Source organism: Mus caroli, unplaced genomic scaffold, assembly GCF_978045245.1.
Source record: "Mus caroli unplaced genomic scaffold, Mus_caroli_1 scaffold_15, whole genome shotgun sequence".
In the NCBI taxonomy this organism is placed as follows: domain Eukaryota; kingdom Metazoa; phylum Chordata; class Mammalia; order Rodentia; family Muridae; genus Mus; species Mus caroli.
Genome location: NW_028227270.1, coordinates 95,893,213 through 96,124,452, shown reverse-complemented (window position 1 = coordinate 96,124,452; position 231,240 = coordinate 95,893,213). Strand labels below are relative to the sequence as shown.

General features: G+C 43.3%; 2 protein-coding genes across 5 annotated transcripts in view; one reads left to right on the top strand and one right to left on the bottom strand.

The window, feature by feature from the left end:
* The first annotated feature begins 20,472 nt into the window (after window positions 1-20,472).
* Dcdc2 (doublecortin domain containing 2) lies at window positions 20,473-190,006 on the top strand. Of its 3 annotated transcripts, XM_029468605.2 has the most exons (12): window positions 20,473-20,516; window positions 21,299-21,658; window positions 26,389-26,443; window positions 68,462-68,538; window positions 68,650-68,781; window positions 73,546-73,692; window positions 76,037-76,091; window positions 85,911-86,070; window positions 138,962-139,003; window positions 160,528-160,628; window positions 173,918-174,220; window positions 184,596-190,006. In XM_029468605.2, the coding sequence occupies exons 2-12, from the start codon at window positions 21,366-21,368 to the stop codon at window positions 184,689-184,691; spliced, it is 1,461 nt and encodes a 486-aa protein (XP_029324465.1). In that variant the 5' UTR covers window positions 20,473-20,516; window positions 21,299-21,365; the 3' UTR covers window positions 184,692-190,006. The 3 variants fall into 3 exon arrangements, with proteins under 3 accessions (XP_029324465.1, XP_021036242.1, XP_085687326.1); XM_021180583.3 differs by lacking the exons at window positions 20,473-20,516; window positions 138,962-139,003 and having other exon boundaries at window positions 20,917-21,658; XM_085831200.1 differs by lacking the exons at window positions 20,473-20,516; window positions 21,299-21,658; window positions 26,389-26,443 and adding an exon at window positions 62,550-62,719.
* A 31,949-nt stretch (window positions 190,007-221,955) lies between these two features.
* The window catches only part of Nrsn1 (neurensin 1), a 17,948-nt gene continuing 8,663 nt past the window's right edge, over window positions 221,956-231,240 (bottom strand). For both annotated transcript variants that reach the window (XM_029468163.2, XM_021181119.3), the window contains one exon: window positions 221,956-223,667. In XM_029468163.2, the coding sequence (XP_029324023.1) occupies window positions 223,269-223,667 (399 nt within the window). In that variant the 3' untranslated portion in view covers window positions 221,956-223,268. The remainder of the gene's footprint in view (window positions 223,668-231,240) is intronic.

Sequence of the window (231,240 nt, the reverse complement as noted above, 5' to 3'; positions counted from 1 at the left end):
GCCGTTTTGGCCCCTCCCCCAAGCTGACTCTGTCTACACTCAGTCCACCCCTCTTTTGCTTCCCTGTCACACCTACTCCACTGCCCCATTTCCCACCTCCCTCGTTATCTCCCTCTCCTCTCATGAGTCCCTTTATCGCTCCATGAACTAATACGGACATGAATGTGTAATATAGTACACAAACACTCATACACTTTTAGATCTAGGTTCCATGTATGAGAGAAGACATGTGAGTGTTTGTTGTTTTGAGTCTGGCTTGTTTCACTTAGCACAGTGGTCTTCAGTTTCAGCTGTTGTGCTGCAGAGGTCACAGTTTTAGTTTTTTTCCCCTGCAGTATAAAATTCCACTGTGTATCTTCACCACATCTGCTTTATCTACTCATCCATTGATAGGCATCAAGCCTGGCTCATTTTTCTGGCTATTGCGAATAATGCATTTATAAACATGGACATGCAATTAATATGTTTAACAATATAAATAAATGAATAAATAAAGTTTGCAAAACTAATAGTGCTAGACCCTACCACTATTAAAACTTACCCTTTTAAATGTAGAAATGCATTTTTGTATTTACTTATATTTATAATATGTAATATGTATATATAACTATATAAATACAATAATATCAGAAAAGGGCATTGGATCTCCTTGATCCAGAGTTATTGATGGTAGTGAGCCACTAACATAGATCTGTAAATGCTCTTAACCACTGGACCATCATCTCTCTAACCCCCTGAAAATCATTTTGACTTGTATATATTATTTGTCTGTTTTTAAAGATATATTTATTTATGTATATGAGTACACTGTAGCTGTACAGATGGTTGTGAGCCTTTATGTGGTTGTTTTGAAATGAATTTAGGACTCTGCTCTCTTCGGTTGGCCCTACTCAGCCCCACTTGCTCCAATCAACTCTTCTCGCTCAGTCCCTGCTTGCTCCAGCCCAAAGATTTATTGATTATTATAAATAGGTACACTGTAGCTGACTTCAGACACACCAGAAGAGGGCATCAGATCTCATTATGGATGGCTGTGACCCACCATGTGGTTGCTGAAATTTGAACTCAGGACCTTCAGAAGAGCAGTCAGTGTTCTTACCCGCTGAGCCATCTCACCAGCCTCTTTGTGTCTATTATCTGAAACGTGAAGGTCCAGCCTTTTGAGTCTTTTTTCTTTTTAAATTCAAGCTTTACAGCAACCTGGTTCTTTAGGGCTCTGAAGTTTCAAGATCAGGCCCCCATGTTTGAGGAGTTTGGCCACAAGGGGGTGCACTGTTCCTTGTGTTCAACTTTTTTTTTTTTTTTTTTTTTTTAAAATAATTTCTATTGTTGTCTTATTTGTGTGCTGTGTGCTGTGTGCAGGTGGAGGGAAGAAGACAACTTTGGGGCGTTGGTTTTCTCTCTGCCCTGCTCTGCCAGGCTCTTCCTTGCTTGTCTCTGCCTTGTTGCATACCCTAGTCTAGCTGCCTTTGGCTTTGAAACAACTCTCCTGCCTCACCTCTCATCTTACTGGAGGAGTGCTGAGATTACACATGTGCATGGTCACTTTTTTTTTTTTTTTTTAAAGCTGGGTTCCAAGGATCAAATTCAGGTCATGAGGCTTGTGTGTCAAGTGTCTTTGCCTTGTAGGCTTTCATGAGCAATCTTTAAAAATCAGGTTTTGATTTTGATTTTTTTTCTTTTGTTTTGTTTTGACCTTAAAAAAAAAAAAACAGAAAGAAGGAAAGATGGGGTCTCATGCAGCTCAAACTAGTCTAAAAATCTCTGTGTAGCCAAAGATAACCTTGAACTTCTGATGGTTCTGTCTCCAGTTCTGAAGGCTGGGGTTGTTTATAGGCGTGTGGCGTCACCCCTGGGTTTATTCAGAGCTGCAGATGGAGGAAACTCGGGGCTTGATGCATACTCCACAAGCGTTCTACCAACTGAGGGGCATCCTTCAAGAATTCACCTTAAAGTTAAATTCATCCATGAGTACCAGAGTGCATTTCATTTGGAGGGACAATTTTAACAACGTTGAACGCCTCAGGCGAACTATGATTGGCAGCAACTGTTTATTTCAAAAGCAAACTGGGGTTTCAGTCCCATATGAAGACATGGTCGGTGTTGAGACAATGCATATGCCGGTTACTCGGATCTGATGGACTTTGCATCTCTCGTAAACAAACTGAATATGCCACTATATCCCATAGATGTGTACACTTGTTAAGTGCCAGATAATGGCGTCTTAAGTCACTTAGAGCTTGTATACGTGGTAGCAGGGCTGTGGCTGCAGCTTAGTGGTAAAGAGCCTACTTAGCCTGCATAAGGTCCTGGTTCAATTCCCAGCATCACACACACACACATAGGAAAATCCCATATGCCTTACTGAGCATGCTCATATCTGGATGATGTGGTGAGAGTTTGGACAAGGGACCAAACTCTAGTTTGCATATGTAATATAACCACATTATAACCATTGCTTTGCCAAGGCAGTTGACAAGTTACAGTTGACAAGTTAATGGGTAAGGCTTCTGGTACATTATCCCGAGCTTTTGTCCCCGCCGGCAAGAACATGCTCAGGACAACCGGAATCTTCTGCGGCAAAAGCTTTATTGCTCACTTCTTCAAGAGGCAGAGAGAGAATGGCAAAACCCCGTCCCTTTTATGGAGAACTGTCCTCCGCCTCGGGCGTGTCTCTCCCTGATTGGCTGCAGCCCATCGGCCAAGTTGTCGTCAAGGGGAAGGCAGAGCACATGGAGTGGAATACTACCCCAGCACATGCGCAGATTATTTGTTTACTACTTAGAACACAGGATGTCAGCGCCATCTTGTAATGGCGAATGTGAGGGCGGCTCCTCACAGTACACGACACACCCTAAGTTTGGTTGTGTTAAAAATGTGCGTGATTTGTTTCTTCCTTCTCCTCTTTCTGCCTGGAGTCCATTCCTGATACTAACTTGACTTGTCCTTTTTCTCTTTCAAAATCAACTCAAACCTTCTTAAAAATCTTTACGTTTACTAACAGAGACACTGTAGGACATGATTTTTTTCTTTCTTTCTGTGGCAGTGAGGATTAAACTAATGGTTTTGTGCAAGAGCACCCTCAGGCAGTATCCCAGATTGAACATGTGACCTCCGAATCTAGTCCAATGGGTGCTACTGTTTCCTTTGAAAAGTCAATGAAGTATCTAGTGGGGTTTAAAGCTGATGGGTTGAATGGCGCCATATTTTGTAATCATAGATCTGCTGTAGTTTACCATTAAGTTAGGAATTGACACATGCAAGTAGATACCTGGTCTTTGTAATAGCTCAGTGTGCTGGTCTGCTGACTGAGAATCCCCAGGCTCTGAATGGTACAGGACAACACAGCTTATTAAGGCCATCCTTCCCATTAATGCGAGAAGCTGGGCTCAGTTAACCAGTAACTTCTGTATCAGTGATATCATTCTCTGCAGGATTGTTATCTTGTAATGGTTAACTTCTTTCCCTACTGTTCCCGGCAAGAGGTAGGTTTTAACATCGGTCTTCTCTTTATTAAAATTCACCATGACCTAAGTCATTTGACCCTAAAGCAAACAAAACAGAATCTTTTATGTGCAGTGACAGTGCCATTTTACCTCAGCAAGCGTTACTGAACTGGGAAAAGTCTTCGAGCGCCATGAATGAAATACTAACAGATATCTAAAAAAGGAAATAAAACCCCATGGTTTTGGTTTAGTTAGTGAGAAGAATGTCTGCAGTCCTGGTTAGCCTTGAACTCATGGTCTTCTGCTATTGCCTGTTGAGTACAGAGATTGCAGGCCTGAGCCTCCATACCTACAGCCTTCTGACAATGGAGTCAGACATAATCATCTAACTGTACTTGATGTTGGTTGTTTATTTAAAGAATTATTTTTATGTGTGTGAGTGTTTCACTGCTTTGTATGTTTGTCATATATATGTTTTGTGTCTGCAGAGGCCAGAAGAGGGCATTAGATCCTCCTGGGACTGGAATTACAGAGAGTGTTGATCTGTCACATGGGTGCTGGAAACTGTTCTCTATAGAGAGCAGCAAGTGCTTTCCCCCACTGAGCCATTTCTCCAGACTCTGATGCTTCTTCTTTGGCTTTCTTTGTTTGTTTTGAGGCAGGGTCTTACATAGTCCAGGCTAGCCTTGAATTTGCTATGTAGAAGAGGATGTCTGTGAACTCCTGATTCTCCTGCCTCTACCCCTTTCGTACTGAGATCACAGGTGTGTTGCCACCACATCCAGTTTGGCTGGCACTCAACAGTAGTGAAATCTCAGTTAAAAAGACACGCCCTCCCACACACAGCCTGCTTTGCTTTTTATTGGTGCAATAAACATCACAATCAAAAGCTGCTTCGGCTGGAAAGAGTTTATTTCCCCTGAGAGCTTGTTGTCCATCACCCAGGGAAGCCAGGGCAGGAACTGATGCAGGAGTCACGGAGAAGAGATGCTTACTGGCTTGTTTTACAGACTGACATACTGCTACCTTTCTTGGTTTCTTTCTTTCTTTCTTTCTTTCTTTCTTTCTTTCTTTCTTTCTTTCTTTCTTTCTTTCTTCCTTCCTTCCTTCCTTCCTTCCTTCCTTTCTTTCTTTTTTTCTTTCTTTCTTTCTTTCTTTCTTTCTTCCTTTCTTCTTTTGATTTGTTTTATTGCATTATGATGAGAAAAGATACATAATTTCAATTTATCTGAATTTGTTAACATTTAAAAACATATTTTGAGTAAATAGATTTACACCACATTCTTCTTTCCCTTTTGTACCCCAACTCTTCCTGGAGAGCCCCCACCCCTAAAAAAAAAGCCTGCAATACTTTTTGTTTTTTTTTATCGTATTCATAAAATATTGTAACAATAAAAATGAGTATTATAAAAGTTGTTTGATATAAAACAACAGTCAATTGAACAGTAGATGTTTGTCTACAGCAATACTGAAAATATATGTTTTTCTCAATATAAATTTTAAATAACTCCAAATATATTAGCTGTATGTTATTTTAAAATAATATATCACTATTAGATTTTTAATGAGCAAATAGAGGAAGTCTTTTTGTTTGTTTGTTTTGTTTTTAGTAGAGCTTAAAATCTTGGCTTTTACTGTGGTGCAAACCTGCTACCTTTCTTACACTTTTCAGAATGAGTTGCTCAGTGATGGCACTGCCCACAGTGGGCTGGGCCCTCCCACATCAGTCACTAATCAAGAAAATGTCTCATGAACTTGCCTACAGGCCAATCTGATGGAGGCATTTTCTCAGTTGAGGTTGTTTTTCCCAGATAACTCAAGGAGGTGTTAAGCTGACAAAGAATGAACCGGTACACAGACTCCCCACCCCACCCAAGGCTGTGTAACATTGTAGTCATTCTGAGAACAGAAAAGATACCTTGGAATGGTGGAAATGAAAGGATTTGCACAATGCATCAACAATAGCAACAAATCGTGAATCTCTGCCTGCACTATTTTTCCTTTGATGAAACCTGGTGGGTGACAGGCAGCAAGCCTGTCTCAGCCTACCGTGAGTCCTTGAGCAGGCAGAAGCACGCTTCTGTGCTTAATGTGCTTCTGCTTTGTATATTTTTAAACACTGTTTATAACATCTGTATGTGGGGAATTGCAGGCTGGTCTCCAGTCGAGCTGAGGTCTGAACCCCAATGGTCATAATTCACCTATATATATATAATGACACTGTAGGCCTTCCCCCATGCTCCTGGAACACCGGCCCCTGCCTAAGGTACCACCTCCCACAGCCCCCACGAGAGAAGCATGGTCAGTAGTTATGTAAGCAATGGCCCAAGCTTCTGACCTTCAGGCTAAACTCCTCCCCTGTTACCTAGCAACAGTGAAGACCATGAAAAGGGGTGCTCAGCCCGCACCTCGCTCTCTTATTCCTTTGTCCTCTCATCTCTCTTTTCTCTCTCCTCTTCCCTTTCTCTTTGTCTTCTTCTTTCCTCTTCTCTTCTCTTCTCTTCTCTTCTCTTCTCTTCTCTTCTCTTCTCTTCTCTTCTCTTCTCTTCTCTTCTCTTCTCTTCTCTTCTCTTCTCTTCTCTTCTCCCCTCCCCTCCCCTCCCCTCCCCTCCCCTCCCCTCCCCTCCCCTCCCCTCCCCTCCCCTCCTCTTCTTTCCTCTCTCTCTCTCTCTCTCTCTCTCTCTCTCTCTCTCTCTCTCTCTCTCTTTCTCTCTCTCTCTCTCCCTCCCTCCTTTCTACCTTCTCTGTTTCTCCTGCATTTCTATAATAAAGCTCTAAAACCATAGAGTCTCTGCTCTGCTCCTTCAAGTTCCGCTTCTCACTCTGGTCAGTGTTGGGAACTTCTTCCCTCTTCCCTCTCTCCCACAACTCTGGTGGCTTTAGCGAAGTAGCACGAGGGGGGGGGGAGTCCCCAGGCAGGGCTGCCCCTTGACCACCCCCTGAAGAGTGGGATAGAGGAACGCCCACCCAGGGATGAGTGGATAGGGTAGATAGCAGCCCTCCCACACCTGACTGACCAGAGAACAGGGAAACTCTGGCGGAGTGTGGGCATCTTTTTCCTTCCTTTCTTCCCCAGGGCCCTGCCCCCCTTTTTTATTTTGTTCGCAACATCTGTAGATGGTGAATGGCCCAGTAAGGGTTGGACCCCAGACAAGCCTTCTCAGCCCAGCTTCATCTTGACGTCAAAATTAGTCTTCAAAATGAAGCTGCCTCGGAGGCAAGGAGCCAGGTTTCCCTTCTTGGCATGGGTTAGTCACTGAGGAGGGGACTGTGGGTAGCTGTGAGGTTGCGGTGAGGAGTTATGAGCCCTTGCTGCCCTCTGCTAGCTTAGAGGATGCTGCTTCATTGGTTGGGGAGAAGCACTGCAGGTGTGAGGAGGGGAACACACAGGGCTGAGGGAAACGAGGCATGGCATGGAGCTAAGCGCGAGCCGTACGTACTCGTAGTCTTAGGCTGGGAGGTAACTGGCTTCAGACAAAATCTAAGGCAGGATTACTTTACGTTGCTTTCTTGTACTCTATGGGGCCTGGCCAACTTCTTATATGTCATCCTTACAATTTGTCACACTCACCTGGACAATGAAGAAGCAAGATTTATCTTGAAAAGAAAGATGTTGTTGGGCATGGTGGGGCTTGCTGATATCCCAGCACTTGGGAGATGGAGGCAGGAGGATGAGGAGTTAAAATTTCAGCTATGTAACAAGTATGAGCCCTGTCTGGGCTACTTGAGACCCTGTCTCTAAAAAGCAAAACCAACCAACCAACCAACCAACCAACCAACCAACCAACCAATAAAAAGTTATTAGTTTGGCACACGCTGTGTGTCAGATGCTCCTCCAAACACAACACATTTGTTATTTCTTTTTATCTAAAATGGGTAGATTCTTCCTGCCTATTTTATTGAAGAAGATAAGGCTTAGTAAAGGTCGCTGAGAAACATTCTCATGACCCAGTTAGTAAGGGAATGCAGCCCAGATCAAAGTGAGGGAAGAAGAATCATGTGTAGCACCTAAAACAACACAAGCCATCTTGTTGGAAGTATAATGGCATTTTCAGAAAAGCAGTTTAAAATCATCTTTAAGAGAGAGTATGCCATGCAATGGAAGCTGGTATTCATTAGTGATTTGACACTATGAGTATGTGTGCATGGTTGCTACCAATGGATACTGGACAGGTCAGTTTTAGAGTTGAGACTCTGAGAAATGTTCATATAAGGCCTCTGCATCTAGAGTAGATGATTGACATGCTGTCTGGTGTAGTGGGGGAGCAGTTTCCCCTACCTTCCTCCTTCCTGTAATTCCATCTTTCTTGTTATGTATATGTTTGTACACATTTGTGTGAAGGCACATCACAGTCAACGCTGAAAGTCCTTCTCAATTGCTTTCCACCTTATTCCTATTTGTCTGTCTGTCTCTGTGTGTAATTTATTTATTTATTTATTTATTTATTTATTTATTTATTTATTTATTTATTTGAGACAGCATTTCTCTTTGCATCCCTGGCTATCCTGGAACTCGCTCTGTAGATCAGGCTGCTTCCACCTTATTTCTTGAGACAAAGGCTCTCTCTGAACCTGAAGCTCAACAATTTGTCTAGACCCAGGGATCCTTCTGTCTCTACCTCCCCAGCACTGGAATTATAGGCTTGTATAACCTTACCCAGCTTAATTTCTTTAATCTCTCTCTCTCTCTCTCTCTCTCTCTCTCTCTCTCTCTCTCTCTCTCTCTCTCTCTGTGTGTGTGTGTGTGTGTGTGTACGTACACTGCACTCCTGTAAGATCCCTAGGAGGATCTTACATGAATATGGAGGTGTTGGCTCTCCTGGAACTAGAGTTTTGAACTTCCATGTGAGTTGTGGGAACTGAACCTGGGTCCTCTGCAAGAGCAACAAGTGATTTTAAACTCTGAGCTATCTCTGCAGCTACCTCATGTCCAGCTTTTTAAATGTGGTTGTTAGGGATTGAATTCAGGTCCTTATGCTTGTACTGCAATACTTTGCAAACTGAACTACCTTTTCATCCTTCTTCCCTCCCTGCCTCTCCCCATCTCTCTTTTCCTCCCTTTTTCTCCAGAATAGTCTACACTGGCCTTGATCTTTCAGCAATTCTTCTGCCTCAGTCTCCTGAGTGCTCAGACTGTAGGTATAAGCCACATGGCTAGCAAGCTTTTGTTCTTCATGGTCCTGTGGCTGGCTGCATAGCTCATGGGATGCATTTGCTGACTGGCGAATCTGACCACGGGTGAAACTTTGGGCAATCTTTTCGTGCTTACTGTGGAATAATTGTCTAGAGATAGGAGAATTCTCCAGGTGCTAGTTAAATGCCTCCAGAAGGCCTGGGGGCACTGGTGACTCCCTCCAAGGAGTTCTGTAGTTTACAAGTGACCTGTCAGTCAAAGGCCCTCATTAAGTAGATGCTACAGAATGGGATCTCCCAGAGGCTCTTAGTGAAGAAGGGTACCGTAAGGCAGGAGTAATAATGTTTCTTGAATTTAGGTTGAATTTTGCTTCTTGAAGACCTCAGTGATAGTTAAGATCATTTCTAATGTGTCTCTTTAGTTATTACTACAAGCCATTCATTTTATATATCTTTTAATTTTTTGTTGTATATATGTTTGTGTTTGTATATTTGTATGTATGCATACATGTGTGTGTGTGTGTATGTATGTATGTATGTATGTGTCTACATGCATGCGTGTGCCTAAGGAAGCTAGAAGGTAACATTGGGTGTCTTATTTTTTTGAGACAGGCTTTTTCCCTGGCCTGGAGCTTATTGTAGAGGCTAGATTGGTTATTTAGCAAGTCCTAGAGACCCCTCCTGTCTCATTCTTGTGTGTCAGGCTTCCACACTTTTAGGCTTTAGGTAAAATAGGTCAAACATATTTCTTTTTTTAAAAAAGATTTATTACATATATATATATATATATATATATATATATATATATATATATATACTGTAGCTGTCTTCAGCTACAGAACACACCAGAAGAGGACATCATATCTCATTACAGATGGTTGTGAGCCACCATGTGATTGCTGGGAATTGAACTCAGGACTTCTGGAAGAGCAGTCAGTGCTCTTAACCACTGAGCAATCTCTCCAGCCCCAGTCAAACATGTTTCACCGAGCTCTTGCTCACATATGTAAAGGATACATGCATCCCATCAGCATTCCCCAAGTCCCCCTAATTATTCTTGAGCTTGCACAGCTTTGCATGCCCCTTATTCTGGACTCTGCTGCCTTTGAACAATCTACTGCTTGTGAAACTAGGTACCAACGCCTGGACATTGTTATCTTGGAAGTGATGCTGTCTCCTGACTGGTGCCACGTCAGTCTTTAGGGATCAGAGCAAAGTGCCAAGGTGACTCAGCTCCCTGCAATGGAAGGTCCTGCTCCCTTTTCAACGTTATATTCTACACAACTACTACGGAGCAGCTTTGTCTATTGCATTGGAGAATTTGTACTGAATGTTTAACTCAAGTTGTGCTCATAGCATCCACATCTCCATGATGTCACAGAGACTGGAAGCTTATGACAGAGGTGCCTTCTCCCATGACCAAGCCTGTCACTCTTACCCACTCTTACTTCAGGTGCGGAGCCTGTTTCTTCAGAAGATGCCCAAGTTTTCCATTAAAGTTCACTTCCCACAAACGTGGGGCACAAGCCTTTAATCACAGCATTCTAGAGTCAGGACAGGCAGATCTATGTGAGCTTTAGGGTCAGCCTGGACTGCATAGTGACGCCTAAGCCAGCTATCTCAAAACCAATAAGACCCCAAAATACCGCTGTTCTGTTTACCTAACAGCCTTGGAGACCCACTGAGATCTGTGTGGATTTCTGGAGTAGATCCAGCTGAGACACAGCCCTTCCTTCCTCTTCTCCTCTTCCCCCTTTTCCTCCCTCACTTCCTTTTCGCTCCTTGTCTATCTCCTCCGATGTACACAGTCATTCATTTGCTGAGCACCGTTGCCCCATCACTTGGCCTCACTCTCATCCTGAACGGTGGTCCGACAAGCTATTAGAACTGTATAAAATGTCTTCCTGGGAGGGAGACAGGTTCCTGGCACTGCTGGTGCCATTTCCCTCTCTCAGCATAGGAATTCAAAGAAATTCCCATTTCTTTGGGGTTCACTGTTTCAATAGTCTGGTAGTCAGATTAAGGGACACAAATGTCTCTCTAAATTATTTTCATCCAGACCTTTACAATGCAAATGTTATTTTCTCTGTGTGCCAGGCTGTAATGCCAGGCTTCTGTCTAACTAGAATTTCTGCTCTCTCATCTGAGTGGAGCCCTTGTTTACCTTATCAGAAAGGCCTTCCTCACTGCCCCACGTCAACTTGGCCTTCTATTTCACCTTCAGTCTCACTCGGGACCCAGAATATGGGCTAGGTTCTGGGTGTCCCTGGGTCTGTTTGTGCTGTCCAATGTTGCCACAGTGAATAAATATCCCCTTTAACCTTCCACTAGTCACTTGGCTCTTTTAAGTAGCTTGTTGAGGACTAATACCTGCATCTGGTTTGGGCACAGGCTATACTCCCAAGTTGGATAACAATATGGTGTATCCTAATGTACCTCTGAGAGGTCCCTTAGCTCCCAGTAATGCAAGAAACAATGTTTCACACTCAACCCAGCCCTGTTGGCTCGCTCCAGTCATCCAGATGTTACGCCAGCCCCCACCTTGCCTTGGACTCCCCGATGAGTGATGAGTGACTGTCTCCCGTGACTTCATCTATGGGGCTCCTCCATGGACTGCACTTGAGGCACAGTCACATCTCCAGGTCACCACATTCTCTAATGGGGCCTCTGGGCATATGGTTCACAGGGTTTCTAAACCTATTCCGTGGGGAAGCAGGCTTCAGGGAAATCCCAGCCCAGATGGAGAAGCACAGGGAAGAGTGCCCTGGGAAGCCCCAGTCTCCCATTCCCAGTAACTCCAGACTCCAGGGCGTTAGCTCTAGCAGATAAGGAGTGGTATTTATGTTGCCAAGGGGCAGCTCTGATAGAGCAGGAATGTTTCTTCAAGATGGCCGTGGAACCCAGGGACTCTGGAACCCCGGGGGGTCTGGGGTTCCCTTTCCTTAGAGGGGTGGTTAATTGCCCTGAGCTGGGGCTCCTTTCTCAGCAGCCCAGCCACTTTCTCGGTTTTCAAGATGCTTGCTGATAGGGTGCTGCCATCCCTGGCCTATCTGCTTTCGGCTATTACTGAGGTACACCTTCGGTAACAGTTTTACTCCTGCTTCTCTAAGATTTTTGTCCTAACTGAATATTGAATTTGATCTACAACTTTTGAAATAATCATATGACTTTTCTTCTTTAATCTATAACATAGGCAATTCAGTTATTTTTTCTAATGTCAAAATAACTTCACCTTCACGGCATAAATACAATTTAGTTATGTTGTATAATCTTGGTTTTTGCTTAATATTTAGATTAGAATGTTTATATTTTTACATACCATTTTTTCTTTGTTCTTGCCAGATTTTTATATAAGGGCTATACTAGATTCAGAAAGAATTAGTATTAGATTGAAATTATAGTTTATAATTTATAAATGGTTGGCAGAACTCACCAGTCAAACAGTTGAGTCTTGCTTTTGTTTTATTTAGGTTTGAGAGTTTCTGTGTTTTACGGAACACTCTCATCCTTTTCAAGTTTATTAGCATAGGCATTCCACAGTGTAAATTTTAATCTTAAAGTCTGAGGCAGCTATAATGTGTTGCTGTATCTTCCCTGTTCTCACCATTGTTCTTGACGCCATTTTTTTTTTAACTTTTGTTTTTTAGGATACGATCTTACTCTGTAGTTCAGTCTAACATTGTACTTGGGGCAATCCTGCTGCCTCAGCCTTCTGAGTGCTGGGATTACTGGCTTGAGCCATCATTCCTGACATTACTTTACAATTCTTTACATTTAGTAAATTTCAGCATGAAGTTTATGTAGCAAATATTCCAAGAGACAGCTCTCAGCTTTGCTGACCATATCCATGCTATAGCTTCCCCTTTTATTCATTTTAAATATTATTGTTATTAATTATTTCATGCCAAAGATGTGGCTCGGTAGGTAAATGAACTTGCCATAGAAGCCTAGCAGCCTGAGTTCATCCCCAGATTCCACTGTGGAGGCAAAGCAGTAGCTTCCAAAAGCCTTCTGCCCTCCATCCGTACACTGCATGTGCACAGTGGCGCTTACATACAGATCATACACAAACAACAACAATAAGGTAAAATTTAAAATTATCTGTATGTGTGTATGCGTGTGGTGTCAAAGAGTGGGCTTTTAAGTGATGGTGTACGTGTGGAGGTCAGAGGCCAACTCTCAGGAATCAGTTCTGTTTTCCTCCTGGGGTCAGAATCCAGGTTTTCAGGTTTGCTTGGCAAGGGCTTGGCCCACTGGGCTGTCTCTCCAGTCACAATTTCTGCTTTGTAAATAGCAGTTTCCTTTTATTTCCTAAAGTTTACTTTGACACTGGTTTTCCAAGTTAAGATGAAATTCTGTTTGGTTTGTGTTGCTTCTCCAGGTTATCTGCCTCAGCAGTTGGAAAACTGGGCCTCCAATTTTGAGAGCTCAAAGATATAGTTAATGAGATTCTATGGTTCTGGGGGTTGATCGATGTGACTATGAACCATCGGGAATTCTGTAATCTCTGTGGTCCATTTCTGCCCTGATGTTAAAGGAGCCTTTCTCTTCCCTGTACAGGTTCTGTGAAGATGGTGCCACTTTTTGTTCTCCATCTTATTTACACTCCAATCTGACCTTCCTTAGGGGGGCTTCTTGGGCTCTCCCTGGTAGGTGGCCTAGACTTTCCTCAGTGCCTGCTTCTCTCCGTAGCCATCTGAATATCAGTCCCTGGTTCCAGGGCAGGGGCTGGAACAGAGCCTTAACCCTGACTTCAGGGTGTGCCAGCATTCTACAACTTCTGCTTTCACATGCTTTTTAGCTTTTCTGAATTCTTTCTGTTTCTTCCTAAATTGACAGAACATTTGATCAACTCATTAAAAAAAAAAAAATCCAGCATTTCTGATAATGTAAGAAGGCTGAGGCAGGCAAAGTGCCTCATTATGGTAACCCTAGCACTTGGGAGGCTGAGGCAGGGAGATTGCTAGGTGTCTGAGTTTAGCTACACAGTGAGTTCAAATCCAACCTGAGATATATCATGAGGCCCTGTTTCAAAGACAAAAAAACAAAACAAAACAAAAGCAAGATAAATACATAAATCAGCAAGCAAACAATGCTCTTGAATATTGCCGGAACACTTTTCTACTAACATTTTCCTTAAGAGACCGGTAAAAGCAGAGACATAAACTCCACTGTAGCATCACACACAGTGTTTGGGTGCACCACAGGAAAGGCTCTACTCCCCAGAATATACTCACCGTAGCTGGCTGTTAGGATGTTTGCTCAGTGCCGGCACTAACTGCTCGACTCAGTGCCATTTTCTACAACACAGAGAAGGCAGCAGCTGTCTGTACCCATTCTCCCAACTTCCTTCTCCGTCTCTAGACTCACCGTGAATGATGCATTCGCCAATCACAGGCAGGTCTTCACATGTGCTGGTCCCTCCACATGAGACTGTACATGTCTCAAAGAAAATAGTATAACTTATGGAACAATGGCTTTTGCTTTACATGGGTTTTGGAGATAAATACCTAAGGGTTTCTTTGGGGTTCACTTCAATATCCATGTATGACTTTACACAAAAAGATTTCTTGTTTTTAGGGATTGTGCTCATCAAAAATGGAGATAAATTTTCAAGTATTATTAGTAATTTTTTTTTTTTTTTTTAGAGAAAAGGTCTCAAGGATCTCATGTACGACCACCTTGAAGTAGTAGCCATTGAATAACTGAACTTTTGGTCCTTCTTCCTGAGTTCTGGGATTTCAGGAGTGCACCCTAATGCCTGGTTTATGTAGTGACGGGGAATCAAAGCCCAGAGCTCAGCCTTGCTAAACAAGCACTCTACCAACTGATCCACTTTCCTATCCCTTAAATTACTATTTTATTTTTATGTAGTGGTTTGCTTGCATGTAAGTATGTGTACCATGTGCCTTCCCGGCATCATGAGCATGCCTGGTGCCCACAGAGGCTCAGAGAAGGCATTGGAGGCCCTGGAACTAGAGTTACGGTTAGCCATGAGCTGCCATGTCAGTGGCCATGAGCTGCCATGTGGGTGCTGGTCACAGCTCATGCTCTCAGCTGTTGAGCCATCTCTCCAGCTCCAAGGCTGTGTTCAATTCCCAGGACCCACCTGGTGGCTCACAACTGCCTCTAACTCTAGTCCCAGGAGCTCGGACACCCTCTTCTGGCCTCCTTGGGCACTGGGTGCACATAATGCACTGACATACATGAAGACAGAACACTCATACACATAAAACAAATGAAAAAATAACCTTAATTCATTAATTTTATGATCATCTTATAGAACAAGCATTTCCCACTTAGCTCTAAGACTAAACAGATGTAAGAGAGGGGAAGAAGAAGGTGTAAATTTAGACAGAGTCTATGTTATTTGGCTGTATAGAAGAGATGAGGACACTATTTCTTAGAGCCAGCCACTGGGGTCCAGCCCAAGGCTTCATGCAAGCTGTCAATCTGAGCTATACCCCTATCCTATTAGGCACCTATACGTACATCCAAGGAGGCTGACAGGTGTCAGTAGCCTAGCACATTAAAGAAGAGTTTAGCTATTACCAGAACAGACAAGAAGTATCAGGGCCTGGCAGAAACAGCAGCCATTACCCATATCCCAGTGAATATCTGAGAAAATTGATCTGGAGCTATAATTCACTTGGTAGAATGCTTGCTTCCTGTGAGGGAGACCCTGGGCTTTAGTTTGGGATTAGAGAGATGGCTCAGCCATAAGAGAGCCTGCTGCTCTTCACAGGACCAGGGTTTGGTTCCCAGCACCTATGTCAGCCTACAACTCTTTGTAACTGTAGCTCCCAAACCAAAAGTTCTTGCTCCTTCAGAGGATGAGATGTGAGAAGCAGTTGCCAATGAGTGCCCTGGAAGGGCAAGCAAGGGATGAAGCTGGCTTCACATTTCATTCATGTCTCCACTGATCTGCATAAGCCTTAAAATTCTAGCTCAGTGGCTGAGCACTTGCCGTGCGCGCGCGCGTGTGTGTGTGTGTGTGTGTGTGTGTGTGTGTGTGTGTGTGTGTGTCAGTGGCTGAGCACTTGCTGTGTGTATGTGTGTGTGTGGGGGACAAGTTTGACCTCCAGTACCAAACAAAACCAAACCTCAATCCTGGGCAGGAGAGTTTTTCTGTGTGGTTGGTCCCATCTTCACACAGCTGGGCATTTTCTATTTGAAGCCATACTACTAATTTTAACAAATATAAACAAAACAAAACAAACAAAACCAGAAACCCAGTCTAGTGAAACCTTGTCTCAAAAACAAAAACAAAACCCCCCAAAACTCCCAAGTCACCCCAAACTTTCTAGTTATTGAATGCTTATTTGCCTGAAACTGTAATTTGTGGCATAAGAACATTTTCCAGTTTTTAACAGCTTATTTTCTTATTTTCTTTTATAATATATTTCCTATTCATTCACAAAATAAGTACTTTTCCTTACTTTCTAGGCACTGGAAAGATGCATGAATAAAGCAGGCATGGTCTTTTCCCTCAGGAAATTTACACATAAAGGTTTACACATAGGTTCATAATTAAACCTATCATTATACAAAGACACAATTACAGTTGCTAAAACGATGGAGGCACATATACAGTAATCCACGGGGGTGCTCATCCTGACTGGGGGAGTGACACGGAAATTATTTCCTGGGGCCATGATATTTAAGTAGAGGCTTGACACACTGGTTGGATGGAGCCAGATAAATGGACATAGGGAGAGGATGGGAGGCAGAAAGCACGGCCAACAGGGATGTTAAAGGAAGTGGAGATTCGAGCTTTGGATTGCAGAAGCATAGGGAGGGCCATCAGGAGGACGAGAAGGAGAGGTAGCAGGACAGGGTATCCCAAGCTGATGATTCCTGTTTTCACCCCAGGGAAAGGAAAGAAAACGCAGCTGCAGAGTGCAAGGCCTCAAACTCACAGCCACTCACTGCCTCAGCCTCCTAAGTGCAGGTGTTAAAGGCTGCTGTGGCGGCAGCAGCAGCATTTTTTAAAAAAGATTTATTTATTTACTTATTTATTTTATGTATGTGAGTACACTGTAGCTGTACAGATGGTTGTGAGCCTTCATGTGGTTGTTGGGAATTGAATTTTTAGGACCTCTGCTCACTCCAGTGGGTTTGGCCCTGCTTGCTCCGGCCCAAAGATTTATTGATTATTATACATAAGTACACTGTAGCTGACTTCAGACACACCAGAAGAGGGTGTCAGATCTCATTAGGGGGTGGTTGTGAGCCACCATGTGGTTGCTTGGATTTGAACTCAGGATCTTCGGCAGAGCAGTCAGTGCCCTTACCCACTGAACCATCTCACCAGCCCAGCAGCAGAATTTTAAGCTAGAAAGGGGGAAAGAACACCTTTGTTTTGCAGCAGTCTTTCAGACGGGCTGGCTGAGGAGAATGGAAAATAGATACCTTTTACACACTTAGGAGAAGTGAACTTTTCCTATGTCCCACACACAGCAGCATCCTTCCCAAGGGAGCAACTTCTAATTCTACTTTAGGGCATGTCAGATCTTTTTTGCTCACTATTGGGGTTTTGCAACACAAAAGCACTTCAGTACCAATTCAGCAAATGAAAGGAGCAGGGAGAGGGAGGGGGGGAGAGGGAGGGGGGGGAGAGGGAGGGGGAGAGAGGGAGAAGGGGAGAGAAGGGAGAGGAGGAGAGGAGGGAGAGGGGTTAAGTTACACAGACTTTTATTTTGTGCTGCAGTTGGCTGTTTCTCTGAGGCCACTAAATGTATAAGGACGAGCAATGTTCATGTTTCAGCTTTGAGCAAATGAGTAGAGGAGTCCACTTGTAGAGAAAGGGAAGGTCTTAGGATTTTATTGCTGTGAAGAGATACCATGACCATGGCAAGTCTTATAAAGGAAAACTTTTTTTTTTTTTTTTTGGTTTCTCTGTGTAGCCCTGGCTGTCCTGGAACTCACTCTGTAGACCAGGCTGGCCTCGAACTTAGAAATCCGCCTGCCTCTGCCTCCGGAGTGCTGGGATTAGAGGCGTGTGCCACCACGTCCCGAAGGAAAACTCTTGGTGCTAGCTACCAGTTCAGAGGTTTAGTCCATTACTGTCATGGAGGGAGCATGGCAGCATGCAGGCAGACATTGCTGGAAAAGATGCTGAGAATTCTACACCCAGATCTGTAGGCAGAAGGAAGAAAATGCTGAACTTCTGAGACCTCAAAGGCCACACGCCCTACTGACACACTTTCTCCAACAAAGCCACACCTACTCAGTCAAGGCCACACCTAATGGTGCCATTCTTTGAATGCCTATGGAAGCCCCTTTTATTCAAGCCTCCACAGGAAACAAAGAAAAAGAGAATATTTTTAAAAAATGTGTGCTGTGTTTTCATTGCTTTGTCCCAATACCTGACAAACAACTTAACGAAGGAGATCAACATATGGTAGCAGGTGGACCAAGGTGACAGGAGCAGTAGCAGCAGCTCCCCACCCCACAACTCACAAAGCAGGACATGGGAGGAAGGGAGAAGCCAGTGCTCAGTGGCTTTCTCTTGATACCCTTTTTATTCAGCCCAGGGAGGTGAAGATGGAGGTAAGCTTTTATTTAAGGCTCCATGATCAAGAGTGGACTCAGGAGATAAATCCAGCTGGTGACACCATCACAAAAGGCACGAAATACAGATGTGGGTGGCTTCACAGACTGGTGACTAGTGACCCACACCCAGAATGACTGTGATCTTCATTTAGTGCTCGGTTCCTTCAGTGGGAAGCTGTTTGAACAGTTTCATTCTGGGGGTGACTGGTGTGGGCAGCAGGGGGTTTACACTGTGGGAGGTCGGAGTGCTCAGCTGACTGTTCACAGTTCTTTTCCCCACCGACCTTTCACCTGTGTATACCCAGAGCCAGAAGTTCCCCTCTTACTCGCTGTGTTATTTAGTGTTCTTGGACCCTTTGAACGCTACCAACGTTCAAGGCACCATTACAGTTTATGATTTAACGAAAACATTTCTGTGGCCACTGATGTAGCTCAGTTGGTAGAGTGCTTGCCTAGTGTGCATGAAGCCCCCAGGCTTGATTTCCAGAAGCAGAGCACACCTACAGTTACAGTATTCAGGAGATGGAGGCAGGAGGACCAGAGGCTCACGATGATCCTGTGCTGTAGAGCAAGTTTGAGGCTAGCCTGAGCCATATAAGATTCTCTCTCTCTCTCTCTCTCTCTCTCTCTCTCTCTCTCTCTCTCTCTCTCTCTCTCTCTCTCTCTCTCTGTCTCTGTGTGTGTGTTGATGGTGGTGGTGAACTGCAATTCTTCTGTTCCAAGTTGTAATCCCCTCATGTTGGTTCATGTTTCATATTGTTATGTCAGCTTGGTTAAGGGGTGTGTGTAAGGCAGAAGATGGAGTTTGAAGTCTTGTGTGTAACTCACTTCAGGTAAATTTCCTCAGTTTCTCTCAACATCCTTTTCTGCATCTGAAGATCATTGGGAGCATTAATTAGATAATGTCTGTAAGTGACTTACCTAATGCTTGGTACTTTGTTTAATGATTAATGTACAGTTTTAAAAATTTATTTTTGCTCAAATACGATGAGTTAGGAACACCTGCTGCTATTGGCTGTTGTTTGCTGTTCCTTTCCCTGTCTATGTGACCAAATACGTAACAAGAAACAAGTGAAATAAGAAGAGGTTTATTCTGGCTCGTTGTCTGAGGGGTTGCATACAGTTCAGCATACTTGGGAACACAGTGGCATGTGGTCACTTGGCAGCAGCAGGAGCTGATGGTGGCTGCTTGTTCACAACTATGTGAATCAGGAATCAGAGACTGGAGAGAAAGTCTGTCAACCTCAAGACCCACCTCTTAAGGGGTTCCACACTCACCTCGAATACTCCACTGGCTGGGGACTAAGTCTTCAAACACAGGAGCCTCTGGGGGGCATTTCCCCTTTAAAAGGCAATGTCTGCTTTAAACATGGACATATTTTTAAAGACTTAGTAGGAGTAAGGGGAACAGTGGTTTGGTTCATTTCAGCAGAACGATTTATATCTGTGTTTTTATTTGCACCCCAAACTGGACAGGACAAAGTAGCTATATTGAGATTTATTTATTATTATCATCATTATTATTATTATTTCTTTTCAAGACAGGGTTTCATTATGTAGCCCCAGCTAACCTGAAACTGGATATGTAACCAGCTGCCTTGAACTCAGAGATTTGCCCGCTTCTACTTTTAGGGTTGGGATTAAAGATTGTGTCAGCACTCCTGGCCCTTCTGAGGTTCTTGTTTGTATGCCTGAAGTTTTTCTGGGGAGCTGCGGTTGGTGGTGGGGTAGGTAGGATCATACTCTGTACCAGGCTGGCTTTGAGTTTGTGGCTAATCCTCCAGCCTTCTGCCCTCCCAGTGCTGAGATTACAGGTATGCTCCACCACCTGCATCTTTGCTGAAGTTCTTGATTAAAATTTCCACTCTATCTGGACTTATACAGCCTAATCATTTACACAGCTAGCATGGAGGCTCTGGGCACTGCACGTCTTCTTCAGTCCCATAAGTCTTCTTTAATTCTTCGTCACATAGTAAGCACAGAAAATACTGTAGGGTCTCACCTACCTAGCTGTGTGTGGGTGTCCAAGCTCCACCCTAGCACAGCGCTGGTATGGTAACTTCATTCCCAAACCCCTCACGACTTCGATGCCAGAGGCAGCCAGAGAAGCTCAAGGGAGGCAGGCGCGCTCTAGGCCTAGTTCACAGGCTAGCTCTGGGCGCGAGGCTGCAGTTGCTATGGAAACGACGAGAAAAAACAAACTGGGCTCCCCGCGGGCCTAGGCAGGCCCTCTGAAGACACTAACGGCGGAGGCGGGAGCACCGGTGCTAGAGACGCGCGGCCGCTTAGGGTTCACAGCGGTGCGGGGCCCAGAGTCTGCAACCCGCCCCGCCCCCACCTGAGCCCCTCCCCCAGCTCCTCCCCCACTGCCCGCGAGTGTCGGTAGGTACCACCGCGAAGGGCCCACCGGAGGCTCGCCACTGGGCGGCGCTGGCCAGAATGGAGCGCCGGGGGGTCAGGAGTCGTCTCTCTGCTTCTAAACTGCAGATTATTTAGTTTATTGATATTAATTTAGTTTGGCTATACTTGAGACTAGTCTAGAACTTTCTAGGTAGTCCAGGGTGTCCTTAAACTTGAGGCAATCCTCCAATCCCAGTTCTAGAATTGCCCTAATTCTAGGATGATAGACGTGCGCCACTGCGCCCGAACTTCTCAATGCATTTTAAAGTATTTCGTTTTCCTTAAATGAAAGTCCCAGCAACTTTAGTAGGGATAGAAATGGCTTTTGGAGGCGGGGGGGTGGGGGGTAGGGTGGTGGTGGCGGTGGGGGAAGCGAACGAGCAGGTGGCGTTAGTGTGCAAGAAGAGGGAAAGAAAAATGAAGCCAGTTCAGAGAAACGACGCAGACATGATGCGTGATGCTAGGCACTGAGTCTCGCCATGTTAATACTGTGCACTTGAGACCGGGTGCATGTGTGCGCGCTTGAGTGCGCGCGCGGCCGCCGCTGTCCCTCCTGTCCCGGCTCGCGCAGGGGTTTAAAGCCCGAGCGGCGTGGGTTCCCAGACTGCACACCTGGATGCTGCGGGGCGGGGGAGACAGGTGTGCGAGCCTGCGAGCGCTGATTGGCCGTCCGTGCCGCGCCTTCCTTGAATTGCTACCTGCTAGGGCTGGCCCCGCACGGCTGGCCCTTCCTCACCTGCGGCTAGCTTTCCTTGTCCCTGCAGGAGGCGGTCCACGAGCTGCTGTTGCAGGCCGGTGGAGTGCTTGCGGGCCCGGCGTCCCGCGGAGAAGATGAACGGTCCCAGCTCCAGGTCCAGCCACCTGTCGCAGCCGGTGGTGAAGAGTGTGCTGGTGTACCGCAATGGGGACCCCTTCTTCGCCGGGCGCCGTGTCGTCATTCACGAGAAGAAGGTGTCCAGCTTCGATGTCTTCCTCAAAGAAGTGACTGGCGGTGTGCAGGCGCCTTTTGGGGCGGTTAGGAACATCTACACCCCGAGGACGGGCCACCGCATCCGGAAGCTGGACCAGATAGAGAGCGGGGGCAACTATGTGGCTGGGGGCCCGGAAGCTTTCAAGAAACTCAAGTGAGTCTGTGTGCCCCGGCTCTGTGGGGTGTGGTTGATAGGAGGCAACCTCTGGGTGAGTTAGCAGGGAGCTGGCAGTTGTTGGTAGAGTTGAAACTGGAGAAGGGATTTAACTTCAGTAGCAGTAGGTGCAGATTTTAAGTGAATGGTTAAACAGTGTAGAAACAGAAGGGTTATTTTATTATTCTGAGACAGTGTCTGTAATGTTCCTTTGAAACTCACTAGTTTCAGGCTGGCCTAGAACTCTGCAGTCCTCCTGCCTCAGTCCCCAAAGTGTGGGATTACAGGTTTGTTTGTTTAAAGCCCTTTACCCTAAAAAAAAAAAGAACCAACAACGAATTAATTCGAGAGCTGGATGCGCTGTTGTGACTTCCCTCTTCATTGTTTGAATTCCTTCATTGCAAGCAGAATGCACAGAGCCAGGCGCTGTGCCCTCTTCCTGTATCCGGGGTGCTGGTGCTGGTCAGAAAATGCTTGGGAAAGTCCACTGACTTTTGTGTCTGGCCCATGATAATCTCTAGGCTACTGTCTGGATAGGGTGCTGTCTCACAGCCATTTCCTGTGAATTAGCAAGGGAGATTCAGGGTTGTGGAGTTGACTTGTCTTTGAGGCCCTCCAACCTGCACACCAATACTTTTAATGCAAACCATAAAGGGATGGGTACAGTAAGAAAAGTACGTAAGTTTGTGTGGGAGTTGTCGGGAGTGGACAGGATAGTGAGTGTTTTAAGGCTTTGCTGACATATACTTTGGTGATTTGCAGAATTGCAAACCATCACTAGAAATCCATTTTTACCACATTTCGATCACTCCCCGAAAAAACCCCTGACACCTCCCAGTTCTCCTTCCTTCAGGCTTGAGACAACCACTAAGCTATTTCCTGTGTCTGTAGGATAGAGTAGTATGGCAAGGGACTTTATGTCTGCTCTGTTTGCCATTGTAACACTTTCCAGGGGTCATCCCCACTGTAGTGGGTGTCCATGTCACTGTACGGTTGAGTGGTTTCCCATGATGTGGATCTAATGATTTTCCTTCATCCTATGTGGCTGGTGGATATTTGGGGATGTTATGAAGAATGGTTCTGTGGACGTCTGTTTACCACTTTCTGTATCTCTCAACTGTATCTACCAATGGAATTGTGGAATCATAGATAATTCTATATTCTATAGCTTTAAAATACAATATTTTAATTTAAATTTATCCTGGATCCCAAAAGTTGATAGCCAAAAGTTAAAAAGCATCTACTATAAATCTGTTTCCTGTGATTATTTTCTAACTTTATGGAAGCATTTTTACCAAAATACCACAAAAGTTCTCTATTACTGCCGTGCTCATCTGGCTTGCACAAGCTGAGCTCTAGGGATCTTGCTCACAGGGGATGGGAACTTTCTTCTTATGAAAGATAAAGGATCCTTCTAGATTCATGTTTTCCTTCTCTGGAACTTCTCTTAAACACGATTCATCTAACCCTCGAGGAAAGAGCTCAATGGAACCCTATGTCTAAAAGAAACTCAGAACTGTGTTTGTGTTGTTTGTTTGAAAGCGTCTCTCTTAGTCCAGGCTAGTCTTTAACCCCATATGTATCCAAGGGTGACCTTGAACTCCTGACATCCGGCCTCCATCTTCAGAAACTTGGAGCTTTATGCAGAGGACTTAGATTTTGTTAGCTACTTATAGCTGTGCCCTTGGACGAATCTTTGGAATAAACTGGTCAATTTCTAGTATGGTGAAAGTGGGGATGTAGTTCAGCTGGGAGCGTGCTGCCTATCATGTACAAAGATCTCCAGAACTCCATAAAACTAGGCAACCTGATTCCTCAAGAGGCAATGCAGGATGATCATAAATTATGGTCATTTTCTGCTACACAGGAAGTTCAAGGTCAGCCTGAACCTTATAATCTGCCTGCTTCTATCTCTCAGTTGTCATTAAACTTGGCTTTATGTGGTACTAGGCCAGCCTTGGATACATAAGACCCTATGTTTAAAATGAAAAAAAAAAAAAAGTAAAAACTATGGATAGAAATGGGTTTTGTAACATAAGGTAACTCTATGGCCAGTATCTTGAATTAAGTCTATATTTCAAATTAAGTTATTCCCATAGCTGGGTGTAGTAGGATTTGTAATCCTAGCACTTGGGGGACAGAAGGAGGAAGAACAGGAGTTTAAGACCAGCCTGGGCTACAGAGGAAGTTCAAAGCCAGTCTGGGCAGCGTGAGCTCCAATCTCAAACAACAATGACCTCAAATCCAACAAAAACAGCCACTTAGATATAGAATAATTTATATTACTTATTATAATATATAATGCCAGCACATATTTCTTATAATACATATATGATAATACATACAATACAGTAATAATACAGAAAGGAAATCTCATTCAGATTTGAACAGCTGGAAGCTGTAAACTTTAGTCATTTGTCTCTCTTTGTTGGTGTGCTGCTACCAACTCAGAATGATAAGCTATAGCTTCCAGCCAACCAGAGCTTGTCTTACAGACCACTTCTTATGTGCACAGAGTGGATCTGCAGGGTTAACATTTGCTTTTAGTTCACACTTAAGCACACAGAAATCGAGTTTGCTATTGAAACCCCCATGGGTAGTTTTCCATGTTGACAGACACTGGAGTAGCAGTCAGTATTTCCCTGTGCTTGTGGTGAGAGACACTGAGAAGAGAAAGTGCTGAATGTGTTTGTAGCTTAGTATTTTGTAGCACTGCACATATTGCTTGTGTAACAACCGAAGCAACTGATAGAGCAAAAGAGGCTGAAGAGTGTGAGTGTCATTCATGGGCTTCTGCTCAGAGCCCACATAATGGTGGGGAAGACAGCAAACTACTTGTCAGAAAGAGAATCAGTTTCCTGCTGGGACGTCTTTCACTAAGACATTTCTAATATTTTTGACACTACCTCCAAAGTTCAGGTAGGTATTTCTAATATTTTTGACACCACCTCCAAAGTTCAGGTAGGTTTTAAACCATTCTTTTACAGCACTTTTAGAAAGTGTTTCTCAAAACTTTTCTTGGGGCCAACAAGATGGGTGAGTGGGTAAAGGTGCTTGTGCTGTAAGCCTAGTGAGGAGAGTTGGACTTCTGGAACCCACGTGAAGATGGAGGGTGATAGTCCACTCTACACAACTGTTAACCAGCCTCCACATGTGAACTGCGGCATGTGCATGACCAAGCGCATGCACACGAGTGCGCGCGCGCGCACACACACACACACACACACACACACACACACACTCCATTAACCTGTGAGGTATGAGACATTTAGAATATAAAACAGGAGACATTATCCTGTATACAACAGAATGTTTTATTTTTTGATAGACACACCTCCAGGAAATTCACAAAAGGCTCATTTCATTGCTGAGATCCACTGTGCACACTGTCTCACACATTGCTGCGCACATAGGGAAATGTAGTTGGACTTTAATATTAGTGGAATTAACTAACATTCTGTCAAAAAACCCAAACATTAGCCAATAGTGAACATATTTAATACCAAACTTAATTTTAATATATAAACTTGGATTTATTGTACTTGTGCATTTATGTGTAGGTATGTGTGTGTTATAGTGTGAAGATGGCAGTCAGGGGACAACTTTGGGGGTCAGTTCTCTCCTTCCACCATAGAGGTCACAGGATGGAACTCAGTTAGGCTTGATGACAGGTGCCGTTAGTATTTGAATACACTCTTCTTTTGACAACTTGTCTGCTACCATAGTTAAGATAGTTGAGATTCTAATTGTGGTTATAAATCAAAAGCTAGATTTATATTTTTATAGTAAAATAATTACTTAGATTTTTTTTTTATTTATAAGACAATTTAGGAAGCATTTAAACTGGAAGTGGATCACATTGACGGGCTACCTTGATCACAAGTTTTCAGGTTGTGTTTAGGCACTGGTCACTGGTTAGTAACTGTAGTGGAAAGAATGGATGATAAGGGTCTCAGAGGCTAACTACCCCTCACCCCCATCTGTATGTAAGCTGATCCAATGCCCAAGCCACCCTACAGGACTGGTCATGCCAGTGTCACTGGAAAACTTTCCTAGTCTTTCTCAGCTCTTCCTTGGACACTCCAGTCTGTCTTTCCTGGGTTTTCACTAGTTCCTTTGCCCTCACTTTTGTAATGAATAGAATTAATAGAATTTACAGGATTCATCGAATAGAGTTATACTAAATAGCTAGAGAGTGAGCCAGTTGGTAGAGTACCCACATGCCCTGGGTTTGAGCCCCGGGGCCACGTAACACAGGTATGGTGTCACATGCCTGTCACCCCAGCACTGGGGAAGTGGAAGTGAGGGGATCAGAAAGTCAAGGTCACTCTTGGCAACACACTGAGTTCAAGCCTAGTTCTTAGTGTATAAAACCCTGCCTCTAAAAAAGGGAATAAGAATGGAAGGGAGAGGAGAGGGAAAAGGGTAGAGGGACAGGAAAAGGAACAGGGTAGAGAAATGGCGAGAGAGAGGGAGAGGGAGAGTCAGCCCAGGCTGAGGGAGCTGTGCTTCCGACCCAAAGTGTGTCTTTCCACACCATTCCCTTGGTGTTTTGGCTTAGGTTGATGAGGCTGCCTGAATGCCAGTCTCACGATCTATCGCCTACTGATTTCTGTCTCAGTCTTATGCATTTCTCTTGACTGGTTTTACTTTTTCATAATGCTTAAACATTTTATGTAACTGACTTCACACCTGTAAAAGCAACCCTTACTTTTTTTGTTCCCTTCTAGTTACTTGGACATAGGCGAAATCAAGAAAAGACCAATGGAAGCTGTTAATACTGAGGTAATGCAAGGTCTAGTTTGAAACTTTAAATTAATGCCATCTTCTGGTTGTTGTTGCTTATAGCATGTCTGACGGGTGGATTATATTCTACTGGTACGATATGAGGTCTTAGATGTATAGAAGAACCACTATATGTTTTAAGGAAAACGTAGTCATGTCTTTGCTGGACTGTTTTCAGAAATGAAGAGATAATATGCTCAGGCATTCAGGATCGGATGAAACATGCTCTTGTTTTTCCATCTTCTAGCCTTGTGTTTCTAGATGAGACCCATACAAGTCTCCCTGTTCAGTTGAGAAGATTCTGAATATGCTGAATAAATCTCTGTTCAAAGTCCAAAAGGAATCCTGCCTCCGTCCTTATAGCTTACCTGTCAGAAACAGCCAGGATCAGACTTAAAGCCTGAGGCTTTCCAAAAAGACAAATAGTTGCTGTGTTGGGCTTGCTGTGTCATTATTTTTGGCTCCTTTGGGACAGGGTCTCTCTACACAGTCCTGGCTGCTCTAAAACTCACTATGTAGATCAGGCTGGCCTGAAAACTCACAGAGATCTGATTGCCTCGGCTTCCCGGGTGCTGGGATTAAAGGTGTGTGCCACCATGTCTGACTCAAAAATATGTTTTTCATTTTTAATTTTTTTATTTTTACTTTTTAAATTAGGTATTTTCTTCATTACATTTCAAATGCTATCCCAAAAGTCCCCCATACCTCCCCCCCCCCACTACCCTACCCACTCACTCCCACTTCTTGGCCCTGGCGTTCCCCTGTACTGAGGCATATAAAGTTTGCAAGACCAAGGGGCCTCTCTTCCCAATGATGGCTGACTAGCCCATCTTCTGCTACATATGCAGCTAGAGATACGAGCTCCGGGGGGTACTGGTTAGTTCATATTGTTGTTCCACCTATAGGGTTGCAGACTCCTTTAGCTTCTTGGGTACTTTCTCTAGCTCCTCCATTGGGGGCCCTGTGTTCCATCCAATAGCTGACTGTGAGCATCCACTTCTGTGTTTGCCAGGCACTGGCATAGTCTCACAAGAGACAGCTATATCAGGGTCCTTTCAGAAAAATCTTGCTGGTGTATGCAATGGTGTCAGTGTTTGGAGGCACTGACACCATTATGGGATGGATCTCCAGGTGTGGCAGTCTCTAGATGGTCCATCCTTTCGTCTCAGCTCCAAACTTTGTCTCTGTAACTCTTCCATGGGTGTTTTGTTCCCAATTCTAAGAAGGGGCAAAGTGTCCACACTTTGATCTTCGTTCTTCTTGAGTTTCATGTGCTTTGCAAATTGTATCTTGTATCTTGGGTATTCTAAGTTTCTGGGTTAATATCCACTTATCAGTGAGTACATATCATGTGAGTTCTTTTGTGATTGGGTTACCTCACTCAGGATGATGCCCTCCAGGTCTATCCATTTGCCTAGGAATTTCATAAATTCATTCTTTTTAATTGCTGAGTAGTACTCCATTGTGTAAATGTCCCACATTTTTTTGTATCCATTCCTCTGTTAAGGGACATCTGGGTTGTTTCCAGTTTCTGGCTATTATAAATAAGGCTGCTATGATTGTTTTCATTTTTAAAAATTATCTTCTTGTGCTAATGATTAAACCCAAGGGCTTACACATGCTAAGCAAGTGCTCTGCTATGGAGTTACACTCCGTGTCCTGATTTATTTAGTTAGTTATTATGTAGCAGATAGGGTCTTGCTAAGCTTAGCCTCAAGCTATTGTATCCTAGGCTTCCCTTGAATTTATATTTCTGCTTAATGTGCTTCAGTGAGGCAGAGCAAGATGTAGGTCAGGCTGGACACTACTCACTAGCCCAGGTGTATACTCTTTCTATCAGCGTTCCCTAGATCCAATACTGCCATATAGAACAAAGCAGTTCTTTCTATCTGAAGCCCAGACCCCAGAGAGGCTGTGTACTGCTCCCACCTTCTTTCTCATTCTACTTAAGCATGTAACAAGGCCAACGAGATCCTCCAGAAAAGTCACATAAGATAAAACTCTAATTGTACAGTATTTGAAGAATGTGTGGTTACATTCATTATTCAATGAATATTCACTGAATGATTTATGGAAGACATGCTATTTCCACATCTTGTTTAAAATAATATTTTGTCTATCTTTTTCATTTTTCAATGCATGTCACCTTAATTGTCTATGAAAGTGATAGGTTTTAAAGCTTAAAGCAGACAATAGTATACATTTTTTTGTTGTAATTTTTATCATGTCTGAAGAATATATACTTTTAATAGCTATACTGAGTGGGAATAAAGAATAGATTAGTAAATTAGTTCCAGACAAGAATCTATCCACACTTGTTTGATAGGCCACCTTGGATACAATTGGTGCTGGAACATGAATGTCTGCTGTAGAGTCTGAGAGGTGTGAATTCCTCAACAGCATGGGCTTCAGTCTCTGTGGTGAGAGCGTTGAACATAGTAAAGAGGAACAGGTGTGCGCAGGTTCACTGAGAGTAACTTTTCCATGCTGGCATGTGGTGCTGCATACCCAGCGCAGCAGGAAGAGCAGAGTTGGAGGCGTGCACCCATTGGCTACCGAGTGAGTGCTGGCAAGCACTTTTCTAACTGAGCTGTTTCCCAGCCCCATGGATTTTATCTTTTTTTTTTATTAGATATTTTCTTCATTTACATTTCAAATGCTATCTTGAAAGTACCCTATACCCTCCCCGGCCCTGCTTCCCAACTCACCCACTCCCGCTTCCTGACCCTGGCATTCCCCTGTACTGACTGGGGCATATGATCTTCCCAAGACCAAGGAGCCTCTCCTCCCATTGATGGCTGACTAGGCCATCCTCTGCTACATATGCAACTAGAGACACAGCTCTAGGGGTATTGGTTAGGTCACATTGTTGTTTCTCCTAGAGGGTTGCAGACCCCTATAGCTCCTTGGGTACTTTCTCTAGCTCCTTCATTAGGGGCCCTGTGTTCCATCCAATAGATGACTGTGAGCATCCACTTCTGTATTTGCCAGGCACTGGCATAGTCTCACAAGAGACAGCTATATCAGGGTTCTGTCAGCAAAATCTTGCTGGCATATGCAATAGTGTCTGGGTTTGGTGGTTGTAATATGGGATGGATCCCCAGGTGGGGCAGTTTCTAGATGGTCATTCCTTCTGTCTCAGCTCCAAACTTTGTCTCTGTAACTCCTTCCATGGGTATTTTGTTCCCCATTCTAAGAAGGAACGAAGTATCCACACTTTGGTCTTCCTTCTTCTTGAGTTTCATGTAAAAAATGTTTATTTGTATTTTTTATGAGTGTTTGACTGCTTGTGTGTGTGTGTATACATATATATATATATATATATATATATATATATATATATATATATATGTTTGTGTGTGTGTGTGTGTCACATGCATGCCTAGTGTTCTCAGAGACCAAGAGAGTGTCACGTGCTCTGGCATTGGAGTTACAGATGACAGTGAGCTGTCCATCGTGGGTGCTAGGAACCAGACCAGGACCTTCTGCAGAAAAGCAAGTGCTCTTAACCACTGAACTATCTTTCTAGCCCCAGGGTTCTTTTTTTTGATGCAACATTAGAAAGGCAGCCAGTGTTGTTCATCTACCTTGCTGTGCTGGCTAGTTTTATGTCAACTTGACACAAGCTATAGTCATTTGAGAAGAGGAAACCACACTTGAAATGTCCTTATGTCTGTAAAATGGAGGCTATAGGAAAGCCTGCAGGGCATTTTCTTGATTAGTGATTGATGTAGGAGGGCCCAGCCCATTGAGGATGGTACCATCCATCCCTGGATAGGTGGTCCTGGGTTCTGTAAGGAAGCAGGCTGAGCAAAGCCATGAAGGGCAAGCCAGTAAGCAGCACTCCTCCATGGCCTCCGCATCACTCCTACATAGTCTCTGCATCAGCCCCTGCCTTCATGCTCTCGCCCTGCTTGAGTTCCTGCTCTGACTACCCCAGCAATGAAGTCTGGTCCGAGAGTTGTAAGCTTAAATAAACCCTTTCCTCCCCAGGTTGCTTTGATCATGGTGTTCCATTGAGCAACAGTAACTATAACTGACTAGGATGGTGATTCAGTTTAGAGACAGTTTGTGTTAAACTGTTCTCTTAGAATTACTGTGTTGCTATGAAGCTATCTGCAGATCCTTCTGATAGAAGCCTCCTTCTGTTCTGACCTAGATGTGAATTTCATTCCTCACCCCTGTGCCTCCTGTCCCATCTGGGGAGAGGGTCTTCCAGACAGTGGCATTTTTAAATAGGTATTTTGAGTCAAAGTTTCTTTAACATAAAGGGGGCATGGCTCACAATGTAAAGAGAGATAGAGAACAGGTGCCCTCACATTAGAGTACTTGGATGCCCTCAGAGCTGGTTCAAATGTGTCTTATAAACCAAATGCTTCATGGCTTTGCTCAGTGGGAGGTTAGAGTTGGGTAAGAGACAGAAACAAGCCAACCATGTTCCTTACTTTCCGTGTTCTTGTGACCAGATACAGAAGAAGAAAAATGTAGCTTAAGGGGATTCATCCCATCTTACTGTTGTAGAGGATTCAACCTGCACGGTGTGAAGGCTTGGGTTCTGTACCCATAGAAACATGAGGTTGGGGTTCTCTCACCTCCTCAAATCTCCTGGGACAGGAAACAGCTAAGCTATAAAACTCAAGGCCCCAACCCCAGCCCACTTCTTTGAGCTAGGCTCCACTTCCTAAGTGAGCCACAGTCCATCCCACAACAGCACCACACAACCCATGGGGGACATTTCCATCCCAAGTACTCATGACTTTAACTATGGTCTTCCAGAGCCACCTAGCTAGCTAGAGGCCTGGGGAAGTGCAGGTAGAGTCTTAATGGGTTGAAACATGTTTTAAATACAAGTCTTTTATTTTTGGCCTGTTTTTCTATTAAGATCTTAATATTTCTTTCTATAAATCATAGAAGAAATTATTTAATATTTGTCACTGAAAGAGTAAAAAACATGTATTTGGAAGAAAGAATCAACATTGACTTGGAAGGATGTGGGAACAAGGTAGTCTTGTGTCAGCCAGGGTCAGATGCTAGGCAGGCAGAAGGCCAGCTGGGCATTGGGAAGCTCTGTGTCTCCCACACTGTGCGGCAGCTTCACAGTGCACTCAGGGCCTGGATCTGTGGACATGGATTTCTCCTGACCTCACTGCCACATGGCTTTGCTGTCCCTATATTTTAATTGCTAAATCATCCTGGCCTCAAGGTCCCCCCCCCCCCCAGTGAAGACCCACTTCCTGTCTCACCTGGGAAACAACAATCAAGCAGAGAATTGATGTCTGCTTCCTTTAGCTCCTCCTCAGAGGCCTTCATTAGAACCAAAGCCTTGAGAACACTCAGTGTTCTTCCCTAGGTCTCTTGTGAATTCCTGTAGGGTGAATGTGCCATGGTCATGCCTTCTTCTGGCCTTGCTGCCTCTAAAGTATTGGCTGAGTATAAGGTCTGTCATGATTCCTATGGCTTTTGTCTGTTTAGTATGCTATCAGCCCGGAAACAAAGTCCTCTTCATGACATTGACATAAACCTCCTCCCACGGCAGTGCCATTTACCAGTAGTTTATGGAACTGGAGGGCATTTTTGGTAGTGTAGAAATTTCAACTCTAAGTTAGCGTTACACTCGCCCTTCTTAAGATACGGCAGCCCAGGCTCCAGCTTTGGCTCACATTCCTGAGTGAGCCCTTTATCCTCTCCTTCCTCCCACAGTGCTCCCGAGCTCCTCCCAGTCTGTGTTCCCGCTGATTAGAACACAGAACAGTTTAGGGCTTCATTTTGTTTCTTTGAGTCTCACTGACCCACACACTGAAGATCAGTAAAGATATTTGCTATTAATTAATTTATTTATATGGTGTACGTGTGTTGCTGGAGAAAGGGCAACTTGCCGAAGATGGTTTTCACATGATCTGGGGGATTAAACTCAGGCACCTTTGTCAGTTGAGCCACCTCAGCAGCCCAGTCAAGGTAATTTGTATTCTTATTCCCACGCTGACTTTTTAAAAATCAAGAGTCTGTTTGGATGCTCTCTTTCTTTTGTTTGCTGGTCTTCATCCACTGGTGGAGGAGCCCTAGTGACCAGTAAAGAGACAAGCAAGAAGAGGGAGGGTTGGGCTTGTCCTTCTCCAAGTGACCTGCTGATGGGTAAAGAGTGCTCTGTACCTGGGAGGAACTCTGCTTTGGTAAACTTTCTGCTAGTTAGGAGCCAAACTTAGACCCCAGTGAAGGCCTTCGTAAGGCATGGTAGCCCCCTGTGGGGGAAAACCATGCTGCTGAACTGTCTTAGATCTACCCAGCTCACTTTGGAGATTTCCTTATGAGAATCTGGGTGACCTTAGTTGTGTGGGGAACACGGTAGGTACCAGGATATGGGACGAAAGGAAGAAATCACTTGAAATTGCAAAGCTTTGCCTTTCTGGAAATGTGTGGGGACTGGAGCTGTGGCTCAGGTCATCCGCTTGGATGAATGTCCTTCAGATGGCAAATATCATTACTGAGACCTACCTGGTTCAGTTTAATCATTAGGCATGATCTCTAATGAAATATACCATGAAATTGCTATTTAAAATGCTTTGGCTGAGACTGGAATTCTAGACATTAAGCTGAGCATAATTATTAACCATGCTACGGGAAGGCATGGGGACTCTGTGGCTGAGATCACTAATCTTTACCTTGCATATTCCGAGTTCTCAGGGGAGTTCAAAGGCGGCAGGCACTAAAGGGTTAATCAGCTTTTCCTTTAACTCTAGGAAATCATTGCAGGTGGTGTCAGCAGACTTGGGCATACTGATTTACTGAAGAGTAAAAGAGAATTCCTATAAATTCCTCTAATAGTGGTGGGAGCCTCTCTCTGCTCTTTAGACCATTCCTCGTTTCAGCAAAACTGTTCCATGAGAAGCATTTCTTTATAAGGCAAGCCAGGCCAATGCAGAGGTCGTGATAATCCTAACGTGTAAGATGTTACTGTCTTAGTCAGGGTTTCTATTCCTGCACAAGCATCATGACCAAGAAGCAAGTTGGGGAGGAAAGGTTTATTCAGCTTACATTTCCATACTGCTGTTGATCACCAAAGGATGTCAGGACTGGAACTCAAGCAGGTTAGAAAGCAGGAGCTGATGCAGAGGCCATGGAGGGATGTTCTTTACTGGCTTGCTTCCCCTGGCTTGCTCAGCCTACTCTCTTATAAAACCAAGACTACCAGCCCAGAGATGGTCCCACCCACAAGGGGCCTTTCCCCCTTGATCACTAGTTGAGAAAATGCCTTACAGTTGGATCTCATGGAGGCATTTCCTCAACTGAAGCTCCTTTCTCTGTGATAACTCCAGCTGTGTCAAGTTGACACAAAACTAGCCAGTACAATTGACCCCTTGTCAACTTGACACACAAACACATCACTAGTAAGCCTCAACCCTTATTTCTTATTCATCCCCAAGATCTAAATAACTTTAAAAGTCCCACAGTCTTTGCAAATTCTTAAAATTTCAAACTCTCTTAAAATCCAAAGTCTTTACAATTAAAAGTCTCTTAACTGTGGGTTCCACTAAAATACTTCCTTCAAGAGGGAAAAGCATCAGGGCACAGTCACAATGAAAAGCAAAATCAAACTCCAACTGTCCAATCTCTGGGATCCACTCACAATCTTCTGGGCTCCTCCAAGGGCTTGGATCACTTCTTTAGCTCTGCCCTTTGTGGCACACACCTTGTCCTTTAGGCTCCAGATGCCTGTACTCCACTGCTGCTGCTGTTCTTGGTAGTCATTCATGGTACTGGTATCTCCAAAATGCTGCTGTCTTCCACTGTAACTTGGCTTCAACAATAGCTTCTCATAGGCTCTCTTCATGGTGCCAAGCCTCAACTCCTTTGCATGACCCCTTCAGTCGTGGGCCATCAATTGCAACTGAGGCTCCACCTTCACCAATGGCCTTCCATGGCCTCTCACAGTCCCGAGCCTCAGCTGTTCTGTGTGACCCCTTCATGCCTTCAAAACCAGAACCACCTGGGTGACTCTTACACATTACCAAGTCCAGCCGCAGCACAAGGTACAACCTTGGCTATTTCTGGAACACAGCTTCTTTGTGCTCTCAGAAAATACTTCCCAGAAGATGTCACCTCAATGATGCTGGTCTCTTCTTAATCACCACTAATTTCTTAGCTCCAGCTAACCAGCATCAATAGTCCCAGTAATGCAAAGGTTTCACTCTAGTAGTTCTGGTATCTTGTTAATCACAGCTGATTCTCCAGCCCCAGCTAACCAGAACCACAGAATCTTCACAATCCAAAATAGCAATGTCCCTGAAATGAGTCTTTAATCTTCCCTCTGAAATTTCACAAGCCAGGCCTCCATCTTCTGCATTGTTCTCAACATTATCTTCCAAGCTCCTATACAACATCTGACAGAGCTCTTAATGACAAATGGATCTTCTGGTCCAAAGTTCCAAAGTCCTTCCACAGTTCTCCCCAAAACATGGTCAGGTTGTCAGAGGAATACCCCACTCTGCTGATACCAACTTGTCACTGCATCCTTTGGTGATGAACAGCAGTATGGAAATGTAAGCCGAATAAACCCTTTCCTCCCCAACATGCTTCTTGGTCATGATGTTTGTGCAGGAATAGAAACCCTGACTAAGACAGTTACCAAGGCTTTTTTTCTTCTTCTAAAGAACAATTGATATTACCAAGGCTTTGTAGAAGTTTTTTTTTTCTTCCAAAGAACAATTGATTATATTGCATTTTTATCTTAAAATGATTTTTTATATTTACATATTTTGTGTGTGATCATGCTTGCACCATGGTGCTGCTATCGAGGTCAGAGAAATGTCCATGTCCTCCTGGAAAATACTACCTGAATGAAAAAAAAAATCACCAACAATGCCCAGCAAAAACGATCAAAGCGAGTACATTGTTGGTTTGGGTTTGGCCAGTAGTCAGGGTGTCTGATGCTGATTTAAAATATTTGCAATCCTCTTTGCATTTTAATAAATCTCCTACCCATGAAACTGGCAGACATGCATATTAGAGCTTGCATTCCTCTTGCTTACATTAATAAGTGGTTCCAAGTAACAGAGAAACCCAATGCGTAAGTAAACATTTAGGTTACTCAGTCTCCAGTTTCAGTTTGTCCTCCAGATCCTGCCGCCCTCTCACGTGTGCTGCCCCTTACAGCTTGCAAAGGGGCCTTCAGCCTGTATAGGTCACTACGCTGGAGAAACAACCAAAGACCATGTCTTTAAAGTAGCAGGCTGTACACCATCTCTTCCTGTGTAAAACAGGCTCCAGCGAGACCCAGCACCAGCGGCTGGAGGCTGCTCTCAGGGCTGGGCCATTGACGTCCATTCAGTTGGTTTCATCACAAATATGCAGCTGTGTACCTAATGTCTGGCTTGGTCAACAGTGAAAATTCCCACATACCATCATGAGAGACTCCCTTGTGAGCAGCCAGCTAGATCCAGCTAAGATATCATCCCATGATTACATAGTTTGGATGTTTGTTTGTTGAAATAAAGTCACTCTCGGCCCACCTGCTAGCTGGGGGCAGAACACTGAGTGGCCCAGGGCTGTGGGAAAGAGACAAGGGAATCAACTCAGCACATTTGCTACAATGTTTGATGTTTAACGAGAACACTCTCTCTAGGAACTTATAAATGGTGGCCTATATAGCGTTGTGCTTCTCTCTTCTAGCGACAGGCATTTGGGGATTTCATTCACTCCCATCCTTGCTAGTTCAGATCCCACATCCTAACATAACCACTGGTCTTCCAAGTTTTAGAAAATGTTATATGCCCGGCCTCGTGCGAGTTGGATTTACAATGATGAGGAAGGCTAATAAGGGTCTATCCAGCCTTCTCAGCTGTCTGTTACAGGAAGTCTTCTACTGCCTGAGGAAAGACAGTGCGGTCAGAGTCCGAAAGCACAGGGTGCTGGAGGGCTGCTGCCAGAGGCCCAGTGGCCTCAGCAGCTCCCTCCATGAAATGATACTTCTGTTGAGCCCTGATAGCAGGGCAGAGGAAGAGGACTCAGAGTGGAAGAGACATCCTCTCCTGGACCAAGGCATAGGACGGACAGAGCCACCATGGCAGGGATGGAATGGTGTGAGAACTAGGGCTTAGAAATGGGAAGAAACTTAACTATAATGTTAAAAATATAAATAGATAAATAAATAAACAATAAACTTTTCCCTAAAGTCAGCCAGAAGCTGTTGATGGGGTTTCAGAGGGAGTAGACAGACACAATCTCTCTTGTCACTGTTAGGCTGGAAGCCAGGAGATTCCTCAGGGGTGAATCAGGTGCTCTTGGTGGCTGAGGTAGTGATGCCAAAGGGTCGGATCCGAGAAACAGTTTATGAGTTGCTTCTGAGGGTGGAGTATTGCTCACTCTCCTCCTTGCCATGACAAAATACCTGATGAAGTCAACGTAATGAAAAGTGGTGGATCGTAGCACATGGCTTAAGAAAAGCTGAGATAGAAATAAAGTCTTTAGATTTAAATCACGTATTTTGTAGATGTAAATGTAGTAAGATTGTGGCTGAGAAGGCATGGTGACAGAAGCTTGAGCTGTCTGGTTACACTAGGTCTGCAGTCCATAAACAGAGAGTAGGCAAGGAGCAGGACCAGGGCCAACGTCAAGGCTAGCTCCCAGTGAGCCACTTCCTCTGGCAAGGCTCCTACAGGTTTCACAATCTTCCCAAACGGCATCATAGCTGGAAACCAAGTGTTCACTCACATGGGTGTGCACGGACGTGTTGCAACGGGTGGTAATGGAGGGATAAGACTGGGTGCTTCTTAGGCTAGCCTGGGTAACCGTGCTGGCTGCTCTTTATTTTTCCCCCTTTTATTGGAAATAGATTCATTTTTCATACAATATATCCTGGTTACAGTTTCTCCTCCCTCTCCTCCTTCTAGTTTCTCCCCCTTCCTCTCCTCCCCTCCTATTCTACTCCCTTCCTGTCTGTCATTAGAAAAGAACACACTTCTAAGAGAAAACAGCCATACATGACAAAATAAAATTTAATAAGATAAAACAAAAAACAATGCATTGCGACTAGACCAGGCAACCCAACAGAAGGAAAAGAGACTTAAGAACAGGCACAAGAATTAGAGACCCACATGTTCACACAGTCAAGAGTCCTATAAAAATACTAAGCTGAAAGCTACAATCTGTATGCAGAGGCCCTGGTGCAGACCCATGTAGAAACTGTGCTTGCGGCATCAGTAATGTGAGTTCATACGAGCTTTGCTCAGATGATTCCGAGGACCGTGTAATCCTACTGTCCGATGCCTATGGCTCTTATACTCTTTCTGCCTCCTCTTCCCTGGGTTCCCTGAGCTCTGAGGGGAGGGATTTGATGGAGACCTCCTATATAGAGATGTGTGTTCCAAGAGCGCCTTCTCTCTCTCTCTCTCTCTCTCTCTCTCTCTCTCTCTGGCTGTTCCTGTCTGCTGCAGGAGGAAGCCTATCTGACTGATGAAGACTGGATAACACACTGATCTATGAGTATAGAAGAATACCAGTAGGAGTCATTTTATTGAATTTTGTTGTCGTTGTTGTTGTTTTTAGTGTGCTGGCTATTTTTATGTCTACTTGACATAAGCTAGAGGCAGCTGAGAGGAGGGAGCCTCTACTGATAAAATGCCTCCAAACATCAGGCTGTGGGCAAGCCTGTAAGGCATTTTCTTAATTAGTGACTGATGTGAGAGGGCGCAGCCTGTTGTGGGTGTGGCCATCCCCTGAACTGGTGGTCCTGGGGTCTATAAGAAAGCAGGCTGAGCAAGCCACGAGGAACAAGCCAGTCAGCAGCCCCATTCCATGGCCTCTGCATCAGCTCCTGATTCTAGGTTCCAACACTGTTTGAGTTCCTGTCCTGACTTCCTTTCAGTGATGAACAGTGACATGGAAGCTAAGCCACAAATTTATTTTGGTCTTGGTGTTTCATCACAGCAATAGTTACACCATCCAAGACAATAACTATACAAATTATATTTCCACTTATAGACACAAGGGGCACTTTTTGTTTGTATGTTTGAGAAAAGGTCTCTCCATGTAATCTTGGCTGGTCTGGATGGCAGTATGTAGACCATGCTGGCCTTGAACTTACAGAGATATGCCCACCTCCACCTCCTGAGTGCTGGGACTAACGGCATCTACTATGGTGTCTGGCCACTCTTGGTGTCTTTGATAACAAAGACAATCAGAAATACCACACCAACTACTGGAATATACAGTCGGGAGCTCTGCAAGCCCGAAGCTTGGCTGTGAGCACATGTGATTTGCTCACATGCTGATGTATTTAGTCCCTTACCTGGGTTATCCAACTGAAACCTCCCGGCAGCCATGAGATGAAGTGCGCACACATGTGTGTGTGTATGTGTGTGTGTGTGTGTATCACCATTCCTGTTTTATGAAGCAAACGAGTGCACCCACAGTTGGGAGACCTGCTCATTGTTATCTGGCATTGTGCAAAGGGAAGAATTTCCAGCCAAGCTAGAATAATTTAAATGGAAGGTGATCACTCAGTCTGCTTGCTGTGGAAGGAGTGCTAAGTCAGGTGAAGGGCTTTAAAACTTGTCATACTTGATTGGATCATGATAGAAAGAAAATGTAAAAGGGAGACTGCACATTGGGAAGTGAGTCTAGACAGGGCTATGGTTTTCTTTTGATTACCCCAATGCCCTTCTTTAACAAGTTGTTAGTGACAGTCTTGCCTAGAGCTATTTTAGTTGTCTTAATTGGCTTTTTTTTTTTTTTTTTTTTTTTTTTGCCATGGCTTATATTCCCTATAGGACAAGATATTTATGTTGAATGTTTCCACTGCAGTCTTTGAGATGGCTTTGGCATGTCTACTTAGAAAAGACTCCCATGGGAAACTGAAAGTATTTTTACATGGAAATTTACTACTGTGTGTGAAGAGATTAGAGACAGGGATACTGACCCAGGGACCATTGATTAAATTCTTCATACTAAGGGCCATTTGGTTACTTTAACTCTTTTGACCACAAGTTTAGAATAATATCAACCCTGTTATCAGGAACATGAAATAACATGCTAGGCTGGAGGAAAAGACTGGGGATGACCATCCTGTGCTGCAGACAAGCTAACTTCCAGCCTCTACCTCAAAGCGTCAAAGTAGTATTTCATCTCTGCTATGGTTTGAGTGTGAGATGTCACTTGGTCTTAGCTGATGGCCCTGTTTTGGGAGGTTGGGTACTTTTAGGAGGTGGAGCCTCGCTAGAGGAAGTGAGTCACTAGAGGATGGCCTTGAGGTTGACGTGCCAGGGTCTCGCTTCCTGACTGCTCTCTGCTTCCTGACTGCGGAGGCACTGTGATCAGATGATCTTACTGTTCCCCACCTCGATAGACCTTAACCTTAAAACTGAGCTAAAATAAACCCTTGTCGCTTTAAGCTGCTTTTATCACTGCAATGGGACAAGCCACTGATTGCTCAGATATTGGGAAGCCTAAATATGGCAGATAGCTAGTAATGGTCTCTGAGACTCAATAAGAACATGTCTTCTTTCTACCAGAATTGAAGCAACCTGTCTTCATACTTGGACAATTGGCTCATCCTCTTTGAGGCCACCAAAAGTCTCAGTCTCTCCTCTCTTCTTCATTTCTCTCCTGTCTGCGCTCTCCTCCTTCCTCTTACCTGTCTCTGCCTCTTGTCCTTCTTTATCCCCCTCCCTTTCAGATCAATGGTTGGCTTTATTAGTATGCTAAAAGCCTCATCTCTAGGACTTTGGGCGATATCTCATCTTTTTCTGTTCTGTTATAATATTTTTAAACCTATACAGTGAATTACAGGTGTAACTCTTGTTACTTTATGTGAGTGGATAAAGGGAGATGAGGAAAAAGATAAGGCTTATCATGTCCGTCAGTATCAAAGCTATACAAAGCTGGGCAGTGCTGGTGTACACCCTTAATCCCAGCACTCAACAGTCAGAAGCAAGTGGATGTCTGGGCTTGAGGCCAACCTGGTCGACAGAGGAGCAAGTTCCAGGACAGCCAGGGATACACAGTGAAACACTGTCTTGAAAACCTGAACAAAAAAACAACAACCACAACAAGGACAACCACAACAAGGACAACAACAAACACCATCACAACAACAATTACAACAACAAACACAACAGCAACAACCACCACCATAGCAACTACAACAGCAATCACCACCACCACAATCACAACTACTGCAACAATAACCACAACTACAACCACTACCACCACAATAGCAACCACCACCATAGCAACCACCACCACAGCAACCACCACCACAGCAACCACCACCACCACAACCACACCCACAGCAACCACCACCACAACAACCACCACCACAGCAACCACCACCACAGCAATCACAACCACAGCAACCACCACCACAACAACCACCACCACAACAACCACCACCACAGCAACCACCACCACAGCAACCACCACCACCACAACCACAACCACAGCAACCACCACCACAACAACCACCACCACAGCAACCACCACCACAGCAACCACCACCACAGCAACCACCACCACAGCAACCACCACCACAACAACCACCACCACAGCAACCACCACCACCACAACCACAACCACAGCAACCACCACCACCACAATCACAACCACAGCAACCACCACCACAACAACCACCACCACAGCAACCACCACCACCACAACCACAACCACAGCAACCACCACCACCACAACCACAACCACAGCAACCACCACCACAGCAACCACCACCACAACAACCACCACCACTACCACCACCACAGCAACCACCACCACTACCACCACCACAGCAACCACCACCACCACAACCACAACCACAGCAACCACCACCACAGCAACCACCACCACAGCAACCACCACCACTACCACCACCACAGCAACCACCACCACAGCAACCACAACCACAGCAACCACAACCACAGCAACCACAACCACAGCAACCACCACCACCACTACCACTACCACCACAACAATAGCAACAACAACCACCACAGCAACCACCACCACAGCAACCACCACCACTACTACCACCACCATAACAACCACCACAAACACAGCCACCACCTCCCCCATAGCAACAACAACTACCACCACCACCAGAGCAGCAGCAGCAAGAACAACAGCCCCAAGCTGATGTATACAAGTGGTTAGCACACTGGAGAATTGCTCATGCCTTGCTCTCCTAATCATCTTCTAATGAGTGCTTTACATACTTAGGGTTTTAACCCAGAGTTTTGTTCTGAAGAGTTCTGAGTTGATTTTTTGTCATTGTATGCTTGCATTGTTGAATGAAGTGTGTCTTTCCCTCAAGACTGTAAACTCCAAGATATTTGGACCATTATACCTTTTTAATGATCATCTCTGTATTGCTCTAGCATCTAAAACAGGTTCTGGCACAAAGATATATGTGTACATATTTGAATAAATGATAAATAATAAACATGAAGATGGCTGCAGAGAGGCTGGGCTTTAAGCATTACTGTCATAAGGTCTTCCCGTGTCCAGCTTAGAGTCATCTGAGGAGGGAGTGTCTACTAAGGGATTGCTTAGATTGGATTGGTTTATGACTCCCCTCCCCCCGCCTGTGGTGGACTGACTTCTGACTTGATTGATAATTGGCATAGGAGGGCCCAGTCCACTGTGGGTGGCAGCATTCCCTGGGCTGGAGGTTCTGAGCAGTATAAGGAAGCTAATTGACACGAACCACAGAGCAAGCCAGCAACATTCCTCCATGATTCCTGCCTCAACTTCTTGTTCAGTTTCTGTCCTTACTTCCCTGTACAAGGGACTGTAACCTTGTAAACTGAAAGAAAAGTTTTCCTTCCATAAGATGCTTTTAGTGTCAGAGTAACGAGAGATGAAGGTAGAATACCCAGTTTTAGGCTTGAATTATAAATCATCCCAAAAGTTAGTAGTAGAAATAGCACTGTGTTTTATTCATAGATCTGTATGCTAGGAATTAAGAAAGGGCCCAAAAGAGTGGGTTGTTTGTTTGTTTGTTTGTTTTGTTTTGTTTTTTTTGAGACAGGGTTTCTCTGTGTAGCCCTGGCTTTCCTGGAACTCACTCTGTAGACCAGGCTGGCCTCGAACTCAGAAATCCACCTGCCTCTGCCTCCCAAGTGCTGGGATTAAAGGCGCCCAGCCTTGCTTCATGATTTTTGATGAAACACTTGAAAGCTGCATGCTAGACTTATCTGGAAAGTAACCTAGCAGTAGAAACAATGTTGACCATTGGATAGACCCTTGTTTTTCATCCTCTCTGTCTTTTCTGTGTGTTTTTTCTTTGTCATGTGGATTGGTCATCAGCACAGAATGGTTGTGGAGGTTTGAGCTATGGGAAGAAAGGAGAGGGCAGGGGAGGGGGAAGGAGAGGACAAGCCCTCCTCTTTTTCACAATTTCCCCGAGTCTTCATTTATTGACTTAGGCTGCTTAGTGAGAAAGAGGGTGGAGGTCATTTAGCATCTTAGACTATGAGGCTGGTCATGATTATTACAAACAGACAGAGTCAATATAGGACACTGCAAACAGACTGATCTCAGAAGGGTTTGTCAGTATTGTGTGTTAGCCTGGCTCATTGCTTGCTGAAGAGCTGGGTGAAGGGAGCCTATGGAGTCTCACGCACTCCGAGAACCTCTTGTGTCTTCCAGTTACACAGGCAAGATTTTATGGGGTGGGTAGCATATCTGTAGCTGTTTAAGCAAAAGAGAGGCTGAATGGAAGAGCTGGGGATGGAAGAGGGCAAGTGGACAGGGATCAGTGTGCATCTTCATCACACTGGACAGAACAAAGAGCACCCAGCACCTGGCTTCCTTTCCTGCCGAGACTCCTTTCTCCCCATATGTTATGTTCTTTAGAGTGGAGGCTCCAGTGCTTCTCCTTTTCATGGTGAAAATACCTACTTCTAAAACTGCAAAGGAGCCTTGCTGAGAGCATATCCAGGTCCTGCCATGCTGGGAAAACGTTTATTCCACGGCTGAAAACCTCGACTAAACACAGCTCTAACTTCTCTTATTTAGGTCAAAAGTGTCCATTCAAAACATCGGTCCTGTGAGCGTGGTTTTCCTGCTTTGCAGTTGCTGGGGTTCTCTGTCCTCTTGTCTCTACCTTTCCTTGAATTATGACTGGGACAGAAAATGAAATGAAATATTAGGGAGTCAAAGACAGCGGCACAATCCAACAGCCCACGGTAATCTCTAGAGAAGAAAGTGTTAAGCAGAGCAGAGAGCCTTCCCACGGGCAAAAGAGTTACAGTGTAAAAGTTCTTAAGTGTTCTTCCTGGTGGTCCAGTTTCAAAGGCCAAATTTTCAGACAGTTTTGGGGACGAAATTCCTCTTTTCTTTGAAGCTGGACAGCGTGACTTTTTTTTAGCGGGAAGTTGCTCAACCAGCACCGTTTGTACATGGTGACCCTTTGCTTTGATTTATTATTCTACTCCCTATGGGTGTGAAGATTGCAATTCATCATCTGGTTCCTACGGCAGGTTTTAGAGTCTGCCTGAGGTTGTTTGGTCCTCGGTAACCTGGAAACCTAATTGCATCAACAAGCCATTTAAAGGCAGCTCCTCTCCGAGTGCTTACAATAAAAGCAATACCAGGGAGGACCAGCCTGTGGCTGACCAGTATGTCCTTCAGACAAAATGACTCCTGATTTATGCCTATTGATGGTTGGGATGCTGTCATCCAGAAGCATGTTTAGTAGATCAAAGAGGAAAGAGAAAAAAGAAAGAATGCCATCGAATGTAATTGTTGGTTGAAGCTATTGCTTTCTTTTCCCCACCAGATGAGTAAAATAAAACAAACGAATAAATTAAGAAAAGGAAGACATGACTGCTCCTAGGTAGGGTGGAGGAGAAAGGTTATTGTAGATATGAGGGAGAGCATAGACAGAGGCAGAGACAGAAGCATCTGGGAGCATCCCGAGTGAACAGGACCTTGAGCCAGGCCATGTGAGGGGGAGGGGTGGGGAGAAGAGAGAACAGAGAAAGGAGAGGGGAGAGGAAAGATGGGAGAGGAGAAAGGGGAGGGGAAGGAAGAGGGGAGAGCTGGAGGTCAAAAGACAAAAAAAGGCTTGCACAACCCAAATGGCTTGATTATACAGGGAAGAAGAGCAGCTGTGGGAAGGGCAGCCCTGGGCAGTTTAGGGTATCAGTGGGGTATGCCAGCCAGGAGGACCCTGTAACAAAGAAGGACTGAAGAATGCTGGGAGAACCTGGTGGCTGGCTTCAGCTCTGCTATATTAATAGGCACCTCAGTAAGCTGGTTGTCCCAGGTTTGAGACCTAACACCTCGAGGAAGTGAGTATCTTGTCCTTCATGTTTGGGAAACTGCAAGAGATTTGCTCTCTCAGATGAATTTGTATTCCTTCTCTTAGTATTATTTCATATTAGGTAACACCTTCAGGTAAAAATACACTAGCCTTTCTCACTTAGGAAAGCATAGAAATTAGATGTGGAGAGAAAAGTTAGTCTAAATAAGTTTAGTCACTCCTCTCGAGTGTTGATGAGCAGTTTGTGGTGCAGCTTAAACAAGGCGGCGAATTCAGGGCAGAGAAGACAGATCTCTGGGAACATGCTTGGTGTGCAAAGTGAGGACCTGGGTCTGAATCGCTGCATCCATATAACGAGCTGGGCATGGTAGAGTGGACCCTGTGGTCCCACCACTGGGGACAGAGAAGGGCAGGAACCTGGGTTGTTGCAAAGACCCATGGATTAGGGTGAGGGCAAGATTTATCCAACCATATCTTCATTTGGGTTTTGCAGAAACCAATGCCGATAGACAGAAACTGGTGCAGGGAAGACCCACAGCCCCCCTGGCACCCAATCTGTGTCACATCACAGATTCTCTGGATTCATTGAATCAGTTCCTTTGAAGGTGTGGGACAAGCTTGACCTTTACCCTCACTGGTGGGCTCTGGTTTTTAGGTGTTATTATAAATGCTTCTCCAATCCCCACTGTTTGAAACTTGGTCTCTCATGTAAAATTGCCACCCAAGCTGTCTGCTTGCTCCTTGGTCTTACTTCCAGCTGCCATCCTGACACCGCTGAAAAAAGCAACTTGAGAGAGAAAGGGTCTGTTTTGACTCAGTTCAAGGGCACATCTGTCTACCATGGTGGAGTAGTCAAGGCCCCTTCACAGTCACAATCAGGAAGCCGGGAGTGATGAAACCCTCTACTTACCTCAGTGTTCCCCTTGAAGGTCAAGGTCCCTGCCCAATTAGTGATGTCATGCACAGCAAGGCTGGGTCTCTCCCTGCATCAGCCTGATCAACACAGTCCCTCACAGACATGCCCAGAGGCTAAATGTCCTATGGGTGGTCCTGGAGGCTTGTCTCCTTGGTTCTTACAGCTCTGCAGGTTGAAAGCAAGGTATAGAGGCTTGAGCACATAGGCCCTTTAAAGGCACATTTGTTTCAATAAACCTAAACGGAAAAAACCGTATTCACCTAAGCTTAGTTTTCTTATTTATATTGATACCGTACTTAGGGAAGCAAGCAAAGAACGAGGAAAGGCTTTCCCTGAAGTCCATTTTCTGCGCAAAGGGAATGAGAGTGAGCATCCCTGTTTAGTTAGGTTCTTTATTGCGTTGTGTGAACTGTTCTGCTTAAGGTAAGCGAATTAAGCCTGAGTTTTCTCTCCAGACTTGTCTGTGGGCTGGGGAACAGGAGCTGAGGTATTTTCCCAAGGACCTAAGCCAGTTGACCGAGCTTTGGGGTGCCCTGATCTCTTCTGAGCATAAAAATTTGGATTTCACACAGCCTTTGCTACAACTGGGAGGATATTAGTATTTGCTTATTTGCTGTAAAGTCAAAAAGTTGTCTGGAGTCACTAAGTATGATGGCCTATAAATGCCTTTATTTGAGAAGAATTGGGACGAAGCATAAGGAAGTGGGTGTTCTGTTTCCTCAGTGCTAGTTGAAATGTTTGAGTTTGGACCACTGGGCTTAGGAGATTCTGATGGTGTTCCCTTCACACAAGGCGTGGTCCCAGGGCCTTTCCTGAGATAGACAGGTTGGAAAAAGAACAGGGCCTCACTCCTGTGCAGCCCTTTCTACATTTCTACCCGATGTGCTGTCTCTGATGTAGCTGAAGTATTGTAAATATCAACACAGCACTGCTCTGTCACGAGCTACCTTCACCCAAGCAATGCAGGTAGAGGAGGAAGAGGAATCGGGAAAGACAACGAGGGACTGAAATCCTGACAAGTGGAACATGCAAATACCACAAGCTGTGCTCTTGGAGGCCTTAATGGAACAAACATGTTTGATTTCAATACATTTTTTTTAAAACAATTGCATTCATTCTCATTTATGTTCCATTCTTAGAGATGACATTGCCTGAGTTATGAAGGCTGGAAAAAAGCTAACAGTGACTAATCACTTAGAAGACATCCAGTGTTCTGTCATAGTTTTAACAATAATTTTTCAACTGATGATATTTTCAGTAATCTTTTAATAATTTTTATACACTATATTTTGATCTTTTCATTTCCCCCCACTACTCCTTGCTCTTCCAGGGTTCCCCATCCACCCAACTTCATGTTCGTTCTCTCTTTAAATAAGAAAAACAAAACCAAATACAAAGAACAAAAATCTCTCATGAAATGAAACTCAAACAAACAATAACAAGACCAATAAGACAAAAAAGGCAAAACAAAGCCAAATGAAACAAAAAGGACACGCACACACATGCACACCCAAAAGAAACAAGCAAAAGAGCCCAAACAAAACATGGAGTTCCTTGATAAACTCAGAGCCACTCAATTAGATAAAACCAGAACCCCAAATGAGATTTTCCCTTCCCGGCAGGTGTCAGTTGCAGACAGCTTCTTGGTTAGGGGTGGGACCCTGTGTCCACTTCCCCCTCTCAGCACTGGGATCCTGTCTAGCTTGAATGTGTGCAGGCCTTGTGCATGCTGCCACAGGCTCTGCGAATCAGTTCTGTTATAGATGGCTCTAGAGTTCTGCTAAAGACACTGTGTCCTTGAAGTCACCCACCACTTTTGGCTCTTATAATCTTTTTGCCTCCTCTTCTGCATAGATCCCTGAGCTTGAAGGGAGGGGTTTGGTGAAGACATCCTGTTTAGGGCACAATGCTCCGAAGTCTTTAACTCTCTGTACCCTGTCCAGGCATGGGTCTCTGCTAATTCCCATCTACTGCACCAATTACTTTGGGGAGTAATAGCTCTCTCTCTCTCTCTCTCTCTCTCTCTCTCTCTCTCTCTCTCTCTCTCTTTCTCTCTCTCAACTGGCATACAAGAGGCTGGTGAGATGGCTCAATGGGTTAAGACATTTGTCACCAAACGTAAATACTTGACTTCAGTTCCTGGAACCCATATGAGGGAAGGAGGGAAATCATCCCCAAAGTTGTCCTCTAACCTCTATGTGGTGTTGTGCCACATTCGCACCCTTGACCCCACACAATGAGCAAATCAACATAGCAATCAGCACACAAAGAAAAGACTCTCAGGAGGGCATTTTATAATAACTTTATTCTTATTGATCCTAGCCAGTGCAGTCTTAAGCAGGAAGCAAATGCCTGCAGAGTTGCAGTACCTGACCACAAATTATAGAGCCATAGTGACAGGCACTGGACCCCAGCCCACAAAAGGACTCCAGATGTGTAGATTAATGGAATAGAATAAAGACCCAGAAATAAACTTACTCAGCTATAGTCCTCTAATTTTTTTTTGTGGTCAGAACTATTCAATAGAATGAAACCTTATACATATTTAAAATAATAGTTGTTTCATCTGTTTCCCCTCCATATTGCTATTTTCTTTTATTACTATTAATTTTAAATCTAATTAAAATATAATGACATTACTTACCCCTTTATTTCCTCTTCTATCCCTTCCATGTCTACCCCTCCTTAAATTCATGGCCTTCTCTTCTCTAACCATTGTTCTTACATATACATATAAAGTGAATAAACATATACATACAACCTGCCGAATCCCTTCAGAATTGCCTGCATGTATGTTTCTAGGGCTGACTACTCAGTACCAGAAAGTCAACCGGGCGTCTCATTCCCGGGGAGGTCTACTTTTCCAGCTCTCAGCAGTTATTAATTGTCTATAGCTCTTCATCTAGGGGTGGGGCCCTTTGAGTTTGCCCACATCTACACTGGGCTGACAACTGTTGACAGGTCTTGTTTAGCAGGCATAGTGCTGAGATTTCATAGGTATAACTCCCCTGTTACAGCTACAAGTAGGGATTCTCACAGTGGAATCCCTGGTCCTCTGACTCTTCCTGCCCCTTCTTGTGCAATGTTCCCCGAGTTTTAGGTGTAGGGTTTGTACTGTAGATACATCAGCTGGGCCTGTGCTCCCAACACTCACTTATTCTCTGCACTTTCCGTGATGGTCTCCTCTTGCTGCAAAAAGAAGCTTGGTCAACGAGGGGTGATAGTTATACTTACCTGTGGGTTTAAGGATGAATATTTAGCATGCAGTTGGCAATTATAATATTTAGCATGCAGTTGGCAATTAGGAATTGGTGGTAGTAGGTTCTTCTGTAAGATTCATGGCCTCACTAGTCATGTACATTTTGCTTTGTTTACAGTGCACAGTGCCAGGCACAGGTTGATTTTCCCTTTATCCTTAGGCATCAATTGCAAAGAGCTTCTTGGTTAGGCGTGGCACTCCCTTGTCTGTTTCCCTCACTGAGCGATAGAACCCTGTCTAGCTTGAACCTGTTTCCGCAGTTTTTGTGAATTCCTATGTGTTGGTTACTGCCAAGAGAGAAGTGCCATTATTGCTCTGTAGAGCTACCTCTGCTGTTTTGGTTAGTTCTGTGGTTCATGAGCATCATGGCTGGGTAGGACTAGGGATTGGTTTTCTCCATTGGCAGCTTGCAGGGTGCTTTCTGGTAGCATGAGACCTAGCCCTCAGGGAGGAGGCTTTAGGTCCAGTTTCAGCTCAAGTCCTCTCTCCGAAGTGCCTGGTATACTCATCTAATTTCTGAGTTGTCAAGAACATATATTGGAAAAAAGGCAGTTGAGAAACTGGATTTCCACTATAAAAGTATGAAATTAGATCATACCCCTCACTGTGCACAAACATCGATTCAACATGTGTCGAAGACCTTAATATAAGACCCAAGAGAGGGACAGCTACTGGAGAAAATATAGGGGAAGACTCGCGGTTGTGTAGGCATAAGCAAGGACTTCCTGAGAAGGACTCGAGGAGGACAGGAGATAACCCTCAGCGCTGACAGTGGGAGAGCGAGCTATTTTAATTGAGGAAGCGGCGGCTCAGCGAACCCTGAACATTCTTCAGTATCTGCGCCATGCGCTCTGACCGCCTGGCTGGCGCACATTTGATGTGGAGCTGAGGTTCTCTTGACCCACTTCTACCCTTAGGAAATGTAAATATTTTCTCAATTAAGCCTGACCCGCTGGCTAACAACAAGCCAGCCATTGTCTCTTGGCCATTCTGAGCTAATAAGCTTGGCATGTGGGCGAAGCCCCCCTGCCTCTGCAGATCAGCCGCAAACCTCATGACTGACCTTCATGAGATAACTGCAAGAAATAATTAATTTGCTGTGAACTTGGCATGGGTAGTTTTGCTTGTTTATCCAACTGTCCTCTGGCCTAACAAAGCAAATGAGGATCAAGTTTCTTTGACGACAAACCAAATGCCAAACGAACTCACAGGTCTGAAGTACTGGGGGGGTGGGGGGAGGTCGGGTAGTCCAGTTACAAACTGGAGTGTTGTTGGTTCTCAGCCGTGAAATTGTAAAGAAGTCTTCCTCTTCCTTATGTGTCGCAGCTTCTGTTATCTTCTTAAGCGGAACCATAATGCAATTTGGAAATTAAAATTGATACAATTACCAAATCTGCAGATCTTGTCAATTTTCCCAGCACACCTTTCTTTTCCTTATCCCGAAGCCCACACTTCATTTAGCTGGCAATGTTTTCTTAGTTGATACCAGGCTGTACCTACTCCCTAGTCTTTCATGGTTTTGAGGATTCTGAGGCCAGCTCTTTTTTGGTAGCAGGTCTCTTAATTTGTGTTTGCACGCTGTTCCCTGTGGCATGCTTGAGATCACTCATTTCAGGAACACAGAGTCCAGAAAATGCTGCTTTGTCCTGCTATCATGTCCTTTCAGAAGGCATTGCCCAGGAAATATCAGAAACAAGACACCATCTCTACAAGGAGATAAAAGGTGGGGGGGGGGGGTGGAGAGAAAAATACCTCTAGCCCTGGTTAGCATAGATGGTAATTATAGACAGTCTACCAAGGATTGCAAGGCAGAAGGAATCTTCACCATTTTGAATAGCCTGGCACCTGCAACCTCTGACAGCCATGTTTTTCAGATGCTGAGTAACCAGCCCTTCAATAAGGGCTCTGGGCAGTACCCTTTGTACACAGTTGTTCTATTTCAGTTGAGCTAAGCACTGGTGTGAACTGCCCTCACCCAGAGGAGAAGCAGACTCCTCAGACCATGATGACAGTTATCTTAGCAGCTCGGAGCGAGACATTCCCCTTAGGCTCTTAGCCACTGACTTTGCTTTCTGCTCTCCCACAGGTCCCTAGGAATGGAGGCGCTGCCCCCCTCCATGGACTTTACCTTTGCTTTAAACTCTTTATTTATTGGGGCTGGAGATACGATTCAGCAGTTAAGAGCACTGATTCCTTTTCCAGAGTATTGGAACTTGATTCTCAGTGGCTAACGAGCATCTGTAACTCCAGTTCCAGGGTATCTGATACCTTCTTCAGGCCTGTCTGGGCACCAGGCATTCTCTGTGGTGCACAGACATACATGCGCAAAATACCTGTGCACATAAAATAACGATAAATAAATATTTAAAAGGATTTACCTAAAGCTTTCATATATATATATGAAACACACACACATATATAGTGTGGGTGTGGATATATGGGTGTGGGTGTGTATTGTGCTGGGGGGCACTGCAGATAGATGCGTGCATCCCATGGCACACTTGCGGATGTCAGAAGACAACTGGTAGAAATTGGTTCTCTCTTTCCATCATCTTGGTCCTGGGATCTAACTCAGGTAACCATGTTTATTGGCAAGTACCTTTACCCCCTGGTCCATCTTGTCAGGCTCCTCTTCCTTACACTTCTGAGAGATGGTTCAGAAGTCCCTGAGGAGATGTTCTTACAAGTGACGAATGCCCGTCTAGCATCGCAAAGGACTATATTCCTTTCAAAGAGACAATAAACTGTTCAAAGTGTCTGATTTAACTGAGAGCAGGGAAATCTCATTTCAGCAGGCCAAACCAAGCCTCTTATTTAGTGTTAACTGTCCTGGCAGTGAATGATGTGAGTGGGTGGTGCTGAAGATGATGCTAACCTTATGACAAAGCTACGAGTCATATCTGCCAGCTTTCTAAGCTGACAAGGATGCCCTGTGGAGAGACTTGGAGACTGCGCAGGTGCACCATTTCCCTTAGTCAGGGCTCCATCCAGAGTCCATGATGAACCAGTGGCTCTTTTCTGCATCAGCTGACATCGTATGTTGGCCTGTGATGGTTTCCTCTTCTCTTTATTGCTTCTACATCCCTAACTGGAGTTCTACTGTACAGAGCAATTTTCTTCTTATTCATTTTACTTTATGTATTATTATGGATATGCATATTTATTTTTAAATTTTACTTACTGTTAATATTTGTATGCATGCACATGTACATATAAATGTGTCACAGTGTGCACATGGAGGTTAGAAGCACTTCGTGGCACATATTTTCTCTTTCGATCTCCCCTTGGGTTCTGAAGATGATCTTAGGTCATCAGACTTATACCATAAGGTAGCTTTGTCATTTTGTCAGGACCAGGGATATTTGTTTTTAGCTAAAATCCAATACTGTCATTATTAATTTTGTTGCTTATATTATCCCTGTTTTGGACCCTGGTCACTCCATCAAGAAGGCTAGTCTCTGAGTGCTTCCTTACCTTCTAATGGCAGAGATCTACAGATTCATTAGTAATTTTTAGTACTTAGTCTTGAATTTGATTAAGGTAGTATTCAAACCCTTCATCTGGGCATGGAGTGTTCCTTGTTTTTGGGGTATCACAGCTTGGAGGTCTGCTCAGTACGCAGAGCTTGGAAGTAGATGCGTGAGAACACACATCCACACTGCTGCAGTATTTTACACCCATCCATCTGCATAAATGTAAATGTATCCAGATATGCTTCTGGACATCTGAGTTCATCCTCATACATCTAGTTATATTCCAGCACAGTAGGACTCCTCCCAGCACAGTAGGACTCCTTCTGACTTGCACCCATTCCTTATTTCTAATTCTCTCTGAATAAGTTCCACGTGCTAAGTGCACCTCTGGAGCTCCAACATCTTTCTGTAACAGTGGAAACCTCTGTTCTCATTATTAGCCACATTACATTTAATAGTATTATTTAGTTAACTAAATAATATCATATGATGTACTATGTAGGATTGCTAGCCCATACTTATAGATGAAGCCTTTTGGTAAGTATAGTATAGAATAGGCATTTGGTGCTTTTGTGTTTAGATTTTCCAGTATACAGCAAGGTCCCTCTTTTCTCAGGCAATGTAGATGAGCCCTCCCCCTCCCTTTTCCATGGCATTAGTTACTTTTTGTTGTTGTTGTTGTAACTGAATAACAGACAAGAAGCAACGTAAGAAAGGAAGGGTTGATTTGTTTGGCTTACAGTCTGAGGATACCTGGTGTTGCAGGATTTTCCCTGTCCAGTTAGTGCAGAGGAGATCTGTGATTGGACAGGGAAAAGGGAGGCGAAGCTAAAAGTTGCAGAGAGAACTTTCCATCCCAGAGGGTAGGGAGAAGAACCAAGATGGCTTCAGACGTGTACCTGCAGCATTTACCAGCCTCAAGTAGCTATGATTTCACAAAGTTAGAAATATTGGGATAAAGCTTTGATCATTATCAATTGGCTCTGAAATTATTGTATTGGCGTCTTGTAAATTGTGTTATTATTGTTACATAAATCTGATTGATTAATTAAGCTTTAAGGAGGCAGAGGCAGGCAGATTTCTGAGTTCGAGGCCATCCTGGTCTACAAAGTGAGTTCCAGGACAGCCAGGCTAATCAGTGAAACCCTGTGTCAAAAAAACCAAAAAAAAAAAAAAAAAAAGAGTCATGATTCTACCAGGGTATTGGGTGTTGTGAGATGCAACCGTTCCAGGGGTGTGTGGAGCGTTGCATGGACGAGAGAGGAACTCAGTCTTCCCAACCCCCCCCCCTTCCTTACCCCCGCCGGAGAGATGGCTGAGTGGGAGCCCTGTGGCCCGGAGAGCTGGCAGGCTGGCAGGAGTGCGGAAGTATGGTCAGGCCCCGTAGAGAGTTGGTGGGTTCTTTTTAAAAAATATTTCCCACAACATCATGGCTGAGAAGGCATGGTGGCAGGGATGTAAGGCATGGTGATCATGCTGCATCTGCACAGGAAACAGAGGAGACAAGAAGTGGTGTCAGGCTCTGAGATGTCAGGGTCCGTCCATCCTCTGCGATCCATTTCCTCCAGCTGAGCTGTACCTTCTAGATGTACCTTCAAGCATCTAAGCCTATGGTGGACCCGGAATGCACCCTTACCGGTCTGATGGCGTTACTGATGTGTAACAGGCTCATTTATTTCTGTGACTGAGTCAAACAATTAGAGAAGCCTCTCCTATGAGGAACTCTTACTCAAGGATATTAAAGGGGCTGCACTTCAGTGTTCACATGCACAGGCAGGGATGGCCTCTGGTATAGCTTGAGAACAAAGGGAAGAGGTTTTTATCAGGACAGAGCAGCCTACAAGCTATTATGTGAGAACTCTTAGTAGGGGGCTGGTGAGATGGCTCTGGTTAAGAGCACTGGCTGCTCTTGCAAAAGACCCAGGTTTGGTTCTTAGCACCCGCCTGACAGTTTACGGTGTGGCCAGTAACTCGGACTCCAGGGAATCCGGTACCCTCCTCAGTCCCCCATGGGCATTTCATACACGAGGTAGATTTACTTCCATGCAGGCAAAACTCTCACACACATAAAATAAAATAAATTTTTTTTACAAGTTTTGTTTTTGTTTTTTAAAGAAAGAAAGCTTATTACTTCTTTCAGTAGTAGGAGTGAGCTGGCACGTTCTGATGAGAGAATGTCAGATGTTCTTAAGGTCCTAGCTGGACATTCCATGGACAGTTGCTAAAGAAAATACCATTTAAAAGACGAAGCTTCCCTGCACTGCCCGGGCAGGCTGTTCCTCAACAATGGCTTCTGACCTGAGGAATTAGTTTTCATTATTTTGTCCTTGTTTTTTCTCTCACGTTTACAAGAGCATGTAAGACTTTCTATTTCTTCATTCAGTCTAAGCTTGCCAGTGCTTCAGCATTTGTTTCTTATGTTAATCTTCTTCTTAGCAGTGCTCAATTGCCAGTATCAATAATAATACCAAGACCAACGCTGATACCAGTACCAATACCAGTACCAATATCAAAAGCAATACTAGTCTTCCCTTCAGAACATCACACTCTCTTGGTTCCCTTTTATTTCCCTAATTCTCTTTATTTCTCCTCTGGTTTTTTTCTCCTCCATTACCTAACTCTAAGGGTTGGTCTCAAACCCACTTCTTCCCTTCCTGCTCCTTCGTTAGTGTATACATGACTCTTGCTGCTGTGACCCAGCACCCAACAAGAAGCAACCTAAGGAGAGAAGGCTCTGTTCTGGCTCATGGTTTGGCGGATGCAGTCCATCAAGGCAGGGAAAGGCACCTGATCCCCGTGTCTACAGCCGGGAAGGAAGCAGAGAGGGGAAGGGAGCGCAGGCTCATCAGGCTTTCTCTCTCCCCCACTTTTATTTATGCATGAGCCTCAAGCCTATGGGAGGGTGCTATCCACATTTAATTTAGCATAGACCCTTCTCAAAACCTCTCTGGAAATGCCCTCACAGACCCTCACACCCAGAAGTGTGCCTCTTAGATGATTTCAACTCTAGTCAGGCTGGCAATGAAAATTAGCTATCACACTTGGTAAATTAATTTAGTTTCATGGCTTTAAATATCACCCATGCAATAATTATCCTCAAGTCTGTGTCTCTAACCCTGACTTCTGAGCTCCCAGTGATCTGTGTGGATGACACAGGAGGCCTTCTGGGCATCTCAGATGGTGTAAGTGTATTAATGGCTGCTGGTTGGCTTGGGTGAACTTGACTCTTGGTTAATTCTTCAGGTAGAAGTACTTCGCTGAAGAGCTGCAGAAACACATTGTCTAGGACTGTCCATTTAAAAAGGCATCGATTTATGAGTGTCACCTTCTACCCTAGAAATTGGAGTATTCTCACAAGTATTGCTTCTTTCTTCCTCTCTTTCTTCTTCTCTCTCTTCTTTCTTTCTTCCTTTCTTTCTTTCTTTCTTTCTTTCTTTCTTTCTTTCTTTCTTTCTTTCTTTCTTTCTTTCTTTCTTTCTTTCTTTCTTTCTTATATGTGGTTTTCCTATGTAGTCCTGACTGTCCCATAACTTGCTATGTAGACCAAGCTGGCCTCAAACTCCAGAGAGCTGTCTGCCTCTGCCTCTAACCCTAAAGGCATGTGCCACTACACCTCAGTAACTGTTAGTTAGTTAACTTGTGTGGATATGTGTGTTCCTCGTGTAGAGGTGGGAGGGTAACATGGGAGTCAGTTCTTTCCTTTCACCATGTGGGTCCTGCGGATCAGACGCAGGTTGTCAGGCCTGGTGGCAGTCACCGATTGAACCATCTCATTGGCTCTTCACTGGGACTTCTATCAGAGAAGTGTTGTTGTTTTACATATGTAGGAAAAGCATTTATTAACTTTAGATTCCAGATTAATCTAAGAAACACACTTAAATCATCATATTTTGCTTTTAGGGAAGAAAACATCTCAGGCCCATAACACTGCTTGTACATTTAGTGATTTTGTTAAGGAAAGAATACGTATTGCAACTGTTTAGTGCAGTTGAAGAGGTGCCCTAGGCTTGACTGTGCATTACATAACACTGAGCAGGATTTCTCCTTGGATCTCTTGTCTTTCGATGCTTGCCGATGCAAAATTAGTTCCTCTCCCGTTCACCTTGTGCAATACAAAGCTACAGACAGAGTATCTAGAAAACAACCAAAATGATGTTTGTAGATGATTTTATAGAAAAACTTGGGTGAATGTAGCAATTCATAGTCTCTCTCATATTTCTAATTGATGTCATTTTCTCAAGCTATTAAAGGATACCTGGATCTGATTCCATTTGTTTACATAATATTCACTGCAAACATCAGAGAGTTCTGTTGTCTTAGTGATTATTTGACACCCAGGGGTAGCAAAGTCATATATATATATTTTTTTAAAGATTTATTTATTGATTATATGTAAGTTCACTGTAGCTGTCTTCAGACACTCCAGAAGAGGGAGTCAGATCTTGTTACGGATGGTTGTAAGCCACCATGTGGTTGCTGGGATTTGAACTCCGGACCTTCAGAAGAGCAATCGGGTGCTCTTATCCACTGAGCCATCTCACCAGCCCGCAAAGTCATATTTTTAATAGTTAAAATTTCGAACTTTTCTTTTTGCCTAAGATAATTTGCATTGTAGTAATATTGTAGTAATATTTTAATGTCTCTGGAGAAAGTAAGACCTTTAAGTTATTTTAGGGACATGGAAGTGAAATGAGTGCTCCATATCCTAGGTCTGCACATGTAGAGTCACCCAGGTGACACAGCAGTGTGTGTCGGGAATGCTGTCAGTGAAGAGTTGTGACATTCTAGGCCAGCTCAGGGCTCCCATGGGAGGCTGAATGTCCCCCCCCTTACATTCATACTGCCATTCTTATGCTGCAGGGAGAAAAAGTGATGGTGGTGGTGGTGATGGTGTGTGTGTGTGTTGTCTGCCTTCCTCCACACTGAATCCTTAGCATAAAGCATAAAGCCAGGGCTGGCTAACAATGGTAGCTTCTCCCTTTGTAGGTGTGTCAATAGCTTTCTTAATATTAAGAACAACCTCTGAGTACACATGTGTTTATACAATACACATATATGTGGCACATATGTGGCATAGGAACCCTGGTTTCCATGCAGGTGTAAGATGTCTCCCTTCTACACTCCTCCCTTTCCTGCCCTGCCCATCCTCATCTGGGATTGCTATCTACACTGTGTTGGATCCTCTGTATTTTTAGTGAGAATATATAGTCTTCTTTCCAGATTGGTTTGGTAACCTAGACCCAATCTGGGAAAACAAAACAAACCAGAAGCTGCTGCTGGCGAGACAGCAAGTGTGGTGGTGTAGTAGGAAGGACCATGCACAGGAAAGGCACAGTCCTAGGCGGCATTCGTTTTAAATGCTTGGTTAGCGGCAGTTCCTGTAACTTCTGAGAGTTCTCTTGGGTTAATTGGTTATTTTTTAACTTTATAGGGGTCATATTGTTCTCTCCAGCATAGCATTAGAGGGACCCACACAGACTTACTTATGAATGCCTTGACAGTATTCAGGTACTGTCTGCTTTCTATATAAGGCAAAGTGCCCATTGAATTAATCATTTTTAGATTAAGGTAATTAGCCAGAGATTTAACATTGCATATAAGGAGTTCCCAGGGTTAATGTGATCTTTCAAAAATATTCCACAGAGTGCACTAAAGAGAAAATTAGACTGTAACATCAATGGCTTATAATCATTAGACATGTTGGGAAATAGATTTAATTGGATCAAATTTGGTTGAAGACTTAGCAATATGAGCATTTGTTTAGTATACACATACATTTAAACGATTTCCAAGAATTAACTTCTGTGACAAATATTTTATCTTTTGGAGTGTGTGTGTGTGTGTATGTGACGTGTGTGTGTGTGTTGATTTATGCATGTGAAGGTCACAGTTTGGGGAGTCACTTCTCTCCTTTCACTGTGGATTCCAGGAATCGAACTCAGGTCTTCAGGCTTGTATGGAAATCACTTTTATTCTCCTAAGACATCTTGTTGGTCCTCCATGTATGTATGTATGTGTGTGTGTGTATATATATATATATATATATATATATATCCAACAAGATCATATACACATGATAGAGTCTCTCACTGATCTGGGACTCAGCAAGTAAGCTAGGGGCAGGCCCTCAAGGTCTAGAGCTCCTTCTGTCTTTCTCTCCCCAGGACTAGGATGATACATGTACACCATCATACTTGGCTTTGTTTTTGTCCCATGAGTTCTGGGGATCCAGCTCAGGTCCTCACTGAACTATCACCCCCTCCCTGTTTTAGATCCCTTTTAAGTTAAATATGAATCTCCCATCTTGCTGTGCTTTGAATAGCTGAACTATTAATTTGTTTTGAATTGTTTTCTTGCTCTAGGGAAAGGAAGAATTCTGTTTAGACAATAGTTGAAGACAGATGTATAAATCCATTTGATAGTGAGCATATTTGGCAAAACTAACTGAGTAAGAGAGGCTGAGCCGGCCCGACAGATGAACCTTAGCCCATCTTCTGGGAATTGGTGCCTGTGCCGGGCACAGCACAGGGATCCGCACAGGACTCCGGCAGAGCCGAGGTGTTTCATCAGCTCAGAGTAATTGTAGTCTCCTGGGGATGTTCTGAGCACCGTGCCCATTGTAATTAGCAACACCTTCTGTGACTAGGGCCTTCCTGAAGTTAGGCTGGTTGGAATTTTTTAAAATCATCATAGCTGAACAGTAAAATCTTATTTAACCAGGGGCCCGAATCTGCCACCACTTCTGGGATCTGGAATTTCTGTAAGCTTTGATTTTTGTCCTGTGTGCAAAAAAAATTGTATTCATGAGATTATGTCATCTATATTTTACAATAGTAGCTGGAGAGGAGTGAGTGAATTTGAGATCATTGAATGAACATGGCATATGCTAATGTTAGAATATGTGCACCTGTCCATCTTCACATACCCTAGTAAAGACCTCAATTAGATGACTACAAGTGCATGCCAGGTTTTTCTGCTAGTGGACAGCTCTAACTTGATGCCCCTAGAAGGCAGAATGGTCACTAAGAAACCTGGAAGGAGAAACAAGGGGCATCTGTGACCATTTGGCTCCTGAGGAGGCTCGTCATGGTTAGAACAGTGTTAACCATAGGGCTGGCGAAAGGGCTCACCGGGTAAAGGCACTTGCCACCAAGTTTGACGACCTGAGTTCGATCCCTGGGACCTATGTGGTAAAAATGAGAGAACCATTCCCAAAAGTTGACCTCTGACATTGCACACCTGCTGTGGCACAGTGCACCCCTGCCCTGGAATAAATAAATGAGATGTAATAGAAATAAAACATAGGCCAGTGCTAACTTATAAGGTCCTTTACAGTAATAAATGTGGATGCAGTTGAAGGCATTTTATAGTTAAAGTTGTAAGCTTTTAGAAAATAAAAATGGTTGCCCTATAAAGATGGAAAACAGCAAAGGGGACAAAGTTTGGTTAGAGTTCTGAGCATGGTTTGTGCTAAAGCAAGCAAACAAACAAACAAAACCCCCCAAAAAACAACCCCCCAAACCTCATCCTAATTATTGTTTAATTGAAGTGTTCTATTTCCAAAGTATCACCAATGAGTTATAGATGAGTGTGCTTGCTAGGAAAATGAAAAGAAAGACACAGCCCAGTAGTTATAACAGGAGAAGGGTATATTACACTAATGGAGGATGCACAGCAGATTTCCCAGAAGAATGGTACAGAGTTTCTGAGGGGAAGAATTGTACAGAGTTTCTGAGGGGAAGAATTCTAGCCAGCTGATTGAATAGCCTGTGAGAGAGTAGATTATTGAACGAGACCATTGCATGCTGGGTGCGGCCAGAGGACATGAGCTCAAACCTTGGGTCCAAGGCTGTGACCTTCATCCAAGGCAGCGGCAGCCTCTGAAGACGCTTGCACTGGGAAGTTGCATGCTTGGGCCTGTACTGCCCAAAGAAGAATTCAGAAGTGGGTGGTTGATTGAGGAAAGGCACCGAAGGCAGGAATTGTGCTCAGCTGTTCTGGAAGCAGAGTGAGATGATTTGTGAGGTCCTATTGTCGTCACAGTAGGGAGCTATGGCCCCGTCATTGAGTTTTTCTGGTGACTGTTCAGTAGTATGTTGTCTTTCAGTTGCTTTGAAAAAAGTGCAAGTTATCTTTGAACAGGGTGAGATGCAATAATAAAATTTTATGTTACAGTGACTCGGTGAAGGCTTAGATACAAATAGATTTTTCTAAATGTTCATTTTAGGGTGAAGAAGTGGACACATTCATTGTCAGGAGAAAGATCTGGGCGACAGACAGGAACTTGGTTGGCAGTGGCAAAATCCTGTCAGGTAGCAGTGGGCTGGTTAACCTCGGCTACGAGGATGCTCAGGTTAAGAAATGAACGGGGAAGGTCTGATAGCAGTGGGTTGGATAACCTCAGCCAGGAGGATGCTCAGGTTAACAAGTGACAGAGGAGGAGTGGAATCCCAGAGAGGGCGTGCTGACCTTTGCCTGTGGGTCCAGAGGAGGAGGAGGAGTTAGCAAAGGAAACAGAACGGTCACAATCAAAGTGCGCCAGAGACAACATATTGCTGAATCATGGAAGATTGTTTAGCTACCTGCTCCTTTTGATATTTTCCTTTGATACCATAGAACACCATGAGATTAAAAACAGCTTCGTGTAGTAGTCTGAAATGCTAATATTTGATCTGTTGGAGCTTAACTTTCTGGTATCAAAGAATACAATGATACTAGAAAAATAGACTAAAGACATCGGCATATATTGTAGATATTCTGTCCCCTAAGAAATACTCAACTTTGGGGCTGAGCTATGACTCAGTGTTAAGGGCACACTCGGCTCCTGTAGAGGAACTGAGTTTGCATCCCAGCACTCATAGCTGGCAGCTTACAAGTGCCTGACATGGAGCTCCGAGGGGTCAACAGCCTCTGCAAACTCTGTGAGCATTTGTATTCATGTGTGCACAGATAGAAACTTGGTTGGCAGTGGCAAAATTCTCACAGATGAACACACACATACATGCATATAATAAAAAGTATAAACTCTTTAAAAACAAATAGCCAACTTTAGAGGTAAATATATGTGTTATCTGTGACAGTTATTGAGAAAATGGGCATTATTTATCTCCTATACTGTTTCATTGATCAAACCGTGTGGACTGACTTGCTTAAGATTCAGACAGCGTGTTTCGCCATGCTTTCTCATCTGCTCCTGTCTTTATACCTAAATATGTTTCTTGTTAATGGTATGCAGTGGAAGTTTCGGTGTGTTATTCATTCTTTGGCTTTTTTGTGCTTTAAAATGTCATTTCATTTCTTGTTTCTTATAACATTAATAGAACTAATTAATTTTTTAGAGTTATTTATTGATTGGTTGAGTGTGTGTGTGTGTGTGTGTGTGTGTGTGTGTTATGGTAGTCATATGGAGTCGGTCTCTCCTTCTCCACGTAGCCTCCAGGGCTCAGGCTGCCAGGTTTGTGCAGCCAGTGCCCTTAGCAGCAAAGTCATCTCCCTGGGCCTCCATTTCCCCTTTCACAGGATGCTTTCCTAGGTATATTCTGCTATGTCTAGGTTGCTAAGCCTATGTAACAAATTCCTCATTTCAGATGCTCTGTTTTATTGCTTCTAGAATTTTCATTTGTTTCTTTTTGAAGTTTCAAATTATGGTCTAGATCTTTCCACATAGCCTGAGTTTTGTTTGATATACCCATCCCTATGCCACCAAGCTGTTTAATGTATTAATAACAGTTACAGTAAAAACGTTATTGCCCATCTCAATATCTCTGGCCATCTCTGGTTTGCTCTTGGTTTTTGTTTTTGTGTTATTTTTCCCTAACAATAGGCTCAATGTCTCACCTCGTTTGAATTGTTCTGTAGTGTTTGCTGTGTAGAGGTGACCTTATATACCATTCTGTTATGTGTAGGAACTGTAAGCAGATAATACAATACTTTTCCTCGGAAGAAAGTATCCCTGACTCTGTGATGAGTGCCAGGCAAGGGGCTGGTTGTCCCCAGCCTGCGACTACCTTCAGGACAGGCTGGAGGCAGCTTGACCTGCCATCACTACACTGCTGCTTCCAAACACTGCAAGAGTAAAATTAGGCCTTCTCTCAGGGCTTGGAAGCTAATGCTGAGGAGATTTAGAGGTGTCTCTTGACAGTTGGTCCAATGCTAACAGTGTGTGCCACAGGAGAGTCTATTACCCAAGCCCTACCTCCAGCCTTTGCTGCCAGTGGGTTCTGGCTCTGCTTTTTTGCCTTGCTCCTAGCTTCTGTTACACTTCTGTGCGCCTGAAGTCGGCTCCAGGTGCAGAAGAGCTTGTTGGTAGTGTGGACCTTATTACATCCTTGTCTTCTCTACAATGCCAGCCCATCCTCTGGCGAACTCGCTACGGAAGGTTTGTCATCCTGGGCATGCAAATCTTAGATTTCTTCTTACTTCGAACTTGTGCTCTCTAGAATTTAGGTCATCTCTAGAAATTAGATTTCTTTGAAATTTAAGCTACTTTGTGGGCTTTAAAAAATGCCTTCCAGCTCTCCTCGTTTTGGCAGATGCAACTGACTCCTATCCTGTTCCCTCTAAGCAGGAGTGAGCCTGTGTCTTACATTTTTCTTATGAGTCTTGACGTGGCTGCTCACAGTCTTCACTTCTTGCTGTAAAGTCTTTCTCTTTCAGGTGTCTTTTTCAGGTCATGGACTCTGAGCATTTTTATGACAAATGGCTTATCTGTTAAGTTTAGGGACGGTTCCTAGAATGAACTATCCCCTGATAGAGGTTCTTTCAGAAGTCACTTATAAGGGCCATGGTCAGCAGCAGAGCAGGCTCAGTCCTGTGGAGTGTGTGCTCACTGTGGCACTGGCTTTAGATGTCCTTTATCCCATTGAAAATAGTGATGTTGGGGTAAGGAATGACGACGATGACAGCTGTTACTCTTCTTTTCTGGGTGGGTAACAGTGATCAAGCCCAGTACCGTATGTATCCCAGACAAGGTTCTCTGACATTGAGCTTCACACTTTTTTTTTTTTTTTTGGTAGAATCTCACTGTGTAGACAGATCTGGCTGGCTTGAAACTTACTATGTAGATTAGGCTGGCCTTGGACTCACAGAGACCCACCTGCTGCTACCTGCAGAATGCTGGGAGTAAAGGCTTAGGTCACCATGCCCAGATCCTTGGATGGTTTTTAAAAATCTCTTTAGGACAATTTATACTTGGCTATGTCTATTTATTATATTGATTCCTAGGTAAATTATTTATTTTTTTTGTATCTTTAAACTTTTTATCCTTTATTTAAAAAAAAATGGTAAACATTGATTAAATATTTTGCAAGGGACTTTGTTTCCTTTTTGATGCTGGGTAATGTTTGCAAAGTAATAAAGTTTCCTCAAAGATTTTCAAAGTCCCTAAAACATATACCAGGAGAGGAGAGTTAAAACCTAACGTATGTTGGCCTGAACTTGACAAATGATTCCCTTTAGTGCGTTTGTTTCTCTAAATAGCCCGGCATTTGAGAAAGTATTGCAAACGGAACCCTTAAGCAGTGTAAGGGGCTTTTACAGGAGGTGAGCGCTCGTCCGATTGTGAGAATCCACTCTGCTTGCTCCCTTGGGTCCTTAGGCTGACTTTGCTTTTCTTGGTCCAGGGTTGAAAAGGTGGCAAGTGCCATTTAACAGCCCCTGGGAGCAGCCCAGGGTGTGCTGCTGCCGCTGCACAATTAGCTCACTAAGCAACTCTTTAGGTTAGCTTAGAATTATTCCAACCTTTCCACATTGATTGATTAACAGATATATTACCTATTTCATCTAATCTATCATTTATCTAACATCTATCTATCATCTATCTATCTATCTATCTATCATCTATCATTTGTTGATCTTTAATCTATTCATCAATCATCTGTTATCTATCTTTTATTTCTACTGTCTATCTACTTTGAACTGTCTTCTATGTTTATATTATCATCTGTCTCATCTATCAGCTATCTGTCTACCTATCTTCTAGCTATCTCTATTGACCACCATCTACCTATCTATCATTTCCGTCCCTTCCCCCTCCCTCCCCTCCTTCCTTCCCTCCCTCCCTCCCCAGTGCTGGAGTAACAGGAGTGTGCTGTCACAACCAACTCATCATGCATGCTTCTAAATGGTATTTTCAATAACATCACATCTAAATGCATAATAAATTAAACCCAGTCTTCTGGGATGGGGACTTTCCAGAGCTCTGGGAGAGTTGTTGGCCATGTGCTACTGGTGATCAATATTATGATTCTGGATAATGGGAGACAATAGTGAACAAGAGTCCTTAAATTTTTATTAATTCCATTATCAGCGCATACACTTTTCCTTGACCTGTGACATAAACAGTATTAGCAAGAGGATGATGTGAGTCTGGAGGAGTGTACATCAGGACTGCAGAGTAAGCAACACCCACTCAGACCTGGTACACCAGGGGTAGGTCATGCAGGTGAACAGGCTAAGCAGGTTTGTAACCTGCAACTGAGACCCAAATAAATGGGCATCACTAATTGTTTGTGGGAATGAATCTTCTTGTAGGAGACCAGAGTGAAACAGCAGTCATGAGAGGTTGGTAAGGACATGGCTGGGGAAGAGGGAGCAGGAAGGTCAGTAAGTAACAGCGACACACAGCTAGGGAGGAGGAGCCGGGTCTGGGTCTCCATAGCCCATGCTGTAATTTAGTATGCCCTGCCTCCCACAGGCTTGCATGTCCCCCCCCCCAACCCAAGGACTAGAAAGGGACAAAATTCCTAACACACTGGGAAGTAGGGTAGTAGAATGAACCAGGAGGAGATGGGAAATTCTGACCAAGTCGTCACTTCTGCTCATGAGTAATAGAAATCAAAGAGAGTAGATGGGAACAGATAAATGATAGGGAGGGAGGGAGGGAGGAAGGAAGGGAGGGAGGGAGGCAGATCAGTAGTTCAAGGCTTATTTTGGCTGCATGACAAATTTGAGGTAAACTTAGGAAACATAAGAACCTGTCTCAAAAAAAAAGCAAAAATATAATTTTTCAAAAAGTAAAATTGCTTTATATGATGTTCTTAGATGATTCAGACATATCACTTTGTTTTTCAGATACTTTTATTGGTCTGGTAGAAAATGACAAGGCAGGTATTTAGTTAGTATGACTGAGCTGCGTATAATTAAGATTAGTCTTCAATTTAGGTGGTTAATCACGGACCCTTAGAGACTATCTGTGCCATGCTAAAAATAACCACGGAGAAAATAACCAGTATTCACACAAACACCATGATAGTTTTTCAAATTTATTCTCAATTTTGTATTCAGAATAAAGTTACAAAATTATTTTATAACCACATATATTTATTTCTCTAAATTACTAAAGTAAAATAATTTAGATAAGAGCTTCAAAGTTATTTCTTTATATAGCTTACTTATCTTTAATTCAACAACCCAACAGGGTTTTAAACTACCAGTGAGTGTGTGACAAGGTGTATACACATGAAAAACTTGTCAGCTGACATAGTCCATGCTGACTATGTCACTGGGTAACGCTGAACGTTCCTAAGGTAACAGGGGATTGGCGATTTGCAAACCAAGTAAGTACAGCACACTAAGTGCTGGGGAAAAGACTGTGGGCACCCTAGCAGCTGTCAGCTGAGCTGCCTGCAAGGAAGTAGAGTTGTGCTCAGGAGGTGGAGGATTCTGAGGAAGGGGCTGTCAGAGGCACAGAGCAGGAAGCTCTGTCCTGCACCTGGGCGGAGCTTCCTTCACATGCAACCTGTTAAGACCTAAGAGCAATCGAACACGCTATAGAGCTTTAAGGTCTTCTATGGACTATGTAAGCCCCAAGCCTGTCGCAGATGGCATGACCTGTGTGTTAAGCCTAGGTTTTTATGCAATGGTATGAGCTAAGCAAATGAAGAGATCTTCAGACCAACTTGATCTTGTCGTAAATGTCATCAATCTAAAAGAATTGCTTATTCTTTATTTCAGAAAATTCTCAGTTGTCATTGTTGATTGTGTAGATAAATGTACAGATTTATGCAAATGAGTGGGAGACATTGAGACACAAGGACTGCTTCAGGGGAGGTTGGCTGAGTTACAGCACCTCTGGGGTATAGTGCAGACAGCAGGAAGCAGCTCTCCCTCACAGTAGCAGTGTGAAACAGTTTCCACAGCAGATCACCAAATTAAGAAAGCAAAGAGTTGAGTGGCCGCAGCCCTCCATCACTTAACTTAAAAGTTTTGTGTTTGCTGGATCTGTGCTGATAACACGCAGAGACCCTATTGAAGGTTGCTACCTTTGATTCCACCCTGGTGCCTATGGTACGGGAGTGGGAGGGGCAGTTCCTTTTTACCATGAGTTTCTCTGGGTACTTGACTTTGTTGAGGCCCAGGTGGTACGTGCTAAGCACTTAACAAAAATGAAACAAAACACCAGCATTACTCTAAGTATTAATTTAAGGCCAACACCTGTGGGAATAAAACTGGAAAAGCTGCTACCATTAAAGTTTTAAAACTCGATTCTAAGTTAGAGTAGTTTTTAATTGAATTTCAACCGACATTTATTGTACAAGTGGCAGCTGCATTCATGGGCACTGTTTCAGCCACTGGAGAATGACCGGATTCTTCCTTAAACATGGACCATTTTTAGAGGAAAGGCTGCCACGCATCACTCAGGGCTAACCTTCAGCCAGCAGTGAGCCCAGCTATAGCGAGCTGCCCACAGGCCCCTCCCTAACAATGCTGCTGTTGTGGCTCCTTCCCTCCTCCTCTTTCCCTCCTCTTCCTCATTTTATTCTTCTCTCCCCTCCTCATTCCTCCTTCTTCTTCCTCCTTCCTCTTCCTTCTCCTCTTCTTTCAACTCCCACCCCCTTCTCCTTTGTTCCCCCACAGCTCTTCTCACAATGCCTCACCTTGTAGTCCAGGCTTGATCTCACAACCTTCTTGCCTCAGCCTCCTCCTTGAATGCTGCTGGTGTTACAGACCGCAGTTATGTGCCTTCTTACATGTGCTTTAGACAAATTAGCCAAGCTCCAGCTTCCTCAAGCGGTGATGTCTATGGTAATGACGCTCGATCGAGTAGTTACGATGATGAGAAGAAGCGCAGAATATGGAAGTTAGCATAGCACTTCCTGGGCAGCAGGGCACAATAGGTGACAGCTGCTCTTAGGCAAAATTGCTGCTGTTCTTTTTCTTCTTCTTCTTCTTCTTCTTCTTCTTCTTCTTCTTCTTCTTCTTCTTCTTCTTCTTCTTTTCAATTTTTGGGCGTACTCATTAGTTTTTGTCAACTTCATATAAACTAGTCTTCTGAGAAGAGGGAGCCTTATTTGAGAAAATGTCTCCATCAGAATGGGCTGTAAGCAAGGCTGTGGGCACTTTCTTGACTAGTGATTGATGTGGGAGGGGAGGGAAGGGCCCAGCCCACTGTGGCTGATGCCATCCCTGAGCAGGTGGTCCGGATGGTGTCAAAGAGCAAGCTAGCGAGCCACTAAGCAGCATTTCTTCGCAGTATTTGCTTGGTTCCTGCCTCCAGGTTATGCCCTAACTTCCCCCAAGTGATGGATTGTAAATGGGAATTAAAAGCCAAATAAACCCTTGGTTCTCCAGGTTTCTTTTGGTCATGGTGTTTCTAATACCAACAGAAAGCACATTAGTACAATGGGGGACCTCACCCCTAAACCCTAAGTACTGTCATTGGTTGCTATTGCTGCAGCCACTGCCTGAGGAGAGATGCAAACCATGGTGCAGAGTGCAGTCAGGCCTTGAAGAGGAAGCGCAGGAAGTGCTGAGCTCTGCCAGATGTGTGTCTGAGGGTCTCGGCATCTGTTTCTATAGCTGCTGGGCGAAGCCCCTCACTTATCCTAGGTTCCTATCTGCAGGTGCGGCACTGTCAGGGCTAATGCCAGCTACTTTTGTCTTATGCTTTTCTCCTAGTTTAATTACTTTGGTTAGTACATCCGGACCATGGTCAAGGCCATGGGAATCTCAAATGTTTTTTGCCTTTGTGTGGAGTGAGGTAGTATGAGGCTGAGAACTATCTAGGCAAACACAAAGTGGAGTCAGAACAAGATGGAATTACCTTAGTGATTTCAGTGTAACAGATAGCATCCAGTTTCCCCGTCGGGAACTTTTGATCTCTTTCCCTTTGCTTTTGAAGGTGAAACCTGTCATTCACAGCAGGATCAATGTGTCCGCCCGCTTCAGGAAGTCACTGCATGAGCCCTGCACCATTTTGTAAGTTGGAGGGCAGAATTAATTGGCTGTGTACTTCCTTGGGGGTTGGGAACTTGAATGTGATGAGCATGACTGTTTCAGATACGATCCTCTTTTCTTTTCCCCTCACAGCTTGATTGCAAATGGAGACCTCATAAGCCCGGCTTCTCGCCTCCTCATCCCTAAAAAAGCTTTAAATCAGTGGGATCATGTACTACAAATGGTCACAGAGAAAATAACTCTCCGGAGTGGGGCTGTCCACAGGTGCGTTGTTACATCTTCCCACAGGGGAACGGCTTGGGAATCCTCGAAGATGTCCCCAAAGGCTCTGAAGTCACTGACCCCTAGATTTGACGTTTGGCCAATTCCGCTAAACTTAGGGTGCTTCCGTTTCTTTATATGAAGACTATCATATATAACGAGACTTCAATGGGGCTGTTCCCAACAGTACTTGGCATGCTGGAACACATCAGGACACGCTACCTGTCCTTGGTATTTTAGTGTGGAGTCATAAGCAAGCACCATCTCACTTTAAGGGAGAAGGACTTCTTAGCCGGAACAGCCTCTTGTTTCATAGTTAACTTTCTTTTCCCGGAAGAGGCAGGACTGTTCATTCAGAGGTTCCGACCGTCTGTCTCAGACAGATGCTAGGAAGAACAGGTGGTCTTACGGCAGAGACAGGTGAGATAGGCGAGGTTATCTAAATTAAAGCCAAAAGCATTTTCAGTGAAATTAAATGAACATCTAAACTATGGTGTAGCCTATGAAATTGTCTCAAAACTTTACATTTATTTACTTACTTATTTATGTGTGGGTGTTGGGGGCACGTGTGGGCTACAGTGCACACGTAGAGATGAGAGGACAACTTTTGGGAGTTGCTTCACTCCTACCATGTGGGCCTTAGGGTGGAAAGTCAAGTTGTCAGGCTTGGTGGCAAGACCTCTAGTAACGGAGCCATCCACCTGGCCTTGAAATGATCTCTTTGTCAGCTAAAGGATAAATAACATATAGTGGTATGAGAGACATAGATGTAAGAATACATTGAGAATACATATATAGTACATACATGAAGGGACACACAAATACACATTCATACCCTTCAAATTCCAAACACTTTCCTCAGTGCCTGTCTTCTCTTTTTCCTTCCTGAAGGAAGGAAACTGCACAGTGAACACATTCTTGCCTGTTGGATGCACACACCACACACACACACACACACACACACACACACACACACACACACACTCACACACACACACAGCACAGCCACAGCTTACAGTAACTTGACTGTACCCCACCCTTAGTTGAATCCATGTTTATCTTATGGTTTTATCTTCACTGAAAATTTAAGTATAAACTATTTTAGTTGAGAATAATGCTGAATGTATGACAAAAATTCAAGCAGGATGAGAGTGTAAATTTAAACTATTTCTCTGACCTTCAATCCACCCTTCCTTTCCTGAGTAGCTTTTATACCATAGAAATTAGAACCAGAAATACTCTATGCATGTACAAGTATGTACACTGTCAGCTTTTCCTCTCTCTCTTCCCTCCCTTTCTTCCTTCTTTCCTACCATCTTCCCTCCTCCTCTCCCTCCTTTCTTTCTTATGTGTACTGTGTGCATGGTGTGGTGTGTGGGTGCATGTGTGTGTAGTGTGTGCACACTCATGTGTGTGACACATGACCTGTGTGTGTGCACAGAGGTCAGAGGGGGGTGTTATGCATCTTGCTCTACCCCTCTCCTCTTCAGTTCTTTGAGCCCAGGGCCAGGCAGGCTGCCAGCTCCAGCAATCCTTTTGTCTCTACCGGCAGCATCCTCAGAGGTAAGTTATAGGCGCCCATAAGACATGCACTCAGAAGGCAGAGACAGGAAGGGCTGTGGGGCTTGCTCGATGTCAGTCACCTTAGCGCCTGATTCAGTGAGAGACCTGTTTCAAGGGAGTAAGATAGGGAGTGTTAGAGCAGCACACCACCTCCTGTCGTGTGTGCGGGTGGCAGGGTACCACTTCTCATGCACACACCACACACAGATACGGCACTCACACATAAGTGGCTTTCATCGTTTCTTGATCTTTATTTATTTGATATACAGGATTGTTGATTTTTCCTCTTGCATTCTAGGTGTTTTATAATAATTTTATATATTAAATGAATTAACTCAGTGTTCTTATGAATTAAATATTATCTTTCAATAATTATGGTATATGAGACCCAAAGAGGAAAATTAGATGTCCAAGATTATGCTGACACTGGGTACATGGCTGAATGGCAAACTGAGCAGGCTGGTTGGAGCTGGCACTCTTAGCTCCAAAGCTACTTTCTAAAGACACGGCATGTGCTTACACCCATCCTGCACAAACCTATCATGCTCCTTACACAGTTGCCCTATTGGTTTTCAGCAACACTGTATGTTTAGAGAAATTGGCCCTTTGTGTGCATGTAAGTTCCAAATGTGTTTCCAGTTTGCATTTTACTTTTGTATACAAATATCTTGAGTTTTCAGTCTTTTTCTGTGTTCACTAATTTTATCGCCAGCCCCAATCTTCCTGGCTCTGGGACTATAAAAATAATTTTATGTTGTTTCACTTTGTGCTTTTTAACTTTTATTTAAACCTTATCAGTAGGGAGTCAACATGACTGATTGTGCATAGTTTTAAAAAGAAAATATAGGTTTATGTTTTGACATCTACATAGGTGCTGACTTCCCGAACAAGTAATATAAACTGTACACACCATAAAGTTTCTTGTCTAAGTGTATCTTCTCATAAACATGAACAAACTCTTAGGTAGAAGTAAGTAGATATGAAAGCACTAACAGAAATAATAAAAAAACACTCATTTCCCATACTGTTGAATATTTAGAGAAATTAAAATTTTGATTTCTTGAAATAGGGATTCACTTTGGCTGCTTTGGAACTTACTCTGTATTACTGTCTCTCCTGAGTGCTGCAATCTCAGGTGTGAGCTAATATATCCAACTGCGAAGCTTAATTGTTAATTCAATGGTAGACTTGGCGCCACTCACTTGGCACTTTCCCCTAATAGAACACTGATGAGTCTTTCTGTTATGCATCAGTATATTGACTTAATCTCAATATGTCTTAGTGTTATTCCTCAGTATATTCATTTAGTAGGAGAAAGTCAGTATGCCTTCCTGTTATGCATCAATATATTAATTTACCAATAGCATCCACAGAGACTGGCTCAGCCCCCTTTTCATGATTCTTGTGCTTTGAGGCAACAGAAGGAAATAGGTCAATAAGGGCTACATTCATGAAACATAATGAGTCACAGGTTGGAATTTCCTCAGTGGCTTTATCTACCTGCAGGCTAAACCAGCCAGCTCTTGGCTGGGAGGTCCTGGGGTCCATAACTACACTGCCTTTTAATTTCTAGTGTAACAGTTAACTGCTGATTTGAATCTATTTTGGAGGAATGAGGGTGAAGAATGTCTGGCTGTCTGGCTCTTGGCCAGTGTGTCTCAGCCAGGTGGTTTTGCTTCCAGGAGATACGCATCTGTGTCTGGTAAGCACAACTGGGCATGTGAACAAGCCCACTTAGAGGACAGAGTCGGGTGCCGGGCACCTACAATAAACAGGGGGAAGGGTGGGGTGCTGCTGAGCACCCTGTGATGGACAGGGGAAAGAGTGAGGTGCTGCTGAGCACCCTGTGATGGACAGGGGAAGGGTGGGGTGCTGCCAGGCACCCTCTGATGGACAGGACAGCTTCCCTGTTGAGGACTGGCTATGGTGCTTTTGCTTGAGATTGGTGGTCTCAGTGCAGAAATCTGGTTTGTGCTGCTATTTATACAGACTTAGTGATACAGCATTATACAAAGATGTTAGCATCTGTATGCTGACTAGTCCTACTACTTCTCATGGATTCTGTGGATATTTTCAGTGTTCTTGGCTCTTCTGATATGGCTAAGCTGATATCAATGGATTTTTTTTTTTAACGTCTTTGAGACAAGGTCTGTAGTCCTGGCTAGCCAGCCTGGAACTCACTGTGTAGCCCAGGCTAGCCTTGAATTCACGATGTTCTCACCTCAACTTCCCTAGCACTAGAAGGTTTTTATTATTGTTATTCACCTTACTATGTAATATAAGACATTTGAAAAATTTATGTCAAAACTTACAACTACTCTTGTATATAATCTTAAAAATTGCATTATTGTCATAGTTTAGTTTTCTAGTGGCCTACTCTCCTCTCTTAAAAAAGTCTGTAAATAATTTAAACCATCTAGTAAAAAAATCAGTATTCTTATAATAAGTGACATATTAATTGCAGTCACAGCAGCAGTTTTACAGTAAAGGAGGCTCTGTGAACCCCACGGCTCTGGGACAATCCTGCTCACTCTCCTGCTTAGGCATGGCTAAAAAAAGGAGGCAGAGGCATGCGTGCTATGCAGTTCTGCATCATTAGTGCTGCCTTGCTCCTGCCCCGCTTCCCTCTCACCTCTTTTTTACTGACCCACTTCTATGTGTTTGGCTGTAGTACCTTGGCCAGAGGCTATCCTTAACCGAGAATGGGGCAGGACGCTTACTGGCAGTGTTGATAAAACATCACTCAGGAAATCTTCCATGGAAGCCAAGCTTGAGTTAAACACCATGACCTGAGGCTGCTGAGGTGGCTCAGTGAGTGAAGGCACTTACTTGCATAAGCCTGAAGACTCAAGTGTCACTCCTGGAAGGAGAGAGCCAAGTCTTGAAGGCTGCCTTTTCTATCCTTAGTTGTGATGTGGCACATGCTTGCCCTACCCCTAAATAATAACTAAGGAAAACAAATACATTCTGTGCAAGTTTCTATGGTACCAGAAGGGGTCTCTGTGGTGCCAGGCCCCTGTTCAGCAAAGATCATGCCCAGATCTCCAGTATGAAGGGGGGTTCCTGGCCAATCTATTGACTTCAGAACCAGTGATCGGAAGAGTAACTGGTGAGCCCCATCAAGGAGGAAGTACCTTAGTTATGATTCTAAGCAGCTCTCTAAATGCTGTGGAGGTTCTAATTGTGGATGTGGTGTTTCAACAGGCTATATACGTTAGAAGGAAAACTGGTTGAGAGTGGAGCAGAACTGGAGAATGGACAGTTCTATGTGGCCGTCGGCAGAGATAAGTTTAAGAGACTACCGTACAGTGAGTTACTTTTTGACAAGTCAGCAATGAGAAGGCCTTACGGGTAAGTCCTCATCTTTGCTCAAACACTCTCAGCCTTAGTTACTGTTTACTTGCGGGGCGACATCAGTGTAAAGGGGTGGGGGGAGCAAGAGTGGGCAGTGGGGTAGAAAGGCCACTATCTCATGTGCTCCCTTGCATGTGGAACATGCAAACACATGTGTAATGATGCAAGGTAAGATGGTGTATGTGGTATTCCCAGCACAGAGGTGGAGGCAGAAGTATCAGGAAGGTAAGGTCATCCTTAGCCATGGAGTGAGTTCAAGGCCAGCCTCTATCAAAATCAAACAAAAAAGTATTTTCTGTAGCCAAGAGTCGCATTCATCAGCTAGAAATGGCAGCATTCATGACTGAAAACTTGCATAAAATGTGCTGATGGAATTTGTAAAAGACTCAGCACCTTGTATTGCACCAAATTTAAATTAAATACAAAGCTCCATTCTTGTGAAGAAAATGATGGGCCATGAACTCTCTGTGTAAATCTCACAGACAACTTTAGAGTCTAACAGTGCAGTCAGAACAAGCAAGTTTTCAGTTGGTCTGGATAGAAATTTACAGTAGCTTACACATGTATGTATGTATGTATGTATGTATTTATAGAACAGGGTCTTTTGTAGCCCAGAAAGGTCTCTAATTGGTTATGTATCCCAAACTATCCTTGAACCCATGCTCTTTCTGCTTCCACCTCTGATTTCTGGGATGACAGGGATTCATCCCAGGAGGTAAACCTCATCTGGCTTACACCCCCTCCATCCTCTTTAAGAGCCATAAAATACGAAAGCAATGTAATTGTACTGGCAAAGATAGGGAGGCTGAGTATAAGACTCTCTCTCTCTCTCTCTCTCTCTCTCTCTCTCTCTCTCTCTCTGTGTGTGTGTGTGTGTGCTTGCACATGGTATGTGAAAGTCAGAGGTTAACGTCAAGTGTCTTTCTTGGTTGTTTCCTGTTTTATCCTTTGAGACAAGGTCTCTCAAACCCACAGCTTGCTGATTCAGTTTAAGGTAGCTTGTTTTAGGGATTCCTTATCTCTGCCTCTTGAGCCCTGAGATTACAAGCCAGTCTCTGTGACCACCCAGTATTTCCATGGGTGCTGGAAACCCAAACTATAGTCTTCAAGTATCACAAGTACTTTATCCACTGAGATGTCTCCTCAGCAAGGCTTGAACCTCAGTTACACATGATGTATTATGATTTTTTTCTCTTGGAGATACCCTTTTCAAGGGTGTCATGCATAGCCTAACATCTGTGCTGCAGAGTCTTGAGCCAGTGGCAGATACCTGGGATCCATCTCTGTTGTTCTGCGCTGAGTTTGGGGCCTCTTGGCTCTTGAAATTGCCTTTCATGGTTGTCCTCTGCAGAGGACACCAGTGTGTTCCTATTAATTTGTATCCTGTGAGGCTCATGGAGATTTGCTTAGGCTTCTAGAGAGTAAGAGTAAACTTTCAGGGGTGTTGGGACTATGCAACAGCCCAGGCCTTCATGAACGTTAGAGTTCTTTGCCAGGAGACTGGTTGTTGATTACCCAATCCATGAAACCCAATCCTTGAACAACTTGTGCTTAGCAATGCTGGTCAGCTCTCTGGGAGCAGCATGGGGTACTTGGTGGTAATGTAAAAACTGAGGCTCTGGGGCCTCTCTCAGACACATTACCAAGGTTCACCATTATAGACATGCCTTCGTATTCTTGGAGACTATTTCAGGTGATTTTCTTTTTTCTAATGACGTAGACATCTGAAACTTAAGAAAAGAGTATCTTCCTCCTCTTCTCCCCCCTCCTCCTTCTTTTCCTTTTTGGTGATAACTGACTAGTTTAAAAAACTCTCTCAGTATAAATGCCATGATTTTTCTTTCTTTTCCATTTCAAGTGTACACAATATACTTTATTTTTACATTATTTGTGGTCAGTGTTGTAATTATTGATTTTGAGGCAGAGTGGTCTTGTGAAACCTTGGCCAGCCTTGAACTCTTGATCCCTGAGGTTACTTCCTTAGGGCTAGGATTAATAGATGGGTGCCACCATGCCCAACAGATTTACTGCTTTTCACTTCATCTGGCATGGTTGTCACTTAGTTTCAGAAATGTTTATTTTTTTTATCTATAATAGAAAGTTTGGAAATTTGAATTAAATTATGAAAAAAACTTGTATTAAAAGTTTATAAGCATCAAGTCAGGCCATATTCAGGAAACTATTAGGAATAATTTAGAATGGAATTTTGAGATTTTATTTAATTTTGGACTGACCACAGGTCAGTGGACAGGGTGGTGATAGCAGGGTAGAATGATTGTCATACATCATGCTTTATTTGTGAGCTATATTCAGATGTCCAAATTGCAATTTGTTTCCACAGTCAGAAAGCGTCTTCACTCCCTCCCATGGTTGGATCCAGGAAGTCTAAAGGGAGCGTAAGTACCAGCAGCTTTCCTCATTAGTGTTCTGTCTCTCTGTAGAGCCATCCTCTGGGTTTCAATTAAATCCGAAAGAATAGGTCTTAGCTCCTAGTGGCATATAAGCAACTACCTGAAACATTGTGAGAGCTTCAGTGTCATGACTGAAATCCCAAACAAGAGCCAATGCTTTGAGACTATAGAATCAAAACCCTTTCCTCGTGTGGACGTGAGGCAGCGTATGTTGTGGTTGTGGGCTGTAAGGTCCTCACAAGGTCACCATGGTGCTTCCGTAGTCTCGTCTCCTGTGTCTATCAAAGACCGAAAAGGGACTTTAGGTAAGAAGATGGTGACCCTCGGTTGTACTTCTCTGTACAGTTAAGATCTTAAAAATGAAGACCCATCCTAAATGCTTAGTCTTCCTGGTCATTCCTTCACTGAGCAAGCACTGGCCATGTGCCTGGGATGTGGGAACTAGAGTCTGCAATGGATGGTTCATCCGCTGACAGTTCAGTCTGCACTGCAGCTACCCCTAACCTCCATGGTGCACTGCAGCTCGTCACGTGACCTCCCCTGTATACTCCAGCTCAGCCCCTAACCTCCAGCCTGCATGCAGCACCCCCCCCCAAACTCCCACTGTGCATGGCTGTACATCTCCTAGCCCTGCCCCATCCCTAGCTGCCCTGAGGTGAAGCCCACTTTGTTACAGAGTGCTGCAGCAGTGGGTCTTTCTGACTCAGGGATCTCTGATCTCTCAGGGGCTTCAGTAGATCAGAAGTAGATCAGAACTGCTCTGGCATTCCTATCCCGCTCCGATGAGCTGGTCAGCGGTTGTGTTCTGGTGTGCTGTAGGTGCCTGCTGAGCAGTGATATTGTCTCCTAGTGGCGTGTACTTATCTTTCCCCACTATTTTATTTCATGGTATTCTTAACAAAAGAGAAAGATAGTTTTGTGTTCATATCATTGGACTTCACACTCATTCCTGGAGACGGCACCGCTTACCACTTACGGAAGCTCTTGCCTTCCATAGTCTTCACACTCTAGGGGGAAGAAAGCAAGCCACTTGGGAGGTTGTAAACAGCCCGACACTGAGTACCCAGTATACGAACACCAAGAGAATAGAACTGGAGCAGTGCCCTTGAATTCTAGTGTAGATTTTAGCGGACGCAGTCGAGGAGAAGGGTTTCCAGAGGAGGGTGGCATTGGGGATAGAGAAATGGGTACGGAGAGATGCCATGAACATGGTAGCCAGTGTTCAGTGTCCACCCAAGACCCCACTGTGCCAAGTTCTCTCCAGGACCTAAATAGTGACAAGCAAGACAAAAGCCATGAATTTAGGTTCAGAAATAATATTTTCTCTTTTCCCTTCTCCTTCCTCCTTCCTTTTTTTCCTTCTCTTAAATTTGATCCTGAAGACATAATGCAGGAGCCCCTGGCTTCTGTACTTAAAATTGAAAACAAAACAAAACAAAACAAATACAAAATCAAACCAAACCAAACCAAACAATACAAACCAGGAAAGATGCAGTGTAGAAGTAACAAAGGTTTCCTTCCACCGAGCAAATGGCAGAGAGGGTCACCATGCACCTGCTTGCTCTGCAGTGTGGATTTTTAACCTCGCACTTTGTGGTCAGTGAATCTCTAAACAAACTTCAACAGAGACCCTCAGCATGTGTAGGGTGATGTGCCTGAGAAGTCAATTTCTTTATGACCCTGAACTCCAGCATTAAAGTCCATCTTTCTCCTTGAGTAGAGGAGGCCTGAGAGGCCCTGTGAGATTAAAGAAAGATGCTTTCTGAGTTAGTTGAGGAACCTCAGATCTTTTATGCAGAGAGAGCCTTATTTGGTGTGATTCCTTAGGTAAGCCTGGGTGTATAACATGCCGAGTCTAGACTTGGTAAGGCAGACAGCAAGGGAAGCTGGAAGAGGTTATTATTCCTGAAGACACAGAGCTTGCTTGCTGGTCGGGTAGATAGGGTGATGGAGAAGATAGAAGCAGGGAGAACCACAGGGCTTTGAGCTCAGATGCCAGAGAAAATGGTCGTTCAGTGACTAGAAAGAGGCTAGGCAGAAGAAATAATTAGTAATGGCTTCCTTTCAGAGATGCTGAGTTAGTTTGTCCAGCCACATAATGACCTGATTTGAGGCACTGTGTGGTTGTGCTAGCACATAGGACAGCCTAGCATAGCCCAGACAGGCATCAGTAGTAATGTAGCCTGAGGGAATGGGTGAGTAGTAACCTGGAGGGGACAATTCAGTGACAGCCTCAGGTGACATAAGCCTAGAAAATCTAACTTCTCAGGGTGGAGGAGGAGAGGGGGAGAATTTATATCAGTAGCTCTCTCTTTCTCTCTCTCTCTCTCTCTCTCTCTCTCTCTCTCTATATATATATATATATATATATATATATATATATATCTTCACCATTAAAATGATAAATGAAACCCATACGTTTAAGGTTTTGGGAAATAATTTATTAAGGTTTATTTTATGTTTAAGTATGTGTATATGCCTCTGTGGGGGTGCACACACATCAATGCAGATACCTGCCAAGGCTAGACAAGGGTGTCAGAGGCCCTGAGGCTGGTATTGCAGGCAACTGTGAGCTGCCTGAGGTGGGTGTTAAGAGCTGAATTTGTGTGCGCTGCAAGAACAGTAAGCACCCTTAGCCTCTGAGCTATCCCTCCAGCCCTAAGAATTGTACTTTGTTCTCATAGTTCTCCTTTGGGCCTTGTGGCAGAATTCTGTCTGTGTACATGCCACGTCAGTCTTAGCTCTCCACTCTCACAGTTCTACAGACAAGCAGCACAGTATAACTACAGAGACCCAGTGTAACTGGATAACCGACCCAGGGTCACAGGGTCCCAACTCAGCCCTTCACATTCCCCGCTATTGTGCTTTGCAAGTTTGTATTTGCTGGTACGAAATCTGAAAAGCTAAAATTTCCATTAAAGATGTAAGATAGTTCCTGCTCGGCAGCACATGTCTCAGACACATGTTTCATTTGGGCTTCTTCCTTAGGAAGGTTTCTGCAACCATGTGAATAACCCAGAATGATGCCTGACTGTCCAGGTGTCTGTCTGACCGGGTACTGAGCCCCCCCCCCCCGGGTGGTAGAGATGAGTAAAAAGACAGGCATCTCTTTGATGCTTGTGGTCTATTGCAGGAGATAGCTGTTGACCTAACAATTCCGTAAGTCAGCAGAGATAACTACAGAGTATGATAAAAATGAAAAAAATAAAAAACCTCCTTCAGAACAATATGAGAGTCTAAAAAGAGAAAACCTATTTAGATAGCTATACAGAGGCCTCACTGAAGAAGTGACTCAAAGATATAAGGTATATTTCCATCCTGTAGAAAAGAGGCTCCTAAGGTTAAACCTACCCTCATATGCTAAAATATAAAAATTACAATGACAGTTTGTCTCTCTTCTCCCAGTGCTCCCAGAGTGCTATGAATATCCAGCTATTCATTATTCATGCTGTTGGTGACATCCACGGACTCTATCGGCCGATAGAGCTACCCACCATTCACCTCATCAGCTATCCATCCTTCAACCATCAACCACCCATCCACCCATACAACCAACCACACAACCAACCACCCCCCGGTCAACTCCGTGAGCCATCCATCCACCCATTCCAAGAGCCATCCAGTTACCCACTCCACCAACCATCCAGCCCTTCTTCTCGGCAGCCTTCCATCCTTCACTCTGTCATTCATCTATAAGCTTCGTCCGCTCTACATCCTTCCCCTCTCAGCCATGCATCCTTCTACTCCATTAAGAACCACGTACCCATTTTATCAGACATTCAGCTATCCACTCTGCCTACCGTCCACTCATCCACTCCAACAGCCATTTACCCACCCACTTGTCCACCCTGACACCTATCTGCATCTATGTATCAGCCATGCACTTACCCACTCTGTCATCCACCCACCCACCCACCCACCCATCATCCATCTGTTCATCCATCCATCCCATCATCCATCTGTCCATCCATCCATCTGTCCATCCATCTATCCATCCGCTGTGTTAGCCATCCATCTCTCCACACTACAAGCTACCCACTCACCTATTCTATCACCTGTCAACCCATTCGCTCTATCAACCTATTATATCAGTCCATTCATCCAGTCAGCTGTTCACTCAACACATATTTGTTGACGATGTATTTACTAAGTGCCAAGAATGGCTATACACATTTAATGTTATAAAGAAACTGACCACGATCTTACAGGATCTTTCAAGTCCTTGTGTGTGTGTCAGGAGGACGGAGATGTCTTGGAGCCAATCATGCAGGAAGGAGATGGCAGGGAGGAAGCTGAGGTAGAAGAACCAAAGTTATCCAAGTTGTTGATAAAGAATTTCATAGGTGAAGGGGAGAGAGAATACCAGGGCAGTCGGTGCTGAACAAGGAGGGGCTGGTAGCCTAGTCAGACAGACCTAAGCAAGACTTGCACCCAGGCCTCCAGGGGAAGCCACTGAGGGACTTAAAGGGAGAATGCTAGCATTTGATTTATACTTAAAAAAAAGATTTATTTATTATGTATACAGCATTCTGCCTGCATATATGACTGCAGGCCAGAAGAGGGCACCAGATCTCATTATAAATGGTTATCAACCACCTTGTGGTTGCTGGGAGTTGAACTCAGGACGTCTTGGAAGAGCATCAGTTCTCATAACCTCTGAGCCATCTCTCCAGCCCTTGACTTATACTTTTAAAGACAAAAAAAAAAATTGAAATTATCTGTGTGTGTGTGTGTGTGTGTGTGTGTGTACGTGAATATAGTAGGTACCCATGGAGGCTAGAAGAGTGTCAGATCCCCTGAAACTGGAGTTAGAGGTGTTTGTGAGCTGTCTGACATGGGTCCTGAGAACCCATCTTGGGTCTCCTGCAAGAGCAGCAAGTGCTCTTGACCACTGAGCCCCATCTCCATCCCTTGGTTTGTAATGTTTAAAGTTCATTATGGCAAACACTTGTCAGAGAAAGAATAGAAGAGGCAGAGGGTGGTTGGAGTCTAAGTACCGGGATGCAGGTACCTGGGCTCTGTGGCTGCAGGGCTGACTGGAGGGCTCTCTGTTAAAACCTCTTTGAGTGTGTTATTGCTGGTCAGTTTACTTGCCCATCAGCTATTGGTGCAGTTCCTTCCGGGGCTCAGTTGCAGTTCTTGGACCTCTAGAGGTTTCAAAACCCTGACTGTGTATAGGTTCCCTCTCTAGTGTTCTCTAGAAGTCTATGCCTGGTGCCTTTGATGTCAAGTAGGGAATAACTTGGAGGAACTTGGTCAGGACAAAGGAAGAGAAAATAAGTGAAGGTTTGTTGCTGTATGGTTGGTATTCATCTGAGGAGAGAGCAATCTAGAGCATGGTGCCTGGCGCACACAGAGTTCTCATTCAACCCACACAGGGTGTGTGCGGATGCCTGGCAGTGAGCCGCCACCGCGTCCTATGCCAGTAAACTCAGTCACAAGCTTGGTTTTTAACAGAACTAATTTACACCTTTTCTATAATTAATAGGTTCTCTGGAGAACGCTGGGCTTGATAGATCATTAACTGTCTAGCCCCACGGGAGGGGGATGAGTGAGAGGCCTGTGTAGGAGGGTGGAGCTTCCTACTTCAGGTGCTTCTGTCGACCTCCCTCAGCACTGACCTTAAAGGGGACGCAGAACCAGATTGTGAGGCACGTGTGTCTCGCACACAGCTTCCTATTGATTGTTTTATTGCATGAAGAAGAACGGGGATGGGAGAAGAAGGTGTGGGGAGTGGGGACGGGAAAGTGGGTGGGAGAGTGGGGAGGGGAAGGAATATAAGGGATCTAAGTAGACTGAAAACAACTAGTAGAATTCATCGTATAAAACGCTCTAGCGACTGATAAGTGGGAGAAATGCAGAAGTTGATAAGTTGAGAATAATTTTAGGTTATTATTCTAGTCTCAAAATCAAAAAGAAAAGTGATTTATTTTCATAAAGAACGCTCCATGCATGCAGATCCTTCGCTATCCGTTGTTCCAACGCACGGGATCAGGGCGCCCTCTAGTGGCAAAGAGGTGAAAATGACAGAAACGCTGAAAAGCAAACTGGCCAGTTTTTGTTAATGTCCGGTCAAATGCATTTTATGGTCAGTAGTTTGGGGTTAAATATTAGGATTTCCATGGTCTTGACTCAAGACTCAGTTGCTGCCACGAATCAATCAGTTATCATGAAGTCACTGTGAGGCAAATCATAAGTACATTAAAGAGAAATTTTCCTATCTCCCAAATTGCATTCTGTAGTGTAGGTTTGAAACTGCTGTCAGGATAGGCAGCTCATAGCTGCCATCGGTAGGTGCATGTGAGCGAGATGTCAATGGAGTTGTAGTGCGCTGTAGGAGCTCTTCAGCAAGGCCAACTCACAAAATGACCTCAGACTTGGTCTTTTATGGCCTTCTGAGTGCAAGTTTTTGTTTTTGTTTTTGTTTTTTGAGTGCAAGTTTATGAGGGTTGGAAATGGGTTTCCAAGAAGGAAGGAAGCTGGAGTTGCTTAGATCTTCCTGGAAAGAGTCTAGGAAGCTGTAGGATCGAAACCCAGGGGAACCACTACTATTCCTAGGTTGGAGAGGCCATTGAAGGCTATATTTAGGGCTCTTCATATTTGATATATCACTGTGGCTGAAGTAGCTTCTAGCACTTTTTTAAAAATTTTTTTGCAATGCACCCTATAAATTTTGGCTGCTTCTTGGCTGTTCTCACATATGTATAATGTGCTGTCTCTGATGGCTTTTTTCGAAAGCTACACCACATATTAGATGTTTCTAGTACCTCAGACATTAGAAGACTTCAGCATAGGCATGGAGGAGATGACTCACTCAGTGGATGAAGTTCTTGCCTGGGAAATTCCATGACCTGAGTTTGGATCTTCAGCTCACACATAAAAAGCCAGCCATGCTGGTGTGTTCTTAAAAGCCTTATGGGAAGGAGATGGAGACAGGAGACTCTCAGGGGGTTTCTGGCCAGCTTGTGTAGGCAATCGGTGAACTCTCAGACTCATGAGAGACCCTGCCTAAACAAGGCACACACACACACATATGCTCTCTCTCTCTCTCTCTCTCTCTCTCTCTCTCTCTCTCTCTCTCTCTCTCCACACACACACACACACACACACACACACACACGTGTGCTCACACGAACACACGCACGCACATGCACACACAGAGGGGGGAAGAGAGAGAGGAGTGACTAGCCAACTAGGACTTATGAGAGACCCTGCCTAAACAACACACACACACACACACACACACACACACAAAGAAACAGACAGACAGACAGAGAGAGACACACAGAAAGAAATAGAGAGATGGGGGGGAGAGAGATGAGACAGACACACACACACACAGAGGGAGAGAGAGAGAGAGAGAGAGAGAGAGAGAGAGAGAGAGAGAGAGAAGGTGCCAGATGTGAAGCCTCTATCTGCATCCAGGGGTGCACATCTCTCCCACACACATACACAAACACAGAGGGAGAGGGAGACAGAGATGGGGAGCAGGGGAGAAAGCAGGGTTGGAGAAACACCATGCCTGGAGAAAGTGAGTTCTTTTCAGTAGACAATGCTAAATACATGGCTTTAATCTTAAACTATGTGCTGCTATTCCATGCCCCTGACCATCAGGAATAGTGCACGTGTGAGTGTGTGTGTGCGTGCATGTGTGTGTGTTGTGTTATTTATCATTTGCTAAAAGAAGTCAACAGATTGGAAGCAACAAAACAAGTATTCCCCAAAATGTTGAAAACACATGTGGATATAGGTTGATAATGTCTGTTTGCAGTTTCAAGTGTTACTCTGGGCAAGTAAAGTAACTTCTCTGTAAACCCTGGTAAAGATTTCTGCAGCCGGGCAGTGGTGGAACACACCTTTTATCCCAGCACTTGGGAGGCAGAGGCAGGTGGATTTCTGAGTTCAAGGCCAGCCTGGTCTACAGAGTGAGTTCCAGGACAGCCAGGACTGCACAGAAAAACCTTGTCTCAGAAAAAAAATTTTTTTTCTGCAAAAAAGAGAGAATTCACCATTCCTTTTCCATACCACATTTTCTATGCTGTTCAATAAATATAGAACAAAGGTTTTAGTTGGGACAGGCCACAGGGACAGACACACACAACAGACAGACAACAGATAAGCTACAGATCACAAATCACAGAAATGGAAGACACAGGGAGAGGGGTGTAGAATTCCTGCTTGGCTTGCTTCTGGTCTAACGATCCCAAGAGGAAGTTAAGGTGACATTAACACATTTACCCATTGAGACACCTCCCAGCCCTCAGACCATCCTACTTAGTGTTCCCTAAACCACCTCTCTGAGTGGTTTACCCTTTGAAAATGAGGTAATATTATTAACCCCCTAGGTGGTCGACAACAAGGTCTGCATTCTTTCTGTGACACAGTCCTGCTGGTGAGTGATCTTTTCCCAAAGAGGAGTTACACTGCCCTTGCTGGGATTCCACTCTCTTACCCAGTGGGTTTTCTGTAGAGTCCTTCCAAGTTTAACAGCACCTCCAAACCTTCTAATGAGGCACTAACCGTCTGTGAAGGCTTGCTGTTGTCATGAATTTTACAGTGTTCAAATCTCAGGATGTACTGACCTCACTGAATACAGACCACAGTCTGGGTTTTGCTAGCGACTGCAGAAGCTCCACTCCTGTCCTGCTGTCTGTCTGTCTTCTCCAGACAGTGACTGTACTGAAAAATAGAAAAGAAAAAAAAAACTCTGCTTGTAAATCATACAATAATTAAATGGAAACTAAATGTCTAAATTGCAGTTGGAATGGGAAATTAAATTATGCAAAAATGTTATAGATTTGGACAAGTTTTCATACTGTTAATAAATCTATGCATAATTCATTTTCTTGTAGGCTGTGACAAAATTGCATAAATAACTTCATTTGTAAGATGGGGATTTTTTTTTTCTGTTCTTAATTGGGTGATGGCTAAAACGATTTAAATGCTTTTGGGTGACTGAATATATAAATGTTTAAAATGAGCTGTTATAATAGGCTTCCAGGCATATTTGTTTATTTAATATTACTACATTATTTTCAGATAGTAGCCCAGTATAGATGTTGCATAAAGATTGCACCAGTATGGTTGAGTTGCTTATTTATTTATTTATTTACTCACTGTATTCTTGCAGCACTGGAGATTGAGTGCGGAGTCTCATACACGCTCGGCAAGTGCTGGTTCTATCAGAGTCACAGCCCTATCCCTGATTTGACTTTATATCTTTACATACATCCATATCTATATCCCCTGATTTTAGAGAAAACACAAGACCCTTCCCATCAGGCAATATGATGGATAGGGTGCTAGACAGCCACATAGTTCTAGGGATCCCCCCTCCCCCCATGTTAGGATTGCAAGTACAACCTCTATGCTGGGCTTTTCCTGCGTGTGTGGGCCAACACTGTGAACGAGCCATCTATCTCCCCAGCCCAGGAATGGCTTCATTTTTTGTTTGTCTCCGTGTGCCGTGGGGATGGAATCTTGGCCTCACCACGTGCTAGGTAAGCACTGTGCCTCTGAGCTCCATGCCCAGCCCTAGGGGAAAGAGTTTTGTGCTACGCCTGGCACCTGTGAAGAAGGGATTGACAATTGTGGGTGATTATTTTTAGTCTTTCTCCTCTGCCAGACCTTCCGCCTGCCTCTAGGAAGGTGTGTTTGTGGTTAGTGTGATGCTAAGACCAACAGTTGGAAACTAATTCAGGCCCCTGTCTGTCCCTGGGCTCGATAGTTAGCCACATGAATGTACCGGGAACAGCTCCGAGAGTTCACGAGCTAATTGTGATGGTCTAATCTTTTGTCATTTAGGGAAATTATCGGCAATCTAAGTCAACCATCGGCTCCAGTGATAACTCATCTCCTCAGCCTCTGAAAAGGAAAGGGAAGAAAGACTCAAACTCAGAAAAACCCACGAAAGTGAAACAGAGTGTGAAGTCAAAGACTTCCCACCAAGCAATCCCAGACAATGGTGAGTTGCGGTCAATGGTCTAACGGTCATGTCCATGTCATGTTGTTATCTTTTTAAGGATGTGGACCCGTTTTAATTCTTATTTTAAATTTGTAATTTTTACCTATGTGCAGGTGTAGGTGTGTGTTGAGGGGCGGGTTATGTGTGTGTGAGTGCAGGTACCTGTGGATGCTTGAACTGTGTGAGAACTCTGGGAATTGAATTCAAGTCCTCTGGAAAACTAGTAAGTGGGCTTTAACTTCCGAGCCATCTCCCCAGCCTCTCGACTTTCCTTCTTATCGTGCAGTGTTCACTTCTCCAGGCTCACAGAGGGCGTTCCTTTTGTCTTGTCATACGTGATGCTCTTCAATGGAGGTTTCCATTGGGCGAGAAGCAGCTGTGTCTCACACTGGGCTCCTACTTTAAGGCAGTCTTAACAGAACAAAGGGGAGCATTGCCATCCAGTGCACTGCTGAGAGCGCTTGCTTGGTGCCTTTATACTTTGCTTAAGCACTGCTGACACTGGCTCTGTGGGTTGAGGGTCTACCCTTGCCTGCACTCAAGATTGCTTGTATTCACACCTCACATTCCCCGAGAAGATGTTCTGATATCTAAATGAATATTGAGCACACATAGACTTTATAAAAACAAGCTATTAGATAAATTTAAAAGTTTTTTGAGCAAGCCATGGTGGTGCATGACTGTAATCTCAACACTTGGGAGATGGAGGCCAGTCTATGCCACATAGCAAATTCCAGTCCCTTTGGTTCTCAACACACACACACACACACACACACACACACACGAATACAAAACCCAAAGCAAAACATTTGCACTGGTCTGAGATGACATTAGTGTGAGGCAAAGGCGTCCTGAGGTCAGGACAAGCATGATGAAATGGTGAACTTTCACACTAGGCGTTTGTGAAGAGCGCTGTATTTGGTTTTATTTCAAGTGTATTCTCAATAGGATGGCTCATAAAAGTGGAGAGAGATACTTGCCTCAGACCACAGCTGGATGGAAACAGAAATAGAGTGACGGCTTTGCCTCCCCTACCCACGGTCCATCCACACAAGACATATGTGGGATGCTCTGGGTGAAGACAGATGGAAGAAGGTCACCAATAGAGCCCAGTCGATGTATGGACACTCCATGTGACATGAAGAATCATGTGGGATTCACAGATGCAGGGCAGCGCTTTAGAGGATGCCACCCAGATGCCTAAAGAGTTAGATAAAGACAAGTTATCTAAGGTCGAAAGAGAAATCAAAATGATCTGACAGCCTGGTCAGGAGGCCTAGACTGAGGCTGGGGCCGTAGGATCTTAAGTTCAAGGCTAGGCTGGAGAGTTTAGTGAGTCCCTGTTTCAAAATATAAGAAAGGGCTGAGGATAGAGCTCAGTAGTAGAATACTTGTCCTATCTGCGTGAATCCCTAGGTTCAATCTCCAGGGCTGCATCAGGCAAAAGCATGGGATAAATGCACAGCTCCCTGGAGAAGAAGGGTCTCCAATCTCCGGGTTCTCACTGTGGAGATTAGCCAGCAGTCAGGCTTGCTGGGCTCCATCCTCCTGCTGTTAGCTAAGAGGTCCACTTCCTCCCTCACTCCCGCTGTCTCATGGTCTTCCTCCTAACTGTGAGCTCATGCTGTAATTTTTCCTCACTACTTTGCATGTCCATAGCCTGTAGTATTCCTTTCAGAGATCAGTCATCAGGGAGGTCAGGATGAAATGTAGGTGGCAGGTACTACTGGGTGCCTATTGTATAGCAAGAAAGACAGAAAATTAACTGAGCTGGGAAAACAGGCCATTTTTAAAAGCTAAAAACAACAGAGCCTTTATTTTGCTAACATGTATTACATTTTTAAAGCCCCTGAGACTGTGTATGGACTGTGGCTTACTAGTGCTTTGCTGAGCCAAGATTTTACTCTTGTTTAGGTTGACTGGGAACTCACTATGCAGTCCAGGTTGGTCTCAAACTCATGGTAATCCTCCTGCCTTAGTCTTCTGAGTGCTGGCATGAACTCTTGTATCTAGTTTTTTTTTGAAAAAATTCTCAATGCTAGCCTAGGTCTAATAGAATCAAGGTATTTAATACATATTGGCCAAAGAAATGGTGGAAATTAAAAGTGACTGAGTCTCTGTAATACTTTAAACCCCACTAAGAAACTGGACCCATTTAAAGCTTGTAATAAATGATTTAGTTAAAGAGAGAAGACACTATTTACTCTTTGTCTGTGGGGCTCTTATCAGTGTATGGAAGTCCCAGTTCTAACCTGCAGTGTGACTAAGTCTTTGGGCTTCCTAGTGGTCCCCGTGGAAGCTGGGGAACACGAGATTGGATTAATATTTCTTTCATTAGGAAGCAGACTGAGTTGGCAAGTTGAACTATCAGAATCTTGTCCTTTGTGGAAATTTACAAGGAGTCTTTAATAATATTTCTGTCTTTTGGCATGAAAATAGCAACTGTCTTTAATACTGAATCAAGTAGTTTTTAAGATATGATCACCAAAGGTGGCTCCCTTCATTGACCCATGCCTGGCCTTGGGAGAATGTGAAGTTGCTTCAGAAAGCACCCCATTCTAAGTGGTTATTTTCCAAGCTAGCTTTGTAATATAAGGGCCACAGGTTCTTAAAGGGCTCTAGCTCATTGTTCTCTGCAAATCTGTGAGCCCTTTTCAAGTGAAGGTCTTAGGGGCCGATTTTCCTCTTTGACACAAGGGCAATGTTGCTGATTTAGAAGACCTGTTGGAAGCTGAGATGAAACACTTACATATAGTTTTCTACAATTGGAAGAGGCATATGACATCCACCCCCATAAACCTTGGCTTCCAAAACCATTTATTTTCCATGACAAATGAAAGAAAAGGCACAGACCTGTAGCTGGAGCTGCCAGTTGCTAAATGTAAGTGTATCAGTTCATATATGTATGACTGAGATGCAAGCAACTTCTCCTCAGAGACGCCCGCAGTATCCTCTGCTATAAGAAGTTTCCAGATTATAAAGTCATGCATGTCTCCCTAACTCAGCCCTTGTATTCATTTATAATCAAAGCTGCCTTTTCCTTGAATGCCGTCCATTTTAGTAATTGGAACCAAGTGTGTGCTTCTCAATGCTCAGGTCTCTAGAGGGCTCAAGCAAGAGGAATAGAGATCACAAGCAGCAAGTTGTAGGATGCAGGGGATCAGGATAATGAGTAAAAATGTACAAGAGCTGCTTTTAGAGATGAAATCCTTATTGTCTTTCCTACTAAAACATGTATATAATGTGAGGAGAGCTATTTGGTATTTCAAAGCCTTAAATTTTAGGGTTATGGTGAACATTTAAGATTATTTTCTAGTATATGTTAAAACTATATACAAATATTCAATCATGACTTCTTTAACTGTATACTGTTACCATTATAATATTTTAAAAACTAGTTATGATTTTAGTCACACATGTCTTGCTTTTGTAAAAATTCTGATGTTTATGAATGATATTCAGCGGGCAAGGAAGTGCTCTTTGAACCAGCGATGCTGCGTTTTGACTGTAGATGGCAACCTGGCTCTAACTTTCCTTTCCTTTTTCCTTGACTCTGTTTCTCTCTGTAACAGTAAAGCTTAATAATTCAGGCAGAGCAGTGACATATTTCTTCAGGGAAACAAATCCCATTTTCTTTTGTAGCCGAGATGCAAAGTAAGATTGGTGAGTGATTGATGAAGGGGGGTTTGTGAAGTGTTTTCAGTGCTGCTGTGAGATCAGCCTCCGCCGCACAGCTGGCTGTCCCTGTCCTTGTGCTGCCTGGAGAGACGTTTTAGAGGTGTTAACTAACTATACTCATCACTGTGAGGGAAAACATAATGATGATTGTTTTCGAGCAGCATTTTGGATGCCTGGTTATATTCATTGCTATTATTAATACTGGATAACTGAAAAAACATAGTAATTTAGTTAGAAATACCAGAAAAGACTGCAAAGAAAGGAACCTATACTGTTATGATGTACATTAGCCCGATAACAAAATGTACTTTTAAAAGCGAAGTATTAGTGTGAAACGAAAGGCAAAGGTTACCTCTTCTGGAGGACTGTGGTTCTCCAGGGCACATGTGCATGTTTGAATGTGTGTGTGCACACATGGGGACCAGTGTTGTGCCTCTTCTAGCTGTATTATTATGCTTTGTTCCATGATAGTTTCGTTCCTGGAATTGGCTAATTGTGTATTTAGACTCCCGACAAGGGTAGCCGCAGCATTGGTAGCATGACTGCCCTTGAACAGCTCGCTCTTGAGCTTCCGCATACCTACAGTCTGTGCACCGTTTGCCTGTGTCACCACAAGCAGGAAGAGCTGCAGCAATCCATTCTCAAAAACCCCATCACATGAGCCAGGGCCCGAGTGTCAATCATGATCCAGCTTACGCACTTGCACGTCCTCTGTCACAAGAAACTCTGGATAAACCCTGAAGTGCATTTAGAAGACACACTTTCCAGCCTGTGAAAGGGCATTGTGTAACCAGAAGGTGCACACAGGAGGGCTCCGAGGTGATCTGGGCCTGCCTCATAACTGAAGTAATACGATTTGCTGGTAGCTCTTGCTACCCTACTCATTGGACAAATGGGAGATACATGTTTTCTGTTCCTTCAATGATCGATGCCACTTATCAATGGGCCAAAGTGTATTTCATTAAATACCAGCTTCTTAAAAGACTGGGTATTTGCTTATTACACTGCTCAGAGGGTCAACATATTGCACAATAATTTTCTACTATAGTCAGAGGCTGCTAGCTTCTTGCATATCTAATTGTATGATTCAACATATCTTAACGAAATGAGTTTTGGAGTATGTACATTGTTATTTACTTTAGTGGTGAAATACCAGTGAATATAAGTAAGAAATATAACACGTCATTCTGTTTTCATTCTGAAAATAGAATCCAAGACTTTGCATGTGGTCAGCCTGTGCTCTAACACTGAGCCACACCTCAGCCTTCAATATTTTTTTCAGGAAAGTGTTCACTTCATATCTTGCTGTTTTACTAATGTGTGTTATAGCTGATGTTGGACTGAAACTTCTAGGAAATTCTGTTAGTGGTCCAGAGTTGGGATACTATACTAATTATTTATCCCTCCCTCCCTCCCTCCCTCCCTCCCTCCCTCCCTCCCTCCCTCTCTCCCTCTCTTCCTTTCTTTCTCCCTTCCTCCTTCCTTTAGACTCTCTCTCTCCTCCCTCCCTCCCTTCCTGTTTATATTTACCTACATGTGTACATGTATATACAATGCATGTGTGCCTGGTACTAGTGCAGGCCAGAAAAGGGCACTGGATCTTCTGGAACTAGAGTTAGGGGCAGTCATGAGCCACTTTTTGTGCTAGGTACTGAACATGGTCCCATTAGGAGCAGCTAGTGCTCTTAACTGCTAAGCCACTTGGGCTTATTTTGCATACACAATTTTAGAGCACAGGGATGTGGGGCATGTTATAGGAACAGAACTGACAGAGAGAGAGGGAGGGAGGGAGAGAGAGAAAGAGAGAAAGAGAGAGAGAGTGTGTGGGTGTGCATGTATGATTTATTAGAATGCATTTTAGTCTGTAATCCTGCTTGTCTAACAGTGGCTGTCTAACAGTACAAAGTCCAAGAATGGAAGTGTCCAGTCCGTGAGTCCGGATGTCTCAGAGGGCCTCAGTGTATTCTAGATATCATCAAGGGAATGAACTAAGAGAATGAAGCCAAGCAGGCCAAAAGCAAGAACTTCCTTCTATGTTCTTTATACAGGCTGCCACAGGAAGGTGTGGCCCAGGTTTAAAGTGGATTTTCTTACCACAGAATATTCAGATTTAGGGGGTGGGTCTTTTCAACTCAAACAATTCAATCAAGAAAAATATGTCACAGGTGTACCCAGCCACTTGGGTTCCAGTTAATTCCAGCTGTAGTCCAGTTGACAAGCAAGAGCAGCCATCACAGGCAGCTGGCAACAGTGAGTCTGCTGTCAGCAAGCAGGAAGCTGCTGTGTAGCTCACTTCCTCCTCCTTACTCAGTCTGGACCACACCACAGAATGATGCTGCCTACTGAGTCCTCTCAGCACAAGTGATGCCTCTTTGGAAACTCCATCAAAGGCACCCAGACATGTGTTTTCCATGTGATTACAAAGCCAGGCAAGTTAATGCTGAGGATTAAGCATCACAACTTCCCTCAACCACAAAGGAGAAGAATGGGAGGTGTTGAATTGCATAGGAATTCTCTTTCTTTCTTTTTATTTATTCTTTTCTCCTGACTACAATCTCCCTTCCCTGCACTCCTCCCAGACCCTACCTGTCCTCTCCCCCAGGTCCACTGCTCCTGTTTCCTACAGAAAAGACTTAGTTGATTCTGGGCTTTTCAATGATATTAACTGGAAAAAAAATCACATAACAAAAAATGTAACAAATCTAGGCACAAACCCTCATATCCAAGCTGGATGAGACAACTCAGTAGAAAAAAAAAGAATTCCAAGAGCAGGCAAAGGATCAGATGTTAGAACTCCCACATAACACCCGAAGCTAAACAACCACAGCATGTATGCAGAGGACCTAGCACAGACCCATGCAGGCTCCGTGATTGCTGCTTCGGTCTCTGTGAACCCCTGTGAACTCTGCTTAGCTGATTCTGTGGGCGATGTTCTCCTGGTGTCCTTGACCCCTCCGGCTCCAACAATCCTTTCCCTCTCTCCCACGGGGTCCCCTGAGCTCTGCATGATGTTCGAGTGTGGTTCTCTGTATCTGCTTCCAGCAGCTGCCAGAGGAAGTCTCTCTGATGATAACTGGGCTAGGCACCAATCTACACGAGGATTTTCAAACCTTTGCAAAGTAGATTTCAAGAATTCCTTTTAAGTAGGTATTTTGGGACTCAGATGATATTATGTATATATGTATTTTATAAACCTCAATGTGATGTATTGTTCAGCTCAGTCATTGTGTTGAACAGGTGGCAGGTGAGATACCCACAAGTGCAAGGGTGTTTTCAGTAGAAAATGAAGCAGAAATACCGTTCCAGAAAAGCCAAGAACTCATTCTATCCTACTGTGTATAGATAAAGAACATCTTGATCCAAAGGCAGCAAGAAGGAGAATCTTTCCTATAGGCAGCCAGGAGGGGGCTCTCTTCTGCTTTGGGCAAAGCCTTAGCATGGGAGCCTCAAAGTTCACCCTCACCTTTACACACTTCCTCTAACAAGGCTACACGCCCTCCAAGAAGGCCACACCTCCTAATAGCGCCGCTTCCCATGGGACAAGCCTATTCAAACCATCACATGCTATGGTGCTTAACCTAGGCAGCAGGTCAGTGCTGGATACTGATCTGATGTTTTACAAGCTGAGTTTTCAAGTTCTAACAGTCCCCTAGCCCAGCAAATGGCCTGGGAACAGGAAGGAAGGAGAAAGCAGTTTATCCAGAGTCCAAGGCAGTGCAGTAGCCAACAGTTCTTGAAATGCCTGGGCTGAGACGCAGCAGGCTTGGAGGTGGACATTCCTATGTGAATACCTGCAGCCGGTTTCTGGGAGGAATGAGAGATGCGGTGGCCAGTCTTCCTTCAGGGCTGTGTGTTGATGTCTCACATTCTGGAGAGGCCTCATCTTCCTGGCTCTTCACTCCAGTATCTCCTTTTCCAGTTGTGTGTGGGGAGGAGTCATTGCAGCCCTTTTTCTTCCTTAATCCGATGTCACAGTGGCTCTCCTCTGATCTTACACAGACCAGCCAGGGACAGAGTCCATCTTCAGCATTCAGGGAACGCTGGAATAGATGCTACCTCTGAGGCTGACCTCTAGTTCATGCATCTATGTATCACATGACCACACTTAGTTACTTTTTATTTTTTTATGCATAGAGTATCATTATGTAGCCCATGCTAACCTAGACCTTTTGTATAACCTGGGCTGGCCTCTAACTTGTGGTAATCCTCTTGTCCCAGCCTTCTAAGTGCTGTTATGACAGGCATGAGCTGCCACCCCAGCTGTCCTTACTCATCCATTATGCAGTTTTGTGAACACCCTAGATCTCCCACACATTGGGTGCAAGCTCTCCTCATGTCTTTAGGTGTAGGAGTCCTATCCATTTCTAGATGCTGCTTTACTTGTAAGCATCCCTGATGCCCACTGGGTACCACATGCTGAACTACCCCCCCCCCAGGCAGTTGCATTTTCTTTCCTTGGTACCAATTGCTCTGAATTTATTGCTTTACTTCAATGGTGAAAAATTTGACTTTATGCAGAAGTTTTCCTTGGTGAAGAAGAACCAATTTCTCTTTTTCATTTCAGTGGCCAAATTCCTTCTGCAACCTATAAATGCCAGCATATGTTTTGCCATGCAAATATTGATTTTTTTTCCTTGTTGATATGAAGTCTTTTCTTGGGCCTTGGTGTCTATCCTGTCTGTATAAAAAGGAGCAGCCTCCTGAGAACAGCGAAGCTCTCCCTGCCCGGCGTACATTCACAACGGTGTTGGGGAGACTCCACAGTGCTGGTTGCTACTATAAGACAGGGCAGAGATGTTTCTCCCCACATACAACATGCTGGCTTTTCTGGGACTGTGGCCTACTTTACATCTCACTCTATTTTTGTTCTTCTCCGCTGCCCTAGTTGTTTTCAGCCTAAGATAGAACCTTTATTGGAGATCAGCATGCTGTGTGCTACCACAGAGGGGAGAAAGATAAAGATAAAATATCTATAAAGACCTTCTGAGCATCCTAAATTTAGAGGTTTTTCCACTTCTTTCTATTCTATACATTTGGATGGTAATTCAAAATTGGTCCGATTTCATTCCCTTTAAAGGCTGCCACATCCCACTGTAGGATGGGTGCCCTCACTTTACAAGTTCACAGCTCACTAAAGGCTGCCATGTTCAACTATGGGACAGGGGCCCTCACATTAGAAGACCACAGCTCGCTGTAGCGGGGTCCTCACAGGCACCACTTTGCTTCACAGCAAGGAAGCACACAGAGAAGTCATTTTCCAAAGGGGATTGGTGCCACAGGACAGAAAGAATATGCTTCCACATTTATCCCAAGGACAGGTCCTGAGGCTGCAGCCCCTCAGACTGGTGACTGACATCCCTCTAGCCTACTGCACAGAGTAGATGGACAGGTCCTAAGAGGAAGCTCTTAACCAGGTCATTTCCTAATGTGGAGCTTGGGGTGCAGACATTCAAAGACTTTTGATAGATGTTTGTAACAATAACAGTTTGATGCTCAGAAGTATAAACTTGGGAAATGGGTTATTCAAGTTTAAGCCACATTTTCTAGTAAAAGATTATGAAGTCTTTGCAGGCATGCATGCATGTGTATGTGTGTATGTATACTATGCATGTGTGTGGTATGTGTGCACTGTATGTGTATGTTCGTGTGCGAGTGTGTGTGTGTGTCTACATCCTGCTGCACATGCATGCAGAGACAAAAGGAGGACATTGGGTGTTTTGCTCTTTCACACTTTGCCTTATTCCCTGAGACAGAGTCTCTCAGTAAACTTGTAACAAGGATGTTGGCCAACAATACTCAGCAATCCTTAGTTGGCGCCTCAGAGTGCTGGGGTTGCAGGCATGCCCACGGCCACATCTGGCTTTTTATGTGGCTTTTGAGGATAAGAACTAAGATCCTCATGCTTGCACAGCAAAGGAGCAAAGCACTCCTCTCTACTAAGCTCCTCCTGCGCTCTCTCTCAGAGCGTTAGTCGCATAAATACTCCATGCTTGCTTCCCCCTCTTCTTTTTGTCCCTCTTTCCTCCTTCCCTGTCTCCCCATTCCCCTTTCCCCTTCTCTCTTTCTTGCCTTTTTTCTCTTTCCCTTTCTCCCTCTTCCCACCCCTCTCTCCCTTTTCCTTTTTTTTTTTTTTTTTTTTTTTTTTTTGGAGATAGGCTTTTACTATGCAGTGCAGGCTGACCTTAAACTCACCATCCTCCTGCCTCAGCCTCCTCCTTCCTGTTCTGTGCTTCCTCCCCCCACCCTTTATGGGTCCTGTTACCACCTGGAGAAGAATCAGGGCACATACACAGGTTTTGGGGCAGAGGAGAATCCATGGGGAGCTTCCTGTGCAATTCTGATCAGCGCTATGAGCATCCTGACTAAGATTTCTGGGTGCTCCCATGTCAGGTGTGCAGTCTCATTGGAGCTTACAGCTGCTGGATGAGGCACATGTAGTTATTGCTGCCGTTATCCCATTTTATTGATAAAGAAGCTGAAGTGCTGAAGTGTTAGAAAGCTTGCTTGTGACTCCTCAGTGCTGCTCACTGACAAGGCTGTTGTTAGGACACAGGACTGTGTTCCAGTGTCCCACAGATCATTATGTAGTTTATTAATTCATGATGGCGTGCACACACAGGAACCAGAATAGTGTTTATTAATGACAGAAAAAATAAAGTAAAAAGGATAGTATGTATTTGACAGCCCTTGTATTCTGCACACATTGAAGAAATATAACATGAAGCCAGGCTGCGATTGATTCTGTCCCCTGTCTCTTCAAATCTGTGTTCCCTTAATGATAATAAAGAAATTCAGTGGGATTTCACAGCAGGAAAAAAGTATGTTATCCATACTGAAAAAGATAATACATATGAGGTTAAGATGAAAACTTGCTGTGCGCCTGCCTTGTGTGTGTGTGTTTATGTGTATGTTGTGTGTGTGTGTGCATGTGTGTGCGCGCATGTGCGCTCACGCATGCATGTGTGCACACGGGTGCATGGGTGTGTATTCCATAATGCATAGGTGAAGGTTCTCCCCTGTGGGTCCCAGGATCAAGCCATCTCACTGCTCCATTAATCCTTTTTTATGGAAATACAAGGCTTTAAACAGCTGTCTTCTTCTACACCTTTTTAAATCAAATATTATTATTAAATTTTTGTTAACTTGAGTGATTTGACTTCACCATGAGATGCTGCGGTTCAGTGTTAGTCTTACTGGTTATTTCTGGCATTTGGTAGAGGTCATAATCTCAGAAGCTCACATCTTTCAATGATGAAGTATTTTTCTGTATTATTTATATATTTTGTTTCTTATGATACCAATAATTTTTTCTACTGTGTGTATATTTTTTCTGAGTTTTTGATGGGAAGCAAACCTTTTGGGCGGTTTAGTTTTTATTATTTTATTATTTTAATTTTAATTTTATTTTGTCCCATCTTCTAGTCTTACGTCTCTTGTTCATTTGCTCCAATTTCTAAAAAAATGCTTCAGATTCCAATGTCTTTAAGATCCAAATGTCTCCCAATTTGTTTGTTAATCAATCATGTTTTTTGGTTCCCTAGACTGATTTTGTGTTCTTAGAATTAAAAAAGTAAAGTTAAAATTTTATCCTACTCCTGTTTCCCTCTCACTTTTATATGTTTACTTTTTTTGTTGTTTTGTTTTTTGTGGTTTTTCGAGACAGGGTTTCTCTGTGTAGCTCTGGCTGTCCTGGAACTCACTTTGTAGACCAGGCTGGCCTTGAACTCAGAAATCCGCCTGCCTCTGCCTCCCGAGTGCTGGGATTAAAGGCTTGCGCCACCATTTGTTTACTTTTTATTAGTTTAAGTCTGTGAGCGCTACAGCATTCCATAGGTTCTGTGTCCATTGGGCTTTGCAGAGGCTGCAGTGGACTGCAGCATGAACCCACCACTGTTTCCGTGGTCTCTAAGTTTATTTCCTCAGATCTCTCTCTTGTTCTGTTTATCTGCAGGAGTCACCATGCTGCTCTTTTTTGCTTTATAAACATAAGCATGTTTCTTGCCTGAGTAGAGTTCAGTCTCATCTTGGGCATGAATGCCTTCGATTGTAAGAAGAGCTGGGTGCTTTCTTTGGTTCCAGCGACCTTGCTGATAGCCAGCAAGGATCGATGGGAAGGCTGTTGCCTGAGGTTGAAGCTTGGCAGCCAGGTGTTGGAGGAGTGGTAGGATTTTACTGTGCAGACTGAATTTGAAGGAGCGAACCTGACTTCAATGCGGGGCTTGCTGAAGCCCTCAGCTGGACCTGATGCCCAGTCTGGTCTCTTCCAAGTCAGAATCTCCAGTGCTTAAGAAGGCGGGTCAGGAGAGATCTGGAGACCAACTCCCGTCAGCATCCTTTCATGTGGGTCTTCTGAGCTTAGTCCTCCGCTACACCTTCCTCAGTCTCCAGTGGTACCCAGGGCCTCTAATTCTGGAGCCTCTTTCGAGTTCTGCAATATGCTTTTAATTAATTGGCTTTTTCACATGTTTCTCTACCACAGTTACCATGATGGCAAATTCTTTATTTTTTCTTTTTCTATTTTCTTATACATTTTTATGTGTGTGGCCATGTGCACATAGGTGTGCATGTGTCTTTTCTCAAGCACACACATCAAAACATCACTGTCTAAGAAGGTGTAGAAAAAGAAGTCAACTCCTCTATTATGTCATGGGGTATGCTTATTAAAATATTCAGGAGGTGACATCACTGCCACTGAAGGTTGAAGTGGGAGAAAAGGGGAGCAAAGAAAGAGACTGAGTACAGGTGTAGAAGTATGCGCCTTCGTCGCATACTCTGGAAATACTGGCGTATGGGCAGGACAGTTAGGTGAGATGTGTAATAGGATCATAGGTAATAGGATGCTGCTGCTGACCATCTGAACCGCTGTTCACACACACTATTCCTCAAATGAATAAGGAGATTATCATCCAGAGGCTGTACCTAAGAAACTGGGTTTGAAGAGCTCAGATGACTTTTCCAGGGTTAGGAAGATTATGCTGTGTGGGGATGGAATCATAGCTCAACCCTGCATGGTCCCGTGGTTTGTTCTGTCAGGTGGATTCAGTGACAAGGACAGGTTTTAGCTGTGAACTTCAGGAGGCTTTGGAAGGGATAGAGCATCCCCCCAGGGTTTGTGAGAGATTGTCTATGGTAGATTGTGTAGGTTCTGCATTGGGGGAATGACTTAGAGATTTGGAGATCTAGCAGTTGAGTGTTAAATAAGAAGCCAAAGAAAGGTCGGTGATGAAGGCAAGTTTTCTGACAGTAAAGTGGACAAAGAGAAGGTTTGCTCAGTCTAGAGCTGATAGGGTGATTATAACATGCAATTTATGTGAGACCATAAGCAGAACCCAGAATGAGGATCACGTAGTATTTGGCATGTATAATGGTTGAGTTGACTGGTGCCATTAAGTCTCAGGAAACTTGCCCATAAAGAGAGGCAGACTGCTAAAGGGTTCATATGGTACTTGTGAGTTGTGTGTGGATCTGCTGGAACCTGGAAAGCTTCCCTTGTAGATGTGGATCTGAGGGTATTCAGATAACGGGGGGGGGGTGTAGAGCCACAATGGAGGAGATGATGCCTCAGAGAGAACCCAGAGAAGAGAAGGGGCAATACTGACTCAAGCAGCCCTTATGCTTCATGTTGCCTCATTTGTTTTTATTAAAACATACCAAGAGGTAGGCAGTGATTATGATTTCCATTTTACAGAACTGAGGGTTAAAGTATAGAAAGCGTTAACCTCTTGTTGTCAGCCACAGGGTGTGTGACATTTAATAAGTGACAGCTATTGCATCCCCAAGATATTGCATCAAGTGAACCAGGGCCTTATAATTCCAGTTGCCCACATGGTTATAGCATGCAAAGCTTATACCTGCTGGAGTTAGTCTGTGTATGCTGTATATAGAGGCCCTGTGACCATGTTGTTGGGGGTGGGAAGAGAGAAGAGTTCTTTAGTTTCCATCTCTTACATAGTTATGTACGCCAGTGTAGTTATGCACACAGGGTCCATCCTAAGATAACACCCACTTTGGGTACATAACTTCTAAATGTGGAAAGGATCTGATGTCCAAGGCAGTGCAGAGGCTGACCACCCCATAACAGCAGTGTCTTAAAGAGCTGTGTGAGGAGATGGCACTGTGGATCCAGAAATGATTCTTCTGGGTATGAGGTAAACATTTTGTTGTCTCATAATGAGTGGCTGCCAAAAAGATCTAGCGAGCAGGACAGGCATGTAGCAGTCTACAGACAGACAGACAGTGTCAGATTAGACCAAAACAGCATTAGAAACAAAAAGGGACAATGGACATTTTTGTACATACAAGAATTATATCATTCATCCTTCACTGGTCCAAATGTTCTTGATAATTGAGTCTGTCTTTGGAATAAGTGATGAGGACTGCCATTGTTCTGGATGCCATAGAGACCTTCCTCTGGGGACAGGAAACTTGAAGGAGTGACAGGCAGAGTTACTGACAGATGACGTCCATGCATGCTTTACCCGGCACCCCGACATGTCTGAGGTTTATCACATTTTCAGTTGCAGTATTTGCCATGATGGAGTTGAACACCTGCACGCCACTCTGTAACTTTCAGATGAGTGAGTTTGCCACTTAGGACGTTTTGTTTTTGAGAGTGAGTCTAAGACAGAGGACTTAAAACACAAAACCAAACCAAACCAAACCAAACCAAACCAAACCAAACCCAAACTAAACCCAAACCAAACCAAGCCCAAACCAAACCTCCTTTATCAGGGTAGATGGATGCTGCCTGCTTAATTTCTAAAACTTGGTTGGGAAAATAAACAAATTCCTTTTAGATTTTATTGTCAGGTTCACCCTGAGGTTATAACTCTGAAGCACAATTATTGCTACTTAGCGTTTTCATAACAATGGATCTGTAGTAAAATGAATGAGAACACCTGTACAGAGTGGAGAGAGGCTTGAGAAAGCCACAACACCTCTGGCTGTATCAAAAGGCCTGGCCAGAAATGATTTAGGAAGGGAAGGGTTTATTTCAGCTCACGGTTTAAGAAGCAATGTGGTTTATCACGACAGGGAAGGCACAGCATCAGGAGTAAGAAGCAGAGGGTAGACAGGAGTTGCGGCCAGGCTCACATCTGTGACCAAAGATGCTCTCTGAAGGTTCCACCCCTGTTCAAAACAGCCATCATCTGGGGACCAAGTTTTCAAGGTTGTTGGGTCACATAGAATTCAAACCACACTGTGTTTCATGGATTTATTCCCCCTCCCTTCCAAGACAAGTTGTCCCTTTAATCTGACCCTAACAGCTGAACCCTGAAGACTGATAACAGAATTAAAGAAAGCAGTATGATCAGAGAAAAGGAGGGGCCAGCAAGAGGGTCCAACCGACCCCATTTCTCATCCTATTGTGATTTTCTCATGGAGTGTAACACTGAGCCATACTTGTTAGTGGCAGGTAGGTGTGGTCCAGGGAGAACTCTCAGGCCCTGAGATGCTCTGGACCACACAGAAAGGCAGGCGGCTGCTGACTGGGGATTGGGATTTAGCTGGGGAAGACGTCCTGGGCATATAATTTGGAGGAAAACAAAAAAGGAATGGGTCTAATTTCAGTATTTAAATCTCAAATGCGTTTTAAACCAAGAGTAGTTAAATGTTAATTAAGCCTCCAAATGAGAATAGTAATTTAATTTAATATGAGCAGGGAAGGGGAGGTTGTTTGGAGATTTGTTTATCGAACAATGGAGATTTGCTGTAATTATTCCTTTCCCTTCTTATTTTTTAATTTTTGAGATATTCTGTAGCTCAGACTGTCCATGAACTCATTGTGTAGCTAGCCCAGGTGTCCTCAAACTCAAGTCAATCCTCTTGCCTCTTTCCTTTTCATTTTCTTCCTCTTCCTATTCCTGTTCCTCTTGTTCCTCTTGTTGTTGTTGTTGTTCTTCTTCTTCTTCCTCTTCTTCTTGTTCTTGTTCCTCTTCTTCCGCTTCCTTTTCCACTTCCACTTCTACTTCTTCTTCTCCCAGTTTTTTCTCTATGTAGGAAGCAAACTTGGGACCTCACACAGTGATGGGAAACAACATGGCTTACTCAGTGCCCTCTGGCTTCTTCTTGGACTGTCTGACAGCCATTGCTTTCACTAAAGCCCTGCACACATTGCTCTCTCGAAAGCCCTGAACACACTGCTCTCACTAAAGCCCCTGCACACAACCTTTTTAGGCTTTGGAAACTTCTTTCCAGACTCAACCCTGTTCTTTGCTTTTTATTTTAGATCAAAACCCTATTTCTAATTATGCAAAATTTCCCTCTTTGATTCCTCACAAGCATAATTATGGTTGTTATTTGACAGTTTTGTAATAATGAAAAATTAATTTAAAATGACTCATGGGGCCAAGAGATGGCTCAGCAGTTAAGAGCTTGCTGCTCTGGTAGGACCTGGGTTCGATCTCAGCACCCATATGGCAGGTGACAATTGTCTGCAGCTTCAGGGAATCTGACACCCTCCTCTGGCCTCCATGTGTACATATTCACATACATGCACATAGTGAAAAATGAAAATAAATCTTCAAGAAATAGTAAGGTTACCTACTTTTTAGTGCTGGTAATTGAATTTAGGGCTTCATGCATACCTCTGAGCTCTACCCCCAGTTCTACTGTGTATTCTCCAAAAAACCCTAACGTGATCACCTAATTTAAATAATTAAAAATAATTTTGTTTTTAGTTAAAAGCATGTGTGCATTTCTGCGTAAGAAATGGGACTGCTCGAGGAAGCCAGAGATGTTAGACTTTCCTGCCGGTGGACTTACAGGTGGTTTTGAACCCCTTGACATGAGTGATGGGAACCAAACCCAGGTCCTCTGGAAGCCCAAACAGCCAGCGTTCTAAATCACTGAACCATCCCTCAAACCCCCGAGAAAACATTTTTTGCAAACTATTCATATGCTTCAATGACCTCTTCCAAGAACTGATTTTCCTTCCTACACAGATATCCCCACAGGATCCCCATTTCAGAGTGGTGCCTACCTACGTATGTGCATGTGAGCAGGTAGCTGCTCACTTTCCACCTTACATTGGTTAGGTTCCCCACCCAACCTCTTTTCTAATGCATGACCCTCCTGGTCCCTGGCCACCATGCAGTTCCTGCTACCAGCAGAAGCAGCCTGGGATTTTCCATTGACCAGCTCTGCATGTAAGTGGAATTCTCCATTGGATTCTGCCTTCTTACTCTGTATTAGTTTTTCTTCTTGTTGCTGGCAAGAAGCCCCTGAAGGATGGAGGGGTTATTTTGGCTCACAGTTTAGGAAACAGTACAGCCCAGCAGGGCAGGAAGGTGTGTCAGCGAGCAGAGAGGACTGAGTCAGCAAGTGGACTGAGGTAGGAAACTTTGAGGGCTGTCCTACCAACCAATAACTCTCACTTACAGCTTCCATACCTTCTAGAGCAGCTTATCACCTGAAGGCTGAGTGTTCAAATATATGAGTCCATGGAAGACATTTATATACAAACCACAGGTTCTGGAACTTGGCCCTCGAGTCTCCCCTGGCTTACTAACTCTTCCTGTGAATGACTGTAGCCTTCTTTCTCCATGTCCCCGCAATCTCCCTCCCTTCACAAGCTGTGCCAGAGTGAAGGGATGAAAACCCAGCACCCTTCTGATGAATTTCCTTTCTTAGCGTCTCCCTCTCAGTCCAGCTTCATCTTCTACTAGCTTCCTACACACACCCAGGGACACACAAATGTATTCTTGATTGGACATCTTTCCAAGGTCTCTTTTTTGTTCCTAGAATAATCTCCAGTTTTCTAGAATTACTGTGTCTTCTGTAAAGCTGCCAGAGTGGAGTGGTTTCCCTTTCCTGCCCCCCACAGCAGGAAGTGAATTCACAGCAATATGTTTTGAGTTGTAATAGGTAATGATGACGATGATGATGAAGATGTCTTGCTGTCCTTATCCTCTGCTCTTTGAACTCTTAAGAGCAGAAATCCCCTTCACCATCCAGAGGTTTTACTCATTCAACTTACTTCCCCCGTTCAGTAGTTAGCTCTCCGAGAGTGTGCTGGGACAATGGCTGGATTTGTTCTGAATTCTGTGTAATTATTTGTGTTAATATGAGGTATTGCAGTCTTTAGTGATGCTTTCTTAATTAAGGTTAGGTTGATGAGGTTGGATTTGCCAATAGAACATCTTGTAGTGGCTAAAGATTATCCTTGTCTCTGGCATGATGTTGATACATCCTAGTTTCAGTGTAAGCAGAGATGGTTCATTCACGTTCTGGGAAAAGTAATAGGGTAGAGAGAAGATTGCTTATTTGACTCTGGAAGTCAATATTAGAACTCAGGTGCAATGGATACTTCTGTGAAGAAATAACTGAAAAATTAATCTTGTTACAACTTTATAAAAACAAGTCAGTGTGGTTGAATGGCCCTGAACTGGTGTACCACGCCACTGAGACAACAGCCTTAGGAGCATATCAGTAAGACACAAAGGCTATTAGACCCACACTGCGCTGATGGATGTAAGCTATTCTCCGCGGATGCTGTCTGCACTCTAGTGGATTCCTTATTATTAGAAGATTTAAAAGCCACTTTGGACTCACAGTTATTTACATTTCTAATTTCCTACATAAGATGGTGGAGCACAGCTTTAAGTAGTGGCCTCTGAAACAAAACATTATAATGGCACAAAATCATCAGCCTTCTAATGAATGTTCCTCCTGTCCAAGTAGACACAGGTCACTTGGTCACTTTGTTTCACCTTTTTCATGTGTCCTGTCCTCAGCTCCAACAAGTAGAAATGCACAGCTATCCTGAGGGATTTTTCTTTGAGCATCTAACTGCCTATACATATACAGGCACACATATATACAGCATATACATCAGATGATGGGCACATATACAGCAGACACTGATGAACAGTTATTTTTAAAACATAAACCTTTTATTGACATAGCATTTTTGCAAACTGCACTTAAAGGTATCTTAAGGAGGAACCTGAATGAATGTTCACAAATGGAATGCATGGCTGTGTGTGCTCATGAGGCAATCAGGAGCCTGCCCCATCATTCTCCACCCATCTGGGCCTCAACCCAGGAAGAGAACCATGATACTGACTTAAGACATCATAGATTAACCTTTCTTGTTGGTGAACTTTGAAAACTAAGCCATAACCTGCATCATAATCCTTCTGAGAATGGGTTGCATGTTGTGGTGGTCTGAGTATGCTTGGCCCGTGGGAAGTGGCACTGTGAGGAGGTGTGGCCTTGTTGGACTGTGTGTCACTGTGGAGGTGGGCTTTGTGGTCTTATGCTGAAGCTCTACTCAGGCAGAAGTGAGCCTCCTGGCTGCCTGCAGAGAGTCTCACCCTTTGGACCAAGATGTAAAGTTCTTGGTTTCTCCAGTGTCATGTCTACCTGAGTGCTGCCATGCTTCCCACCATGACAATGGACCAAACCTCTGAAGCTGCTAGGCAGCCCCAATGAAATGTTTTCCTTTATAAGAGTTGCCATGGTCATGGTGACTCTTCACAGCAGTGGAACCCTAACTAAGACACCTTGTTTCTGAGTCTTGCCCATGTCATGTTCCCTATGTGACTATATTCCTCCATCACCCCCTCCCCAGGGACTCCTGGTTTGTTTCCAGCTGGCGCTGGAAGCATCATGCAGGTATGGATGTTTTTCTATTTTTTCTGGCAAACACACATTTTTGTTAAATTCTGGGCCCTGAGATTTGCATTTCCTGTCTTTAGAAGCTTTGCCATGCCCTCCCTGTCTATAGTGTCTGGGCTAACACTGCTCCTGTCACCTGTGTGAACCTCTCAGGAGTTGCTGCAGTCTCACCAACATTTGCTATTGGCCTGTAATTTTTTTTTTTTTTTTTTTTTTTTGTGATTCCAGCATGTGAATAATGAGATCTCATTGGGTTTTGAATTGTGTTTTTCTTGGTGACTCAGTCAATCAAATATGTTTACATGTGTCTTCTGGAATAGTTTTTAGTAAAGTTCTTTTTGCTTTTATTTCTGTTGTGTTGTCTGCACTTTTAAAATAGGATTTATTCTATTTTTATTTACTTATGTGTGTGTGCTTGTATCTATGTGTTTGTGTGCACATGAGTCCAGGTACCCTTGGGGGCCTGAAGAGGACGTTGGGTCCCCCCGCCCAGAGCTGGGGTTACAGGCAGGCTGGCTGGGTGCTGAGAACTGAACCCCGGTCCTTTGCAGAAGCAGCAGGCACCCTAACCACAGTCCATCTCTCCAGACACTTTCCATGAGTTATATTTTTAAGTATACCTCACTTCAATTTCAAATCTATTGGTATGAAAGTATTCATTGTACTTTTTCTTTCTTTCTTTCTTTCTTTTTTTTTTCAAGACAGGGTTTCTCTGTATAGCCCTGACAGTTCTGGAACTCACTTGGTAGACCAGGCTGGCCTCGAACTCAGAAATCCGCCTGCCTCTGCCTCCCGAGTGCTGGGATTAAAGGCGTGCGCCACCACCGCCTGGCTCATTGTCCTCTTTAAAAAAAAAAATTGTAATGTTGGGTTAATGAGGTGGCTCAATATGTAAAGATGCCTGCCTCCACGCCTGAGGACTGGAGCTCGATTATCCAGGGCCACACGGTGGGAGGAGAACCTACTCCCAGAAGTGATCCTCTGACTCCACATACCCTGGGGCATTCATGCCTTCTCACCTCACACAGACACAAAATAAATAAATAAAAATGTAACAAAAAATTTAAAAGTATTCTTTGAAAAACTTTCTTGTACTGGTAATTGGTATTTTCTGTTTTCATAGCCATTCTAGTTTCTGTCTTTAAATTTTCTATATTGTGTTTTATTTTTCACGATTTCTGATCTTACATTTTTCTCTTCTTTTTTTTTGAATTAATTTTTTTATTAGGTATTTTCCTCATTTACATTTCCAATGCTATCCAAAAAGTCCCCCATACCCTCCCCCCCCCCCCACTCCCCTACCCACCCACTCCCACTTTTTGGCCCTGGCATTCCCCTGTACTGGGGCATATAAAGTTTGCAAGTCCAATGGGCCTCTCTTTCCAGTGATGGCCGACTAGGCCATCTTTTGATACATATGCAGCTAGAGTCAAGAGCTCCGGGGTACTGGTTAGTTCATATTGTTGTTCCACCTATAGGGTTGCAGATCCCTTTAGCTCCTTGGGTACTTTCTCTAGCTCCTCCATTGGGGGCCCTGTGGTCCATCCAATAGCTGACTGTGAGCATCCACTTCTGTGGTTACTAGGCCCTGGCATTGTTTTCTCTTCTTAATCTTATTTATTACTTGCTTAATTTTTAAAAGGGGAGGCATCTCTGGCTGGCCTTGTGGTGCCTCGAGTGGCTCAGCTAGTGTCTCTTGAGTACGGCTGCTTCACAGACTCTAGCTCAACGCAGGAGACATACAGGACCGTGCTCCTCAGTCTGCTGTCTAGTGCTCTGAATTAAAAGAGTAAAACTGACTGAAAGTAGAGATAGCAGGGAAACACTCCTCTCAGACCATGAACAGCATTAATTTGCGAGCCACACATACTCTCTAATTCTACATTTTATCTATTCGTTGTTTTTAGTTAAAAGAATCACTTTACTGTGAGGAGCTCACAAATAAAAACATGAAATGCTTTAGTTTTTTATTTTGTTCTCTTTTGTTTTGTTTTGCTTTGTTTTGTTTTGCTTTTGAGACCCTAGGCCTTCTCCTGACTTTGTGGTGACACAAAGGACAGTATGAAAGGCATGGCCGGCCATGTGACTGACTGTTTAAAAGAAACTTAGTGTGAGAGTGTACAGGGCCGCAGGCTGTGAGGCAGCTCTCATAAATGAGTTTTAACATTAATGTATTAATTGAGTCAGAGTTACAACAGTCAGAGGTTATGGTCACGTCTCTTCTGTTGCATTGCTAAAACATGTCCCCATGTGATTAAACACAAAAGAGAAACTTATGGGGCTCCCTGGCCAGTACACTGGCGAGAGTACTTGTGCAGGGCATAAGGTTAAATGGAATGGGAAGTCTCATCCAGCCCAGGCTGCCTTGACCGCCCCAGGAGGAACGGGCCTCCTGGTCCCGGGACCAGACGTGGGCTTCTCTCTTCTCTCCTGCATGTGCCCGCCTGCCTTCAAGGCTCTGCCTTAACACCATTGAGTTGTAAAGGACCTGGATGGAGTTTTAAATCCCAGTTGCGCAGTGCTCCAGAGATTGATAACACTTCAGACCCGCTGGAGGCAGCTCCTCCTCTCTGTCTCCTCCTCCCGTGCCTCGGTGGCGACTTACAACCCCCTTGTCACCTTCTGCAGGAGCTCTGCCGGCCATCGGTCCTCTCTTCTTACAGTTTCCCAGGCATTTATAATGCCATTTTTTTTTTTTTTTGCTTATCAGCAATGGTTCAAAAGATTTTTAGCATGGAGCAATTAATATCAGTCAGGAGAAATAAATGACATTTTTCATTGCTTGTGACACATTATTCAGTACTGTTTGAAAGTGCTGTAATTATACGCCATCATGAGCTCTAACTCCGGTACCTTGTGGAGCTGTGTTTTAGGGCTACGATTTATAGTTTCTGGATTTTTATACTGAATTAATAGGAAAGTTGTAATGCTGGGCTGTATGTTAGCAAATGACATTTTTTTTTTTTTTGCAGAGTAATTGGTATTATTTCCATCTTTCTATGGTAGCTTGTCTTTTAGACTTATTCTGACATCTTATATATATTTGTGTATGCAAATTGTGTTATGATTTTACCACCAGAGGCTTTTGTTTTCTAGTGCTAGAAATTGAATGCATAGAACAGATATGTGTTTGGAATGTATTTTTTTTTAATCACCATAAGGAAGCAACATGTAATATTTGCAAAATTTTTACTTCTCTTGGGCCCATGCCTTTTAAGCATGGTGGGGCTGCTCATGTGCATTATCTTAGCTAGTATTACGTACTGGCCACAGAGGAAGATTTATGACACTCCCTGAACCAATTACTGCTTATCCTTGGTCCTGCCTCCTCTGCCTTGCAGCATGGACAGGTTTTGACTCTGGCTTTAGGTGCCTGTTTTGCTCGCCCTGGCTGAATATACTCCATGCTGCCCAGAGGCCCTTGGCTGTTGCCTTCTGTAGTTTGCTCCCCACCTCTGTCAGGTTCAAGGAGAGATGATAAGTCAAGAGGATGGAGTGGGGAGTCTGAGATCTGGCAAATGGCACGGGCTTAGAGCCTACTAACTCAGCCTTTCAAATTGCGGCAGCACCTACAGTGTACCTTGGTGGATTTTTTCAGTGGTTAACGGGCCCCTAGAGCACTCAGTCATTGCTAGGTAGCACCTGTTCTTGAAGTGAACAGTCCATTTCTTCCTGTTAGGTAACAATAATCCCATCTGAGCCAGCTCCTAGGTTTACTATTGAGGGGGGGGGGGCTGCAGTGACGGTGCTGCGATCCCGCAGAGCAGGAGGGGGCCAGGGCATGGCCAGAGTTAGCCTCTTGAGTCTGCCTGGATGTTGATTCTCTCTGAGCCCTAAGCTGCACCGGATGTGTCTGGAGAATGCAGTTGGATGAAGACTTCATCCTCACCCTCCTCCTTAACAGCTGGCTTTGGGATTTAACCCTTGGGCTGGTTTGATTTGGGCTTGACTGAAATATACACGGAGGTATGAAGAGCTAGAAATCTGGAGCAAGGGAAGTTTTCAATGAACACATCCTGCTTTATCTTGAAATGTCTGAAATGATTCCTCCAGGAAAGGCTCCTTTCTGTGAATCACAGCAGGCTGGCTGCAAGCTACATCGAGATGCTGTTGTTTTAAAAAACACAGGAGAGCAACTGTTGAGCTTCTCTAGTGAATTAGAAAAGAAGCACACTGGGGCATAGCCAAGTGTCTTCCTACATCAAGTGCCCAAATAGGAGAGCAGCAATCTGTGTTAGTTAAAGGGTTTCGCCCTGTCACACTCATATCTGCACCCCTCCCCCAAGTAGCACACATCTTATTAATAATTAAGGAAGCATGGAACACAACATCTTACGATACAGTCTTGTTAATTCTCTGAGACTTTTTGTGCTTCGGTCATTCATTGTGCCTCCCTTTAACTTCCCCTGGGTCCACTTCTCATCCTCCCAGCTCCTCCCAACTTTGTATCCTCTGTCTGTCTGTCTGTCTGTCTGTCTGTCTGTCTGTCTGTCTGTCTTTCTGTCTCTGATAACCCACAGAGTCTCCAGTTTATGTTGCTCATAGACTTGTGTGTATAGAGCCACCCCCCAGCCTGCGATCCTGTACACTCTTACACCAAGTTTCTTTTAAACAGTCACATGGCTGGCCACTGTCCTTTGTGTGGGGAGTCAGGAGAAAGCCTAAGGGAACCACTGTAGAGTGAATGGCTTATCCAAGGGCTGAGCTTTAGTGTTAATGTATTAACTGAGTCCAAATAACAACAGTCAGAGATTATGGTCATGTCATGGCTCATCTATTGCATTGCTAAAACAGATCCCCAAGTGATTAAATACAAAAGAGAAACTCAAGTAGCTCCCTGGCCAATACACTGGTGCTGGTGCTGGTGCAGAGCATTAGGTTAAAGGGAATGTGAAGACTCATCTGGCCACATTTCTCAGACATAACCCACTCAGCCCAGAATAACCATCTTATGATCCTCTGGTGAGCTCCCATTTCAATTTAACACAGGGCAAGTTCACACTTTCAAGTGTTTGTAGTTATTTTTAATTGCTGTGCCTTTTATATGAGGTGGGTCAGCACATATTTTTATATGGGCAAGGCAATATCAGCTAACAAACAGAGGACATGGCATGCAGCTATAAACACACATTTCAGCCCTGGAGAGAATTACACATTAAAATTCACCTCTTAGTGTCTTAATATTCCAAAGGTCACAGAGTGACTTTTGCTTAATCATACATTCCCTACCAGTTTAACTGGGTGTAGCAAATTATGTCTAAAAATACTAGTGCCTACTGCTGACTAACGGCTTCCTGTGTGCCAGGCCGTTTGTTAAGCTCTTTATCCATGTTGTATAGCCTCATTTCCATAATAGCTTCACTAAGCAGCCATAATCTTCATTTTACAAATAAGATATCTGGGCTTGGACAAGATTAGCCCACCTGCCTTGAAGGTGAAGTTCTGCGTCTGGAAGTGAAGACACTGGGGTTTGCATGTGACCTTGTTGCACAGAACTTCTCCACATAGTGTCTCAATTAAGAACAAGGGCCAGGGCCTGGAGAGATGGCTCAGCAGTTAAGAGCACTTACTTTTGCAGGAGGACCGGAGTTTGGTTCCTAGCACCCTCAATCAGGCTGTTTGCCACCAGGAACGATGCTAACTCCAGCTCCAGGGTATTTGTCGCCCTCTTCAGGCCCTCCTTGGAACATGCACTCATTTTTTTGAGCAGTATTTTTGAGTAGATACTTAGTGTTGCTCGATCATACACTTGGCAGCACATTTTCATTTAGAAGCACAACAGCTGTCAGTATTGCATTTCCACCCTGTAGATGCAGCAACCGAGCTCAGGGAGGCCACTGAACATTTTCAGAATCTGCAGCTATTCATGAACAGGACTGAGTTTCAAAGAAGGCCACTCAGGCTTCAGAGCCATCCCAACATCTGCCTTCTGATGCTCTGTCTCCTAAACATCCCCCCGCCCCTCATGTAGGATAAGGCTGCATAACTGTCTTAGTCTGTGTTGTGTTGATCTAAGAGAATCTAAGAGATCTAAGGTAGTAGTTGATAATGACCAGAAATCCATCTGGCTCCTGGTTTTGGATTGGCTCTGGTGTCTTCTGGAGGGCATCACGTGTGTATGGGGGTGGGGTGGGGCACATAAACCCATCCTTTATAAGGACTCAACTCCCAGAATATACTTCCTATAGTAATGGCATTAGGCTATTCTTTTTGTTTGATTTTGTGACAGGGTCTCATGTATAGTCGAGTCTGTCCTCACACATGTGACTGTCCTCCTGACAGGCATGAATCGCCACATCTAGGTGACACTAATCTATTCCTGAGGACTCCACCACCTCTCAACAGATGCGTAGGGGATGAACTTTTCACATGGAAACTTTGGGGGGGACACTCATGCTGTAGCAAGGCGTGGCCATTTGAATTGAAGAGAGGCTGGCACCTGTGTGCGAATGAGTATTGGAGAGTTTTGGAAAGGTTCTCTTGAGTACTCTGCTTCCTGTCCTTACTCTTCCTCCTGTCCACACCTTTGGCTTCAGTGCCCTCCATCTCTTGCTCCACACCCTCCCAGTAAGATGTCATGTGAAGGGGACTTCGAGTTCCTTCCAGCAAATTATAAAGGAGGATGCCATTGCTCTTCTCTTCTAGTAATGGGCAGTTTGGGTTCATTTCAGATTTCAGATAGGAGACTTTACCTGGGGAGCTACTCCCCACCTCTTTCTCACTCTCTCTCATTTATTTTTATTTTTATGTGTATGGGTGTTTTACCTACATGCATATATGTACACCACATGCATGTTTGGTACATACTGAGGCCAAAAAGTATTGAATACCTTGGAGTTGGAGTTACAGAAGGCCATGTGTAGACATATGGGTTCTGGAAATCAAATCTGGGTCCACTTGTCTTAGTTAGGGCTTCCATTGCTGTGAAAGACACCACGACTAAGGCATTTTTAAAAGGACAACGTTTAATTGGGTCTAGCTTACAGGTTCAGAGGTTCAGTTCATTATCACCATGGTACAAAGCATTGCAGTGTCTAGGTAGGCATGGTGCTAGAGGAGTTGAGAGTTCTACATCTTGTTCCAAAGGCAAACAGAAGACTGGCTTCCAGGCAGCTAGGAGAAAGGTCTCTCAAAGCCCACCCCCACAGTGACACAAGTGACCTCCAAGGCCACACCTCCTAACAGTGCCACTCCCTGGGCCAAGCATATTCAAATCACCACATATGGGTTCTGGCAATCAAACCTGGGTCCTCTGAAAGAACAAATAATGCTCTTAAGAATGGAGTCATCTCTCTAGCCCCTCCTTTCTGTTTTGTTGCTGTTTTAATTGAAACTTTTATTGAGGTAGGGTCTTACTGTGTAGCTCTGGATAGCCTCAAACTCACAGAGGTCTGCCTGCTTTTGCCTCCTGAGTGCAAGATTAAAGCCACGCACCACGGTGCCATGCTTTAGCTTTTAAAGCTGCAGATATTAGTTGTACATGCCTTTTAAAATCTTGATTCTATGTATGAAAGAGAAATAACAAGCAATATTTATTTTTCTGCCTCTGGTTCACTTCTCTTAGCATGATTTTCTTTTAGCTGGAGATTCTTGGGATTCTTTAACATGTAACATGGTTAGTCCTCCTTCCAGACATTATGATTAGCCTGAACTCATGGAGTGTCAAAGTGGTTCTATTGTCTGGTGTCATCTAAGTATCTGTCTTAGTTACTTTATTGCTGTGAAGAGGTGTTTATAAAAGAAAGAATTTAACTGGGGACTTGCTTACAGTTTCAGAGTGTGAGCCCATGACTGTCATGGTGGGAAGCATGATGCTGGAGTTGTTGAGAGCTTACATCTGTTCTACAAGTAGGAGACAAAGGAGGGAAAGAGGGAAGGAGGGAGGGAAGGAAGGAGAGAAGGAGAGAAGGAGAGAAGGAGAGAGAGAGAGAGAGAGAGAGAGAGAGAGAGAGAGAGAGAGAGAGAGACTAAAGTCCTTGTTCCTTTCTCCCTCCCACACTGTGAGTCGCAAGCCTCTCACCCTAAAGAACCAGGAGTATCTGTCTTTTGAGCTGAGGTCTGAAGTGAAGGGAAGGGATTCAAGGCTTGCCTGCTTTCCTGTGTGCTTATAGCAGGGGTGGTGCATACTGCCTGGGTTTTGTTATACACAACCATGTAAGATTAAGGATTCTATTGGGTTTGGAAGTAGAGAGCCTGGCCTGAGCATCCTGAGGGGCTGGAGGAGCCCCAGAGAGGAGGTGACAGTATACTTAGGAGGGGGGAAGGCAGAGGAGGAGCATAAGAGGCTCAGAGTCGGAAGCTGGAGGTGGGGACCATTCTTCACACCCAGCAGCACCTTGATTCTGCTTGTACCTGAGCTAGATTTCCCTCACTGACTGTGGTGACATTTATCAGCCAAGTCACAGATGGACCTGCTGTGACCTCAGAGGTAGCTCTGTGATCTTCCTCAGGGCTGAAAGGTCAGGGGGCCTTCTGTTCATCCCATGTGATTCCACAGAGGAGACATTACTTTCTACACCACAAATAGTTATTTTAGAGTGAATCACATGTATTTCTTTAAAGGAGAGTCTTTTCGTTAGCCTTCTTGGAGCCAAGAATTTTATACTCTGTTATATAAAACACATTTGGACAGTTGACTAAAAACTCAGAAGGTTGCCATTATTAATTTCCCTTTGGCTGCGGTAAAGACAGAGCTAGTTGGTTGCTTTATGTAGTTAGATCTTCTGAGACAAGGTCTCAATACAGCCCAAGTAGGGCTGAGGCTGGCCTTGGATTCTCAATCCTCCTGTCTCAGTCTCCTTAGTAGTAGGATTCTACTTTGTTCCTTTGTCTGGCCTCCAATTTCTGAGTGGTTTGCCTCATTTCTGATGTCTGGATATCACTTTTACTTTTCCTATATATTTTTTTTCTTCCCTCACTGCTGTCTGTGTGTTTGGACAGAAAAGGGAGCTCAGAGGTTGGACCCCCATCTGCTCCAGTTGTCTTGACTAGAAATCTCCGTGGTCTTCTCAGGCATTCATTCAGCATTGTCAGTCTGCATCAGGATTTTGCTGGACATCTGAGGTGTCCTTGGGGTGTTCATAGTCCCGTGGTAGACAGTAGCTATGTGTCTGCTTTCAGGTAGACACCATTGCAGTGACCAGCCTTCCCTGGGGTTGGGTGGGGGCAGCTGGGCAACTCGCTCCAGAAAAGTGGCCCTGCAGTGAGTAAGCCTTCCTGTAGAACAGAGGACCGAATCCAGGCTGGGAAGCTCAGTGAGCCTGGGCTCTGAGGCATGGGGGCATGGTGAGATGGGCACAATGACGATGTGAGACTGGAAAAGAGAGCAAGGAATCTAGAGTTTTTCTTTGTTTTTGATGATAATCTGGCCACTTTTAAATAATAGTGGGCTGTTAAATTCTGCTTTAGTGGTTGCTTTTGATGATGATGATTATATAAGAAATCTTTTAGAGTTCAGCAGAATACGAAGTACCTCACACATCTTGTCATCTTTTAGAATAACTCATTAAAGTACAGGAAGACAGGAAGGAAGGAGTTAGTTTTGGAGAATGGTGGGAGGGTGGCCTATTTGAAGATGTTCTTGTATGGTTGTGTTGAGAGCTTTGGGATTTAAAAGAAAAAAACAAAAACGAAAAAGCACTGCCAGCCATACTTAACCATTTCCCCCAGTGAGATAAGTTGTTTTAGCTTTTTCTGTAGGTTTTTTTTTAATGGTAGTTAGGGAACACTGTAGATGTTATTTTAAAATTCCAGAGGAGACATGTGTTTAAAAATGTGATTCTGTGCTTATTTTTCCAAATATTTTAATGTTTAGCTCTTTACAGAAATCTTTCAATAAAAATACCATCCATCCATCCAACCAACCAACCAATCAACCAATCCTTTTATTGATGGTGCACACAGCATCAAATCTCAAAATGTAAATATTCAGTGGATCAAGGCTGTGTGAAATATATTTGTATCAAATGCCCTACACCTCTTCAGGCCTCATGTTGAAGATGCTTGTATTATCAGAGATTAAGACCCACACATTGATCAGAAACTTAGACTGTTTAAGGTGAAAATGTTAGCTAACTTAATTTGATCATTATACTTTATCCACACACATTAGTATGTGGTGCCCTTTGAGTGAATGCACTTAAAACAATTTTTGAAATGGATAAAAGGATTTGGATTGCCTAAAAAGATTTATTTTTATTTTAAATTATGTGTCTGTCTGTGTTGGGGCTGTGTGCACATGGGCGCAGTTGTTGGAGGAGGCTAGTTAAGGTGTTGGCGCTCCCGAGCTGCAGCTCCAGGCAGCTGGGAGCTGCACTGTGGGCACTGAGACCTGAGCTCAGGTCTTCTGCAATGACTGCAGGTGCTCTTAATGCTGACCCACTCCACTATCCCAAGATTCAGTTCTTGATTTCTTTTATGGCTGTCATAGCTTAGTGACTTATCTGTAGTCCAGTCTCCATCTGCAGTGTGCATGTATGTGTGTGTGTGTTGGTGGGAGGGTCCCAGGCTTCAGAAACAATGGGAACATTATAGCTTGTGTTTCTGTTCCAATGGTGGCTTTTACTTTTCTTGTGGTGTGAGGCTAGAATCCACAGGAGAGCGACACACACACACACACACACACACACACACACACACACACACATTATGAAGCACATGAGTGCAAATGATTCTGCAGGGTATTGTGAAACTTAGCTTCATCATTTTTCATGTATTTCCTTTTATGTTAATTTTGCTTATTTGTGCATGTGTGGATGCTCGTGTGCTAGTGTGTGTATGTGTGTGTGTGTGTATGTGTGTGTGTGTGTGTATGTGTGTGTGTGAGTGCACTTGCGTGTGTAAGTCGGAAGACAACTTTGGGGAGTTAGTTCTCTCTTTCTACCACATGGGGTCCAGGGATGACACTCGGGTCTTTAGCCTTTCTGGCAGGCACTTACCTGCTAAGCCATTCTACCTGCACTGGAATAAACATTTTTGTTATATTTATTTAATTTATAAACAAAATTTGGGTATAGGTGAAGGCTGGTTTTGATATTTATACCATGTTATTTTTTTCGGTTTTGTGTCCAAATACCTGACAAAAAGTAAGGTGTTATTTGGCTTCAGGTTGAGGGCTCAGTGCATCATGGTAGAGAAGGGTGGTGGTGGGAACAGCTCTCAGAGTGAAGTTGCCAGCTCAGATCTGGTAGATCTGGCAAATCAGGAAGGAGGGTGGAGCTAGCGATCCTAAGTGCTTGCCTCAGTGGCGCACTTTCTCCCTATGGAAGGCTCTATGACCTCTCCCAAACAGCGCCACCTTGTGGGAAACATTCATTCAATCATGTGAGGCTGTGGGACACTTTACACTCAAATCACAACAGAGGTCAAATGCTTTGTGAATCTAGGGAAGGTCATGCAGGAGGCCATTATCTGGCTACAACAGTCCTGTGTAGCCAATCAAAAAGCGGGCTCCCACCCATCATCTGGGTAATGTTCGCTCTGCTCCCTGAGCACTGCCAACTCCTGGCTATAGAGGACTGTGCTTCCCAGCCCTGCCTGCCTGCCTGCCTTGTGTTACACTTCTCAGTCCTGCCCACAGCTAGGAGCTACTAATCACATGCTTAGAGTGATAAGCTTTTCTGGATTACCCTCGGCTTTTAAATTGACCAGTCCCCAAGTCAGTAAGTCATTTACTCCAGCACTCCTGGTGATCAAAATAATAACGTTAATGATTTTCTACTACCTAGACCCACAATGTGAATTAAGTGATTGAAATTGCTTTGAAAAGCATTATGGCTGAGGAGGTCTGTTCTAACTTTGTTGACAAAATAATTTTGTAAAAGTCTACTAATTTTAAATGTAGCCCAAAATCTCAGTGGAAAAAGCTTTACAGTTCAATTAGCAGGAGATAAATTGCATGATGTGTGTGAGCAGAAAAACTGGCACAAAGTCGATGTTCAATTACTACCTCCAGTCTCTCCTGCCTTCCGATGCAGCTCTTTAAAGCCACCAAGGACCCAAGGATGATAATTAACTTCTCTAGTGAATTAAAATAAGCACCTGGCATAGACCCAGCACGGCTTCTCCACTGGCATTCCTCAGCATCTTCAATAGTCCCCTTAGTCCTTTATGGTTTTCTAGTTAGAAATGACCAGTTGGTCAGTTCACTGATTCTGAAATATTCTTTTAATTGTGCCACATATGATTTATGTATATTTTAACATTCTGACATTGTTTATCGTGTTGTTGATTCTTCAAAAATTTCCATGTCTTCTCTATCTCTCACACTTCTCCATCAGCTTGAATCAGAGTTATCTTCTAAGTTTTATTTTCTAGAATGACCTCATTATGTTTTTATCTTTTGTTCAAAATGTGTTCGAAGATTGAAAAGAGAATGTAGAGCTGGGGATATGGTTCAATAGCAAAGCAGTTGTCTAGCACATACAAGGACCTGGCTTCCATCCCAGCTCTACAAAACAGAAAAGAGAAAGAAAATTAGGAAGAAAAGAAAGAGAAGAAGAGAAAAATAATATTAAAGCCCTGAGGTGGTAGTCTGAGAATCTGGGGTAAGGGGCCTCTCAGTGTGGATTCATTCAGCCCCTCAATTTTACTCATCGTCCTTTATTGCACACAAACTTTCTTCCTGTGGATGGAATATAGCTGCAGGCAGCTCCCAGAGCACTTCCACACAGCAAAGGAAAAGGGGTGGTGGTGGTGGTGAAGAGGACTTTAGGTAAAGGAAAACAAAAACCAACCAACCAATCAATCAACCAACTAATTAATAAACCAACCAACCAACCAACCACCCAAATATCAGATCAACCAACCATCCAGCCAGCCACCCACCCACCCAGTCAGCCAGCCAGCCAATCAACCAACCAACCAACCAACCAACCAACTAACTAACCAACCAACTAGTCAACCAGCCAGCTATCCAACCAACCAACCAACCAGCCAGCCACTAACCAACTAATCAAATAGCCATCAACCAACCAACCAACCAACTAACCAGCCACACAAAACAACAAAGAAAAAACCCTAAACAATCTAATTTTTGCAGCTTAACACCACGTGCCTACTCATAGTTAATAGCTAGCTGGGTCACATGATCAAGTCAGAGTTTCAGAGAGAGCAATGTTTGTTATTAGAAGAAAGGAGAGCCATTTATGAGTTAAGAGGTCCCTGCCTACAAGAGTTAGAAGTTAGAGAATGAGAGGCGTAGAGTTTGGGCAACTATTAGAGTAATATCTTTAAATGAACTGCGTGATGATTTTATTTGGTAGTAAATTATACTAAAGTGACTTTGTTTTATTTTATTTTATTTTTTAAAGAAGTTAAAAAGAAGTGATTGTGGTCTAACCCATCTCTGGCTGAAAGTGAGGGAATGTGCTGGAGGAAGTGTGAGTCCATCAGGAGGATGCTGGGGAGAAGTTTGTGTCCATGAGGACACTGAGAGAAGTGTTTGTCTGTCAGGATGCTGGGGGAAGTATGTGTCTATCAGGATGCTGGGCCTAGCAGTAGCATTCTTTTTCCTGTTCCTAGTTCAGAAAGAAATGCTCTTCTTGTAGTTCCTTCAGGTTAACACCAAGCTGTTCTTTACTGCACTTGCCACTTGTCCTATAATATATTTAAAGCCAACCTCCATCCCTCTGGCTAACCTGCTTGTACATGAACATATTCATGATATGAACTGAATGCTCAATTCTTGCTGAATGAGTGAGTTTGATGACATATAGCAGGCAATAACGAGGCTACAGCCCTGAGTGACATTCTAGTTGTATTACACATGACTTTTATTCTAGAATTGGGAAAAACAATGGCAAAGCAAATCTCCATAGAGGACGGCTCGGCCTGCATACCTTTGGAGTACCCATGCTTCATGGCCCACTATTCCCTCTACTCTGCTCTTGCAAGGTCCCCAGTGTGTTATTTTTAACTTATTTCCTCCACTGTTCATAGTTGACCTCAGGCAGGTATCTGGAGACAGCTGTGGATCCATGTCTCAGCCTTGCTTCAAGGGAAGAGTCACCAGGGTCTTTTCGACATCCCTTAGTGAGAAGGGTTTCTAGACATTCCCGTCCTGAGGACAGTCTACCTGCAAATGTTTGGCTCTGTCGGTGACTACCCAATCTGAGGTTCTTAGAACCAAGTGTGAATATCAGGGTGTAGCTTAATTTGTGCACAACTTACCTTGCAGTTATCATATCCCAGGACCTTAAGTTGTGGTTTGGGAAGTGGAACTAGGCCCATAAAGGCAGATGTATGACAAATCTACTTTATTTAACAAAGGGAAAAGAATCTGAAGTTGAAGAAAGTCCTGTAGGCAGGCAGGAATAGCCTATCTGGCACATTTATGTTCATTGTAATGACTACTAGAATGTTCTCATGAAATTTAGAGTATTTTGTAGCCTATGTCAATGTGAAAAATATGTACTAATATCGTACTTCATTTTTTAATGGAATGAAGTCCCAAGTTCCCAGACTTAATATACATTATATTAAATTTAAGTGCTATCAAATCTCACATTTATTTCCTTATGAACACATGTAAAATCACAGCTTCCTAGACCATGATGAATTTCCTCCCTGTTTTCCTATTAAATTTAATTTCTTAATCCATATCCCAGCCTGTCAGGACCATTTTGTATTTTGATTCCTTTGCTACACTTTCCATCTACCAGCATCTAGCTATTGGGTGAGTGTGCTATCAACAGGTCTATTTAAAGCTCCACCCCTCTGGCTTACCTTGTTTATATATGAATGTATTCATGTTCTATCAGTACTTGCTGAACAAATGAATGACATACAATAGCCAACCGGCAGTGAATGAGAAAGGACCCTGGGACACAGTGGGGTCAGGGTTTAAAGACCTTATGCTCAGCATTTGGAAACCAAGGGAATTACTGCTACTTCACAGCCTTCTCCACAGACATCATCCATATCTGCCTGTGTCTGGACCAGAAGCAGTCTTGGCTTCTCCCTTCCCCTCAATCATCTCTCAAGCCTGCTGACTTCATAAACTGTAGGAAGTGCCTTGGACTCACAGCTCTCTCCCTCTGTTTCTCTCACCCCTCATTTGGTGCTGCTGTCTCTCTGCAGGGAACTGTCGCTTCCCAACAGGTGCTTTCTCTGGTCATTCCCAACTTGTTTCTGCACTCCTTTCTAGTGTCATTTGTCCAAAATAAAATTTGGCTGCATGGCTCACATACTGTAAACCCACCAACAGCTTCTGCTTCCCACAGACAAAGTCCAGCATCTTCAGTATATATCCTAACTCCTGATGCTCCATGTTTTTATCAGCTGCTGACAACTCTACACTGCACAACAGTAAACAGTTTGTAAGTTGTCCACAAGCCATGTAACTTCTTGTCTCCTTTGACATAATTCTGACACCTTCTGCCACCTTCATGTTTTTTTTTTTTTTTCATCAGATTCAGCTTAGGTGTGACTCTCTTCTAAGATATCCCTCAACTCATTTTCTAGAGCTGCCTTCTTGCTCTAATCCAAGTCTGGTGTTTGTCTATGTGTTCATGTGCTTTTACTCACCGGACCTTATGTTTATTCTTCACCAGAGGGTGTACAGCTTAAAGATGGAATCTAACCTGGACTCCTTTTGCTGTGATTTGAATTCACTGTGCTATTTAGCAGTTTGTTAGCCTCAATGCTTGTTGAGCATATGTGGTAGTTTGTATGTAATTAGGCCCATAGGGAGTGGTACTATTCAAAAGGTGTGGCCTGGTTGGAGTAGTTGTGGCCTGTTGTCTTCAACACCTCTTCCCTCACGTCACTGTCAGGGTGTGGGGGGTGTGGGAGGGTGAGGGTGGGCTTTTCAGTCTCCTGTGTTCAAGCTATGCCCTTCAGCTACCTGTGGATCAAGATGTAGAAGTCTCAGCTTCTTCCCCAGCACCATGTCTGCCTGCGTGTCAGTACATTTCCCTCCATTACAATAATAGAGTAAACCTTTGAAACTGTAATCCAGCCACAATGCAATGTTTTCTTTTATAAGAGTTGTCATGGTTATGGTGTCTCTTCACAGCAATGGAAACCCTAAGACAGTATATAATCATTTTATTTCCCAGCCTGGATTTCATTAACATATAAACTCATAGACATAGGCCAACCTGGTATATTTAAGACTCTGTCTTAAAGAAATACACCAAAGATACACTAAAAGTTTTAAAATTCCATATTTAGATAGATACACAGTATTTTATAGAGCTTTCTGATGAAGTCTGATAGACATTTTATCAAGTATGTGTGCACATGTGTGGTGTGGGTATTGTGTGGTGTGTGTATGAGAGAGTATGTCACACAGTGTGCATGCACAGGTAAGAGGACAGGCATTTAGTTTGTTCTTTTTTCCACTTTTATATGGGTTCTGGGGATTGAACTTGGTCCACCAAACTTTGTCCAGCAAGCAGCTTTATCTGTTGAGCCTTCTTGACAATGCTGATAGATATTTTAGTCATATAGGACACAAATTAGAGTTTCTGCTCCCTTGAGGACTAAACAAATGATGAATTCAAGGAAGAGCCCAGGAGTAGGGCCACAGGCCTCATCCGGCCGGATCAGCGCCCGGGTAGCGGGAGCGCAGGGTTGCCTGACACCCGCCAGCTACCCACGACCCCTGCCGCAGGATTTTGGGACTGCTGGTGAGTGGAACACAGCTTCTGCTCCAGTCCAATCACGCGGGACCTGAGACTGCTCTGGTTGGGGAGAGAGAAATCCGGCCTACATAGGGCCACAACCCTCTTCCTGGCAGAAAAGCACCAGGGCAGCTGGGGCGCAGGGTCTGCTGACACTCGCCAGCTACCCACAACACCCGCCACAGGATCTTAAGACTTCTGGTGAGTGGAACACAGCTTCTGCTCCAATCCAATTGCGCGGGACCTGAGACTGCATTAGTTAGGGAAGCAGAAACCGGCCTGAGTAGGACCACAGGCCTCATCCGGCTGGATCAGCGCCGGGGTAGCGGGAGCGCAGGGTTGCCTGACACCCGCCAGCTACCCACGACCCCCGCCGCAGGATTGGGGACTGCTGGTGAGTGGAACACAGCTTCTGCTCCAATCCAATTGCGCGGGACCTGAGACTGCATTAGTTAGGGAAGCAGAAACCGGCCTGAGTAGGGCCACAGGCCTCATCCGGCCGGATCAGCGCCCGGGTAGCGGGAGCGCAGGGTTGATTGACGATCAGCGCCCGGGTAGCGGGAGCTCAGGGTTGATTGACACCCGCCAGCTACCCACGACCCCCGCCGCAGGATTTTGGGACTGCTGGTGAGTGGAACACAGCTTCTGCTCCAGTCCAATCACGCGGGACCTGAGACTGCTCTGGTTGGGGAGAGAGAAATCCGGCCTACATAGGGCCACAACCCTCTTCCGGTCAGAAAAGCACCGGGGCAGCTGGGGCGCAGGGTCTGCTGACACTCGCCAGCTACCCACAACACCCGCCACAGGATCTTAAGACTTCTGGTGAGTGGAGCACAGCTTCTGCTCCAATCCAATTGCGCGGGACCTGAGACTGCATTAGTTAGGGAAGCAGAAACCGGCCTGAGTAGGACCACAGGCCTCATCCGGCTGGATCAGCGCCGGGGGTAGCGGGAGCGCAGGGTTGCCTGACACCCGCCAGCTACCCACGACCCCCGCCGCAGGATTGGGGACTGCTGGTGAGTGGAACACAGCTTCTGCTCCAATCCAATTGCGCGGGACCTGAGACTGCATTAGTTAGGGAAGCAGAAACCGGCCTGAGTAGGGCCACAGGCCTCATCCGGCCGGATCAGCGCCCGGGTAGCGGGAGCGCAGGGTTGATTGACACCCGCCAGCTACCCACGACCCCCGCCGCAGGATTTTGGGACTGCTGGTGAGTGGAACACAGCTTCTGCTCCAGTCCAATCACGCGGGACCTGAGACTGCTCTGGTTGGGGAGAGAGAAATCCGGCCTACATAGGGCCACAACCCTCTTCCGGTCAGAAAAGCACCGGGGCAGCTGGGGCGCAGGGTCGGCTCACACTCGCCAGCTACCCACAACACCCGCCACAGGATCTTAAGACTTCAGGTGAGTGGAGCACAGCTTCTGCTCCAATCCAATTGCGCGCGGGACCAGAGACTGCATTAGTTAGGGAAGCAGAAAACCGGCCTGAGTAGGACCACAGGCCTCTTCCGGCTGGACCAGCACCGGGGTACCATCAGCTACCCACGACCCCCGCCGCAGGATTTAGAGACTGCTGGTGAGTGGAACACAGCTTCTGCTCCAATCTTTAAACAGTGACAACGATAACAACTAACCCCAGAGATTACCAGATGGCGAAAGGTAAACGTAATAATCTTACTAACAGAAACCAAGACCACTCACCATCATCAGAACCCAGAACCCCCACTTCGTCCAGTCCAGGGCACCCCAACACACCGGAAAAGCTAGACACGGATTTAAAAGCATATCTCCTGATGATGATAGAGGACTTCAAGAAGGACTTTAATAACACACTTAAAGAAATGCAGGAGAACACTGCTAAACAGGCAGAAGACAATAAAGAGGAAGCACAAAAATCCCTTAAAGAATTGCAGGAGAACACTGCTAAAGAGTTACAAATCCTTAAAGAAAAACAGGATAACATAATCAAACAGGTAGAAGTCCTTACAGAAAAACAGGAAAACACATCCAAACAGATGATGGAAATGAACAAAACCATACTAGACCTAAAAAGGGAAGTAGACACAATAAAGAAAACCCAAAATGAGGCAACACTGGAGATAGAAACCCTAGGAAAGAAATCTGGAACCATAGATACGAGCATCAGCAACAGAATACAAGAGATGGAAGAGAGAATCTCAGGTGCAGAAGATTCCATAGAGAACATCGGCACAACAATCAAGGAAAATGTAAAATGCAAAAAGATCCTAACTCAAAACATCCAAGAAATACAGGACACAATGAGAAGACCAAACCTACGGATAATAGGAGTGGATGAGAATGAAGATTTTCAACTCAAAGGACCAGCAAACATCTTCAACAAAATTATAGAAGAAAACTTCCCAAATCTAAAGAAAGAGATGCCCATGAACATACAAGAAGCCTACAGAACTCCAAATAGACTGGACCAGAAAAGAAATACCTCCCGACACATAATAATCAGAGCAACAAATGCTCTAAATAAAGATAGAATACTAAAAGCAGTAAGAGAAAAAGGCCAAGTAACATATAAAGGCAAGCCTATCAGAATTACACCAGATTTTTCACCAGAGACTATGAAAGCCAGAAGATCCTGGACAGATGTTATACAGACACTAAAAGAACACAAATTCCAGCCCAGGCTACTATACCCAGCCAAACTCTCAATTAACATAGATGGAGAAACCAAAGTATTCCACGACAAAACCAAATTCACACATTATCTCTCCACGAATCCAGCCCTTCAAAGGATAATAACAGAAAAAAACCAATACAAGGACAGGAACCACGCCCTAGATACAACAAGAAGGTAATCCCTCAACAAACCTAAAAGAAGACAGCCACAAGAACAAAATGCCAACTTTAACAACAAAAATAACAGGAAACAACAATTACTTTTCCTTAATATCTCTTAATATCAATGGACTCAACTCCCCGATAAAAAGACATAGACTAACAAACTGGCTACACAAACAAGACCCAACATTTTGCTGCTTACAGGAAACTCATCTCAGAGAAAAGGATAGACACTACCTCAGAATGAAAGGCTGGAAAACAATTTTCCAAGCAAATGGCATGAAGAAACAAGCTGGAGTAGCCATTCTAATATCTGATAAGATTGACTTCCAACCCAAAGTCATTAAAAAAGACAGGGAGGGACACTTCATACTCATCAAAGGTAAAATCCTCCAAGAGGAACTATCAATCCTGAATATCTATGCTCCAAATACAAAGGCAGCCACATTCATTAAAGAAACTTTAGTAAATCTCAAAGCACACATTGCACCTCATACAATAATAGTGGGAGACTTCAACACACCACTTTCACCAATGGACAGATCATGGAAACAGAAACTAAACAGGGACACAGTGAAACTAAGAGAAATTATGAATCAAATGGATCTGGCAGATATCTACAGAACATTCTATCCTAAAACAAAAGGATATACCTTCTTCTCAGCACCTCATGGTACCTTCTCCAAAATTGACCACATAATTGGTCACAAAGCAGGCCTCAACAGATATAAAAATATTGAAATTGTCCCATGCATCCTATCAGATCACCATGGACTAAGGCTGATCTTCAATAACAAAATAAATAATAGAAAGCCAACCTTCACGTGGAAACTGAACAACACTCTTCTCAATGATACCTTGGTCAAGGAAGGAATAAAGAAAGAAATTAAGGACTTTTTAGAGTTCAATGAAAATGAAACCACAACATACCCAAACTTATGGGACGCAATGAAAGCATTTCTAAGAGGAAAACTCATAGCTCTGAGTGCCTCCAAAAGGAAACTAGAGAGAGCACACATTAGCAGCTTGACAACACACCTAAAAGCACTAGAACAAAAGGAAGCAAATTCACCCAAGAGGAGTAGACCCCAGGAAATAATCAAACTCAGGGGTGAAATCAACCAAGTGGAAACAAGAAAAACTATTCAAAGAATCAACCAATCAAGGAGCTGGTTCTTTGAGAAAATCAACAAGATAGATAAACCCTTAGCCAGACTCACTAGAGGGCACAGGGAAAGCATCCTAATTAACAAAATCAGAAATGAAAAAGGAGACATAACAACAGATCCTGAAGACATCCAAAACACCATCAGATCCTTCTACCAAAGGCTATACTCAACAAAACTGGAGAACCTGGATGAAATGGAGAAGTTCCTAGACAGATACCAGGCACCAAAGTTGAATCAAGATCAGGTTAATGATCTAAACAGCCCTATATCCCCCAAAGAAATAGAAGCAGTCATTAATAGTCTCCCAACTAAAAAAAGCCCAGGACCAGATGGGTTTAGTGCAGAGTTCTATCAGACCTTCAAAGAAGATCTAATCCCAGTTCTTCACAAACTATTCCACAAAATAGAAACAGAAGGTACTCTACCCAACTCATTCTATGAAGCCACAATTACTCTGGTACCTAAACCACAAAAAGACCCAACAAAGATAGAAAACTTCAGACCAATATCCCTTATGAATATTGATGCAAAAATCCTCAATAAAGTTCTTGCTAACCGAATCCAAGAACACATCAAAACAATCATCCATCCTGACCAAGTAGGTTTCATCCCAGGGATGCAGGGATGGTTCAATATACGGAAATCCATCAACGTAATCCAGTATATAAACAAACTCAAAGACAAAAACCACATGGTCATCTCGTTAGATGGGGAAAAAGCATTTGACAAGATCCAACACCCATTCATGATAAAAGTCTTGGAAAGATCAGGAATTCAAGGCCCATACCTAAACATGATAAAAGCAATCTACAGCAAACCAGTAGCCAACATCAAAGTAAATGGTGAGAAGCTTGAAGCAATCCCTCTAAAATCAGGGACTAGACAAGGCTGTCCACTTTCTCCATACCTATTCAACATTGTACTTGAAGTCCTAGCCAGAGCAATTCGACAACAAAAGGAGATCAAAGGGATACAAATTGGAAAAGATGAAGTCAAAATATCACATTTTGCAGATGATATGATAGTATATATAAGTGACCCTAAAAATTCCACCAGAGAACTCCTAAGCCTGATAAACAGCTTCGGTGAAGTAGCTGGATATAAAATTAACTCAAACAAATCAATGGCCTTTCTCTACACAAAGAATAAACAGGCTGAGAAAGAAATTAGGGAAACAACACCCTTCTCAATAGTCACAAATAATATAAAATATCTTGGCGTGACTCTAACTAAGGAAGTGAAAGATCTGTATAATAAAAACTTCAAGTCTCTGAAGAAAGAAATTATAGAAGATCTCAGAAGATGGAAAGATCTCCCATGCTCATGGATTGGCAGGATCAACATTGTAAAAATGGCTATCTTGCCAAAAGCAATCTACAGATTCAATGCAATCCCCATCAAAATTCCAACTCAATTCTTCAACGAATTAGAAAGTGCAATCTGCAAATTCATCTGGAATAACAAAAAACCTAGGATAGCAAAAACTCTTCTCAAGGATAAAAGAACCTCTGGTGGAATCACCATGCCGGACCTAAAGCTCTACTACAGAGCAATTGTGATAAAAACTGCATGGTACTGGTATAGTGACAGACAAATAGACCAATGGAATAGAATTGAAGACCCAGAAATGAACTCACACACCTATGGTCACTTGATCTTCGACAAGGGAGCTAAAAACATCCAGTGGAAGAAAGACAGCATTTTCAACAAATGGTGCTGGCACAACTGGTTGTTAACATGTAGAAGAATGCGAATCGATCCATTCCTATCTCCTTGTACTAAGGTCAAGTCTAAGTGGATCAAGGAACTTCACATAAAACCAGAGACACTGAAACTTATAGAGGAGAAAGTGGGGAAAAGCCTTGAAGACATGGGCACAGGGGAAAAATTCCTGAATAGAACAGTAATGGCTTGTGCTGTAAGATCGAGAATTGACAAGTGGGACCTCATGAAACTACAAAGCTTCTGCAAGGCTAAAGACACCATCAATAAGACAAAAAAACCACCAACAGATTGGGAAAGGATCTTTACCTATCCTAAATCAGATAAGGGACTAATATCCAATATATATAAAGAACTCAAGAAGGTGGACTCCAGAAAGTCAAATAACCCCATTAAAAAATGGGGCTCAGAACTGAACAAAGAATTCTCACCTGAGGAATACCGAATGGCAGAGAAGCACCTGAAAAAATGTTCAACATCCTTAATCATCAGGGAAATGCAAATCAAAACAACCCTGAGATTTCACCTCACACCAGTCAGAATGGCTAAGATCAAAAATTCAGGTGACAGCAGATGCTGGCGAGGATGTGGAGAAAGAGGAACACTCCTCCATTGTTGGTGGGATTGCAAGCTTGTACAACCACTCTGGAAATCAGTCTGGCGGTTCCTCAGAAAATTGGACATAGTACTACCGGAGGATCCAGCAATACCTCTCCTGGGCATATATCCAGAAGATGTCCCAACCGGTAAAAAGGACACATGCTCCACTATGTTCATAGCAGCCCTATTTATAATAGCCAGAAGCTGGAAAGAACCCAGATGTCCCTCAACAGAGGAATGGATACAGAAATTATGGTACATTTACACAATGGAGTACTACTCAGCTATTAAAAAGAATGAATTTATGAAATTCCTAGCCAAATGGATGGACCTGGAGGGCATCATCTTGAGTGAGGTAACACAATCACAAAAGAACTCCCACAATATGTATTCATTGATAAGTGGATATTAGCCCAAAACTTAGGATACCCAAGATATAAGATACAATTTGATAAACGCATGAAACTCAAGAAGAATGAAGACCAAAATGTGGACACTGTGCACCTTCTTAGAATTGGGAACAAAACACCCAGGGAAGGAGTTACAGAGACAAAGTTCCTAGCTGTGATGAAAGGATGGACCATTTAGAGACTGCTGTATCCAGGGATCCGTCCCATAATCAGCTTCTAAACGCTGACACCATTGCATACACTAGCAAGATTTTGCTGAAAGGACCCAAATATAGCTGTCTCTTGTGAGACGATGCCGGGGCCTAGCAAACACAGGAGTGGATGTTCACAGTCAGCTATTGGATGTATCACAGGGCTCCCAATGGAGAAGCTAGAGAAAGTACCCAAGGAGCTAAAGGGATCTGCAACCCTATTGTTGTAACAACATGATGTACTAACCAGATCCCCGGAGCTCTTGTCTCTAGCTGCATATGTATCGAAAGATGGCCTAGTCGGCCATCAATGGAAAGAGAGGCCCATTGGACTTGCAAACTTTATATGCCCCAATATAGGGGAATGCCAGAGCCAAAAGAATGGGAATGGGTGGGTAGGGAAGTGGGGGGCGCTATGGGGGACTTTTGGGATAGTATTGGAAATGTAATTGAGGAAAATATGTAATAAAAATATTAAAAAAAAAAAAGGAAGAGCCCAGAGTGCCATTCTGCAGAGTTATTCTCTTTGATGTTGAAGACTTAGGAAACCTGGATTTTTCTCAGGCTACTCCTCATCAGGGACAGAAGGGGAAGGTAGCTCAGGGCTCCCTATGGCCAGGGAAAAAAGCAATTGGAAGCCGTTAGTCTCATTCCTGAGAACTCCGTTGGTTTGTTTGTCCACCCATCCACGTATCCATCCATGTTTATGAGATACTCAGTGCAAGCAGATTCTCTGGAAGCCACTACTCCAGCCGGCTCCATAGGGGCTACGGTAACAGTATCATTTGATACCATCATTTTGCCCTGCCTCAGATAGTTCTTGTTTATTGATACGGAGAGCCTGAAAATGGAAGTGTATGTAAGCTAGAGGGTCTAGCCTTGCTTCCAGCTCCTCACTGGGCAGTTCTGCTCTTGATAATGAAAAGAAAGGGTTGACTCACTGTCTCTCTAGTCCCTCAGGGCTTTAGAACACAATGACCTGATTAGTTTAGATGGGTTTCCAGCCTACAGTTTAGGATTTGTGGTTTTGTTTTGTGTTGGATAGTGATGATTGGCTCTTGAAACTTGAATTTCTGAAAACCAGTTAAAATTACTTGATAATTTCCACAATAGAGCACCATCCTTCTGTCCGGAAGGCTGTCCACACGTCTGCTCTGTGGTCACTGAGAAACTTGGTGAACACCATCCTTCTGTCCGGAAGGCTGTCCACACGTCTGCTCTGTGGTCACTGAGAAGCTTGGTGAACTAATATTTATTACTTATAAGGAGAGCAGTTCAATATTTCTGTTCCTGGTTAATTGAGATGTGGTGCTTTGATTTTATGACATTTTATGTAATAATAAATCTTTTAACACGCTGCTTGAGAGCATGGCTATTACCAATGTTCTAGGCACAGCACAACCATACATCTTTTTCTATCCGTTGCAGTGGATTAAATTGCTATATAAACTTTAAACTGCTCCATCAACAAAATTGAACACTTTAGTTATATGTATGTGAAATTACCAAAGGCATGAAACAAATATTATCTCAAAGTCATTTTTGAAAGGGAGTAGGCTCCTCTGGCATAGTGAGTAATTTCTGTCTGCCTGAGAGCTACTGTTGCATCTTGGGAAATGTTCAGAGGAGAAGATAAAATTATTTAGATTTGCAGCGTCTTGCCACAGGAGGTGAAAGCCTTTTTATTACTATTATTAATGTGATGGGAATGGTTTCAGTCACACTGAGTTTGGGCAGCACCCCCAGGAAAAACCTTCAGATAAATAATTATACTTCTTCTTCTTTTTTTTTAACGCCCCCTGTCCCTTTCCACTCTATACCTTTGAGCAAAAATGGCACCCTCCTGTCCTCAGGTAAAAGTTTTCCTAGATGTTTCCAAGAAGTTGGCATTTGGTGAGAGTATGGTGATGACAGGAGGACCTCTGTCTGTCCCAGCAAGACTGTGAGCTGGCCCCGAGAGACTGCGCCAGAGGCAGGTGTGCGTTCCTTCAGAGAAAACTTCTCCCATGTATAAACTGCCATACTGTGGCTCAGAGGAAGCACCGGCTCCTTCCCTTCCTCCTGGGTCTCCTTGTGACCGCAGAGCTCTGGGCCGAGCATCCACATGGACTGTAAAGCAGGGCCTTCCCTAAGCCAGAGGCCTGCTCTGGCAAGGTGTGAGGGAGCGGGCAGGACTCACCTCTCAGGCAGTTGCCTCTCTCACAGGGGAGGCAGACAGCAAGCAAGGGCACACATAAGAAACAAGGCAAGGTCAGAAGGCAGAGGTGTGGGGAGGAAAGATGAAGGGAGTAGTGTTTGCTGAGCACTATCTGGCTTCCGTCTAGCCATCTGCCTGGAGGGATAGCTGCAGTCAGTCAGTGTGCCTTACCTATGCATCCCTCCCCTCACAGAGGAGTTTGAGCTTCTGTGGTGCAGATGCCCACCATTGTTCCACAGACTATAATGGCCTATGTGAGCTGCTTAGTCAGTTTTTTTTTAAAAAGATTTTTGTGTGTGTGTGTGTGTGTGTGCACGTTATTTGTCTACATGAATATGTGCACATGTGTGTGCTTGTGTGTGTAGGTATGCAAATGTTGTCTGTGTGTTTGTGTACATGTATGTGTATATGCATGCATGTGTGTGTGTGCTTGTGTGTGTATGTGGGAGGGTGATACACATCTGTGCACTTGCAGAGACCAAAGAGGGCATCAAATCACTCAGAGCTGGATTAGAGCAGTTTCTGTTCACCTGGCTTATTGAATGGATGCTGTGACTCAAACTCTGGTTCTCCTCGTTAGGCAGCAAGTGCTATTAGCCACCAAGTGCCCTCTGCAGTCCTATAAGGGAAGTGGAGAAGAGAGAATCTTACAATGGGAAATGAAGATGCCGTAGAGGAGACTCCTAGTCCCAAGGCTTCCAAATGAGACATAGGCAGTTTTAACAGTGCAGAGCTTAGGACTTCTGAATATTACATTTTTCCTGTCTGTTCACTTCAGAGCTTTTGTGCTTACTATCTCCTTTGCTTAAATAACCTCTTTTCAGGTGTTCATTTTCATATTTTTACAGTTTTTATTTAAAGATTATTTTTTCAGAGGCCTACTCTCAAACCGAATTGTCTTTCACGGCATGTTCCTCATGTTATAGTCCTGTTTGTCACTTTTGCCTTCATTGTTCCTCCTCCCTCACAAAAGAAAGGAAGCTTTCTTTATACTCGTTTCTTCATTCCCTAGAACGTGTCTCAGTGCCTGGCACACAGTAGGCTCTTCTTTATTCCCTAGAACAGGGCTCAGAGCCTGGCACACAGTAGGCTCTTCTTCATTCCCTAGAACAGGGCCCAGATCCTGATACACAGTAAGTGACCACTAAAATTTGTTGAATGAGTGACTAAAGAGCCTCCTCTTCTTTAAGGTATCATCCCTAAAGGTAATATCTCTCAAGGTGGCTCACATGGAGCAGGAAAGGGAATGTGCGTGAAGCAGCAGCCTGGGTGGGTAGAGAGGCAAGCAGAGGTCCCATAGAAAGGTCTGTGTGTTAGTTTGGGAGAAACACTCTGACTTCTCTAGCCCTGACACCAGTCAAATAAAAGCAGAGCCATAAAACACACCCTTATTGTGTGAAACTTTCAGTTTTTAATTTTGTGCCTCATTATGGATCCCAAGGTGTCCTTGAACTCATAATCCTCCTGCCTCTGCTTCCCAATGCTGGAATTACAGGTGTGAGCCTCTCTCCTAGGTTGTGTGCGTGTGTGTGTGTGTGTGTGTGTGTGTGTGTGTGTGTGTGTGTGGTCTCCTCGTCTTTCCCACAGTGGTTTGGAAGGCTCAGGCAGTCCTCTCCCCCAGGCCTCCTGAGTGGTCAGGACTGTCAGCTGCGTGAACATCTATTCCAGGTTACACGAAGCTATAGTGCTTGGGATTCTAGGAGGACAGCTCTACTGTGGCCTAGTGTGACGTATTCCTCCCACTGGTCATGTGCTTGAACCCTTGGTCCCAGGTGGTGGCCCTGATTTGGGAGGTTGGGAGTCTTTAGGACATGGTACCTTTCTGGGAGACACTCAGAACAGCTCCCCACCCAACCAGGCCCCTCTGTCCTCAACATGGGACCAGTTCAGACATGTGCTGCCCCAGCCGTGAGATGTAGCCCCAGCCGTGAGATGCTTCTACTGCCACGGTGGGAAGTGCATCCTCAAGGGGAGAGCTGAAGAAACTCTCTCCTCCCTTGTGCTTCATCTGGTCAGGTTTGTACTCACAGTGCGAAGAAGAAATCGAACACAGACCCCGCAGACTAAACCAGCCCTCTGTTTGACTTGCCTTTCTTTCAAAGTATTGACCGTGGTTTCCCTTTCTCTGTAATGTGACTTTTTACATGTTCAGTGACTCATGCTAAAATACTTCTCAAGTAGACAACGTGTGTTTCCGATTGCTTGCCATTCTGAAAGTGTAATATTTGGCCATGCCTTCCCTGTTCCATCCTGTCTGGGGCGGGATTCATCTCTTGTCTGTCATACCCACACTGCACTGTGTACGTGCACAGGAAAAGATGGTGTGTGCAGTTTGATAACTTCTGTAGTTCCTGGTATCTGCTGAGAGGCTTGGAAAGGATCCACAAAGAAAAGCAGGGACTCCTGTGCTATGAAAATCTTTTATGTTTTTCCCCTGAGTGGCTTATTGGGATTTTTCTAGGCAGAGTACTGACCCCTGAAGATCTGCACCCAAACCCAGGCCTACTTGTGAATGCTATGAGTGCAGGGGGCAATAGAGGTTGCCAATCAGTTGACTCAAAGTAGGAGGATGACTCTTGAGTGACTGATGGAGGTGATGTAATCCTAGGGTCCCTTACTATGTTCAAAGATGAATAGAAGCAGGATATTCAGAAAGAGGATATGACCTCACTGCTGGACAGAGATGGATTTAAGGATGGAGGGGCCTATGGGCCAAATAGTGCTGTGTCCAGCAATGAAAAGCACACATGGGTACAATCTCTCAGGAATCTTCCAGAAGGGATCCTATCTCTGTTAGCACTTCTAGTTTTGCACAGTATGGTACCTGTCAGACTTGTGCTTCCAGATTTCTGAAATAAGGTATTTGCACAGTGGTAATGTTACAACACCTGTAGGGAGCCAATCTAGACTTAGCAAAGGAAAATCCACATATTCTCAAGTGTTTACCTGGCAGAGCTGTGGTTTACAGTATCTGTTTAGAGCAAATGAAAAGTCAGAGAGTGTAAAAGCCTGAAATTGCTCAAGAAGATAGCATGTGCACTACATCTAATAGGAAACCAGCTGTTCTCCCAGAGATGACCCAAGACTCCTCTCCTCTTCAGCAACACCGTCTCTTCCCAGCTCACAGACTCAAGGCCTCAAGACGTAGTGACTCCGCCAGACCCCAGCCCGGGTGGGGATGGGATGCTTAAGTCAGTGCCAAGTTCAGCTCTCCTAGATCATCATTAGAAATGTTTAAAAGTCAGCATCCTGAAATTACATGGAAAAGCTTATAAATATGAATTTCTTGCAATTTACATTTTATAAGCACTCCTATCAGCTGTATCACAGCTTGAAAAATACCAAAGGTACATTAGAAAAATCTTTCTGTTTAAAACTAGATTGATCCCACATTTACATGGAAAAAGAAGGCCATTACACGGCAGGCATTAAAAGCTTCATTTCAGAGAGCTTGGGGAAAAAAAAAATCAAAATAATCCACTTCTACCCAGGCCGTTTGACAACTGTTAGACTTTCCTTTACAAACTAAAAAGAAACCCCGCCACCTGCTGCTAAAAATCTCCAATTAATTCTGGAAAAACTGCCTGCATTTTTAAGATGCCAATGTGTAAATTTCTCCAAGCTGGCCATAGGCATCTTTTTTCAACTGTAGATAGCAGCCTTTTGCCCCTGGGACTTGGGCACCCTGATTTTCACCTAATTTCAGAGGTTCTGAACCCATTTCCATTCATTAGATCTATTTCTTTAGAGTCCATATGGCTAGCTGTATGATGAGTGTGTGTGTGTGTGTTCAGTAGGACACGTGAAGGACCTTGAATAAGGCAGAAACACAGGGCGGGCTCATCTGGGGGAGAGCTGGCAGGAGTAGGGCACTGCCCCTGAGGACTTTGCAAGCCATGGTGAAGTTTCTGTCCCAGTTTCCCCACCTGGTTAAACAGGGTCAGATCAGCCAAGGTGTCACTTGCAACAAGCACCTATTCTGTTCCTTGCTTTCCTGGCAGCTACTGTGTCAGCCCAGGAGCTAGCATAAAAATGACAGAGAATGACAGCTTCAAGCAGATGGGCCTTGTGGTTGTGGCTCTGACCTGGTCTGGTCTGGAAGTGTCTCACAATCTCTGTTCTTCCCTTAAGGAACCCCACAAATGATCTCACTCCATCCTCCCTGCTCCCCAGAATTCATCATGAATTCTGGTCCAATAGATTGCTTAGTAGTGGTTGTATTAAAGTATTTCATGCTTTAATGCCTGCACGGAACATTTACGGATGAGTATTTCTGTTCTGCTTTCCATACTGAAAGGCCCAGAGGGGGTGTGAAGTTCCCTGGGAACTACAGTCTCTGCCCTTGTTGGTCTCGTTCACTCACATTTGCTTACTGAATGACACATGACTTTGCCTGTGACATCGATGTTTGTTTTCAAAAGGCATCCGGTTGCCTGGTGCCTAACTAAATCAGTGCATTTTACTGCTGTTTCCTGGGTACCCCGATGTCCTCTCAAATACTTTCCCCTAGTTTCTGTGGTGCTTCTGTCTGCCATTCTCTCCTCTTGGTTGGGAACGACAGGGTAGGACTGAGCAGCCCCTTCTCCATCACTAAGTATAGCATTCCTCAGGGCTCTGTCCCAGGCTGGTACTCCGTCTCTGCTCTCCCAGCCTTCCTTGGAGCACCAGACCTACCTAATGTAATAGGATTTTCAAGCCTCAGTGTCTTAGTCAGGGTTTCTATTCCTGCACAAAACATCATGACCAAGAAGCAAGTTGGGGGGCTTTAAAGGGTTTATTCAGCTTATCCTTCCACATTGATGTTCATCACCAAAGGAAGTCAGGACAGGAACCCACACAGGGCAGGAACCTAGAGGCTGGAGCTGATGCAGAGGCCATGGAGTGGTGTTGCTTACTGGATTGCTTCTCCTGGCTTGCTCAGCTTGCTTTCTTATAGAACCCAGGACCAACAGCCCAGGGATGGAACCACCCACAATGGGCTGGGCCCTCCCCCCTTGATCACTAATTGAGAAAATGCCTTACAGCTTGATCTCCTGGAGGCATTTTCTCAAGGGAGGCTCCTTTCTCTGTGTTAACTCCAGCTTGTGTCAAGTTGACACACAAAACCAGCCAGTACACTGAAGCATTCTAAATTAGACTCATTCATTTACCATGGATTCTGTCTTAGGGTTTTATTGCTGTGAAGAGACACAATGACCACAGCAATTCTTTTAAAGGAAAATATTTAATTGGGGCTGGCTTACAGTTCAGAGGTTTAGTTCATTATTATCATGGTGGGAAGCATGGTGGCATGTAGGCACACATAGTGCTGAAGAAGGAGAGATCTACATCTTCATCCGAAGATAGCGGAAGTGACTGAGGCACACTTCCTCCAGTCACGCCCCACCTCCTAGTAGTGCCGCTCTCCATGAACCTCTGGAGGCCATTTTCTTTCAAACCACCACAGATGCTTGCTAGTGTTGACTTCCTTCTATGCTGTGTGCAGATGGGGACTTGAAAATCTAGTCATCTTTCAGCACCTTCTGACTTGTTCTGACGCGCCCTCAGGAGATGGTTTAGTCTCTTTCCAGCTCATGCCTGGAGTTGGCTCACACTCGACTGTGTGAAGGCTGCCTAGGTCACGCACACCTCCTCCACTAGCTGTCCTGCTGAGGGGTTCTGAGCCTCTGGACCTTTTCCTCTTTCTGCTCTTGTTGACATTGACAGATACGATTCAGATGCACAGATATGGTCCTGATGCTTTCACCCTGAGTTCGTACCTTCACCATGCACTCTGTTGCATACTGTGTCTAGATTGTGGACATAATCCACTGGAGTCCAGAAGTGGTGACTTTTGTTTTCCTTTGTGTTCTAAATACTAGTGTAAAACTTGATCTGGGTGCAGGGGATGACTATCAGTCCAAGTGTGTAAATCACTAGATGCTTACAGCCAAAGAGAACACAAACCTATTTTTAAAATATATTTTAAAAGTCAGTATACAAAGTAATGGTCTTATTGTTACACACATATAAGCATACACACTTATTTAATAATAAAGCATGCGTGTATGCGTGTATATGTATAGATATGCATATGTGTGATTCTTCTTTGTCCTTATCCATTTTTCTATCTACTGGCTTGCCAGATCCTCCTGGCCACCTCCTGCAGCTCCTTTTCATATCTACATAGTCCTGTTTCTGTTTTCTTGTCACACATTATTCTTTTCTTTTATTCCGTAAGATTTCTTCTTCTCCTCTTAAGGTTCCCTTTCAACACACACAATACTATCTAGAGCCTTTATATGATAAAAAAGGAGAAATACATTTTTGAGTATGGCTTATTTCATTCATTGTAATGATCTTCAGCTGTATTCTTTTTCCTTTAGATATCATGATTTTCCTCCACTGCAGAGTAAAATTCTATTGTGCATAAGTACATCATTTTCCTTACCTATTCACCTGTTGGTAGACACAGTCTGATTCCATTTCTACTATTGTGAATAACACAGTGATAAATATCGTTGTGCAAGTATTTGCATGGTAAGCTGTAGTTCCAGAACATGTGTGTGTGTGTGCGTGTGCGTGTGTGTAACCATAGAGGCAAAATTTCATATCCAAGGCAGCCATGTTGACTAGGATTAGTTATTTCACTGAAATGAAGACTTACAGGATATGCCTGAGTGACATTGGGGACTGTCTAAAGGAGAACCAATTAGTACAGTCAGAATGGTGGATAAAGAGGCTAGGATTTAGTTTTCAGGAATCCCTTGTAAGCATCCATCCATCCATCTTCATACATATTTATGCTTTTCTCTATAGGTATGAATGCTTCTCTCTCTCTCTCTCTCTCTCTCTCTCTCTCTCTCTCTCTCTCTCTCTCTCTCTCTCTGTGTGTGTGTATGTGTTTAGTATGTTTATCCAGAGAGACAGCATGTTTTTTCTGGACAGGTAAACTTGTCCATTTGTTACTTGTGTCTGTTTTCTATTCTAGATCAATACATCTAATAAGGTATTGAACATGCAGTGATACAGATTCTTGCTGACATCTTAATTATGTGTGTATATCACATTGAAATGGTATACTTAGTTACATGTTTAAAATTACAATAGCTCCTGGAATCCCACAGTACCTATGGATTTCCAAAGGTTTGCTGGGTATAGACCCAGTGGTCATTTAGGACAAATATGGGTGTGGGAGGAATCCCCAAACCTTAAGGGAGACTTGAAATCAGGAGAGACACTTACAGCTTGCAAGCAGTGCCTCCCTTCAGGTCACTTCCAGTGCCATGCTCCTTGACAGGGCTCCACGAGACGTGGTTTGAACCCAGGCTGAAGCTCTCATCCCTTCAGAGTCTTTCCACTTCCATGATTGTTGCCATAACTCAGACACGGTATCAATTACCTTTCTTGTTACTGGAACTGAATCCCTGATAAGAGCAACTCAAGGAAAGGAAGGGTTTATTTTGGCTTGAAGTTTGAGTAGATAAAGTCCATTAGGGTGAGCAAGGTACTAGTGGTGGGAGTGTGGGAGGACTGTCTACACTGCATGTGTGGTCCACACTGCAAAGGGAAATGAAGGCCTGCGCTGAGCTTGCTCTCTCTGCTTCTAATAATTAATCAGTTTTTACCCATCAGAGGTACCACACACCTTTAATCCCAGCACTCCCAGCACTTGGGAAGCAGAGGCAGGCAGATCTCTGTGAGTTCAAGGCCAGCCTGGTCTACAGAGCAAGTTCTAGGACAGCCATGGTTACATAGAGAAACCCTGTCTCAAAAAAAAAAAACCATAAATAATAATAATAACAATAGTAAGTCTTGTTCTTATACAATTTCATACATGTTATAACATCTGAGTACCCTCCCCCTTTTTGCTTTTTTATTTAGTGTGGAAGCCCAGCCTATGGGATGGTGCCACCCACATTCAAGGTGAGCCTTTGTTCTTCAGTTAAACCTCTCTGTATGCCCTTATAGATAGGCACAGAGGTATGTCTTTTAGTTGACTCCAAGTGCAGTCAAGGTGACTAGGAAGACCAACTAATAGGAGCTAAGTGGTTCTGAGAACGCAGAGCTGAGCAAGACGCATGTAGTCTTTCCTTTGAGATGCACATGCAGGTGAGTTAATAGTCTTTATAGTCCCTGGGTAAGGCACTTCCTACATAGAGGCAGAGCAGGGTGTGGTGAGTGTATACAAGAAGAGGGACTGGTGACAGTGCACAGAGCAGCCAGGGCCCTCCTGGAAGGGGGATGCTTCGGAGCTGTTACATGCTCACCTTTGGCAATGGTCCTGACATCCCAGGACAGCCCTCCTAACAGGGGCTGCTGAGATCCTTCACCGTCTGACTTGTGGCATCTCAAAACTTCAAGCATCCACATACAGACCTCGTGTGTGTGTGTGTGTGTGTGTGTGTGTGTGTGTGTGCACGCGCACACACATGGCTGTATGGTTATGCACACATATACTAACACACACCAATGCTTCAGCTAAAGAGAATAGAGCAGATCAGAGTGGCAATGACTCCAATTTTATTGCAAGCCATGAAAAAAACCTCTACCTTTATACCTCTTAGTAACCTATGACTATGGATTAGCCATGTTGGGCTCATTTTTAAGTTCTTGAGTTTCCAATGAACAGACACAGGCAATGGTGGATTCATAGTTGAACCCAGCAGGCCCTATAACTTCATCTCACTTGTCCTATTTGCTCCATGAGTTTTCTGTCTTATCTAATGCTTACTTGCTTCTGCCTTGATTCTTCAGTTACAAAACAATGTTATTCTCTGTCACAGACCTGTGGGTTATCACTGTAGCGTCCCTGTACAGAGCTCAGCCCTGCCCATTACTCTTTTTTACAACTTTATTTCTGCATTGGAGCACTGACAATCCTCTTTGGTCTCCACCCTCTGCCCCACTCTCAAAAGTCTCTCCCTGTGTATTTTTTGACCTCTTCATTGGTATATGTATCTATTACACCTCCCTCTTTCATATCGATGTCTCATCACTTGCCCATAGACCTCTCAGGCTAACACAGAGGGACCTGTTGCTTCCCAGGTATTTTCCAGTACAGCTCAGATCTAAACTGCTTGTAAGGTCTTTTCAAAATACAAACTCAGCCTTTTTTCCCTCTGATTAAAACACTGCTATGGGTTCAACTCTTCAGGACCAGCTCCTTTCTTTGGATTACAAAACATCTTCTAGCATCTTTACTGGAGTTTCATCCTGATGTGCCTCACCTGTCAGGATCCCCTCTGAGCACTTAAGTGCTTGACATCTATTAGGACCCATTGTTGTTTCTCAGGCATGCCGAACCATGTGTGTCAGTGACTTTCGTACCCTCACTTCAGCTGCTTTCTTTTGCATCAGTTTTATTACCTGTCACCTCCTCACTTGTCTGGATACTCTAGTATTGGAGTCTCTGTTATCTTGGTACCACTGCAGCCCAAGAAGATGTCCTTAGATTATGTGCTGATTTCAAGTTTCTGGCTTCTGATTGGGAGAGCTGTCCCTGGTCCCCTCCCTTCCGCTCCCCTCTCCTCCCCTCCCCTCACCTCCCCTCCCCTCTCCTCTCCTCTCCTCTCCTCGGGATGCTGGTAGGACCCAGGAGCTTGTTGGACACCACAGATGATCCATGGCTGCAGCCCTCTGTGTGTGATGGTGGCAGGACTCCATCAGGTGGACTGACCATGGAAGGAGAGCTTCTTGTCTAAGCTGGAAAGCCCAGTACCCCAGTGAGCAGAATTTACTCTTAAATTCTTGCTGGGACTGTGCCTGTACCATTTGCTCCTCAGGCAGCTTTCCTTTCCTTTCAAGGGCCATTTTAGTGGATACATAGATAAGCCCAACAGCTATTGCTAGCTGAAAACCCCCAGCATGTGACAATTTATAAAGTACCTTCTAGACATAATCCTTGAACTAAACAACTCATGGCTTATTTTTACAAGCTTGCAAATTCAGTGAAATGAGTCAGATGTGTAAGACATTTACATGGACTGTTTACTTAACACAGACATTTCTTTGGGACTTGTTAGCCATACACGTACATATTCAGCCATTCATTCATTCACAGCTGTGTACATCGCTGACAAGTCAGAGGTCCTTCCAAGGTCAAGGTCAGGGTGCTGCACTCCACAAATGACTGGCGACGTAGGTAAAGTGAGAAGATGAGATATTATATTTGATGTACAAAACAAAGACCTCTGGGTGCTTTGGGCAGGATCTACGAAGCACTCTGTCTTGCCTGGTGACAGCTGTGCTCCATGTGTAGGAGTGCCAGCCCCCCCCCCCAAGTCTCCTTTTTAAGCACTGAGGTTAAATTGTGCAGGGTTTCATCACCTGTTTTCAAACAGCTTAGCTTAACGTGCAGAAAAGAACACGTGGCACATTTAGATGAAGCTGGGCTGTGTGAACAGTCTTAAGACTGTGTTCATAATGAAGTCAGTTCAGTTTGACACGGTTTCAGTGACATTGTAAGCTCCTCTTTGCCTAAAAGCATTTCCCAAAAAGTTTCCTTACATAGTTTGCCAAATCTCATTTAAACCCAGCTATGAAATACATTAATGTATGCTAAATTCATTTGGCTGCTGACTTCTAGAAGGAAGAAAAAAATCAATTTTTGTATATATACTCATGCGAAAATATATAGTTTAATCAGTCTTTTAAAAAAAAGACATCAGCCTTTGCTCAAAAATGGGAAACTATATTCAAATAAGTTGATATGATTGAAAATAAAAATAACTTCAAGGTAGAGCTTGAGACTTCTTTGTGGCAGCAGCTATTCAATGCTTTGATGGTTTTAGTTTTGTATTCTAGTTTACTCTACTGCATATAGATCAAGCTACCCTATCTAACGATCAACCTGTTCTTCTCTCCTTATTTTAACTGTTCTATGAGGAAAAGCCCACATGAGCTTAGAATGTCCAAGGGAGGGGCAGGTGTTCGGCATTTGCCCAGAAACTAAACCCTGTGCTCAACACTTGGGCAGTAAGAAAGAGGTAAAGATTGCCCCATACCCTGCACTAGTGCACATGATGTTTATGTCCCTTTGCCCCATACCCTGCCCTTTCTAATGGCCACTCTCATTGCTGATGGGAAGAAATGACCACATGAGGACCCCCAACTCTGAGGGACATGCCAAGAACCAGCACCCCTACCCCCAGGCTGCTCCTCATCAGGGACCTGCCACTTCATGGTAATCACCTTAAAATCAACTTCAGTGGAATTATTTAAATGCACTCATCTCAGTTTGTACAAGGTAGGTGATATTGCAGGAAAAAAAAGCCCATGGAAGGACTTTCTAATGCATGCACTGACAACCATTCTTTGACTTTATGCACATTCAGATAAGAGGCTAAACTGAATGCATTATAACCTCTACTTTGTGTTAAGATGGAAGATTAACCACCAATCAGAGCTAAATTATATTGTTAGCAAGACATCAACTCTGATAAAATTTCATCCTCTCCATAAATTATCTTGGCTATTTCATAAATACCTGAAACACAGCGACTCAAGAGATCTCACTTTGATTGTCTTGAGCAAGTAGGAGTGTACTTCCCTATGAACTGCTGACACACAGAAAGGGAAGACTTTCTCAGAGCTAATGAGCAATTCCAGTGTATCACCCGGGTCAGGCTGGGTGGAAGGCACTGGCTTGCTCAGAAGTGCTCATTTTCAGTGTCCCTACATCTCAAGTGAGGACCTCATGGCACAGCGGCACCTGCTCAGAAAGCAGTTGCTTGGTACTTACCACATTGTATTGATGTTATAGACATGGTTCAAAAGCATACTGTTCATGGTGAAATCTGAAACCTTAGAATGTTAATGCCACAACTCAGCAATAATTTGAATAACTTTTGAAAAAAAAAACATTGCGATGGTTTGTTTTGTTTGTCTCCCTAGACTGGATTTAGAATTGCCTGAGAGTCACACCTCTGGGCATGTCTGTGAGAATATTAGCTGAAGGGGGAGATGCACTCTGAAAGTAGACTGAAGTCTATGACTGAATGTTTGAAAAATAGAAAAAATGAAAGGAAGAAAGAAAGAAAAGGGAGAGAGAGAGAGAGAGAGAGAGAGAGAGAGAGAGAGAGAGAGAGAGAGAGAGAGAGAAGGAGGGAAGGAGGGAAGGAGGGAAGGGAGGAAGTTAGAAAAATTATACTAACTGCTGAGCACAGGCCTTCCCGAATCTCTGCTTCCAGATCTGCCCAGATGCTCAGTGGTCTCTGCTACAAGCTGCTGCCTCTGTGCTTCTGCATCATGGTGACTGTACCATTGTCCCTTCAACCATAAATCCAAACAAACCCTTCCTCCCTTAGGCTGCTTCTTGTCAGACATTTTACAACAGCCAGCAATAAGTGTCACACACACATTCAGTTTGTAAAGTGCAGCCGTGTATTTAACTCTCAAAGGCCACACTGTGTATGTAGTTTAGATATCATTATAAATCATCACTGACTTACAACCCATCAAGAGAACTACTTCAACCTTCTGCAGTAATCTGTAAACTTCAGACAGAGTTTGAAACTGTCTGATTCGAGTTTTCCTTAGCTTCTGTTTATTTTCCAGATTTCTCTTATGAATTTTCAAGTCTCCTGATGCTAAAAGATTTTGCTTCCTTATCTGAGGTGATTATTATCCACCCCTTTGAGAAGAATGCTTTGCCATGTACTAATTTTGCCACCCTGCTAATTTCTACTCTTTTCCACCTGACCCTGAGCCCTCTGCCTGCCGTAGGGGATTGCTGTGGTGTAATACATTGGGACACCTTAGCTCAGGGTTACACACCAATACATCTCTGTATGAAGGGATGGTGTGTGTGTGTGTGTGTGTGTGTGTTTGTAAAATACAGCTCTGGTTACGTTCGTCTTTCCGAGATGAATTGCTTTGGTTTAATTTGCCCATGAGTGAGTAGGGATTGTTTGAGTGTTTGGATTTCCTGAGACACGCTTGTACACTGGGGACTCAGGCTGAGTGACAGCTTTCTGATGCTATGATGAATTCTCTGGAGTCAGAAGAGATGTAGTTTAGCTCCTCATTCTTCCCAGACTCCTCGGCCTCAGGTGTCTTGAGTTAGGTCTCCTTAGACTCTGGTCTGTCTTTGTTTCACAGTCAGTGATCTTGAGCGCGTAGTCTGTACTCCCTCTTCTCTCAGCCTCCTTTAGTGCCTGCCCCTCTTCTTCTGTTCTCTTTAAATCCTTGGGCACTTCTGCCTACCACTGCAGTGTTGAATGGCTGAATTTGGTCTTAAGCTAGCTTCTATTCCTACCCCAAGATATTACATAGACACTTGGTTTTATTTACCAACTATAGTCTCCTTTATTAGTTAATAATTGTTTTTTTGAGCACTTTATACATGAACACTATAAATACTTCTCTCTTGTTCCTCCCTCTCCAGCTCCTCCTGTAACCCCACAAGTTCATGATCTTTCCTTTATTTTTTTTTATTTTTTTTATTTTTAATATTTTTATTACATATTTTCCTCAATTACATTTCCAATGCTATCCCAAAAGTCCCCCATAGCGCCCCCCACTTCCCTACCCACCCATTCCCATTCTTTTGGCCCTGGCATTCCCCTATATTGGGGCATATAAAGTTTGCAAGTCCAATGGGCCTCTCTTTCCATTGATGGCCGACTAGGCCATCTTTCGATACATATGCAGCTAGAGACAAGAGCTCCAGGGTTCTGGTTAGTACATCATGTTGTTCCAACAATAGGGTTGCAGATCCCTTTAGCTCCTTGGGTACTTTCTCTAGCTTCTCCATTGGGAGCCCTGTGATACATCCAATAGCTGACTGTGAACATCCACTCCTGTGTTTGCTAGGCCCCGGCATCGTCTCACAAGAGACAGCTATATTTGGGTCCTTTCAGCAAAATCTTGCTAGTGTATGCAATGGTGTCAGCTTTTAGAAGCTGATTATGGGATGGATCCCTGGATACAGCAGTCTCTAAATGGTCCATCCTTTCATCACAGCTACGAACTTTGTCTCTGTAACTCCTTCCCTGGGTGTTTTGTTCCCAATTCTAAGAAGGTGCACAGTGTCCACACTTTGGTCTTCATTCTTCTTGAGTTTCATGCGTTTATCAAATTGTATCTTATATCTTGGGTATCCTAAGTTTTGGGCTAATATCCACTTATCAGTGAATACATATTGTGTGAGTTCTTTTGTGATTGTGTTATTTCACTCAAGATGATGCCCTCCAGGTCCATCCATTTGGCTAGGAATTTCATAAATTCATTCTTTTTAATAGCTGAGTAGTACTCCATTGTGTAAATGTACCATAATTTCTGTATCCATTCCTCTGTTGAGGGACATCTGGGTTCTTTCCAGCTTCTGGCTATTATAAATAGGGCTGCTATGAACATAGTGGAGCATGTGTCCTTTTTACCGGTTGGGACATCTTCTGGATATATGCCCAGGAGAGGTATTGCTGGATCCTCCGGTAGTACTATGTCCAATTTTCTGAGGAACCGCCAGACTGATTTCCAGAGTGGTTGTACAAGCTTGCAATCCCACCAACAATGGAGGAGTGTTCCTCTTTCTCCACATCCTCGCCAGCATCTGCTGTCACCTGAATTTTTGATCTTAGCCATTCTGACTGGTGTGAGGTGGAATCTCAGGGTTGTTTTGATTTGCATTTCCCTGATGATTAAGGATGTTGAACATTTTTTCAGGTGCTTCTCTGCCATTCGGTATTCCTCAGGTGAGAATTCTTTGTTCAGTTCTGAGCCCCATTTTTTAATGGGGTTATTTGACTTTCTGGAGTCCATCTTCTTGAGTTCTTTATATATATTGGATATTAGTCCCTTATCTGATTTAGGATAGGTGAAGATCCTTTCCCAATCTGTTGGTGGTTTTTTTGTCTTATTGATGGTGTCTTTAGCCTTGCAGAAGCTTTGTAGTTTCATGAGGTCCCACTTGTCAATTCTCGATCTTACAGCACAAGCCATTACTGTTCTATTCAGGAATTTTTCCCCTGTGCCCATATCTTCAAGGCTTTTCCCCACTTTCTCCTCTATAAGTTTCAGTGTCTCTGGTTTTATGTGAAGTTCCTTGATCCACTTAGACTTGACCTTAGTACAAGGAGATAGGAATGGATCGATTCGCATTCTTCTACATGTTAACAACCAGTTGTGCCAGCACCATTTGTTGAAAATGCTGTCTTTCTTCCACTGGATGTTTTTAGCTATGATCTTTCCTTTAAATATTACTGTTTTACATACACAAAATATACCCACATGTATGCACACATCTATATATAACCTACTGAGTCCATTTAGCTTTGCTTATGTGTGCATGTGTATAAAGCTGACCTCTTTGGATTGGAGAACCTGTCTGGTGGGAGCTTATCCCTGCAGACTGATCCTCCCTCAGTAGGAACTGACTACCTGTAGCTCTTCATCTAGGGGTGGGGCCACATGGAATTTTCCTTGATTATATTGGTGTGTCAACTGGTATTGTCACTATGTTGATCTTGTTCAGGCTGTGTTGTTGAGAGTTAGTTCAAGGGTGCAGCTTCCCTACCATATGTAGAAGACACTATCTCACAACAGACTTCTTGGTACTCTGGGAATTACAGTCTTTGTACTTGCTTCCATGACTTCCCAGTAGCCTTAGGATGTGTTATAGATGCACCAGTCAGTGTTGATACCCCCCACTCATGCAGTCTCTGCATTATGGTCACCTGTGGGTCTCTGTGATGGTCTCCATCTGATGCAAAAGGAAACTTCTTCAATGAGGGATGATGGTCATAAGGATCTCAAATACAGTTAGAAATTATGTTGGTCTATGAAAATGGCTATAGTAGGTTTTCCTTTAAGGTCTATAACCTCTCCAGCCTCAGCTAGCTAGCCAGATTTACAGTTCCAGGCCTTAAGTCCAGTTCTGTAGCTTTTGGCTACCCTTAAGGCACTCCTATCTCAGCATTTTGGCTATCCTGGCAGTCCATCCCTTGCCGTCATTCATAGATTTTACACCTCGGCAGGGCTATGGATTGATTCTGGCCTTGGCAGTTTGCATAGCACCTGGCATACCCAGTTCTCAAGGAGGTGGCTTTCAGGTTAGTACCAAACAGTCCTTCAAGTCTCATGTACAAAGTATGTGGTGTCATCAGTAATGGGATCTTACCTTCAACTTCCAGGAGGAAACCAAGGCAGCACCTGTAGTCTATAATGTCTTAGAAATCTCTTGGACCCCCTACCAACAATTTGAAGGGAGGTTTCTCATGGCTACCACTAGGGCTTTGTTAGATAGTTCTTGAGTGGGAGCATTATTGTTGTGAGTGGTACAACTTCACTTAAATCACACACACACACGCGCATATATATATATATATATATATATATATATATATATATGCGCGTGTGTGTGTGTGTGTGTGTGTGTGTATATAAACATAGACCACTATGTATCCCTATGGCCCTTTTAGTCCTCCCAGTGTTCCTTATTATTCCGTGTGTCTCTGATCACAGTTTTGTTATCCTTTTTCAGTTGATGGACATTTAGGTTGTTTCCATATCCTAACACTTATGCACAGAGCAGTAGTGAGCACAACTGACACATATGTATGGAGTAGGCTGTTGAGTCTCTTGAGCCTCAGGATGGCATAGCTGGACTATAAAGTCTTTCTCCTCCCTCTTCCTCTCTCTCTCTCTCTCCCTCTCTCTCTCTCATCTATATCTTTTCGTGAACTCTTGTGCTGGTTTTCACAATGGTTGGATCAGCGTGCAGTGAGCGAGGGCTCCACTTTCCCCGAATTCTCTCCAGCATTTGCTGTCAATTCCCCGCCCCCTCCCCATCTTGGTGTTTCTGACTGTGGGAAGATGAAAGTTGTTTCAATTTGCATTTTCCTAATTGCTAAGGATGTTGAACACTTCTTATGATATTTCCTAGCCATGTTTATTTCTTCTTTGAAAGCTTTTTGTTGACCCATAGCCCATTTTTCAAATTGGAGTTTTGTGACAGGTAATATCATTCTTCTACATGTGGACATCCAGTTTTCGAGCATATTTGTTAAAGATATTGTCTTTTCTCCAGTGTGTATTTTTGGCATCTTTTCTCCTATTTTCTCTATTAGCTACATGCTGGTTTTGTTTGTTTGTTTGTTTTGTTTTTGCTAACACCAGGCTGCTTTTGCTGCTGTGGTTCTATACTTGGTTTGAGATGGAAGCAAAGAAGAGGGGAAGGCAGCAGCAGCAGGTGGTCTGCTGCAGAGATGGATGGAGCTGAGACTGGAGGATTAGATTTGGAGGATAGGAGGGAGGGATGAAGGTCTGCCTGCTTTTCTGGCTGGAGTGTCCTATGGGTTCTCAAAGAATTCCTGCTCAAGCTGGGGACTGTCATAAAGTGATGCTTGATGGGAAGAAACAGAGGGGAAGATGGTTGGTACCCATTGAAGTGGGAGCAGGATGAGGCAAGGCTGCAGCAGGCCTTCTGCTACAGAGCTGGGGGTGCAGAGGGGGATTGGGTTAGGAGGAGTAGAGAGAGGGGTGAAGATTTGCAGTTAGACTGATGTTTCCCTGCCCTGTGAGACTGGAGTGTTTCCAGGGGATGCCTGCAGGTATTGGAGGCTGGGATAATGGGGTGAGTGTGGGCAAGGAAGGTTGTTGGAGAACATCCAGATCCACTGGAGACATGAAAGAGGAACAGGAGACTGTGTGGCATGCCACAATCTCATCTGGGGATGAGACTGGGGGATTGAACTTGGAAAGGAGGGAGAGGTGAAAACTTATGATTAACCTACCTGCTTCTCTGACCAGTGTCCTGTGGGTTTCCAGGAGATGCCTGCTGGAGTTGGGGGCTGGAATAAAGTAATAACCTGGGAGGGGAAGATCTGTGCAATCCACTGGAGATGTGGTGTGTGTGTGTGTGTGTGTGTGTGTGTGTGTGTGTGTGAAGGGAGGCTGCAGCAGGGGATCAGATTTGAAGGACTGGAGGGAGAAGAGGTAAAGATCTGTAGTTAGCCTACTTGCTTCCATTGGAGTCCATTTCTGTGGTTTATTACATGTATTGACTTAATGTATGTTAAACCATTCCTGCATCTCTGCTCTAAAGCTAACTTGATCATGAGGATGATCTTTGTGGCACATACTTGTATTTGGTTTTCCAAATGTTTTATTTAATATTTTTGCATCTGTATTCATCAGGAATATTGGTCTGTATTTTTCTTTGTGTGTGCATATCTTTACTTGGTTTGGTGTTAGAGAAATAGTAGCTTTGTAGAAGGAAAGCCTCTTTTTTATGCATGCACGTGTGTGTGTGTGTGTGTAAAGACCAGAGATTTCCTTTGAAAGTTTGGTGAAATTCTGTTGTGAATTCATCAGGACCTGGGCTTTTTCTAGTCAGAGGTTTTCCCTCTCCCAACCCCTTCTTCTTTATGGAGTCGCGTGTGGGCTTGCGCATGCGTGCTTGCTCTCTTATTTTAACTTGCTGGTTTGGGTGAATCTAAAAACCACCCCATTTCTTTTAGATTTTCTAATTTAGTAGATTATAGGTTTCTAACTTATTTCTTCATGATTGTCTGCATTTCTCTTGTGTCTGCTGTACCACTTCCCTGCTCATTTCTGATGTTGTTTACTTGTGTCCTTTTTTTTTTTTTTTTTTTTTTATAGTTGGGCCAGGGTCTATTGATGTTGCTTAACAAAAGATAAACTCTTGTTTTCTTTGTCTCCTTTTCATTGATTTTGCTCTGATTTTTAATATTTCCTCCCATTGGCTTCACTGGGGCTTTTTTTTTTTGTTCGTGTTTTTCTAGATTCTTGAGCTGTCACGTTAAGTCACTTTCTGTGCTCTTCCTGAGTGTTTATGTGGGTGTTAACCACAGTGAATATCCACCTAAGGCTTTTAGTGTTTCCCAAAGACTTTGCTGTGTTTTGCTTTTTGCTCAGTTCCAGGAATTTAAAAATTATTTCTTGATTGTTTTTTCTTTGAGTCATTCATCATTTAGCAATGCATTATCTAATCTACATGAGATCATGTAATTACTAGAGATTTGTTTGCTGTTGGCTTTAAGCTTTATTGCATCAATATTGCATATTGTTGTAAACAGGGATACCCAGAATTATTTCAATTTTTATGAATTTATCAAGATTCATTCATTCCATGTCCCAGGCTGTGGTCTATGGTGGAGAATCATTCATGGACTGCTAAGCAGAACTTGCTGATTAGGTTGTGTTTGGGGCTTAGGGTGCAGATGGGCTAAGGTCAGAAAGACTCACTAGGCAAGGCTGGAGCACAGGATGTCCAGCCTGCCTGAGCCTGGAGGTTAGATATGGCATGGGTAGGCTAAAGCCCAACAGACTTAACAGGCTGGCTCACAGGACCCCAACTGCATTCTTACAGTTCTCAAGTTTATATCATTATCTCAGAACTTCCTCTGAACTGAGATTTATATTTCCAACCATTTATTGGACATGGCTACTAGGATTCCCCCTTTGGCAATGCTGGGGATGGAAGTTAAAGCCTCCTTGTACAAGCAAAGCTAGCTCCCTTCCACGAAGCACACACCTATCCCTCTAAGAGGATTCCTTAAAAAATTATCTTCGTATTTTATTTTGGGTGTATATGTGTTTTACTTACATGTATTTCTATGCATCAAATGTGTATTTTGTGATGTGGAGGCCAGAGTGGAGCATCAGATGCCATGAAATTACAGATGGTTGTGATCTGTCGTGTGGGTGCTAGGAATTGAACCTGGATCCTCTATGAGAATTTTCAATGTGTCTTAAACCAATACTGTCTTGGACTAAGACTTTCCAAGACTTATCATAGCTTGACTTATGGCTCTTTGAGTTTACAAAGGTGTAGAAGCTATACATTTAGTAGAAATTAAACTTCAGACTTTGAACTTTGAACTCCCAGGCTTACAGTATGCAATGCATCTGTCTCTTGCCTTGCTGTGTCACTGTAATTTCCTGCTCCCAGTCACTCTGAGATCACGAGGGAGTAGTTACACTGTGGCGCTACGGTGCTTGGTAGGTTATGCACATCAAATGCACCTAGATGCAGTATATTCAACATGTGATGAACTTATCAGGATTCACCCTGACACAGCAAGAGCATTGGATGTCAAAATCAGATTTGCCATCTCCTTTTCAGACTCTCTCCCTTCCCTTGACTATGTAGTCTTGATGAACAACACAGCCAGCCACAAAGCATTGGGCTTAGAGGCCTCTCCCAACCTTTCCTCTCTTTCATGCCCCATACCCAGTGATGAGGGAACTATATCTTTAAAACTTCTAGAGTGTGGGTCCTGTCTGATGATCCTGTCTGTAGTACCTTCTTCCAGACCTGCTGTATCCTGGACAGGACTGGTCCCCCAGGGCGAGTATGCGCCCCTCCCCCAGCTTGGTATGGGTGCTGCACACAGAGCAGCTTGGGATGGGTGCTGCATGCAGACCAGGATTTGGAAGCTCTATGCTCTCCCTGCAGTGAGTCATCTCCTTTCCAGTTCCTTCTACCAGTCCCACTGCTGTGCCTCTTGCAGGTTGATGCAGGTGGCTCCCATTAGACCCACATTCCAGACTAGGTTCCTAATCGTCCCATTTTGACCTGTCCCCTCACTCAGAGCTGTCACCCTGTAGAGCCATGAGTAATACCTCCATACCGCCTCCTCCACACACAGCCTGTTACAAATCTCTACCCCTGTCTGTCCAGATAGCCATATCTCAAGGACATACTTGTGCACCCTACCCCTTGCATTAAAGCCCCTAAGCTGCTCTTCATAATCTTCATGGTCAAATTCTTGGTGATGGATGTCAGAGCAGGTTTTCTAAAACATGACCTCCTCCTCTTGCCAGCCATATAACCTATTGTTCCCCAGTATTGCAGCAGCTGTGTGAGAGACTTACAGCTTCTAAAATAAAACACTGAGCCTCCTAGCCTTCGGATACGCTGGCATGCCATCCAGACTGCTTCCCTCTGCTCACCAATGGCCAGTTCTCCCTGCCTTTCCATTTACAGCTCCTGTCTGTCCCGCACCAACTCTGACTGTCTCTCTTTAGCTTACCTCTCTACACGCTCTCTTAACAGCTGGGTAAGCACTTGACACATGCATTACCCTGAGCTATGGATTTTCCCATATAACTCTCCTGGAGGCAATAGCGCCTGGAGTTCAGGCCTTGTCCACCTTTCTGGAGTTGGCTCAGCATCTTATCATAACCACCAAGTGAACATATGAACATCCAAAGAATGCTGTGGCTTCCGGCTGCGAGGGAGGAAGTACTCCATTGCTGTGATGGGCTTGAGAGTGCAAAATGTTTTCAGTATTGGTATTTTGCAGACTGGAATTTCCAAGGTCATCTGATGGGAGTTGGGTCAACCAGAGTTATGAACAGGAATTATGAATTTTAGGTCACTTACTAGGTAATTTCAGTTACTGGGGTTGAAGGAGAAGAACAAATCAGTGATTCTGATAAATTGAAACTGATTTTCAGGGTAGGTTTTTAAGGCTAGAAATAAAAAATAGAGCTTTGCCTATCTGCTAGTTTAGGCAAACCTAAATGAATTACTCAGAAGTAATTTATTATCCAGAGCCACATTGACATAGATTTAAAAATTGTATAAAAATTATATAGCTTATTAAGTAAGCCATCACAAATTGTATATGTTAGAAATATATGCTTTAATTTTATATTCTTAAAACTTCTGACTTTGAGGAAAATGTAAAAAAATCTATATAGAAAAAGAACAGTATAAATGTAGACATTAGAGTGAAATTACCCATGTTTTAGAAAAATCAGTAATAACGATCTTTACCTTCTCTCTACACTCAGGATATTCTGCTACATTTATTTAAAGTTAAGACAAAACACATGCGGTTAAAATCAATTCTATGCAAATAGCTGATAGTCAAATTTGTATGTAATTTCATAGCAGATGATAGTTAATGCCCTGCAGTGGGAGTCGGGGAGCAGAAAGAAACAGATATTTCAACCTCAGCCTATGTAAATTCCTAAAGTTATTTTCATGTAGCTTTACAGATGCTGGAGGAAAATGGGACCTGTGATGCTTGTATCGTTGTGGAGAGTTTGGGACTAAGTTATGAGGCTTGATGGTACATACCGAGAAGATTCGTGACTGAGAACCCTTATATCCCTGACCAAGTTAGACATCCTCAGAACATTTGCTGTGCTGGGTGACTTTTTCAGTTTTTCTCATGATGACATGTTTATTTAGAGTTTTGTGTGTGTGTGTGTGTGTGTGCGTGTGCATGCGCGCGTGTGTGCATGTTTGTGTACCATACATATGAGATACGAGGAATACTGTGGCCCCTGTAAGTGTTTGTGGAGAGCTGGCTGAACTTCTCTATTCAGAAGTGTGATTCACGTGTCTCCTCTTCTCTGCTGCCGCCCTGTTTGCTAGCCCTCACAGGGACTGCTTCCTCCTGGTCCCCCTGCTTGGGTGTGTTTTCATTTTCAGTAGTTTATTGTGATGTCAACGGTCTCTATTTATGAAGAGTCAGTTGGAGATTCAATCTATCTCACATATTCAGGTACTTATACTAACATTCAGCTGATGGAAATTGTTTTTCTATCATCTTGTAAATTTTTGTGTAAATTCTGTCTCTGCTGACTGATGTAATGCTTGGACTATTTTCTTATAACTGGGTCCTCCCTTAGAGTATTGCTTTATGTACTCAAAGCAGGAAACTGTTCTTTCCCTACATTGCCCCAGTAATCTACTGGGATTAATAAGATGCATTTAAAACTTAACATTTTGTTAACATTAACACTTTCTCAGGCAATTGTAGTAGTTAGTATATTGGAAGAAAGTATTCACGGCTATCAGCATTTCCCTCACATAGAAAGCTTCTAGCTAGTAAATACCTACAGTTTTCATGAAATATTTAGGACTGGCTATCAGGACATTATTTTGCTTCTAGCTCATCCTGATAATTTCATTTGTTTAAAGCATTAAATATACCAAAGTAGGATGTATAACAGTAAGAATAATTTTAAATAATTCTGTTGATGGGCTTATGGTTAAGAGTCCTTGTTGTAAAACATGAGATTTTGGGTTCACATCCTTAGTGCTAACATAAAAAGCTGGATAAATGGGTTCACATCCTTAGTGCTAACATAAAAAGCTGGATAAATGGGTTCACATCCTTAGTGCTAACATAAAAAGCTGGATAAAGCTATGCACACCTGTGATCTCAGCATGGTGTGAAGATCTTTGAGAGAACCTGTGTCAAGGGAGAAAGTAACAGAGGAGACCTTTCTCTGACCTCTGTACATGTGTGTGTGTGCTCATTTGTACATACATGTACCCAATGACCATACACATGGGGGGGGGGGAGAGAGAGAGAGAGAGAGAGAGAGAGAGAGAGAGAGAGAGAGAGAGAGAATAAATCAGTAGTTAAAAAGTAGTTCTGTTGAGAAAAGCTTATTGTCCTGGAGGACTGATTGCCAGCAGTCACGTGACTGAGTCACAGCGAATCAATTACTCAATCACTATTTTAAATCTGAGGATTGAAATGAGCTGAAATCCAAGGGCCTTGAGTCAGGGGGAGCTCTGGTCTCAGCTGTGCTCACTGGACGCCTGGGACTCAGCGTTTCGTCAGGAGAAGCAGACTCGTGTTTCCCATGGACACTACCCTGAGATGCTCTCCCTACCTCAGAAGCACTGATGGTTTGTGTTTTAGGCAAGCAATCTCGTAAGAGATCAGTGAAAAAATAATCCAGAAGCATTTTATTTTTCCTGGAGTGTTCGCTGTTGCTTCACAGTGTACTATGCACTAAAACGTCCATCCATGACACGAGGAGAGAAGACGGGAGCTGGACTCGGGGTGGGGTGTGCATCCAAGCATTGAGTTCCATCCTCGGAGGAGGAGTTGAATGAGAGCAGTATTGTGCACCGAGTCCATCCTTGCTCCTCAGTTTCTCCGCAAACAGCTTTTATTACAAAGGTTTCAGGCAGAGGGAATATTAAAATATTGAATATCTTTTCTTCTGGCAGTGGAGATGACATTTGCATGCTGTAGGGGGTTGGGAAAGGCGGGTAACAACACTGTTGTGGGAAGAAAACAAAGGACCAGAGGCTCAAGGAAGGGTTTTCTGTCCACTGTGTTCTTGGTAGTGGATGGAGATGAGGGTCTGAGATTCCTGCACTTGTCTTTGCAAAGCAGGTTTCTGCTGGAATTAGAAGGGGGTGGTTTCCTCTGGACCATTATTTCTGGACCTATGAGGCATTAGCTACCTCTGACTGCTGTAACACATGACCCCATACTTGGCCCAAAATAACACCGAGGGTACTATAGTTCCAGAAGCCACACTTCCAACACAGAGCTCACTGGGCTCACAATCCAGGAAAGAATTGCATCTTGGGCTATTCTGGCTTGCAGAGGCTGTGTGTTCTTGCTAAAGGCTCCCTTTTGCTTTCAAAGCCAGCGAGAGCACCTGGATTCTCTCTCACTTTCTGGTCCAAATTCTGGCTCCCCCTTTCACCTTCAGGTCCCTTGATAACCGCTTTGTATTCACACCAGACTCAGCCTGTGAAATCTTACTTCTATGTCCCACACACTGTAAGGTGGCCACAGTTTCCCTGTATTCTGATGTGGGCATCTGGCAAGGTCCAGGGAGAGGACTGTTTAAGCTTTGACATAATAATTCATCCATCCCAGTCAAGGCTGCACCTCAATCTTTTTGATCCTCTCTATTCCTCTTGACCCCATCTCTGTTCACACGCTATACTACCAAGTGTGGCCAGCCTGGGAGAAAGGCCTGTTAGGACAGAGAATGAAACGAGTGTGTGTGTGTGTGTGTTTTTTTTTTTTTTTTTTTTTTTACGAGTGTGTTTTTAAGTGGTTGGCTCTTCACATGTACAAGTGTAACTCAGTGTCCAATCATTCTTCCAACAATCTTTTTTTGATGTCTGTGCTGGGTTCTGTTCATCGATGGAGGCAGAAGTGATTGAGCTGGACGCACCCTGCTCTCCGCTTTGGGAGGAAGTGAAGGACAGGAAGTTGGCAAATCAATGAGCACCAGGCAGAGCACAAGAAGGAGACTCTGTGTTCTGGCTGCGGGCATCGCAGTGAAGGACGCTTCTACGAGAACAGAATGGCAAGGCATACTCATTAAGTGAAGAGGGACAGAGGGTGTGGGAGGTACAAAGCCACATGACGGTAGTGGGGTTTCTGTTGGGGACAGAACGAAGGTCAGTGTGTGTGTGTACGGGAAAGGGAATCCGTATGGCATGCTCGTACACAGCTCAGCTGCCCAATCCCAATAAAAAAATTATTTTATTTATTTAATGTATGCAAGTACACTGTAGCTGTCTTCAGACACACCAGAAGGGGACATCGGACCCTATTACAGATGGTTGTGAGCCACCATGTGGTTGCTGGGAATTGAACTTAGGACCTCTGGAAGAGCAGTCAGTGCTCTTAACCGCTGAGCTCCAGCCTTCCAATCCCAATTCTTTACACCATGGTGAGAAATTTGTGTTCTAAGGTGTGATGGAAGGGTGTTGGAGGGTTTCCAGGCTGTGGGATGAATTAAATAGTGTGTGTGTGTGTGTGTGTGTGTGTGTGTAGAGGCCAGAGAGTAACCTCTGGTGTCTTCACCATTTCACAAGAGTTTCCCACCTTGTTTCAGTCTCTCACTGAACCTGGAGCTCACTGATTTGGCTAATTAGCTGGGTAGTGAGCCCTGGGGAGCCTCTAGGATCTGCCACACCTGGCTGCTGCTATTGTCTCCCCCCCTCCCCCTCCCCCTTCCCCCTTCCTTCCCCCTTCCCTTCTCCCTCCCCTTCCCCATCCTCTTCCCCTTCCTGATTATCTGTTTAACATGGGTGCTGGAGTGTGGTCTTAGATCCTTGTGCTTGTGTAAACTGAGCCATGTCTCAAGCCCAAATTAAATAATTTTTATTTTAGTCTTTTAATTAAAACTTTATTTTGGAGAACTTGTATAACAAAACAAAACAAAAGAAAACAAAAACACCCTCATGCCATGAGATTAGCAAAACTCAAAGTCAGTGAAGTTCTGTATAGATAGAATGGCCATTCTGACATCATGGGACTTGGGTTTGTATGATACACTTTCATTACCAGTTACATTGTGATGTACTTATCCACCTCTCTGCTGTGCCCCTCCCCCATGAGACAAATCGACAGCAGAGTTAGAACTAGAAGAGTATTGAGTTTGACTTCCCTGTTGTGACATGTCTTCCCCTGCATTCCATTCGTGGCTTCTAGTATTGCCTCCCTCTTGGAACCCTGGTCATCAGGATTCTGACTGACAGCTTCAAACGGGACCTCTCATGCCTATCAGCCCAGAAGGGAAGATTCATTTAAACCACAAGGAGAACAGGGTTTAAACAGGGTAGAAGTGGCTGGAAGAGAGAAACAGCAGGAGGGGAGCTTTGATTAGGGAAATAAATACAGGAGAAAGTGAGGAGGTTAAATAGCAATAAAGATATCTGGAAAAGTCACAGTGTGTCATAGTATTGTTTATTTACCTAAATTTTCACAGAAATTCATATAAAAATATGTATATGTGTGTGTGTGCACGTGTGTGTGCACGTGTGTGTGTGTGTGTGTGTGCACGTGTGTGTGTGTGTGTGTGCACGTGTGTGTGTGTGCACGTGTATGTGTGTTTACTTTTACTTTTGAAGACAACATGAATGCCCCATCTTCCCCACAGGTACATGCACACTGAAATTCTATTACAGATAACATGTGTAGACCAGAGTTTGATGTTTACATATTACTTATATTATTTGGTATTGTCAGTTTAGCTTGACAAACATTTTCTCAAACCTGCTGTTTGAAGGCAGCCATTGTGGCACTAGGACTTGCAAAGACAAAAGCAGTGGCCTCCACCTGAAGGATTTGTAGAACATCAGGGACCAAAACAGAGTAAGGAATAGAAGTTGATAAACAAAACAATGATTTATGAATAAAGACTGTGAGATGATGGGTTCCTGGGAGGGAATAAATAACTGGTTCTGTTTGGCTCTGTGGTCCGGAGTGGCACTGGAAGTGATCTTTATAGAGTATTAACATTGGGTGTAATTTGAACTGAGGGTTAGATGATACTAGGACTTCTGTAAGGACAAGAGAGAGAACATGAAGTGGATGGACATGGTGATGTAGGCTATGAAAGAATCCAGGCACACCCTACTGATGTACATTGTCTAGGACAGGAGATGAAGCTTTGGCAGATGTAGGGGAGGCTCTGTCAATGGAGTACAAAGTAGGAGAGATAAGATGAGGGCCAAGGATACAGGATAGTCCTTTGGGCATGATTAATCAGATGGTAAGAGTTGGGGTGGGAAGGGAGATAGCAAGGTGAGATTTCCTTAACCAGGAGGCAGGAGGGGAATCCAATGATATACTGCAGAGGGAGATGGTACAGTTGCATCCTGTGCTCAGAGAGAACAGTATGGAAAGGAACAAAACATCCACAAAGTGTTTGGAGCAGTGGCACGTGAGGAGGGGGCATTAACAGGAAGGGGATTGACATGTGAGAAGAGTAAGCCTGGAGCTTGCTTTTCGCCTTACTTTCAATAAATGCTCACTGTGAACTTAGTGTGTACAGTGCTCCAGGCTTACTCTTAGAAAACAAGATTCAGAAGAGAGATATTTGCTTCTGCTGTGTACACAGAGAGGGAGGTAGCACTTGCCTGTGGGTTCTCCTCTACCAGGGGCTGAAACTCCACAATCTGCTTCCTAATTCCAGAGTGGCATTTCTTTACTAATCTCAATGCAGTTACACATCAATCAACTTCTCACAATGTCTCCTATCTGTTCCAAGATCCGATCTGTATTAGCAATTATGGCACAGTCTCACCATACTTTTAATGTTTTCAAGTAATACTTAATGTCTTGATAAATTCTCATGATATAATTTTAAAGTACATAGTGACTTATACATTTCAAGTTTTATTTGTTTGAGAGAGAGAGAGAGAGAGAGAGAGAGAGAGAGAGAGAGGAGAAGACAAGGAAGAAAAAGAGAAGTAAGAGGAGGAGGGTGTTGGAAAAAGTTGGCAATTGCTGTCTCTGGACCATGAGGTATTGGAAGGGATTTATTTCCTTCCTTGTCTAACTTTCCCAAACTGTATACATGTTATATCAAGATGAATAACAGCACTACTTTTAAGAAATGCATGTTCCCTAAGAATGTATAGCACCACCAAGTTAGTAACATTTATAATGAGAATGAATTAGCATCCCAGTGGGCTCTCCCCTCTGCTACTGGCTTTGGTTTCAGTTGAGCCTGGTAGACATTTCACTCCACTCCAGCCCTCTTCCCTGATGCCAGAGGAAACAGTTCAGCTGCTGCCCTCTTACCTATGAGACCCCTGGCCCCTGAGCAACTTTGCACTGTTCAGTGTCTCTCGCTTTGTTGGGCTGTGAGCAGCCACAGGGAGCAGATTACATCAGTGTGAGTGCTCTACCACTGACCTACATCCCAGCCTAGGAACTAAGTCTCATTCATGTCTTACACTACAGTGTTGGTGTCTTATGTATGGTTATTCCTCAACAAATGTCAACATACATTTTGCATATAGTTAAGATTGACCTTGGACCTTTAGCAATGTGTGGTGTCACGTGGCATGCATTAAGTAATTTTTCTAACAGTCATGCCTTTGTTACAGAAGACAGGAACAGTTTCTAGGCTGCAGGGATAATCAAACACTGGAGTAGCGTAAAGGAGGTAACATTTCCATCCTTGGGGAGCCTTAAAAATTAGGCAAAGAAGACATCTGTGAGTGTGTCTGAAGCACTAAATCTGTCTGGAAGCAAGTAGACAGACAGAATGACAGATGGCTCTAGGATTTGATTACTGGGACTGGAGAAGGGAAGGCCCCCCCGAGGGGAGACATTAAAAGTTCTTCAACAGAGCTTTCTGCTTTGCAAAGGGAAGCAAGTTGCAGGAGCTTAGCTAAATCCCTGGGGGTTTAGGTCTCTTCTGTTGTCAGAGTTTAAAGCCACAGGTTGTGAAAAATCCTGTAGAAATCTGCAAAGCTAGAGCATGCTGATTTTCTGCAGAAAGTCCACTGTGTGCATGAGCCTGTTGCAATAAAAACAGGATTCCCTCCCCTCAGTAAAGAGAAGCGCTTGCCTACATTATATTGAATGCATAGCATTCTCCAGGGAAATGGAAACTCTTAAATGTATTGTAACACAGGGAACATTGTCACTGATTGCTGGGTAGGAGGGGACTGGGGTCCAGCCAGGAGGCTTTTCCATGTCTGGGGACTGGTGGCACTAGTCAGCAGCAGTGTGTGAGCAGGCAGCCACTCCCACAGAGCTCTGCTCTCCTTCCTCTGGCCACCGGACCTCCTTTCAGTTAAAGCATAATGATTGGGGCCCAGGATCTTTAAGTCCTAGCGGTGTAAGAGGAACTGAAATATACATATCCCTCTTTTAGGTATTTTACTGTAATGTCAGCTTTCAGCCACACGATGTCACGATTGGATTTTGATTTTTTTTCACATGAGTTTGTCTCCACAGGTGAAGGCATTTTCAAAGCTGGAGCAGAGAGATCTGAAACAAGGGGGGCAGCAGAAGTTCAAGAAGATGAAGACACCCAGGTTGAGGTTCCAGTGGACCAGGTAATCTTCCTGCCTCTAAACATTCACAGAACCCAGCAGTGATGGCCTTGTTACCCCCTTCCCCCCTACACTCAGGTGCCAAGAGGTCAAATGACTTCTGAGGTATACCAAGTTCTTCTTGGTACTCCTCCAGAAAATATCCACCTGCCTCTCTGTTCAATGTGCAAGTGCTATGTTCTTAATAAGCAGTACAAAACAGAGGGAGCTGGACGTGAGCCGCAAGCTCACAAAGTCCGATTTAAAAACGAAGCACTGGCTGGGAATTTTAATCTTAGGAAAAAGTCATTTTCTAAAAGAAAATGTGTTTTAAAAATGCCATGATATTCTCTCCTTCAGGGTCTTCAATATTTTTTGTGGTTAGATTTCTCTTCTTCTTTTGTAAAGGAACTGCTCACATAAATAGAATTCAAATGGTTTCTATGTGTGTAGTAATGTCCTTTCCTAGGCCAGGGGAACAGTGGACTTATTTGTGTTACAGGAAGGTATGCTAACAGAAGAAATTAAGACATGTTAATTCTGGCTAACTTCAAGAAGTAAGCCAGTTATCCATGTGCTTATGTGTGCTCATATGCCCAAGCCCCCCCCCCCCCCGTGTGTGTGTGTGTGTGTGTGTGTGTGTGTGTGTGTGTGTGTAGGTCAGAGGTAGACACTGAGAGTCTTCCTCAGTTGTTTTCTGTCTTACTTTTGAGACAGGGTTTCTCATCAAACCTGGAGTTCACTAGTTTGGTTAGATGAGCTGGCTGGCAAGCCCCTCCTGCTGGCAATCCACCCATCCCTGCCTTCTCAGCACTGGGTCAAAGATGTGTGCCCTGCTCAGCCTTTCCTGTGGGTTCCGGGCATCTGAAATCACCTCCTCATGCTTGCTTAGCAGGCTCTTACCACTGAGCCAACTCCCTAGACCCTATCATGCATTTTTTTTTGTTTATAGTAATTCCTTATTAAATTTGAATTATATGAATTACAGCATAGTTCTCTTTCCTTCACTTTTTTATTTTTTACACTGAAAGATTTTACAGAGTTCATATTATTAATACAGTGAACCTTTGAAAGCCCCACTGTATGTACCAAAATGAGTTCACACATAGGAGTCCACTTGTATTCTAAAGGAGATTATAAATAAGGCAGCAGCCTGTCTAATCCAACTATTGTACCTGGTACCATCAGTGTACACATTACATTGCTTTGCTATATCAAGCCTGGCTCCATATTGAAATAGCTTGGAGAACTTAAAAAAAATATTGATACCTGTGACCAAAAGAAATAAATTAATAAAAGACTCCCTGTTGTACTTTTTAATACGATCATTACAATTATAACTGGAGGGCTGGGGTTCAGTGTGAAACTCTGGAGAAAGGTAGAAGTCACTAGGAATTGCCATGTGTCCTGTGACTATTGTGTGCTATTTCCTTCTCTAAAAGCAAATTTCACAATAAGGCAGGTCCACAAGCGATCTTCCTACGTGTGTTTGTCTTATCAGGGTGGCAGTGAGACTGACTTCTGATTATTCTCCCATACTTCCTGCATGCATTCTTCCCAGTGAAAATCCTGTTGTGCTAAACTTCACAGATTTCAAAAATCCAATTTATTTTCTAGGATTTGCTCTCACTAATAATTTTTCATAAACCCCAGTTGTAGTTTTTTCCCCCCTGGGAGAAAACAGAATTTTAAGTCTTGTGTGAAACCATAATTAAATATTATATTTTTGGACAAAGAAGAGTAATCATGTATGCACAAAATTTATTAGTTGTCAAAGCTAAGACTAATTTATATTCTAAAGTCAAAACCTCTTCTCAAGCAATGTGTGCAGTTATGAGGGGCATGTGTTTGCCTAGGTGTTGTGTGCTTTGGAGAGAGGGGCATGGGGAGGGAGGATGGATCTCCTATGTCATTGGATCAGCCTTGCATCTCAGTGTCTGGTTTCTTATTGGACATGTGGAGATAGCTGAGAAAAATGCAGCCTGGGGAGTGAGAGACAAACAACTAATGGGCAAGAAAAGCACCAGGAGACTGAAGGACCTGGAGGAGAGACAGCCGGTGACAGAGGCTCCTCCGTGCTTCCCTCTGCCCTGTTCCACGCAGTGCTGGGATCCTCAGTCGAGTTTGTTCCACAGTGAGCACCAGGTGCTAGGGTCGGTGTCAGAGCCTCTTCTGTATGTTAGATGGCTTTAATCTGAAGATTGCATGAAGCCAGTGAGGGTGTGGAATGATAATCACCAGTGGCACCCTCTCCATAACAGTAAGAGCAGCTCTGAAGACCACACCCATTTGTGGTACACAATAAATATCAGCCACCTTTCATCAGGTGCCTACTAAGGGCTGAGAACTGCACGGCTCTTCTCTGGATAACTGTAGTGATCACTAGGCAGACAGACCTACCATCCTCATTTTCCATGAACACACACATATATGTACATATATAAATGCTGATAAATATGCACATATACACACACATCTAGACACATACATGTATGTGTGTGAATGTGTTGTCTGTGTACTGTTTTCACCATGTGGGTGGGCCCCAGGGATTAAGGTCTTCATGCTTGGCAGTAGCACCTTTCCCCGTTGAGCCTTCTCACCCTCTCCCTCAGTCTTTTCAAAGATGTTTGTATAATGAATGGTCTTGGACATACATAAAATAATCCTGTCATCTCAAATATTATGTATCTAATCTCTTGGTTTTATTTTTATTTATTTTTTACAATTTAGGTATTGTTTATTAAACCTTCTACCTAATGACTGTGGGAACTAGTTATTCGAATACTCCTCCTTCCTCCCTCCCTCCTCTCTCCTCTCTCCTAGCCATAACAAGTCAACACAAATATACAAGCATTCCTTACTGGGCAGGGACTCTCCCAGTAAGTGTTATATACTCTGAGCCCCACCTATTGGTATTCTCACCAGGGCTGCCATATCGTTAACTTCCAGACACTTTCATACTTCTGAATGTTCTTTCCCCTGCTTTGCTATCTGTGGATGTATGTGCTACATGTAGTTGATTGTATGCATGCACTCATGGGTATGTGTGAAGCTGGAAGGGTTTTTTTTTTTTAAGCAAAGGTGTCTCACTAACCCTTGAGCACATTAGTTTATATAACTGAGCCTCAGGGACTCTCCAGTCTCTGACTCCCCCTGCCCACAATTCTAGGTTGATGCCGCATATGTGCCTGGCTATTAAGTGGTGCTAGGACTCTGAGTCAGGTCCTCAGGCTTGTGAAATAGCCACTCTAACAACTGCACCATCTCCCCAGCCCCGAGTGTTCTTTTTATAGTGTACTATTCTTGTTTCATGGATGTGGCATCTTCCCTTCTCCAAATCCTGGTGCTCTGCTGTTTCTAGTGTGGTTCTTAGGAGGTTTTCTTCTTTGTTTTTCTGTTTTGATTTCTGCCTTAGTGCTTTGTGTGTGTGTGTGTGTGTGTGTGTGTGTGTGTGTATTAGTAAGGACATTGCATAGGCAGAGTTTACCAGCAGGAGAGATCCAGGGCAGTGTGCTTGACTCTCATTATTTACAGAAAGAACTTCTCTAAGTTTTGGTAGCTTTGGTATTGCTCTTCTGGTTTTTATGAGAACAGACTTTAGGTATTTACTTTGTTAGTGTGAGCGTAGTGCTGAGCAGTTAGGTCCTGAGGGTGAAAAGGGGACTTTGGATTCTTACCCAGAGACTAACTCTAGCTGGCTTTGGTACAGGGGGCATGTACCTATTCTTTACCTTTCCTTTATGCATGTTTGAGTTTTCTTACAGCTAATCTTTTTTTTTGGACATACAGTCATCAAGTTTATTACATCTCAATTTTTGTTGCTATTATTTCTTTTTTATGGTTGGGTTTATTTAAAAATTCCCTTTACTGATACTTTGGAGGGTCATTCGGAAGATGTCAGAGGGCAAAACAAAACAGAATGTTCAATTTAGAGTGCTCAGCTTGAAATTACTTTCATCCGAAACTGTCTTTATTTAATCTACGCTAGGGATGGAGAGCTGATGGCCTATGACCGGATTCCCAAGGAGTTAGGATGGAGAGCTGATGGCCTATGACCGGATTCCCCAGGAAGTGGTTAGTGGCCAACCTGGAGTAGACTGTGCCTGCATCTGTTGGCATGCCACATAGTTTTCAGCCAGTTCTCCCTGTTCTCCCACACTTGTCCCAAGTTAAGCCTTTATATTTCCTGCCCAGCCCCTTGGGAATTAGTTTCAGCTGTGACTACTGTTTACATCTGCAAACCGCAATGCCATTTCAAAGGCTCTATAGCCAGTCCAGAAGTACATCCAGAAAACAGGGGTTTTGAAATCTGAACCCTCAGATTTCCTGGCTTGGTTTATCACTGACTCTACCTGTTTCTTGGAGATAACTAGCAATCACCTGCAGCTTCTTCCAGCAGGACGCAGGGCTTACAAAGTATCCAGTTTTCATATACAGCAACACAACCCCGACTCCTCTTCAATCAAGTGCATTTACTAAACAGAAGTGTAAAACCTTTAGAACCAAGGGGAACCTGGATGCAATTTTTTATTTTGTCACAGAAGAAACAAAATCCTCATTAGAGAGAGTCATTCTTCCACAGAAACCCCACCTGCTGCTGACGCTGTTGGCACAGGAGGAGTCCAGAGGCTTCTGGGTTATAGTTCTCTTAGACCCTCAGGAAGGGCAGTGGAGAGATTGGGAGCTTCTGATTTTTCCATAATTGGTCCCATCTTCTACCTGAGCACAGGGCCACTCAGTCTTGGCGAATGAAAGGAATTAGAACTACAAGTTGAGTGGTACTCCCTGTATCCCAGCCACAGGTCTGTGGTGGATCAAGTTCCTGCTGGTGCTGTGAGCATCCCAGACACAGGGAGCATTAGGCTGAGGGTGAGCAAGACCCCTAACCTTCTGTGGGCTCACCGGAAATGGGGCTCTTAGTGAATCCGTGTTTGTAGATTTATGTTTAATTGAGAGAAATGGTGTTAAACATTAAAAGTAGCCTGTGGGGATTTCCATGAAAATGAAAGAAAACCAACATTTCCTTTTAAAATGAGAAAACTTACTGTGTTCTCCCTCCAGTGATGACTTCATAATCTCACACTACTCAGATACTTCTGGTAAACTACATTTTCATATGGGCGTTACAGGAGCTCAGAGCTCTCCAGGGCCTGGGTGACAGCCTCTGGACCTGGGCTCATGCCTCTGCAGATAATCACCATTTCTGTGGTCTTTGTGCCCTCAGAAAATGTCACTCCCCCTCCTCCATGAAAGTAAGCCAGAAAGCGGAGAAGAAGAAAGCAGTACTTAGCTATCATGAAAAATTGAAACTGATTATTTCCAAATACCTCATTCAACTTGGTAGGAGATGATTTTAGTTTCCATGGGAACAGAAATAAAAACAAGCACGATAATTTCTGTACTTCCACTGACTGCTAGTGCCTCTGCCATAAAGAACAGAAATACCTTGTATTCCATAGCGAGCAGCAGACCTGCACACAGGGCCACGCTGCCCCTGCGGGGGCAGGCAGTAGTTCCCTGGGAGCCCAGCGGGCCCTCCGTGTTTATTGATCCAGCTCTTCAGTTTCTCCCCGTTTCTCTCCAGTGGTGTTTTCAAGGTGGGAGTAACGCTGTTCAGGAAAGGGGGCAGAGAGAACACCTGGACTGGAAAAGTCTATGTATTTTACATAGCTGACATCTTAGCACTTGAAGATAGAACTCACAGGTGTTGATGTCAATACAATAAATGAGGGCACCTTTTTCTCAGTGGGCTGGGAATCAGCCAAAAAACCTGAATGCTGTGAGGATATAGCCCCAGTGACAACCAACCTAGACTTTCCCCAACTTTTCATACACATCAAGTGCCTGCTCAGAGTGTGAGAAACTAAGTAGTAAGATGTGATGTGGGCAGATCTGGGCAGCAGTTACTCAAAATGTCATTGCCAGTGTCAGGTTAAAGAGGAAATCTGCTCTAGCTCCTCTACTAACAAGTATCAAGGGCAATTACTAAGATATATTACATTATACATTATGTGATGTGTAATATACTACTAATAAAGTATGTGCTTTTTAAAAGGCAAAAGTTGATTTTCATATGCAGAGCTCTGTGTTTAAGAGTCTGAGGTGTCTGTGATTGTACACCTGTATAGTATGTATACACTTCTCTAACTCACGAACTTCATGTGCTCTGAATGAATGCCAACGAGCCTGGGAGACTGGGCCCACAGATGTTTAAGTGACTTCTGCACTCATGGTTATGTGGTTATGTGACGCATATTTCAAATAGAGTAGAAGGAATAAATCTCTAAACTCCAGTGAAACACAATTGTGCCTTATGTATAGTATCGTGCAATTACTCATAGGCATGAGCTCGTTGTGAAATTTTGAGATATGTATATCCCTGAGAGAAACGGTTTCCATATGAAAACCTGTTTTCTGAAAAATTGAGTCACAAACCGACTAAAATTTGATGTAAGTGTCGGGTAGAGGACACGATTATGGGAAAAACTCTTTCCGAGTCACTGTGCTCGCAAGTCTGTGTTCCTGACCCAAAATTATCCCATCCACAGTCATCTCTTTTATTTTTCTCCAGATCCCAACCAATGGGCTGACAGGTTTAGGATAAAAATGTAGCTTTCTTTTAAAGAGGCGTCATCACAACTAGAACGCCTGCTTTAATGTGACACATTGGAGACCAGGCTTGCTGCTCATGTGGTCTAGAACTCTGTGGTGGTGTCTCCAATGGGTCCAGCAGGGATGGCGTCAGCAGTGGAGGTGTTACCAGGTACTGAGTGCTAAGGCTTCTGACTCGGAACCTGATGCTCACGATGTGTGAGTAACCGCTTCAGAGCAGAATTCTATTTTGCTCTCTAAACTCTTCATCTCAGGAAGCGGTAGGGAAAATTTACTGAATTCTGTCTTCTTCCATATCTGCAAATTAGGATAATAACAGTGTTATTCTTGAATCTCTGTTGAAGGTTAATGTGAATGCCATTATGCATATGAGATGCATAGAACATGACACCAGGCACCAGGAGAGAGCTTGATAAATGTGCGTCTCTCTCCTCTTCATCAGCGAGTTCCCAAGGCAATTGTTACCCCTTTACCTCATTAAAGACTATGAACATCATCACTAGTCTGCCACAGTGGGTTTAGAAATGGATAAGAGAAGGCCTCTGTTGAATGATTTCCAGGGGTCTCCACAGAGGAGACTGACATTTCTCCCATCATTCCACAATCATGCCAGTATTTGGGAGGTGGGAAGAGGCTCTTTTTCTGGTTAGCAATTTTGTGTTCGCTAATTTTGTATGACCTATAATTAGATGATTAGAGTCCTAAAGGAATCAATGAATACATGGAGAGGGTGCCTAGCAGTGAGTGATTCCACCTGGAGGAGCCAGGCAGCTTCCTGGAGTGGCTGTGCTAATTGTGGGAAAGATGCACTATCCATGCACAGACATAAGGAACAGTTTGGATACTGGTTGTACAGCGGAGCGGACTAAGGATATTTTTTGTGTATGTTTCTTTCTTAGAGGATTCTCCTCACATTAAATTTCAATCAGGGAAAGGCTCCATTTATCCTTCTCAATTAAGGATCTCTCTCTCTCTCTCTCTCTCTCTCTCTGTCCTCTGTATATGTGTGTGTAGGGAAGGGAGTAGTACTCAGGTAGTGAATGAGTGGACTAGGGTTGCTAACACAAAGAACCACAATGGGAGTGGCTTAAGCAGCAAGAATCTTTTCTCTTTTTGTTCTGGGGGCTGCAAATCTCCAATCAAGATGATGATCTGGATGTCCTGAGGCATCTCTTGGGCTTGCAGATCACTGTCCCCCTGCGGTCCTCACTCAGACTTCCCTCTGTCTCTGCAGTTATCCTCTTTCTTTAAGGATACCCATCACATGCCGTTCAGGACCACAAATGGCTTCGCTTTGACTTAGTCACTTCTTTAGAGACTATCCCCAGGTTCAGGGGCTAACATCAGTTTATGAGTTGCAGTGGGAGGCCAGAGACACAGTTGAGTCTGAAACTATGAGAAAACTGAGTGTATCTCTGATTTCATGCTACCCAAAAGATCCCGGAGGTAATAGAGTGAGAGGATGAAGTCAGCTTTTAATGCCTGCATTTGTTTTGTTTTGTTTTGTTTTTGGACAGGATTTCTCTGTATCACCATGGCTTCTGTAAGACCCGGCTGGCCTAGAACTCAGAAATCTGCCTGCTTCTGCCTCCCAAGTGCTGGGATTAAAGGCGTGTGCCACCACACCCAGCTAATGGCTGCATTTGTAAAAGGCATCACCAGTGAGAAGCTGGGCAGAAGCAGAGACAGGATCTCTAGCTCTGTGTTCAGAGGGAACTTGTGTTTCTTTATCTTTTTTTGATGTAGAAAGGTGTTGCAATCTCCGGTCCCAGAAAGCTGGGACACTTTCCCTCTGTCTCATTCTCTACCTTGGGGATAATCACATTAGCCTGTTGGGAAGTGAAATGTAAAATACTTTGAGAATAACAGCATGCTGCCTGGGGGTGTGCATCAATGGCCACAGCAATGTGGAGCAATTTGTTACCTAAGAGCTGCTGCTGTTGATTTCGGGAAGAGACCTTTGCTGTCTCTCTCCTGGCTTACGTCTCCACTGCTTTAGGAAGCAGCAGGTTGGAAACAAGTATGCTTTGAGATTGCAACTTTGTTGCCGAAAGTGTGCGCTAGAGATCTTGAACTACTAGTGGGTGCTGCTGAGAGGGAGGCAGATTAGCTTTTGAACACTGTACCTAACCATCCCAAAGGGCTCACGTCACACGCCACTTTTCATTTTAGTCGCTCACTAAGTGACTTAATCTCTTTTTCATTACATTTTAAAATTATTTGTGTGTATGTGCACGGACAAGTGTGTGCTGCAGTCCAGGTGTGGAGATGAGAAAACTACTTGTGGCAGTCAGTTATGTCATTCCACAATATGGATTCCATGGATGGAACCTATGTCCTCAGGCTTGGCAGCAATCACCTTTACTCACTGAGCCATTTTGTAGTCCCACGTGGCGTAATCTGAAAGCCACTTTTTGTCTTTATGTGAATGAAAAAGTATACAGCTCTAGGAGAGCCCCGAGGAAATGAATTTGTTCATACAACAGTGTAAGGTCTGTATCCTCCCCGCCCCTTTTGAGACAAAGTTTCACGTATTCCAGGTTGGCTCAAATTTACTATATAGTTGAGGATGGCCTTGAACTTCCTTGTGCCTCTACCCCCTGAATGTTGGGATTAGAAACATGTGTCACAGCACCCTTTACTACATCTGCTTTTATTCAGCTCTGGGGTTTGGAACCAGGGTTTTGAGCGTACTAGGCAAGCACTTTACCAACTGAGATTTTGCCTATGCGCACTTACCCTTTGCCTGAGCCATCCTCACCTTCAGAGGGGACTGAAAACTTTCTGAGCTTCCTGAGTCTGGGGTATGGCTACCTTCTTGAGTTTTACCAACCTCTCTCCCCTCAACAGAAGTGAATGCTTCAGTTGGGATGAAACAGCTACACAAGGAGGCCCTGGATAACTGCCATCATAGAGAGGAGGGTGACTCTCTTTGCAGGACCTTACCACAGTTTAGGTTTTAATTATGTGTGTGTGTGTCTGTACATGTGTGTGTGTGTGTGTGTGTGTAAAGGTGTAAAGATGGGTCTTCTGGAATGGATTGATTGATGTATACACTAGAAATATCTTTATTAATTTAATATATGCTTTAAAGGCATTTATACCCCCAAAAAGCACATTGATTTTTCACTTATTCATTACAGATCTGTCAGAGCAGTGGGTTTTGTTTTGTGTTTTGTCTTGTCTCTCCCCTCCACTCCCAGAATAGCAGTGTCATGGTAATAGTAAGTTTTGTTCCAGACTCAGGGTAATTTAAAGGATTATAAGCCTTTTAACTAATGTTACCATCTCATTTAAATTGATCAAATTGCTATTTCAGTATCATAATCATGCATCTTTTTAAGCTGTGCTATGCAGCGATGGCTTTATTTGATGATCACTAAGTAGCCATGCTGGGGAAGTCTAATGGAAACAATGAGACGAGAGCCTAATGCTGATGACACCAGTGCTGGTGATGATGGCAGCAGATCAGAGTGTGAAGTTACAACTAGACACTAAGACATTGGGGATCGCACCAACCCTGTGCAAAGAGGAAAAATTAAACCTCTGGGAATTAGTCAAAGAGAGGAGGGGGAAAAAATCTAAAAAAGGAATCATGTTCTTATTTTATAATTAATTATTAATTACAAATCCAGATGTCAGGGAAACAGGTTCCCCCTGCCCCACTTACATGTAATCATCTCAACAGACTTTATTGACCACTTGGAGAAGCAAGAGCTGCATTTACATGTGAAAACAACTGAATTATGAGTGTTACATCTATTTTTTATGACTACGTAATCTAGACACTCCCCTCCCCATGTAAGGAGGATTGTACTGAGGCCCCAAAGCCAGGAAGTTACCCATGGTGAAGAAGTGGGTCAAGACTGCTGTTGACCCTGGGTGGTGGGGTTGTTGATACAGGAAGTGATGTCAGCACAGGCCAGCCTAGGCTTGAAATATGGGAATATGTCCCGTCTGAAGCAAACTCACAAACAGCACATGAAATAGTTTTTAAGCTACTGGTGTGCAATTATCCTATTGTCTGAGAAATTTTGAAAGAACCCAGCTCTTCTCAGCTGTTAGCACTGAAGTGTTTCTGGATTTCTGTTCAGCACTTCTTACACAACTCTGCCCACCCTTTGGTCTTATTGGAAGCTTCTGAGAAAGGCTTCAGATTGCTAATTCCTTAAACAGTTCAATCAATGAAGCATGGTGCAGGCGTCACTTACCCTGGCCACTAGAAGGGCACATGAGTGTCCCCCTGGCAGCATCGAAGTGAGGGATACAGCCCTATTTTATGATATCTGCTTAAGGTGGGATATCAGGACTTTGAGACAGATTTTCTGGGCTCAACACTCACCCATCTTGGTATCCTGTAAGCACTGAGAGCATCAGTATTTTTTCATTCATATCATTGGGACAAGGAATGTGCCACACGGGACTTCAGAGGGGTTCCATGGAGGTGCTCTGTGCTGGCTTTTATACCAGTGAGGGGTTCTTTCTCTGGCTCAGTAGCATGTGTTGGGGGGCATTGCTCTCTTGAGCTCAGGTGTTATAAACCATGAGTGTGGAATACATGTGCATTCTTGAGTATCCCCATTTTAAATTTCATGGTGTTTTCCATCACGTACAAGTTTCATCTCTTTGATTTAATTTATAGGTATTTTTTCCTTTTAATGTTTTTGTACATGGAATTGTTTTAGTAATTTCCTCTTCAGTTTATTCATTGTTAATATATAGAAGCAATAATTTTCACATATTTCTTCTGTTATTATTATTATTATTACTGTTAATTTCATTTATGTTTTCTGAGTTAGGTCTTTCTATGTAGCCTTCAATGGCCTGGAACTTGTTATGTAAGTCAGGCTGCCCTGGAACTTTTAGTGATCCCTCTGCCTTGACTCCCTGAGTGCTGGGATTATAGGCACAGGCTACCACATTTGCCTCTTTGTTTTGATGACAGTGTTGCCTTCTCCTTTCCCAGTGCATCTATTTTTTTTTAATTTTTTTATTAGGTATTTTCCTCATTTACATTTCCATTGTTGTCCCCAAAGTCCCCCATACCCTCCCCCCACTCCCCTACCCACCCACTCCCACTTCTTGGCCCTGGCGTTCTCCTGTACTGAGGCATATAAAGTTTGCACGACCAATGGGCCTCTCTTTCCACTGATGGCCGACTAGGCCATCTTCTGATACATATGCAGCTAGAGACAAGAGCTCCAGGGGATACTGGTTAGTTCATATTGTTGTTCCACCTATAGGGTTGCAGATCCCTTTAGCTTCTTGGATACTTTCTCTAGCTCCTCCATTGGGGGCCCTGGGATCCATCCAAGAGCTGACTGTGAGCATCCACTTCTGTGTTTGCTAGGCCCCGGCATAGTCTCACAAGAGACAGCTATATCAGGGTCCTTTCAGCAAAATCTTGCTAGTGTATGCAATGGTGTCAGCGTTTGGCGGCTGATTATGGGATGGATCACTGGATATGGTAGTCTCTAGATGATCCATCCTTTGGATATTAGCCCAGAAACTTAGAATACCCAAGATACAAGATACAAAGCACATGAAACTCAAGAAGAACAAAGACCAAAGTGTGGACACTTTGCCCCTTTTTAGAATTGGGAACAAAACACCCATGGAAGGAGTTACAGAGACATAATTTGGAGCTGAGACAAAAGGATGGACTATCCCAGTGCATCTTTATTGCTTCATCTTTTTTGCTTTATTGGTGTGTGTCTCGGTGACTCCTTCTGTTTGCTCTCTGTGGAGAGAGGGGAGATGACCGTGTGGGGAGGAGATGGAAGCTGCCATGTCTCCACTGGAGACTGAATTTTGCTCATGCTCAGTCTCTGGATCCACACCTTTCCAAATCTGGTTTCTGCCTGGTATTTGCCTCCTGTGGACTTCCTCCTGGTCAGAACACTCAGATAGCCAGACTGAGTGCTGGGGTTGGACTTGAACCTTGGTATGAAAACACATGCTGTGTTTTTACCATCCCTAAGGAACACTCCATTTTTCTCTTCATTTTTAACTGCATGTTTAATATCATATAGGCAAACTAGAAATAGAAAAATAGGCTTTTGACAAGAATTGGGCATCATTAACAGTATACAAGTTTTATATGAGTTTATAGAATTAAAATTTTTTCATCTACAGGTAAGTTCTCAACTCTGAGGCATTGTGGAAACCTAAAAACAAAACAAAACAAAACAAAACAAAACAAAACAAAACAAAACAAAACAAAACACTAGAAAAGCCCAGTTTACATCCTGGTGCACTTCCCTCCCCTGTAGGCTGGGTGGACAGTCCCCACAGAACCATGTCACAACCTGGCTTGCTCCTCTGGGTCAGACATTATAAAGGCAGCCATTGTTCCAGGACCCTGCTGTTTGGTTTCCTGTCTGCCGTATGGATTATGACCTGGAACCATCGCATACATAGTTCAGAGTATAGCTTATCTATCAGGACTATGGCAGGATCTCTTCTATGCCTTTGTTGTCTTACCTGTAAGATGGAACAAGCCCAGACTCACAGGCTCCTCTAGTGAAGATTTTAAGGGCTGTCTATGGCAGATGATCAGTGAACATAAACAGCAGGCACCCTGTAAACTACTCTGCAGTTGTGAGGTTTTACTGGACTGTAATGTACCGGTCACAGTTCTATAGTGTGCGATGGAGAAGCCCCGTTACACTCTTTACCCATTGTTTCTTTTGCTTCTTAAGAGGCCAGCAGAAATAGTTGACGAGGAAGAAGATGGAGAGAAAACAAGCAAAGATGCCAACCAGAAGGAAGACTTTTCAGCCATGAATGGTGAGACTGAAGACAGAGGGGGGAGTAAAGCGGCTGGTGCCCCTGAGCAGGAGGAGGGAATCCCAGACCACGGGGAGAAGAAGGCAAGCCCCTCCCGGGTAAATGGTGGCACGGACGAAGAGAATGGGGAGGAACTGGACCAGGTTGCCGAGGAGCTCCAACCAACAGTGGACGAGAAAGGAAAGGCTGAAGGAGACAACAGTGGGCAAGATGAGGTACTTCTATTGTTTTTAGCTTGTTTGTGCATAAATGAGTGTGCGCATGCTCACACACACATGAATGTGCTTAAAACAGTAGCTAATCATATTTAGGAAATTAGTCAAACACTTAGAATCTGCAGCAAAACTGAAATGCTGAGCACCATTTAGTTAATTTTATTTTTTTTACTTGTTTCAATCGATTAATAAGCACTACCATGCATATCTGTTTCTCATTCTGTCTATCTATCCATCCATACACCCGTTCATGTACCCACCTACCTATCCACTCACCTACCTACCCATCCGCCCATCCTAATCATCCGCCATTCTATTCATTCCCTCTCCCACCTGACCCCAACCCACCCAGCAGATTCAGACAAGAGAAGAACAAACTAGAAAATGGGGTTGAGCTCAGTGAAACCTTGAACTAATTTAAAGAACGTCACAGACATTCCCAGGGGCTTCTTTGCTCCTTACAGAAATTAAAGTCTAGTTGTTTAGCCAGCATTAAGTAGATTAATCAAGTGTCCAGTACCACGACTGGTTTGTTTTAATGCAAAGCTCCAGAGAGAGGAAGTTTAACAGCAGAGTGGTGCAAAGTGCTCTGCTGGCCAAGCTTTACCAGTCAGTCCAAAGCTATCTGCATCCTACTATACACTTCTGCTAGCATCTTTATCATCTGGAGGAAAACACTAGGCATACCATGCATGCCATCTTTACTCCAGGTGATATTTTCACAGAGGCTATGTAACACATACAGAACACAATTTCTCACGTGGAGCTCAGCATAGTCCTCCTGGCTATGTACATGGCAACAATAGCAGGTTTCACAAAGCTCCCTGTTGTAGCCTTTGATGAAAGCTTTACAGCATGAAAGCAAAGTGCATTTCTTTCTTCCTCTTTCTTTCTTTCTTTCTTTCTTTCTTTCTTTCTTTCTTTTTTTCTTTCTTTCTTTCTTTCTTTCTTTCTTTCTTTCTTTCTTTCTCTATCTTCCTTCCTTCCTTCCTTCCTTCCTTCCTTCCTTCCTTCCTTCCTTCCTTCCTTTCTTTCTTTCTTTCTTTCTTTCTTTCTTTCTTTCTTTCTTTCTTTCTTTCTTTCTGTCTTTCTTTCTATCTCTTTCTTCCTATCTCTTTCTCTCTCTTTCTTTCTTTCTTTCTTTCTTTCTTTCTTTCTTTCTTTCTTTCTTTCTTTCTTTTTATTAGATATTTTCTTTTTTTTTCTGTTCAGTTGAAAGCCTTTATTTGTTTTACATTCATTTTTTCTTTTTTTCTGTCTTTTTTTAAAATATTTTTTATTACATATTTTCCTCAATTACATTTCCAATGCTATCCCAAAAGTCCCCCATACTGCCCCCCACTTCCCTACAAACCCATTCCCATTCTTTTGGCCCTGGCATTCCCCTATATTGGGGCATATAAAGTTTGCAAGTCCAATGGGCCTCTCTTTCCAGTGATGGCCGACTAGGCCATCTTTCGATACATATGCAGCTAGAGACAAGAGCTCCAGGGTTCTGGTTAGTACATCATGTTGTTCCAACAATAGGGTTGCAGATCCCTTTAGCTCCTTGGGTACGTTCTCTAGCTTCTCCATTAGGAGCCCTGTGATACATCCAATAGCTGACTGTGAACATCCACTCCTGTGTTTGCTAGGCCCCTGCATAGTCTCACAAGAGACAGCTATCTTTGGGTCCTTTCAGCAAAATCTTGCTAGTGTATGCAATGGTGTCAGCGTTTAGAAGCTGCTTATGGGATGGATCCCTGGATACGGCAGTCTCTAAATGGTCCATCCTTTCATCACAGCTACGAACTTTGTCTCTGTAACTCCTTCCCTGGGTGTTTTGTTCCCAATTCTAAGAAGGGGCACAGTGTCCACACTTTGGTCTTCATTCTTCTTGAGTTTCATGCGTTTAGCAAATTGTATCTTATATCTTGGGTATCCGAAGTTTTGGGCTAATATCCACTTATCAGTGAATACATATTGTGTGAGTTCCTTTGTGATTGTGTTACCTCACTCAAGATGATGCCCTCCAGGTCCATCCATTTGGCTAGGAATTTCATAAATTCATTCTTTTTAATAGCTGAGTAGTACTCCATTATGTAAATGTACCATAATTTCTGTATCCATTCCTCTGTTGAGGGACATCTGGGTTCTTTCCAGCTTCTGGCTATTATAAATAGGGCTGCTATGAACATAGTGGAGCATGTGTCCTTCTTACCGGTTGGGACATCTTCTGGATATATGCCCAGGAGAGGTATTGCTGGATCCTCCGGTAGTACTATGTCCAGTTTTCTGAGGAACCGCCAGACTGATTTCCAGAGTGGTTGTACAAGCTTGCAATCCCACCAAAAATGGAGGAGTGTTCCTCTTTCTCCACATCCTCGCCAGCATCTGCTGTCACGTGAATTTTTGATCTTAGCCATTCTGACTGGTGTGAGGTAGAATCTCAGGGTTGTTTTGATTTGCATTTCCCTGATGATTAAGGATGTTGAACATTTTTTCAGGTGCTTCTCTGCCATTCGGTATTCCTCAGGTGAAAATTCTTTGTTCAGTTCTGAGCCCCATTTTTTAATGGGGTTATTTGACTTTCTGGAGTCCACCTTCTTGAGTTCTTTATATATATTGGATATTAGTCCCTTATCTGATTTAGGATAGGTAAAGATCCTTTCCCAATCCATTGGTGGTTTTTTTGTCTTATTGATGGTGTCTTTAGCCTTGCAGAAGCTTTGCAGTTTCATGAGGTCCCACTTGTCAATTCTCGATCTTATAGCACAAGCCATTGCTGTCCTATTCAAGAATTTTTCCCCTGTGCCCATATCTTCAAGGCTTTTCCCCACTTTCTCCTCTATAAGTTTCAGTGTCTCTGGATTTATGTGAAGTTCCTTGATCCACTTAGACTTGACCTTAGTACAAGGAGATAGGAATGGATCAATTCGCATTCTTCTATATGTTAACAACCAGTTGTGCCAGCACCATTTGTTGAAAATGCTGTCTTTCTTCCACTGGGTGGTTTTCGCTCCGTTGTTGAAGATCAAGTGACCGTAGGTGTGTGGGTTCATTTCTGGGTCTTCAATTCCATTCCATTGGTCTACTTGTCTGTCACTATACCACTACCATGCAGTTTTTATCACAATTGCTCTGTAGTAAAGCTTTAGGTCCGGCATGGTGATTCCACCAGAGGTTCTTTTATCCTTGAGAAGAGTTTTTGCTATCCTAGGTTTTTTGTTATTCCAGATGAATTTGCAGATTACACTTTCTAATTCGTTGAAGAATTGAGTTGGAATTTTGATGGGGATTGCATTGAATCTGTAGATTGCTTTTGGCAAGATAGCCATTTTTACAATGTTGATCCTGCCAATCCATGAGCATGGGAGATCTTTCCATCTTCTGAGATCTTCTAGAATTTCTTTCTTCAGAGACTTGAAGTTTTTATTATACAGATCTTTCACTTCCTTAGTTAGAGTCACGCCAAGATATTTTATATTATTTGTGACTATTGAGAAGGGTGTTGTTTCCCTAATTTCTTTCTCAGCCTGTTTATTCTTTGTGTAGAGAAAGGCCATTGATTTGTTTGAGTTAATTTTATATCCAGCTACTTCACCGAAGCTGTTTATCAGGTTTAGGAGTTCTCTGGTGGAATTTTTAGGGTCACTTATATATACTATTATATCATCTGCAAAATGTGATATTTTGACTTCATCTTTTCCAATTTGTATCCCTTTGATCTCCTTTTGTTGTCGAATTGCTCTGGCTAGGACTTCAAGTACAATGTTGAATAGGTATGGAGAAAGTGGACAGCCTTGTCTAGTCCCTGATTTTAGAGGGATTGCTTCAAGCTTCTCACCATTTACTTTGATGTTGGCTACTGGTTTGCTGTAGATTGCTTTTATTATGTTTAGGTATGGGTCTTGAATTCCTGATCTTTCCAAAACTTTTATCATGAATGGGTGTTGGATCTTGTCAAATGCTTTTTCCCCATCTAACGAGATGACCATGTGGTTTTTGTCTTTGAGTTTGTTTATATACTGGACTACGTTGATGGATTTCCGTATATTGAACCATCCCTGCATCCCTGGGATGAAACCTACTTGGTCAGGATGGATGATTGTTTTGATGTGTTCTTGGATTCGGTTAGCAAGAACTTTATTGAGGATTTTTGCATCAATATTCATAAGGGATATTGGTCTGAAGTTTTCTATCTTTGTTGGGTCTTTTTGTGGTTTAGGTATCAGAGTAATTGTGGCTTCATAGAATGAGTTGGGTAGAGTACCTTCTGTTTCTATTTTGTGGAATAGTTTGTGAAGAACTGGGATTAGATCTTCTTTGAAGGTCTGATAGAACTCTGCACTAAACCCATCTGGTCCTGGGCTTTTTTTAGTTGGGAGACTATTAATGACTGCTTCTATTTCTTTGGGGGATATAGGGCTGTTTAGATCATTAACCTGATCTTGATTCAACTTTGGTACCTGGTATCTGTCTAGGAACTTCTCCATTTCATCCAGGTTCTTCAGTTTTGTTGAGTATAGCCTTTGGTAGAAGGATCTGATGGTGTTTTGGATGTCTTCAGGATCTGTTGTTATGTCTCCTTTTTCATTTCTGATTTTGTTAATTAGAATGCTTTCCCTGTGCCCTCTAGTGAGTCTGGCTAAGGGTTTATCTATCTTGTTGATTTTCTCAAAGAACCAGCTCCTTGATTGGTTGATTCTTTGAATAGTTCTTCTTGTTTCCACTTGGTTGATTTCACCCCTGAGTTTGATTATTTCCTGCCGTCTACTCCTCTTGGGTGAATTTGCTTCCTTTTGTTCTAGTGCTTTTAGGTGTGTTGTCAAGCTGGTAACGTGTGCTCTCTCTAGTTTCTTTTTGGAGGCACTCAGAGCTATGAGTTTTCCTCTTAGAAATGCTTTCATTGCGTCCCATAAGTTTGGGTATGTTGTGGCTTCATTTTCATTGAACTCTAAAAAGTCCTTAATTTCTTTCTTTATTCCTGCCTTGACCAAGGTATCATTGAGAAGAGTGTTGTTCAGTTTCCACGTGAATGTTGGCTTTCTATTATTTATTTTGCTATTGAAGATCAGCCTTAGTCCATGGTGATCTGATAGGATGTATGGGACAATTTCAATATTTTTGTATCTGTTGAGGCTTGTTTTATGACCAATTATGTGGTCAATTTTGGAGAAGGTATCATGAGGTGCTGAGAAGAAGGTATATCCTTTTGTTTTAGGATAGAATGTTCTGTAGATATCTGCCAGGTCCATTTGATTCATAACTTCTTTTAGTTTCACTGTGTCCCTGTTTAGTTTCTGTTTCCATGATCTGTCCATTGGTGAAAGTGGTGTGTTGAAGTCTCCCACTATTATTGTATGAGGTGCAATGTGTGCTTTGAGATTTACTAAAGTTTCTTTAATGAATGTGGCTGCCTTTGTATTTGGAGCATAGATATTCAGGATTGATAGTTCCTCTTGGAGGATTTTACCTTTGATGAGTATGAAGTGCCCCTCCCTGTCTTTTTTGATGACTTTGGGTTGGAAGCCAATCTTATCAGATATTAGAATGGCTACTCCAGCTTGTTTCTTCCTACCATTTGCTTGGAAAATTGTTTTCCAGCCTTTCATTCTGAGGTAGTGTCTATCTTTTTCTCTGAGATGAGTTTCCTGTAAGCAGCAAAATGTTGGGTCTTATTTGTGTAGCCAGTTTGTTAGTCTATGTCTTTTTATTGGGGAGTTGAGTCCATTGATATTAAGAGATATTAAGGAAAGTAATTGTTGTTTCCTGTTATTTTTGTTGTTAAAGTTGGCATTCTGTTCTTGTGGCTGTTTTCTTTTAGGTTTGTTGAGGGATTACCTTCTTGTTGTTTCTAGGGCGTGGTTCCCGTCCTTGTATTGTTTTTTTTTTCTGTTATTATCCTTTGAAGGGCTGGATTCGTGGAGAGATAATGTGTGAATTTGGTTTTATCGTGGAATACTTTGGTTTCTCCATCTATGTTAATTGAGAGTTTGGCTGGGTATAGTAGCCTGGGCTGAAATTTGTGTTCTTTTAGTGTCTGTATAACATCTGTCCAGGATCTTCTGGCTTTCATAGTCTCTGGTGAAAAATCTGGTGTAATTCTGATAGGCTTGCCTTTATATGTTACTTAGCCTTTTTCTCTTACTGCTTTTAGTATTCTATCTTTATTTAGTGCATTTGTTGTTCTGATTATTATGTGTCGGGAGGTATTTCTTTTCTGGTCCAGTCTATTTGGAGTTCTGTAGGCTTCTTTTATGTTCATGGGCATCTCTTTCTTTAGATTTGGGAAGTTTTCTTCTATAATTTTGTTGAAGATGTTTGCTAGTTTTTTGAGTTGAAAATCTTCATTCTCATCCACTCCTATTATCCGTAGGTTTGGTCTTCTCATTGTGTCCTGTATTTCCTGGATGTTTTGAGTTAGGATCTTTTTACATTTTCCATTTTCCTTGATTGTTGTGCCGATGTTCTCTATGGAATCTTCTGCACCTGAGATTCTCTCTTCCATCTCTTGTATTCTGTTGCTGATGCTCGCATCTATCGTTCCAGATTTCTTTCCTAGGGTTTCTATCTCCAGTGTTGCCTCATTTTGCGTTTTCTTTATTCTGTCTACTTCCCTTTTTAGGTCTAGTATGGTTTTGTTCATTTCCATCATCTGTTTGGATGTGTTTTCCTGTTTTTCTTTAAGGACTTCTACCTGTTTGATTGTGTTATTCTGTTTTTCTTTAAGGACTTGCAACTCTTTAGCCATGTTCTCCTGTAATTCTTTAAGTGAGTTATTAAAGTCCTTCTTGATGTCCTCTACCATCATCATGAAATATGCTTTTAAATCCAGGTCTAGCTTTTCAGGTGTGTTGGGGTGCCCTGGACTGGGCGAAGTGGGAGTGCTGGGTTCTGATGATGGTGGGTGGTCTTGGTTTCTGTTAGTAAGATTCTTACGTTTACCTCTCGCCATCTGGTAGTCTCTGGAGTTGTTATAGTTGTCTCTGTTTAGAGATTGTTCTTCTGGTGATTCTGATTACCGTCTATCAGCAGACCTGGGAGACAGGCTCTCTCCTCTGAGTTTCAGTGGTTAGAGCACTCTCTGCTGGCAAGCTCTCCTCTTACAGGGAAGGTGCACAGATATCTGGTGTTTGGACCTCCTCCTGGCCGAAGAAGAAGACCCAAAACAGGACCTTTCCCAGATGCTGTGTTGCTTTCGCAGGTCACAGAAGCTGTCAGTGGTGCACACTCTCACCTGTGCAGACTAATTCCTAAGTTCGGCGGAGTCCTGGAACCAAGATGGTGCTCCCGTGCAGGGCGGACCACTGTCCTCCGGCTGGGAGGGTGCCAGATGTCTGCGGCCCCAAAAGGGTGCTGCCTCAGCGGCTCTGTGGCTCCCGCCTGTCCCAGAAGCTGTCTGGGTGTTGTGGGTAGCTGGCGAGTGTCAGCCGACCCTGCGCCCTTGCTACCCTGGTGCTGGTCTGACCGGAAGAGGCTTGTGGCCCTACTCAGGCCGGATTTCTGCCTCCCCTACCAAAGCAGTCTCAGGACCTGCGCGGTTGGACTGGAGCAGAAGCTGTGTTCCACTCACCAGAAGTCTCAAAATCCTGTCAGATATTTTCTTTACATACATTTCAAATGCTATCCCAAAAGTCCCCTATACCCTCCCCCCGCCCTGCTCCCCTACCCACCCACTCCTGCTTCTTGGCCCTGGCATTCCCCTGTACTGGGGCATATAAAATTTGCAATACCAAGGGGCCTCTCTTCCCAGTGGGGCTCTGTAGGAAGATCCTAGTATGCAGTCTTCCAGGGGTTTAGCTTAATTCAATGTGTGACCTAGTTAGACTTCACAAAATACATGGTTTGTAAAATTCTTCCCGTAATTTGCAACAACATAGAAGGTCAGAGGGCATTACGTTAAGCGGAACAAACCTGACACAAATACTGTATGAGCTGAGCTTCTGTGTATACAAATGTACTCTGAGTTTATAGAAGCAGAGAGTAGGATGATGGTTAATGGGGACTGAGGGTTGGGTCTGGGGAGATGGTGGCCAAAGAACAGAACATTTCAGTTCTGAGGAATAAGTTCAGGAGCTGTGTTGTCCTGCCTAGTGACTCTTCCTAAGAATGAATGTTTAAACGTAAAGATCTGAAAGGAATACTTCTATTTCTACTGATAGAAAAGGTAATGTTGATGTTAATGATTCAAGCTTGTCATTCCACAATGTACATATATTTTAGGACATTATATGTTATATTATAAACATATATACTTTTTTCAGTTAAAATAAATTAACTTAAAATCTAAATTAGAAAAGTGAGCTTTTTTTTTGAGGCTGGTGAGATGGCTCAGCGAGTAAGAGCTCTTCCAAAGATCCTGAGTTCAAATCCCGGCAACCACATGGTGGCTCACAACCACCTGTAATGAGATCTGACACCCTCTTCTGGTGTGTCTGAAGTCAGCTACAGGCACTTATGTATTATAATAAATAAATCTAAAAAAGGTGTGCTTTTTATAGGAATTTAGGCATCACTTAAGTTTATGGTTATATAACTTGTTAAGGTCTGAAGTGTGGATGTCTGTGGTATGTGATATAGTGAAGTCAATTCTTGGTGCTTAGATAAGTGGCTCATTGGAGACTTTAAGGACCAATCAAATGTCCAAGATGGAATAGTTACTCACAAGAAGATGGGGTCTTCTTGGTTCTTTCATTTCTTGCAATGATTATATATGTTATCTTTGCCCTCATGCACATGCACACACACACCAAGTGTAGGAATATCTAGACTTATATGTACTGCAAATTAGAGGTTAACAATGGACTTTATAAAAGGACTTTTTACTTAGAAATGACTAAAAATTCAGTTTACATGTAAAATTTTGTCACATGTGACAGTTCTTGTGCAATGTAGCAAATAAAAATATCAAAACCCAGACACCAAATCTGTGATAGCAAACTGACAGTGTAGGAAGTAGCAGGAAATAGAAGACAGATACACAATAGCAACTGCCGTCTATTAACATTAGGAGAGTATATTATATTCAAGACATCATTTGAGATACCTCACAAGGAAGCAATGTGAAATAAAATGCAGACCTGGTAATATACAAACACACACATATATAGGTATATACCTAAACACATATACATGCATATACACATGCATATACACATGCATATACACAAGTATATGTAGGCATACATTTATCTACACATCTACACATATTCACTAGCATATATACTTTCATAGATATGTGAAATACCTTTGTATATATATATATACATACATGCATATATATATACACACACATATCTGTATACATATATCTACATACATACATGCACTCATAAATTTACATATATACATATATAGTTGTAAGTATATACACACATGCTTGTCTATATATGCATATATATATATATATATATACTTGTATGTGCACATGCATATATACATTCATGAATACAGATTTGCATGCACACATATATACACATACATACATACATATATATACACACACACACACATATATATATATATATATATATATATATATATATATATATATATATTTTCTTTTTTTAGCATAAGTCATGAAAATGGGGTTTAGTGTCGTGGAGCTGCTCTTGTCTCTAAGACTGAGGGCCCCTCATGAGGCTGTGAAGCCTCCAGAATTTCATGGACTCTAGTTTTCAAACTAGCCAGCTCTCATCTCACAGCTCAGCAGCAGCCTAATGGGTAGATGAGTTATAAATGTGATAAATGTCATTGGTAACAGGGGATGCGCAAAGGACAATGGTTTTTCCTGGAGAAAAGCTGGCACTCTGCTTTGGTTTTATGTTCTGCCCTTCACCGCCAGACACTGATACTCTTTGGCACTTGAACCTGCATTCTGGTGGAAGACCAAAGGCAGAGGGTCATTGGCAGCACACTGGGTTAGTGAGACATGGAGGGGAATGGACTGCTCTTGCTTCCCTTGCCCCTGGAAACACTTAACCGACAAGCACCAACAAACATGCAGAGGGAACTGAAAAAAATAACCCTGCAGCATAAGAGATGAGTCTGTGCTTTCATTTCATCTAGTTATTTATTTGTTTTAGTTTCTTGAAGCAGGCTATGAAGTTGAGGCTGGCTTTGTACTCCTGACCCTCTTGCCTCTACTTCCAAAGTGCTGAAATTACAGATTTATGCCCCCACATCCTGCCTGTCTGTGCTTTTAAAGCACATACTGGAGTATGGTCACATGAGGTATCAGCCAACTAAAGGGCTGAAAGTAGCAATTTGGGGGAAATGACTGACTAGAAACAAGGGAAGTCAAAGGGTGGGTTGTAGTTGAATACCTATATGGTTAAATGGGACATTTATGTAAACATTTAATTGTCTTTGGTTTGGTCTGTTTTTCTTCCAGGCTGGTTTGGATGCTCAAAGACCACCAAGACCAGAAGTGACAGTCACCAGCCCTCAAGAGAATGAAGCAAACAAGGCCTCTTCTGCTGTGGCATAGATGGTTTAAAGCAGAGAATATGAGCGATGTGAGAGGATGCAGAGCTATAATACTTGAATAATGAGCACAGCATCTCTTCATGTAGAATGTGGCAATGTGGTGGAGGCCCTACCTATTGCATTTAAAAAATAGTAGCTACATGAAAGGAAGGGTTAGGACATTTGTAACTCAATAACTTAAGCTTATGACAGGTGTTTAAAAAATTCCTTAAAAAAAATTCCTTTTAGAAGAACAAAAGAGAGACAGAGGGGATTTGCACCTTAAGACAGCAGCTGGCTACCTGTGTTTGTAAAGGGGAAAGACATGGGCTAGCTCCCATTAGATACTTTATCATAGACTTGGAAGCAAGAATACTGGCAGCTTGTTCTAAAGCATTTATCTAGGAATGTATAGAGTTTTTAAGAATTGGTAATAGGAGAAACGTGTATTATGTTCTTGAAGCAATAAACTGTTGATTGAACAAATTGCAGTTTAGTTTCAGAGATAATTTGGAGATGGCAATAGATCCGAACACTCTGAAGCTGGTGACATTCCTTTCTTCCTCCAGCCAAGGTCCACCTTGGGCAAAGTCAAAACACAGCCCAAGGTGTCACCTGGTCAGAGGAAAAGCTTCCAGAGCGCCTGGTGATTCATGTCAGGTGTGTTGGATGTGACTGGCACACTCTCAGGCAGGAACCAGAAAGTATGACCTAGACATCGTGTGGTTTTTTTCACTGCTATGTTTTCACTGTGTCTGTACAAGGAACAAAGCCTTTCCTTCTCCTATATGCTGTTGGGAAACCCAATATTGGTTAATATTAAATTCTTTTCAGGATTTTAAAAATGAACTTTTTATTAAACACAAAGGAACAAAAAAGGAAGCAAAAGCAGAACAATTTATGGCGATCCAATTCCTTAGCTACTTGCCTTTTGCTGAAATGACTGTCATGGCTGCTTAGATTATGTCCATCTGTCCATGTACTCATCCATCTGTCTGTCTGTCCATCCATCTGCACATGTATCTCCTAAGCTTTTAGACTTTCAAGCAGACTTTTAGACTATTTTAGCCTTTCAAGTAGATTCTCTCTCTCTCTCTCTCTCTCTCTATATATATATATATATATATCCATCTGATGGAAATTGTTGAAAAAAATTGAAATATTTCCATGGCTTCTGATTTCAGTTTGTGGATAGATAAACTAATATGTATTCACCTTGTGAGGTTCAGATGAAGGAAAAGATAATTATGTTAGTTTGATGATCATAGTAGAGATGATGTCTCTCCCCCTAAATACAGAAATAATATGTTTTTCTCATTTTAAGGAATATATTTTTACTCAGAAAATGCAAACTGGAAGATTTTAGATTGTAGTGCCGTTGTAAGATTCATTACTATTGTAAGTCTATTTCCCCCTCTAGATTTCACAACCAACCATCTGGGAACAAAATAGTTGGGAGTTATATATACTAAAGCAATGTAGAAAATAGATGTATTTTTCCCCAGAGCTATTTTGATTCTTCCATAAATAGAAAATATGAGCAGAGCTTATGACATCACAGTGTTTGAGGGAGATCATGACACAGGGCCTGGGAATCCAGGAGGATGGGCTTTAACTGGGGCACAGTCTGGGCAGTGCTTTTTGTGCATACACTTACTTTTAACACGCATGGACTGCCAGAAGCCATCTTGCACTGTTAGGAAAACAGAGATGCTCTCCTTCTGATATGACTTTCCAGCATCTGGGGTTGAAGATTCAAATATCTTACAAAAGTTGAATATAAGAAGTTTTAACAAAGCCTCAAACTGATTCTCCTTCTCACCATGAAGGGTGTGTCTTCTTAAGGAAGCATCACTCTTTGCCCCCCACCCTTCACGTCACTGTGACACTTGGGTTTTGTGGGTTCTCTTGCCAGCTGTCTTAATGAGGAACAACACTGATACTTCACATAAAAAAACAAACTCTGAGATCTTAACATTTCAAGAAGGTTATAGGCATAGTAACAACCATAGAATGTTGAAATGCGTGGGGGTATCATCATCATCTGTGCTTGCATGGGACCCAAACTTGTGACTCAAATCAAAACCACCTCTATATGTTGTCTAGCCAAACATGTAATCCTTTACTGGGGACTAAAACTATAGGCATAACTGTGAAGGTGACCTTTATAGAAGTTGAAGTTCAGTTCACCTCTCAAAAGTGTTGGTCTCCCCTGTGGAAATTGGGTAGCAATGACAAATTAGGGCCACATGTAAGTGAGACTTACTGACAAATTTGGGAATTACACATAGAGCACATGGATGAGGGCTTGGTGAAGGGTTATGTGTCATTCATAATGAAGGCTCCTGGATATATACCTGCAATGCCTTGCTTTGAAGTGTCAGTTCTTTGCAATTTCTTAGTTTTAATTTTATGTCAGTAATGCCTTAGCCACATTTCAATTTTAAGGGCACTCATGATCATCTGCTGATGGAATTGAAACATGGGTAGTTTTGCACTTGACTAGAGTAACCTTGACTAAAGTCGTCTTCAGATGAGAGGGATGTGCTGCATGTTTTGGCCTGTGTTGAAGCCACAGTTGCCTGCCCATCAGCTTCCTGTTACTATGACTACAGGGCAGCCCCCCCCCCTCTAGGTTTTCCTGGGGCCCTGGGGAGACTTGTTATTTAAGACATTTTTCTTGCATTCTATTTTTTAATGTCAGAATGCCAGACTCATAGGAAGAGCATGATAAGGTCATGTATCCAGTTCAAGTCTAAAGGGTGCATTCTTGTGTGGTGTCTAATGACATACCACATCAGAAGTGATGCTGGTATCTTTCCTAGGGTAGTCCTAGGGTAGGGCTAAAACAGTACAAACCTCAGAGTTTTCTTTAGGGGGATGGCATGATGGCTCAGCAGTTAAAATGCCTGCTACCAAGCCTGATGTCCTATACTGTGACATGTATATATCAAAGTCATCCCCAACACACACACACACACACACACACACACACACACACACACACACACACACACAGAGTTAAATAAGTAAGTATAAATGCTTTGTTTTCTTTAGGCAACCTGCCCTATGCACAGAGGATGGATTTCACTGGTTTAGAGAAGATAATGAATGTGCTTAAAGCTGTGGCTGCTGTCGGGCACAGCAGCTCATACCTGTAATCCCACAACTTGGGAGCAGGAGGTGGATCAAGAATTAAAGGTTAAAGCACACTTGGCTACACAGTGTGCTTGAGGCTAACCTTGGCAACATGAGATCCCTGTTAAAAAACAAAACAAAACAAAACAAAACTGACCAACCTAGCAACCAACCTACCTACCTACCCACCCCAAGCTAAAGCTAAACTTGCTGCCACAGAAAAATAGGAAGCTATATTCATCATAGGTAGCCAGAAGGCATACTGTGATTCTAACATGTCGTGTAAAGAATCAACTCTACACGTTTACTGTTGCTGTTAAAGTAGCAAAAGCGAAGCTAAAGGGTAAGTTAATCTGAGAGGAGAAAACTCCCCATCTGAACTGGTGCCAATCAGAAGAAAACGTAACACCCAGTGCGCGCGTATCTACCAGTCCTTCCAAGGGTGTGCTCATATACTCTCAGGCATTAAGAAGGACCTCCTTAGTGCTCTGCACAGAGTAAGGCTCTCGCATGGGGAGAAGCAGAGCTAACAGTGTGAGAGCAAACAGTAAGAGACTACTGTTATATCAGCCTTAATATTGCATTACTGGGACCAAGAGATACAATATATTTCCCCAATAAGACAGTTACCAGCATCACTTAAAGTAAGCATGGTGGCACATGACTACTACCCCAGTGCTCTAGAGGTAGAGGCAGAGGGGTCCAAAGTTCAAGGTCATTTCCAGCTGCCCAGTGAGGTCCAGACCAGTGTGAGCTATAAGAGACCCATTTAAAACAAAACAAAACAAACAAAACAAAACATAACAAAACAAACAAAAAAGAGGAAGAGATGCTAAAATTAGGTTTAGTTACATTTTTAAAAATGAGAGATGAGCACCTTGTTGCCTGAACTGATGACAGGCAACAGTCTCTGCGGCAGCCTAAAGTATCATGTGGACTTTTGTGGGGCAGAGGGAGCAGGGAGAAAACCTGGAACGACTCCTTGTATCCAGAAACCAGGTACAACACAGAGTGACTCTAATACATTGTCACCCTGGGCAGGAACCAGTTTCTGAAGGTTAGTCTGCTTTTCTAACCAGAGACACTTGGAGTTCTTTTTCACTGATTGGCATGTTCATAAACATAAGGCGTTTGCTTGACACATACCCTGGTATATAGACAGGTCTAGCTTTTGCGTTGTATATTTTGTCCCATGAAGTTTGGAAGTCAGGAGGGGAATGAAACAATGTCCCCATACATTGAGCAAGAAACTCAGCATTGTTGTAAAAGAGTCAACACCTGAAAGAGATGTGCAATTAGGAAAGAATTAAAAATAATAATTTAAAAAGCACTTATAAAATAAAACCCGAGGGGAATGCCGGGCGTGGTGGCGCATGCCTTTAATCCCAGCACTCGGGAGGCAGAGGCAGGAGGATTTCTGAGTTTGAGGCCAGCCTGGTCTACAAAGTGAGTTCCAGGACAGCCAGGGCTATACAGAGAAACCCTGTCTCAAAAAACAAAAACAAACAAAAAAACAAATAAAACCCGAGGGGACCAGTGGAACTCTGTCCAGGAGCCAATGGCTGCCTAGCTTCGCTCTGAAAATGTGACCAAATGAATTCCACGTAGTCTTATCCCCCTTGAAGTTTAACTGACTGTTTTAGTTACTGTCAAAAAGGAGGGGGGAGGTTGTAGTCAGCATAAAAGGATTGCAGGAAGCTCTGTTGCTTTCGTGTTCTCTTTGCAGTCAACATTGCTAACGCGCACATAGTAATGGCTAATTTTTCATGCACTATATAGAGATTAAATTAAGCTTATAGTTTCTGTAGCATTTGCTATATTTAGAATGCCTTTATGTAAGGAAAAGTATGCATTTTGATCAAATTATGGTAGGTGGCTTTTATTTCTGTATCGGAGCACATTCTAAAATGCTCGTACACCTGTCCTGTCCTGTGAGTAGATGGGTGCTTTATGTAGTTAACATCCATGTTCAGCATTCCCATGTGATACTATGTTGTTAATATTTCATGTGTGAATCCTTTTTGTAGATTTTCCATGAACAGGAGAGAGAGAGATAGGGGTCCAGACTCACGTAGACATTCAGCTCATTTCTTGATTGTACGAGATATTTTTAGAGAACCACAGGTTCCGAAGTTTTTGTGATGCTCATGGTGTGTATTTTGTATACAGACAGAAATAAATGTATCATTTTACAAAGAGTTTCACGGAGATTCAGTTTGTGGGACTTCTCACTGCTATCCTTTCAATAGTTTTGTTTCCCCCTCTACGATTAAAAAACAGTTCAGCACTAAATCTCCATGATTTGAACACCATGACCCTGGAGCATAAGTACCCCTTGGACACCTTAGCTCACGTTGGTTCTCCTTGGTTCTCTACTGGAGGAGAATTGCAAACCCCAGGGGAAGCAGGTGTCTAGACTGCCAGAGGCAGACCGATTTGCAGACACAGTTAATCAATGTCAGAAACTTCCCACAGCTGGCTCCGTGTCCAATATAACGTCTACAGTATAGTGCATCCCGGCTCGAGTTCCTCTGGTGTGTTTTGCTTGTTTATGAGAACAAACACATGCCTCTCCTGCAGACCTCTGAGTGGACTGCTTTCCTTCTCTAATGGGGCTTCAGTCTATTAAATTGTTACACAGGCTCTCCAGTGCTCAATTGTCAAACTCAGTCTCCCATTAAGAAGACAAATGATAACAGGAATGCCTGGCACTTCTGACTGCTCTAACATGTTGGCTTGGTAGTAAGGAAAGTGACATAAAAATGCAAAACAAAACAAAACAAATACAAACACACACACACACACACACACACACACACACACACACACACACACACACAGACCAAAGTAAAACAGTAAGTTTGAACCAGATGAGGCAGTCACTGTTCACTGTCATCTATCTATCTATCTATCTATCTATCTATCTATCTATCCATCCATCCATCCATCCATCCATCCATCCATCTATTTTATTGGGTTTTTTTATGTTGTTTTTTTGTAGGTGTATGTGTCTGTCTGAGTATATGGCATGTGTGTGCAGGTACTTTGGGGTTGCCAGAAGAAGGTGTCATGAGTTAAAGGTGCTTGTGAGTTGCTGTGCTGGGAACTGAATCTGGGTCATTGGGCTGGAGGCAGCCTTATTGCTGAGCCATCTCTTCAGCCCCTGCTATATCATCACCACCACCACCACCACCACCACCACCACCACCATTCATTTGAGATGGAATCTCAGTCTGTAGTCCTAGGTGATCTGAAACTTACGTGTATACTAAGCTGATTTCAAATTCACAGCTATACACTTACGCTTTAGCTTTTGATGCTGAAACCATTAGCGTATGTTATCCTGCTTTGCAAACATTATTGTTCTTTAAAACTTTTATTTTATTCTTTAAAATGTATTTATCTCTCCCTCCCCCCTCCCCCCAGTGACCATGGCAGTCAGGAGGCAATGCACAGCAGTTGCTTTTCTCCTCCTTCCTTATGGGCTCTGGGGTCAGTTAGAGGTCAGGGGTCACAGCAGGTCAGCCATCTCCTGAACCTGCGGAGCTGTCATCTTATCTGTTCCCTCAAGCCGCTTCTCTTGGCTATAGGGAAAAGGTAGGATTGCACTGACTCTCCGGATCCTCTGCTCATTTCTTCCCTTCTCCTCCTCCTTTTTGAGTCCCTGAGATCTCCCTGAGCAATCTCATTCATAACCTTAAAAACCAGTCATGTGCCATGACTTCCAGGTTTCTCCCCGGGAACTCAGACCTCCACGTACAACTTTTGGCAAAGCATCTTGGTTCCTCAAAGTCAAATGTTCCATTCTTGGAAGACATACTTTTACTCTCAGATTGCCCATCCTGGTTCATGGTGCCAGTTGCCACCCTGGGTATTACAGGGTAGTACCATCATGCTTACTTTACATGGTGCTGGCATCAAACCCAAGGCTTCCTGCATGTTAGGCAAGAACTCTACCAACTGACATATATCTTAGCCCCAATACAGTTTGGAAGCATTTTTTTTTTATTGTGGGTACCACTTGCTTCTGTTTAGTTGCCTTCCTCTGTTCTTATCACTAATATTTCCCTCTGTTTCTATGTTTGCTGTAACTCCTTCAGCGGAATGCCTTGCTAATTGCATTTTGGCTTCTTCCATTTCCAACATATGCTTTTGAGGCTGTAAATGTACCAGCATGTTTCACACCAGCTAGAACAACAAGTTTTGATATAAAATATTTGTGGCTGCAGTTTGACTGTAAATAGTTTGTGTGAATTTCCAGATTCTTTGACTCATGGCCCTGGGGTTAGCTCTGGGGATGCTTGCCCCTTCTGCGTACATTCGATTAACTGGTGCATCCATCCACCAACTGCTGAGAACACTGAGCCCTTAGCCATGAGATCAGAGGGATACTATCATGACCAGGATGTGCGTGCCTTCATTACTGGCTTGCACCCAATCGCTGACTGGCATGGGAAGCAAAGACATTGGCACTTTGCTTCAGGCTTCAGGTGAAGCTGACTTTGCTGCAGTGTTTGCTCCAGAGTTTCTGTGCATGCAGCCTGATGGGAGTTTTCAGTTGACCTATATCCTTGTTTCCCTTCTTCCTCCTTCTCATGCTTCTCTCATAGTTCTTAAGGATGCCCCTTCATAAATTTATATGAGAGCATTCATCTCAGTTCTGCAAATAGAACACTCAACTTACAATAAAGGAACCCAAATACCAGGGCGTTGGAAGTAGATCTTCAGATGGGCTTCTAAAGTTAGATAACTTACTGGCCAAATAACACTTCATGCCCTCGGGGTTATATGATGCTTTGAAAGGTTACAGCCTGTGATTGCAGACTGTCTTCTGTGGTTGGTTAACTCTGATGCATTGGGAGGGAAAGGGATGTATTTGCTACTGCAGACTCTCTGTGATTTGGAGGCATGCAGGAAAGCATGCCACAAGACAGGCTAGTACGTTAGATAACTCTCTTTGAATATGCTTCAAAAATTGAAGTGAGAAGTCAAGAACAGTGGCTCATTCCTGTGATTACAGTACTTGGGATGGAAGCAGGAAGATCTCAATGATGCTGAAGCCAAGTTTATATCTAACTTTGACTATAGAGTAAGATCTTGCCTCAACCCCACAACCCTTCAGAAATTTGAAGAACTTCTGTGGAGATGTCCACTAAACCCTAATATCCAGCAACATCTGTATCAGCTAAGTAGTTACGTCAGATTGGCATGGTAGGCTGTGGAGGAAGGGACCAAAGGCATAGTTTCAGGTGAGTTTCCTGTATAAGGTAGGGTGTTTGGAGGGCTTCGAATACAGAGTGTTTATCAAGGTGATGAATGCTCAGGAGGTTCAGGATTTCACAGAAAGGTGGGCTGTATCTGTAGGCTCAATGGGAAGAAGATACTTCTGGAGCAGCAATAAAGATGGCAGCATCGCAAAATAACATTGAGCCACCAGGAGCCAAATGGGGTTAATTATTGTTATGGGAGGCTCCTGTGAGTTCCAATTTGTTGTTTGTAAAGATGACCCATCAAACATGTTAATTTAAAAGTTTTATTCCCCCCCCCCCTCTCTCTCTCTCTCTGTGTGTGTGTGTGTGTAGGTTAGAGACAACTTTTAGGAGTCCATTTTTTCCTACCTTTGTGAGGGTTCTAAGGATTGAATTATCCTCAGCAAGCACCTTACCTGCTGAGTCAAGACCCAGAATATGGTGTTTTTAAAGATAAGATAGAGTAGAAACCATTAAAAGTGTTTCTTGATGTTTATTATTGATGGAGTAGAGACTGGAGAGGTGTCTCAGTGGTTAAAAGCACTCAATTGCTTTCACAGAGGATCCTGGTTCAATTCCCATGGTAGCTGACAACCATCCATAACTCCAGGTGCAGAGATCCAAAGCTGCCTTCTGACATCCAAGGACACCAGGCATGCATGCGATACACATACACGAATGAAAACAATTAAAAATAAATCTATCTACATATTACTGTCAGAGGAAGAATTCCTGAGCAGAAAGTTAAAGAGAGGTGCCACTCTTCACTGTCAAAATATTTTACCCTGTACCAGACAAGTTGCTCTACCGCTGAGTCATAGCTGCAGATCCGTCTGACTGTTTGTTTGGAAGCAGCCTCACTGAGTTTTTCAGGCTGTCCTTGAACTTACGTTGCAGATGCTGAACTTTCTATTCTGCTGCTTCTGCTTTCCAAATAGCTTGATTGCTGGGTTTGAGTCCTGAGATCAGGGAGTCAGATTGTTTTCAGCCTAAAATACATTAAGTCCCCTCAACAGAAAAGGCTGAGAAGATCCCTGTGGAAGAAGATCTGAAAACTCCAAGGCTGGGTGTCTTAGTAATGTCCTACTCCTTCCCCCAAAGCAACTTGAAGATGTTATTGACATTGGAGAACCATGCATATGACAGGGCTAGGCTCATGGTTTTTGATCACTGTTGGATAATGGTTCCACATTAATAATGGTTTGGAGGACTTAAAGTGATAGTGATCTTTTTTATGTAAGATTTTTAACATTTTTTTTATATGTATGGTTGCTGTAGTGGTTGGTTTTGTGTCAAATGTTACAATCTAGAGTAATCAGAGAGGAAGGGGGCACAGTTGAGGAAATGCCTTCATGAGATCCAGTTGTAAAGCATCTTCTCAGTTAGTGGTCAATGGGAGAGAGCCCAGCCAATTATGGGTGGTGCCTTCCCTGGGCTAGTGGTCCTCAGTTTTATAAGAAAGTAGGCTGAGCAAGCCAGGGCAAGCATGCCAGTAAATAGCACTCTTCTATGGCCTCTGCATCATCTCCTGTTTCCAGTTTTTGTCCTGACTTCATTTGGTGATGAACAGCTATGTGGACATATAAGATGGATATGTCCCTTTCCTCCCCAACTTGCTTTTTGATCATGGTGTTTTGTTGCAGCAATAGAAACCCTAACTAAGGCAGAGCTTTGCTTACAAGACTGTCTCTGTACTATATTTATGCCTGGTACCTATAGAGGCCAGATGAGAGTGTAAGATGGATTAGAGCGGGAGTTATAGATGGTTATGAGCTGCCATGTTGGGGCTGGGAATTGAACCTGGATTCTTTGAAAGAGAAACCAGTGCTACTAGGCCATCTCTCCAGATTCTAATTATGATTTCTTAGAGAAAAGGGGACATCTGGGAACTAAATGACAGATGAATTACTCGCCAAGGTGGGCCACATAATGGGTGGACTGCACCCACAGACACATGCACTGGAAGTCTTCACTCTTTGAAAAGCAGAGCAATGTCATTAACAGCAGCTGAACTTTCACTCAATCCCTATGTGCTGTAGGATTAGAGCTACCAAAGAGGAAAGGCTGTCTCCTTAGACGACGAGAAAGTGTCACAGTGAGAAAATGGCAGATGTGACTACTATCCTCACAGCAAAGATACAGGAGTAGGACTCCTAATAATTTATCAAAAACATATCAAAGAAACCAAGAGTCCCGTTGGATTAACTGGATCACACTGCCGGTAGTAGTTAACAAAGTACTTGTTAATTAGCTTAGTGATTGCCTCAATTACCAAAGTGCTGTCAAATAGGTCTTTATTAGGTGTTGTTTTAAACGTTGTCTTACCTTCATATCTAGGTTCCCCTCTAAGTTGTCCAAACATGTATTGGAAAGTAACTCCTATGCCCAGTCGTGATCTCTTCTGTCCTTTTCTGCAGATCCTGTGTTGGATTATAGGTAATTATCCCTTCAATTCCCTGTGTCTTCCTTTAGCTGCGTTAAATCTGCTACTTTTTTTTTTTCCAGTTTGGTTTTTAAAGTTACATTTTAAAATTTTAATTTCCAGAGGTGCTATTTGGTTCTTTTAAGTTTGTTCTTTTGTGTATTTAGACATTGTTCTGCCACTGTTACTCCTATCCCTCCTTACATGCATTGGTCAGAGGTTTCCAGGGTTATAGAGCTGATTGAAGGAATACAAATGAAATGTTCATTTATTAGAGCAGCTTACATGGATTCAGTCTTGGTAGTTTAACAACTACTATAATTACATTGGGAGCCCAGAACTGCTAAGTCCAGGAGACTGGGGACCTCTATGGTTCAATCTGGCACCAAAGGCCTGGAGGATTCCTAATGGTCACTGATCTTTAGTCTCCACTGGAAGGCTTGTGAAGCTGGGTTCTGATGTCAGGGAAGGAGGCAAGCAGTGGTGGCAGGAGCAGGATAACAAACTTGTCAAGTGGGAAGACAAGCTGGTGAAAGCAAAGCTGTCCCTTTCCTTAGCTGGGTCACTGCAAGAAGGTAAGTGGGTCTTCTCACTTCTGTTAATTCAAGCATACCCACGACCAGAGGTTGAGCTTGTCTACAGAATCTCTCTCAGGTGTTGCAGGAAGCTTGTCTCCTCCATGAATCTGGAGCCTGTCAGGTTGATAATCGTATTGACAATCACATCATAGAACTTCATATGTTTAGGTGTTTGATGACAAACACACTTCTGAAGTGATTGTCTGTGCTTCCTGCCTGTGCATCTGAATTTGCAGAAGCTCCTGCCCGTGTGTAGCTTGCACTTTTAAACTTGTGAGCTCATCTGTGTATTTGTTATTTGCACGAGGCTCCTCATACTCTGGTTTCTGGAACTATCTCAGGAGAGGTTTCCCATTTCACTTTGTGAGAGCCCTAGATGTTTTATGGTCCTGATTCTTGTTGATATCTGAAGTCCCAGGGTACCTGTAGAGGGGTTTCAGGTTCTTGTTTCCTGGAACAAATGGTTGACTGGGGACATGTATTTGTAGCCGAATCAGAGGCAGCGGACAAGAAGATACATATCGGAGAGAGTAAATGGGCCAAAGCAGGAGAGAGCCAAGCAAAACAATGGCTCTGCTGTACAGACTTGATGCTTTGACTCATTGGCCCAGCACTGGCTTTTCTGCAATGCTTTATTGCATGTAGCCTTACATACAACTTCATGTATTGCATTTCATCTGTATATTCAATAACCACCCAGAGGTATGTGTGTTGGTGTTGTAAAGATTCATACTTGCTCTTGGACCCTCTGAATTTCTCTGCATCAGTGGTTTGAGTTGGCCACACTGGGCCTCAGTTTTCAGCTTCTTCCCTTGACAACCGAGTTTAATTCTACAACAGTCACATGATGCTTTCAGGATCGCCTGTCTGCCACACCCAACACTTCAGCTTGAAGAATGAAATGACTGTTATATAACAACCGCCTTTCCAGTTTGGAATTCTTCTACTTCTCAAGTAGTGTAAATTTGAGACCTGCATGTGGCAGTGTTGCACTTTGATTTTACATAAACTTGTTTCTCAGAGAAAATATTAGGGTGGACAAGCTAGAGAGAAGGCTCAAGGGTTGAAAGCACTCGTTACAGAGGACCCCACATTTGATTCCCAGCACACATATGGTGGCTCACAACAGTCTATAATTGTGGAAGGTCTGACACCCTTTTCTGACCTCTGTATGTACCAGGCATGCATGTGATGCATAGTCATGAAAAAAATTAGGGTGAATACCAAGTTTTTCATGCTTTTAACAGGTGTCTATTATCAGGTTGTTCCAAAATTCTCAGTTCTTAAAGCAGTGTTGTTAGAGGGAACCCATGGTGGAAAGAAATCTGGTGTCTTTTCCTCCTCTTCATCTTCAGTATTAATGATTAAGGGTCTGGGCCATAGCTTATTCTACAAAGACCTGTTCCTTCCTGAGTCTGCCAGAGTAATGGCCAAATCTTAACTCCCTGGGGTTATTCAGCAGCCGAAGCTTCTTAACATCTAGGGCTGGAGAGATGTAGATTTATTCTGCTCATAGGTTATTAGGTAAACTCCCAGAAGAAAGAGGAATCTAGACCTTAGCGTTGCAGACACTCCTAAGAGTACCTGCTGAAAGAGAAGTTCTCCCCTTTAGGGAGAATAAAGCATTTGTCTCTGTGAGCTTTTATCTGTCTGATAGGTGTGGTGGTTTGGATGAATATGGCCCCTGTAGGCTCAATTTGAGTGACACTATTAGAAGGTGTGGCCTTGTTGAGGAAGTGTGTCACTTGGGCTAGGCTTGGAGGTTTCAGATGTTCAAGCAAGGCCCAGTGATCTACTTCCTCTTTCTGATGCCTGCCAATGCAGATGTAAAAGTCTTGGTTACGTCTCCAGCACCATGACTGCCCACATGTTGCCATGCTTCCTGCCATGATGACAATGTACTAAACCTCTGGACTTTAAGCCAGCCTCCATTAAATGTTTTTCTTTATAAGAGTTGCTGAGGTCATGGTGTCTCCCCACAGCCTGTTCACCACAGTTGTTCACAAACTGTCACTGGGCTCTCTGCCTTTTAGAGTAACTGCTCTTCCAGCTGCCAGGACAAAGCCATACCATTTCTATATCATGAAGAAGTTGCCAGAGGCAGCTGCTCCCCAGCCTCAGCACCATACTTTGCAATTACAAGGCAAAGCTGGGATCAGAAGATTGACTCCTTGGGTGGCAGAGTTGCAGCAATACTGATCTTCCTCCTTAGGAATTGGACGCTGAGCTCCACTGAGATGGTTTCAATAACCCAGCCTGTCACACCCACTCTTCAGTGATCCCGGAGGAAGAGTCTGGGGTTGCTTGCTGCAGAAATTGCTTCTTTCTCTTTGGCTAGGGGCCAACACCCTAAGCTTATTTCTACTGTTCAACATTGGAAAGCAGGACATTGTTACAAGTAGAAAGCTTCAGACGATGGCGGAGCTGTGGAGTATTCAAAAATACTCCATAAAAATACTAAACCAAAAACAAACAAACAAACAAACAAAAAACTAAACCAAAACCAAAAGATGAAACTTGTTTGCTGAGGAAATAAACTCTACCTACTTTAATGTGTTAAAACACAAAACAAAACAAAACAAAACAAAACAAAACAAAAACTAGGTCTTGGGTTGGAGGAATAGCTCAGGGGTTAAGATTGCTCTTGCAGAGGACTGGAATTAAGTTCCCGGTACCCTCGGGATCACAACCAACCATAACTGCAGCTCCAAAGAATCTGACATTGTCTTTTGACTTCTGTACACATGTATAAACACACACTGTACACACATATAGCACACAACCACATATGCATACACCACACACACACTATACACACACACACAAATACTATACAACCACACATGCAGACACATACACATATATGCTATACCACACTACATACTGCACATGCAGGCACACAATTTTAAAAAGCACACACACACACACACACACACACACACACACACACACACGTTTTCCACTCATTATCCATCATCAAAAGAATTCTACTGAATATCAATCTCTTCTTGGCACTGTAAGTGACCAGCAGGCCCCTCCCTGCTTCGCAGGAGCTTGGAACAACAATGTCAAGGTTGGTGACAATGAGCTTGAAGGATGACAGACAGCTGCAACCACACTAATGGCAGCATTGATGTGATTCCTTGACTGTCTGATAGATATTATCTTTTAAACCCATTTCTTTTAAATGTCTTACAAAAGCCCCATGAAGAAGGGCTGTCATTATGTCCAAGTCTATTTTATTCACGAAGTGAGACATGGAGTAAATAATTTGTTTCAAGTCCTATGACTAGTAATGTAAGGAGCCGTCCTCACATTCGCCATTATAAGATGGCACTGACACCTGTGTTCTAAGTAGTAAACAAACCATCTGCACATGCGCTGGGGTAGTTTCCCACCCCATGTGCTCTGCCTTTCCCGTGATGACAACTCTGGCTGATGGGCTGCAGCCAATCAGGGAGTGACACGTCCGAGGCGGAGGACAGTCCTCCATAAAAGGGAGGGGGCTCCACCATCTCTCTCTCTCTCTCTCTGGCTCTCTTCTCCACTGGCTCCTGATGGGGTAAGCAATAAAGCTTGTGCCGCAGAAGATTCCGGTTGCCCTGAGTGTGTTCTTACCAGGGGGAACAAAAGCGGCGGGCAACAAATGGTGCTGAAACCCGCGAGCTACTGCATCACGGGGAAGGAGCGGTTAATGAAGTGTTCCCGCAAAACAGACTGTTGAGAAGGATCCGGCATGGGTTCAGAACTCTTCAGCTGGGGAACTGTGGTAATGAAGTGTTCCCACAAAACAGACTGTTGAGAAGGATCCAGCGTGGGTTCAGAACTCTTCAGCTGGGGAACGGATGCGCGTTCGTTACAGCTTTACAAGGTATGTCTGGTCTTGAACTTTCTCTAGTGTTAAAAGTCCTTTTATTTCTTTTCACATGTCAACAAGTAGTTAAGGCAGGGTGGAGAATTCTGGACAAAATTCAAGACAGTCTATCAGAAGTAAAGCGGGGAGAGAGAGCAGGAAAAAAGAGAAAGCATGGCGCGCCAAATAAGTATACAGGCCTTTCCACGGGTCTTGAACCCGAGGAAAAGTTAATGTCAGGGAAGAATACCTGGGGAGAGATTAGAAGGAAAGAGGAGAAAAAACAAAGGAAAAAAGAAAAGTTAATGTCAGGGAAAAATACCTGGGGAGAGATTAGAAGGAAAGAGGAGAAAAGAGATGAGTTTAAAGAGCCAGTTCTTAGTAGCTGTGAATCAGATGAAAAAATTAGCCCTTCTGAGAAAACAGACTTGGAGGAGGGAGCAGCTCGTTATGAGAGAGAAATGCGAGCTTATAGGTCAAGAAAAAAGCCAAAAGCAGCTGGCAAAGGCCAGCTTGCTGCTTGGCCTCAAGGTCATAGTGCACCTCCGCCCTATGCGAGCCCCCTCCCTGCGTAGTGCGTCAGCCCTGTGCAGAGAGGCAGTGCGCGGACTCGTTCATTTCAAGAGAGGCACAAAGGAAGATACAACAGGCATTTTCAGTCTTTGAAGGAGCCGAGGGTGGGCATGTCCACGCTCCAGTAGAGTATTTACAGGTTAAAGAGCTTGCTAAGTTGGTCCGTAAATATGGAGCCAATGCTAATTTTACCTTGGTGCAGTTATACAGGCTTGCTGGCGAGGCATTAACTCCTGCCGATTGGCAAATGATTGCAAAAGCCGCTCTCCCCAGTGCGGGCAAATATATGGAATGGAGAGCTCTATGGCAAGAGGCTGCACAAACGCAGGCCCGAGCAAATGCTGCCGCTTTGACTCCAGAGCAGAGAGATTGGACCTTTGACCTGTTAACGGGTCAGGGAGCTTATACCGCTGATCAAACAAATTATCACTGGGGAGCTTATGCCCAAATTTCCTCCATGGCTATTAAGGCCTGGAAGGCGCTCTCCCGAACAGGTGAAGCCACTGGACAATTAACAAAGATACAGCGGCTGAACGTCATTGTTCAGAGCCAGATAGGCCCAAAGAGATGGTTAAATGGAAAGATGTTTTAAATAACAAATGGAAAGGCCCGGATCCTATTTTGATAAGATCCAGGGGAGCTGTTTGTGTTTTTCCACAGAATGAAGACAACCCATTTTGGATACCAGAAAGACTCACCCGAAAAATCCAGACTGACCAAGGGAATACTGATGTCCCTCGTCTTGGTGATGTCCAGTGCGATAACAACAAAGGGAAAGCAGCGTTGGGAGATACAGAATTGGACGGCTAAATTTGAACAGACCCTTTGAAAATTGAGACTTGCCCCACGCACTTGGACCTGTCCCTGACCTAAGGACTATCTTTTCAACATTTTCCTTCTTTAAAGAATGGGTGGGGGTGGAATTATTTGGAGCTGTTCTTTGCTGTGGATTAGTGTTGCTTCTCTGATTGGTCTGTAAGCTTAAGGCCCAAATTAGGAGAGACATGGTGGTTATTTCCCAGGCGCTTGCAGCACTAGAACATGGTGCTTCCCCTGATATATGGTTATCTATGCTTAAGCAATAGGTCGCTGGCCACTCAGCTCTTGCACCCCACGAGGCTAGTCTCATTGCACGGGATAGAGTGAGTGTGCTTCAGCAGCCCGAGAGAGTTGCACGGCTAAGCACTGCAGTAGAAGGGCTCTGTGGCATTTATGAGCCTATTCTAGGGAGACATGTCATCTTTCAAGAAGGTTGAGTGTCCAAGTGTCCTTCCCCCAGGAAAAACGACACGGGAGCAGACCAAGACCCCTTCGGGTGATGAGCCTGGGAGGAGGTTTTGTGTAAAGCCCCTATTTTACACACTGGGGATTTGACCTCTATCTCCACTCTCATTATTATGGGTGGCCTATTGCTCTTAAATAAAAGAAAAGGGGGAGATGTAAGGAGCCGTCCTCACATTCGCCATTATAAGATGGCACTGACACCTGTGTTCTAAGTAGTAAACAAACCATCTGCACATGCGCTGGGGTAGTTTCCCACCCCATGTGCTCTGCCTTTCCCGTGATGACAACTCTGGCTGATGGGCTGCAGCCAATCAGGGAGTGACACGTCCGAGGCGGAGGACAGTCCTCCATAAAAGGGAGGGGGCTCCACCATCTCTCTCTCTCTCTCTCTGGCTCTCTTCTCCACTGGCTCCTGATGGGGTAAGCAATAAAGCTTGTGCCGCAGAAGATTCCGGTTGCCCTGAGTGTGTTCTTACCAGGGGGAACAAAAGCGGCAGGCAACATAGTAACTTAACGATTGACGTTTCTCAGCTCCTGTGGTTGGCCATTGTGCTATCCTGGTTCTGATCTATCCCGAAAACACCATAAAGACTAGAGACCAAACTATGAATGAGATGCCTCAATTGGTAAGAGCACTTGCTTCTAAACCTGATGGCCTGGGACTCACATGATGAGAAGGAGAGAGTTAACTCCCCTAAGTTGCTGCTCAGCTCCCTTGGCCAACTCCATTTCAAAGAAAGAAGAGGCAGGATAAAGTGTGAGCCTGCTATGGCTCCCCATGGCACACTGGCAAACCTTCTGCATGGTTCCTGAATCAGGACAGTGTACATTACTTCCCTTACTTGTTGATTCACTTTATCCTAATGTTGAATCAACATGGTGTGACCATGCAGACTCCAGTCTGGGAAGTCAATAAAGCCAGATTCTATTTCAGGTCTTTTCTGGGATAAGTAGCTGGCTGGGAGACGCAGTCATTCTGAGCAGCTGAAAATAACTAACAAGACATTTTAATGAGTTAATAAGTCTTTCTCCCTGAACTACACGGAAAGACATAAAGCATCACACTTAAGCTACTTGCCAGCCTTAATTAAACTTGATGCTGAAAAGGTCAGTGCCCTGTCTGGCAGGTTCCAAATCACTCCAGCCTCTGACAGCAGGGGCGACTGTAGGGGTGAAGGCAGTTGTGTGCACAGGCAAATGGAAACCTTCTATCTCCACTGAAATTGTAAACAGATGCATTTTAAGACGGTCTCATCCCGGCTAATAACAACTGGCATTTATCTTGTCTTTGCTCCAAGTGCATCTGCTGTTATTTACCTACTCCTTCCTACAACTCTGGGAACTCCATGGTGCTACTCTTCTAGACAGACGAGGATATCAAGGCACAGAACACCATGGTAGAGCCTTTGCAAAGTGATAAGCACAAGATTTGATTAGTTCCTGACTTAGGGCTCCATTGCCTTCTTAGCCATACATCGAACTGTGTATGAATCTCCCATGAGCTACAGGCCAGTAACACTTGCCAGAAATTCTAGAAGTTCCATCTAAGGATAGGGTAAAGATTGCAAGGCCTTCAGGTACTTCGGAGGATACAGGATTATTTCCATCCTCTGGATTGGTGGTTGTTGTCTGGAGGTCTGGTTGGTTAAAATAATCTTTGCAGTTTCTTTTATCTATTTTTAATTAATGTATTTATACAATATATTTTAGCCATGTGTTCCTTCTCCCACCTCCTTTGATACCCAATTTTTTTGTTCTTTTTAATATCTTTTTATGTTTTCCCCCACCTCCTTTCAAAAACATTCCACAAAAATAGTAAACCCAAACCAAACCAAAACCAAAGCCAAAAATCCAACATTGCCAAAACAAACAAACAAACAAACAAACCCACAAAACAATCACACAAACAAACACACAGAGAGTATGTATTGTATTGGGCAACTATTGCTGAGCACAGTCCTACCCTGGAATGAACTTGACATACCCAGTGACATTCTTTCTTTCCCTTCACCAGCAGACATCAATTACAGATAGCTTCTTGATTAGGGATGTGTCCCTGTGTCCTCTTCCCCATTTTAGTGGTGGGACCCTATCTGGCTTGAACCTATGCAGGTCTTATGCATGCTGTCACAGTCTATATGAGTTCATGTGTACATGAGTCCTTGTTGTGTCTAGAAAACATTGTTTCCTTGAAGTTAGCCGCCACCTCTGGCTCTTACAAGCTTTTTGCCTCCTCTCCCTTATAGACCCTCAAACTTTAAGGGTAGGGGTTTGATGAAGATATTCTATTTTGGAATGATTGTTCCAAAGCTTCTCACTCTACAGACATTGTGCAGTCATGGGACTTGGTAGTAAGTCCCATATACTTCAAGAACGTTCTCTGTGAGGGTTGAGTGGGTCACTGATCTCTGGGTACAACAATATGTTATTATGAACCCCATTATTGCTGTAGTAGGTCTTCCTCTAGGCCCATGACCTATCTAGTCTCAGGATCTTGTCCCCTTAGCAGTGTCAGGTATGGGTTTCAACTAATGGACTTGGCCTGAAAGACAATAAAACAGTGAGTGGTTACTCCCATAACATTGTGCCACTGTTGGACCATTGTATTTTGCAGACAGGTTGCTGTTGGAGGTCACAGGCTTTATAGCTGGGTTGATGTTGAATTGATAGTTACTATTTTCCTATAAAAGTGTGCAGAGTGCTTTCTAGTACTATGAAAGCTAGTCAGTAAGAATAATGCTTTTAGTTAGGTTCCATCTCAACTATTCTGTGTTTGATGACATAAATAAGTTATATCTTTAAAAAAATTATTTTACACTCCATATTTTATTCCTCCGCCTGTCCCCCCTCCTCCTGCTCCATATCCCATACCTCCTTCCCACCCCCTCTCTCCATGTGGATGTCCCCCCCCCCCGCCCCCCGCATGCTACCTGACCTCTAAACTCCCTGGGACTTCCAGTCTCTTGAGGGTTAGGTGCATCATCTGAATGAACACTGACCTGGCAGTCCTCTGCTATATGTGTGTTGGTGGCCTCATATCAGCTGGTATACGCTGCCTGTTTGGTGGCCCAGTGTTTGAGAGATCTCAGGGGTCCAGATTAATTGAGATTGCTGGTTCTCCTACAGGATTGCCCTTCTCTTCAGCTTCTTTCAGCCTTTCCCTAATTCAACAACAGGGGTCAGCTGCTTCTATCCATTGGTTGGGTGCAACCATCTGCCTCTGACTCTTTCAGCTGCTTGCTGGATCTTCCGGAGTGTAGTCATGCTAGGTTCCTTTTTGTGAGTGCTTTATAGCCTCAGTAATAGTGTCAGGCCTTTGGACCTCCCCTTAAGCTGGATCCCTCTTTGGGCATATTGCTGGACCTTCTTTTCCCCAGGCTCCTCTCCATTTCCATCCCTGTAATTCTTTCAGACAGGAACAATTGTGGGTCAGAGTCATGACTGTGGGATGGCCCCTCTCCCTCATTTGATGCCCTGACTTCCTACTGAAGGTGGGCTCTATAAGTTCCCTCTCCTTACTGTCTGGCATTTCATCCAAGGTCCCTCCCTTTGAGTCCTGAGAGTCTCTCACCTCCCAGGTCTCTGGTGCATTCTGGAGGGTCCCCTCAACCTCCTACCTCCAGAGGTTGCCTGTTTCCATTCTTAAAAAGTTGTCTTTAAATAATAGGGTATTACCATCAGGTTACAATCAATACCCTTGGCAATGTAACTTTTGGGGGGTTCCATGTGATATCTTTGGCCATGCAACAAGAAGCAACCTATTTCTGGCACTGAAGATTTATTTAATAATAAAAAAAACGTGTAGTTGGTGCGTTGTCTCCCTCCTTATGTTGTGGCCTCATGTTGCACAGGATTAAGACCAAAAATTAATAAATTGTACTTAATTAGGCTGAAAAATCTTCTGTTTGGCAAAGAATACTATGATTTTGGCAAAGATAAAGCTACAGAAAAGGAGAAGGTCTTTATGAATTATATGTCAGATAAAGTGTTCATCTACAATATATAAAGAACTACAAAAATTGAATATCAAGAAAACAAATATTTGGTACAGAACTAGACAGAGAGTTCTCAAAATATGAAACACCAATGGCTGAGAAACATGTCAATATCCTTAACCATTAGGGAAATGAAATTAAAGCTTTGAGATTTCATCTTACCCTAGTCAGAAGGGCCAAGATAAATAAAACAACTGGTGACATATGCTGTCAAGGATGCAGAGAAAGAGGAACACGTGTTGGCAGGAGTACAAACTGGTATAACCACTATGAAATCAATGTGCTGGCTCTTCAGCAAGCTGGGAATCGATCTACCTCAATATTCAGCTATACCACTTTTGACAGCATATACCCAAAGGACCCTACATACTACTACAGAGACACTTGCTCATCCATGTTCAATGTTATTCTATTCATAAGAGTCAGAGCTTGAAAATAGTATAGGTGTTTATCAGCTGATGAATTGATAAGGAAAATGTGGTACATTTATACAATGGAATATTATTCAGTTGTTAAGACAAAGGAAATTATAAAAATTTCAGGTCAATGGCTAGAGCTAGAAAAGTTACAGTTTCTTGAACCCGAAGACTTCAAGTAAACTGTAGCTGGTCTTTGCTACTGTGCGGCGTCTTCTTTTTCTCATCTTTTATCCCCCAAATTTAATCCCCTATTACTAGATAGGAGAGAAAGAAGGATAGAGGAGAGAGAGAGAGAGAGAGAGAGAGAGAGAGAGAGAGAGAGAGAGAGAGAGAGAGAGAGAGGGAGAGAGAGAGAGGGAGAGAGAGAGAGAGAGATCCTTGAATCTAATTTCTTTCTTCTTTGAACACAGCTACTAATGAACCACAACCAACCTTACTGAATGGCCACCAACCACCAGCCCCACCTCTAGGGCCCTAGTATTTATATACCCTCTGAAAAGTTCCCAGAATCCCAAACATCATACAATCACAGAAGCTGGCAAAATCATGCTTCTGCTAGAGCACAAGGCCAATTAGTTAGTTGTTGCAAAGTTGACCTATGTCTCTACTCCTGGGATTAAAATGAAAACATATTCTTAAAATATTTCTGGTTTTTTTTTTTTTAAAGAAACCAAAATTCCAAAATTCTCACTACACCTCTCTTTCTGTTTTAAGCCATTAATTATGCTGGATGTAGTAGAACATTAACCTTAGAAACATTTTCAGTGAACTAAGTGTTTTTGGGGTCAGTTTTCAGGAGACATCTGCTCAACTGTAATCTATATGAGTTTTGATGGTATTCATAGTTTTTGATTTCCTGTGGAAATATAAACAAGTCCACATCCCCAATGCAAAACTTTCACTGGCTTCCATTCTGATTTTAACACATCCTTATAATATTTTGGCTGATTTAATTTTACAGTTTTTTTCTATTACTCAGTGTTTCTCTGCTGCTGTTGTTCCTTTCTTATTAACATTCAGAGAATTTAAAGTAAAAAAAAAAGCAGTGCTTAGTCTGTCTCTGGGGAGTCTTTATTCTTTTTTGTTTGTTTGTTTCATACACATTTCCTTTAATACCTTTCTACAATTGCTTGTTTTGTAGGATTATATGGTATGCCTGTAATGTGCTTTATATTATAACATTCCAAGAATTGCTTCATCTTACTGGAGATATACATGGGAGACATTGTCATTCTTAATTTGTACTGTATCCTCATAATAGGCATTACTTCCAGTAAATGTACAATTACAGAGTCAGCCTTCTCACAACTCAAAGTAGTTGCCCATTGAAATCTTGAATATGTAACAGTGGTATGGTATACAAGCTTTAGTTTTCCAAATTCTACAAAATAAAACACATCTATCTACCATATTTAATTTCTTTGGTACCCCTAGGGTTACTTCCAGTGGGCAATTGAATTTGGTTATACAAAGAACAAGTAGGACACACACACACACACACACACACACACGGTTTAAACCTTTACTGTTAACATGGTGCTTTTTCATGAAAATTTGAGGCTCCTAACCATTTCCTATTAATAATTGGACAACTTCTTTATTTCTTTGTGCCAGTGGACCTGGCAAGCCTGTATGAGAACAAATAAGGGTGATATATAAGGCATAATTTCTATTTTTGATAGTCTGTTTGCAGCTGTATAAATAACAAGGTTAATTCTGAATTATCTGGAATAAATTCAGCAGTTGCTATCTGCAGAACAACTCTGCATATTGAGAGTCAATAATTATATTAAGAGATTCAGGAAAATCTAATAACATCATAAGGATCCTATGCAGCTCTGATCTTTGAACTAAAGCAAATGGGTTTTGAATTACTCTGCTCATTTTGTCTGAATTATAGCCTGCCATTCTCAACTTATCCACATTAGTATAGAATGTAGATGCTTCAAGAATTGGTGTTCTTTTTTTAAAACAATATATGAGAGAATTCAATTAGTTCTTTTTATAAACTGAAGATGCTTGCTTTTAGGATATTTGCTGTTAATTTCTCCCAAATTGTGGCTACAAGCTCTTTGCCAATCTTTATTTATTACTCATAATTATATAATTTCAATATTAGTATAAAGTACTATGATTTCTGCTAGGTCAGTTCCTATTGACATTGTTTCAGTAGACCTTTTATGATTACATTAGAAGTTTTTTTTTTTTTTTTTCTGTGTAAGCCTTTAATTTTCTACTTTGTATGCTAAGAAACTCTATTTCATAATATTATCTCACCTTTGCATAATGAGCCCAGTAGGAACATTAGTTAAAAGCAAAATAACCAAAATACAATCTAGTTTGGGATCTGATCTATGCGACCCGTATGTGCATCTTGCAGTCTCTGTTCTACCAGAGTTAACTCCCTTCTCTGCTTAGGCTGTTAACTATCTTGGACTACTTATGTCTGAATCTCCTTGTAGTATTTGAAACAAATTACCTAGCTCAAGAATAGTTAATTTAATTATAGGCTGTATCCAATTAATATCCCTCATTAATTTTTGAAAATCATTAAGAGTTTGCAACTGATGTTTACATATCTGTACCTTTTGTGGTTGAATTTTTTTGCTGACTTATTTTATAATCCAAATAATTAATATAATCTCCTCTCTGTATTTTTCCAGGAGCAATCTATAACCATCAGCGTGGCAGAATTCTTTGTGTTTCCTTTAACATTTTTTTGCTAGCTGATTCAGAATCAGCCAACAAAATATCATCCATGTAATGACAAATAATGAATTGAGGAAACTGCCTATGAATTATTCTTAGCAGTTGTTGCACAACATAGTGACGCAAAGTTGGACTGCTTAACATTCCCTGTGGAAGAACTTTCCATTGATATCTTTTTTTTTTAATAGACTGAGCATTAGTATAAGTAGGTACTGTGAAAGTAAACCTTTCCCTATCCTGCTCATGCAGGGGTAGAGTAAAAAAGGAATCTTTAAAATCAATTACTAGCATAGGACATGTCTTAGGTAATAAAAAAAAGTAAAGGAATTCTAGGCTGCAACAAACCCATTGGTTGAATTACTTTATTCATAGCTTTAAAATCTGTTAATATTCTCCATTTTTATTTCTTATTTATTTATTTATTTACTTATTTATCTATTTATTTTTAGTGGATATTTTCTTTATTTACATTTCAAATGCTATCCCCTTTCCCAGTCCCCTCCAAAGCCTCCTATACCACCCCCCTGCTTCTATGAGGGTGTTTCCCCATCCACCCACCCACTCTCACCTCCTCCCATGGCATTCCCCTACACTGGAGCATGGAGCCTTCACAGGACCAAGAGCCCCTCCTCCCATTGATGGCTGACAAGGCCATGCTCTGCTACACATGGGTACTCCTTGGATGGTGGTTTAGATCCTGGGAGATCTGAGGAGTCTGGTTGGTTGCTAGTGTTGTTCTTCCTATGGGGCTGCAAACCCCTTCAGCTCCTTCAGTCCTTTCTCTAACTCCTCCTTTGGGGACCCTGTGCTCATTCCAATGATTGGCTGCAAGCATCTGCCTCTGTATTTGTCAGGTTCTGGCAGAGCCTTTCAGCAGACAGCTATATCAGGCTCCTGTCAGCAAGCACTTGTTGGCATTCACAGTAGTGTCTGGGTTTGGTGACTGTATATGGGATGGATCCCAGGTGGGGCAGTCTCTGGATAGCCTTTCCTTCAGTCTCTGCTCCACACTTTGTCTCCATATTTCCTTCTGTGAGTATTTTGTTCACCCTTTTAAGAAGGACTGAAGCATTCAAACTTTGGTCTTCCTTTTTTCTTGAGCTCTATGTGGTCTGTGAATTGTATCTTGGGTATTCCAAACTTTTGGGCTAATATCAACTTATCAGTGAATGCATACCATGTGTGTTCTTTTGTGACTGGGTTACCTCACTCAAGATGATATTTTCTAGTTTCATACATTTGCCTAAGAATCTCATGAAGTCATTGTTTTAATAGCTGAGTTGAACACGTGGGCACAGGGGAAAATGTCCTGAACAGAACACCAATGGCTTATGTTCTAAGATCAACAATAGACAAATGGGACCTTTTAAAATTGCAAAGCTTCTGTAAGGCTAAGGACACTGTCAGTAGAACAAAATGGCAACCAACAGATTGGGAAAAGATGTTTACAAATCCTACATCTAATAGAGGGCCAATATCCAATATATACAAGGAACTCAGGAAGTTAGACTCCAGAGAATCAAATAACCCTATTAAAAATTGGGTACGGAGCTAAACAAAGAATTTTCAACTAAGGAATATTAAATGGCCGAGAAGCACCTAAAGAAATGTTTAACATCCTTAGTCATCAGGAAAATGCAAACCAAAACAACACTGAGATTTCACCTCACACCAATCAGAATGACTAAGATAAAAAACTCAGCTGACAGCAGATGCTGGTGAGGATGTGGAGAAAGAGGAACATTCCTCCAGTGGGATTGCAAGCTGGTACAACCACTCTGGAAATCAGTCTGGTGGTTCCTCAGAAAATTGGACATAGTATTACCTGAGGATCCAGCTATATCACTCTTGGGAATATATCCAAATTAGGCTCCAATATATAACACAGACACATGCTCCATTATGTTCATAGCAGCCTTATTTATAATAGCCAGAAGCTGGAAAGAATCCAGATGTCCTTCAAGAGAGGAATGGATACAGAAAATGTGGTACATTTACACAATGGAGTACTACTCAGCTATTTCTTTTTTTTATAACAAACAGGGGAATTGAGCCTCTTGCTGCTCTTGTACCAGCTGCTCAAGTGCCTATAATTTTCCTTAGTTAAGGACTGCTGATCTACTCACCAGGCTTATCAGTGAAGTATTTTAAGGGTAGGGCTGTTGGGCTATTGATGCTTCATCAGTGACTCCCCCCATAAAATTGGAAATGCAATCCTTGTTATGTTCTATGTTTGGACAATTAGTACAGCTTGGCATTGTTCTGATGACCTATATCAATACTTTCTCCAGGAGTACCATTTCACCTCTTATTTCATCATGGACTGTCTCTGGGATTGCAGTAATATTAATCTCAGTAGTCTACTGTTGTAAAATGTTTCTTCCCCATAAATTTATGGGTATGTGATTCACATAGGCTTTAACTTTGTTTTTTTGACCTTCCAGTCCCATATATTTAACCCATCACATACTTTATCTGAGATAACTTTCCAGTCCCTAGGAACTGGTTATAAACCTTTTGAAATGGCCATTTTAGGTTCTACAATTATTTTAAAATGATAGTTACATCAGCTTCTGATTCCACCAAACCTATTTCAAAACCATTTACTTGTAATTTTAGGTTTGGCCTTTGATCATAAACGACTGTTTGCTAGAACACATGATTTCTAGTACTTGCAAACTCTTCTGTTCTTTAACCCTTCTGTTCTTTCTACTATAGTAACTTTGCCTTTTATGTAGGGAAACAGTAGCAGCCCAACAATACCATTACTACATTAAAAAGAATCAATCTCCCTCTCCTCTCCTCTCCTCTCCTCTCCTCTCCTCTCCTCTCCTCTCCTCTCCTCTCCTCTCCTCTCCTCTCCTCTCCTCTCCTCTCCTCTCCTCTCCTCTCCTCTCCTCTCCTCTCCTCTCCTCTCCCCTCCTCTCCCCATAAGCATGATTTTAATTTCTCTTTTGAAATCTTCATCTATAATTCCTGCATGTACAATGAATGCTTTGGAAATCAATCCCCTCCTTCCCAAGATCATCCCTACTGTTCCAGAGAGCAAAGAACCATAGCTACCTCCAGTAGTTATTTTATAACATTGAATCTTGGGGGGATAGAGTAAAATGTTTACACATGGGGAAGTCTAGAGCCATGTGTCTCCTGCAGTAGCATGCTTTAAATCTCCAATCCTGAGTGGGGTTGTGGGTTTTTTTTTTTTTTTTTTTTTTTGCATTTCACTCTTTGGCTGAAATGGCTCATCCCTTTTGTTGTGGGGCCTTGAGCTAGGCTCCCAAGGCCATGTCCCTACAGTAAGAAATTACCTTAAATATCTCATTTGTACCTACACTCATTGGTCCAGTGGCAACATTTTCCATATTGCCTGCACATCTCTGGATGCCTAGGCCTTTTTTCTGGTTTATATTTAGAAAAACCATCACCCTTAGAGATTCCTTGTTCACAATTTTGTTACAAATGACCATATTTCCTATGATTAAAGCACCAGGAATTTTGAGATCTAAGACCTTTAGTGTTTTGGTCACAGTATCTTTGAAAATGACCATATTTTCCCCAATTGAAGCACTGGGCATCATATTTCTCCTAATTGAAGCACTGAGCATTTTGATATTGGACACCTCTAGCTACAGCTTGACCCATTATATTAGCATGGTTCCCATTAGGACAAATATTGGTTTTATCCTTTATTTACTCACCCATACACTCAGCTTGCACCTTTAATAGCCTAAGAACTTTTTTACATTCAGTATTCACATTTTCAAATGCCAAAGTCTCTATTAACACCTGTCACAGGTGACACTAATCTTTGTTTAAAAAAAAAAAAAGCAGTAAAGGCTTCTCCAGAGCTTTGTATAATCTTTGTAAATGAGGTGGATGTTTTTCCCCCTGGGCTCCTCAACTTTGTCCCATGCTCTTAAAACTTCTAAGCATTCTGGAATAACATCATCAAATTGAATCTGTTCTTATAAATCAAAGTAATACTGCCCTTTGCCTAGCAGCTGAACTTTTACTATATTCATCCCCCTTGCTCAATTTCACTGTTCAATATTCATAGCTTCTTCTCTCCACCAAGTTAGTCATAGCAACTGTGGACCAACTTCTAAGTGTACAGCTCTTGCCAACTCTTCCCAGTCTTGGAAAATAATTCTATTTTGAGAAGCCTAGTTATTTCTAATTAGCTTCATATAAGGTGAGTGCATCCCATATAAAATCATGACCTCTTTATAATGCCTTAGATCTACCATTTCTATAGGACACCATCTTATCTTGTCATAACCTTGTTCCACACCATTATCAGGCATATACTTTATGACTACTTGGAAAGCTGATAGTGATCTCATGACCTCAGGCTACTGCTCTTCCCCACTCTGGTAGCATGGTTGGTTCAAGATTAACCTCTTTTCTTGAAATGGGTGGTTTCATCAGATTATTCTCCAGATTTTTGAGCTCTTCTCTGACCTCATAACCCTCAGGGAACAGTTTCTTTCCCTCATTCCTTCTGTAGAAAACTCCTCTCTTCGTCAGTCAATGGGGCTGAGCCTTTTTGTTCTCTCTTTGCTGGCACTCCTCAATTCTTTAGTGCTTTCATCTCTACCTGCAACCTCTCTAGTTGCATAATCAACTTTGTAAACCTTTCAGAAAAGAGCAAGTAGAGCAACCCCTTTTGTTTTCTCATTTCAACCATTTTTTTTTCTTTCTTCTCGATTTCCACCTGCAATTTTCCAACTGCTCAGCCAGGCATTCAAACTTTTTTGAAACAAAATATACAAAGAAAACAAGGAAAAAACACCAAAAACCAAACACCAAAACAAAACAAGCCCCCCAAAGCCAAACAACCAAACAAAAAACAGAGAAATCCCCTCTGGGAGCAAAGCTGGGGATGTCCCAGCAATAGCAGCCACAATAAACCTTTTGCAGGCCTCTTGAAAAAAATCCACTTCTTCATCCCTTGCTGTTTTCTCTATGGCATTTAAAATCAAAATTTCCATTTTTATCCTTAACTTTTGAGCCCCACATTGAAATGCCACTTATTTGCTGGTCTTTTGCTACTTTGTGGGTTCTTCTATTTTCTACCATTTATTCACTCCCCCCCACAGTTTCACCTCCCTATCACTAGATAGGAGAGAAAGAATGATAAAGGGAGGCAGAGATCCCCAAATCTCATTTCTTTCTTGTTTCTTCTTTAAGCACAACTACTAACCACAACCAACCCCCTAAATCACCAACCACCAACCGTACTTCTCATGGGCCCTCTGAAAAATCCCTAGAATTGCAAACATAACACAATCACAGAAAGTGTCTGAAGCTGGCAAAATCATAACTCTGCTAGAGCACAAGGCAAATCATAGTCGGTTGCTGTGAAACCGCCCCATCTCCTCACACTTGGAATTAAAAATGAAAATATATTCTTTTTTTTTATTTTTAATATTTTTATTACATATTTTCCTCAATTACATTTCCAATGCTATCCCAAAAGTCCCCCATAGCGCCCCCCACTTCCCTACCCACCCATATTCTTATAATATTTCTGTGTTTTTTAAAAGAAACCAAAATTTCAGAATTCTCACTGCAGTGAACAATAATTTTTATGCCCCCCTCTCTGAGCTTAGGCTTTGTACATCTGGTTGCCTTTTCTCTCTCTTTTTCTACTATCCCTGTCCCCAACAAATGAACAGAACAAAACCTCACAGCAAGTTTTTTTTTCTTTTTTCTAAGCCAGAAACACTGGTACCTAATGTCTGTTCATATTCAACATTCTCTGAGGTCTTCCTGGAACTTTAATCAGCCATAAACCCCTTAGGCATCCTCTAATGTATAAATCTGATTTTCTGTAGCATCAAGCACACCTGAGATACTTTTTAAAATTTTTTGATGAAATATATGGTTTATTTCAGTTTTTGTTATTACTTTTTGATTTTTTTTTACAGTCTAGTCATTACCCAGTTTCCGGTTTGTCCTCCCACAGTTCCTCATCCCATCCTCCTCCCCCACCCCTACCCCTGTCCCCAAGAGGATTCGTCCCACCCACCACTCCACTAGGCCTCTCCACTCTCTAGAGCAACAAGTCCCTCAAGGGTTAGGTGCTTCTTCTCTCACTGAGGCCAGACCAAGCAGCCCTCTGCTGTACATGTGTTGGGGACCTCAGACCAGCTAGTTAGTGTATGCTGCCTGGTTAGTGGCTCAGTGTCTGAGAGTTCTCAGGGGTCCAGGTTAGTTGAGACTGCTGGTCTTACTATTGGGTCACGCTCTTCCTCAGCTTCTTCCAGACTTTCCCTAATTCAACCACAGGGGTCCCCAATTTCAGTCCATTGATTGGGTGTAAGTATCTGCATCTGTCTTGGCCAGCTGCTTGTTAGGCCTCTTGGAGGGCAGTCATGCTAGGCTCCTGTCTGTAAGCACACTACAGCATCAGTAAGGGTGTCAGACCTTGGAGCTTCCCCTTGAGATGGATCCTAATTTAGACCAGTCACTGAACCTCCTTTCCCTCAGGCTTCTCTCCATTCTATTCTCTGCAGTTCCCCTAGATAGGAACAATTCTGGGTCAGAGTTTTTGACTGTGGGATGGCAACCCCATCCCTCCACTTGATGCCCTGTCTTTCTACTGGAGGTGGACTCTACAAGTTCTCTCTCCCCACTGTTGGGCATTTTATCTAAGATCTCTCCCTTTGAGTTCTGAGAGTCTCTCACCTCCCAGGTCTCTGTTACTTTCTAGAGGGTCCCCCACCTCTCACCCCCTGAGGTTGCATATTTCTATTCATTCTGCTGGCCCTCCGGGCTTCTCCCCTGTTTCCCTGCTCCCCCCAATAACTAATCATGTTCCCTGTTTTCCCTCCTACTCCCCTCTTCCATCCAGATCCCTTCCTCCCTCTGCCTCCTGTGATTGCTTTCTTCTCTCTGCCAAGTGGGATTAAAGCATCATCGTTTGGGCCCTTTGGCTTGTTAACCTTGTTGAGTTCTGTGGATTGTATCCAGGGTATTCTGCACGTTTTTGGCTAATATTCATTTATCAGTAGTAGATACCATGCATGTCCTTTTTGGTCTGAGTTACCTCACTCAGGATGATATTTTCTGTACCAATCCCATGCAGTTTTTATTACTATTGCTCTGTAGTACAGCTTGAGGTCAGGGATGGTGATTTCCTCCAGAAGTTCTTTTATTGTTAAGAATTATTTCCCCTATCTTGGGTATTTTGTTTTTCAACATGAAATCGAGAATGTTTTTTAATGCCCAGGTAAAACCTATAGGAGCAGTGCTGCAATTAGGAATTTGTTTTTATCAGTCAGTAGAATGGTCCTGTTTTGTGCTTCTACAGCTCCACTGAGCAGGTCTTTTTTCACACTTCCTCAAATCCTCCCAGTGGTGGCTTCTAATTCTCTAATTCCCATGTTTATTGTTTCTAGATTGACACAGTGATGACTGATTTAGGGTTTCATTCATTGTCCTACATCTTTTTAATAGTCCTGTTCGGTTGCTACGCTTTAGTTCTTTCATTGAGTATCTTTAGAACTGTCTTTATATCCTTATAGCTTATAAACATAAGCCTTTATTTCCCCCTATAAATCTCTAGACAGTTATTGTTATTGAGTGAATGTTTATGACCTAACAAAATCAGTATATTGAAACTGTTCTTCATTGTGGGGCCTTGGATCTGGGGTGTGGGTCAGGGAGAATGGATCATGAGGGTGGAACCTTATTCGTGGGATTTGTGCCTTCCTAAGGATCAGAAGAGGTCAGAGTTCAAGTTCTCCTCTTTTTATATTTGAAGTCATCATAAGAAACACCATCTATGAAGCAAGAGTGAGTCCTCATAAGACAGTGACTCTGTGGACACCATGAATCCGAGCTTCACAGTTTCTTGTACTGTGTGGAATAGTTTGCTCATGTGTACAAGGTGTGCAGGTTCCTATAGCCCAAGTATCTAAGGATAACCAAATGTAAGTTATTCTCACATTTTAAAAAATATTATATTTTTAATTATGTATATGTATGTATTCTGTGTATGGATGTGTACACAGGGGTGCAGGTGCCTTTGGGGGACAGAATAAGGTTTCAGATCCCTTGGAGCTGGAGTTACAGTTGTGAGTCACCCACTATTAGTGCTGGGAATGAAACTTGGGCTCTCTGCAAGAGCAGTATGTGTTTGATTGCTTGTTTGTTTTTGAGATAGGCTCACTGTGTAGGTCCTGCTGGCCTGGAACTTACTAGGTATACCAAGCGTGCCTCCAAATCCTAGCAGTCAGCCTGTCTCTGCCTCTCCAGTGCTGGAATTAAAGGCACGAGCTTCCATGGCCAGCACAGTCTGTGCTCTTAACCTCTGAACCATCTTTCCAGCTCCATGAGAGAATTCTTCTCAAGTCTTTATTAAGTTAGATGAGGGTGTTAGGATCTCCACCATTATCTCCCGCATTTCTCTTGCAGTTTCCCACATTTTGGTAGCTTCTACCTTCAATTGTTTTTATATTGTCAGATTGATCCTTTCAAACTATTTCATAACCAGAATTTGGGTTTGCTTTTGGTTGTGGCTTGATTCTAAAAGCTAAAAGTAAGAAGAGTGTGTACCTTTGACTTGAAATGTTTTTCTCAGTAGAGTAATAGCACCTTGCCTCTGTGAGTCCAATGGTCTCAACCCACCTTTGCAAATAGAGTGTGCCTCGTTGGAACTTTGTTTCCAATTGCTCCTTTTCTTAGATTTGATTAGTTCTTCCCTCTTATGGCCCAATATTTTTTACTATTTAGACTGTGATTTCTTGACACCACTTATTTAAACATTTTTCCTGCAGTTTTGACTGCTTTTCTTTTTACTTTTTTCTCACTAAAATAATACCATCTATTTTCTATAGACTTAAAGCTACCTTATATCTATTATATTATTGCCTATATTTATTACATGACTACTTTATATCTGTTGCATAACATTACACCCCTTTTCCTTCCAGTATGATTTTGATCACTCTGTAGCTTGTTGTAGTTTGTTGTTCTGTCTGGAATCCTTTTGGATTCTGTTTATATTTTGTGTCAGAAAGTCTACAAAGAATGTGTTTGAGTTGAAAATAAAGTCATAGGATCTAATATTTACTGAGTACATCTAGTAGGAGTGCTTCTGTATAGCATAGCCTTAATTTTTTCTTTTAGTTGCTTAAAAATAATTTATTCTCTATTTTTTCTATTGTCATTTTCTGCTTTATTGGATATCTATTCATCTATCTGTCTATCTATATACCTGTCTATCTCTATATATGTTTTTACCTTTTATCTCATTTTTATTGGCTTTAGTGATGGTATTTTATTTTCTAGGAAGTCCTTTCAATTTATTCTTTTACTAATTTGCCATTTTAAGCCACTTCATACTCCTTTTGATATGTATTCAATTTTATTTTATTCCTATACTTAGGTTATTTTGAGTTCCTCTGTAATTTCTGAAGTCCTGATTCCTGTGGCATTTCTTCCATCTCTTTGGTCTTGGGTACTATGTTCCCTCAGATGTCTGAAGATCCTAGTGTGTTTTCATATCTGAGGATAACAACCCCTGTACCCCACACCCTCTTATTAACCTGGAGCTCACTCACTCAGCTCTTGACTGGCAGGTCTACTGTTTGCTGTTTCTCTTATTGGGAAAGAAAGTATAACTGGGTTTTGGATATAATAATGGCACAATAGGCAGCAGCCTTGACCTCCTCTAACCCCGAGTGGTGTGGAGAGCTTGCCTCCAGGATCCCATATTTCTGCTCTCATCCTTTGTCTTCCTCATGCTTGCCTCTGTATGTTGGGTATTTGCTTTTGGGGGTTCAAAGAGCACTAGTCTTAAGAAGCTGGATTTGTGTGCACAGGCCAACACCATGGCAACAGATCTTCTTGCACTCTACATACCAGGCTCCTCCTTTATCCAGTTTGGTTTCTTTTAGATCTTGGCTTGAGCAGTGGTGCTGCTGTTTCATTGTACATACAGACACATATATACAGATGCACACACATATGTGCATGTGCACGTACACACCCCCACACACACCCACACACAGAGAGGTGGGGGAGGGAAAGAAAGAGAGACTTCAGCACCTTACTAATCTCCTCTTTACATCCTGGAGTACAAGGGAAATGCTGGTCTTTTAACAAAAGAGTCAGTCATTGTTTTACATGATGATATAAACAGTTATAATACAGACTAAACAGCCCCACAAAACTTTTACGTATTTACTTTGGAGAGCTTCACTGTTCATTAAGATTTGAACTTGGTACCCAGGCAACTAATAGTTTAACAGAATGGACAGAATAGTTGTGCCAAGAAGTCACTGTTTCCTTATTAAGAACACATTAGTATAGACCAGGATGTATGTGGGCATGTGCATATGTGATTGAGAGAGACAGGAAGACAGGCAGAGAGCAATGGCAGGGAAAGAGAGAGAAGACAAAACAACAAAACAAAACAAAACAAAACAACAACAACAACAAAACAATTCTAGATGCAGAAGAGCCTGTCTGCTCATGTACAGCCTCAGTGGGGAGCTGGCCTGTTTGAACTTACACTCTGCCTCTGCCACCATACTGGTTACTTTTTTCATTGATGTGTCCAAATACCTGACAAGAAGCAAGTGAAGGCCAGAAGAGCATATTTTGATGTATGTTTAAGGATGGCTATAGCCTATCATGGCAAGGAAGGCATGGTAACAGAAACATAAGTGTATTAGTTATGGTTCTCTAGAGGAACAGAACCAAAAGTGGTGAATACATACATACATACATACTACATATGCATACGAATGTATTAAGTCAAGTAATATTAAAATATATCACTGAGAAACTGTAGCTTCTGGGTCCCCAAGGCTGGGTGCCTTGGCAGTCACAATCTTGCTCTGAAAACTGGGGGGTTCCTAGAGAGCCATCATTCCTTCCTCCATGATGGAAATGTGGAAACACTAGTTCTGATTATCAGTGAAGGATCAGTAGCTGCAATCGCAGCAGCAGCAGCAGCAGCAGCAGCAGCAGCAGCGGGGTGAATCTATGCTGCTTCAAGGTCAACCAGGTAACAGTCAAGTAATGCTCATTCTGCCATACCCTTCTTATCTGGGACTGCTACCAGAAGGCGTAAACCTACAGTTGAGGTGGGTTGTCCTAATCAATTAAGACAACCAGGCGAGTTCTCCAGTCGAGGCTCCTTACTCAATAATTCTAATTTATAGCACATAAACATTAAAACCAAATACCATAAAGAGACATCTGGTCATATTGTGTCTACAGTTACAAAGCAAGAAAGACAGGAAGTGTGGCCTGGCTTTAAAATGTTCAGGCTGTACCCTAGTGACTACTTCTTCCAGTGAGATTTCACCTCCCAAAGGTTCCCATTTTTCCAAAATGGTGCCACTAGCTGGGGACCAAGTGTTCTGACACATGAGTAGGTGTGAGACATTTCAGTCACTTGCAGGTTGTCCTTGTTTGAATTGCTTCCTCTTTGCCCATTTCTTCCCTTATAAAATGAGTCTATTAATTCATTGATGGTGGGAGGATTAAATGAATGAATGCAGATAAAACCTGTCAAAGGTGCCCCTTCCTAGCTCTTAGTTATTGCCTTAGGTGGTGTTGCCTTAACACCACCTAAGTTCTTTTATCAGAGAGGGGGACTTATAATTCCTCAGAAAATATATGCATTGTGAGTGCAGCCATATCTGGAAAGGAGGAAGGGCTGCGTATGATTCAAAGGTAGGGTTCTGGAGCATGGGCCAGAATGAAACAGGAGAGGAATTGAGCCAGACCTCAGTAGGCCAGGATGAGCACTATAGAGAGGAGCAGTTTACATAGCGCCTGGATGCCAAAGCTATGGGTAGAGGTATCATATGTATAGACACACTGTCAATGAAGTAAGAACATCTCTAGCATTTGTTAAACCTGGGGGAAGGAAGATTCTTCATTTAACAGATGACATAGATAAACTGGAAACGTTAAGAACATATGAAAATGTCTTCTTGAAGAAAAGAACCAAACAGGTGGTGACAGGATGCAGCATGATTCATTGAACAGACTGTCTCTTGGGGCCTGGGGTTATTTGTCTAAGGAATCTTGTCCAATGAATGGGAGGGCTAGAAAAGCAGACTTTTCTCATTATATGAGATGAGTTTTCTAACCATGTAGAACTGCCAGGATGTTAGTTTGCTGTGATGAAGCAGGGAGGGCCTAAGCAATGGAGGTGGCTTAGTCAGTACTGTTAACCCAAGGAATTCATGCTCCAAGCCTCTGTCAACCCCAAGATCTCATCTCATATAACATCCAGGCCAGGCCTCATTTTTGAGGCTCTTGACAAAGTCTCAGCTGCTTATCATTCACTCCCCTCTATAGTTTAAGGTATATGGAAGTACCACATAGTTTCTAAAGTGGTGTCAAAGGGACAATGCAGTGTAAATTCAAACCAACCATGGCTCCCAGACCACCCTCTCCACAATGTCGTCCTACAATCATTACTAGCTTTAAGACAATCCTGACTGTTGATTTATATCCACTGACAGGATGCGGCTTGCATCCCTACCCATTGTCAGGATCCCTACAGCTACTGTTCTTCCCGCTGCCATTGGCTCCATTCTTTCCTTGGTGTTGTTCAATGCCAGCCAAGTAGGCTGAGATGGTGCTTATTGGTACCCAACTACTACAGAGCTGGGGCTGAGCAGAGGCAGGGGGTGTGAGATGGTTGTTACCTTCTATTCTGTTCATTATGACTTCCCCACACCCCAAAGCTTTTATCTAAGAGATGGAGCTTCTTCCACACTCAAGTCTGTACATTTTCAAGCCCCATCAACTATTAGTTTTCATTCCAGACCCTAATAAAAAGTCAGGCCTCATTCTCCAGTATTCACTGGTACCAAGATAGAAGCAAGCATCCAAAAGATGCTCAACACAGATGTCTGGGGCCCTGTGAAAGGTTTCAGAGACTAAAATTAAAGTGGTATTTCCATGGGAAGGTAGAGAAGGAAAGGAAACCAGAACAGCTTCTCCACATCCTAGCGGATGATCCCCACTGAGGAGGCTGATTGCTTTGTGTGTTATGCTGCAGGGTGCAAAATAAACACCACACACAAAGACCACTAATTGCTTCATTTATTCTTCCATTTAGTCAGGGAAACATCAGAGCTTATTCAGTCTCAGAATGGAAAATTACATGGTGGAGAGAAAAGAGCCACACTGGAGGGATGACAGTGCAGTTCTGGTCGGGCCCATTCACATGTGTTATTTACTGTTGAGATGAAGACGATGCACACACACAAAGACAAAACTCTAAGGAGCACAGTTGAGAGAATACCAAAGTCAGACTTTCACTTTTCCTCTGCCTAATCTACATTTTCAGATTAAATGAAAATGCAAGGGACAAAGGGATCTGGGGCTCAGTTTTTCCTGTTTGAGGATTAAAATGCTTTTTTAAGGTTGACACCAACCTGGGGTTTCTTATTTGAGAATAGCATACTTGTCTCTATAGAAACACACTGGCATCATCCAATCTGCTTGGTTGGGTATTTTGGGTAAATACTGTGAAATAGCAGAGTTGGAGATGCCAGGAGTCCAGTTCTGACAATACCCCAACAGGAAACCAACACAAGATCCTCAGGAAAGAGACCCAGTGACACAGGAAGATAAATTTGGATACTTGAGCAGGTAAGGTTCTGAAACCCTCTTACACAGGAGGGAAAACAGGTCTGGGGAACAATTTTTTTTTTTTCACATGGCAAAGTTAACGGCAGAAACTCAAGTTTTCCAGTGTTTAACTGTTTTTAGATGCTGCATAAATATATACTCCCACTCTCATTGTTGATACTGCCTTTACCAAGATTCCAAAATTGGCAATTTTACTTAAGTGGAAAGAAACAACATCTGGAGGAAATAAAATGATTTACAAAGGACACTGATAAATTCCTGCTCACTTTTAGGACTTTTATGCTAAGATAGAGTTAAAAGTCTAACATCTGGATCAAAATCAGGAAACTGCAATTCTAGGAACACATGATGGTATCATACACAGAAATAGGCATGGAAGACAGCACCACACGGAGGGATCGGAAAAACCTATTAGAGAATGAAGTGGATCACGTTGACGACTGGTGGGCTGGTCTACACTGCTCAGTGCTTTCAAGTAACACAGAAAATGATACAACATTGATACACCAGAGACACTAGTTCAAGAGGGGCTTGTGGAACCCACCAGAAGCAGGTACGAACTGACACATAACATCCACTGTCACCTGAAGTGCATGTAAGCCTGCATGACACCCTGTCCAGCCCCACACAGCTCTAGGGATAGATAGGTCACTGCCAAATGCATGTTATCTCAAAAACTGATTGGCTACCTTTTTAAAACGATGATGCATGTGAATCAGAGAGGGGAGGCCTGAGGTGACAAATGTTTCAAGTGGCTGATAGAGGCTGCACATTCTGAACTCTGGACAAAGTGACAGGGATCTTGGTGTCCCCTGGGCCTGGAGCTTTAGTGATGGGCTGGGCATGGGCTTTAATGTCTGCAATTCGCTCTTTAAACTTCTGTTGAAGGAACTTTTCTTCTTTGGAATAGCTCTTGGCAAACACAGACATCAGTAGGCACCCTGCCATGGATGTACCCCCGATGCAGAAGAGCACAGCCCCCGCCAGCTTGCATGTGTCCAGGGCGCCGTTGTACTTCACAGCTTGTGTGTCCACCACCATGAAATCGGCTTCACCAAAAGCTTCGATTTTGGGGGGCACAAGAAAGCCCACTGCCAGGACAGTTAGTCCGAGAATCACAAAGACAGTGCCTGAGATGAGTCCGACCTAGAGAGAGATGAGGACAGAGGCAGGAGAAAGTGAGCAGCGGAACCCTTCTGCTTCCCCTCAGCCCAAGGGCGCCACCCATTTCTCCAGAGTTCATACTACTCCCAGCCACCTTCGATCTGCATAAAAAACTGACTTAATCTTATGTCTAATCTAGACTTCTGGAGCAACCAGATCTTGGGGCACAGAATTTAGCTTTTGGATACAAGCAATACCAGACAACCCCCCCACAGTTTTCTACTGCTACTTGTACAAGCTGAAGGAACCTGCCTTTGTTCACATGCCTTACTTGATGTTAAGGAAGAGAGAAAGTTCCCTGATGCCTAGAGCTGGCCTGACTTTGTCCTGTGAAAACTCTGATCTCACCAGAGGCTACCATCTTACAGTATGCTATGTCAAGCACAAAATACCTCATAGAGTGTCAACTCAGACAAGCTCAACCTATGGCCATGATGGAAGAAGACAAGACCCAGCCACTTCATGATTCGGTCATAGCTTTTACAAAACAGAGTCACTCTGTAGGTCACTCTTCCCAGACAATAGGCCTGTTACTCCTTTTTCTACCATGGCTGTCTTTTTAATGTAATCTGCCTTCCAGTTGCTCCCTTAGTCCCTCCCGGAGTCCCCTAACCAAAGCTACATCCTATAATTCATTCTTTCTCACTCCCTCATTCTGTGCCCCTATGATGTCATGATCTTCACTGCAGTGTGTAACAAACCTAGCATCTTTGGCAGACAGATGTGGTTCTGGTGTTTGGGGTCTGAAAACCCTGACAATCCTTATGGATGCTGATGCCTTCTGAAAAGTAAACAGGGAAGGATCCATAGCCACCAATTAAAGATCTGGGGCCTCCAGAGGGTCAGCCATTGGCTAAAAATAGACCCACCACAGAGACAGGGGCTGGAAACCACACAGATGATCCCAAACCAGTGCTCTGTTTTTTTCCCACGTGTAGCTAAGTGAGTAGAATTTGTGCAGATGCCAACGTGTTAGAGCAACACATGGAAGATAAACTGCCTCAAGTCAAGATCTCCTTAAATGCAGCACAGCTGTGTTAGGTTCTCATTTATGTAACCAAATATCTGGCAAGAGAAGGATTTGTTTGGGCTCAAGGGGATATGGCTTAGCATAGCGGGGAAGGCATGTCTGGGCTGACTCCATGGCTGGGAAAGCACAAAGCCACAGCTGGCTCACATCTCATCAGGATGCAAAGGAAGAGTGGTCAGTGGATTTGACAGCGGTGTTTGGTGGTCAACCTGACTACATCTGGAAACAGCGGAAACTCTAGCACCTTGGCAAGCCTGTGAGGCTGCTCTTGATGGGATGGGTCATTTAGGGGAGGAGGACCCACCCTAAATCTGGGCCTCACTCCTGGAGTCAGCCCATGTGAACAGAGGTGGATGGAGGAAGTGCTCCCTTTGTTGCCCATTTGCTCTCACTCTCGCTGGCAAGTTCACGAATTCTATTTCTAAGGTGTTCATTCTGTTATCAGACCCCATTTGCTTGGGATTCCAATGTAGACTGAAGACCAGCAGCTCTCTAGGAATCCTTTGGGGACTCCAGCACCAGATTGAGACTGCTGAGACACCCAGCCTCGTGGACTGACCAACTACTGAATCCTTAGCCTTCTGGTTAGGAGACAGCCTTGCTTGGACTATCCCGATTATAGCCTGTACGCCATTCGAATAATTATCAGTTCCGTCCTTTAGGGAACCCTTATTGATACAGTTGACAGTCTCCGGATGTGCCATGTGGTGATGTGAGCCCACACATGTGGGTAGGTAGAGTCCCTTTGGGCTGGCATCCTACAATGTGTACTGGAATCATAGAAGCAAAGTTACTTGAATGTTTGTATTGTCATCTTTCCTACTTATAGAATGACAAATGATTGTAATATCTACATTATGACATTGTGAAGATTAAATATGACTGTTCAAAAGCACTCAACTTTGCATGTGGCTGGCAACAAACTCTGATGAGCAGCTATTATAATTCAGAAAAAAAAGCCCTTTGGTTAACAGCATTAAACTAGTTACTTAGCATTTGGAATAAAGAGTAGCTAACATTGGAACAAGGATTAACTATCAATTTTTAAAATGTCTTTTTTCATTCCCTCCCATTCCTAATTGCTTTAAGTTTGCTAACAAGGTTAGAAAAATAAACAAACATATAGTCCTTCTTAATCTTGGAATTTAAAGTGGGTGGAATTTTAGTGGTGATTGATTGAGGTGTTCAGCATCAGTGTGGCCCAGGCTCCATGCTAGATGCAGTGTATCTAATACAGCTGCTTAAGAGAAGTAGAGATTTTCACAGTCATTGCAGAAGCTGCAGCCTTTAGGGTCAAAGAAACACACTCCAAGCTTCTGTAGTTAATATAATCTGGATCCGTGTGAGCCTCTGCTTTTCTTATGCCCACAATACTCTGCTAATTACTATTTTGCACATTTCCTGCCTATCACTTATTTTAATGTCTAAAGAGTTTTACTCACCATATACGGAGACATCTTTTAAAATGATACAATGAAGAAACTAAAAGATGAAATATGTCAGTGTGAGACTAAATACAAGCAGAGAAGCTATTCTGGATGAGATGCAAGTGACGGAGGAAAAATTGGATTGTAAAATCATATTTTGGATTTCTAAAAATGATGGTAAGTAATTCACCTTCAGAGACTAGTCATTATTTATAATTCTTCAAAAAATGACTCACATTGGAAAATTCTGGAAGCATAAACTAAATTAACTTAAATATCCATGGTGACTCGCTTCTCATGTCACTAAATTACCTCCTTCCTCGAGAACTGATACTGAATCTCAGATACCGAATGGGACAAAGCTGTGTCAGTCTTGGTTTTACAGTTTCTTCAGGGCTCAGGAGACAGGAGCCCCACCTTTTCTGCCTTGCCTCTTCAGAGTTCATACTTGAGCCTGACTCTGAAAACACTCTTGACTGGCAAACTTCAGCTTCCAGCCTCCTGAAAGTGGACCCCAGTGACCTCAGCACAGCCTTTTTGGCTGAGCAGAACACAAGATGAAATCTACTCTTAAATTATCATTCACAAGCTAACAGCCAAATATGGCTTCCACTTGGAGGAAGTTCTGATCATTGTCAGAACTGAAGCCTGACTGATCAGGCAGAGGCTCCTTCCTCCCTTAGCCCCATTAGGATCTCAGAAGAAGGAGGAGACAATCGTCATTGGATGTCTGCAATCAATGCAAATGTCATGGAACCTCTAAACACTGTGCCCCATAGAGGGACTGCAAACATGTTAAGACACCAGGAGACAGCTTGCCACCATAGGCATGAAGGAGTAATGAATGAATCGTGATGAAGCTGCTTCTTAATCCCCATTAAAATCACCAAGGGGAGGGCAGGTGGACGTATAGACTGATCATGAGATCATGTTGAAATACTGGAAGGAATTAAAATTTGGGGGTGAGTCCATCAGGCAACATGTGAACCGTATCCGAACATAGTTGTGAGTTGAAGCAGTCTTAGGTCTAAGAGGAAAATCAGTAAAAAGCATAACCACACAAGGGTCATTTAGGGCTCTAAGAGAGCCCTGAAGTTCTGTTCAGTGTCCTGTATGTGGGAGGGGTAGAATGCTGCTGGAGAGGTTCCATCCAGTTCCCAAGAACATCCTCAGGCTATGGGGTGGTGGGACCAGGCTTGGTGGCAAGTTTGAAGGACCTCACTAGGTGTTGGTAGACTTCCCCAGCAGCAGCAGCAGCAGTAGCAGCAGCAGCAAGGCCAGTGTCTTCACTGTGACTCCCCATGTCTACCTGAGCTATGCAGGTCATGTGTGAAACCCATTCCCTGCGGTGGCAAAGGAGAGTTGGCTAGAGAGGCAACCTTGGGTTCCAGAAATCAGCCCAAAATTGCTGTTATTTTGAACCAACATTTCCTTCCTTGTTTCCCAGTGTGCTGGTGACGTCTGAATTCACAGTGTGTGCCAAGCTGGCGGGTAGAGCCAGCAGCCAGCCTCTGTGGCACAGCTGCTTTGGCACAGAGGAGGTAATAATGACTACTGGAGGCCAGAAGCAGTTAGGCATGGAGGAACAGCCTGTAGGGAAGGAGGCTGGATGGAGCTGGGCGTGAAGGAGCCATCTGTGATGGACATCATTCAAAGCTCATGGGGAGTGAGAACTGGATTTTGATCGTTCTCTCTTTTTGAGGACTGCTGTAGCGTTCTCTGTAAGCCCTGAGCTCTGAGTAGCGAGGGATTGTGCCCATGACAGTTGCAGGGTCTTGTTCATTGTTACCTACCTATTCCAGCTAGATTCTGAGCTCTGCCAAGGGAAGTGTGATGTGAAAGTGGTTTGGCTGTTTCTTCAGTACCTAGTACGCATAGTACCCCTTCACCAGAGTAATGAACTTACCCATCAGCCCTTGTACTTCAGAGACTGTCCCCTCTAGCACACAGACAAAAGTAATGGCTTTCAAATTCAATAATTATTTTAGTTTCTACCATGATGCCCTGCTCCTGCAGATGTGCAGGGAGTCTCCACTGGGAGCAACTTCTCCAGACTGCACCAGATAAACACTTCCTCCTGCTTCCCAAACTCTGTTCTCTCATTATTTACTGTAACCACTTTGGTAGGAACAGTTAGCACACCGATTGCAATAACCTGAGTCTATATCTACTTCCTCCATTGAACTGTAATTTGCTATATCTTATTCCGAGGTCAGAATGGATCCTATTGGTCTATTGCACTTACCAGGTGGTCTAGAGTCTGGACATTACATGTGTAAGATAAAAGGGGAAAATATTAAAATCCTTATGGAGTCCATCATTTACTATGAGTTCTTTATTTTCAATCTACGGTTGTATAGCCCTTAGTGAGTTTGCAGTTCCCAAACCACACAGCAGTGCTTTGGATGTGTGGTAGACAAATAAGCTTTTGTGGAGTGAAAGGATAACACTGAGATAGGTGTCACATATAGATGAGCCGGGAGGGCAGAGTATAGATTCAAACTCAGGCCTATGTGATTGCTCTCTCTGTTCTCACTAAGCCTGTCCAGTCTGCTCACTGCTCAAGGGTGGAGTGCTAGCCAAAAAGGCACTGTGAGCATAGCCCCAAGGGACAGAGTGGCTCTACTCTTACATTTCCACAGTGGAGGGAACGACATTGCAAGCAACTTGAACCACCCTATTGTTGCAATTTGAAAACCAAGAAAAATCATTAAAGAATGTCCTACTGGGTCACATATGCAATGGGGGCCTTTTTGTATTATTACAAAGTCCTTCCAGAGAACACTTCCACTCAGCCTGCTTTGGAAGTTCCCCCAGAATGGCCAGGTTCTGTCATGGGTAGAGCTAATGTCACCAAGACAGACTCCTTAGGCTATGCAGGCTGGCACTAGGCTTCTAAGTGAAGGCCGTGCAGCCTCAGAGAAACTTCAGCCTATGTTTCCCCAACACAGGCCTAACACAACATGGAACAAAGATTCTGGCTTTACTTGTGTAAGATACAAGGGGAAAATATTGAAATTTTAATGGAGCTGATCATTTACTATGAATTCTTTATTTTCAGTTCACAGTTGTATACTGTTAATGGATTTACCGTTCCCAAGTCACACACCAGTGCTTTGGAGGGACACAAATGCTTAAGTATTATTTAAGTCAGTGGCATTTAAAGATATTGGCAAAATAAACATATTCCACTCAGTTGTAGACACACACACACACACAGAGAGAGAGAGAGAGAGAGAGAGAGGAAAGAGGGAGGTAAGAAGGAAGGAGAGAGTAGAGGGAGAGACCTCAAAGAAGAGGGAAGCAATCATCCATGCAAGATAGACCTGGGTCAAGTGTGCACTTCAGTGATCCAGGCCAATAAGGATTCATTTGAGCTGAGATTTCTACAGAACAAGAATACCGACTAGTCTAACTCTAATACAGATTCTGTGACAACAGAATGATTTTGTGAGCCAACATGTGGTTGCTGGGATTTGAACTCAGAACCTCTGGAAGAGCAGACAGCACTCTTAACCTCTGAGCCATCTCTCCAGGCAGCAGAATGATTTTGAATGAGTTAACACAAATCACTGGGTCATCCACACTAACAACTATGTTACCCAGTATGTAATTCAGTAGATTTCCAGTTTTGTTTTCAGAGGTTAGTATTCTAATGGGCATGAACCAATGGTTGCTAACACAGCCAAATCTTATTGAAGGTAACGCAGCTATTGTCTTAAGCACTTTCTAAATACTGTCTGGAGTCTCACATTTACATGGGAAGTGAAGTGTCACTACCCAAAGTGTCAGAGCTATGAAACGCAAGAGCATGGGTTTGCACTCATACGGCTTGAGATGGGATTCTATGCTCATACTCACTAGGCAGAGCTGCCTCTTGCTGCACTGTATTAAAAACACATTTTGGTTTAACTCAATGTCTGGGTAAAAACAGTGGGATCTCTCAGAATAAGCACAGAATCTTGGAGATGGAGAAGATCCCGGTCATTTTCTGAGGATGAATCTTCTCAGTGTCCTTCCCTAAAATTCTCTCCTTTGCTTAAGCACTGGCACATCCCAGTATCTTTTTCTCTCTATGTGCATTGTGTTTGCCCAGGCTGTCCTGGCTGGGACCTTCTGAACATTCTATGAATGACCTCAAACTCATGAGCTGGGGCAGTAGGTTGAAATGGCCACTCAAAGTCTATCTTTGTTGGTGTAATAGTTCCCTTCAGTGACCCAGTCATACTCATGGATTTCACCTGTCCCATGCCTCTGCTAGGAATCACCATCTAAGCAGGCCACTGCATCATCCAGGACACAAGCTCAGGTTGAGGGCCTGAGACCTTACTTGTCAGCTTCTTTTCATTAGCATATTTTGACAGCCTGGCCATTGAACTTTCTGCTGTGCTGGACTGTTTTAAACCATCATTGATACCTTCCTAATCTGAGCCACCGCTGTCACTTGCCTTAGTACTTCAACTGGATCTGAGCTCATCCAGCTGTGTTTGCCCTCCGAAGGTTATTTTCTGGTCAGTAGCCAGAAAGGCAGTGAAAATATTAGTCACTCCGACTTCTTCAGATGGATTTCCCTGTTTCTACAGATAAAAGCCTGTGTCTTCACCATTGCCTACAAGACCCCATAGAAACCATCTGTGCTGTTGTTTCCCTGAATTCCTTGTGTTCTCCATTCTAACTCTGCTTCCAGACTGGACATTGTTCCTCTTCCCATGGGTTTTGGGATTGCTTATGTTCCCAGTGCCGAATGACATTCAGCCTGAAAGCGTCTGCTCCACCAGCCCAGCTGTGTTTGCTCTGATTTCATGTCTTCTGCACATCTTTCTCCATCCCTGCACCTCAATCTTTCTCACCTTCTTCCTCTTATGTGCACAGCTGTTGTCACTTGACATGATGTTAGGGCCTTTATGTGGGCACACCAGCATTCACCTCTCTCTCCTTCCTGACTAGGGATGCTTGGGACTAGCTGCCTTGGGTCCACGGGAATAGGGAATCTTTTATTTCCTGTTTATCATTTCCAGCACTTCATCCCAATCATTATACAGATGGAGTCAGTACTAAGTATCTCTTGAGACACTGCACATATTTTCTAATGAGGCGC

Bases quoted from the DNA above. Each gene is read 5' to 3' on its own strand.
- Dcdc2 (XM_029468605.2), top strand. From the start codon at position 21,366: ATGAACGGTCCCAGCTCCAGGTCCAGCCACCTGTCGCAGCCGGTGGTG. The intron at 139,004-160,527 runs GTGAGCCTTTGT...TTGTCTCCACAG, and splicing joins TGGTGCCACCCACATTCAAG to GTGAAGGCATTTTCAAAGCT. The intron at 160,629-173,917 runs GTAATCTTCCTG...TTGCTTCTTAAG, and splicing joins TTGAGGTTCCAGTGGACCAG to AGGCCAGCAGAAATAGTTGA.